Raw genomic sequence first — 288,358 nt, 5'->3', positions numbered from 1 at the left:
AAAAGGTCTTTGGGGCAGAGACTGTCCATTTATTCCATTCAGGATTGAGCCTTTGTTTAGGTGTCTGAATATGTACAGAGAAGCCTAACAACAGATACCATATTTGAAAATAATGGCCTGCTAATTTAGGCTTTTCACATATAACCTCGGCACTACCAGAGACCTCAAAGTGTATTACAGAAACAAGTCAGGATTTTTACACCCATTCCAGAGCTGGACAAACTGAGGCACCAAGGTGTATATGGCTTCTGTAGTATGGCCCCTTCAGTAAATAAACTATTTTAAAAAAAATACAACAGTAAGAAACTGAATGGTGGAAACTGCAAAATAGGCTGGTATTTCACATCACACTATTCCAAGAATTCCTTAGCATTTCTGCAAGGGGAAATGCAGCAGTCTCTTCAATCATAAGTCCTTGTGCAGCTTGTATCTGTTATCAACCTGCAGGAAATTGTTGGGTGCCTAGGTGTGTTCCAGTGCTAACAAGAGCTGAATCTCCTTTAATATAACTGCTGTTAAATACAATAGATGACCTAGCCTCTTTGTCCTGTTTCCCACAAACCCAAAATGCCATTTGCTGTCTGTAGTGCAAATGTCTCTAAGTAAGGAAGAGTTGGCAAGAGTCAGTGGGTCTACACTGATTTTTTTAAAACTCTTCTTCTAAAGGCACTACTGGATAAAGATTAACCTTCTTTGTTGAAGATTTATTCATTCCCCCTCTTTAAAATGGGAAGTGCTGCAGACATTTTGATAAATAGATTAAAAGATTTTCAGATTTCATTCTAGCTTCTGTAATGACATCTGGATCCAGTCCTGAAATTCTGTTTTGTAACTTACACAGAACTCCTCTGTAAAGATTACAACAGCTACCCTGCAGGCTTCCTATATGCTAGAACAATATGCTAGAAGGCTTTTTGTGCTTTTTCTCTCCAGAAAAAGCACTATCATGTTACAGCAGGGCACCAGCCCATTGATATTAATTAGTGATAGGGAAGCATCCAGAAGTCTGGGGATTTGGTTGATTTCAATCTGTTTTTCTGAACTTTGTTTGTCTATAAAGAAGGCTGCCAGCTTCTCAGAACCAGCTTTCATGCAAGATAATACTGTTACAGAGCTGGTCACTTCCAAATCGCTTCACAAACATAAACTAATGCATCCTTACAGTGTCCCTTGGAGGTTTATGTGTCAGTGTTATCATAATTTTACAGATGTGGTGAATCAGGTAAGCAGGAAACTACCCTTCCCACCAACCCCCTCCCCACTGACCTATGACCTTCCAGGATGGACACATAGGCACATCCCCACCCCCCGGACAATGTGGGGAGGAGGCAGAACTGTATGGAAAGACCCTGACCCGGGAAGAGACCTCACACTTGAAAAGTGGTGGCCTCATGGCTAGCCAGGAGTAGCAGGAAATCTGAATACAGGGGAGACTGCTGGGGAAACTGTGTGCAGCGCTCACACTCCTGTGTGAACAGACTGTGATGGATACATCAGGAGTGGGTCAGATCCTGTGGGGATTGGGCTAAGAGCCAGTGCAGCGAGGCCCTAATGAGAAACATCACTAACAGAACCTGGCATGAAAACATACAAACTCCTGTTCATCTCTAGCAGAGACTGGGCTGGAAAGACACCCCAGCCACTAGTTCTGAGGAGCCCAAATCCTCTAGTGGGCTGCCCTCACCAGATAGGAACAGTTATTGTTTTACCTGAAACTGTTTAAACCACTGTACCTAGGATATTTGCATCCTTCCCCTTTCAGCCAGCCTGAGCAATCACCAGCAAAGTCTGTTCTCTCTGACTGAATTGTTTATTCTGAGGTGTAGCTACTGCCTACAGGTCATACCTATGCAAGCAAACAAAACATGACATGTCACTGAAACATTATGGTGTTAACACCCTCCAAATATTTGTGAACTGTCATGTCCCATTAGTTGTCACTTTATCAAGCTAAGTTTCAGAGTAGCAGCCGTGTTAGTCTGTATTCGCAAAAAGAAAAGGAGGACTTGTGGCACCTTAGAGACTATCAAATTTATTTGAGCATAAACTTTCACGAAAGCTTATGCTCAAATAAATTTGTTAGTCTCTAAGGTGCCACAAGTCCTCCTTTTCTTTTATCAAGCTAAATGCATTTAACTCTTTTAATCTCTCCTCAGAAATCAGAGCAATCTTACTTCTGTTCAGAGGTATCCAAAAGCCTATTTTTAGTTTAAAGTACTGTATTTTGTTATGTCTGTTGCACATCCCATGGGTCCAGTGTTTTTCACAGTGGTTAAAAACCAAATGAACCACAAAGGTTGTATCCCTGCCTGTACCCAATACAAAGCTCATAATACCCTTGGCCAAGAAGCAGCATAGAGAAATATGTTGTGTTCATTTTCATATTGCATTTCCCGAGCCTCTATTGTAAATAAATGGACTGAGAGAACCCACTGTCTGCTACGAATGCTTTCATGAGTGCACAAAACAGGAAACTGGGCTGTTTGTTGTTCATGACTCGCATGCTGATAGCCTTTTAGTATAAGATTAAAAAAAAAGACCAGTATCCACTTCAAAGGAAAATTCCACCACGGATGATCGTTTCTGGTTGTCTGAGATTCTTTAATCTGACAATCATCATGCTCAAGATAAAAGGTCAAAGCCCAAGAATTCTGTAAAGTCTTCCATTTAACATGCAAAGCCCAAATATTGCATTTGAAATCATTATACTGCCATTGTCTTTGTTCAAGTACAGGCCTAAATCATTAACAAATACATAGGTTTCAGAGTAACAGCCGTGTTAGTCTGTGTTTGCAAAAAGAAAAGGAGTACTTGTGGCATGCTTTGCTTGTATAAAAGATCTTCTACACTTTCCACAGTATGCATCCGATGAAGTGAGCTGTAGCTCACGAAAGCTTATGCTCAAAAATTGGTTAGTCTCTAAGGTGCCACAAGTCCTCCTTTTCTTTTTGCAAGTACTCTTGTTCTTTTAACAAATACACAGTTAGCAAACAAAAGCCTGCTTTCTCTGCAAGCTACTGGGCCAAATGCAGCCATGGTGGAGCCAATAAAGCTGCACTGACATTCACTGAAGATGAATTTGGTCTCTTGTTTTAAAGATCAGTCGCATGCCTGGATTTTCTACCACTGTACAAATCAATCTTGTAATTCTACATGATTTGTTCCTTAATGTTTTAACGGTGATTAACCATCAGCCAGGCAAGATAGTGCAGGCAGCATGAACTAAGATATTCTGTGATCTCACTCCATTACACAATAGTTTTAACAGCTCCAGCAGTGCAACTTTATACAGAACAAGCTCCAAGGAGCTTAAAGGCTATAAAGAGCCACATGGAATTGTTTTATTTCATGAGGGGAGAATTCAGAATAAAACCTCAGTTCAAAGTCCTTTTAACAGTACAGGCAGCAATATGCATTTTTATAACTTGGAACTGTTTGAAGATGTCATACTTGGCTCACAGCCTTCTCCGATGCCTCTAGAAGCCCACATTTTCAGATACTTTTTATTTGTGCTATGTACATGTTTCAATAAAACATGACCATCAGGCCTGATCCTAAGTTGGTGTAAACAGATGTCACTCTGTTGCCTTCACTGGATTTACACCAGCTGAGGATCTGGACCATGTTTTCCATCATGAAGGACCTATAAGCATTTCCATTAAAACCCCTCCATCCTTCACTTTTTTCCTCCCAAGTATTTATATTTCCACCATAAAAATCTTCTCGAGCTCATACTTGTCCTATATTATGTGTCCTCTTAGACTTACGTATTTTAAGTTTTATTCAAGTTTGCCATAATATCTGCGTACATGTTCTAGGTAAAAAGAACATAAAATAGGGCTGATATGCAGAGATAGGTCCCTGGAAAAGGAGGGTCAGATTTAACTTGTCAAACAGAGGTACACCAGGGATGAGCATGGGCCTTGGGGTGAGAATGAGAGGTAAGTCGAAGGAAGGAAATTAGTAACTAAAGTAGCTAAACTAACCAATGAATGACTGGACCAGGGAACTAGGATTGTGGAAGCAGTGGGAGTAGACGCTAAAAAGAGCAAGAGAGAAAGATGAGGGGACCCATACTGGCAGCAGACAGAGAGAGAAGACCTTAAAGAGAGAAACAGACTCATTAAAGGCTTGATCCAAAACCACCAAAGACTTCAATGGGCAATGGGATCTTTCCCTAATCAACAGTGGGTCAGTCTAACCCAGTATTGTTAACTCCAGTTGTTCAAAAATCAAGAGTCAGGCCCTGTAAAATCTAGAGATTGGCTTAAAAGTCATGAGAATTTAAAAAATAATAAATATATCCACAACCATGAAGCAAAGATTTATTTTTTTAAATGAAACCCAAGATTCTCATGAAATCACTTGACTCTAGGAGCTGGGGCTTTAAGAAAAACAACACATTTTGTAAAAAGAAAAGGAGTACTTGTGGCACCTTAGAGTCTAACCAATTTATTTGAGCATAAGCTTTCGTGAGCTACAGCTCACTTCATCGGATGTGAGCTGTAGCTCACGAAAGCTTACGCTCAAATAAATTGGTTAGTCTCTAAGGTGCCACAAGTACTCCTTTTCTTTTTGCGAATACAGACTAACACGGCTGTTACTCTGAAACAACACATTTTGTGAGACTCACAATAAAATCATGCAAGTCAGCAGCACAGTTAACCAATCAGACAGGCTGGATATTCAAGCTAACCAATCATTCTGGCTGTCAATATGCATATTTTTAGTATGCACAAACAAAAATTAAAAAAAAAATCTCTCACTGCATTCTAAGCAATTGCCAGTTTGTAAACAAATATACCATCCCAAAGATTACTTGAATGTTTTGCACAACATCTGAATTTTTTAAAAAGTAGTCCAGCAGGGGTTTTGATTATGTCCCAAGTGCTGTGAGAGAGGACAGTCATTTATCAAACTCCCCTAGGATCTATGTTTTAGCCTTTCAGGAATCTCTCATGTTTACAGAAACATGTTGTAATATACCCTTTGTGCCTCCCTCTGGAGCCAGATCACAGTATCCTCCTGGGATTGTTTTGGTTATCTAGTATACTTTACTTCTTAACTCAGCTGGTTTCTACCTTCCAAGACAGATTGCACAAACAGTTCTTTACCCAGACATCATGATGTCTTTCCCCAAGAATTGCCACATATCCTCCTCCTTGCAGAGTGTCTCTCTTTCCCATAAACAATATGTATCCACTCTCTTAAATTCCTGGTCAGTTTCCTGATTTAGCCACATCTCCATTACCTCAGTTGCTAGACTGATGTTATCAAGTAAAACATACAAGCAAGTGCATCTGTAAGCTTGTTTAATATTCTCTTGGTATTCACATAAATAAATGGCCTGCCTAAGAGTTTTGTCTAGTGGTTCAAGCAGTGGCTTTGCTTTAAGGTCTCTTGAGTTTAATTTCCACCACTGCCACTGACTCACTGTGGCCCCAGTCATGCAAATCCTTACTCATGTATACCTATGATTATTCAGGACTGTGAGGACTACCCACATAAACGAGAAAATCATGCAGTGTGTATAAGATTAGGTGTCTATGGAAAAGTTGTATCAGATTTAGGATTAAACCAAACAGGTTTTATAGAAATTAACTAGGTGTTCTGTAGAAATGACTCTCAAACCCTATAGAATTTAATACAGGGTGAGATCCCTCCTAAAGAATTCTACAGCTCTAGATAGCTTAGCATTCTTTGTTAAAGTCCATAGGACTTTTCATATGGGTTCGGTAGGTTACATAGGGTCTGATTTTGTCATGTTTCTTGGTGCAGTGAAATACTATTCAGTGTAAGGCTAGCAGAATAGGCTCTAAGAAATGTTGTAAAACTCCTTGAGTTACTTGGATCATTTGAAAGGTGCTACATAAAAATGATTGTTTCATAATTTTCCAGTTACTGTGGTGTCTTTATCAGATACAATGCCTATTTTGTATAATGCTCATTTGTAACTTTATAATTTTTATTTTGGGCTAGTATCTCTGAGAGCCTTTAAGGAAAGTACTATATACTTTAATAGGATGAAAACAATACATTTTTATAGTAATTTTTAAAAAAAAAATCTGTAAAGCCTATCCTTTCTATAGGGTTTTTTTAACCATTGTATAAAATGTAAGCAAATTCTAAATAGTGGTTCTAATCGCCTCAAGAAAGATGATCATTTTCTATTGCATTCTATAGAACTTTACTTATAACAGGGGCACAACTTCAAACTTAAGTTTGCTACATCTTTGACAGCTTTTTGTTTAACATAATTCCCTCCCCTACATCAGATGAACATGATTGTTATCCTGTGTTACTACCCATAACTCTGATTCGTTAATGACTCTGGTGTCAATATGGTGACCTTGAAAATGCTATAGCTCATGGAGCATAATAAAAATTCTAATAATACACTGGAAAGATATACCAGTAAGTTTAACCCCTATGGCATGATCTACTGCTCATTGAAATCCAGGGGATTTTTCCAATCTCTTCAGCGGGTGTCAGATCAGATCTTATGATGATTAAGCACTTCTTATGCATGTGAATTCCAAGATCAGAAGTAGGAACAGCTTAAATCAATCTGATAATAAAATCCTGGAGACACTAGGTTAATAATTTCTTAAAGCAAATTTGTTTAGCTTGTTTAGATTTTTGTGTAAACGCAAGACTCGTTATGCTCTGAGCCTCTCTCCCTGCAGAAAGAGCCATGTCTCCTTCTACTTTATGCAGGCAATAAAACAGGATTATTAACAAAGAGAATTTGCCTTATATAACTTCTGGATGCCCCTCCCCCACTGAAGCTCAGGATCTGACATCTCTACCCATGCTATATATCCTATGGCTTCTATGCTGCACTCCCATGTTTATAACCCGGAGGTCTGTATATTCCCATGTTTATATCCTGTGACATCTATCGTTCTGCTGCACTCTCATGTTCATTGCCTCTTACTCTATTGCATTCCTATATTTATACAGTATCCTCCTCCTTAGCTGCACTCCCATGTTAATAGCCAGTGATCCTGCCACACTTCCCTGTTTATATCTTGTAACTTCTGTAGTTCGGCTGGATTCCCAGACAGGTTCTTATTCTGTTGTATTCATCATGTTTATACAGTATCTTCTTTCTTAGCCCATGTTTACTGCTTGTGATCCTGCTACGCTCCCATGTTTATATTCCATAACCCTCCTGTCCTCCCATATTTATACCCTGTGGCGTCTAAAGCCCTGTGGTGCTCTCATGTTTATATCCGCTCTGACATCTCTAGCCTGCTGCAACTTCAGTCCAGGTTCACAGCATAAACTGAAATGCAGTCAGAAGGGAAAGAAACAAATACAAGTGAAATGAGACACCCATATCTTCACTTTCTGTTTTCTGAGCTGTAGTTGATATCCTTGGTGTGAATTGATCTTTCTACCCCTCTGATAGACTGTATGCTGAGCATTTGGTCTATCCCGGATTCGGAATCAAAACAAGAACATTTAAGTGAGCTATTTCAGTTCAAATGATTTTAAAGTAGCTTCTTTCAGTTAGGTCTGTGGAATTCACCATTGTTAATTATTTCCATTTTTACCCTTCTAAAAAACTATTGCAGCATCCTGCAGATCCCCTGCATCTTACAGTAGGGTTACTGGCATGACATGCGTGGTTGCTGTCCCATATTGTGATTACGCACAACAAACTAGATTAAAAGAACATGAAGGTTGAAAAGTCAAGCACTCAAAAGTTAGGAAATGCCAGAATCTGAGGTTGCTAGAAGCTTGCACTGATAATAAGAATAGCAGCATCTACTTCACAGTGGCTGAATTCATCTGTTTGGAAAGAGCTTTGAGATCCTCAAATGAAAAAGGCATAGGTACTGCCAAATTAAATTACCACCATCACATGCTCTGCAACTATTGTCACACTCTCAAAAGAAGGTGTTATGGTTCATCATTTACAACTGTGCATTGGGGTTATAGCCTGAGTTCTTAGGTTCATAGAATTTAAGCCCAGAAGGCTCCATTAGATCATCTAATCTGATTTTAAATTCCATTGAATTGCACCCAGTTACCCCTGTACTGAACCTACTAAATTGTGTTTTACTAAAAAGTCACTTGTCTTTCTGCTAAAGCATGTCTTCCAGAAATCAGCCAGTCTTAATTTGAAGACCTCAAGAGACAGAGAATCCACCACTTCCCTTGGTAGCTTGTTCCAATACTGTTAATAATGTCTGCAATATTTCTCATTTGAATTTGTCTGGCTTCAGCTTCCCATCATTGGTTCTTGTTATATATTTTTCCTCTAGATTAAAGAGCTCGTTAGCACTCCCTACTTTCTCCTTGTGAAGGTACTTATACACTGCAATCAAAACACCTCTCAGTCTTCTTTTTGATAAACTAAAGATGCAGATAGGTGCCTCGCAGGATTTTCAAAAGCTCATAGGCACCTAACTCCCACTGATTTCAAATCCCCATAGGCATCTATCTGCATCTTTAGGCACCAAAATACCTTTAAAAATCTGGCTCTGAGTGCCCAAGTCACCTTTGAAAATGGGACTTAAGCATCCAAGTGAGTCATGAGCCTTTGAAAATATTATCCTAAAGGTAGGTCATGTAGCTGACACAATGTGCCGCATTAACCCAGGGAGTTGTAACAGGGTGGTGTCGGTGACTAATCATGATTGTGCACTGAGTCTAAAAAGTACTTGCCTACTTAAAAAAGGCAAGGGGCTGTTCCTGGTCATAGAATTATAGAATCATAGAAGATTAGGGTTGGAAGAGACCTCCAGAGGTCATCTAGTCCAACCCCCTGCTCAAAACAGGACCAACACCAATTAAATCACCCTGTCCTAGGTGGGGAGATAGGGGGTGGAGATGCACAGAGCTGATTGCATGAAGGGCTGGTGGTGCTGAAATGAGCCCCTGGCAGCCTGGCCTGGCAGAGTTAGATGTGGGATAGAAAAAAGCACGCCATGTCTCCTGTTAATGGTCATGAAAAAATTAAAGAGCAATTTAGTTAACTTGTGGCAACATTTTCTAGCACAGGAAATAAGCAATCAAAACTTTAGCAACTGTTGCATCAAAATATTGACGTTAAAGCTGCTGTTTAAATGGGGTAGTGTAGTTGAGGGGAAACATGGGGAAACAGAGCTTTCCCACTTCTCATTTGGGAAATATGGAGATTAGGTTAGTTTACCCATTTTCTACCACTCGGGTTGGCTATCAAATCTAATAGCAATATTAGGCATTTAATTAGATTAGGTCTTTGGGTTTGTATTGCAGTTTGCATTTCTCTAGTGCCTTCGATCAAAGTGTCTTTAGTTTACAAACACTAATTAATCAGTCTCATTGCCACTCATGAGAGGTAGGTCAATATTATTATACCTGTTTCACACAAGCATACTGAGTCACTGAGAGGTTTGACTGACTTGCCCAAAGGTCAGTCACTCAGGCATAGATCTAAGAACAGAAATCAGAAGGCTGATGCCCAGAACCTGTTTGAAGGCTGCAAGGTTCTGAGAACTTTTCACTCCTGCAAAGCTCTAACTGTTTTGCTAGATTCGGGCCAGAGTGCTAATCACGGGACTCTGCTACAAAGTCCTAGAGCTAAATCTAAAGAGGAGTAGAAATCAAGATTTTCAAAAGTGATTAGTGATTTGGGGTCCCTCAATTTCTGGATGCTCAACTTGAAACACTTAAAAGGGACCTGTTTTTCAGAAAGTGCTGGGCACTCGGCCTCATAATATCAGGTCTCTTTTAAGATGTCTCAAGCTAGGCCTTTGCAAATTGTTCAATGTTCTCCATGTATTCCCGTTCACTTATGAATGCTGGGTCTGATTCTCCAGTGCCTTGCATAGTTGGTTACACTGGGATTAATGTAAAACACTATCATTGTCACTTAGTAATGATTTGCACTCACTGTGCGCTGACGGAAATGATGATATATGAGGTGCAAAGCAATGGAAGATCAAACCTTCATATGTTTTATAAAAAAAAGGCATTAACATTTTCCTAAAGGAGGGTAACATTCTCTGAGAAATAACAGTCCAGATTTTACTCTAATTTGCTCCAGAGTAAATCAAGAATTACTCCTCTGACTTCTCTTCTCTTCTATTCAGGTTCTTCTACTAATGCCTATCACTTTACTATCTGAATATCTTCAATCAAATGACTCTGGATTTACACTGAGGTAACTGATACCAGAAAATGGCCTAATAAAATTAATTTGCCACATAGTGAGGTGAAGAAGCCAGCATACTGCAATCTGGGGAGTAAGGAATTCCTGGGTTAACACATTCCCACTACTATGGGATAGTCTAATTTTAAAAGCAGGAAATTCCTCAGAGCAACCAGTTCCCAGTCCCAGCTGAGAGCTGACTAATAAAAGCACTGTGAAATATTTACTGGGGATAGCTGCAGAATATTAAGAACAGACATGGCCTAGAAAAATCAGTCAAACCCACCCTGAAAATAAACCTCTGTCATCAGATTTGATAGCATCTGGCCGTGGCTATGTCCAACTGAATTAGAGAAGCCGTGTCTATCAGATGTCTGACCTTGAACTCATCAGACACCTGACATGTGCCAGCTGTAAGTTTCATTCTATCAGGAAGTTCTTAATCACTAGCAGAGTTCTTCTACTGCCTGCACACTTTGGTAATTAACACTATCCCACTTTTCTTCTTTAGAGCAGGCTGCACCCACAGTGTCCCAGGTAATCTGTAAAATAAAAGCAACCCCTGGCTGACTTCAGAGTCCTCACAATCAGCCCACCACACTTAAAAAGGGCTTAATATCTGATAATAAGAGGGAAAGTATTTATAAGCCAATAACAATGGGGCAGTTGAGCTCAGCTGAGAGCTATAGGGAGGAATTTGCAAAAGCATTCAGTGTTGCCCTAACTATGCTCCCATTCAAGTCACTGGGAATTTTACCAATAGGAGAAGAGTGCTTTTGACAATCCCATCCACAGGATTTAATACAACCCAGCTGTGAACGTTGCGTCCCGATATGAATATGAAGTTTCCCAAAGTTGGAGAATATTTGGATTTGAGATTCCAGTTGTGGATCATTTTACAAATAATGGCCAGAATTTTCACACCTGGGTGCGTGAAAGTTGGCTCCTAAATCCATATTTAGGCATCTAAATAAAAGTAGTCTGATTTTCAAAGGCAATGGGAATTGCTTATTTGCAGCACTTTTAGATAATCAGACCTCGTTTATTTAGGTGCCTAAATGTAGACTAAGGGCTTCAGTCTGGGCCCTGAGGTTTGTTTACTCCCAATCCATGGACCCCACTGCCTCCTAAGCAGAGAGGGCCTGCTTCTGATCTCGCTTATATAGGCTTTACCTTCCAAAATGGGAATAATGCCTAGTTGTTCTGAGAATTCATTTATTAATGTCCGTAAAGTGCTTTCATGCTGCTGGAAAAAGGGGTAGGAAACATAATGAAGTGCCAACATACTGAAATCTTTTGGGACTTTAATTTCTTAGCAAAAGTTTACAGCAGCTCAGGGACTTCTCTCTCACTGTGGTGGAAACAGTTCCTTTGACCCACTGAATGGAAGTGAGACATTTTCAACCACTTTCCAGATGTGACTGTCTGGGTATCAGCAAAAACAACAAGGAGTCCTTGTGCCACCTTAGAGACTAACAAATTTATTTGGGCATAAGCTTTCGTGGGCTAAAACCCACTTCATCAGATGCATGGAGTGGAAAATACAGTAGAGAGATATAAATACACAGCATATGAAAAGATGGGAGTTGCCTTACCAAGTGGAGGATCAGTGCTAACGAGCCAATTCAATTAAGGTGGAAGTGGACTATTCTCAACAGTTGACAAGAAGGGAGGAAAAATTACTTTTGTAGTGCTAATGAGTTCAATGTAATCTAGGTAGCCCGTTTCAAACAGTTGGTAAGGCAACTCCCATCTTTTCATATGCTGTTTATACCTGTTTATTTATACCTCTCTATTGTATTTTCCACTCCATGCATCTGATGAAGTGGGGTTTAGCCCACAAAAGCTTATGCCCAAATAAATTCGTTAGTCTCTAAGGTGCCACAAGGACTCCTCGTTGTTTTTGCGAATACAGATGAACATGACTACCACTCTGAAACCTTTCAGAGTAGCAGCCGTGTTAGTCTGTCTGGGTATCACTCATCGCTCCCTTATCTACAGCTGCAGAAATGCAGTGAGTCACAAAGCAAAGCAGAGCAGCTGTTAATGAGCAGTATGAGTGCAAAGAACTGCTGAGATCATTGTCACCTTAGGCACAACTCCTGGTCAACCGCAGAGGGAGGAGAGAATATGTTCTACCCACTATTTCTCCTCTCTCTCTTAAAAAGAAAACTTTGGGGTCCTGCTATTTTTCTGTTTGTATTCCAGATAATGAGCCAGATCCTCAGCTGTTGTAAGTTTTCACAGATCTATTGATTGCTACACCAGTTTACACCAACTGAGAATTTGGCTCTCTGTGGCCCCAGTTATGTTAATATAAAAGATGCAGTGCAATAATAAAAAAACAAAATACTGTAGATTTGGCACTTAGGGTGTGACTTTCAAAGGTGTTAAGGTGCCTTAAAGATGCAGGTAGGTGCCTAGTGGGATTTTGAAAAACTTGGTGCCTCTTTCTGTGCCTAAATACCTTGGGGTCAAATTCTGCCCTCACTTATATCCCAGGAGGTCAATAAATAAGTCAGCTGGAGAAATCAAAATGTCACCAGGGTGTAAATCAGCACACAGTTGGGCCCTTATTGTCTTCTCTGTTCCCTTTTAATAATGGCATACTCAGTAAAATAAACTAATGCACAAACTACTAATTAACAAATGCTCCGTTGTCACCAGTCCCAGGAGTTTTAAGAACAGCCAGGGTGAGCCTGTACACTACTTGTCATCTTTTTATAAATCGGACTGCTTTTACCCAGACACCAAATATACATTGTCAATACACTAACACCAGTCCTATTTCCATTCACAAAAGATTTTAAAATTCCTGTTCCCAAGATCAGTAACAATCCATCCCTCTCTCACACACACTTCAAAATATGTCTAGGTCCATTTACTCCTAAAAAAGCAGGCTGACTCTCCTAACATAAAGCCTCACCTGTTCTATGCCTTTGCTACTCTTTTAGAGAATTAAAGAGGATTTATCTGTATCGTGAGCTGTTCTGGTCAGAACATACAAATATAACATCATATTTAAAGTGTGATGTTCTCAAGAGGAAGTGACAAGTATTGACTCCAAATATTTGGGCAGATAAGTACATTGAACTGGTGCTGTTTATATAGGGTCTACTTTTCACAGCTGCTGGACACCCTCATTTCTCATTGACTGCTTAATTTTTAGGCTTCCCATTATGCAGTACCCAAATAACTGTGGTTCCCAATCATTTATATAAACAAGACAGCCTGTTCTTTACACGTCACTGGCTGCTGCATTATGACTGGAGTGAACTATCCTCACTTCATGAAGAACAAGAAGAAAGGAAAGGGATGAGTCAATGTTAGCATTTTTGAATGATCTCTGAGAGGGACTAAGCTCTCTGTTACTGTCTGTGAGGAAGTAGTGAACAGCTCTGAATGACTAATAAAAACTTACTTAAAATCCATCTTTCCAAGGACCTGGTATTGTAGGCCTTGTCTACGCTTTCTGTGCTGTGACTCCTGAGGTGCATACACGGCCAAGCCACTTTGTATGCAGAAACTGCGCAGATGCAGTGCTGTAAAAAAAGCAACCCAATGAGAGGTATAGGGCTTTCTGCGCCAGATCTGCAGGGCTGCGGTGCCAGTGTAGACACCCTGGGCGATTAAAGTGCTGCGATTGGCCTCCAGAATGTGTCCAACCATGGCTGTTCTCACCTCTCTGGTCATTGGTTTGAACTCTACTGCCCTGCCCTCAGGTGACCAACCATGAGCCCCACCCCTTAAATTCCTTGGGAATTTTGAAAGTCCCCTTCCTGTTTGCTCAGTGATGCATGCAGTGGTCTCAGTGCATCTTTCCAGGTGGCCAGGCCTGCTCCACACACCAGGCGATCGCCCGCTTGGAGCAATGCCGAGCTGCTGGACCTCATCAGCATTTGGGAAGAGGAGGCTGTCCCGTCCCAGCTGTGCTCTAGCTGTAGGAATTATGATACCTACGGACAGATATTACGATACATGACAGAAAGGGGCCATGACCAGGACACACTGCAGTGCAGGGTCAAAGTGAAGGAGCTGCAGAATGCCTACTACAAGGCGCGGGAGGCAAACCGCTGCTCCGGTGCTGCATCCACAAGGTGCTGGTTCCACAAAGAGCTGGACGCGGTACTCGGTGGTGACCCCACCTCCACTGTGAAGAGGCCCATGGTTACTTTGGGGGCTCGCATGTCAGTCGAGAGTGAACCAAGCCAAGAGGAAGAAATCTTGGATGAGGATGTGGAGCAGGATCCAGAGGCAGAGGGCAACTCAGTGTTCAGAGCAGCCAGGAGCTCTTCTCTACCCTGGAGGTGGCTAGCCAGTCACAGCGGTAGGAGCTTGGCAAAGCGGAAACAGGCAAGGAGGCCCCTGGTAAGTGGCTTTGATTTTGGGAATCACTGAAGCAAGTTGTTGGGGGAAGGAGGGTTGCAGAAGGTCAGCTAGTTTCTGTGTGCTGAGCTTGCAGGGAGGGATTTGCAAAAGGCAGGATTGTGTCTGTGTGATGTGCGTACCACCACATGCCTAGTCAGAGTGGCGGAACAGGGTGTTGATGGACTCCCTCACTTCACGTGAATCTGCCTCAGAGATCTCCACATAACTCTCATGGAGGTACTGGGCAATCGGCTGCCGCAGGTTCTTTGGCAGAGCTGCTTTGTTTCTTACCCTATTAAGGGTAACTTTCCCATGCCACTGTGCCGTCACTGGGGGCGGGGGGATCATAGCTGCACACAGGTGAGCCACATAAGGGCCAGGGCAGAAGCCGCAGTCTTGGAGAAGATCCTCCCTGGATTCCCTGTTCACCTTCAGCAGTGAGATATCTTCCATAATGAACATAGCCTGTGGAAGATGTGGAGACAGTAATGATTTTAATGCCCCTCTACAGTGCTGGATTTCCCCAAGAGCCACGTGCCCAGTGCCAATACTGTCCTGAAACACTGATTTCCCCTGCCCCCTGCGGCTACTCACCATTTTGGGGGTCTTGTGGCTCATGTGTGCTTGCCTGGGGTCAACCAGTTAGTGATAGGTATGTGAATAGTGGCTGTGTTTTAAATTATTATTTATTATTATTATTTATTATTACTATTACCAGCAGCAGAGTGAGTTTGTATGTGTGGGGGGGAGGGGTGAGAAAACCTGGATTTGTGCTGGAAATGGCCCAACTTGATTATCATACACATTGTAAGGAGAGTGATCATTTTAGATAAGCTATTACCAGCAGGAGAGTGGGGTGGGAGGAGGTATTTTTTCATGCTTTTTTTGTGTGTATATAATAAGATCTTCTACACTTTCCACAGTATGCATCCGATGAAGTGAGCTGTAGCTCACGAAAGCTTATGCTCAAATAAATTGGTTAGTCTCTAAGGTGCCACAAGTACTCCTTTTCTTTTTGCGAATACAGACTAACACGGCTGTTACTCTGAAACCTTTTAAAACACTGATACAGTGGTCTCTGTGTTGCAAACAATAGTGCTTCTATAAAACGTTGCATTTTGGCTTCACAGATATGAACTTGGGAGTCCAGCCTCCCTCTTTGTTATTGTCAGCTGAACGGCTGCGCACAGTGATGAGTTGCCAAAAGCTGAAGAACTGGTTCCTTCAGTCGCTCCGGGTCTTCAGTGGCACTGAAGGACCTGCTGCCGAAGTGCTGCCAAAGACCCAGAGCGAGTGAAGGACCCACTGCTGAAGTGCCGCCAAGGACCCAGAGCGTGTGAAGGACCCGCCGCTGAAGTGCCACCAAAGACCTGGAGCGCTGCCTGGTGAGTAAAAAATAAAAAGGGATTCTCAGGGGAGCCTCCCCAGCCAAGAGCTCAGGCGGGCCGGACAGGACGGTCCCGTGGGCCGGAGTTTGCCCACCCCTTTAACAACCGGTTCTAAACCAGCTTCAAAATGTAACAACTGGTTTGCGCGAACCGGCTCCAGCTCACCACTGGCTGCGCGGGATTAGAAAGCAGCCACAAAAAAGTAGAGCGGACCTTCTGCGTGATGTCATGCTACACTCCATGGCAGAAAAACAAGAATTGAAGGAGTGGCGGGACAACGAGAAGAGGGACCGAAAGGAGAATGCGGCACACAGAATGAAGCCACGGAGCAGCTCTTAACTGTTATGGAGCGCCAAGCGGACATGCTCCAGGTGCTCCTAGCACTGCAAATCGAGCAGTTCTGTGCCCGCCCTCCCCTGCAGCTGCTGTCACAAAACTCTTTCCCATGCTCCCCCCAGACACCGCTAACACACTCTGATCAACCTCCTGGCTCCAGTCTGTACCCGCTGCATTCCACTCCTCCCCCATCACAGTCCAGCCCTGCCGACTCCCAGTACCCACTGCACTCAATACCCGTCCCTCTGTAGTTTAGCCCTGCTGAAGTACAGTACCCGCTGCACTGCACTCCAAAAGACAAGGTTGGATACGATACCTGGACATATACAAATCTTTATCCGTCCTGGGACCCCACCTCCTCCTGGGACTCCCCCTTCCACTATCCCCCACAGTGCTGATGTGTTTTTTTGTTTGTCTCTCTCCTCTGGTTGTTGTTTTTTAATAAAAGAATTGTGTTGGCTTGAAAACAATCCTTATTCCATCAACTGAAAGCAAACAGAGCCCTGCAAAGCAACAAGCAATTTTCTTAAACCTTCATAGTGCATCGTCTGCACCAATCACAATCACCTCCAAGCGTTACAAGCACTGCACTCCTGAGCATAGCAACAAATGTTAGAGGCTTTCAGCTTCAAACTGCTGCCTAAAGGTACCCCTGATCCTTGTGGCCCCACACTGCACCCCTCTAATAGCCGTGGTCTCTGGCTGTTAAAATTCAGCCTCCAGGTGCTGATCTCTAGGGTCTAGTCCTGAGTGAAGCTTTTACCCTTCCCTTCACAAATATTATGAAGCATGCAGCACGCGGCTATAAACATAGGAATATTGTCATTGGACAGGTCCAGCCCCCCATAGAGGCAGTGCCAGCAGGCCTTTAAACAGCCAAAAGCACGCTCAACAGTCATTCTGCACTTGCTCAGCCCGTTGTTGAACCTCTCCTTGCTGCTATCAAGGTGCCCCGTACATGGCTTCATAAGCCACGGCATTAAGGGGTAGGCCGGGTCTCCCAGGATCATAATTGGCATTTTGACTTCCCCTACAGTGATCTTCTGGTCTGGGAAGAAAGTCCCTGCTTGCAGCTTCCTGAACGGCCAGGGTTCCGAAAGATGCGTGCATCATGCACCTTTCTGGACAGCCTGCGTTAATGTCCATGAAATGCCCATGGTGATCCACAAGCGCCTGGAGAACCATCGAGAAATACCCTCCTGATTACTTTACTTGGTGGCTACATGGTCTGGTGCCATCATTGGAATATGCATGCCTCTGCAGTTAGGGAAGTCCGTTTGTGCAAAGCCATCCACAATGCCATGCACATTGCCCACAGTCACGGTCTTTTGGAGCAGGATGCGATTAATGGCCCTGCACACTTCCGTCAACATGAGTCCAACTATCGACTTTCCCACTCCGAACTGGTTAGCGACCGATTGGTAATAATCTGGAGTAGCCAGCTTCCACAGTGCAATCACCACACACTTCTCCAACGGCAGGGCAGCTTTCATTCTCGTGTCCTTGCTCCGCAGGGCTGGGGCAAGCTCATCACACAGTCCCATGAAAGTGGCTTTCCTCATCCGAAAGTTCTGCAGCCACTGCTCGCCATCCCAGACGTGCATCATGATGTGATCCCACCACTCACTGCTTGTTTCCTGAGCCCAAAAGCAGCTTTCCACTGTGGTCAGCACCTCCGTGAACGCCGCAAGCAATCTCATGTCATAGCTACTATGTGTGGCGAGATCAATGTCGAACACCGCTTGCCTCTGTAGCTTAAGGAACAATTCCACTGCCACTCTGATGTGTTGGTCAGAGCGAGCAGCATACTGGTCAACGGTTCGGGATCCATTCCTGCAGACCGAAGAGGCAGAGCGTGCACTACACAAACCATTGAAAGATGGTGCCAAATGCAGACGGAAGCACAGAGATTGCTGGGATGTGAAGCAATGCATCATGGGGCATTGGGACAGGACTCAGGATGCCCCGCAACGCTCTCCGCCTTCCCACAACACTTAGCAGCCGAAGAGGAAGAGATGCTCTGTGGGATGGCTGCCCAGAGTACACTGCTCTGAATGCCAATGTAAGTGCTGCAAGTGTGGACATGCCATTGCGCAGGCAGCTCACAGTGTGAACACACAACAGCGGTTTCCCTTCAGTGCTCTCTGAGTGGTGCTGTAACTGCTGGCAAAGAAACTCTGCCAGTGTAGAGATACCTATATTAGCAAATGCTGTATTCCAGGATTTTTCCTCTTTCTTCAGCAGTTCTGTGATACGGATTGAGAGAGCAGTCCAAAGAGGTATCATTTCATTTTCACTAGGAAGTTTATTATAATGGTCAATTGTTTATCAGATACCATACACTGGCCTATATATTATTATTTGTATTGTCTTTTCACATTTGCATCTCAGCTCCATTGTGCTAGGCACTGTACGAACATATCACAAGAGCTGGTCAGAGAAACTTTGACAGAACCATATTCTGTTGGAATATGCAGTTCTACCTAAAGCAAAATGCTTCACAAAATTGGGTCAATTTTGCCAGAATTTTGTTTTGGAAGGAAACCAGAAAAGAATTCCAGCAATGTCAGAACACTGACATTTTCCAAACAAACCATCCTGATTTTTCAGTTTGAAACAACTTGGTTTCAATTTTTTCTATTATATTATAGATTATAATAAAATACAAAATGTAAAAAGTCCATACAATATTTATTTTGTCAAAACAATCCATTTTGGTCAACCCCCAAAAAATTTGTTCAGAATTTTCCTTTGCAGAGAATTTTGAAATTTTGGGGAGTTGGTTAGATTCAGAATGAAGCCTAATTCTGAAATCTTGAAATCCTGGATGAAACAGAGCTTCCCTCATCTGCACAGCACATATATCCCTGCTCCAAAAAGCTTGCAATCTGAGTATAAGAGAAGAGACCACAGGGCCAGGTTAACATTATAAACTTACATCGATACAACTGTCGCTCAGAGGTATGAAAATTTCACACCCCTGAGCAACACGGTTATAGTGACCTAGCCCCCAGTACAGACAGTGCTATGTCAGTGGGAGGGCTTCTCCCATCAGCATAGTTACTGTCTCTCGTGGATGTGGATTACCGATAGGAGAAGCTATCCTGTCCGCATGGTAATGTCTTCTCTGAAGCGCTAAAGTGCTAAAGCTGCGCCACTGCAGTGTTTTAAGTGTAAACCTACCCTAAGTGCACCCAACAAACAGATGGTGGCGTACAAGGTAGCAGTGAGACAATGATGACCAGTATCATATGCAGGGGACAAACACACTCCTCAAGTGTTTTTCAGCCATCATAGCAGAAGGGAGTTGGTTGAAGGTCAAAGTGTTTAGAATTTTGTGGTCTTACACTTGCAGCTATGGATGCCCAGAATGTGATCAGAGCCCAGTGCATCCTGGGCATCCATAGCTGCAAAATTAGCTCAGAATCCACCATTGGCTACAGAACTGTAATCCAGAATCTCAGCTTTCCTTTTTAAACAAGTGAGTTTTCTTGTTCTTATGTTGGGAAACCTTCAAATGGGCCTGGAAAGGAAATCAGTGCAGTGTTGTCTGCCTGAGTGTGCAGACTGGCTGAAATGAGAGATCTGAGAGAAGCGTGATCTGTCTCAATTATTTTTAATGGATTGTTAACTCTGAAACCTGATAATGATTTAAATATCTCAACATTAACCATTTCACACTATTTTTAGCAGGACTGTACAGCTAATGTGCTTACCCAGCATTGCACTCACATTGGCAAATATTGGGGCAAGGTCAAAGTTTTCTGAAGTGGGGAACAAGGAATTGTTGTGCTTCCCCAACCCTCCAAAGAAAGAATGTACAGTCACTTCCAACCCCGTCTACTAGGATAGGAAAGGAGGAGATACCGATTTAGGTTCATTTTGCTGTTAAGAACATGGGGCTCTGACTATGATTAGCTACAGGAGGGTATGCCCTTTTCCTGTGACTTCTTGTGTATATTTAAGCCCCGTGTCCAGAGGATTTAGTGGGATGGAGCTCTGCGCTTCCTATATTGGTGAAAAATAGGAAAGCCAGCTCTGGCCAGCTTCATTTGCATATTGTTACCACCATTCCACCATGTAGATTATACTGTCTGATGAAAGGGCATAGGAACTGTGCTAACTGTGCCCTGAGTGAGGGTTCACCAGGAGGGTGCCAGATGTGAATTAAGGTTGCGTAATAGAGCTAGGGGCCAGCAATGGGAAGGAGACAGCTTTTCCTTGCATGAGGACCCTGACTCCAAGAAGCAGGGACTGTCCAGGGGTCCTATGTACTTTTGGTATCTCACTTGACATTCATGCAGCCGGACGAAGGAATCTACAGACTCTTGACTGGTGGCAATGGAGCAAACCTCTTATCCAGAGATGTGGCAGCGGAGTGGGGTCTGGATCAGCAGCAGTAGAGTGGACTTCTTGACAGGACCAGTGGAGTGGAGCAGACTCTGGACCAAAGATGGCTGTGGTGCAGACTCTGTGGTCAAGCTGGCCGAGGTGAGCTGAGTCAATGTCACAGGGGATGCTGGGGCTGCACCTCAGGGTAGGGCCAGGCTGAGCAGTTCTGACAAGGATTGGACTGCCAGCTCTGGGACACTTACTGAGATTGGTGGTAGGTTGGATAAACTCCTAGTAGGTTGGCTGGGCTTTTTTTTGCTTTTACATATAGAAATATTAAGCCGTCCCTGTTGTGGGATTGTTGTGGGATTGTTTGGTCTGTGTTCCTCCTCCCCTCACTTCCCCAGTAAAAGATTCCCTCATATCTCAAACTAGATTCTCAAGTGCTTGTGAATGGGGAAGAACCGCTTACTAAGGGTGGAACTGGAATAAGAGTAAGATTAGGAGAGGGCTATTTTCTAAGAAGGACCCCGCAGATAACCTCGATTGAACCTCTATTGCTTCCATCAGAAGGCAGAAGGGTTATGTATACAACCTGAAAAAGTAAAGCACCAGATCCGCGACATCTAAAAATGAGTGGGTGAAAGTGACATACGGTGCAGTTGGAGTGAATTTGCAGCAGCAGATAAAGATCATCATAATATGTATGATTCAAAACAGGCTTGCCCTGCAAAGTACAAAGCTCATCCCTGCTAATGTTTGCTGAGTGCTCCCTATAGCATTACCCAAGGAGTACATCACATCTGCAAATGGACATTAGTGATGAGTGCAGTGTCAGAATCTAGAGAGATGGAAAACCCACAACATCCTCTGTCCCCCCAGGCCGAATGATACACACCCTCAGGGTAATGGAAAGTTTCTCTGATTTCAAAGCCAGCCACCTATCCAAGCACTCTTATTCTTGGATGTTTACGTCACATTTTTCTCATGTTTTCAGCCACGTGGACAGTGTTAAAAACAAATTATTGCGTTAAGTTGGCCAAAGTTTGGATGTCCTATGTAGCACTTGTTTGTGACTAAGTCCTTGTGAGGTATTTCCTGCTAATCAGGTTTTACTGATTATATCCCTTATTACTTTCCCTCAAAGCCCAAACTAGCCACGGAATACTTGGGGAAAGACTTCTGAAAAACAACTTAAGATGGGAGAAGGCCCATCATCTATTAATTATCTGGTAGACAATGAAGCAAAAGTACCCAGAGCATGCCTTATCTCATCTTTCCCTAGAGGAGTGGGAAACAGATTGACTAAAATGTCAAGAGATGCATCCACAGATTACTGTTTTCACGGTCATCTTCCATTGTCCCCCATTTTTTGTTTGTTTGTATTTTTCTCATTGAGTACTTTGGAATTATGCAACTCTATTAACTACCAGACTGCCTTAGAAACTGTGGATATGATCCACCGAAACAAGATGTATGTTTCATGAAGATTTCCTACTGAGAAAATTATATATTAGTTGTCCATATTTTCCATATTTATGTCCTCTGGTGATGTTGCCGTCAAAAGCTGAGATATGACAGTGTCACACTGGTGCCTTTGTTTTCTTATTTTTATTTCCTTGACTGTCTTTTAGCCTTCACTCAGCAGTGCTGCTGTCTTCATAAAGGCTTTGTAGTGTTGGATGGACTCGCTTTCCAGTCCATAACACTGTAATGTGCCAGGCACACAGTGTTAGATGCCACTCAGGCAAAGGGTTTTGTAAAGTCCAAGGCAGACTGTTTATCATCTATTCCTTAATTTAAGAAGCACAATTTATCATCTGCTACCTCGTAAAACGATCATTTAAATTACCAGCAATTAAATTAGTACAAGTATCAGAGGGGTAGCCGTGTTAGTCTGGATCTGTAAAAGCGACAAAGACTCCTGTGGCACCTTATAGACTAACAGATGTATTGGAGCATACCCACTTCGTCGGATTCATGTAGTGGAAATTTCCAGAGGCAGATATAAATTTGCAAGCGAGAATCACGCTAGGGATAACGAGGTTAGTTCAATCAGGGAGGATGAGGCCCTCTTCTAGCAGTTGAGGTGTGAATACCAAGGGCCTTATATAGCTTAACCAACATCATGTTAGGAAAGAAATAGGAAAAAAAATAGCAAAATTGACAGTCTGGTAGAGCAGCTGCCTAGATGGCTGCAGACCCCTATACTAGCTACAGTCGCTAGATTAAATGAATAGCATATGAGACCTCGTTTTCAAGGTAAAAATCCAAATGCACCTTTAAAGGTTTTCACAAAACTTGTCAATTTATATTCATCTGATGGGTAAATGTGAAAGATGTTTTATTTTTACAGCAAATTCCTCCCACATAACACCTAAAAGCAAAAGGTTCCCATATATCAAAAATAGGGGCCTAAATAGGTTTCTGAATCCATAATCAGGCACCTGAACACTGGTCAGATTTTCAGAAATGCTGATCAACTACATCTTCCAGTGAGGTCACCTTTTAAGATCAGGGCGCAAGTTTAGGTATCTAAATATGGACTAAATATCCTACATTTATGTAGGTATTTTGAAAATCTTTGTCTTTATTGTTAGTGTATTGTTTCCCTTGTGTAGTGCTTTATTCTTATGTCTGTATACACAGTTTTCATAATGAGTATAAATGTCACTGTGACGCCCAGTTTCCAGTGGTTTTTTTATTATTTTTCCCTTCATTATCTACCCTGATTTTATTAAATGCTAGATAACTATTGCAGTGAATGAGTTCATGCTAATTGGAAACCTGAACAATAATAATGATTGATTGTTTCAAAGAGCAATAGAAACCTCCTTTGGGTTTGCCATATATTGCAATCACTTTCTTTTTCCATTCAATGACATCCTCTCTGTGGTGTATGCACTGATGAAATTCTCAAAGCTAGTTTTCTTAGGTGACTACCCTTGTCTTTGCTATCATTGGGGACTGAACCTAGGACCTCCAGAAGTAAGAGTATAAGCTGCTACACCTTTAGGTGAAGAGCTAAATCCACTGGCTGTGAATTATAGAAGACTCAGTATCTGTAATCAAGCACAGAGGGGGATGCCTAACACATACTGAAATACTACACTGAACAGTGGTTTTGCATTCAGCCCCCAGCCTGGTAAAACTAGGGAATTTCAGCTGTGATTTGAAACTCTGGAGTTCAGAGTGAAATGAGAGTGTCCCGTGAACCTCATAAAAACAAGGGGTCAGATTCAGATACAACCATGGAAGTGTTTTGCCTTATGGGTCTGATCCTGCACCACTGAAATCAATGGGAACTTTGCCACTGACTTCAATGGGCGCAGGATCAAGTAGTGTGCAATACAGCGTTTGCATTTTGAGAGAATATAGCTTAGTATCGGGGACCTTCCTAATCTCTTTTCTTTAGCAATTTAACTAAGATAAAAATGGGTTCTTAATAGAAAAAAAATCACAGTACCATTACAAATAAAAATGGCTGCTAAGTGAATGGCTTTCACCACATTACACTGCTTCAGCACACCACAAATATAGCACTCCATTTGACATATCACCAAACCACTTGTTTCCAGCAGAGAGGATGAAGCATTTTCTAAATTTTTGCAGTCTAAGAGTTCACAGCTAAAACTGGCTAATTAAATACTTTTTTGTGGCTAAAATATTAGTCTAGAATGGATTTTTATACTTTCTCTTTCAAGTGAAAGCAAAATCCATTTGTGCCAAGAGGTGGGGATGAAAAGGTTATAAATTCACGTAACTTGAGATGGCTCCAGTTACCAAGGAGATGTGTATGGAGACTCTTTAGATGTTGCCTGAGTCTAATTGTTTGAATATTTTCTCCATGCTCATTAATTGCTCTGTACAGCGGTTTTACATTAAGGACACAGGGGCTCAAACTAAAATCAGAACATTTAATGTGACAAACAATAGCACAGAGTTATATAGTATATATTGCAGCTGAACAGTGAATCCTACCTGAGGTTAAAAATCATGGTTTATATAAAAAGAAAAGGAGTACTTGTGGCACCTTAGAGACTAAACAATTTATTTGAGCATAAACTTTCGTGAGCTACAGCTCACTTCATTGGATGCATAAAGTGGAAAGTACAGTGAGGAGATTTTATATATACACACAGACCATGAAAAAATATACGTTGTAAGGAGAGTGATCACTTAAGATGAGCTATTACCAGCAGGAGAGTGGGATGGGGGGAGAGAAAACCTTTTGAAGTGATAATCAAGGTGGGCCATTTCCAGCACATTGCCAGGAGTTAACAAGAACGTCTGAGGAATAGTGGGAGCGGGGGGGGGGGGGGGGGGGGGGTTGGGGGCAGGAGGAATAAACAAGGGGAAATAGTTTCACTTAGTATAATGACTCAACCACTCCCAGTCTCTATTCAAGCCTAAGTTACATAGCTGGTTTACATAGCTGTAGATGAACATGTCAGTCTGGTAAACTTATTGTATTTGTGGAAATGTGGATACATCTTCAAAATGGGTGAGGCTCCGATGGCTTTATTCAGGAAAAGCCTCCTTTATAGTCAATAGGAATTTTGCCTGAATAATAACCAAGAACTCTGATTTCTTAAGTCTGTACCCAAAGTCAGAATCTTGCCCAAAAGTAAATATGTTTCAATGCGGAGGTGCCTAAAATTGGTATTGGGCAACCATGTGCTAGTTTGAGCTCCCAAATATGTAATCTGGGCACCCAATTTAGCTGCTCAAATTTGACATTTGGGCCAACACAATATAAATTTATTTATTTTATTTATTTGCATAGGAAAATACAAGGAAGTCAATACAAGGGTTCGGCGGCTCTAAGTGGAATGTATTTTTTCTTCTCTTCATTTTACTGTGGTTTGCATTATCATTTACTACTACAGACATTTAAGATATTCTTAGGTTTCAGAATAACAGCCGTGTTAGTCTGTATTCGCAAAAAGAAAAGGAGTACTTGTGGCACCTTAGAGACTAACCAATTTATTTGAGCATGAGCTTTCGTGAGCTACAGCTCTGTTACTCTGAAAACAGCTCATATTCTGTTTTCCTGCAGCCTCAAAGTCCTTGTGAGGTTCCCCTTAGCCCTATGCCTCCGGGAATTTCATAAATAAATTAATGGATTACTGGTTAAAGCAAAAGCATGTTTTGTTCTTTATCAGGCTAATTCATTGTTAGAGATTCCTGAAGCTCTGGGGGTGTTATATTGTTATCACTGCAGACAGAGGAATTCCACACCCACTCAATACCAAAGCAAAGTCCAGTTTGCACCCACTTGCTCAAAATGATGGCATTAGTGCTTCCACCAACTTCCAAACAGATTGCTTTGTGCTTATAAAAGCCAATAAGGAGATGAGGTTGAGGCAGTGAAATTCAAGTTTCAGTTCTATTTCTGAATGCCTGAGGAACTGGTAGTGAAAATGGAATGAAAGGAATTGGTGTCCATGATAGGGGGTGTGGAGGGCTGGGTGGTCTAGCAGTTCGCAAACCTGTCCTCTAGCCCCTTGTCTCTCTGTTAGGGGGGTGGGAGAAATGGATGCCAAGTTCCTGCCACTAGGCTGGAAGTGTTTTGGCCTCAACCCACATTTGAGGCTTTGCCCTTAAGTGGGGCATGGTAAGGGGACCTAGGCCTTCCATCTCCACTGGGTCTCAGGCCAGGGCTCTGCCTTTGGGCTTGATCCCATCTGTGGTCCCGAACCAGGTCCAGCTTTCTGTCTGGCTTTCCGAAGAAGGATTCGTATCTCCTGCAGCCTGTCCACCACCCTTTGGTGGGGCTTCTGAGCTCCTTTTAAACCACCCCTCCAGCTGGAGTGGGCTTGATAGGCCTGGAGGGCTATCTGGGCCCAGTACTGCCTTTTAACAAGTGTGGGTTTGTATACCCTGTGTGATGGGGTGGCTGCCCCACACTGGCATGTACGGGGTAAAAGCAACCCTGGGGAGGCTGCGCGGGAGGCAGCCAATAAGGGAAAGCCTTGTAGTGCCAGCCAATTAAGAGAAGGTTTATTGGAGGAGCTAATCAGGACCAGGCTGGCCCATACAAGAAGGGGCTGCTGAGCAGAGTCGAGGGCAGTCACTCCCTGGAGTTTGAGGGAGGAGGACTGGCTGCTTAGAGGGCTGGAGCACCATGGACAGAGCAGGGTCAGTAGATATGAGGAAGTTCCGGGCTGACAGCTGCCCGACTGAGCCCCTGATACAAGGGCAGAGGAGAGATGCTGGGGCTGTGAGGAAGTGGCCCAGGGAAGGAGATGGCGGAGGTGGAGGAGGGGCAGCACGTGGCTGCCGGCTATAGGGTTCCTGGGTCGGGACCCAGAGTAGCAGGCGGGCCCACTTCCCCAGCCTGTTATTGCCCCCACTTGCCACTGAGGGGAGTGGCCAGTGTATGGACTGCAGTTTGCCACTGAGGCAAGTGGTCGGATTGAGGATTGTCGGACCCCTAAAAGGGGGGAAAGAACCAACTGGGGTACAGTTGGAGGGCTGTGTCCAGAAGAGGATATTGCAGTCTGGGGCGCGACGTGGGTCCTGGAGGTGGAGACAGAAGTGACGATGGATGCACGGGCAACCCCGAGCTAATCCCCAGGACAGCCAGCAGGAGGCACCATGGTTGTTAGTCGAACAAGCCCTGTTATGCCTATCACCATGTTTTCTAGTAGATTCAACATAGAACGACTTATTATGTAATGCTAATAATTTGAATTGGTCAGAAAATGGGAAGTTGTCCATGGAAAATGTTGACATTTTGCCATAACATGAAAAAATTCAGTGTTCAGCAACTGAAAATTTTTAGCAAAAAAAAGATGAAAACTAACTTTTTTTAGTTAAAAACCACAAAAAAATTGGTTTTCCAATCAAAAGTAATTTTTTTGTAGGAATACAGATACCTTTCCATGAATATTTTTGTTTAGTAAAAACCCCATTTTCCACTGAAAGGGTTTTGAAGGAAAAATTTGGACCAGTCCTACTAGCAATAAGCTAAAATGTCAAAAGTCTCCTTTGTAGCCACTCTGAAGTCCTTTTTTGATATTATTATGGTCTGGCCTGCAAAATAATCAGATACAAAACAAAAAGTCAAGACAACAGGACAGATCCTGTCTAGCTCTGCCTGAGGATGTAAGGGAGGGAGAAAGGATGAAAAGAGCTTCTTCCAATCCCCTCCCTTGTGTGTAAGACAACCATAAACATGATATAATGGACACCGAAAAGGCTATTGCTGTCTTTCTAGCCTGGGGCTGAGTCGCTACAGCTTTGAGACTGGTTAGAGGATGTTTTAATGGGGGGCTGAGTACTTTCTTTGTAGTGAATCAGATTGCTTTGCATGAGAATTAGGAGGGAGTGATCTTGTGGAGTTAAAGGTGGTGGGATAGAGCCAGACAATGCTCTTGTGCTGAGGGGAGAACCTGGGGAAGGCAAGGCTGTGTGGGGAAGGCGAGGCTGGAGATAGCCCTGGATAAGGAATCTCTCACCTTGAAGGCCCTGAAACAGGTAAAGTTGGCTGTGCCCCTGCATGCCCTGCAACAAGGGCTCTCCAAAGGCTGGGTTGCACAGAAGGGTCCTCTGAACTGCTGCTAGAGGGCCTTTAAATACTTGAAGTCTGCCCTGGCGAAGGCACCAGTACTGGCATACCCTCCCATTCAAACTGGTAAACACAGATGCCAGCAACCAGGTGCTTGTGGCTGTACTCTCCCAGGACAGGCAGGACAGGGTGGTCGCATAGCCAGCCAGGGATTGAAACAAGAAGTGTAAAGGGTTACCTTGCAGCCACCTGATTTACTCTATATATGGACAAAAAACCCCTGAGGCCTGTCAGCTTTGGAAAGCTGGGAGCACTGGAAAAATGGTGGGCATAAACACTGACCAACTACAACTTCTCAGTGGAATTCTGGTCTGGCTGGAGCAACACCAGGACTGATGCCCTGTCCAGGCTGCCAGCAATGCTGGAACCAGATGTGCCCACTGATCACGAAGACTTAGAGATGTCACCGTTTGTGGACATCCCTCCTGAAGTGCCATCTCTCCTGAGGCTCATGAGGAAACTCTGGTAGAGCTCAAAGAGAGCGATGACCTCTGGGTCCTGATCCAAGGCCATACCTCTTTTATTTGGAGAGTATTAGATATTATCCAGAAAGGCGCCGGGCTTTCTGCCATAGATTGCCATGCTCTGCCCCCACAAAGTAATCCAGCTGCTGAGCCTCTCTACATGAGGAAGAGGGCAGACTAGTAGGCAAGACCTGGTACCCTCGGATCATAGAATATCAGAGTTGGAAGCGACCTCAGGAGATCATCTAGTCCAACCCTCTGCTCAAAGCAGGACCAATCCCCAATTAAATCACCCAACTGATTTTTGCCCCATATCCCTAAATGGCCCCCTCAAGGATTGAACTTACAACCCTGGGTTTAGCAGGCCAATGCTCAAACCACTGAGCTATCCCTCCCCCCAGGAATGAAGAAATGACCCAGATGGTGCTCCAAACCTACCATGATGTTTTGGAACACTTTGGCCCCCTGAAGTTGGAGATGAATGTTCACAGGAGGTTCTACAGGGTGGGGCTGGCCAAGCTGTGCAGGATTGCATTTCAGGTAAGACAACTGCTTGGTCTGCCTCAGCAGAAGGAACCCAGGGGCAGGGCCCCTCTCCAGCTGAGAGAGACAGCTGTGCCCTTGGAGTTGGTATCACTAGACAACTTGAAGATGGAGTCAAGCCAGAATGGTGCATCCTACATCCTGCCCATAGTGGATCACTATCCCAAATTGCTGGACACCACATCTCTCAAGGAGATTGTGGCCAGAGCAACTACAGAAAGCTTCTAGCACTATTTTGTCCAGCCCTATGGCTACCCCACCGAGGTGCATATAGACCAAGGCATGCCCTTTGAGTCACAGATGTTCAATGAATTGTGCTCTCTATAAGGCAGCCACAAGCTAAGGACAACAGTCTACCACCCACGAGGCAATGGCCTTGGGGAGCAAGCCATCTTTATGTTGCTAACAGAAGGACCTGTCAGAGACACGGAGGAAAAACTGGCCTTTCTACCTGCCAGAGCTGATCTGTGTGTATAACACGGTGCACACACCCTAGTTCCTGATGTTTGGCAAGCATGGCCAGCTGCCAGTAGACATGACCTGAGCATTCAACGGGGGGCCTCAGAGAACCAGAGGCCGCAGAATGGGTCCATGAGCATCACCAATGCCTCCATGAGGCAGGCCGGATCGTAGCCTCTAACATGAACCAAGCCCAAGACAGAGGGAAACTGAGCTATGACCGATATGCAGGTGCTGGGCATGGCCGTCCTTAGGCATATGCAGAATACACAGCTGCGTAAGGCATCACGTAATTTGGGGCACTAAATTTCATGGTGCCCTAGGCAGCTGCATGCTGCGTATGTGGCACTGGCTCCAGTGGCCAGCCCCATCCCCCGGCCAGCCCCCCCTGCTCTGCCACCGCCCTGTCCCCATTCAACCCCTTCCCCCAACCGCCACCCCTTCCCCACCCCACCCCACCTCTTCCCACCCTTGCTCTGCCCCACCCCAGCCCCATTCTATCCCTTCTCCTAAACCCCCTCCCCCGAGTGACGGAGGCCGCGGGATTAGCTGGGGCACTGGAGCTGGCAGAAGGGCCAGGCCTGCCCCCGCACTCACCAGCAGGAAGCAGAGCGACCCAGCCCCAGCCCGCTCCGCTCCACCAGCTCCGACCAGCTGGTGAGTGCGGGGGCGGGTCTGACCCCTTCCTCCAAACCCCCTCTCCCAAGCAACAAGGCTGGGAGCTGTGGGAGCGGAATGGGCTGGGGCCGGGTCACTCCGCTTCCCGCTGACACTGGTGAGTGTGGGGGTGGGGGGGCGGACCCGACTCCTGCTGCCGGCACCAGGCCCCCCGCTAATCCCTTGCACTGCCCTGGGCCTCCCTGCCCTGCTGCTGCCCCCCACAGCTTCTGCCCCCGGGACCCTGCAGCCCTTGAGTGCAGCTCCCTCCCCCCTGCGGAGGGGCCAGCCCCCCAGTGGAGCGGTCGCTCCCCCCGCAGAGGGGGTGCAGGTGCTCGGGCTGTGTAGGGCACCACCATAGGTAGGGACGGCCCCGGTGCCAGGCACCAAACTGGACACAGCCTGGGCATATTATCTGTGGGATCCTGTACTCCAAATGGCTGTTACCAGATCCAAGCAGTGTCACATGATGCAGGTTACCCAGTCCCATTGTTCCATGGGCATCCTACTATATTGCCAGCTGCTTTTCAACTGAAGTGTGTGGGGGGGGGGGGGGAGTGTGACAGGGAGTGTATGTATGGAGGAGGGGAGAGAAACAGTGTGTTTTGGGAGACAGAGTGTGTCCGCCTGCTGTCTTGGAAGTTCAGACAGCAGCAGGAAGCATCCACATTAATGGTTTGCTTTGTGTCCCGGAGCAGATCAGCACAGCAGGAAACCACTGTCAGAAACTGTGCTTTGAAAGGGGTGGGGCACATGTCTCCAGGGCAGCCGAGTTCAAAACAATGAGCAGAGCAGTCACGTGAGGCATTATGGGACAGCTCCGAAGGCCAGTTACAGCGCAGAAAGCAATCTAGTGTCTACACTGGCAATAGAGCGCTGGATCCTCTGTGCAAATAGCCTTACGACTCTGGTCAAGGTGGGTTTTTTACAGCGCTGCAATTGAGGCATTTCTGTGCACAAAGTGGCTTGGCAGTGTGTACACATCTGCAGTTTGAGCGCAAAAAGCTGCTTTACTGCGCAGAAACTTGCCAGTGTAGACAAGCCGTCAATCACCTGTGGATGTTCATCCATGTCTCATACGTAAGGTTTAGGAGGAGATGGTCTTCTTCCTTCATTCTCGTATGTGCCTCCATTAACTGAGAATCACTGGGAAAACTCCCTTTCTATGTTAACCCATTCAGGTGATGTTTCCGCTGGCTGTTTTGTTTTGGATATGTGTAGAGTTGTGAAGGCCCATTAATAAAGGTTCATCTTGGGGAGGCTTGTCTCAGTATCAACTCCATACCTAATGTGATTTAAACTCTTGACCATTAAAGCTGAAACATGCCTTAGGCACTAGGCTAGACAGTTTTTCATTACTATATTAGGGAGTTTTTACAGGTGTTTAAATTAGCTATAGGACTGCTCTACTCCTATATGCAGTAGAAACATGGAGTTCCAGATAAAAGACTAATTCAAGAAATCAAATGCCAGGGCTAGGCCATTCAAACAAAGCCTGTTCCCTAAATCATAACTAAAGCCTGTGGAATTTGTTAAAAATTAGACTTAATGCTATATATTATGACTGGATTATTCAGTAATATAAAGCACTTTTTAAATATAGATTAAGTGCAGAGTATTTTTGGATGATCAAGATAATTGTGCTGAAAATGCAGTGATCTGTTTGACAAAGAAACAATAAAATACATTGTGTTTACTAATCAAAATACACTTCAGTTGAGGTGTAATATCATTCCCATTGCAATATTCTCCACTTGAAGAATTTCTCATTAAACTACCATGGGGATATGAATAGTTAGGGCCAAGTCCTGCTCTCAGTTACACCAACACAAATCTGAACTAACTCCATTGAATTTCAGTGATGTTAACACACGAACTGAGAGCAAAATGTGGCCCAAACATATCTTTGAACTTTAAAGTGCACAGTTAAACATTAAGCTACACAAACTTTTATTAGCATCTGTGGGAATTTAGAGGTATTACTCTGAAGTGGAAACATTGTAAGTTACAAGAAGAACATTAATTAAAAAATAAAATATGAGAGCTACAGAGTTTGAACAAAATGAGTTCTCTAGCCTCCAAGATTCACATGTTTAAAAAAAATCCCACAAAACAGACATCAGGATTTCACTATTTCAATGGAACATCATCATCATGATGTTTCTATTCTGCCTCTGGCATTTAGGGCAGTAACACAGCTCCTCCACTCCTGTCTGCTTTGGCAAGTCTTTCAATGGTTCCCCAGGTTTTTCACCTCATCTTCCAGAGCTCTTTGCCATGTTGTTTTCGGGTGGCCTTGTTTTCGTTTGCCTTCAAGTGTCCATCTTATTGCCACTCTGGTGATGGAATCAGTTCCATCTGAAGCACATGACCGATCCATCTCCAATGCCTCCTGGCAATGATGGTGCTCATATCCTCTTGGCTGCACTATGTCAATAGATCTTGTTTGAGATTGTTCTGAGCCAAAAGACATGGAGGATTTTTCTGAGGCAGGTTGTATGGAAATGAAGACAGTTAGGCCATATCATACTTTCTCAATGGAACAGTGAGAAGAATTTTGCTTCATTTTAGTTATATCCACCTTTGTTTGAGTGCTTCAGATGAAAAAGGCAGTGTAAGTACTATATACTATAATTTCTTTAAAATGGCTGCCTGTTCAAATGTGGCTGCTGATTATTATTAAACATGATTAAGAGTCAGTGGTGCGCTTGGTGCTGTTAGGAGCACAGAGCCTAAATAGATGGATGACAAAAACACACTGAGAGATCAGAGGAAGATTCTGTCCTTGATCAGTTGCCTTCTTCATAATAATGCTTAATGTTCTGATCAGTGAGTGAAAGCACTTTTAGTGAGGTGGGTCAGCATTTCAGGGCTTTGTGGACAAAGGGAGTTTTGAGGAGAGGTTTGAGAGAGTAGAGGATGGATTCTGGGGGCATCTGAGGATAAGGATTAGTGGTTAGATCTGTGCAAAAAGATAGTGAGAGCAAAGGTTCAGTGCTTACTGTCATCAATACAATGCCCCAGACTTTGCACTAAGTTTGGTCCTTTAGAAGTATAGAGTAAATAACAGTCATGTTCTTTGTCTAACATGGTTCCGAGTCACACGCTTTTCTCAACAGTAAGCGCTATAGCAGTGGCCTCAATAAACACTCATTTGATTAATCAGCCATTTTGAAACAGGTTTGGTAAACATTGCACTTACCCCTTCACTGCTGGAATAAAAAAAGCTGTCCTAAGAAGTAGCACCTCATGCTGTGAATAATACGGGGGTGATAATACCACCAACATGCTCCTCTGCTGTGCTTAATTTTGTAACAAGGTACAGGTATAATTTCTCACAGCATTTCTTGTGGGTTTTTTAGTTGTAGGTTTACTATAGAAGTGTTGACATTTTATTTGCAGCCAGTAACTGTCCAAGAACTTAGTGGCTGAGACCAAACTATGAAGAAAGAAGAAACAAAAATATTGTTTCCTCTAAAGTAAACATTTGTATGTGATATTAGATGGCAGCTTCTGGTGACTGGTATGTACTTTAAGTGCTAAAAGGGTTTTAAGTACTTTAAGAGTACAATAAGTATTTGCAGTGGATGGGAATCTGGAACAAAGGGAAATGTTCTTTAGTGGGAAAGGTATCAAGATTTATTTGTTTTTTTAAGTAACCCCTCATGGACCCATTTGGAGGAAGCTGTGAAGTCTAAATTAGAGACTATATGGAGCTGACATTGGGAATGTTGTGGTGACACCTGTTTCTGGCCTTTTCTGAAAGTCCACATATCTATAAATAAGAAGCCTGACTCTTAGATCAATGAGTGGAACTGAATTAGGAGAATGAGGTTTCAGGAGAGACCTAGTCTGGTAGGACACTAAAGAATGCAAGCCAGAGCGCTTCACCAAATGCTAGACACTGAGCATGCTTAATAATAAAATCTCTTTCCTACAACTCTGCCTGCCTGCTGCATCATTTATTGCATACAAGCACATAGAGAAAGACAGTTCCTGCCCCCAAAGACCTTGCAATCTAAGTAGACAAGACAGACAAAGGAAGTATTATTATCCCTGTTTTATGGATGGGGAACTGAAGTACAGAGATTAAGTGACTAGCCCAAGGTCACACAAGAAATCTGGCAGAACTAGGCCCAGATCTGAATCCCAGTTCAGTGCCTTAAACCACAAGACCATCCTTCCTCTCATTTTCTAATTACACAGACACCAGCTTTTCTTGGTGTTTATACAAACCCTTCAGTAAAGTTTGGTAAAAGCAAGAGAGTCAGAGGAGAAAGATTTTTCTTATGTTGTGGTAGGTGTATATCATGTATCTTCCAAGCAGAGCAAGAGTTGCACGCATGCTATTGTAGCAGGTCTGTCTTTTTTATAAAAAGAAAAGGAGTACTTGTGGCACCTTACAGACTAACAAATTTATTTGAGCATAAGCTTTCGTGAGCTACAGCTCACTTCATCGGATGCATGCAGTGGAAAATACAGTGGGGAGATTTTATAGACACAGAGAACATGTAACAATGGGTGTTACCCTACACACTGTAACGAGAGTGATCAGGTAAGGTGAGCTATTGCCAGCAGGAGAGCTGGGGGGGAAAACCCTTTTGTAGTGGTAATCAAGGTGGGCCATTTCCAGCAGTTGACAAGAACGTGTGAGGAACAGTGGGGGTGGGGGGGAATAAACATGGGGAAATAGTTTTACTTTGTGTAATGACACATCCACTCCCAGTCTTTATTCAAGTCTAACTTAATGGTGTCCAGTTTGCAAATTAATTCCAATTCAGCAGTCTCTCGTTGGAGTTTGTTTTTGAAGTTTTTTTGTTGAAGGATTGCAACTTTTAGGTCTGTAATCGAGTGACCAGAGAGTTTGAAGTGTTCTCCAGCTGGTTTTTGAATGTTATAATTCTTGACGTCTGATTTGTGTCCATTTATTCTTTTATTGCTTTTGTGGTTGCCTGACACTAATGACCCAACAGTTTAGGTGGATTTTGTTCGCTATTTCTGTGATTAATGAAGTATGTTCAGAGATTAGTTCCCTTTTCGCCCACTTTCAGGTATTATATTCAGGACCTTGTGCTACCAGAAATGTCATGGTTATAGAATTTGCTGCAGAATCCACCCACTGCCATTGAATATTGCTGCTTATGTAAGCTTTCATTTGAAAAAAATATTAAGATCCTGATTCTCATTTATACTAAGGCTAATTTACACACCTCTGGCAGCACAAAGGGCTCTTAAAGTGGGAATAAATTACATTTACTTATATTGTAAGTACCCTTTACACTGGTAGATTGGTGTAACGTGGCCTTAGTTTAAGTGAGAATCAGGGTTTACATTCCCGGTCCTTATGCTGTCCACGAAACCTTGAATCTTCCTGAGTCTGCAGCCAGGCCCAGATCCTCAAAAGATATTTAGGTGCCTAACTGTCACTGATTTCAGTGGGAGTTAGGTGACTCACTACCTTTGAGGTTCTGAGCTACCGATCTTGCACTTTCTGTAGTAATTTTCCCCAGTGCAAATTGAGTGTACAATGTTATTACTGGTGTGGAGAATCCTAATTTAGTAGCATTTGACATCCACTTCACACAGGTGAAAATGACCACACAAGGTAGTGGGGGATCGTTCTGAGAGAAGTGTGAACTGCCCTAATCAATTCAATGAAGTGTTCACTCTGAAACCTAGTGGTGATAGTTAAAATGTTAACATTAACCATTTAACTGCCGATCTGTTTGCTAAAAACATTCAGCTGGTATGTTAATCCATCTTGTTGAACACAGTGGCATATGTTGGGGGAGGTGAAGGAAGGCAGCAGCCTGCTGTCAAGGGTTGCTATAGTGGGGAAGTTCCAGCCACATAAAATTAGAGAGGTCTAGTCTACACACAGTTTTTGTACTGGTATAGCTATGTTGATTAGAGGGGTGATTTTTTGCTGTAATACTATACCAGTGCAAGCCCTAATGTGGATGCAGTTATATGAATGTAAATGTGCTTATAGATGGCTTATTCCCTTTCCTGTATAGAAATAAAGTATACTAGTACAATCACATTTGCATTGGTATAACTGTATTCACACAAAGGGGGTGAGTGTATTGTGTGGCTTTAGCTATGCCAGTACAAGGGGTCCAACTTTTGTAGGCAAACAAGGCCTATGTCACCTAACCCTTGCCCACAAAGGGAAGGGGAAGAGGAGATACATCCTCCTCCCCAATCCCCATTAATCTGTCTGGTGGATGTCAAAGACCCAGACTGCCTCAGATGTTTCTTGACAGCCAAAGCCACATCTGAGCCCTACCCCGTCCTCAAATCTCTGCATTTCCCCTTAAACTTTCTGTGGTAGTTACACCACACAATTAAAAGTGTTTTTTGGGGAAAGAAAAAGATATACATAATTTAGCAGTGTAGTCAGTGTAACAAAGGAGTACTGCACACATTGCGCAGTTAGGAGTTCATGGATCATCAAACCTCCATTTCAAAAATGTATTTGAATTTGCCTCAGGAGTCTCATTTTGCTCCAGCAGTCAGTGCCAGAACACTGCAGAAATTATCTGAAGAATTAAGGTCTAGTGTGCCACCAAGTACACTGGGCCTTTGTCCCTATAATATGCTTAACGTGGTTTATTGCCCACTCGGGGGGAAAAAGAACAACCTCATCTGGCAACTATACTGACTGCTACACTTGTTTTCATGTCAAGTTTCACATATTGGGTATCGGGATTGCATAATTGTATGATGTCTTACATGGGTGTGAATGATTATAATCAGTAGTTTGATTACTCAGAGGTAGCTCCAGCACAGAGGCTTGTCATTATTTGCCGACTTACATTTTCTTATAAATTACCTTGTGTACAGGGTCTGGCAGTTTTGAACTAGTCCCAGTATCCAATCAACTGCAGAGATCTCCTCCCTTCTGTGGGATTAAGAAGCTTCACACCATTTTCCATAGAGAATACAATATATACTTGATTTTACATTACGCTGATTGCAACATCAAAGGGAAAAAAACACAGAAAACATAACTTTCACAAAACCCCATAAATAATCCAATCATCATTTCCCTCTCACAGCAACCGAAAACTTCCTTCTGGCAGAGCGGATTGCTGTTTTGGGATGACATGCCACTATCTGAATACGTACAAGCCATACAAAGTTTACAGAACAATAAATACACATATACATTTAACTAAACACCCAAGCATGAAACAAAAGTCTCTGTACAGTACAGGCATCTGCTTGTTTCTATTTTTTTCTGCTTTGTAGACACTGTTTTTGTAAATGGTAGCCAAAGAGATGCTCTCTTGTTTTGTCTCTAAAAAAGAATCTGATCTGTTACTTTTGGAGCTGAGTTTTCCTAAAAGCCTTTGACAGGTTTTACTATATGGGATTGAACAGACAAGGAAAGAGGAATCTGTCATGGGCAGAGATTGGATTTGGGATTCTCTTCATGGTAACTGAAGGGCCGTCTCTTTCGTTACTGGTTGCACATTTCACGAGGAGAGAGCATATTTTTAATGTCCCACTATTTAAAGAAGACTGTTCTATACTTAGGAGTCACGTATACAAGTCAGGACAGATGTGGAGTGCAGATGGGACTTGTGGAGTAACACTTGAGGGGGTAACACTTTTGTCATGTGATTTCTCAAAAAACAACAACCACCCAACAACCTAAAAACCCACACATTAAAATGAAAGCACTATTTCCCTTCTTTTCCCCCCTAAATCATGGCAGAATTCCAAAATAGCAAAGTAACATTTTATGTGAAATGCCCTAGGAATCCTGAAGATGCAGCATCAAAGTTTTAGATGAAACTTTTTGGGTGAAAAGTTCTAAAGTTATAGGAACCATCCAGAACTTGTTGCTCTCAGGATTGCTAAATGGAAAGTTCAGCGGATCGTTGATGGAAAAAACATGTAAAAAATGTCAGATTCAGAGGGTCATATTTGCTCAACCCTTTTCAGATTGCATTATCAAACATTGGAATTTATTTGACCTCCATCTATGAGTCACTCTGATACTTTGTTGCTTTTCAGCTATATAAACAATAAAAAATTCCAAATTCTAAGCTACAAATAAAGATGGAATTTTGAACACAATGCCATTTTCATCAGCATGTTATAATCCTAAAATATGAACAATATTGAAGCCTTACACATAAGCAATATAGGTGCCAATCCTGTTTCCACTGAAGTTAATAGGAACAGGCCAATACTATACGAATGTTGTATTAAAGCAATGGATAATTTCACTAGGCCAGATTCTGAGAGATACTAAAGCACCTGCAGTTCATTAAATTAAATGTTAGATGCAGTACTTTTCATGATTGGATGTAATAAAAATAATATATTTGCCTTTTAAACATGTTTTTAAGTTATTTTAAATTAGAAGTAAAAGCAAACAAGCATGTGGTGCTGATCCATTTTAAAGATCAGCCCCGTACCTAATGACATCAGTGTGCTATTAAAGGCAAAGCTATGGCAAAGCAGAGCATGTCAGGTGGAGCCCTACATTTATAGACCTAGTCTCCAGTCATGTCACCTGAGGTTGTGAATTTCATGGAATCCATAAACCAAGCAGCATATGACCTGATTGATATGTGACTGGGACATCTTAATGACCGCATCAGGTGTTGCAGGAAGTGGGGAGTCAACGGTGGCATTCTTTTCTCTGAGTCACTAATAAACCAACAGGCTAGAGAGAGGACACTCTTTCACTAGCAAGACAGTTATGAATGAGACATCAAATCATGGCCATGAGCATTCTGTGGTCATTAGAGATCATGTGGCTCTTTTTGTAAAATTAAAGATTAGCTAGGGTTCTTCTAACCAAATTCTAACATAGGCAGTTGCATTCTGCCTATCTAAATTCCTCCTGTAGTTTGAGTTAAATAAGGTCACACCCTCTCCTAAAATATTGGGGATTCTGGTTGTGCACTATTAAACTGTTGGGTTGTCCAACTCCAAAGATGGTCAGTAGTGGGCAACATGATTCCTGATGCATAATCCATACAAATAACTAGGGCTGCTAAGGCAACATTACAGTTGGGAAATAATGGACTTACGGGTCTCAAAATGCAACATTAAGTTTGGAACTTATGCCATAACTCTGCCCCCTTCTTCTTATATCTTAAAAGTCTCTTATATATCTTAAAATATAGTCTCTTTATATCCTTATGTATCTGGAAAAAATATATAAAATGACATACACTGGTATCCGTTATACATCTGGTTCTGTAGACTATCTAGAGTTAGTGAGAACTCTTGATATAACCTTTGCTGGTTAAAAGCTATTGGCTAACACAGTTACCCTCCTTAGTAGTTTGGTATCAGACCCAGACAAACAGTGGGTTAACACTAAACATGACAACTCCTTTGATATCATTATATTTACTACTCTGGCATTAGAGATCGCAGCTGAAAGGCACTCACCCATGTACTACACTCAGCAGATAGGCTGTCTCCTCATTTTCTACACCACCTAGGAACAACCCTCCAGAGAATTTAGAAACTATCTTCAAATTGTGAGAGAAAAGGGTGGGCTGCCAATGGTGGGACAGTGTTTAGGGATAATACTGAATTGTTCATGAGGGCTTAGATAAAGGGTTTAGTGTGACAGCGGCTACATCCACACTGCAGCTGTGCCACTGTGGAGATGCTTTAAGCCAATGGAAGAGCGCTCTCCCATTATCTTAATAATTCCTGCCCCCACGAGAGGCGATAGCTGTGTCGGCAGGAGAAGCTGTCCCTCCGACATAGTGCTGTCTACACTGGCGCTTAGGTCAGCATAATTTACATGGCACAGAGGTGAGGGTTAATCACACCCCTGAGTGACGTAAGTTATACCTAAGTAACCGTACTGTAGATAAGGTCTCATACTCAAGTATTTCCATACCCTTACTTAAAACTCTGCACACTTTGGGGAGGGATTTTCAAAAATGCTCAGTGTTGGTTTAATGCTGTCAAATTGAAATCAGTGTTAAAATTCCCACTGACTTTAATGGGAGCAGAGTGCTTCTGAAAATCCCACACTTAATACCTTGGATGGGGAGAGTTTCCAAAGGCCTTTTACAGAAAAGGAGACTTTGATCGTTCACACCCTGAACTTTAAAGGGCCGATCTCCTGCAAATCCACCCCCACTCTTCCCCCATCCTCAACATTTTGCTTTGCTGTGAGGCCTAAAATAAACTTGATGACAGTTAGGGCTTGTCTACATTACCTACTGGATCGACGGGCAGCGATCAATCCTGCAGGGGTCGATTTATCAAGACTAGTCTAGACGCAATAAATCGACTGCCTAGCGCTCTCCCATCCACTCCAGTACTCCACCGGAGCGAGAGGTGCAGGTGGAGTTGATGGGGGAGCGTCAGCTGTCAACTTACCGCAGTGAAGACACCACGGTAAGTAGATCTATGTTGACTTCAGCTACGTTATTCACATAGCTGAAGTTGCGTAACTTAGATCAATTTTTCCACACACCCACTGCACCCAATGTAGACCAGGCCTCTGGCTGCTGATGTGCTGAGGCCATGGCCCATCATGCTGGCCAGTACTGCCTCATTATACTCCACTGCCTCCCCCATCTATCTGTATCCCACCATTGTTTCTTGTATTATACTTAGCCCTGGTCTACACTAGGACTTTAGGTCAAATTTAGCAGCGTTAAATCGATGTAAACCTGCACCCGTCCACATGATGAAGCCCTTTATTTCGACTTAAAGGGCTCTTAAAATCGATTTCCTTACTCCACCCCTGACAAGTGGATTAGCGCTTAAATCGGCCTTGCCAGGTCGAATTTGGGGTACTGTGGACACAATTCGATGGTATTGGCCTCCGGGAGCTATCCCAGAGTGCTCCATTGTGACCGCTCTGAACAGCACTCTCAACTCAGATGCACTGGCCAGGTAGACAGGAAAAGAACTGCGAACTTTTGAATCTCATTTCCTGTTTGGCCAGCATGGCAAGCTGCAGGTGACCATGCAGAGCTCATCAGCAGAGGTGACTATGATGGAGTCCCAGAATCACAAAAGAGCTCCAGCATGGACTGAACGGGAGGTACGGCATCTGATCGCTGTATGGGGAGAGGAATCCGTGCTATCAGAGCTCCGTTCCAGTTTTCGAAATGCCAAAACCTTTGTCAAAATCTCCCAGGGCATGAAGGACAGAGGCCATAACAGGGACCCGAAGCAGTGCTGCGTGAAACTTAAGGAGCTGAGGCAAGCCTACCAGAAAACCAGAGAGGCGAATGGCCGCTCCGGGTCAGAGCCCCAAACATGCTGCTTCTATGATGAGCTGCATGCCATTTTAGGGGGTTCAGCCACCACTACCCCAGCCGTGTTGTCTGACTCCTTCAATGGAGATGGAGGCAACACAGAAGCAGGTTTTGGGGATGAAGAAGATGATGAGGAGGAGGAGGTTGTAGATAGCTCACAGCAAGCAAGCGGAGAAACCGCTTTTCCCGACAGCCAGGAACTGTTTCTCACCCTGGACCTGGAGCCAGTACCCCCCAAACCCACCCAAGGCTGGCTCCTGGACCCGGCAGGCAGAGAAGGGACCATCCCGATGTGTCGAAAGAATAGTAAATATGGCAGGCGACCAGCTTGGCTTAACGGTGAAATCCTAGAGGATCTTAAACATGAAAAAGAAGCTTACAAGAAGTGGAAGGTTGGACATATGACCAGGGAAGAGTATAAAAATATTGCTCGGGCATGTAGGAATGAAATTAGGAGGGCCAAATCGCACCTGGAGCTGCAGCTAGCGAGAGATGTTAAGAGTAACAAGAAGGGTTTCTTCAGGTATGTTGGCAACAAGAAGAAAGCCAAGGAAAGTGTGGGCCCCTTAATGAATGAGGGAGGCAACCTAGTGACAGAGGATGTGGAAAAAGCTAATGTACTCAATGCTTTTTTTGCCTCTGTCTTCACTAACAAGGTCAGCTCCCAGACTGCTGCGCTGGGCATCACAACATGGGGAATAGATGGCCAGCCCTCTGTGGAGAAAGAGGTGGTTAGGGACTATTTAGAAAAGCTGGACGTGCACAAGTCCATGGGGCCGGATGAGTTGCATCCGAGAGTGCTAAAGGAACTGGCGGCTGTGATTGCAGAGCCATTGGCCATTATCTTTGAAAACTCGTGGCGAACGGGGGAAGTCCCGGATCACTGGAAAAAGGCTAATGTAGTGCCAATCTTTAAAAAAGGGAAGAAGGAGGATCCTGGGAACTACAGGCCAGTCAGCCTCACTTCAGTCCCCGGAAAAATCATGGAGCAGGTCCTCAAAGAATCAATTCTGAAGCACTTACATGAGAGGAAAGTGATCAGGAACAGTCAGCATGGATTCACCAAGGGAAGGTCATGCCTGACTAATCTAATCACCTTCTATGATGAGATTACTGGTTCTGTGGATGAAGGGAAAGCAGTGGATTTATTGTTTCTTGACTTTAGCAAAGCTTTTGACACGGTCTCCCACAGTATTCTTGTCAGCAAGTTAAAGCAGTACGGGCTGGATGAATGCACTATAAGGTGGGTAGAAAGTTGGCTAGATTGTCGGGCTCAACGGGTAGTGATCAATGGCTCCATGTCTAGTTGGCAGCCAGGGTCAAGTGGAGTGCCCCAGGGGTTGGTCCTGGGGCCGGTTTTGTTCAATATCTTCATAAATGATCTGGAGGATGGTGTGGATTGCACTCTCAGCAAATTTGCGGATGATACTAAACTGGGAGGAGTGGTAGATACGCTGGAGGGCAGGGATAGGATACAGAGGGACCTAGACAAATTGGAGGATTGGGCCAAAAGAAATCTGATGAGGTTCAATAAGGATAAGTGTAGAGTCCTGCACTTAGGACGGAAGAACCCAATGCACAGCTACAGACTAGGGACCGAATGGCTAGGCAGCAGTTCTGCGGAAAAGGACCTAGGGGTGACAGTGGACAAGAAGCTGGATATGAGTCAGCAGTGTGCCCTTGTTGCCAAGAAGGCCAATGGCATTTTGGGATGTATAAGTAGGGGCATAGCGAGCAGATCGAGGGACGTGATTGTCCCCCTGTATTCGACATTGGTGAGGCCTCATCTGGAGTACTGTGTTCAGTTTTGGGCCCCACACTACAAGAAGGATGTGGATAAATTGGAGAGAGTCCAGCGAAGGGCAACAAAAATTATTAGGGCTCTGGAACACATGACTTATGAGGAGAGGCTGAGGGAACTGGGATTGTTTAGTCTGCAGAAGAGAAGAATGAGGGGGGATTTGATAGCTGCTTTCAACTACCTGAGAGGTGGTTCCAGAGAGGATGCTTCTAGACTATTCTCAGTGGTAGAAGAGGACAGGACAAGGAGTAATGGTCTCAAGTTGCAGTGGGGGAGGTTTAGGTTGGATATTATGAAAAACTTTTTCACTAGGAGGGTGGTGAAACACTGGAATGCGTTGCCTAGGGAGGTGGTGGAATCTCCTTCCTTAGAAGTTTTTAAGGTCAGGCTTGACAAAGCCCTGGCTGGGATGATTTAATTGGGGATTGGTCCTGCTTTTGAGCAGGGGGTTGGACTAGATGACCTCCTGAGGTCCCTTCCAACCCTGATATTCTATGATTCTATGATTCTATGACCTCCGGTGAGTGTACCTTTTAAAATACTATACATGGTTTAAAAGCAAGCATGTGAAAAGATTACTTTGCCCTGGCATTCGCGGCTCTCCTGGATGTACTCCCAAAGCCTTTGCAAAAGGTTTCTGGGGAGGGCAGCCTTATTGCGTCCTTCATGGTAGGACACTTTACCACTCCAGGCCAGTAACACGTACTCGGGAATCATTGTACAACAAAGCATTGCAGTGTATGTTTGCTGGCGTTCAAACAACATCCGTTCTTTATCTCTCTGTGTTATCCTCAGGAGAGTGAGATATCATTCATGGTCACCTGGTTGAAATAGGGTGCTTTTCTTCAGGGGACACTCAGAGGAGCCCGTTCCTGCTGGGCTATTTCCCTGTGGCTGAACAGAAATGTTCCCCGCTGTTAGCCACGGGGAGGGGGGAGGGTTGAGGGGGTAGCCACGCAGTGGGGGGAGGCAAAATGCGACCTTGTAACGAAAGTAGGTGTGCTATGTATGTAATGTTAACAGCAAGGTCTACCCTGAAAGAGTGTAGCCACTGTTTTATAAAATGTGTCTTTTTAAATACTCTGTCCCTTTTTTTTTCTCCACCAGCTGCATGTGTTTCAATTATCATAGGATCTTCTCCTTCCCAGAGGCTAGTGAAGATTAGAAAGAAAAAAAAAAACGCACTCGTGATGAAATGTTCTCTGAGCTCATGCTGTCCTCCCACACTGACAGAGCACAGACGAATGTGTGGAGGCAAATAATGTCAGAGTGCAGGAAAGCACAAAATGACCGGGAGGAGAGGTGGCGGGCTGAAGAGAGAAAGTGGCGGGCTGAAGAGAGGGCTGAAGCTCAAATGTGGCGGCAGTGTGATGAGAGGAGGCAGGATTCAATGCTGAGGCTGCTGGAGGACCAAACCAGTATGCTCCAGTGTATGGTTGAGCTGCAGCAAAGGCAGCTAGAGCACAGACCACCACTACAGCCCCTGTGTAACCAACCGCCCTCCTCCCCAAGTTCCATAGCCTCCACACCCAGACGCCCAAGAACGCGGTGGGGGGGCCACCGGCCAACCAGCCACTCCGCCACAGAGGATTGCCCAAAAAAAAGAAGGCTGGCATTCAATAAATTTTAAAGTTGTAAACTTTTAAAGTGCTGTGTGGCATTTTCCTTCACTCCTCCACCACCCCTCCTGGGCTACGTTGGTAGTCGTCCCCCTATTTGTGTGATGAATGAATAAAGAATGCATGAATGTGAAGCAACAATGACTATATTGCCTCTGCAAGCAACGATTAAAGGGAGGAGGGGAGGGTGGTTAGCTTGCAGGGAAGTAGAGTGAACCAAGGGGTGGGGGGTTTCATCAAGGAGAAACAAAGAGAACTTTCACACCGTAGCCTGGCCAGTCATGAAACTGGTTTTCAAAGCTTCTCTGATGTGTACCGCGCCCTCCTGTGCTCTTCTAACCGCCCTGGTGTCCGGCTGTGCGTAACCAGCAGCCAGGCGATTTGCCTCAACCTCCCAGCCCGCCATAAACATCTCCCCCTTACTCTCACAGATATTGTGGAGCACACAGCAAGCAGTAATAACAGTGGGAATATTGGTTTCGCTGAGGTCTAAGTGAGTCAGTAAACTGCGCCAGCGCGCCTTTAAACGTCCAAATGCACATTCTACCACCATTCTGCATTTGCTCAGCCTATAGTTGAACAGCTCCTGACTACTGTCCAGGCTTCCTGTGTACAGCTTCATGAGCCATGGCATTAAGGGGTAGGCTGGGTCCCCAAGGATACATATAGGCATTTCAACGTCCCCAACAGTTATTTTCTGATCTGGGAATAAAGTCCCTTCCTGCAGCTTTTTTAACAGACCAGAGTTCCTGAAGATGTGAGCATCATGTACCTTTCCCGGCCATCCCACTTTGATGTTGGTGAAACGTCCCTTGTGATCCACCAGAGCTTGCAGCACTATTGAAAAGTACCCCTTGCGGTTTATGTACTCGCTGGCTTGGTGCTCTGGTGCCAAGATAGGGATATGGGTTCCGTCTATGGCCCCACCACAGTTAGTGGATGGCTTTGCTGCAATGGGATTCCCTATGACCTGCACATTTCCCAGGGTCACTACCCTTGATATCAGCAGATCTTTGATTGCATGGGCTACTTGCATCACAGCAGGCCCAACAGTAGATTTGCCCACTCCAAATTGATTCCCAACTGACCGGTAGCTGTCTGGCGTTGCACGCTTCCACAGGGCTATCGCCACTCGCTTCTCAACTGTGAGGGCTGCTCTCATCTTGGTATTCATGCGCTTCAGGGCAGGGGAAAGCAAGTCACAAAGTTCCATGAAAGTGCCCTTACGCATGCGAAAGTTTCGCAGCCACTGGGAATCGTCCCAGACCTGCAACACTATGCGGTCCCACCAGTCCGTGCTTGTTTCCTGAGCCCAGAATCGGCGTTCCACAGCATGAACCTGCCCCATTAGCACCATGATGCATGCATTGGCAGGGCCCATGCTTTCAGAGAAATCTGTGTCCATGTCCTGATCACTCACGTGACCTTGCTGACGTCGCCTCCTCGCCCGGTATCGCTCTGCCAGGTTCTGGCGCTGCATATACTGCTGGATAATGCGTGTGGTGTTTAATGTGCTCCTAATTGCCAAAGTGAGCTGAGCGGCCTCTATGCTTGCCTTGGTATGGCGTCCGCACAGAAAAAAGGCGCGGAACAATTGTTTGCCGTTGCTCTGACGGAGGGAGGGGCGACTGATGACATGGCTTACAGGGTTGGCTTCAGGAACCTAAAATCAACAAAGGGGGTGGCTTTACATCAAGGAGTATTTCAGACAGGACTTCACAGAGGGTTCCAATAAGAAATGGTGCACCTAAGTTATTGTTCTTATTGGAACAAGGAGGTTAGTCTGGCCTCTGATTGATACATGGCTAGATTTACCTCGCTGCACCTTCTCTGTGAGTGCATGCCATCCTCATCTCTTGCCTGCCCGGCAGAAGATGGTACAATACGACTGCTAGCAATCCGTATCGCCTGCCTGTTCACCATAAGACGGTTCAATAGGACTGACTGCAGGACTAAAGAGAATGACCTGGTCAAGTCACTCCAAATTTAGTCCCTGCACCCATGTCTGGCCAAGAGCACCTCGGACTTGACAATGACAGCTACCACTCATATTGCACCATCTGCTGCCAGAAGGCAATGGGTTGCTGCTACTGTGTAGCAATGCAGTACCGCGTCTGCCAGCACCCAGGAGACATAGGGTGACAGTTACCTGAGCAGGCTCCATGCTTGCCGTGGTATGGCGTCTGCACAGGTAACTCAGGAAAAAAGGCGCGAAACGATTGTCTGCCCTTGCTTTCACGGATGGAGGGAGGGAACGGGGGCCTGACGATATATACCCAGAACCACCCGCGACAATGTTTTAGCCCCATCAGGCATTGGGATCTCAACCCAGAATTCCAATGGGCAGCGGAGACTGCGGGAACTGTGGGATAGCCACCCACAGTGCAATGCTCCGGAAGTCAACTCTAGCCTCGGTACTGTGGAAGCACTCCGCCGAGTTAATGCACTTAATGCACTTAGAGCATTTTCTGTGGGGACACACACACTCGAATATATAAAACCGATTTCTAAAAAACCGACTTCTATAAATTCGACCTAATTCCATAGTGTAGACATACCCTTAGACTGTGAGCTCTTTGCGGCAGGTACTATCTTTGTTCTGTGTTTGTACAGCACCTAGCACAATGGGGTCTTGGTCCACCTTGGGCTTTTAGGTGCTATGAAACTAATGATGACATGGACAATATATAAGGAGAGAAATTAGGATGAGTTCCTGGACAATGATATTTCCTCTGATCTGTGATTTTGTAGAGAACTGTTTCCTTCTATGTCCAATGATATCTCATTGTTAATTCTCTTAAGAGAGGAGGCAAAGAGTTCTGAGGCATTTGAAGGGAATGTTGGTATGTAAGAGGTAGGAAAGAACTTTCCTTCATATTCTCTGGAACTTCTCTGAAGTAAAACTGACTCACAGTTAACAGATTGATTCTTACTTCTCTTCTTATGCTATTAGACCTTCCAGTAAAAGGCATCCATCAGCTGACAAATTCCACATCAGTGGCACATCATTTTGTAGTTGCAAATATCAGAAAAGCAGAATTAGCTGAATATTGTAATAATTGCTCCTTGCTCCCCCCTCACAACCCCCTAGGGCTGTGCAGGGCAGAGGGGCAGCAGTCCAGTTGGGGAGCGAGCAGCAATGCCAGCTGCTTTGCGCATCCAGGTCAGTTTCCCCATATGGGTGCAGGAGGTTAGAGGCAAAGATGCAAGGGTTAGAGGCAAAGAGGGCACAGTGCAGGGGGTAGGAGTGAAGGGGGCACAGCGCAGGGGTTAGGGGCACAGGAGGGGGCAGGTGTTAGGGTGCAGGGCTTGGGGTTAAGGGGGCACACACAGCGCAGGGGTTGGGGCTCAGGAGGGAGGTGCAGGGGGTAGGGGTGAAGGCACAGTGTAGGGGTTAGGGCGCAGAAGGGGGGCAGAGGTTGGGAGTCAAGAGGGTGTAGGGATTGGGGCACAGGAGGGGGGCAGGCATGAGGGATGAAGCGGGTACAGTGCTGGGGTTAGGGGAAAGGGAGAGTGGGGAGTCCATGGAGGGCCAGGAGCAATGGGGGGCACCACGCCCATGGGGGCTAGGGGAACCAAAATGCAAGTTCTTTCAGGGTGCCATTTTCCCTAAGGCCAGCCCTGACAAAGGCAAGAGCAGTTTGACATTGATCTCACCACGTGTAGTAGCTACTACACAAGATTGCTTGTGGCATTCACGGAGGTGCTGACCAGAATGGAATGCTGCTTTTGGGCTCAGGAAACAAGCACTGAGTGGTGGGATCACATCATCATGCACATCTGGGATGACGAGCAATGGCTGCAGAACTTTTGGGTGAGGAAAACCACTTTCATGGGACTGTGTGATGAGCTTGCCCCAGCCCTGTGGCACAAGGACATGAGAATGAAAGCTGCCCTGCCATTGGATAAGTGCGTGGCAATTGCACTGTGGAAGCTGGCTACTCCAGACTGCTACCAATTGGTCGCTAACCAGTTCAGAGTGGGAAAGTCGACAGTTGGATTCATGTTGACGGAAGTGTGCAGGGCTATTAATCGCATCCTGCTCTGAAAGACCATGACTCTGGGCAACGTGTGTGACATTGTGGATGGCTTTGCACAAATGGTCTTCCCTAACTGTGGAGGGGTGATAGATGGCATGCATATTCCAATTCTGGCACCAGACCACCTAGCCACCGAATAAATTAATCAGAAAGGGTATTTCTCAGTGGTTCTCCAGGCACTTGTGATCACCATAGGCATTTCACGGACATGAACACAGGCTGGTCCAGAAAGGTGCATGACGCACGCATCTTTCGGAACACTGTATTGTTCAGGAAGCTGCAAGCAGGGACTTTCTTCTCAGACCAGAAGATCTCTGTAAGGGAAGTCAAAATGCCCATTGTGATCCTGGGAGACCCTGCCTACCCCTTAATGCCGTGGCTTATGAAGCCATATATGGGGCACCTTGAGAGCAGCAAGGAGCGGTTCAACAACAGGCTGAGCAAGAGCAGAATGACTGTTGAGTGTGCTTTTGGCCGTTTAAAGGCCCGCTGGCGCTGCCTATATGGGAGGCTGGACCTGTCCAATGACAATATTCCTATGCTTATAGCCACTTACTGTATGCTCCATAATATTTGTGAAGGGAAGGGTGAAAGTTTCACTCAAGGCTGGACGGTTGAGACTCAGAGCCTGGAGGCTGAATTTTAACAGCCAGAGACCAGGGCTATTTGAGAGGTACAGCATGGGGCCATAAGGATCAGGGGTGCCTTAAGGCAGCAATTTGAAGCTGAAAGCCTCTAAAATTTGTTGCTATGCTTGGGATTGCAGTGCTCGTAATGCTAGGAGGTGATTGTGATTGGTGCAGACGATGCACTATGAAGGTTTAAGAAAATTGCCTGTTGCTTTGCAGGGCTCTGTTTGCTTTCAGTTAATGGAATAAGGATTGCTTTCAAACCAAAACAATTCTTTTATTAAAAAACAACAACCAGAGGAGAGAGACAAACAAAAAAACACATCAGCACTGAGGAGAAAGGGGTAAGGGAGGGTCCCATGAGGAGGTGGGGTCCCGGGGCCGTTAAATATTTGTGTATGTCCAGGGATCATATCCAACCTTCTCCTTTGGAGTACAGTGCAGCAGGTACTGTACTTCAGCAGGGCTAAACTACAGAGGGACAGGTATTGAATGCAGTGGGTATTGGGAGTCCGTAGTGCTGGACTGTGATGGGGGAGGAGTGGAATGCAGCACGTACAGATTGGAGCCAGGAGGTTGATAAGAATGTGTTGGTGGTGTCTGGGGGGTGAATGGCAAAGAGTTTTGCGACAGCAGCTGCTGAGGAGGGAGGGTGCAGAGCTGCTCGGTTTGCAGTGCTAGGAGCACCTGGAGCATGTCCGCTTCATGCTCCGTAATGTTTAAGAGCCGCTCCTGGCTTCGTTCTGGTGTGCTGCATTCTCCTTTCAGTCCCTCTTCTCACTGTCCCTCCACTCCTTCAATTCTTGTTTTTTGCCCGTGGAGTGCATCATGACATCACACAGAAAGTCCTCTTTGGTTCTTCGTGGTCACTTTCTAATTCTGCCCAGCCGTTCAGCCGGCGATAACAAAGAGGGCGGCTGGGCTCCCAAGATCATCTCTGTGAAGCTAAAATGCAACATTTTACAGGAGCAGGATTGTTTGCAACACACAGACCACTGATTCAATGATTTAAAAGACAGCCACAATTCACATACCTGTTACTAACTGGCTGACCCCAGGCAAGCATACATGAGCCACAAGACCCCCAAAATGGTGAGTAGCCGCAGGAGCAGGGGAAATCAGTGCTCCAGGACCGTACTGTACACTGGGCACGTGGCTCTTGGAGAGAGCCAGCACTGTAGCGGGGGCCTGATAATCATTCATGTCCCCACATTTTCCACAGGCTGTGTTCATTATGGAAGATATATCGTTGCTGAGGGTGAGCAGGGAATCAAGGGACGGTCTTCTCCAAGACTGCGGCTTCCACCCTGGCCCTTATGCCTCTCTCCTGTGTGCAGCAATGGTCTGACACTCCACCCTCCCCCGCACCACCGTGATGGCAGAGTGGCGCAGGAAAATTACCTTTAATAGGGCAAGAAACAGAGGAGCTCTGCCAAAGAACCTGCGGCAGCGCATTGGCCAGTATCTCCATGAGAGTTTTGTGGAGATCTGAGGCAGATTCCCATGAAGTGACGAAGTCAATCAACACCCTGTTCCGCCACTCTGACTAGGCATGTGGTGGTACGCACATCATACAGACACAAGCCTGCTTTCTGCAACCCTCCTGCCCCAACAACTCGCTTCAGAGATTCCCAAAATCAAAGCCACTTACCAGGGGCTTCCTCACCTGTTTCTGCTTCGCCAAGCTCTGAAAGTTGTAACTGGCTAGCCTCCTTCAGGGTAGAGAAGAGCTCCTGGCTGCATGCATCTCTGCCCTCCAAGTCCCCCTCCCCCTCCACATCCTCATCCAAGATTTCCTCCTCCTGGCTCAGTCCACTCTTGACGGGCATGCAAGCCAACAAAGTATCCACAGTGGCCTTCGCAGTGGAGGTGGGGTCTCCACCAAGAATCGTGTCCAGCTCTTTGTAGAACCGGCAGCTCGTGGGCACAGCTCCAGAGCGGCAGTTTGCCTCCTGCGCTTTGTGGTAGGCATTCCACAGCTCCTTCACTTTGACCCTGCACTGCAATGTGTCCTGGTCATGGCCCCTTTCTGCCATGCATCGTGATATCTGTCCATAGGTATCATAATTCCTACGGCTGGAGCACAGCTGGGACTGGACAGCCTCCTCTCCCCAAATGCCAATGAGGTCCAGCAGCTCGGCATTGCTCCAAGCGGGGATCGCCTGGTGCATGGAGCAGTCACTGTCACTTGGAAAGATGCACTGAGACCACTGCACGCATCACCAAGCAAACAGGAAGGGGACTTTCAAAATTCCCAAGAAATTTAAGGGGTGGGGCTCATGCTTGGTCACCTGAGGACAGGGCAGTAGAGTTCAAACTGATGACCAGAGAGGCGAGAACAGGCATTGTGGGACACCTCCTGGAGGCCACTCGCAGCATTGTAATCGCCCAGGGTGTCTACACTGGTACCGCGGCGCTATAGCCCCGGTGCAGAAAGCTCTACGCCTCTCGTTTGGGTGGCTTTTTTACAGTGCTGCAACTGCGCAGTTTCTGACACAAAGTGGCTTGGCCGTGTGTGCACCTCAGGAGTCACAGCGCAGAAAGCTGCTTTATGGTGCAGAAACTTGCCAGTGTAGACAAGGCCGGAGAAAAGTGTGGGATGAACTTACAAAAAGGTTGCATAAGTGCTGAAAACTGGGCACAGCATGTATTCCACAGTCTGGCTCCCATATTTAAGAATATGGGAAGACAAACACCACAAAAGCCAGTAGAAGACCAGAAAAATGTAAACCTTTCTTTTTAGTAAAAATCCATTACATTCCTCCTTGTTGACTTTATGAATCCAGATTCAGAGGCTAACTATAATATTTGAACTTTAGATTCTTATCTTGTTTTCCTATTATGATCTCTGTCTGCAACAGTCAGACACCATCTCTATTCCATAGAGAAAAACATAGTTGAGTCAGTCATTTTTATAAAGAGAAACAATTGAAAAGTTTTTTGAAAGACCAATTTTCAAACTCTAAAATGCCCCCAAATTTATTCAATCTTCACTTGTTTCTTAAATCTCAATGAGGACCAGAATTTTTTTGTCAGATTTCAACTTTCTGATTTCAAACATTTTGTTAGTTATTAGTGTTGTGTTTCAGACTGGAACAGATGGAAGAGTGCCCAGTTCCCCCACCCCCACATGGACTCAGAAACAGAGCTACCAAATTTATTCTAACTTTCCAACAATATACACTCCAAGGCTATGGCCAAGTATGGTAAATATTGGCCCAATGGGACTTGAGACCAGTATCTGAAGTACTAAGGAAGGGTGGGAAAGGGATTTGGAATATACTTTGCATTGGTGTAAATCATTTAAAGACGGTACAAACAAATGGAGAATTGGGTCTGTTGAATGTAAGAGAGCCTAATACTTAACACCCCCTTAGCCTCTGATTCTTGCAGTCAGAGAACTACATAGCTCAGGTTTCAGCCTCATGAGATGTCCTCCAATAATCATAGCGAAGTCCTCAAGGGAAAAGAGGGGAGTTGGCACCTGTATTATTTAAAGTAAAGCAGATTTTTTTAACCCTATCAGGTCACCTTCATATACTCAGAAGGAAGCAATAAGGTACAGCCACCATTTATTTTGCATTGCAGCTCTTCTTTAAATAGAGCCATAGCTAGTGTCTCTTCATCTACCCTGTGGATATGGCCATAGGCTGTTGACATTTTCCCCGCTTTGCCAGGTAACCAAGTGCAGTTGAAGCACACCCATTGGTTACCATGGCAACCAAGAGGTAGAAAGCTTTTGTGTGACTCTCAGGAAACACTTCACAAAGCATGAATGAAAAGCTGGTCAGCTCACAAACCCTTTTAGTGGGATTTGCTCAACTCAGTCCTTGCTAGCTGTTAAGAATTAGCATTACTTATGAAGTAGTTAACAGGCACTTGCCAGGTTGACCATCTCTCTGATCTGAGCCCGCTCTGATCCTGCTCTGTAGCCACTAATGGAGGCTCTGGGACCAGTAGGGATGGTGAACCATGAGATTTATTTTCTGCCCTCACTTGGCATAAGGCTCATGTGACTGAAGACGAGTTTGCAGACATGGCTGACTCCACACACAATATGGCTAAAAGATAATGCAGTAAGGAGGGCTGGTATAATGCAGTAGGGAGGGAGGTTTTAGGATCACTTATTTATTTAATGACAGGTTTCAGAGTAGCAGCCGTGTTAGTCGGTATCCGCAAAAAGAAAAGGAGTACTTGTGGCACCTTAGAGACTAACAAATTTATTTGAGCATAAGCTTTCGTGAGCTACATGCATCCGATGAAGTGAGCTGTAGCTCACAAAAGCTTATGCTCAAATAAATTTGTTAGTCTCTAAGGTGCCACAAGTACTCCTTTTCTTATTTATTTAAGTGACAATAAGAAATGAGTTATAAAGGGCCAGATTGTGATCCACAGCGAAGTGTGTGTTATATGTGACTGTAAGAGTTCATTCATAGCTAGCAGTACTGCCTGGCCTGGCCTGGCCTTCTCTCCCTTCTCTAGCACCGCCTGCCCAAGGCTTGCTCCAGTAGTGTCTCTCCCAATAAGCTGGCCCTCCAACTGGGTCACCATCTTTAGTCCACCCCTTCCAGAGTCACCATTGTCCCAAAATATCTGTAACACAAATAAAATCCTTCCACCTCACTGGGGCTATTTCTCAGCCTGCCTTCAGGGCTTAGCCTGAAGCCCCCCTGCTGTAATCAATCATCTTTGCAATGGGCTTGTGCACCCCCTTTCTTGGGGCCAGTCAGAGAACCCAGTCCCACCCTCTACTCTGGGTTCCAGCCCAGGGTGCTAAGCTAGATCTGCTCCTTTACCTGTGCTGCAGTTTTCCATGGACCACTTCTTACTCAGCCTCTTACATCTCTGTCCACACACAGGCGCTGACTTTCCAGTGTGCTGGGGTGTGTTCGACCTCCGGCTCTGCCCCAGGCCCTGCCCCCACTCCACCTGTTCCCCCAAGTCCCCACCCCCCCACCTTTTCCCATCCCCACCCCCCTCTTCCTGCCCCATTCCGGCCCCTTCCTCGAGCGTGCCACATCCTCACTCCTCCCCACTCCCTCCCCAGCCTCCTGTATGCTGTGAAACAGCTGATCGCAGTGGGAGGGAGCCGGAGGTGCTGATTGGTGGGGCCCACCAGCAGGTGGGAGGCACTGGGGGAGGGAGGGAAGGCTGATATGGGGGCTGCCAGTGAGTGCTCAGTACCCACCATTTTTTCCCCATGGGTGTTCTAGCCCCAGAGCACCCACAGAACTGGCGCCTATGTCTCCTCTTCTCTACTTAGTCAGGGTCTCTCCCAGGCCTCCCTCCCTAGACAGCTTTGCCCTGAGCATCCTACCTGCCTCTTCCTCCAGCTCTTTCCACAGCTGAACCTTATCACCACACTGATCCTGTACTGCAGCCATCTTCAGCTCTAAACCGGGGGGCCCAGATAACCTTCATCCAAGAATATTAAAGGAATTGGCACATGAAATTGCAAGCCCATTAGCAAGAATTTTTAATGAATCTGTAAACTCAGAGGTTGTACTGTATGACTGGAGAATTGCTAACATAGTTCCTGTTTTTAAAAAAGGAAAAAAAAGTGATCCAGGTAACTACAGGCTTGTTAGTTTGACATCTGTAGTATGCAAGGTCTTTGAAAAAATTTTGAAGGAGAAAGTAGTTAAGGACATTGAGGTCGATGGTAAATGGGACAAAATACAATATAGTTTTACAAAAGGTAGATTGTGCCAAACCAACCTGATCTCCTTCTTTGAGAAAGGAACAGATTTTTTAGACAAAGGAAATGCAGTGGATCTAATTTACCTAGATATCAGTAAGGCGTTTGATACGGTGCCACATGGGGAATTATTAGTTAAACTGGAGAAGATGGGGATCAATATGAAAATTGAAAGGTGGATAAGGAATTGGTTAAAGGGGAGACTACAGCAGGTCCTACTGAAAGGTGAACTGTCAGGTTGGAGGGAGGTTACCAGTGGAGTTCCTCAGGGATCGGTTTTGGCACCAATCTTATTTAATCTTTTTATTACTGACCTCGGCACAAAAAGTGGGAGTGTGCTAATAAAGTTTGGAGATGATACAAAGCTGGGAGGTATTGCCAATTTAGAGAAGGATCGGTATATCATATAGGAGGATCTGGATGACCTTGTAAACTGGAGTAATAGTAATAGGATGAAATTTAATAGTGAGAAGTGTAAGGTCATGCATTTAGGGATTAATAACAAGAATTTTAGTTATAAGCTGGGGACGCATCAATTAGAAGTTATGGAGGAGGAGAAGGACCTTGGAGTATTGGTTGACCACAGGATGACTATGAGCCACCAATGTGATATGTCCATGAAAAAAGCTAATGCGGTCTTGGGATGCATCAGGCGAGGTATTTCCAGTAGAGATAACTAACGAGGTGTTAGTACCGTTATACATGGCACTGGTGAGACCTCATCTGGAATACTGTGTGCAGTTCTGGTCTCCCATGTTTAAGAAGGATGAATTCAAACTGGAACAGGTACAGAGAAGGGCTACTAGGATGATCCAAGGAATGGAAAACCTGTCTTATGAAAGGAGTCTCAAGGAGCTTGGCTTCTTTAGCCTAACCAAAAGAAGGCTGATTGGAGATATGATTGCTCTCTATAAATATATCAGAGGGATAAATACTGGAGAGGGAGAGGAATTATTTAAGCTCAGTACCAATGTGGACACAAGAACAAATGGATATAAACTGGCCATCAGGAAGCTTAGACTTGAAATTAGACAATGGTTTCTAACCATCAGAGGAGTGAAGTTCTGGAACAGCCTTCCAAGGGAAGCAGTGGGGGCAAAAGACCTATCTGGCTTCAAGATTAAACTCAATAAGTTTATGGAGGAGAAGGTATGATGGGATAACATGATTTTGGCAATTAATTGATCTTTAACTATTCATGGTAAATAGGCCCAATGGCCTGTGATGGGATGTTAGATGGGGTGGGATCTGAGTTACTACAGAGAATTCTTTTCTAGGTATCTGGCTGGTGAATCTTGCCCACATGCTCAGGGTTCAGCTGATCGCCATATTTGGGGTCAGGAAGAAATTTTCCTCCAGGGCAGATTGGAAGCGGCCCTGTGGGTTTTTCGCCTTCCTCGGCAGCATGCGGCACGGGTCACTTGCTGGAGGATTCTCTGCACCTTGAAGTCTTTAAACCATGATTTGAGGACTTCAGTAGCTCAGACATAGGTGAGAGGTTTATTGCAGGAGTGGGTGGGTGAGATTCTGTGGCCTGCATTGTGCAGGAGGTCAGACTAGATGATCATAATGGTCCCTTCTGACCTTAATATCTATGAATCTATGAATCTTTGTGGTAAACTACCTGATTCCCCCAGGTGGGGCTTATTCTTAGTCCTGACTCCAGCCTACCTCCAGCAAGCCAGCCTGTTATGGTGACCCTTTGTACTCATCCACAGATGGCATGAGCATGTTACAGCCACCAGATAGCGTTGTAGCAACTAGCATGAGTTCAATCCCTGCTGTGTTGGCCAAGATAGTGACCAACACATCTGCTCATAGGAGTAAGAAGGCATAATGTGCCTTTAGCGCTCCTCTTTGGTCTACCCATATTATGGGGGAGACAAGCTTTCCTAGAGCCACTACTCCCCCTCCTATACTAATCAGCAGAAAGTAGGTGGAGCATTGAACTCTGCCCCCCAGCACACCATCCAGCTCAGTGAAGCCAGTGCAGAGAAGGAAGTAAGCGGTGCCAAGCATAAGGCTGTCACAGATTATTTTCTATTCTCGAGCAACCTCTTGGAGTCACAAACTAGTCCCTGGTGTGCTGAGGAAGAGCAGCTATGTACTGGATCTTACTCAGGGCTTGTGGTAAACCCATCATCTAGCCGAGACAGCCCTGATGTTGCCGTGACCTAGCTTGCTGTAGTTTCTATCTCAGTCCCCACAAGTGGTTCCTGTTGGTGTGAGAAAGTCAACAGGAAGAAATTTAAACTTCTTGCTGAAGCTTAACTCATTGTAGTCCTAAAAATCCCTAACCAGGGATGTGTGTGTGGTGTTTGACCCTGTTTGTGAGCAGGGTGGTGCCATGACTGTCAGCCTATTGGCAGCTATTCCCCTAGGGCAGCGGTTCTCAACTGGGTGGTCTGTGGCCCCCGGGGTGGAGCAAACCATTTCAGAGGGTTGCTGAGTCCGGGCGCGCAGTGGGACTAAACAGGGCGCGCAGTGGGACTAAACAAGCCCTGAGCCCCACCCCCATCCAGCAACTGAAGCCCCCAGGCCACTCCCCTGCTGGGACCTGGAATTTTTATAGCATGGTGGGGGGCGGGGGCGCAGACGGGAAAATGTTGAGAACCCCTGCCCTAGGGTACGGACAGGACTGACTCACCAAGTCCATTTAACTAGGTTAGCCAGTTCAGTGTGTGGGAGGACATCCCAAAATGCATTGCACCATGCCCAGGGTGTGTAAACACAACTATGTAGTGAATAATGAGAATGTGAGAACTCACACAGTTCAGACGCTTTTGGTCTGAACTCTTTGGACCTTAAAAGCCATGCATAATACACTGACCATATTGCAAGGCTAGGCAGAAAGTGGCTGCTGATGCTACACACGTGACACTGCTGTCATGCTTTCATTGCTTCCTTTTTTTTTCACCACTTGCAAACACAGCTACATCTCTCATCCAGTTTAGTGGCTTTGCTTAGCTTTTGTCAGAGGATCAGGAATGCATGAAGGTGCTTTTTATTTTTTAATCCAGTACATCTTGTTCTTCAAGATAATGTTGTAAAAATGCTTCAAATGTCATCAGTGCAGCCAGAAAGCACTGGCAGGTTTTTCGTGGATCAAAGATTTGATGCAATGGTGAGCATCTGCCAAATATGAACAGTATCAGCCCACATATTTGTCGCTTATATACACTGGTATCATGATAATCTACTGGGTTTTTTAAACTAAAACATATACAAGAAAAATAGAAGTCAAAAGCAGAAAGCCATAGAGTCGTATATTTGTGTTCCTTTTCCCTGAGGTTGACAATATTGATTGCTGTATTAATGTAAATGTCTTGCTCATTGCATTGTAATTTTTGCTTGCTTATTTATTTTTCAAGAAATGTACACAAACATTCTCACAAAACTAAGTGATTGGGCAACAAAATGGCAAATGAAATTTAATGTGGATAAATGTAAAGTAATGCACATTGGAAAAAGTAACCCTAACTATACATACAATATGATGGGGGCTAATTTAGCTACAACTAATCAGGAGAAAGATTTTGGAGTCATTGTGGCTAGTTCTCTGAAGACATCCACGCAGTGTGCAGCGGCAGTCAAAAAAGCAAACGGGATGCTAGGAATCATTTAAAAAGGGATCGAGAATAAGACGGAGAATAGCTTATTGCCCTTATATAAATTCATGGTATGCCCACATCTTGAATACTGTGTGCAGATGTGGTCCCCTCATCTCAAAAAAGATATAGTGGCATTAGAAAAGGTTCAGAAAAGAGCAACTAAAATGATTAGGGGTTTGGAATGGGTCCCATATGAGGAGAGATTAAAGAGGTTAGGACTTTTCAGCTTGGAAAAGAAGAGACTAAGGGGAAATATGATAGAGGTATATAAAATCACGAGTGGTGTGGAGAAAGTGAATAAGGAAAAGTTATTTACTTGTTCCCATAATATAAGAACTAGGGGCTACCAAATGAAATTAATGGGTAGCAGGTTTAAAACAAATAAAAGGAAATTCTTCTTCACTCAGCGTACAGTCAACCGGTGGAACTCCTTGCCTGAGGAGGTTGTGAAGGCTAGGATTATAACAGGGTTTAAAAAAGAACTGGATAAATTCATGGAGGTTAAGTCCATTAATGGTTATTAGCCAGGATGGGAAAGGAATGGTGTCCCTAGCCTCTGTTTGTCAGAGGGTGGAGATGGATGGCGGGAGAGAGATCACTTGATCATTACCTTTTAGTTCACTCCCTCAGGGGCACCTGGCATTGGCCACTGTCGGTAGACAGGATACTGGGCTGGATGGACCTTTCGTCTGACCCAGTATGGTCATTCTTATGTTCTTATGTTCCAGTTTAGCCAGCTAAGAATTTTAAATTAATATTAATGAAAGATATTGTGGCTAAATCCCCTGGATTTCTCCGAAAATCTCCATCCGTTTGTTTATTATGTAATGCTTGCCTCCAAAGTGACATCCATTTAAACACCAGGCAGAGTGGATCCAAGTTTGTTTTTTCAACAGAACTCTCATTTTCAATCCATTTCTAAATGTTCCATGTGGTCAGAAAACATGGCTAAGATCCTCTCTGAGAGATGGCCACCATCCTAGCCAACTCCAGGGATTGCACCAAAAACCTTCAGAGCTAAAAACACAAGTCTCTACAGCTAGGGTTCTAGCTCAGAACTATAACAGATTCATATCCTCTGGATTGGGCACCAAGGGTGACATTGTACATGAACCATCTCTGACCAACGGGTTACATGTGCATTACAGAAGTGGAATTTTGATGTAACTAGGTCAAGGGAAAATTTAGGATCTGTCATTCATCACTAGTACTGCTCCACAGATCGTAGCAACAGTGGATATTGTAGTGGAGACTAGGTATAGGTGCTTTTATTATTGTGTTATATCTCCTGCAATTAGATGCTTAGAGCAAGCTTTCATTATATGGTGGTAAAAAAATCAAAACTTTAGCCCTGTCTACACTAGCTCTTTGCTGGCATTTACTGTAGTACGGGTACTATTTTGTCTTGGAGAGACAGAGACCTTGGATAACCAGTTATCTACACAGGTAAATTGACCTTGTTGAAAGATTGTGTTATAACATGGTAGTTCCACAATTGTGTCCTAACATGGTTTAGTCTTGCCTACAGTATGTAGGTAGGCTCAAACTGTGTTTTAGTAGTTATACTATACTGTGTTATAATCATCAGCTTCTAATAAGATTGTCAGACTGTAAAAATTGCCAATTAGATGCACCCTGAAGCTTTTTAAAAATATTTGGTTATTACATGGTTTGACTGCATCCACATCTGGACTAAACTGTGTTATAAATTCAGGCAAAACTTGATTTTAAAAACTGTCATTTTGACTATATAGACAAGGCCATAGATTAGCTATGGGGTTAACACATCTTCTGTAAATAAATAAATCAACAAATACCTGTCTGCTGTGGACAGAGAGAATATGCTACATCTATGCTAATAGAACGGTGTTGGAAACTGGTTGTCCAAAACAGTTCAGGTGCAGTTTTGACTCTAGTTGTAGCTATCGTGGTCCGCACCACAGAGCGGACAAAGTGTGCTTTGAGGAAGACATTCTTCAGTTACTGTATATAGTCCCTTTGTTACTAATCTTTAAATTTATTTGGAGTATGCAATCCAGTCAAGCCAAGCCACAGTGTTCTTATCAATCATGTCCAAGGCATGAAGACCTCCAGGAAGCTGAGTCATTTTGCAGTCTCAACAATATGTGTCATGGTTTGTGGTTGCCCACACTGACATAGTGGACTGTCTCTAAAATGCCACTGAAATTCCACTGCAGCACAAAGTCCATGTCTGGCACAAAACTGGTTCAGAAGGCTCCATTGCCTTCATGGTAAATCAAACCTGGGTTTATGTGATTGGGGTCCAAGACAAGGTAATTATTTGTCAATTTCTCTGCAGACCATGAAGCTCGCCATGTGTCCTCTACCGTAAATCCCTCACCTGGTAAACTTATCCACATGGGTGACGTGAGGGCAGATGACCATATGGTGGATTAAACAAGTCTTTAATTAATGGTAGATGTGGCATATCATGCAATTTTGTCATGAGCTTCACTATGGTTTCTTGCCTGCGGACACTGAGCGGAGCAATATTGCAGAGAATGAGCAGTCATAGTAGAGGACTAGATTTAAGTGAGACTGAAATAATACACATTGTGGAATTAAGTTGTACGTCAATCATCTTTGCATGAGACGAGTGAGCCCATACAGGAGCACAATACTCCACTGCTGAATAACAAGAGTGCTAAGGCTGAAGTGTGTAACATTTGAGTGTTGGCACTCCATGTCTTTCCAGCCTGATTTCTGAGCAGGTTGTTGCACATTTTGACTTTAGTCACTGTGTTTGTAAGATGGTCACAATATATGAGAGTTCTATCCAATGTGACAACGAGATAGACTGGGTGTGAATCATGCTTTTTTTGCTGACCATTGAGAACTATGTTCAGCTCTCTGTCCACTTGTGCATGATGTAAGTGGAAGATTCTTGACACAGTCTTACTTCCACTTGGTATCAGGCACCATCGACAACAATAATTAGCCATAGCCGCCATATCTGCATTCAGAACACTCTCAAGTATGTAAAAGGCGTGTGACTGAGTATCGAGGCATATGTTGTCTGCATAAACAAACTTGCAAGTCCTGGTGTATGGTAGATGATTTGACTATAAGTTGAATATCAGGATTGGAAGGGACCTCAGGAGGTCATCTAGTCCAACCCCCTGCTCAAAGCAGGGCCAATCCCCAATTTCTGCCCCAGATCCCTAAATCGCCCCCTCAAGGATTGAAGTTGCAACCCTGGGTTTAGCAGGCCAATGCTCAAACCTCTGAGCTATCCCTCCCCCACGATGCTGGTCCTTGTAGGAGACCGTTCTTCAAGCACCTGTGCTATCACCAATATGCACACAGAAATGGCAATTTCTCAAAAACAGAGCCATTGCACATACTAACCAACTTGGCATAGTTCTAGGCAATTTCACCAAAAGGCCCGTGTGCTAAACCATATCATATGCTGCAGCCAGGTCAAGGAAAACTGAACCAATCTTCAGCTTATGTTGGAATACATTTTCGATGAAGTTGTAAGTACCAGCACTTGATCACATATACTACGACTGTGGCAAAAACCCAGTTTGCTCTGGTGCCAGCAAGCCTTCCACAGATGGTGAAATCCTTTGAGAAATCAGATGCTCAAGCACCTTAAAGCTGACACTTAGTGTGAAATTGGTCTGTAGCTTGAAGGCAAGTGTGGGTCTTTCCAGGTTTCAACAAGGCAACTTTGCTTGGTGCCAGATACTTAGGCAGTCTGGATTCCCACAGAACTCTCTTTAACTGAACAAGCCATTCTCAAGTGCGGGGACCCAGATGTTGAATGAATTCAAGAGCAATTCTATCATGTTCGGGAGCTGTACCCATTTTTAAATCATTGAGCACTTTATCCAGTTCCAGACTAGTGAATCTTACTATTGGCTAGATTACTCCTTAGGAAACACCGCCACTCATCATGTACCTGCCGTTTGACAACTCTGTCAACAGGAGCTTTGGCAACCTTCAACAGATGACTGGCAATCTGATTTGGAGTAACTGACAGCCTGCTTTGTGCACATGGATGTCAAGCTGCACCTAGTTGATGAATTATGCTCCAGCTGTTCCGGTTTGACCACGTAAAGTCAAGCACCACTGTCGCTTCCTCCCATCAAGCCCGGCAAGCGGCACACAATGAGTCTCTTTAAGTTATGCATATCTCTGGCTCTCAGGATTTCAAAGGTGGCAGGTTTTATTTGAACAGACATTCAAATAAAGGAAGGACCTGCTCTATCAAAACCTACTTCATATACAGTGTCTCACTTTTCATATCTCCAAACCCATCAGGGGAACAAAGTACTGTGACTTCAGCATTTCAATTCTTTGACAAGGAGAAAGGGCAGGCCCATCAATTATCTTTGTTTTGTGAATTCTTATTTTTGAGTCATTGGGCCAAATTGTAACTCAGCTGAAGTAACACGAGGGAGGAATTTGGGGCAAAAGTTTTTGGTTCCAAAAGACCTGGAGAATCTTTTGCAGTGCAGTGCCAAGCATGTGGTGAATTCTGGCTCCTTCCTGAAAATTCCAACAGAATCATAGACTTGTTCTGTCTCCTCTCTCTGTTTGGGAATCTGCCATTCACAGAAACAAATGAGGAATTCATCAGTGATAGTGATGAGTGAGCTGTGAGTCCCAAATTCCTGGAGCCACAAGTAGACTCTCCGCACATTCTGGCCATGGGGTTTTGCAGAAGACCAAAGCTTTGAAAAGCAAAGCTTGGGGGAGGAGAAAGGCAGATGGATAGTCACTATTCTGACAGAACTTCATGAATAATTAAGCAGAATATCTGGTTAATATTTCACCATCTTTTGGACTAATTCTGCCAAGCAGAAAATATAAAAGCAACTCTGTTTCAAGTTAGTGTGGTGGCCTACGGCGAAAGAATGGGGCGGGGTTCCTCTTCCAAATAGAATTACTTTACAGTCCAAAGTTAAAAAGATGCTGACACATAGAGGGGGTGGCCCTGAGGTATTAACATCATCAATCATGGGAGCTGGAGAGGCTTGTTTGTGGGCCTTGTGTTAGAGAGTTACAGAACCCAGAGGTCATTTACCTGACCGCTCAGACAAGAGAGTCCTTGTCCTGCCATCATTACAACGGGCTGAACTTGCAGATCATTTCTTGTTTGTCATCAAAGTAGGAGCTAGAAAAGTCCTTCTAGCCCATATGGTACATTACTCTGACAATGCAGAATTGTTAAATATATTCTGGCCTTTTGCTTTGTCTAGTGTAAGTAACTCCCTGGATGGAGTTTCCACTGCTTTCCCTGAGAGAGTAATTCACAACTCTGATAGTTCCCTCCATAAGGCAGCTTTCCTGATATTCAGCCTAATTTCATCTATTATATACTTAGAACCTATCATTTTTGTAGTACCTAAGATCCATTATTTCTCTCTTTGGACCACCTTAAACAATTTCTCACCCTCCTTGGTGTCTGCGCAGCCAGTCTAATAGTTGTACCCTGTTATCGTTTCCATCCAACCCTTAGTGATTGCTTAGCTTAACCAAGTACTATTTACTGGGTTAAAATCATTAAACTATTGAAGTAAGTGGAGTTACACCAGGGATTAATTGAGTGCATTTAGTTCTTTTAATCTTAGTCTCCACCAAGCTCCTGTGTAAGGTTGCCAGGTGTCTGCTTCTTGACCAGAACACCCGGTTGAAAAGGGACCCTGGCAGTTCCGGTCAGCGTTAAAAGTCCAGTTGACAATGCAGGCAGGCTCCCTACCTGGCTCCATATGGCTCCCGGCGACATGTCCCTCTGGCTTCTAGGCATGGGGTGGCCACAGGGGCTCTGCATGCTGCCAATGGGAACCGCAGCCAATGGGAGCTGCAGGGGCGGCGCCTGCAGGTGGGGGCAGCGAGCATAGCCAGAGGGACATGTCACCACTTCCTGGGAGCTGCCTGATGTAAGGGCTGCCGGGAGCCTATTCCCCTCACCCCCTCCCTCACCCTAACCCCCTGCACCATCCCTGAGCTCCCTCCCACACCCAACCTCCCTCCCGGAGCCTGAATCCCAAACCCCCTCCTGTGCCCCAACCCCCTGTTCCAGCCCTGAGTCACTTCCTGCACCCAAACTCCCTCCCGGAGCCCACATCCCGCACCCCCTCCTGCACCCCAAACCCCTCATCCCCGGTCCCACCTCAGAGCCCACTCCCCTAGCCAGATCCCTCACGCCCCCACACACACCCCAACCCCCTGTCCCAGCCCAGAGCTTCCTTCTGCAACCCAAACTCCTCATTCCTGGCTCTACGCCGGAGCCCGCATCCCCAGCCAGAACCCTCACTCCATGCCCCAGCCCAGTGAAAACGAGTAAGTGAGCGAGAATGGGGGAGAGCGAGTGACAGAGAAAGGGGGGATGGAGTGAGTGGGGGCAAAGCATCAGAGAAAGGGCAGGGCAGGGCCTCAGGGAAGGGAAGGGGCAAAAGTGTTCAGTTTTCTGCTATTAGAAATTTGGCAACCCCACTCCTATGAACAGTTATAAATATTTTTTCCACTAGGGTTGGGAGAATGTATGCAAATGTTATACAAACAGTTCTTGTGAAGCTCTCTCTGCTAAATTCTCCCCAAGCCTCTGTGTTGGGTCCCAATCCACTGGCCCAACGTGCTGTAAACTTCCCTTGGTCTGAGTAGGGTCCAGAACTGTCTGCTTCTCTGGCACATTTCCTGAGCACAGGCTCTCTGTCTGATACTCTTCACAGAAATGGGATCACATGGTCCAGTTACCTAAAGTCCCCCAGGACCAGTGCTCACCCCTCAGAGTCTTTAATGTTGGTTTTATGGTTACATTTATTTCAAATATAATTATTTTAGCTTAAGCACACCATCTCCCAGTATTCAACATTGTGGGTGCTCTGGGTTTACAATTTAACTCTTCATGGACATGTGATAGTAAGAAGCAAACAGAAACACAGATTTTGCATAGAACTTTAAAACAAATTACTCGTTACTTAGATAGCACAAGAGATACACCGATCTAAGTTAAACAAGATCTAAGTGAAACAATAAACATACCTCTACCTTCCCCACCTCAGTTTCCTCACTACTCGGGAGAGTTCTTTGGGCCTAGGGCAGACCCCTCTGAGGAGCTCAGGATCCCTCTCCTGCACATGGCTTCCCTTCTAAATCATAGGACTTCTCTCCCTTCTCTAGGTCAGCTTGCTTGCTTTGACCTCAGATGGTCCTGCAGTTCAACAAGAAACCCCTGCTATGAAAGCGTGCTCATTTCTCCTAGCCAAAGCTTCCTGTTTCGGGCTCTGTGAGTTCTTTAAGCTTATATGTGCCACAACCAACACCTGGTTTTTTTCTTGTACTCCTGGGTATTTTCGCTTTTCCAAACCACAGCCGCCTGCAGAAAAGTTGAAGAAAACTGGTTCTCCGAGCTTCAGCTAACCCGTTGTCCCAGATGTTTACATCTGAATTGGCAAGCATTAAGGCTTAACAACCTTCCATTGCACCAGGTCTGGGAGGGACATGACATAGCCTCTGTCAATTCATAGCTGAGTCACTACATGTTGAGGCATTACACAATACAACAATTTCATAACATCAATAGGAATACATAAATTGTATGCAGGCAGATTCCCCAAATTGACACAACCACATTTCCCACTAGATTTTGGGGAGTATATGCAAGTACACTTCAAATCCACCAGAACATTATAGAGGTTCCGTATTCATCCATGCAATGTAACTACCAGTGCACTGAAACTCGGTTTCCAATCCAAAACTGTTGCCATAAGTTTAGGGCTGTGATAACTTGTTGATAAACATAAATAATGCTGCTGGTTCCTTTGAGGAGGGGGCAAGGAAGGGTTTCGTTCTTTAAATACTGGATAGCAGAAGCATTGGATAACATAAAGAAATGGTCAGTACTAGATACCTTGGTGAAATGATCTGAATTTACCCTCTGGGTAACAGTACCCTTAGAGTCTGGATGGAGAGTCTGATCTAACCTTACCTCCCACTTGACAAATGGCGAGCTAGCTAACTCCAAGAGTTAAAAAATCAGAAGCCGAATTGAAATAAAACTGGAGGTTCATTAATACCATAAAATCTCCACAAGAACCATCACCTCTGGAGGTCCTGAGTCTCACATATTATTATCACATTATCACATATTATTATTAAGTAGTATCATGGCCTAAAAGTAGATTAATCTAGGGTAGTGATTGTTCCCTAGTAACCACAAGCTGACATCATAGGGAATCACTTCTTATCTTATGATTATCATACACTCCCTGAATTTCCTTTATCTACTGCATTAAGACTGGCTTTTAGGTCTTGATCGAAAATCCACTGAAGCCAATAGGACAGTGGATTTTGCAATTGGAGCTTTTAATGCAGTACTGGCTTCAGTAAGACAAAAAGAGTGCCTTTTTCCCTTTTTTGGGTGTGTATGGGATACTTGGGAAAGCTTCTGTGGGATTACGGACATTCGCTCCTCCTGGAACCCACTACCATCACCACAGATACCTAGGAGGCAGTGTGGGAAGGCCATCAGGATGCTCTGAAGTTGGATGCCCATAAGGCAGTAAGTAGGGAGACTCCAAGCAAATGGTACTGGAGAATATACCCAGGTGGGGTGTTCTTACAGAGGTTTGAGTCCATCAAAATCAAACCTTCAGATGAATGTGATGGTGCTGGTTTGCTGTGCAATGTCACTTTAATTATTATTGTTGTTGTTATGGTTGTTATTAATTACAATTATTTATTATTTTATTCTACTGTGCCCAAGAATGTGCTTGGCACTTTACAACCAAATAGAGAGACACGGTTATTCCCCTGAGAAGATCAAAAATAAAGATATGACAAGAGAAGACAAGCCAGAGAGAATAGGCAATATGAATGAGGAAACAAAAAGTGCAAATACAAGACAACTAGATTGGTTGAGGTTATGATTGTATTTTGTTGAGAGGGCTGGCTTTTGGAAGGAGTGGGGTTGTTATTTAAACGTTAAATATTAATATTTTAATTTTTCTTTTGATCTTGATGCAGAGGTTACTGGGTGAGGGGTTATGGCCAGTGTTATGTAGGTGGCCAGACTACATGATCATGGTGGTCTCCTCTGGCCTTAACATTTATGAATTTATGACATTTTAACATATTAATAGGACCAGGTTTAGAACACTGGGATTAGAAGGTTTCAGAAGATTCCACAGGGTTCCATGACATTTGGAGTTTGGCAGTTGGCCTGTCAGTTCTTAGACTACTGAAGTCTGTATAAATTTAACTCTTAAGCTTTTTTTTTAAGTCAATTCTTCCATTCCCCATCCTGGTCATCTCTGTTTCTCTTCTTTATGTCCAGTCCAATAGGTCAAGAACCTTTTCTGCTGCTGACGTGTCCAAAACTGAACACATGGTTCACCACTGCATTACTCCAGTTTCATACTAGTATAATTACATTGATTTCAGTTCCACTGATGTGAAACTGAAGTCGCACAATGGTGAATGTAAATGTATGCATCTAGGAACAAAGAATGTAGGCCATACTTACAGGATGGAGGACTCTATCCTGGGAAGCAATGACTCTGAAAAAGATGTGGGGGTCATGGTGGATAATCATCTGAACATGAGCTCCCTGTGCAATGCTGTGGTCAAAAGAGCTAATGCAATCCTCGGATACATAAACATGGTTATCTCGGGTAGGAGTAGAGAGGTTATTTTACCTACATATTGGCACTGGTGCAACCGTGGCTGGAATACTGTGCCCAGATCTGTTGTGCACAAGTCATGAAGGATGTTGGTATATGGGAGACGATTCAGAGATGAGCCACAAGCATAATTAAAGGATTAGAAAACATACCTTATAATGATAGACTCAGGGGAGCTCAATCTATTTATCTTAACAAAGAGAAGGTTGAGAGTTGGTCTTGTTTGCAGTCTATAAGTTCCTACATGGGGAACAAATATTTAATAATGGACTCTTCAATCTAGCAGAGAAAGGTATATCACGATACAATGGCTGGAAATTGAAGCTGGACAAGTTCAGACTGGAAATAATGCATAAATTCTTAGCAATAAGAGTAATTATCCATTGGAACAGTTTACGAAGGTCATGGTGGATTTATCATCAATGACAATTTTTAAATGGAGATTGGATGTTTTTCTAAAAGATATCCTCTTGGAATTATTTTGGGGCAGTTCTATGACCTGTGTTATACAGGAAGTCAGATTAGATTATCACAGTGGTCACTTTTGGCCTTGGAATCTATAAATCAGGCCCAGCATCTGAGGTGCAGACTTTTGAAGACATCACAAAAATAACAGAAAGGCAAGAAAATTGTGACAGATGCTCTAGTTTGTAAATGACATTTCTCCCAGTTTCCTCAGACAAATCATTTTCCAGTAGTCTTCAAGGAAATGCATTTTCCAAGCAATCTATTGTCCAGGACTTGGCCAAGCAGCTGACTATTCAAAACAGTACTTTATTGCCAAGTTTCCCAGATGTTTGCAGAGCGCATTTGATCCTTGTAAGTATCCAAGTGTCTTGTACCAAGTGCTGAACGTTCATTCTCAAAATTAAACTTATGAAGAATCTGTGAAGTATGACTCAAGACAGATCAAAGGGGACTGGTGAATAAAAACTGGGAACAAATGAATAGGAAAAATAAATGAGTTCTAAGTATTTTGCTGACTTGAAGACATACAAAAGGAACTTTAAATGACTGTAAGTAACTTATGATATACTATTTATCATCATCTTCTTCTGACCGCTATAAAAGAGAAATTTAAACTTTGTTTACCCTAATGTGTTAAAATATAGTGTTGAATAATATACCATAAGCATGGCTCTAGTCTGAAAAGTGATTACGTAAAAATAGCACCTTCTTATTCAACAGGACTACTCCCTGTGTCTATTCAGAGCTGGGAAAAAATATTTTTCATTGTTTTTTATTCTTGTTAGCATTATGAGCCAACACAGTGAAGACAGCATAAGCTGGATTTTGTTCCTTCATGCACATCACCAACTTACAGGTTTATGAAGTTCCAACTACAGAGTCACTCAATCACATGTGTGAAAAATCTATATTTAACTCAGGAAGATTGCACAAGAGTCATGGAGGACATCATTAGAGTACAATAAGTTTGCACAGGTGTGATGGAGGGCACAATTTGAAACAGTGGGATTGCATATGGCGCAAGTGAGGGCAGAATTTGCTTTGCAGACCCTTAGTTGCTAATTATGATGTGCAAGAAAGAAATAACCCAGTATTACACTCTGGGGTTTTCAAATGATACCTCACAAGGCATATTACGTACAAAGATTATTACAATGGTGTATAGGGTATGAATACAGGGCTGCATTCTGTCACATGCAGCTTGACTCTCAGATCCTACTTTGAATGATCAGGGATGGGAAAAATATCTTTTTAATGGTAAACTGAGCATAGTTGATATGGAAATCACTGAAAGACCATAAACATGGAATTTTACAATGTAATTGTTATCGTCACTTTCATAATAGAACTACATTTTACCCCTATACGTCAGACTCCGACACCGATATTTACATCCAATTTTTACCTGAGAGCTGCCAAGTGCCCTCAATAACCACTGTATGTCATTAGGCACTGGTGGCATTCCACACCCTGCAAGACGAGGCTGTTTCCATGTTTCCAAAGCTGCTTTGGTTTGTCCTGTGCAAACTCTGTCTGTGTGTGACAGTTTTGTGTCTCTTGATTCATTATTTCATAGCTGTAAATATTAATAAAAAAGAATATCAGAAAACAAACAAAAAAATCAAAATCTTTTGCCCAAGGGCACATGAGAGCATTTCTGTAGCTGGGATATTAGTATCTTCTTTCCCTCTCCCTTCTCTGCCTATCCACCTCAGAATCTAGTTGTGCTGAACAGTGGTAGATTTCTCCATTGCTGCTCCTGTAAACCCTCCAAATTGTCACTGTTAAATACATTTCTGCTTGTGTGTCCTGCTCCTTTAGCATGGAACAGCACCTTTCCATTCCTCTGAATGTGGGGGGAAATCCTGCATCCAAGTCTAGTCATGCAACCTAACCCAAATACAAACTGTATGTGATTTGCTATTGTTGTACCCTCAAGCTGGTTCTATCCGTCTTCAATAAGATCTTTTCTCCTGTTCAGTTAGAACAGTTAAGAACGATGTTCTGTCTTAAAAGAAATTAGAGTGGTTAGAACACACCATCAGTGATTTGGTTGGTGCTTCTTCCTTAGCAGCTGTCAATCCTGCATCCATTGTACAAGAGGTTGTTGGCAAGAAAGACTTGAATTAAACTTGTCTGTGGAGGAAACTGGTTTACTTTAATTTCTCCTTCTCTCTTCCCACTCACCTAGTTCAGAATCAAGTGGTTCACTCCATTTTTCCTTCTCGCATAACTCTTATTTTTTAGGCCTTTTCTCTTTTTGTTAATTAATGCAATTTAAGTTCTTCCTCCTGGCGTTCAAAGCCATTCTCTTCAGCATGCCTTCCTATTCATGCCATTCATGCTTGACAAAGCCCTGGCTGGGATGATTTAATTGGGGATTGGTCCTGCTTTGAACAGGGGGTTGAACTAGATGACCTTCTGAGGTCCCTTCCAACCCTGATATTCTATGTTTCTATGATTCTATGATTTGATTTCAAAATGTGTGCCAGGTCAGAATCTTCATTCCATATAAAATAATGAATGGGAGAGAAAACGATAGTTTGGGAGCTTCTCCTTGTCTAACCCAAGAACAAAGCAACATTCAATTCAATTAAAGTGAAAAGTGTTAATGCAAAACTTATAAGAAGAAAAACTTTTTCACACCACACAGAATTAGACTGTGCCACAGGATGTCATTGTGGCCAAGAACTTAGCAAAATGCATAGAGATACTGGATATTGATATGGCTAAAAAGAATATACAGAGTTATAATAAATAATGCTAACAGAAACTTTGGAAATGATATAAACTTTATGCCTTGGGACTTAAGCCAATTTCTAGTAGGTAGGAGGAGGAGACCTTGATGGGGGTAGATTATCCCACATCTGCCTCCTGTGGTATTTCTTGCACCTTTCTCTTACCATTGTTGGAAACAAGAAACTAGACTAGATGGACCTCAATGGTAAATTCCTAGGTTCTTATTTCTGATTTGTCCATTTGTCCCATCCTTGCAAGCTCCATCTACTGAACATCCCTTCCTGGAGGAATTCTCTCCTTCATTAAAGCTGTATTGTTAGCTCATTTCTCAGTTAAAAACTAGGCTTAAAACATTTCATTTTTCTCACTATTGTCTAACCTAATCTATTACATAGTTCCATGTTATACCCTTGAATAGCACTTTGGTGCCAGATTTGATACCCATTGGACTCACTTATGAAAGAAGGCACTACCAAACATGAGTAAGGCTATTGAAACCTGGTGTTAAAGCTACAATAAATGAAGGATGACACTTTGAACATACACAGTGTATTACACAGTCAAAGCATGTTAAAGATATTAGCTGGTCAATCTACATCCCTATATACTATCCCTTTATTTAAAGATAGTGGAGAAACAAAGTCAGAGAGGTCAAAGCCAAAATATTCAGACTTGAGTGTCTATAGTTGGGTTCCTAAGTCCATATTTAGGCTCCTAAATAAAAGGGGCCATCTTTTGCCTGAAGTTAATGGGACCAAGGTCTCAGCACCTCTGAGAAATCAGGATTTAAGAATCTAATTTAGGTAATTAAATTGGAAAATTTCGGCCATAGTGACTTGTCCAAGGCTTTGCAATGAGTGAGCTCCATGGAGAGCCAGAAACAGAACTTTCTAACTCTAGACTTACTGCTTATTCCATGCTGCCATCATAGCAGCATGTAATCTTCCCAACACACCATCAAGATTAATAACAGAACAGTGGACAATTCAACCCAGTTAAAACCCTTACAGACCAATACACCTTCTGTGCTGGACAGGTTTTAAAAGGTAGCAAATAACTGAGACTGAGTGACTTCACTTTCTTTCACAGTAGGGTTTGCAAAACAATTGCCAGTATGGATGACTGAGACGATGACAATATTTTATGGATTTTTAAAAATCACAAACATACAAATATTTCTTCTTTGGCCCCAAATCAACGAGCTGGCTGTATCATTCATTTACAGCTCCAAAAACCCACAACTGGTAATATCTTGGCAAGTGAAACAGTGTGCTCTTTTAATACTAATGGAGAAATCCAGTCGAGGCATGTTACTACTTCCTTTTGAAAGGAGTATCAAAGAAAAAATACCTGACCGATGAAAGGCAAGTACCTACCTGTTTATGACAAACAGAGGTTGCACGCTAATAGGCACCTTCAGGTAGAAAAATGAAGAAGTGCATTCAGGCTCACATAAAGCACCAGTTTCCATGGAATTCTCCATGTAAACAACCTATAGATCCATCCCTGTCTGAAATCTAAACATGAGCTGCTGCTTTGCACTGAAGTGTCTGAATCTTAAATCATGCTCTGGTAGAAAATATTTCTGCATGAAGGGTCATTTAAAATGCCAACTATCTCAGTGCATATTTCCAACAACTTTGAAATAGAGGCTGAAAATGATTTTGACGAGGCTGAAATCCAGGTTTGTTTGAGAACATTTGGAGAAAGTGATTAGAAAACTATTCATAATAAAACATTGATTGTTGTGGCAATATGTAGGGTTTTATGTTATGTTTTCTCTCTGGCTTTTCATCCCATCCAAGCACTAGATTTGCTTATGTGATCCTTTGTTTCAAAACTTCTTCCAGGGAAGCCCAGAACTTATGTTTTTGTAGAGATGTCCAAATTTGTGACTGAAGAATGTCATGTCAGTTACATTTTTCATCCTTTTCAACAGTTACATCTCATAATATGGACAGAATCGCACCAAAATTTTGCTTTGTTTTGTCTAGTAAATCCCACTGTACAGTAAACAAAGTCCTGAAGAAACAAAAATTGGAGACTCAGACAATGTGAATGTATCAAGCTAACTCAAATAATAGCTTTTTATTAGTTTTAGGCTTCAGTTTTTATTGAGACGAGAACAGCAATACAATATGCAGTGGACTTCAGAACACAGTGTATTAGAAGCAAGTCTACCTCAAGAATAAGCAGAAGGGATACAAATGTACATCATCAAAGAGAGGATGCTATGTGTACAGAATGTCCTGTTTTATATGAACAAACCAACTGAGGTTTTAAAAGAGCAAATTATTAAGAGACACAAACAGAACAATTGGCTCATAAAACAGCCCTCTGTAGTGATGATATGATACCCGAGTGAGGAAGTGCAGGTCTCAGGCTGGTGTGGAAGAGAACAGAATCTTGACATGAAGCTCCATTCTTGCCAAATCACAGAACAGTATTAGAATCAGTTCTCTGAAGAGGACCAGGATATTGGACATTATCAAGACAAGACAAGGGAAATGGCAGTACGTTATAGTGGGACAGGACCACAATCATTTTATGTCAATATCTTTACTTCAAGCCCTTGTTTCTCTTCTAAAATTCACTCTGATCTGAAAGTTTGTTACCAAAGTCTCAGCTTAGGAAAGGTCTTTTCTTCAAATGCCCATATGCATTAGGCCCTAATCTGTGTTACCCAAACCAATAATAAACATTGTTTTAAAGGGTTCACAGTTACTGTGGGCCAGACTTTTAAAGGTGCTTAGGTGACCAAACACACAGATTTTCAAAAGTACCAAGGCACAACTGCCCATTGAAATTGATTGGGGTTAAGCTCCTAGGTGGGTTTTTAAATTAATTTTATTTTTTAGAAATTTTAATATATCCATATAGATATATTCAAATACAATGACAAAGAAAACACAGCAGGAGTACGGATTTAACAATAACACAGTATGAAATATTCATAAATAAATATTGATGAGCATTAGATAAATAATTCCCTAACAACCAGCCCACCTTCGCCCCCCTCTATCCCCCCAAAAAAGCATCAGAAGCCCAATCAATCTGGAGTCAGTTTGTAATGCTTTCATGAAAGACCAGGCATCTTCATCATTGGAGCTTGTGGCTCCACAGAGAGATGTCAGTTTTTCCATGCGGGCGGTGTTGGTTATCTTTGTAAGTCAATCAAAGACTGTGCAGGGAATAGCAGATTTTCATTTTTGTAAAATGACTCTTCTGGCCACTGTAAACACTGCGGTAATCCATTTCCTGGCATTACTCGAACTGAGTAGATCTTCTAGAATATCGAAAACACAGAGGCTTGATGTAGGGAATACCCCTATTCCGGTCACCTTAGACATAGGAAATACCCCTATCCTGGTCACCACACACTTCATACCAAAATGTTGATATACTTTGACATTCAAAGATTATATGAGACAGGTTTGCACTGGAGCTGTCAAATCTCCAATATTCCGTATGTGGGACAGGTCTAGCTTTATACACTCACTAAGGAGTCTAATCATATCTATTTAGAATTTTGTTCTGAAAGAAATGTAAAAACAGAGAACTGGATGTTCTGCATACATTGCGCCTGATATTACGCCACCTGTCAGAGCACATGGAGATGTTTGGCTCCTTCTTCCATTTTTCTTCTATGGTATAGTCAGTAGGCTAAATCAAGAAATTCAGCTGTTTCTATGTGTTACCCACAAAATGTTTTCAACTAACAAATTTTTAAGGTGCACTTCAAGTGGAGTGTTATTTGTGGCCTGCCAACAATTCCCAAGCTCCTTTATAATTTTGAATTGAAGCTTATTGTAGAAAGGATCTTGCTCTATTGGCAGCTGGTATTCAACATGAAAATATGTGAAGTAGATTAAAGTTTTTCCACTTTATGCATCCGATGAAGTGAGCTGTAGCTCACGAAAGCTTATGCTCAAATAAATTGGTTAGTCTCTAAGGTGCCACAAGTCCTCCTTTTCTTTTTGCGAATACAGACTAACACGGCTGCTACTCTGAAACCTAGATTAAAGTTGTCCCTTAAATAATATTTTGTATGGTTAAAAAGCCCTTGGTTGGTGTGGTGGATTCGAGTTCCACACTATTAGCAAATTTAAATCAGGGATTATTTCAGATTGACATGAAAGGAGAGTTGGTGAAATTAGAAATGGTAATGAACTTGATTTTCTGAAGAACTTTCCAGGAGGAGGAAAATATTGTGGTTGTCCTTAAAAGTACAGGCAACCATTTAAAAATGAAAGTGCAGAGAAAGAGCCAAAGAGATTAACTAATTTTTCTTCAATCTCAAGCCACAATGGGCCTTGGGAAGAGTTGGTGGGACAGAAATTTTTTATCAAAAATCTTAATTGAAAACCAGGTGATACAAATACAAATCAGGTATTCCAACCCCCACATTTGGCCATGATTTCTTAAGTATCTTCTGGGATATCTGTGGTATCTTCATATTCCATAAGAATTATTGTACAACTCTGTTCATTCTTGTGAAAGTTGAAGCAGGAAATTTAATTGGAATTAAGCTAAACATAATACATTAATCTTGGTCCTACATTCATTTTAATAGCTTCTACCTACCCCAGTAAAGATATTGGCAGTGAACACCATTTCTCCATGTCTTTTTCACTTTTCTAAGTATAACATCCATGTTTGCAGATACTACCTTTGATAAATCAGAGCATATCCTGATGCCTAAGTAGGTTATCTCTTTTGCTTGAATGAAAAGAGAATGATTGTATTTTAGATGGATTTGGCCTACGAGAAATATCCAGCACTTGAGACTTATTCCAGTTTATTCAAAATCCTGATATCTCTCCAGAATAGTTTACTGCAGATAGTAGGTGGAATCGAAAAAGAGGAATTTTTGAGAGTGAGCAGAATATCATCTGTATATAGACTAATCTTGCACTCAGATGGTAATTCCTTCAATGGAGGGTGTCTGTCTGATATATGCTGCTAGCAATTCCAGGGCTCTATTAAATAGTAGAGGCAATAGAGGGCATCCCTGATGAATTCCTCAATTTAACTGAAAAGAGGAGGAGATAACATCAGTTGTCAAAACAGAGACAAGAGGTGATATAACATCAATCCAGCTCAGAAACTTAGGTTCAAATCCTAATTTTCTCTAGATTGTTTGTAGGTATGCCCATTCCACTCAATCAAATGTTTTTTCAGCATCCAATGATAGGATAGCAATTGGAGAATCAGTTGTTTGTGCTTGGTGGATTAAGCGGAATATCTTCTAAGTAGTGTCCATTGCTAATCTTCTGTGAATAAAATCCACATGATCTGCATGAATGATTGATGGACCAATGTTGTTTAAGCGTGAAGCAAGAATCTTTGTCAGAATGTTATAATCTGTGTTCAACAGTGATAGAGCGGTAATCACAACAATGAAGACTGTCTTTGTCTGCTTCTAGAATTAGGGTTATTATCACCAGTGTCATGTCCCGTGACATTATTTCTTTTGTAAACATTTCACTGTAGACTTCTGACAGTATCAATACTAATTGATTGATAAATGTTTTATAAAATTCTACTGGAAGGCCATCACACTCAGGTGCTTTGCCCAAGCCAATTGCCTGCTTAACCTCTAGCAGAGAAATATATTCCTCCATAAGATCAGCTTGCGGTAGCGACAATATATTTTGGGGAAGTCCCTCCATGAATTGGTCTAATAGATTGGAATTGAAATCACCATGAGATGTGTAGGGCGATTTATAAAAGTCTTTAAATTGCCAGTTCATTTTATCAGGTTCTAGTACAGAAAGACTGTTGTCCTGCAGCAAATAGGATATAGTACTATTGGATGAAGCCATTATAATTTTTTTTTTTGCTAGTAGTGTGCCCGCTTTATGCCCCCATTCATCACATCTCTGATTAACTTTATTAAGCATGAATTCAATCTGAGTGGACATACATTGATTGTATGTGTATTTTGAGGAAAAGAGGGCATGCAGCAGCTCATTATTCTGAGGGTCTTCTTTATGTTGGTTTATTTTTTTTCAAATTTAGCAACCTCCTCTGCCAAAGAATTAAGTAATTTATTCCTTTTTTTGTTCCTTTCAGATGTGACTTTTATGTATTCTCCCTTTTTGGCAGCCATCAGTGCTTCCCATAACGTTGTAGTAGAGGAGACAGTATCTGTATTTTCCTTCAAAAATTTGGTAATGGATGTTTCTAGAATCTGAAGAAATGTAGAGTCTCTAAGTAAATGTGTGTTTAACTTTCATCTTGAGGATCTTATAGGACTATGACCAGTATCTAAGTAAAGAGAAATTAGAGCATGATCAGAGATGATGATATTACCAACTTCTACCTCCCGATACGCAGGAATTAGCACCTTAGATATCATTACAAAAAAAATCTAGTCTGGAATAGGAGGTGTCAACCCTAGAGAAATATTGTAGTCACACTTCATAAGGTACTTCAGTCTCCAAATATCCACTAGTCCAATATCCTTCAGTAGGGATAATAGATGGCTTGCAAAGGCCTGAGATTTTCACCTGGAACACTGAGATTTGTCTAAAATATCATCCATGACACTGTTCCAGTCTCCTTCTAGTACCACTGAGACATCACCTCTGTTGGAAATAATGTCAGTTATTTCTCCAGTAAAGGATGAGGATTCATGCATGGGGTTGAGGAGACCAGGAGTTAGCACAAAGGGGACTGTTTGTGACTCCGTGTTAAGGCTGTTGTAGCACCTATTACTGGGTTGGTATGCATGGTAATCTATGTATAGAACTCATAACCTATTTGGGGTGTGTGCCCTGCTTATTAGCAATCTGCCCTAAGGTTGGTACTCATGCTCCTGATCCACTCCAGATAGCTTGACTGGCGTAGTTATAGATCATAGCTCAGAACTGCTAAAAGTTTAAACTTGATACTGAGAGTTTTTAAAGGCTAAAGAATAGACACAATGAGTGAATCACCATCATATGATGATCTTGACAGAAAAGACCTTGAATAGTTATGCAAGAGAGGGGAATATCCCGTAAAAAGAAAACTTCTGTTCAGGAGCTGAAAGCTTTACTTATAAGTGCTGACCAGATGGAGCCTGAAAACCTTTCTACCCCAGATGCAATGGAGGAAAACATCACAGGGGAACTGGCCTGATTGCTTCTTGAGAGCCCAGGAAGAACACGAGCACCAGAGACTCATGGCAGAACTGCTGATCAGGGAGACCAAAGCAGTTGAGGCAGCTGAAGAGAGAGAGGCTGATGGAAGCTCAAGCATTACAGCTCAAAATACTGGAGCAGCAAAAGGAATTTCTCCATCCAGTGACAGGTTTCAGAGTAGCAGCCCAGTTAGTTTGTATTCGCAAAAAGAAAAGGAGTACTTGTGGCACCTTAGAGACTAACCAATTTATTTGCGCATAAGCTTTCGTGAGCTACCTATGCAAATTGGTGAGGATTTTTATCAAGCCTTCCCCAGGAAAGGGGATGTAGGGCTTGGGGGGATTTTGGGGGAAAAGACGTTTCCAAGCGGACTCTTTCCTGGTTATATTTGTTAGACGCTTGGTGCTGGCAGCAATAAAGTCCAGGGACAAAAGGAAAAATAGTTTGTACCTTGGGGAAGTTTTAACCTAAGCTGGTAAAAATAAGCTTACGGGGTTTTTCATGCAGGTCCCCATATCTGTACCCTAGAGTTCAGCGTGGGGAACGAACCTTGACCTCAAATAAATTTGTTAGTCTCTAATGTACCACAAGTACTCTTTTTCTTTTTTCCATCCAGTGAGTATGCCACCTCACAACACCAGAAAGTGAGAGAAAGTCTGCCCAATTTATAAAGAAATTGACTGTATAGCAGAGAACCTGTCCACCTCTGAGAGACTTTGTGGGATGCACAAGATTGCAGTGGATAAACAGATGCCTATCCTCTCAATCAGATTAACTGGGAAAGCCACACAAATGTTTAATGATATGGAGGAAGCAATGCTAACAACACAAAATTTAAAGAAAATGTATTGAAAAGATTTAAGATTACCCTGATACCAATCCACTGAAGTATAGAAGTCTCAGAATGTTTGGCAATATCACCCATGTTGAATATGTGCATAAAATGTGTAGTTTTATGAGAAAAGGGACAATGGGGGCAGCGGCTGAAGGTGATTATGAAAAATTGTTTGATCTGATGGCACAGGAGCAATTGTTATGGGTAGTAACAGGTGAGGTGCAGCCATCTGTAACAAAAAAACAACAACAACCGAAAACCAAAACCTTCCACAGTTTTAGGGGCTGCAGAAATTGCTGACGAACATATTGAATCAAGGGTCCACAGGAGTCCAAATCCCAGCAAAGGGAAATCCCCATGTCACCCAGGGTAAGAGGGAGGAGGGGACTGAAAATAAACCTAACCCCAACTTTGATTAAAAACAACAACAAAAAAACCAAGGAAGCCCAGGTTTTAAAGTCCCGTACCAAAAGGGAAGGCAAGTAGTCTGCCATCACTGTGGTCCTGGTCATATAAAGCCAAATTGCCCAACATTTAAGGCAACCCCAAGATCCACACCCACACCTGACACTGTGAGTGCCACTGCCACTACCCCAGAGGTGGCAGCAGAGAAGGTGAGAAACCCAGTGAACTATATTAGGACTGAATCTTGGGAAGATAGTGAAGGATTTATTAAGAATGCTAAGGTAAATGGCATACATTGTAATGGCTGGAGAGAGACAGTGTCCCAATTCACTTTATTTAAGGAAAGTTTGGTAAGGGAGGAAGACAGACTTCTTGGTAAAAGTTTACATATTTTAGCTTTGGCAGAATTCTCTGGAATTGTACCTCAGGCTAAGGTCCACCTCAAGTTCAAGGATTTTAAGGGAGAGGTTGTGGACATTAGGAATCTGTTTCCTGCTGATATTTCAATAGGTAAAGATATTTTAGTCATGTCTAGGTCGGTTAATGACGTAAGTTGCACCCGGAAAAAGTATGGCTCTTTGTCTGTGGACAGCAGGGATGGTTGCAAGGAGGAGGGAAATGCCCTCTGTCCTTTGTCAGCTGAAGGTAGCATGTCTTCAGAGGAGGATTCCATTGCTTTGCCCAAGTCTGCTCTGAACTTAGGTGAGACTCAGAAGAAGTTTTCTGAGGCTCAGCAGGCTGATCCTTCCCTGGACAAAGAGAAGAATGTGGCTCAAAATAACACCCTGGCTGGGAAAGGATAGATTTTTTTTCTAGAAGGGGGTTTGTGCACAGGCACCAGATTCTAATTTTCCCTGGGAGTGCTCAAACCCCACTCAGCACCAGGACCCGCCCTAACTCCACCTCTTCCCCCAAGCCCCCACCCCTGCCATGCCTTGTCCTACCTCCACTCCACCCCTTCCCCCAAGGCCGCACTCCTGCCCCACTTCTTCCTGCCCTGCCTCTTTTCAGCTTCTTTCCACCATCTCCCTCGAGTGCACCCTGTCCCCGCTCCTTCCCCTTCCTCCCAGCACCTCCTGCACGCCGGTGAACAGCTGTTCCATGGCATGCAGGAGGCGCTGGGAGGGGGAGGAGTTGATCAGCAGGGGTTGCAAGTGGTCAGGAGTCGGGGGGGTAGAGAGGGAAGCTTGGCTGCTAGTGGGTGGTGTTAGAATATAGATATTCAGGCCTGTCGGTAAAGGCCTGTACTCGAAGAATTTAGGTGTATTCTTATCACTTGGCTAGTTATAGAGATATAAAAGAAAGATTCAAAATCACTATCTGCTAGTGTAAGGTCCTTCTCTTACTGTGACAGTCTGAGGCCCTGTTCTTAGGCTAAGGCCTTTGGATAAGCAGCAGAGGCAGCCATAAGCTGGGAAGCGACCGGTCACATCCTCACATTCCAAACTAGTCACACTGAAAGAAGGTACTATTAGGCTGTTAGGAATACAATCCTGTCCTGATAATGCCTATCACCTCCAGAGAAAGGGAAGTGCCTAGAAAATGTAAAAGGAAACTTAGTTTGATAGCATCCTGTCTGACAAGAACTCACTTATCAATAGCTGGGATGTGAAATCCTCACTTCTGTATTGTTTTGTCATTATAGTTCCCACTTTGCTATTGTTTGTCTGTATAATCTCTGTCTGGTTCTGTGCTTGTTCCTGTCTGCTGTATAATTAATTTTGCTGGGTGTAAACTAATTAAGGTGGTGGGATATAATTGGTTACATAATCATGTTACAATGTTAGGATTGGTTAGTTAAATTTCAGGAAAATGATTGGTTAAGGTATAGCTAAGCAGAACTCAAGTTTTACTATGTAGTCTGCAGTCAATCAGGAAGGGGGTGGGTGTGTGGGTGGGGGAGATGGGAACAGGGGTAAGGAAATTGGAATCATGTTTTGCTAAAGGGTGAAATGGTAACAGGGAATGGGGGTGGGGAAATTGGAATCATGTTTTGCTAAAGGGAGAAATGGGAACAGGGAATGGGGGTAAGGAAATTGGAATCATGTTTTGCTAAGGGCAGGAATGGGAACAGGGACACAGGTGTAAGGCTCTGTGGTGTCAGAGTTGGGAAGGGGGACACTAAGGAAGGAAACTGGAATCATGTTGCTGGAAGTTCACCCCAATAAACATTGAATTGTTTGCACCTTTGGACTTTGGGTATTGTTGCTCTCTGTTCATGTGAGAAGAACCAGGGAAATAAGTGTGTGAAGGAATAAGCCCCCTAACAGGTGGCATCCTGATGAGGTTTGCAAGCTGGTGCTTGTGCCTGATAAACATAGAACAGAGTTGCTGCAGTTAGCTCGTGATTGCCCATTGGTGGGACACTTAGGAGTGGCAAGCACCCACCCGTGACACCATGTTGAAGCTGTTGCAGTGCCTGAGGAGTTCCCACTTGATACTTGATTGGTGCAATCTAATTATAGAACTCACAACCAATCTGAAGTGTGCGCCCTGCTTCCTAGCAATCTGCCCTCCGGTTGGTACTCACAATCCTGAACCACTCCAGACAGTATGACAATATGTACATGAGTTGCCTGGTTTTCCCAATCACCGTTCCTTTTCTTCAGGGCTTATATTTTCATTTTCTTTTCCTTTATGAGAGGATCATGCTGTTACCCTTAATGAGATCTGGTCTGAATTCCTGTAGTGCTTGCCAAGCAGCTGATGGGGTATTGAAGTATTTCACAGAGTTAGTCAGCTTCATTATGAAGATTGCAGGATCCGCTGACACCTCATTTGATGCCATTAAATACTGCTCACTTTTTGCTTAAATTTACAGAGAAGTCTAGATACAAGAAAATTTAAAATCCTTATACTTAAAAATTCATTTTTTCTTAGCAGCAGACATCAGCTAAAACCTGAGCCATTTAAAGGTGATGGGTCAGGGGTTGAGTTATTGGCTTTCTTTCTGGTCCCTGCCACTCAATATGCCCTTTCAATATCCAGAGGAAGAAAACCCAGATCCAATCCCAGTACCTCAGAGAATATATTCTGGAGTAAGCTAATAATATTTTTTCCTTTCAGCCCTTCCAGGACCCCAGTAACTGCAAATTATTCTTTCATAATCTGTTTTTAAGATCTTCTTGTTTCTCCCCAAGACTGGTTAGTCTTTGCCTTAAAGAAGCAGTCTCCATTTTAACAATGAGGAGTCCAGTGGCACCTTAAAGACTAACACGGCTACCCCTCTGATACTTATTCTCCATTTTAACCTCCTTCAGTTCTAGGGCAGTTTTTGTTATCTAAATAGGTCAAACGAGCTTTGACTTCTCCAACATCTGTAAAGAGCTCATGTATATCTTGAGATGAGAGATCAAATTTGGTAGTTAGAAAGTCCTTCATAGCTGCAAAGTTCTGAGTGAGAGACTGCTTGGTTTCTTCAGCCTTACCTTTCTTTGGAGATTCGGAGTTGGGTCATTTGGCGTTTCTGTTTTTCCCAGCAGGATCCATAATAACATTACATCTGATTAGTAAATTTCTGACAGAAAGTTATGATTTAGATACCTGGGAGCCCTTAACTGATAAGGATTCATGCATGGGGGTTGAGGAGATCAGGAGTCAGGCCTCCATCTTCTCTACCAGTCACGTGACATCCCCCCAGTTGCATTTCAAAACCCCTCAGCCACCACCAATCTGCATCTTTAAGTGCCTAACTAGCTTTAAAAATCTGTCCTTCAGTGGCTACCCAAGGGGAAATGGTTTCTGAATTCAAATTTAATACTATTTGCCCCCTGAATTCACGTTTTATATTGTTTCCCCCTGTGACAAATTGGGGGTTGTGTTCGTACCACTTCTGAATTGTGGATGATTTAATGAAATTGTTTCATGAAAACACTGTCATGGAAAGCCTACATGAACATGAATCCCCCCATGAGTAGGGTGACCAGATTTTCCCAAAGGGAAAATGGAATACCTCACAGGGCTGACCTGAGGATCCCATGTTCTCCCCGGATGCACAGGACCAGTCAGAGACCCTCCCCTGCCACCCACCTGCACGGGGCTAGCCTGAGGCCCCCTTCGATCCCCTGTACGTGGGGCCACCCCAAGACCTCCTGCTACCCGCTTGTGCGGGGCTGGCCCAGCCCAAACCTCTCTCCAGAGCCCTCCCTCCCGTACAGGGCTGGCATTGGCACTTGCCTCTCCTCCCCTCACACGTTCCTCCACCCACCACTAAGGGTTGCACCGCACTTTTTTGGCAAAACTGGGCATTTGTCCAATTTCTTTTGCCAACTGATGATCAGTTTGCAAGAGCAAATGAGACAAATGCCCAGTTTTGCCAAAAAAAGTTGGGAGGGCTGGGACAGAGCTTAAAAAAGGGACAGTCCCGGCCAAAATGAGATGCATGGTCACCCTATCCATAAGTTTCCAGGGATGTATCTCGTCTCTGCCAGGCCAGAGACAGTGGTGAGTGATTGTTTGTCCATTCAAAGTAAAACACTACCTGAGACAATAGGTTTGCTCTAGCTGGGAGAGCTGTCTGAAGGGAGGGGGTCTGGAAAGTAATAGAAGCAGGTGATTGCAGCAGGAGTCTCTAAATTGACTCATGGGGGGGGGAGGGAGAGTTAAATGGGGAGAAAGCCATTTAGCACCCAATTAAAACGAGGGAGGCTACTGCAAGGGCAGGGTAGGCAGTGGGGTGGAGGAATGCCTGGCTGACTGATGGAACACCGATGACCCCCGCAAAGGCTCCGAAGGGGTGTCGCCAACGCTCATGGTTTTGTCACTAGTCTCATGATAATTACTGTTTTCCTTAAAGCCCCAGCTCCTGGCGTCGAGTGGACATGTGATGATTTCAACCTTCATTCTTAAAGAAAAGGTAAGTTTCTAGCCCTTATGGCTGTGGAGAAAGTGCCAAAATGTGACCCCATTGCTGTGCACCCTCAAGGCTCAAAAGGCAAATAAAAAGAACACCAAATCTATTTTTTTTACATAAGCTCATGATTTTAAAGCCAATCTCATGATTTCTGGTGAGCCTGACTCATGATTTTTGAACATTTGGGGTTGGCAACACTGAGTGAGGGACACTGTGTTTGAATGTTTGTTATGAGCTGTTCTCGCCTGTGTTTACATGATTAAATATAAAGACCATAAAGATCCTGTACAAAGGGGGAGAAGGGCTGTTTGTGTGGACTGCTTCACAACCACTGCGTGCCTCAGAGGCAGTTAAAATGTAAACCAGAATCTTCACATCTTTGGGGTGAAGTCCTGAGAGCAGGGCGTGTTCTAGTACTTGGGACTCTGAAGGCCAAGGGTCCAGTCTGCTCCCTGAGGGGCTAGGCAGCTGGATAGTGGGTTCCAATACTTGGAGAGGGATGCCAGATAGAAGGTCTGTGCTCTGAGCGTGTACCTTGGGACCCCAATATTGGAGCAGTGCCTGGACTCCAGTCAGGCGCCAGAAGGTTGAAAGACCCTCGGGATCCAGAGCACAGAGGCTTGCATTCCCCTCACAGCAGTCCTACTGGGGGGCAAGAAGGGGTGTCCCCTAGAATCTGTGACAGCCTTATTCATATTGCCTGCATTTGGTCTGCATTATCTTGAACTGATTTTTAATTGTTTTAAAAGTATTCTACTAACACAGGGCTTGACATGTGAAGACAGGCCTTAAACCTACTCAGAGTTCACTACCGGATGTGTGGGTTCGCTTTTCTTATAATGCCCCATGAGCAGCTCCATCCTATACCCCACAAGTAGTTGAGACTGGAATTCCACCTTCCTGGGTTGTACGGCAACTCATACTGCATAACATGCAAATTCTCTCAAAGACCCCAATGGCGGCAGCAAGATGAGTCAAGAACACAGTTACAGCTTTATCTCTCAGTTCCCCTGCTTCACTAGCTTTATGTCAGGAAGACCTTAATGTTATTTCAACACACTTCTGTTGTTTAACACAAAAAGAAAATGCTTTTCCACAAGAATGCCTAATAATATCAGAAGTGCACACGAAGGATTGGCTCCTGCACTCTTAGGCCTTGTCTATACTACAGAGTTTTGTCGACAAAAGGCAGCTTTTGTCAATAAAACAGTGAATGCATACACACTGCAATGCAATGTTTGGTGGCAAAAATTCCCTGTTTTGGTGACAACATAAAACCACCCCGAAGACAGACATAAGGCTTTTTGCACGAAATTGTTGTTGAAAAAGTGCCAGTGTAGCTCCCACGCTTGATTTTATTGTTTTAATTGGCCTCCAGGAGGTGTCCCACAATGCCCATCCTGACCGCTCTGGTCAGCAATTTGAACTCCACTGCCCTGCAGCCAGGTAAATAACCATCCACCCTTCCCACTTAGAAGCTCTGGGAATTTTTGAAATTCCATTTCCTGTTGGCTTGACGTGGAGAGGTCTCATTGCATCTTTCCAGGTGACCATGGTGGCTTATTGCAGCAAACGCTCACCTGCTTGAACCACTACAGAGCTGCTGGATCTGCTCAGTATATGGGGAGAGGAGGCTGTGCAGTCCCAGCTGTGCTTGAGCTGTACGAATTTTGATATCTACGGGCAGATTTCTTGAGGCTTGTGAGAAAAGGGCTATGATTGGGACACACAGTAGTGCAGATCGAAGATAAAGGAGCTGAGGCAGGTGTACCATAAGGTGAGGGAGGCGAACCATCGCTCCGGTGCTGCACCTAAGACCTGCTGGTTCTATAAGGAGCTGGACGCTATCCTCAGTGGACCCCACCTCCATCACCAAGAGACCCATGGTGGATACTTCAGCGGGCCTGGAGGTGGCGGAAAGAGGACCTAACCTGGAGAATGAAGTCATTGCTGAAGAGGTGGAGTTATACGACGATGTGGAGCTCCCAATGGGGTCGCCTGGTGGGGCAGGCAGCCAGGAACTGTTCACCACTCTGGGGGTGTCTGGCCAGTCTCCGCAGTTGCTCTCAGGCGAGCAAGAAGCAGGAGAGGAGACACCTCGTAAGTGGCTGTGGTTTGTATAGTGCTGAGGTGGGTTCAGGGAGTAAAAATGTACAAGGCTGGCTGTGTTTCTGTGTCCTGGACATTTTCTTGTGTAACTAATCAGTACAGCAGAACAGGGCATTGATACATGCTGAGATCTCACGGGAATCCTCCAGAGAGATTTCTAGGGAAGTTTCTGGGAGGTACTCGCCAATCCTCTGCCAAAGTTTCCTTGACAGATCTGCTTTGTTCCTTTCCTCATTGTAGGAAACTTTCCCACACCATTTGGCAATCACTTGTGCAGGGACCAAAGCGGCACACAGGCGAGTAGCATAGGGACCAGGGCGGCAGCCACAGCCGTGTAATAGATGTGCCCTTGCTTCCCTGCTTACCCACAGAAGTGAGATATTTGCTACGGTGTGGGAGAATTTTAGAATTTATTCCCTAGTTGGCTGCAATGCAACCCTTGCAGAGTGCTCTTTTCCCCATGTAGAGCGCCCCCCCCCCCACCACCACTCACCATACTTTGGGTGTTTGCCAAGATGTGTGCTTGCCAAGGGTCAGTGAGAAAGTTATTGGTATGTTACCAGACATGTATCTTAATGAAATGTTTCAATGTTGTGCGTGAACTTAACAATCATGCTTCTGTGCATTGTTCCTTGTGCTTCGGCAGATGTGGCCTTGAGGAACATCCCACACACACCAGCCGAGCGTCTCCACCAGATCAGAAAGCACCCAAGACGGAGCAAAGAAGACATGTTCTGGGAGGTCCTGCAGTGCTCCAATGCAGAGAAAATGGAATGCACAGGATGGAGGAAAGCCAAAAGGCAGCACAGAAAAGAAAATCAGGAGTTTGGTGAGGATGCTACTGAGCGGATGATTAAAGTCATGGAGGAGCAAACACAGGTGCTGAAGTCCTTAATAATGCTGCAGACTGAGCAGATGTGTGCCTGCCCTCCCCTGCAGCGCATTCAGAACTGTTTTCCATGCCCACCCCCCAAAATTCCACCCACACAGTCCTTTCCACTTTCCGGGACTTCTCGGTTTCCTCTTCACTCCACCCCCTCAGACAAGTTTCAAAATGATAGCTGGACCTACACACAGCTCTGAAAGTCTGCCCTTCCCTGGCACCTCCTTTCCCACCAAGCGTCTTTGTGTATGTGTGTTTGTTGGTTCTCATGCAATAAAAGCAAAGTTTTTGAATGGTAACTCATCTTTATTTGTTTCTGACAAATTGAGATAGCAGGCACTACCAATACATACACAGGCAGTTTAAGCATTTGCTTACTGGAATGTAAGGCCCCAAATTTCACCATTGCTTCCTAGGAAAACTACATGTAATTTAACATTGCAGCACCAATCACTGAGATATACATTACTGGTTCTCATTTTCAAAGTGTTGCCTCAAAACCTCCCTGATTTGAATTGCCCCCCTCTAGGCCTCTCTGATAGCCCTGGTATCTGGCTGCTCAAAATCAGCAGCCAAGTGGTCTGCCTCAACATTCCACCCCTGAGCAAACCTTTCACCCTTAGCTTCACAAAGATTATGCAATGTACAACACACAGCTATGACCATGGGAATATTATCCTCATTGAGGTCTAACCTGCCATAAAGGCATCGCAAGCGCACCTTTAATCTGCCAAAGGCACATTCCACGGTCATCTTCACCTACTCAACCTGTTATTGACCCGTGCCTTACTGCTGTCCAGGTTTCCCATGTAAGGTTTCATGAGCCATGGCTGTACGGGGTACACCGGGTCTCCCAGGATTACTATGGGCATTTCAACATCCTCCAGTGTAATCTCTGGTCTGGAAAGAAAGTTCCTGTTTGTAGCTTTCTGTACAGGCCAGTGTTCCTGAACATGCATGCGTCATGCAACTTCCTGGACCACCCCGCATTGATGTCAGTGAAATGCCCATGGTGATCCACAAGCACCTGCAACACAATGGAGAAGTACCCCTTCCTATTGAAGTACTCTGTCACAAGGTGGTCTGGTGCCAAAATTGGAATATGTGTGCCATCTATCGCCCCTCCCCAGTTAGGGAAACTCATTTCTGCAAAGCTGTCCACTATTTCTTGCACATTTCCCAGAGTCACAGCCCTTTGTAACACAATGTGATTAATTGCCCTCACACTTGCATTAATGCAGCCCCAACGATCAACTTCCTGACTCCAAATTGATTCGCAATCGACCAGTAGCTTCTCTGCCGATAGGGCAGCTCTCATTCTGGTGTCCTTATGCCATAGTGCTGGGGTGAGCTCTGTGCACAATTCCAGGAAGGTGGCTTTCCACATCCGAAAGTTCTGTAGCCACTTCTCATCATCCCACATCTGCATGATGATACAATCCCACCATACAGTGCTTGTTTCCAAGCTCAAAAGTGAGGGTCCCCTGTCTGCAGCTGTTCTGTGAATACCAAAAGCAAATTAAAGTTGTTCCTATCCATATTACATAGCATGTTAGGCAACTGGGGGGTCTTCTTCAGTTAGGAACTTTGTGATTAACTGCACTGCCATCCGAGATGTCTTCATGACAGTTATCAGAACATAGGAGAGCAGTGAGGGATCCATCCCTTTTCACAACGATGCTGGAGTGCACAGCAAAAAAGAGCCATTGAAAAATGCTGCGAAAGAAAGCTGGAAGCCCTTGGAATGTTGGGATAGAAAACAATGCATCATGGGACATTGAGCTCAGTCCCAAGATGTGCCATGATCCGCTCTGCCTTCCCACAAGACCTAGCGACAAAAGGTGTCGAGCTGGCCTCTGGGATAGGTACCCACAGTGCATTGCTCACACTGTCGATGATAGTGCCCCAACTGTGGACGTGCTCTGCCAACAGAGGGAACTAGTGTGAACATGACATGCCAATTTTTATTATAGTGATTTTGAGTGGTGACATCACTTTTGTCAACAAAACTCTGTAGTGTGGACAGGGCCCCTTAGATAGAGGAGCACACATCTCTGCATGGCAAGTTAAACTGACCGATGTGTATGCAACAGCTTGCTGATCAAGGCTATCAGAATGTGGGACTGAGCCCTTAAATACTGGACTACAAGTGTAGGAGTCAGAAGCGGATGCTGCAACACAACCACATTATATTTATATAATGTACTTCATACACTCCATTCAGAAAGTACTGTCGAGTCAGTTTTAAGCTATAAAGGATAGGAAGGTCTGGTTTACGTTTATTTAAGCTGATGAGGTGGCGCAGTTACTTGAAAGGAGGTAGTTAGGGAAGTGTTTCGAGGTAAATGGAAGAGACCAAAAGTCACCCCTTTCACCCTCACATATGGGGAGTCAAGTGAAGGAGGCCAGGATCATCTCAGGACCATAGGTCCAATGGAGACGCATTGGAGATGAGGACTAGAATTTTGTGTCACCTACATGCACTGATGTCCAACCGAGGCATGCAAGGAAACATTTCTAACTTTCATGGTTGTGGAGAAAAGTTTGGAAACGTGAGCCCCCAAAGAAGGTCTATGTAGCAGAAAAGAGGCTTAGGAACAGTTTACTGCCTAGTGTAAAGAATGAGACAGAGCTGTAAAGCCTCCACCAATAATCAAAAGGAGAAAATAGGTAGGTAGGATTTCAAACAGGAGAAGTATGAGCTAGAGATAAAAGCTTTGTACTGGAAGAGCTCAGGAGAGAGAGAGGGTAATCAGCCCCTCCTGAAAAGCCACACTGAGATCAGAGCACAGGTAGGATGAAAAAATAGGGATGACTCATCAGAGGAAAGTAGGTCAGTTATTCACATCCTGGGGAAGGGCACCATAGCACAGGGAAAGGTGAGGAAACAGTGAGTGAGGAAGGGCCAAGGGAGTATAAATAAAGGGTTGGGATAGCTCAGTGGTTTGAGCATTGGCCTGCTAAACCCAGGGTTGTGAGTTCAATCCTTGAGGGGGCCATTTAGGGATCTGGGGCAAAAATTGGAGATTGGCCCTGCTTTGAGCAGGGGGTTGGACTAGATGACCTCCTGAGGTCCCTTCCAACCCTGATATTCTATGATTCTATGTTGGGTTGCAAGATTTGATTTGCAAAGGGAACACTAGAATTCTCATATGAGAAGTTGGTCTTGAACCAGACCCTTCCTGTTTGCTTTATGGTTTGACTTTGATATATTCAAACTTCCAAGGAAACAAGCATCTGTGAGCACAGGAGCCGGGCTAGAGGCATCACTCAATTTTATACCTCAACCTAGCTCTCCACTGAGGACAAGCCCTCAAAGTTTCCCAGCTACTGCACTAAGCCTCCCAGGGTACTCAGCCTAAGAGAGAGACGGTTCACTAAAAGAAGGATTCCCCTCTCCTGTTGGGGCCACTTTCTGGCTATCCAAGTGATATGTGAGGGAAAGGAATTCAGTGGCCTTTCCTGGTAGCTTTCCAAAGATAGAAGATGGGCGAGCAGCCTGTGGTATTAGGAACTTGTACCTTTAAGCAGTTTAGCTTCAGAGATGGGATGTCTGTGGGGGGTGAGGGTTCTGCAGAAGTCTATGCTCTGCTATGCAGAGGCAACTGGAACTGGTCAGTGACTAGAAAGGCTCTCTTTCATGCTCTGTGGGCTCAGAGTGATCCCTGAACACCACACAGCCTGCCTGTGTATCTGAAGACCCAGGGAGACATGAGACTGGTGGTAAGGACACTTAGGAACCCATGAAGAAATCTGTGAGAATCAGAGTTCTGGGGTTGGTGTGGGAGATGGGTTAGCTACTCAGGTGCAGGAAGGCATCTGGCTGGGAGGAGAAAGTCTGTGGATGTCTGATGTATTAGCTTCTTCTGCCAGGGTGTGCAAAATGCCATGGGCCTCAGACCCAGGCTTTGTTCAAGTGAGCTCAAGGTTTGCTACAAATATTTTGTAAAGCTGTAGTTATAATATGTATGAACCTCACAGAATCCTCTCTAGGATTCCAGCAGGTACCTCTCACTTATGAACACTTAAGAGAAAACTTTGCTATCAGCACTGTGAATAAATGGCATAGTGTTTATTGGAGTTTTCCCTTCAAGCATTCATAAACTCACATTCTAATAAATGATTTATGGCCTTTATAGTACAAAGCAAAGCCAGCCCTGCAATATTCCAGATGAGCAATGCCAACTTGCAACCCTGTTAGCGCTGAGCGTGGCCTCAAATGCCACTGAGTTGTTACTTTACATTAATAGCATTTACATGTTTTGGAGCACCAAATTACTTAGCATCTCTGTTTCCATAGATGGCGCTCCAGATAGTGAACATTTACTCCTTGTTCAGGTCCACAGCTAGGTTTTATGTTGTCCCATGTGAAACAGGACAAGAAGAGCCTGAGGCAAGCTTCCATAACCCCCAAACTATGGGTGGAGGAGTGTGAGTTGTGTTGTCCAGTGATCACTCAGTACTTACAGTGCTTGCAAGAGCTCTGCTTTGTTCTGAGTCCGATTGCAACTGGCTGACAAGTGCTTCACAGCGTCCAGCACAGATTCTGTTTGGGAAGCTCAGCCCTTAAAGATACAGTCCCCAGTAGCACTGGAGTGACAGACTGGAGCAGACTGAGGGAGCGATATTCAAAATTCTATGAATTACAGTGGGGAATCAAGAAGCTTTGAGAGGACACTGAATGTAGAAGTTGTCACTCTAAGCTGAAAGACCCCCAAACACCACATTCATGTGTCATGGTGGCTTGGAGCAGGCTGTGAAGGTTGTGGTGCATGGTGAGAGAGCAAATGAGCAACAGAACATGGCCCATCCTAAGCCCCCACAAAAAATGCATGGTCTCACACTTAATATGTATCTGAGGCCATCCCTGCCTAATGCATTGGTTCTTGGCCTTTTTCAAACTGAGTACATTAGAGGATCTTCCTTCCTGACATCAGCCCCTCCTTGTCCTGTCCAGTCTTGCCTCGTTGGGATCTTCCCCTATTTAGCAACAGGGGATGGGCAGGGTAGTCATGACCCTTTGTGTGCTGTACACACACTCCCAGGTTGAGAATCTCTGTACTAATGCAATTCAGTTTGACTCTCACATGACACAAAACCCCAGACCCAAATCACCCCCAAAATGTGAAGTTTGGATACAGACCTAGACCAGGAAATCAGTGATTGCTCCTAGAGCAGGAGGAAATGAATCCCTGAATCTGAACACTGGGGAAGGTTGGCTGTAGATCGACATTCAGTCCTGCGGTGAGTGGGCATGACTCCCCATGAAGTCAAGGGGAGATGTGATGCACATCCTTATTCCAAAGGCTTAGATTTGTCCTTCATGTACAAAAAATTGTTTCTAAGAGAATCTTGCTCTTGTTTATATGAAAGGAGCTTTGTCGACTGTGTGTTGCAAGACGTCATGTGACATGGGCCTGAAACAGACCAATACATTCAAAAGTCTGAGCACCCTCTACAGATATAATTTTCTCTTGAGAAGGCAAGAGTATGTGTTAATTACACACACTTCACGATTGCTGAGTTTCTGTCTTTCCCCAAGGCAACTTTGAAAAAACTTTCTCATTTCTGTATTTTCTCTGTTCTACTGCCCTTCCCACACTGCACCAAAATCACTCCATTTTAAAAATAATTCACTCTTCTTCAGAAGCATTTAATAGAGGATTTAGGGTCCCCAATTGAAAGGCCCCTGATTCAATGCCCAACCTTCTTCCCCTTTGTGCTCCAAAGTCTTGTGCTCTGCCAGCTTCTAGGAGGTCCGGGGGTGGGGGGAAGAATAGAACTTTGAAACATAGGCGCCGACTTCTAGTTTTCCCCAGGGGTGCCCCACCCCCACTCCACCCCTTCCCCCAAGGCCCCGCCCTCACTTTGCCTCTTCCCATCCCCACTCCGCTCTCTCCCCTGAAGCCCCGCCCTCACTCTGCTTCTTCCCACCCCCTCCCTGAGGCCCCCACCTGCCGGTCTCTGCTCTCCACCCTCCCCCAAGGCCTTCCCTGAGCTGCCAAACAGCTGTGTCTGGTGGGTGCTGAGCACCCACTTTTTTTTTCTGTGGGTGCTCCAGCCTATGCTCTGAAATATGAGCAAAGGTAATACCTAGATGGAGGATTATATGGAAGTGGTGTGGGTGTTTGTAGAGGGAATTAGGTGGAGAATGGATAGAGGTTTCCTATTAAATAAGAAGTGTGGGAACTTGCTTTATGTTTTAACCAGAAACTTGATAAAGAGGGCGGATGTCCTAATTCCTCAGGGGCTTCAAGTTATTATCACTACAGAGCTCTAAGTCATCACCTAATACCTCCTGCTCCACCTCAGATAGCAAAGAAACATGGATATCCCTGGCATCTGCATGTTCGGAAACCTGGGCTGAATCAGCACTGCCTATAAAACATTGATACAATATGTGCCATATATCTGGAAACAAATGATCGCCAAAGGAAAAATCATAATGCAGCAAGATAACAAGGTAAACAGGTCAGGCAGATTATTTTTCCAAAACATTGTGCAATTTATGTGGAAAGCCGCCTCTTCAGGTAACAAGCTGCAGAATCAAAGTCTGTGGGTGCTATAAGATTTTCCCATAGACATCTTTTTACAGTTGTGGTTAATGTGTGACTAATGCTTACTGTGGAGTAACCACACAACCACTCCTTAGAGCTGTGATACAGAATGGAACTTAACTTCATTAGTAGGGGTTTGTTTTAAAGTACATATGCAGAAAAAGATTAACAACAATGCTTTTAAAAAACCCTCTGAAAGTTTGTGCACTGTCCCACTGTGAATATGCAAACTGGTGCAAATAGACTTCAATTCATATTTTAAAATAACTAAGACAAATCACCTGACAAGAACAGTAAACAGGCCAAAGGCTTCTGATTGTAGGCAGCAGCCATCAAATATTAACTGTAATATTTCAGCAGTAAGAGCAGTCCCTACTAAAGTCTCCATAAGCTGTATGCAAATTAACATTTCATCCAGTGTAATAAATAAACAACCAACAATAAAAATTAATAAGAATAAACCACACCACATGTTCAAAAGTCTGTAAAAGGGCAGTTAAAGTCACCCAGGCCACTTTATTTCTGCCCTCTGCAGTGCTGTCCTGAGGACAATCAGAAACTCTAAGGAAACTTTATCCATCAGATAAGATGATGAAGACTCAAGTACAACTGGCATTTGATCACTCATGAAATGAATGTATGATGGATGGATAAGGTTGTCTCAGACTTCCTACTGTCCTCATGGTGGCTTTTCCAATGCTCAAATCCTTTAGTGAGGGGGCATATAGGTAGGGTTGAGTGGGTGACCCTAACTATGTATTTGCACACTTTTAAAATACTTTTATTATAATAGATTCATAGATTCCAAGGCCAGAAGGGATCACTGTGGTCCTCTAGTCTGAACTCCTGAATAATACAGGGCATAGAACGTCCCCAAATCATTCCCAGAGCATATCTCTTAGAAAATCATCCCATCTTGGTTTAAAAATTGTCAGTGATGGAGAATCCATCACAATCCATGGTAAATTGTTCCAACGGATAATTAAGCTCACTTTTAAAAATTTACATCTTATTTCCAGTCTGAATTTGCCTACCTTCAACTTCCAGCCATTGGATTGTGTTACAGCTTTCTCTGCTAGATTGAAGAGCCCGTTATTAAATATTTGTTCTGCAGGTAGGTATTTATAGGCCGTAATCAAGTCACTCCTTAACCTTCTCTTGGTTAAGCAAGATAGACTGAGCTGTTTGATTCTATAAGGCATGTTTTCTAATCCTTTAATCATTCTTATGGCTCTTCTCTGTACCCTCTCCAATTTAGCAACATCCTTCTTGAATCATGGACACCAGAACTGGACACACTATTCTAGCAGCAGTCACACCAGTGTACAGAGGTAGAATACCCTCTCTACTCCTATTTGAAGATTCCTCTCTTTATGCATCCAGGAATTATCTTAATCCTTCTGGCTGCAGCATCACCCTGGGAGCTCATGTCCAGCTGAGTATCCACCACAACCTCCAAATCTTTTTCAGAGACACTGCTACCCAGGATAGAATCCCCCATCCTACAGGTTTTGTTCCTAGATGTACATTTAGCCATATCAGAATGCATATTGTTTGCTTGCACCCATCTTACCAAGCAATCCAGATCACTCTGTACCAGTGACCTGGCCTCTTCATTATTTACCACTCCCCCAATTTTTGTAGCATCCTTTATCCGCGATGATTTTATGTTTTCTTCCAGAACATTAATAAAAATGTTAAACAGTATAGGGCCAACAACTGTTTGATGATGTTTTCCCATTTACAATTACGTATTGAGACCGAGCAGACAGGTTTTATTTTATTTAATGGTGTGTCATGTTCATTTTATATCATTCTAGTCTGTTAATCAAAATGTTATGTGGTACCAAGTCAAATACCTTGCAGAAGGCTAGGTATATGACATCAACACTATTACCTTTATCAGCCAAACTAGTAATCTCATCAGAAAAGTTATCAGGTAGTCTGACAGGATCTATTTTTCATAAACCCATGTTGTTTGGCACTAATTATATTACGCTCTTTAATTCTTTATTATTCGAGTCTCATTCCATTATCTTACCTGGGATCGATGTTAGACTGACAGATCTATAATTACCAGCGTCATCCTGTTTGCCCTTTTTACATATTGGCACAACGTTAGCTTTCTTCCAGTCTTCTGGAGTGGTATCATCTCATATGACTGCATCACCTGTTTTGTTACCAAATAGAGGACAGAAAGTAAAGTGCAACCTTAAATTGGAATGTCTGGGTTTTCTATTGTTTGTGGTTGTTATGAGAAAATTATAACATTCTCTTGTGGATTTTCTTGGCTGAAATTACATTAACCTTAATTCCAGTTTAATTTTTTTGCATGGGAATTTCCTTAGGTCTTAAAAAAAATTGCTCAGTGATAGGAGTCTCTGTGGGCCTTGTAAGAAATTGGAATGCTGGAAGCACCTGTAATGTATGCAGGAACGGACCCTGTTATTTCCGATCTCTATAGGTGGCTTCTTCTCTCCCATTTCCTGTACCAGACCTCTTGCCTTGCAGGTAAATTTCCTTCTGTTCCTTCAAAGACCAAACCCACCTGTTCCACATGTGCCAGGTGCCTCCTTATCATGGCCATTTGCATCTGAGCAATAAACATTGTGCAAATCACATCTTGCACCATGCAGCCTTACAAAGCAAGTGGCCATCTGACAGGTGCACGCTGTAGCATTGACACACTGAACAGGGTATATAAAGAGGGTGTATATTTTTAAATGCAAAGTCTTCCCCTCTTACCACTACACAATATGCATAGACAAAGACCCAAGTTGCTGGATTACCGACCCCTGAAGCATGGCTCCCAGCAATGGCACATCTGCTGTCCCTATGCTAAAAAGTTAGAGGTAGTAGAGTGGGAAAACAGACTAGAACAAATCAGTATGTGAAAGTGAGAGCAACCCGTTGGCATTGGGCACCTGTTCACAAGGGAGGAAAGCATTTCCTAATCCCACTCTCTTTGGCATCCACCACAAAGTCTCCTCCTCCAAGTGACTGTCCATTATTATTGTGTATGATCATAGTACCTAGGAGTCCCAGTTGTGGACCAGCTCACCATTGTGCTAGGCACTGTACTTACACCATGCCCTCCCTGTTGTGAGATTATCGCCTGTTCTAATTTAGGATAAGATCTTCTGGTCCAGGAGCTGTGTTCATGCTGTAAAGCTCCATGCACATCTACAACCCTGTATAAGTAATAGTAGAGATAGGATGGTGTCAAGTAGACAATGCAATATGAAAATAAAGTTTAATATTCATTACAGAAAATTCAGCACTGAATCAGTGTTGTCATCTTATTGTGACTGTTATAGGGTGATGCCTACTTGTAACGAATATAGTAGAAATCTTTCCTCCTTTAATGCCATGAGCTACCTGGGGCTGGGCATAATGGCTTGGTGATTTCTTTTGCCTTCCAATGGTGGCAGTACTGTTAGGGGCTAATCTGGTTTGGTCTCTACAAATAGGATATCCCAGAAGCCTTTACCTAGAAATGTGGTCCAGCGGGTCTTACTGTACTAGACAGCAAGAGAATTTGCTTCCTAGATGACAGTGACATAGTCCAGAAGGTCAAGGGCTTTCTGTCCTATTACTAGATAGAATAAGAAAGAAAAAAAACTAAGGAAAAATGTTTTGGAATGAAAAGGGAAGACTTTTCTAATTATTCTCTAGGACTAGGTTCTTTGCAAATGTAAGTATCCCCCATAGACAGCTCCCCTTGTATTCTTTACTCCAATCATAGTTCCAGGCTCAGATTTCTTTGCTGCTTCCTCACTATCATTTACTCTCTTCCCCCCTCTTTTCTGTATTTCCACCCCCTCATCACCATTTTTTCCCTCACCAAGGCCTGGACATAAGGTCAAGGATTCTCTTCCTGCTGCATCCCATGACTCTGAGTTGTTAGCCAGGACCAATGTGTTGTTCACCCCAATGCTGAGGAAGTAGGAAGCCAGGGAGCTATTACTGCAGGAGGCATAGTGAATATAAAGATGAAAAGGATCAGGGTTTCTCTATGCCAGAACATCTACAATACAGAGTTAGAATGGCTGAGGATTTGGGGGGGGGGGGCGGGTGAGAGAAGAAAAGTAGGTGGAGATCCATTAATAAACTTTTGATCTAATAAGCCATGTGGCCCAAACTCAAATCTCAGAGAGAGATACTATGACCTCTTCTCTAACAATCCCCATTGGCAATATGATGCCATTTGTTGAGATGGATGCACCCCAAGAAAGCGAATAAGAAACTTGAGTACAACCTCAAAATGGGATTATACCACCTCCTCCTCAGCCTTAAAGACAGGCATGGGCTGCCTGGTTACCTGGAGTGTATCACTTTGTGCTAAGCCTTTAGGATGTAAGCCTAGTGGTTCTGGCTAAGACACGACAGACATCAGCAATAGGCTTGCAAGCTCCATCATAGATTTACGATGCCTCATTGACATTACTGCATTGATTTATGCCAGTGAAACGTAGGTCGCTCAGGAGTGTGACCCTCCCCCCCCAAAACCCCCTACCTTCCTGAGTGACATAAGTTTTGCCAACATAAGTGGTATTGTAGACATGGCCTAACTCAAAGTTATTGCTAAATACAAGGTGGAACGGATGGTTTAGCATAAGTAGTTAACACTTTACAAGGGAACATTCAAGGTGAAGTGGCCCATTAATGCCTCTCCAGCCGTAGGTAGGAAAGGAAGGGGGATGAAGGGAAAGCAACTGAGCTTTTTAAATGGATTACAGAGCATTGTGATAAGCCATAAATACAGCGTCTCTATTCATATAGCAACTATGTGGGTGAAGCCAGATAATCACTATGCTCTTGAAGGAGCTCATGATAAAAGAAATGTGTGGGCAAACACTTTTCACAAAGCAATCCCCATCAGTCCTCATCCTCAAGGGACACCTCCATACCCCTTTCAGAAGATGAGCCTAGGAGCTTAAATTCAGTTTTACTAGACCCTAAAGCAAGGTCTATGCTACAGACCTTACAGCAGCGCAGCCATATTGCTGCAACTGTGCTGCTAGAAGGGCTCCTGTGTAGCCGCTCTAGGATAATGGGGAAGAGCTCTCTTGTTGGCATAGTTAAACCACCCCCGAGTGGCAGTGGGCATGTTAGCAGGAGAGCATCTCCCACTGACATAGTCCCATCCACACCAGTGCTTAGATCAGTGAAAATTGGGTCAGTTGCAAGTTATTTTCACACCCCTGATCAGAGAAAAAACTGCTAGTGTAGACATAGTTGTGTCACAGTTACATACAAGGTGGAACAGATTGCTTCGCATAATTAGTTAAGACATTTCAAGGGATCATTCCAGGCAAAGCAGCCCATTAACACCCCTCTAGTTATAGAGAGGAAAGGAAGTGGGGTGGGAAGAAAACAACTGTAGGGCTGGTTAGTGGGTTACAGATTGTTGTAATAAGCCATAATCCAGTGTCTACTCAGTCCATGATTTTTAAGCTATGTACACACTACTGCTTACTGCAGTATAATGGATGTCACTCAGGGGTGACAATAAGCCACCCCAAGTGCTGTAAGTTACACCACCCAAAGGGCCAGTGTGGACATAGCTATGCTGGCTGGAGATGCTCTCCCGTCGACATTGAGCGGTTACACAAGAGATCTTGGAGCAGGACAGTGGTGCTGCTCTAAGGTCTGTAGTGTAGATGTAGCCTGAGTTAGTTTGCCAGACCTGAAGCAGCTCTGTGCAAGCTTGAAAGCTACTCTCACCAACAGAAATTGGTCTAAGATGACATTTCTCACCTACTTTGTCAGTCTAATCTAGAGACAGTTCAATGGCCCAAACTCTTCTTCTAAATGGTCTTGGCTGATTAATGCACACATTCTACACAGGCAAGGAATCTAAAGCCTGGTTGCATGGAAATCCTTCCCTGACAGCCCTCCTGTGGAGGGCCCTACATATGCACAGCTGATTCCCATTAGACTGAGGAGCCCAGGGGGGTAACAGCCCCCCTTGAATCTGACAAAGGCAATAACCTACTCCAGGTTAGTTTTGATATGGGTACAAGTAGCAATGACCAGTGGAGCTTTTTTCTGGGGGGGGGGGGGCAGGGGGAAGAAGAAGAGAAAAAAAAATGAGCAATCCCATATCACTTGCCAAATTGCACACAAAAGCAGATTCTTACTTTCTACCTAAGTATCTGATCCATGCACACCCACAAATGGCATTCAGTCCTTTCTATTTATGGAAAAATCCGCATCTGGTCATAGGCTCTGGTATCCTCACTATGTCTCTATTGCTTGTTCAGTCTAAAGTTGACTTCACCCCCTCTCCTTTATGTACTCTCTGCTAATTCCCCACTAGTTGAGACTGACTGATCCCTATGTAGGAGGGGGAACAGTAGGTCTTCAATCCACAGGGCCTCTCCCTCCTGTCACTAACAGTTCATTGTAGCATCAAAGTATTTTAGTCCTTTGGCAATGTAGTTCAAACCCTCTAGGAGATCTTGTCCCTGGCGTGGTGACACCTACATGATCCATTCCCTACCCAAAAAGCTAGTAAAGGAAGGTACTTTACAGCCAAGATAGAAGTTTCACTGTGTATCCCATTAGTATTTGGGACATCTGTGGTCAGTCCTCTCACCCTCCCAATGCTTGCAAGAGTCACTTTAGACCACAGAATTAGAGAGGTGAGGTAGTAGGAGATTCCCAGTACACAAGATTTCCATTACTGTGTGTCCTTTTTATTGAAGGGATGCCTACTGAAGAATCTAAGATTAGCACAAGTAGAAGAGTACATGGAATCAGTTTTTCTGCTCCCCAACCAGACCTAGACCCCACATTTGTAGGGCTCAGTGTGGAGTCTCATGTAGAAACCTGTTCAACTACCTCTGTTCCTAAAGCCAAGTGTGTCTTACCACCATCTGCAAATCCAAGCCAGTTCCTGTGTGCTAGTAATCCCCACTGAGGCAATGGCCACCTATTTGAAGCCTCAAAATATCTGGTGTTATGTCTGTAGCCAAAAAAGCCAGAAACAGAGAAAAGCACAACTCCCAATCTGAGTATGGAGAAGGACTCAGACAGCAGGTTGGTTGTCTGAGCAGCTGTTGGCCTTTGACAGAGATTCAGGAGGCTCTGTTCCCAACTTCTGCTCAGTACTCAAACTGCTTTGCCTCTGAACTGTTTCTGGTTAAGAAAGTGCTTCTCCCTACTATTATGAAGTGAGAACATGCTAAACTTCCAGGGCCTACTCTTCAAATGCTCTTTCAGAGCTGAAGCTGCTTGCATTTGCTTTATGCTCTTGAGCAAGCTTCAAAGAAAGTAAATCCTGGAGTTCTGCATTATGGTTACATGTGACACTCTGAAAATGGGGAAGTAGGAAAGCTCCCGGGTAGGCTGACACAGTAGACCACCAGTTATTTGCCAAAATGCCATTTATTGCATGTGTACAGATAACCAACTGAAGTATATTCCATTAAAATTAAATTTGTACCACTTAAATACAAAACTTTCTGTATGTCAATAACTCCAGCTATCCATTTAGATTACCAAAATATACAGAGTTATTCTTGGCCTGTAGAAAGGTTGGCAGTACAACTGAAGTTACCCCTTTTTAAAAAATAGTTTCCTGTGGTTTATGAGAAGAATTCTCATAGAAAAGCCTATTACCAGCATTTCTACATTCCTATACAAAGCAAAGAATTACAGTTATAATTAACACCATCTGGCTGTTGCATTAATTTATAAAAATTCAGTGTAAAAATAAAGGCAATAATGGACATCTCAGTTTTGTCTTTAAGAATGTTAACATACAGCTACATTCTACATCAAGGCAATCTCTTGTTCAGAGATGGAATGAAGCAAGTATTTTCTTGGTTTTGTTGAGAAATTGAGAAGGCACCAATTTACTCAATTAGCAATTCAGGAAGGACCTTCTACAATTCATTTAAGTTATTAAAAAACTGAATTGAATATGCAACACACATGCCTCGGTCAGCAAGAGTTCTTGGATCACTTCCTCTGGCTCGGCAATATAAATATTTACATCGTAAACACTCTCCTTCCCCTATACCTTCACTATGAGCAGAAAAAGTTATCAATTTGAAACAGGCTAACAAAAAACCCTATCTGGCAAAGCAGAGGCAAGGTCTGTGTTGAAATTGAGATTTCCTTCAAACAAAGTTCTTATAAATTTGTTGTGTAAGATACATTGAAGTTAATGATATTGTACAAGCTACAACTGAATGCATCTACTCTTAGTATATTACATTAAAGACTATTGTATTTGAAAAACCCATTCACAAAACTGTACTTTCATCCAAACAAGAGACTTTTGGGAAGTGTTCCTGTTCTTAGGCCCATTCTAATCAGTAAACAACTCATGACTTGGCACCATAGGCTAGCTAGGTGATGCTGTGGCGATGACAATTATCCATCGCTAAAACCCACTCTACACTAAAACTGAAGACATTAATATTCAGACCCAATTAGGTCAGAAGTTAAAGAGCTAGGCACTTATATAGTAGATATTAGTGTGAGCCTATAAACACCACAACCATTCTAAGGTGCAAGAAAGGATCAGTTTAGTTAATATGCTTCTCTGCTCCCTGGTCTGGCAGTACAAGAAGCCAGAGATGCTTGGTTTGCTCTGTCTTTTGTACCTGATGGGCCATGTACAGTACACAAGGTATGATGGCACTCATGGCAGACCTAGTTCAAAGTCACCACTACAAACTGACAATGCAGAGAGGTAGATAGCTAGGATATGGCACCAGTTGCCCATCAGAGTACCATACTGGTGTAGAACACAGTAAGGTCTCTCTCATAACGACTTCATCATATTTGAGCCAGTAAGACTAGACTTGGCACTTATGTGCATCGTTTAGATATGGTTTGTTCCCAAAAGTCATATTTCTTGGTTTAACCTCAAAGGAGCAATCTATTTAAATTCTAGGTTAATTTTAATAGTACATTCATCCAACTGTTACAAAAATCCCAAACCCAGTGATCAAATACTTGTTTGCCTTGCCCCTTCACTCCTTTTTCCAGTTGATATCTTATGGCCACTATTAAGTGCTATGATCATGGCAACTAGAAAGAGTGCCAAAACCATGAGCTACCAGCTGTTGGTCTTTGTCAAATGCAGCAGAGACTTTCTAATACATGATACGCACAGTGGAGGCCATGAGAGTTTAACAAGGATCTTTAGCATGGATAATTTAAGCCTTGTTCATGTTAATTCTTGCTGTTCTCCTAAAGGTCAATTATATACATACATTCCAGCTCTCCCTCATCTCCTTCCCTCCCAGGAGTCTTTAGATAAGCCAAAGCAAGTTTAGTGGCTTGCAGTCCCATGTTCCACTTTTTTTTTAAAAAAGTGGAATCTATATTTGTGCAACAAAGCTGGTTAGGTTCCAGGAATCCAGATGTAATTTATAGTTAGTTTCCAGTGGCAAGGGTTATATCTGATGATTGTACGGCTTGAGTTTAATGCACAAAAACCACAAGCAGGTTGTATGCAGGGACAGAAGAGTTCAAGAAAGAGGGGGAAGTGTTCTGAAGACTTGTGTTTATGCATAGAATTCTTCTTGTTTCTGTGGTTTTTGGTATCCTCCATTTGATTGTTTTGGTTCATCCAATGAATAGCTGCCTTCATCTTTTTTCTTCATTCTGTACAGCATAAATCCCACTAGGAATACCGCAAACAGCAAGCCTACTAGTCCTCCAGCAATGACACCTGTGGGGAGGCAAAAGTCACATTAGACACTATGCAGGAGTGAGACATTCTGACTGAAGTTGATTCCAGAGTTAGCTAGTAGGAGCAGAGACCAGTACTATAAAGGCATTTCATAATCAAGTGATGTAATAGGATCCAGAGAGTTTTCAAAAAAGTCAAATGGGTATTAGGTACTTCACTTTTTAAGCTTTCAATGGGAACTGAGCACCTAGCTGTCCTCTGAAAGCCTCCCCTACAGAGGCTCCAATTCCTTCCCAAAAATGAAAGTTTTAAGATCCATGTTCCTTCCCCCATTACTTGAAGCCCACTGTACCTAAGTCATGACTCCTGCCAACAGGCTGTGCTCTAGTACTGCAAGAGATTTTACTCCATCCTTGCTTGGGAGTAGAAGCTTTTCCCTCAGTATGTACCACCATGCACTTGAACAGGTACCTCAGAACAACCTGGATCAAAACTCTGCAGCAGCTTCATTTACATTACCAAGGATAGTCTTTACATGCTAGATCAGGTTTGATTTTACACTGTTCCCACATTCAATTTGCAACATGCCCATTTTTATTAGCAATGCATTAATCTAGATATTGACTAGAAGAAGCTTGAGGATCTGGCATCTACATATTGTGCAGCACTGCCTTGATTTAGTGTTTTCAGGTTTCCAAACCTATCTTGAGCTCTGATAACTAGAGATTTTTAAAAATAGAAAGCCTAGGTTCTGCAGTATTGGGTGGATCCTATAGCAGATTAGACAGCCACAGATTAGGAGGACTACACTGGACCTTCTATAGCATTCAGTGTATTCTGAAATACCTCCTAGAACTTCTTTCCTGTCCATTAACCCCTGGGAAGTTCCAGCAGCTTCAGCATCTCTTGAAGAGTCAGCCAGTTCAGATTCTGATGGTATTCGTTCTTCACTAAAGATAAAGTCTCCCTGTGGGAAAGATATAGTGCAAGTCAGTCACATTTCAGCTCACTGATGAAGTTATTGAAAGTTTTACACTGACCTTGTTTTCTTATATTAGTAGTTTTTAATATTTCCCTTCAACTGATGGCAAAAGAATTTTCCCTACACCCAGCTGTTAACAGCTTATGATGCATCATAATAGAAACTAGTTCCACTCCACATATGAAGCTAAGTTACTACATTCCAGCACTGTTGTATAGCTTTAGCACTGGATATGGGAAAGATCTACATTTGAGATTGAAACTGTTAATTCTTACCTGATCCCCGGAGCCTTCTTCAGGAGATGGAGTTTCCCTATCATCTATAGGGTATATACCCCTGGTTAGAATTGTTGTAATTGGAGAGTGAGCATCTTCCTCACTAATAGTGGTGAAGCTGGGATCAAGTGTTTCTTTAGAGACACCAGAGGAACTAGAGCTATGGATACTAGGTTCCATTACATGGACTGTGCTTGACGCTTGTGTAGTGGTTACTCTGACAGTAAGACTGTGAGTAGTTGGACTTCTTGTTGTTATGACTGCCTCATTTGTTGTAGGTTTCTCTACAGCTGAGCCCAGTTCGTGAGTTTCATCCTTAAGTGAAAAGACAGCCTCATCTGGCACCACATCACTAGTGGGGGATGATGATACCAATTCCTTTTCAGATGGATTTTCTGTGCCATCAACTGCAGGTTGGTGAACAGTTGCTCCAGTAGACATTGTTGACCTTGATGAAGAATTTGCATGTTCTAAGGGGATATTCCAGGCAGCCACAGAATGGTTGGTCAAGGGACCTACACAAGAATATTAAGCATTACTTGATGTACAGGTGATTCAATAGCAGACAAGTACAAGCAGTTCAGTATGTTGTGTGGTGTGCTAGCGTTATTAAAAAGGCAACTTACTGTAGGGCCTGGATTAGACCCAAAAGCAATTAGATTGCTTCAGTGCCCTGTCACCCCCAAAATCCATCCAAGATTGGATGCACTGGTTACTCAAGTACTGCCAAGTCAGTATGCCATTAGAACTTGTTGCAAGGAAGGAAAGCAGCCCATCAAGGCCAAACATTCCTTTTTGTAATACACTGACCTGTAAGTCTGCTAGTGTTAACTACTTTTGATCAGCTAGTAACTTAGAATTGCCCTGTGGGGCAGGGAGTCATGCAACTCATTTTACCCATCACTAAACTGATTCCAATACTCGTAGCCAGAAGACTCTTCAGCATGGCTTTCCACCTTTCTCCTACTCTCAACCCTACCAGTGAGGATATCCCATCCAAAAAAATGGGTAGCTGGGAACAGGAAGAAGGGGATATAGTCAGGAATGCCAAGTTTGACAGTGGCCAGACACCAGAAGTTAATAGTGGAGATTAATTTTACTGTAGGAAAGGGATTAGCATTTCACACCAGAAGGTGGTCTCCAGTCATTTTATCTTAATGGACCAGTTTGAGGAAGTTATTTCTTTTGGGGGAGCTGAAGTCTGGACCAGATTAAATAGGCATTAGTGGTGTATAGAAACTTGCACCCAGTTAGGGTCCCTAGCAGTTTTCTATGATCTGTATCACTGTACAGTAAGTTTAACCATTGTTTAATACCCAGATCATAAGTCTTCTGGAACATGAACTGTATTATTTGGACAAGTCTAGCATAACGGAGAGCCACATTGGGAATCTAGGAGCTGCCACAATAGAAATAGTGACCCAGCATGGGGGATGCCTACCAGAGTCCAATTTCATTGAAGGCCTCCTTTGACACTATGGGGTATATGGTCACGCCCATGGGAAGTCACTACTAGAGGAAGTTGATAGTCTAGGAAGGTCTGCCAGGAATCCAGAGCTTCAGCAGCCTAAGTAAAATTTCTCATCCAGCTCCTTCCCTCCCTCATAATTGAGGCAGATAGATGGGATAACTTCTTTAACACCTATGCTTTGTTTCCTTCACTTGCTCCATGAATGCATGAGCCACTACAGTGGTTTCACATGAGTGGCCTGCAAGAGCCAGACATCACCATTAATATTACAAGTCAGACACGGGTAGGACATCTTTGTAGACATCTCTGGGATCCCCTGTTTATTCCCCACAAGGAGCAGATAATTGAGAATTGAAGTGGGCTTCCAGAAAGCGTCTGCTTGTGCTTAAGAGGTAAGACAGCCTAAAGTGACTCTCAGGAGCACAGTGCTCCTGCAAAGCTGCTCCTGAAGGGAAAGTCATTGAGTTACCTTGCTCTAGGGGAACAGCAGCCAGGACATACCTTTGCCAAGCTGTACACCAAAAGTCACGACCTTGAAGAATTTAATGACAACTGAGCAGTTTAAAAAAAAGCCACCAAAAAAACAAAAAAAAAACAAAAACAAAACACCAACCCACCCAGATCTACTCACCAGAACCAGAGCCAGAGAAAGTATCATCATCATCATCACCAGATGAGTCCAGGTCTTCAGGAGGAAGGTTTACATTTGTAGTTTGCTTTAAAGAGAAAAAGGACCACATTTGTGAACAGAGTAGCACAAGAGTGATTTTTATTTTATTTTATTACCACCAAAAAAACAAGTCAGCATTTGTTGCTATTCAGTTCATAAGAATGGCCATACTTTCTGGGCTGATTACATATCAAGTCACACTGAAAACAGTCTCTTTAGTTCTGGGTTTTATTCAATTGCAGGTGCATACATGAAGGAGCCCATCATACTAGAGGCAAGTAAAGTGCCATATGCATCCGGAATGAAGATTGTATTCTTGGACAATCGCAACCAGATTTATCAGTCCACTACTCTTGATCTAGGTGGATTGCTGTACAATAGTTATCCTGCAAATGCAGCAGAATGCTTGTTTCAAACCCAAGAGAAATGGACTAATTGGAGGAACATCAATGACTTTTTTTTGAACTGCCTTCCAGAAGAGAGGGAAAATGTTTGCTAGGCAAGGCAGACTTGTTTACATGAATGCTGTTAATTGAGAATGTAAATTTATGCTTTCCATGCAAGATCTCATCTACTTATTCTTTGATGAGATTCCCCCTTATATCACCCACCACGCTTTCCAAGCTGGACAAGAGTTTTGAAAAAAAAATCAATTTTCTGTAAGTTTGTTTTTTAAATAAACCTGTTGAAAATGAAATCTAAATTTAATACAACAACATGTTAAGGCTTAAGCTTATTATAAATCATTGTAAATGTGAAACATGTTTTGATGAGCACTTATGTACCAAACATACTTATTTTATTTTATTAAACAAAACAACGTATATGCTGTTTAACTAAATTCTAGTTACCATCCTAATGCAACTTGACAAATCCTGAGCAAAAAGTTGATTTAGTGAATAAGCAATATTCACCATTTTCCAACATATTAAGTGTACACAAATATGAAAACATTAAGCTATAATTTAAGTAAATATATAATCCTAATTGGTCCTCTTAGCTAGCAAGATGTGCCAAATCTTGTGTAAAGGCTCTAGCAGCTGTAAGTTAACATGCTTTAACGCACCTCTTTAGAAAAGTACTGAAGTACAATGGAAGAGTTGATTAAAATAATTTTTTTTTTTTTATTGAGGCTTCCCACTTGGGGATACTATTGAATTTATTGGAGGAGAGTTTTGGCCCAGACAGGTGTTCAGAGGTCACCTTCCTACTGAAGGCTCAGCATGCAGGTAGAGATCTGCATTTGTGCATACAGGCAGTTGCGGCAAAGGTGACTAGTGGACTTTGATCCTTTTTAAAAAAAACTTTAACACCATGAAATTAACATGAAAGCTTCTTAAAGCACAGCCAAGAGTTTACCTGAGCGCAGAACTAAATGAGGAACAGTTTATTACAAGAGCAGGAGAGTTATGTATGAGGGTATTCTAGTTATGACATTCTTACCCCCAAGTATGACCACAGTGTTTCAATAGGTCTGGTTAGACAATGGCCACCCTGGGAACACAAGACAAATAGTACAAATAGAAAAGCTAGGTTTCGGTACTGACATGCTACTCAAGGAATTGCCAGCCTTTTCAGACACAGCAAAGTCTAACTAGACATTTAATCTGCATGTTGATTCAGAGACTGTCTGTAGACATTGACTAGTTCAGTTTTTGATCAAGAAAAGGGATTACACTGTTCAGACAGTGCACACACCTCATGGTCAAGGTTTCTCCATGACCTTTTAATTGCAGTTCGATTTTACCCAAACAGGAAGCCTTTAATCCCACTGACTAATCAGAGTAGCACAATGTAGGTGGAGTTACACTGCTGTACCTGAAGGCTGAAAGTAAGTTACTAACTTAACAGCGTGGCCATCTGTGTACTGAATGAAGTACAGGATACTGCTTTCTGGTAGCCACAGAAGTAGTACTGGATCGTGAATGTTACTATTTGAGTACTTCCCCATCAGTCACTGCGTGCTATTCAGCTACAGCTGCAGCCCACAAAGGCAGGCTGGGCACAAGTGTGTTACAGTCCCCTTCCCCACCACAAGAGTTCTAGCCAAGGTGTTACTGTCAGAACTCACATGGCACCACTGTGCTCCAAACACCTAATACAGTCTTTGATGAACCATATGACTGAAGCTTATGAACATAACACTGATCCATTTGTGTGTGTGTGATATACTGCTGAAATGATCTTTTGCTATTCATCTTGAATGCATACATGTTTTTGGTAGTGGGATTGCCACAGCTAACACGCCATCAATACAGTATGCAACTACATCACTGTAAAAACTATCTTCTTTGAGAGATGTCATGATTCACTGTCACTGAAGAGACTATCAGTAGCAAATAGCTTGTAACTATCTTTCCAGGTGGTTATATTCTTGTTTTGAACACACATGGCACCAGCTTGCATTAGTTTGTGAGCAAAGCATGCCAATCTTACACAAGCCCAAACACCCTAGTGCCTTTAAGGGTTAGAGTATTGCTTTCCCAATAGAGTATCTTAAAATAGAGTCTCTTGTTGTCTGGATAACTAGATGGAGTACTTAGTACTGTTCTGTTTCACACCATTATGCTAAAGACACTTGCAAGTTGCAGCTACAGAGTCCTTCATACCTGCCAGAATACAGACTTCTGACTATTAAAATGAATTGTGAGAAGTAGGGGCTGGAGTTGTGTAGACCGTTTGTGATCTCACCCCACCCACACTTCAGTGAAAGTGAGGATTTTACAGGAGGGTTGTGGGGGTGGGGTAGCTCAGTTAATGATTTTTACTGGTTGTAGCAGCCTATGGTGGAGTCAAGTTTTTGTAGAAGTCCTTTAGTGAGATGAAAGATTATTTGTATCCCATTCTTATAACTCCCTAGTGGAGATCAGTATTATAGTAGTCTGTTAAAGTTAGACTCTTCAGAGTAAACTGTACTGGAACACTAAAGATCCATCACTGTCTATTGGCAGGGAAGGATTACATTTTTAATCGTTAAGTTCCAATGTGTGTCAATTCTGCCATCCAAGCACCAAGGAAAAATGTTTTGAGAGTCAAAATTTGCAGACTGGAAAAAAAGAAAAGTGCTGTCCGAGTGAGACCTTAGTGATCTTTTGACATGAAGCTGAAATGTATTTTACAGTTAAACATTGAATCTCGACATCTGTCATTCAATTTGATACTCCCCCCATAATTTCCTACAACTGTGAAAGTTTACATTAATAAGGTATTAATGCTTATTTTTAATATCTGCCAACTACAAAAAGATAAATATCATTATGCCAAGCCTAATTACCTGGAGTAATGCTGCTATGTTGACATGTTTGTTTCTCCCAACTTATAATTCTGCTGCATACTGGGGCTGCCCACCTTGCAGTCCCATTTTAGGCACATGTATCCTAAAAACCTAGCTAGTCTATTACTGACATGATCATCAATTCCCAGCTTATCAGACAGGCTGGAGAAAATGTTTGCTATTGGCCATTTCCAGTTTTCACACTGAACATCAATCACAAAGGAGTTATTGGGAATAGATTGAACAGTTAACTCACAAAAACAGTTGAACAAATCCACTCTTACTTTCATGCAATTCATCTGCAAATGCTGGGGGCAGTAACTCTGTTGGAAGGACTGGCTTTGTACGACAGCCATTTGAAAAGCTTTTTAGCTTGACGTGGATACTAGTGGAAGATTATCTTCATCACACTCACTAAGAGAAATGTGTGAGTTTGTTAGAGACCAGTGTTAGAATTAATATCCTGAGTGGGACTAACTCTATCCTCTGCTGCTCAAAGCCACAGGCCTGCAGGATGCTCAGATGGATAGAGAGATTTCAGATTATTTTTCTGCCATCTAACACTGTCAGCCACCTTCAGGCTTGTTTGAACGTACACAAAGTTATGCATGGAGATGTTAACGAAAGGCGTCCTGTGGGACTAGGTTTGCAAAGGGGTTAAGGGAGGCCTGTGTAAGGTCTGGTGCAGTCATTACTTATAATAGTGAAGGTATTTGTGTCCAAATCAGACAGTCTTGGCCACTGTGTGGTCTTGCTGCACCAGTTTATGGTTGCTTTAGCCAGACTGCTCCAAGGTAGCACAGGCTTGATGGTACGTGAGCTCCAATACTGAGTTTGGATGCCATAAGTGACTGACGTTAGCAAGGGAATGTAGTCATTTCCAAATGAGCAAACTCAGCTAACACTCAAACCTAGGCCAGCCAAAAGGCTAATGGGAGCTGCATTAGCAATCCAGTTGCTTTTCCTAAGAACCAAGGAAAAGAGCATTTCAGAGGCAACCCATGTGCAACTGTTGCACTTTGAACAAGGACCCTCTAGACAGTGTCTTCTCTATCAACTACTATAAAGTGAGCAAGAGAGACCAGATGCATTTGGAGGAGGACCATCCAAATAACGCAAGGGACACGTTAAAATTCCTGGGCTACATAAAAACATCCACCACTACTAGCACCAATGGTGTACAAGTTTCCTACATATAGGCAAGGCCAAGGCTTCCAGGGGTGGTTGCTTTTGGGGTGGTTGTGGGAGGGAGAATGGGGCAGGAGTCATACAGCTCTCCCTGTGTCCCTTAATTACTTTGGCTGCTGGGGAAAGCAGAGCTGCTCTTTAGCTCACCATGAAAATTAGAGGTTACAAACACTTGCACTGGAGAACAGATAAGTGTCTAGAGATAGCACATACATTCACTATGTTTCACAGCAGGTATGTGGCACAAATTGGATAGTGAAGGTAACTATTAGAACAAGCTACTGAGGGAAGTGGTGATTCTCCATTGCTTGACAAACTTCAAATCAAGACTGGATGCCTTTCTTCAAGAGATGCTTTAACGATGAGATTCTATGGCTTGCGTTATGCAGGTCTGACTAGATGATCCTATGTCCCTGCTGGCCTTAAGTAAATAAAATCTATGAGCCTGCTCAATTTCCAAAACTTAATGAGTACAAGACCATTTTAGAATTATTGAGAGCTCTTTGGAAAAATCAAAGCCTTTAAGTGCTGGTCTATGCTGGGGGGGAAGGGGGTGCTGCATGGTGAGCTAAGTCTGTGTAAGTTACTCAACTTCAGCTACAAAAAACATAGCTGAAGTTGACATACTGAGGTCTTCACTGCAGTAGACCAACTGCTGACTCTCCCCTATTGGCTCCACCTACACTTCTCACTCCAGTGGAGTACCAGAGTCAATGGGAGAGTGCTCGGCAGTTGATTTATCGCATCTTCACTAGATGCAATAAACTGACCCCTGCTGGATCGATCACTCCAGAGGTAAGTGTAGACATGCCCTAAGTCTTGGCTCCAGAGCTTGATTTAGCACTAGCTGGTTTTGAGTACTGAAGCCAGTAAAGCGCTTGAAGACAATCCCAGCATCTTCATTGTCAAGATGTGGATGTAAAAAGTCTGTATATGGGGCCAGGAATCTATAGGGCAGGGAAACAGGTTTATTGACTTGGGCCTCTGAAAGGGAGTCTGCCCCCTATGGAATCCCTAGTCTTTCTGCTTTAGGTCATATCAACTTTACCTGTTATCAGTAGTGCTCCAGAGCTGACAAGGTCCCTTTCAAAGGTTACTATCCTGTACAAAATACAAGGAAAAACCAAACCAAAAACCTAGACACAAACCGCTTCAGTTTGTTTGTGTTTGCTTTGGGAACAGGAAGTCAAAGAAATTCCAGCATAACGGTTGGATCCTCTCCCCCTTACTGGCAGATAAACATTTAACTCCTCACTCCCCATCTCCACTTTTGATGGTTCCTACTGGAAGGCTACTGTTCCCTTTTCCTTGAGGGGAGGTTCTTATTTACACTGAAGAAAGATCTCATGTTTCATGCTTGTGGCTGTGAGCAGTGTGTGTTTTTTTTAAAATGTAGCCATTGGTATACTTAACTATTCCAACTCTGTCAGTGAGAAGACAGCAGGGGTTTGCGGTCTTTGTCTTGCTAAGACAGCAAAGAGGATCTAGGACCTATTCCAATATAGGGCAGGCCAGCCCACCAGTGAACTCAGGATTTAATCCTAAAAGGTGTCAGGCTGTCTCCATTTACACTAGTGAAACCCCAGTAATTTGCAGTTGCATGGTGAGAGGAGAGTAGGATTTGGCTTGTCTTACAAAGAAGAGGCTGTGCAACAGGAAAGTGTCATGTTTTCTACATCATCCAGTTTGGTATGAATTGATAAGCTATGGCTTCCAAGACTGACATTATGAGCCATCCAGTTCTACTCGGTTTATAATAGAAATACTCCTTCTAGCTGGTTGTCCGCATTTTCAGAATTGCATTTCAGCTGTTACATGTGACACTGAGGTCTGATCAGCATTATCTTTCCCTACTGGAAATTATCAGTGAGCCAAGAACTAGCAAGTTAAACATTAAGCTGCTGAGCTGTTAGGTCCAAGGTAGATTAACTTGTGGCACACGGTGTAGCATGCACCAATATCAGAGGTTGTTAGACCAGCAGACAAGTCACTACATACATCTCAGGGGCCACATGGCTTTACACAAAAAAAGTGAGCAGAGGGATTCCAAGGGGAGTATTTTTTTAAACAAAAACTAAATTTCTCAATTCAGCATGTGCAAAATAAACATAATCCAGACACTGCCTTCAGATCCTCCATGGCTTTCTGGCCAACCAGAGCTACTTAGTCACATACAGGCCAGTGGCTGCTATTCCCACCCCCAGCTCATTCCTATTGGATTTTAGAGGTCAAATGTGGATGTAGCTTTGCATTAGAAAGATACCTTCTGAATTAAGCGAGCAAAACTTAAGAAGGGTCATTCAAATGCTGCCCTTCTTAGTGGTATGCCTTCACTACAGGAGTAACTGGGGTGACTGGCATTCAGATTAGCCTGTTGACTGTGCAGCTATAATGCTAAATCCTACCCTAGTTACAGTGTCTTCATGGTGCCATGCTCCCATGTGTGTCACCTGGACTGCTAAGTGCATCCCGGAGTTCTTGAGCTGCAGTATGCTGAGCTGCTCTGGGAGTTGTAGGAGAACTTCTGTCCTGAGCAGGTGGGGTGGGCAGGCAAGATTATGAGCAAGACATTTTCTTGTCATTGAGTAATTTAACTTGTGTCCTCACTACACTGAGTGGGTCACCAGTCTCAGGGAAAGCAGCACACAGGCTTTAACCTATATACCCCCAGTTGGGCCAGCTAGCCCGGGTTAAAGCAACAAACTTGAATGAGAAAGTAGATGGGGAGGATTGAGGCAACACCCAAGAGCCTGAGCTAGCTCTGCCCTGGAAGCTGACTAGGCACCAAATTGTTCCTAGTTGCAGGAGAAGGGTGTGGACTGCTCTTTGTTATGGTTGGGACATGCAGGCTGCCTTTTACTGCCAGATGCAAGCAGCAGAGCCTGCATGTTTAAGAATGAACTAGAATGAGAAACTTTCACTGCAATATGGAAACTTAAGTAGCTCAGGAGGAAGAGAAATCAGAATGTCTTTCTAGAAAGACATCCCTAGAGTACCAACAGCATCTTTCATACAGTGTGTTTTATCTTTTGATTGTGCCTCTTATAATTCCCTGGCTCATTTTCCTATTAGTAGCTTGTTCAGATAGGATGAGAAAGCCACACCAGTATAACTGCAAGTGTTTACTTAAGCCAAAGGAGTTCAGAATGTCCACATGGCTTTTAGAACCAGTTTGACTTGGTGTAAGAATGGCTCATTTCAATTTAGTTCAAGTTAATTAGGAAGAGGTTTAGCTAAACCAGAATAAACCACGTGCACCAGAGAGCAGTGTTCACACTGCATGTTGCACCAGTTAAACTGTTACCCTAACCCCTTGCCCCCAGCCCCAAGCCCACTCCTGCACTCCAAACCCCTTGCCCCCAGCCTGTACTCAAAGCCAGAGCCCTCACCCCCTCCCACACCCCAACCCCCTGCCCCAGCTTCATGAGAGTGAGTGAGGGAGGGTGGGGGATGGCAAGTGACAGAAGGAGGGAGGATGGAATGAGTGGGGGCAGGGCATCAGAAAAGGGGGCAGGGCAAGGAAGTTTGGTTTTGTGCAATTAGGAAGTTGGCAACCCTAGTGTGTGCTCTGGGACTGCAAGACACTCCCATCCCTCAGACAGGGGGATGTACATTAAGTTGCAGGTGCAGTTCTCCCTCCCATACAGGGTTTTCATCAGTCTCTGAACAAGAGCAAGCTCGACCTTCGCTGCAATGGCTGCAGTGTCTGTTGAAGTCAGTGGGAGTTACACCCCTTTACACTAGACCCAAGTTTCATCCAGTGCCCCTTCTACAGAACAGGTGAAATAAGTCAGGGCAAGTTATACAAGCCACACCCCTGATGCATCAAGTATCCACAGTCAGGCTACTACCACCTGTAGAAGCCCCTAGAAAATGGCATGAAGTCCTCAAGAAAGTGCACTACACCAACCTATCACCCGGGGCAGGCGGTGGGGAGGGGAGGAGAAGGGGGAGGGGGAGAATAAGTGGCCCATGCAGATTACTAGTGCTAGAGCAGAATATATTTTCTTTTCATTTAGCTTGGACATTAGCAAGAGATTGCATGAGGAAGGTGACCAAAATGACTTGTAAGGATTTATTTAATCTGAAATGGGCACAAGCTGTAATTTTTGCATCAGAAATAGTTAAAGGTACTCTAATTTATATATGGCATGTCTTACATGTTTGTACAATGCCTAGCACAACAGGGGCCCTGATCCATGACTACAGCCCTTAAGAACTTACTTTTACAGGCATTCGACAGACAACTGCTCAATACTTCAGCCTTTCAAATGCTGTTGTGCCTCTGTTTTTCTGCTGCCATCAGCCCATGCTTCCTGCATACTATGTCCAGCACTAGAGGACCACCAATATTTGCTAGTCATTGCAGAACCAGGAAAGTCTGTCCTAGCAAACAGCGTCTGCTCACAGCTAGGTCAACTGCAGTGCAATTAATGCATCACTGCTATTGATGAGTCATGCTGTTGAGTCACCCACATTCAGAGAAGTGGATCACTTAATACCATGGAAGACTTCTCCATCTAGCCTAATCTCTTACCCTACTTTAGAAGGGCTCTGAGCTTCACGATCAGATCTCTCAGGGGTCTATGGTAAAGTAGCTAGAGTTTCTCCACTTCTGCAGATTCAGGTTGGGGTCCTCTTGGTAGCAAACCCCGATCACTTCATGTAGCCTGTCAGGTGTGACCTGAAGTCTCAGGCTGGTTCCTTGCTGGAAACATGCACACATCCCAGAAGCCACAGCCATGCATGTCCCCTTCACTTTAGGAGTTACTAGGCGACATTTTCTGGCCTGTGCTAGGCAGCTGGCCAGTTTTGGTGAACTTAATGGTTCCTTCTGGTCCTAGAAGTATTGACCCAGTATCTCTCTGCTGCCAGCTGCAGAAGAGAGACCAAAGTTAGCAAGAAGTCTCCTCTGATCTATCAAGGGACATACTCCCCAGATCAAAAGGAATGCATGCCAATAACCTTGGAGGGGGGGAAAAATGGGCTACCTGGGTGATCTAGGTCCTCTAGCATTTATCAAGCCTCTGGGCAAACTCTTCACCTGCCTTTTACTCACTGCCAGTCATCTAACAGGTCATTTGATTATAAATACCTAAAAATAACCTTAAAATGGTTTTTATACAATGGGTATATCAGAGTATCCAGTGACAGACAGGACATTTATTCAGTTCAGAGCCCCAGTCAAAATTCTCAGCCGGTGAGGCTTACCACAGAGGTCTTCAACCAAGTCAGCCACCGCTTTGGTAGTTCCCTTTCTTGTAAAGGACTTAAATATCCTGAATCCATTTAAGTTTCCATAGTTAGACTGCATATAGAGTCAGTCAGTAATTTACATAGTAAAAATCTGCATTCTAGAATTTCACACCCCAAAGACAACTTCAGTCACTTATGTTATGGATGTGCCATCTAAGCCTACAAGTGCAGTGTTATTACTTATTTTATGTTAAGCGTTTTGTCCAGTTAAGTGTCAAGTTTAGTTTAAGTTACTCAAGCAGTGGGGCAGACATAACAAGCTAAGATTGTGGTTTTTTTTTTTTTTAAACTAAAAGTGAGAGACACAGAGGTCATGGGCAATAAAGTAAAATAATCCATGACTTACTAAAAATATGCATGACAAAATGGGTAACCCCTAGGGCTGCCCATACCATCGGGGGTGCCCAGGGCACTCCCAGAGCATTCCCTCCGCTGCCTGTGGCGGCTGGGAGCTTGAGGCCCTGCAGTTTCCAGCCACCACAGGCAATGGGGGGGACCCTGCGGGCTCAAGTCACAGAAGTATCTGGAAATTATGGATTCCATAACAATCGTAGCCCTACCCATGAGCTACAACAGTACATCTTACGAGTTTTCTGATCTTAAGTCTTCCCTTCAGTATCATCATGAGCTCTAGAGCAGTGGCTCTCAAATTTTCCAAACGTCTGTCCCCCATTCAGGAGTCTGATTGGTCTTGTTCACCCCAAGTTTCATCTCCCTTAAAAAGAGCACTGCTACAAAAAACCCCCAAAAACTAGACAAAAGTGTCACAGCACTTAAGTCACTGAAAATTTGCTCACTCATTTTCTCTGTATGAAATTTTAGTTTGTATGGACTTTGTTAGTGGATTTTATATAGTCTGTTGTAAAACTAGGCAAATATCTAGAATGGATGTACCCCCAGAAGTCCTCTGTGTACCCCCTGAGGTATGTATACCTCTGGTTAACCACCACTGCTCTAGGGTGACCCAACCATGTCCAGTATAAAAGGTCCTTCAGGCCCCTTAGCCAAGGCCCACATGCAATATTAGAGTGCCTTAGAACGCTTCCCAGTGCTTTTGCAAGCCGGTTTGTTGATGTGTTTCTAGAATAAGTGAAATGCTGTATTCAAGTGCTTGGTAAGCCACCTTTTGGTACTTCCTCGTCTCTGAATAGACAACCCAGCTGTCAGTGGCCTCTAACTGAAGAAGAGTTCCAGTTTGCACAGTCACTGTCTTGACAGTGCCTGCCTAGCCTCCTCCACAGCCCCATTCCAAATACAGTGAGCTGTGGCTCACAAAAGCTTATGCTCAAATAAATTTGTTAGAAAAGGAGTACTTGTGGCACCTTAGACTTTTTGCTCCATAGAACAGCTATTCAGGCATCTCAGATTATCACCCAGGCCTCTAATGCAGGCAAGGTGTTGCCCCCACAACATCACATTTACATGCAGGCTTGTGGGACAACTGTTTGCACTCAACCACCTGATTTGTGGATGCAGTTAGTTGCCAGGCTGCAAAAGCAAAGGCTGACTTTGACAGTGGAGTCTGACATCCAGATTTCCACCATGATTTGCTTCAAGAAAGTGGAGAAAGTCTGGCATTTGAGAAACCTGTTTGTTTGCAGTCAGCTACAAAAAAGGCTTTCCTCATTACAGGAATTAGTCCTACTGCTCTTACACAGCAGGATTTGGGACCACTATGAGTCCTATACAGAGTTTTAAGAAGTCTCTTTTCAGAATCTTACTGACCTCACCAGTTGCCTGGTAGGTACAAGCTAAAGTCTGCAAAACACATACACAAGCAGTGCTTACAGTTTCATCTCCGTATCCCATACCCCAAGTACGAACCTCCTGACAAGGATGTATTCATCTTTCTGAAAATTCCCAATACAGCCATGTTTTATGCATTTCTGTTATTTAATTAAAATGACAGGTTTCAGAGTAACAGCCGTGTTAGTCTGTATTCGCAAAAAGAAAAGGAGTACTTGTGGCACCTTAGAGACTAAGATTTCCAGGTTTATGGATCTTGGGTAGTAGATAGAATAGTCTCTAAGGTGCCACAAGTACTCTTTTTTTTTAATTAAAATGGTAGCTTAACTAAGGCAAGCAGTGCAGCTGAAAGATGAGTAGGTGTGTTCAACTACTTTATTGTAGCACAACAAGATAGGAAACCTTTCCCCATGCCACTAGACATGGCCAATGGGATACCTACACACAATTGTACCATTGTATCCACCCTGCCATGTGACCACAATTATAAGGTGCTTCTACAATATAGAATATTCCCCTTCCACTATGGGAATAAGCTATAACACGAACTTTGGTATAATGGCATCTATATCAGGATGCATATTGTACCAGTTCCAGATTTCAGTGGTAGCAGTATTAGTTGTATCAGAACAAAAAAAGTCCTTGTGGCACCTTTGAGACTAACAAATTTATTTGGGCATAAGCTTTTGTGGGCTAGACCCCACTTCAGATGTATGAAGTAAAAGATACAGGAGCAGATATAAATACATGAAAGGATGTGGGTTGCCGTACCAAGTGTTAGGTCAGTCTAATGAGATAAATCAACTAACAGCAGGATACCAAGGGAGGAGAAATAACTTTTCAAGTGGTAAGAGTGGCCCATTATAGACAGTTGACAAGAAGGTGTGAGTAACAGTAGGGAGAAATTAGTATTGGGGAAAGTTTAGGTTTTGTAATGATCCAACCACTCCCAGTGTACCAATATAGGACTTTGTCATGCCTGTAAGCATGAGTCATACTGGGACAAAGGGTGTACATAGCCAGGGCTCTCTGTACCATTTTTCCAGATCTTGGTAAGTAATATTCCTTTCCCATCTCAGTTTTCACCCACAGCTAAGCACAATCAGTACCCCAGGCTGGCTTACTACTATAGAATCTCTCATGCAGGTCTCTCCTTGCTTTAAAGGTAAGCCAATGCAACTCTATGGCAGAAGAATATTTAAGCCGGTCAGACTAGCTGATAGAGTGCTGTTTCACTGAAAAGTACTGTTTCAAAGCTAATAACGTTTCCACAAAAAAAAAAAAAAAAACACACTTATAAGAATGGCCATACTGGGTCAGACCAATGGTCCATCTATCCCAGTATCCAGTCTTTCAACAATGGCTAGTGCCAGATGCTTCAGAGGGAATGAACAGAACAAGGCAATCTGTCATCCAGTCCCAGCTTCTGGCAGTTAGAGGTTTAGGGACACCCCAAGCATGACATTGCATCCTTGACCATTTTAGCTAATAGCCCTTGATGGACCTATCCTCCATGAACTTAAATATTGTTTTTTGAACCCAGTTACACTTTTGGCCTTCAAAACAGCCCCTGGGAAGGAGTTCCACAGATTGACTGTGTATTGTGTGAAGCAACACTTCCTGGTATTTTGTTTTTATCAGGTTACCCTGGTTCTTGTATTATGTGTGAGAAAAAAATATTTCCCTATACCATTCAAAATTTTATAAACCTCTCTTTTCTAAGATGAGACAACCTAGTCTCTTTTTACTCTTCATATGAAAGCTGTTCCATACCCCTAATTTTTGAAGTCCAATATCTATCATGTTTGAGATGGGGGACCAGAATTGAATACATTAGATCCATGATATGCCCACACCTTGAATATATAGTGACATTTACTGTTTTATTATCTATCCCTTTCCTAATGGTTCTGAACAGTTAGTTGCTTTGACTGCCATGGCAAAATGAGCAGATGTTCTCAAGAAAGCTGTCTTGGAGTCATAATGGATAATTCTGAGTAGTAAGGGCTAATTTTGAGCCCACCATTTTGTATGTAGAGCTAGGATGATGTTTTCCAAAGTACACTACTACACACTTAACATTGAATTTCATCTATTTTCTTGCCAACTCACCTGCTTGTGTGAGATATTTAACTTTGTAGTCAGCTTTGGACTTTATCTTGAGTAAAGTTTCAAAATTTGCAGGCAATACGATCTGTTTACCCCTTTTCCCAGATCATTTATGAACATATTGAACAGTATTGGTTCTAATACAGATTCTTGGGGACCCAATTATTTACCTCTCTTCACTGTGAAAACACTTCTTACCTTTTGTTTCCTGTCTTAAGGAGTTTTTGATCCATGAGGATCTTCCCTCTTATCCCATAACTGGTTTGCTTAACAGCCTTTGGTGAAGGATGTGTCAAAGATATTTTAAAAGTCCAAGTACACTATGGCCACATGTTTGGGATCCCCTTCAAAGGCATGATTTCTCTTTACAAAAGCCATGTTGACAGAACAGGTTTATCTGTCTGGTAATTCTGTTCTTTACTATAGTTTCAACCAATTTGCCTGGTACTGAAGTTAAGGTTACTGACCTATCATTTCCAGGATAGGCTCTAGAGGCTTTTTTTTTTTTTAAAAGGCATTACATTAACTATCCTCCAGTCATCTGGTACAGAGGTTGATTTAAGTGAGAGGTCACATCAGTTAATAGTTCTGCAATTTCATATTTAAGTTCCTTCAGAACTCTTGGATGAACACCAAGAAATTGGTAAACTACACAGATGGTAAACAGTTTACCATCTGTGTAGTTTACCAATTTGTTCCAAAACCTCCCTTTGACACCTTCATCTGGAAGAGTTCCTCAGATCAGTCACCTAAAAAACTGGCTCAGGTGTGGGGATTTCCCTCACATCCTTCACAGGAAAGACTCAAAGAATTCATTTAGCTTGTCCTTCCCCCCTGCCACCTTGTCTTCCTCAAGTTCTTGTTTAGCGTCTCAATTGTCTAGTGGCCCCAGTTTGGCAAGCTTATTGCTTCCAATATATTTAAACTTTTTTGCTGTTAGTATGGGTTATTTGCTTGTTGCTCTTCAAGTTTTTTGGCCTGCCTAATTATACATTTGCACTTTACTTGCCCAAGTTTATGTTCCTTTCTATTTTCCTCAGAAGGATTTGACTTCCAATTTTTAAAGGCAGTCTAACTGCCTCTTACTGTTTAGCCATGGTGCCTTTTTGGTCATCTCACTTTATGTTGGACACACATTTAATTTGAGCTGCTGACAGTTTTTTTTTTTTAAGTTTCCATGAAGCTTGCAGATATTTCACTTGTGACTGTTCCTCTTAATTTCCCTTTAACTAGCCCCCTCTTTGTGTAATTCCCCTTTTTGAAGTTAAATGCTACTGTGGTGGGTTTCTTTGGTATTCCCCTCCCCCAAAGGGTATTACATGATGGTTGCTCTTACCAAGCAGTCCAGCTACATTCATCTCTTGGACCAGATCCTGTCTCCCACTTAGGCCTAAGTCAGGAGTTGCCTCACCCCTTCTAGGTTCCAGAACTAGCTGCTCCAAGTATCAGTCATTTATAGTATCCAGAAATTCTGTCTCTGCATCCCATCTTGAGGGGACATGTTCCTAGTCAATATGGGGAATTGTTGAAATCCCCCATTATCAAGTTCTTTTGTTGTAGCCTTTGATCTCCCTGAGCATTTCACAAATCACTCACCATCCTAGTCAGCTGCTTGGTAGTATATTCTTCTTCTACACTCACTGTTCAAACATGGAATTTCTAACCCTAGAGATTCTATGGTATGATTTGATTCATTTAAGATTTTTACTATATTTGATTATGACTTTCACATATAAGGCCACTTCCCTACCAGTCCAGCCTTCTATCATTCCTATATATTGTGTGACCTGGTATTGCCATGTCCCAATGATTATCATTCCACCAAGTTTCTGTGATGCCTGTTGCATCAATATCCTCATTTAATACTAGGTACTCAAGTTCACCCATCTTTGTATTTAGACTTGCATTTGTACACAAGCACTTCTAAAATTTGTCAACATTTAGTTGTCTGTCTCCATGTGATTGCAGTTGAATAGGACTCTCATTTGAAGGTTAATGTCTCCCCTCCTCATTAGGATATACAGTATCTCCTATAATAAATCCTCCCCTAAGGTAGGAGTTTGGACAAACTGTATGCTCCTACACACCTGTCAGCCTTCCCCCAGCTCTTAGTTTAAAAGGTCAGATTTTTAATTTTACATGCCAGAAATCTGGTTCCACTTCAGTTTAGGTGGAGCTTCTCTTTCCTGTATAGGCACCTTCCTTCCCAAAAGGTTCCTCAGTTCCTAATAAACCTAAATCCCTCTGCTGAATATCACCACTTCATCCATGCATTTAGATGCTGCAGTTCTGCCTGTAACTCACCTTGTGTGTTGAGCCAGAAGCATTTCAGAGAATGCTGCCATGGAGGTCCTGGACTTTAATCTCTGATCTAACAGCCCCAATTCAGCCTCCAGGACCTCTCTCCTACCTCTCCCTATGTCACTTGTACCTACATGTACCACACCAACTAGCTCCATTCCAGCATTGCATGTAAATCTGTCAAGATGTCTTGAGAGGTCCACAACCTTTGAACTCGGCAGGCAATTCATCATCAGTTCTCCCAGTCAAACCCAGCTATCTATATTTTTAACAACAAAATCCTCCATCATCATCTTCCTATTAACAGGGGTCCTTCCCCTAGAGATGTGTCCTTATTGCAATAGGATACCATAACAGTTTCCCTCCACTCCTGCTTGATTTTCTCCTTCCCTCAGATTTTCATCCTCAACAGCACAGAGGATGTCAGACTTGGTGTGGCACTGTTCTACAGTGCCACAGAAAGTCTACATACTTCTATGTCCCTTCACTTCCAGTTCAAGCAGTCTGGTCTCAAGAGCCTGTACTCAATCTGAGGGCCATGAGCTGATTGAACCAAATCCACATGCACACTACTTGTCCAGACAGCAAGTAATCAATCATACATGCTGCATTCAGTGCAGTAGAGTGGATAGCCACCACTCTGTTGCTGGACTTCTGCCTGCATTGTTTTGTTTCCCACTCTTGCTAGGGGTTTTGTTGGTTTAGTTTTTTTGAGGGGGAATTTATTGGCCTAAATTTTAGAGAATGTTTATTAAGTGTACCTGGCTCTCATGTACCCTTGCTAAATCCCTCACAAGACTCCCTTGTTCTCTAGCACCTCGGGTCACTTAGGACCTGGCTTTTTAAATCCCTGTTCTCCATGAGTTAGCTCTGCTGTGCCCCCTTGTCAAGGGATCCTAAAGGGATTAGTGATCAAAGGATGGCAGGCTAAGCTCTCAGCCTTGCCTAGCAGGGTGCTAGGCTCAGCACACAGCCCCCCAGACAGACCACACTATAAAGCTTCAATCAGACGCATTTGTAAAGATTGACTAATTAAGATCCAAGCATCTCAGTGACTATAAAAGTCAGTGCTCTGGAAGTATAGTAAGGTCCATAATCATTATTCAGTTGCTACCCCGGTCCAGTCTCACGTTAAGAAGAATCTTAGAATGAGATATTGTAGTTATAGCACCAGAATTAATATTTTAATGTGTTAGCCTAGGCATGGGATTCTTGGCTCCCAGGAAGAGTGTAGCCCAGTCCAGATGTGGTCATTTAGAATGGCTACATACAGCAGCCATCTTGAGACAGCACAGATGGTTGGCTATTAGTTATAGATGTGACAATACAGGCCAAAACCTTTGTCCATCTAATAACTGAACAGGATTTTTATAGGACATGGGGATTGAGCACAAGGAGACTAGCTACTATATTTAAAAAACAAACTGTGTGAAGAGGTTCTGAAAGGTATGACCACATAATTGAGTTATTTGTGGGAAGAATAATTGAGCTTAATGCTTCTTCCCCCCCACCCCAAAAAAAGACCCAGCCTATCAGCTATTCTGTTAAAGGCCATGACTCAATTGATGCAAGAGAGCTAAAAGACCACTCACCACTGCCCAAGCTTTCTAGGATACAGCCCTCTTGTTTGAGCCTCCATCCTCAGGTGGAAAGAGTAGTCAAAATACAAAAGTTGTCCTACTCTAATGGAAGAATCCAAGAGATTCAGGTTTGTCTTGAATCCCCCTTGAGCTCAGTTTTGATACTCAGACAGCTGGCAAGTTACTACAAACCTGCCATTCTCACTTCTGTAAATAAAGCTAGTGTTGAATGCTGTCATGTTTGACTCTAATCAATGAGAGTTATGCAAGCCCAGAATACTTTCCCACTTCACATAGGTGCCGTTTGCACATCGACCCATTTTAGATTGTTAAATTAATGACCATATGGGGTTTTTCCACTTAAGTGCCTACCAATGACTGATTATTGGCTATAGCAGGGGTGGCCAAACAGTGGCACAAGGCACTGTTACAATTAAGGTTCAGCTTGGAGACAACCCCCCCCCCCTCCCCCAATTCTTCACTTACCAAACTACAGGGGGAGGGAACTTGGAGCTTCTGCCCTGCATGGCATGCCTCCCAGGGTGCTGGGCTTCAGCAGGAGTGGGGCTGAAACCCTGACAGGCATGCCCCGTGGGGCTGAAGCCCCACTCCAGCTGGTGCTTCCCAGCTCTTGAACTTCTGATCATATGCAGCTCGGATGATCAGTGTTTGGCCACCCCAACTTCTAGTGTGGAATGCAGCAAAAGTGACCCTACTCAAGCTATCCCTTTAGTCCACCAAGCTCTATGTAGGCACCCCAGGACACTTCAGCCCCATGTCTAACTAGCTTTTGGATTATAGCTATGCATCCTATATACAGGTGTAGAAACAGCAGCATCCACAGGTAAGACCTCAAAGGGCATAGCTTAGATCTGTTTAAAGACAGAAGGTTCCTACATGTGCTGCTAACACCTAATTGTGCCACGTGTGCTATTCTCTATGAAGAGACTTGCCCCTAACCCAGTCAAACCAGAACAGGGAAGAATGCACAGAGACCCAGTTGTGATAACCCATTGTTCTTGAAACATGGACATACTTCCTTAGGTACAGAAATAAAAGCAGATGGGAAAAAAAGTATTTTTAGCTTGTCTTTTACCACAGAAAGATGCGGTCACAGAGTTGCAAGTTACCCAAACTCCTATTTCGCAACTGGGAGTGTCAGTCTCCAAATACCATGCAGGCACAAGATCTGAATAAGTTTAAAACTGCCTTCCTATGCATGTTGTATGACTTAATGAGGCATGTGACAAGAAATAAGGCAACACAAACGGTAAACAGATATGCTTCCAGCAAACACCATCTTGATTTAAAAGCCAGAGCCCTCTTACATCTCTTAAGGGAAACAGACTAGTAATGGCCCAAAACCCTAATAAAAATTAGGTTTAGTATGTAGGATTGATACTATTTTAAGAAAGAAATGTGGCTTGTGACCTGGCTCTGTTGCTCCACACACTTTGGAAGACTACACTGGACTGACCGATCACTATGATTAGTGCCTTGTTTAAACACTACTTTGCCTGAAGTAGAGAGATTATTAGAAGGCTATGAATTGGCTTTGAGACTGAAAAGAACTAGGTTATTTTTCTTCTAAGGACTGGCAACCACAGCACAATCCCAGGGGAGTTCATGCAGACACCAGCAAAGTCACTAGTTTTGTAAGTAGCAGCATTACAAGAGACCTTACACTAACAGTTTCCAGATGAACAGTAATTTACCATATGGATAGCAAACTGCCTCTGTTCTTCCCTACCCACCCCCATACCTCTAACAGTCTGTTCTCCCAGTAATCCCAACTTGAGTTAGTGCTACTGCTTGGCTCTAACTGGCATATGTACTGCTGCCTGGGCTATTAGGCTGTCAGTTGGGACAACCTTTCCCATATTAGTCTTTCTGAGCTAAGTCAGAGGAAACTAATGCATCCTCTGAACTTAGTGCAGATTTTCAGGGGGGTGGGGAGAGGAAATCAGGGGTCCTTAAAACAACCATGATCTGCATATCCTCAGAGAAAACAATTCAAATTCTATACTATCTAGGAGACAAGGTCCTCTGTCAGTTTTTGCCTGTTTATAATTACATGTGCCAAAGTGTGGTTTCCAAGACCTGATGAGAAAAAGCTAGTCCACTAAAGAGAAGTTGCTGCTCTGTGCTATGGGAAGGCTGCTACATTTCAGAGAGCTGGTTGGTATAGCAATGTGCAATATCTAATGCAGACATTAACTGGTCCAGATATCTGAGCAAAGATCTGGAGTGTAAGTTTTTCCACAGCAGGGCATTGTAGACATGCCATAATCATGCAATGAATCCAGAACCACCTTAGCTTCCACAGGAGTTAATTCAAAAAGAATTCAAGACAGCTGTTCCTGCCATTAAGCACTTAAGGCAATGAGTGGCATTTGACAGAGGACAGGGCCTCAGTGAAAGGCAAAGCAAGATTTGTAGAGTATTACAAGCCTGCTAGTGAGCCACTGTCAGATAGCTTGTCCCCCACCTTTCACCAGTGCCTTGAGTTGGTGTACTAGGACAAAGATCACTTAAAACCAATCTGACAGTCTTTTCCCCTCCCCTCAAAAGTTTCAGGTCTAAGGGACCCACATGAGAAGAGACAAGAACTGCCATGCCAAGTCGGACCAATAGCCCACCTAGCCACATACCCTATCTCCAGCAGTAGTCATTACCAGAGCTTATGGGGGGGGGGGAGGAGAAGAGAGGAAGTGTACAAAACAGAGCAATTATGGAGAGAGCTACTCTATCTTCCTTTCCCAACTTCTGGCAGGTAGAGGTTTAGGGTCCCTAGTATGGGGTTGCATCCCTGACCATCTTGGCTAACAGCCCTATCCTCCATGAACTTGTCCAGTTTTTTGAACAGTTATACTTTTGGCCATCACAGCATCCTCTGGCTATGAGTTCCACAGGTTAATTGTGCATTGTGAAAACTACTTCCTCGTTTGTGTTAAACCTGCTGCCTACTAGTTACATTATGTGACCACCCTTTTTGTATGGCCAGAAAGGGTAAATACTTCTCTGCTCACTGTTTCCACAGCATTCATGATTTTATAGACCTCTATCATCTCTCTCCTTGATAGTCTCTTAAGCGAAGCAGCCCTATTCCTTTTAGTCCCTCATACAGAACCCAAGGAGTGGGTGGACCATGGATTTATATAGTGCAGAAGTAATCTATTTTTTGTCAAGGTCCAAATTTCTTGGTCAAGGTATTGTCAAGATCCAAATGCCAGAGAAAACATAATGCCCCCTGCCCCCCACAAACATTAAGTAAACAAAAAGATGGTCTGTTCAAAAGCATCTGGTGGTCTGGATTTGGCCCATGTCTGCCTGACTACCCTGATATAGTAGCATGATGATATTTTTCTGTCCTATTTTCTCTTTCCTAATAGTTCCTAACAAGGTTAGCTTTTGACTGCTGCTGTGCATTGGGCTGACTTTCAGAACAGTCTCCCCAGTGGCTCCAAGACCTCTTTTGTGGTAAGAGCTAATTTAGAACCCATTATATATGCGTACTAGGATTTTTTCCCAGCATGCATTTTTTTTTTTTTTTTTTTTTTACACTTATCAACGTTTAATTTTATTTGCCATTGTTGCCCACTCACTCAGTTTTGTGAGATTCCCCCATAACTCTGTCAGTCAGTTTTGGACTTTGCTATCTGCTAACTTTACCTCACTATTTACCCTTTGAGCAGATTAAATGTGTTGAACAGCACTGATCCCAGTACAGATCCTTGGGGGACCCCTGCTGTTCACCTCTCACTGTTCTAAGAATGGGCCATTTATTCCTACCTTTTGTTTCCTATCTTTTAAACCAGTTACTGATCCAGGAGACCACTCCCATTATCCCGTAACACCCGAGTTTCTGTAAGAGCCTTTGGTGAGGGACAGTGTCAAATGTTTTCTGAAAAATCTATGTACAGTAAATCAATTTGATCACCCTGATCCATGACTGACACCCTCAAAGAATCTCACCATTTACAAAAGCAGTGTTGATTCTTCCAACAAATTAGGTTAGTCTCTCATAATTCTGTTCCTTGCTATAGTTTCTTCCCAATTGCCTACTACTAAAGTTAAGATGGCCCCAAAACTCTTTTCAGAGGGGGAACAAAAATCCCAGCATTGAACTAGCCATCTTCCAGTTGTTGACTCCAGAGTTGCGTTCCCTTCCTTTCCTCTTGTAAATTTTGATCTAAATCAGCTTCATTCTGGAAAGCTTTCAGACACCACAGACCAGAAAACACTGGAAGATATGATGTGCCATAGGAAAACAGCCATCTATTTGATGTAAGTGAATCACTTTGCAAAGCGGAAGGGGGGAGACTGACTTTTCTACTAAGAGCAGCACACCCAGATGTTAAATCAGGCAAGTAGCTTTTATTGCTTCATTTAAGCCAGGACAGCCCCAGAGGGGTTTTGAAGTTGAGAGAGGATGAAGAGCCATAAAAAAGAGTAACATTGAGGATTCAGTTGTGACTACAGTTTCAGTGACTCAACAGGAAGTTACATTCCCAACTACACATTGATCCAATGAGCCAGAGTCCCACTAGGAAAGGTTATCCTGGAATAAACCCGCATTAAGAGCACTTCAGACCCCAACATTCAACTTCAGAACTTTGAAATTAATCTGTAGTCTGAGTTTAATCAGATGTTTGCCTCCACCACTCTGCTTCTAAACTTGGTAATGAGAGGTCTGTTCTGATCTTGCTACACATGGAAGCCACATCTTGGCTTTTCAAATAAAGATTAACTCCCCATATGCAGACAGCTTTCCAGATACCGAACATATTGAGGAAACAATGTGCTTCTACAGTAGGCCAAGTGTAGGTACCTAAATCCATATTACACACTCAAGTAGGTAGCCCAATATCCAGAAGTGCTCAGCATTCAGAATGCTCAACTTCAAAAGGCATCATTGATCACTTACAACTGAAAGTTTTGATCACTGACTGTTAAATTTAAATCAAGGAAGCTCTACAGTGGCTGAGGCTCTCAAATCCAATATTAAAAAATAGGTCAACACAAAGCTTTATTGAAAAAGGCTAGGTTAGCATGTAGTACTGGAAAAGTTCGACTACTTTATTATACATCTGATGAAGGTAAATTTTAGGACCAGGACTCAGATGATAGAAAGTGAAATGCTCATGTGTCAACTTTATTATCGCCGAGAATTACCTGCAACTGGATTGTTCAGTGATATAGAAGGGTTGTGACCTGGCCCATATGGCATATATATGAACTATGTGGGTAGGATGGTTAGGTACTCTGTAGTTCCCAGCACAGAACACAGTTTCCTCTAGGTGCAGAGACATGACTTAACCACATTCCTGAAGTCATGCTACAAGACCTAGTAAGACTATAGCATTGTTTGCTAGCATTAGGTCTCATGTACATTAAGACGAAACAGTGTTTTATTATGGTTGGGAACTTCTGTTTACACAACTCAGATTATGCTTTTCTGCACAGAAGTAATTTGAAAATTTCATATTTGATGTTCCATTCATGAGTGTTTATTGCCATGGAACTTTTACAGAAACCTACATCAGCCTTTTTCCTAGAAAACTAAGTCACAAATTAATGTTTGAATTAAACTAGAATGAAGACTTAACACATAAGGAGGGAATGTTGGAGTCCATTAACGTTAGCGTCCTCTGAGAGGAAAGTGTCCAACTTTGACACCAGGAGTCACATCAAGCTAGGTTCCTATGGGAAGAGTCCCGACAGCACTTAAACTTAAGTGCAATTATTTCAATAGTAATGAGTCCCACACATTGCAAGACATGCGTAATGTGGACTATGTATAAGCCTTGTTCTAGCTACAATTCAGGTTAGTGCACTTAAAGGTACAGAATTTCAGCTTCATATTTGAGAAGATTTACAGATTTGTTACACTTGCTGTAACTTGTCTCAGGCTGTTAGAGGATTGTTGAGCTTCCAGCAGCTTCTCAGGGTTGCCATTAGAAGTGTTATTATTCAGTGGTACTAAGCAAGTCATCTTAGATGAATGTGACGGGTAAGAACTATGCTTACATTGGTATCCCTCACCTGGGAAGAGCCTTATGTTAGCTCAAGACCATAGAAGGCCCAATGGTTTACACCTTTTGTACATCAGCAGTTGGACAGTCACAAAGAAAAGTCCCATTTATGAAGCTTTGCCTGGGTAGTTTGTGTAACAGATTCCTCCTTATACACAGAGATTTAATGGGAAAGCTGGATGAGCTAGTTTCCTTCCAAGGCATTCGCTGACATGCAGCTCAGAACAGTATCACCTTTGAAATGGTCTTCAACACTGAACACAAGGCAAAGCCAGGCTCTTTGCCAGCCCTACCAGTCTTTTGCTAGCCTCCACTGCAGCATTCATCTGTACCAGGGAACCAATCAAAACTACTTATCCATCTTTAAAAACCATGGCTTCTAGACAATGGAAGTTGCTAAAGCAGTTTCCCCTAACTAGGCTTGAGAGGGATTGTGCCATGCCCTCCTGTAGCCACAGCTCTAGATTTGCTATGGTCCTATGAAGTATATTACACTGTAAGGATACACTGTTCCTGCAGCAGTTCTAAAGAGTGGTAACCATTTGGCAATGTTAACCAGTTAAAGTATCACAGGCTACCAACCTAATTGAGATAAACCCAGACAACCCAGGATGACCACAACCCATGCATGCTGGACAGCAACACCACCGCTGTGATAGTGTGCTCTCTCAGAGGGGAGTCTTTTCCAAATGTGTGGCCAGGTAAAGTAGAGCATGGGCCATGCAGTGACATGAAGCACGGTCTCAGAAAGCCAATGGGGAGCTGGACCCATCCTGGGTTCCTGAGTCATGTACAGACGTGTCCACTCCTACAGCAAGGGACAGTTACAGCTCAAGTCCCCTTAAGCAATGCAAGGAACAGTCTATTTCTGTGGGGCTTAGGAACCTAGTAGGGTACCCACCTTCCTGGTCCACCTAAGTTTCAGGCCCTTCTCACTTTCCACCCCATCACTTCAGAGAGCAAGCAGGGCAGGTTGTGCTCATATTGTACTGCCCTGAATAACAAAACACTGCCTCCAAGGACAGCAGAAAACTCCCTGCTCTCTCCTTGTGGGCAGAGCTCAGAAAGCAGGCAACATACAACATGACAAGCTGAGGAACAGAAAATGAATCTGTTGCTTCATGCAGCAACATGGCAAGGATACAAGTTGTCAAGCAGTTCTCATGGCTGCACAGTTGTATCAGGTGATAGCATGTTTTACAACCCACTCCTCAGACTAGCAGATGAGGGAAGCATGTTGGATGGGACCCCAAGTGGGCAGAGACCTACAGAGCATTGCTGTGCTTTCTACACCCATTACCTAAGGTCATCTTCAGTAATCTTATCAAAAAGAGTAAACTTCATCTTCTGAGTCAAGGGCAGCCTGAGAGGAATGCCAGCTTTGGTCTGAATGCTGCTGAGAGCCACATTTAAACAGAATAAATGCAAGCATGGGCCAACAGTGACAAGGGAAGTTATTTAGGTACTGAGTCACCAATGTGTCACCTGCTGCCTGAGGCTTTTTGATTTATTAATTGATTCTGCCAATATTGGTGAATTGTCTTTAAACCCTGAGTTTCTTCTTGTTTAGAGTATTCCTGTTATCAGATTAATGCTAGATGTCTATATGACCCGCAGATAAGGGCCTGGTGGTAAGGGAGAACATATTCCCCCAACGGTGGCCCAAAACCTGGCTAGAACCCAACTGTATTTTGTCTTCTCCAGTAAAAGCGCTGTTAACAGGTCTCATGCATATCACTTCAACCAGGCCATCTCTGCCAGGGCAGGATTGGTTATTCCCAGGAATAAAATGCAGTGTTAGTTTCCAAAGGCTGGGCCCATCCACGGTTCTGAGGCCCAATACAGTTAGTAGATTTCTAGAATTCAAGTCACACAAGTTAACCAATATGAAGCAGCAGCAGCTGGACGGCAGCGACTGCTCTTTCAAGTTTAGGTAGGGACAAGCTGTATGACCTACAGGGTCTCTTCACCACAACCCTTTCTTTATGATTTCTATGACAACCAGGAGAACTCTGTAGTACTTCACCTGTACATAAGTGTACTCTGATTTCTCCTACCCTGAAGAGCTTTCAAACATCCATTTCAGGATTTCTGTAGCATCCCTTTCCTGTAGATTTCCCTTCCTGGATTAGGGAACATTTGAAATTCAACCAAGAGGGACAGTTTGGTTTTCAGGACAGGCCATTTACCTGAGGACACTGCTCTGTCCTGGTAGAGAAAGTTACACTTTCCTTCCCCTTGTGGCATATTTAAGGGGAGGAATAGACTACACGGTATCTGAATCTGCACTATTCGTGTGTTTATAGGATAGGAGAAAGTAGGCACTACATAGACTTGGTCACAATCAATAAATAGTGCACTTGTTCACACAGAAGTCATACAAGTCCTGGGAGCCGGTTATTGATTAATTCTAGTCCTGTCTGCCACTAACTTTCTGTGTCACCTTGAGTGAAACCTGTTTTTATGAAGTGGGTACACACATCTGAGAGGTAAGTTATGGCTTAGTGAGCGTTTAATGAAAGGGGTCAGTGCTTTGCCACTTCATTCAAGTTAGACCAACAGAGTCTACTATAGAATGGCTTATGCAATCATCATAGGCGCAAAACTTAACTTTTTTGAAATGCTTTGTACAACTACTTTGCTAACTAGAGAGACTGAACAGTACGGAAGTGAATTTGCTATTCAGTGCTGACATCTGGTGGCTACAATGGGTAGCCATCTGAGGGAGAACCTGAGTGGCTACCCCCGATCCACTCAAATTTGGAGCCCACATTGAAAATCTATTTTTAAGGCAGCAGTTAGATTTTTTTGGAAGACTTAAAAAAAATTCTTTGACCCCGAAATAAAGCTTCGACAGGGGTAGTAAGGAGAGTGTTGACTTGCAGAGAGCCGAGTTAAGACTGTTTCTTCATTCATCCACCATTGGGATGATGATCTATATCGAGATTAGCACTAGCAACTCAATGGAATGAACTCCATACACTGCTGTAGAAACCTGATTTAAGCCTTCTGCAGAAGCCGAAGTCAGCAGGGAACACGGCAGGCAGCAGGGAACTACAGAAGGGGAGTTTAATGTAACTAGGACATGGACTGAAGCAGGGTGATTGGGGAAGAGATTTATTTATTTATGTTTTAATAATCATGTTCGCCACTAAGTATTTTATTTAAAATACGAAAGACACCCACGCAAGGTGGGCTAGGCATGGGAACTACAGCCACGTGATTTTCCCTTTTAGCGCCATAGCCTGAGCACACGTACACTAGAAAAGAACTGGATTTGGGAGAACGCTTGGAAGTTCCCCCCCCATCTGCACGCTGGCTTTAAGTGGCCATTTCAGAGCCAGGAGCTAAACGAGGTTGTCGCTTAGCCCAGCGCAGGGAGCGGAGCTTCCCCTCCTCCTTCTCCAGAGGGAGACGGTGTTTGATTGGAGTGCCCCCCCCCCCCCCGCTTCTGCCGCGCACCTCTTGCCTCCGAGTTGGCTTTTTACTGAGGCGGCTGCCTGAGGGGGGGGGGCGCCTCGCCTCGCGCGGGCGGCCGACAGCAGCCACCTGGCCGCTGCCCGTGGCGCCCCGCAGCAGGAGCGCGCCTGGCTTAGCGCTCGGCGGGCCTTTCCGCCGCCGCGCAGCGCGAACTCCGCGCAGGCCGGAGCAAATCTCCGGCCCGCTAGAGGAGGGGCAGGACCCGGCTCAGGCGCCCGGCGCAGGCCAGTCCAGCCAGGTTAGGAGGCGGCGGGCGCTGCTCTGGACGGAGCCCGTCGGGGCGGGCTGCAGCGGGCTCTGGGTGCCAGCCAGCAGTTCGGGGCAGGGGAGGGCGCGGCGCGGCTCTAATAACCTGCTGAAAGGAGGCAGCTGGGGCAGAGCCGGCAGCTCCTGCCAAGGCAGCCGGAGAGCGCTTCCTGCCAGCGCGGGACTGGGAGCCTCGCAACATATGGAGCCGCTTTGGGTAATTGAATGCAGGGGGTGAAGTGAAGCAACCAGCCCTCCCTTCCCTTCCCCTCCCCCCGAGCCCGCTTCCAGGGGGCTGGACACCAAGAGCCCGCCCCGACCACAGCCTCTGCTCCCCCAGCGGGGGGAGCCGAGCGCCAAACTGCGCCCGGCTCTAGCCCGGGGGGCTTTGGAGCGTATAAAAGGGCTGACCCTCCCCAGAGGAGTTGGGGGGCGGGGGAGGAGATCGCCCAGCTCCTGTTCCCCCGGGGCACATGCACCCCGGGGCACAGCACGCCAGCGATCGGGCACAGCAGATACTCCCCCCCAGGCCAGCATCCCACCAACCCTCCCAGCCGCCTCGGACTCACCGAGCACGCTGCCTGCAAGAAGAGGGCTAACAGCCACACTGCTGACACGTTTACCATCCTCCCTCCTTGGCGGGCGCTCCCGGGGTCTCCGCTTCACGTGCTCGCTCAGCCGCCCGCAGCTGCAAGGAGCTGACCTAGCCCAGCTCTGGCTTCTAATACGGCCGATGCAACAACCTTCACCTATCACCATTCACCGCCCTCTTCCGCAGCCCCGCCCCCTCCGGCTCCGCTCTCAGGGCGAGCGCCACCCACTCCTGCCACGCCCCTCCACTCTCGCCTTCACCACCTTTAAGCAATCAGCGCCTAATAGCGCTTCCTCAAGGGCTGTTTCCTAACGAAATCACTGCCTCATCATTACCTGCTTCACCTACGCAAGGTCTTACTCAACCCTCTGATTTCACACGTCCTTTTAGCTGCGGGCAATCGGCGTTTGCATTGTTCTCCCGGTTAGCCTGTTATTTCATTCCCAGCTTTACTTTGCATAAGAATAGTTTCTCCCCCAAACATTTCATTCTCCAGATACAAAAACAAACGCACCCAGTCTCCCAGACCCGGTCTGGAAAATCTCCAGCACTCTCCAGCGTCCCTCCCCCCCCCCCTTTTTTTAAGTGCTACACTGGTGAATATTTTTAAAAAGCTGACACATGGTAGCAATAGGGAAGCAAAACCTGAACAACAGACTAATGCAAGTGATGGAGGGAAATTACCTACTGAAGCCCTGTGTGGCTTAAAAGCTTGTCTGTCTCACCAACAGAAGTTGGTCTAATAAAATATATTACCTCCTTCCTCCCCCTTAAAATGTGCATTCTGATTCTTGAATCTTGCATTTCCTGCTTAAGAACTCGGAGGTGAATTTAATCATTCTTTTACCATATGATGTTTTAATTTAATTATTTATTTTCGCCGCAACTTCCCCCTCCCCCCTTAGATCTAATTGTGAACAGTCATTATGTATGGTCGCGACGCTCCCACATCATGTGATCCAATGATATTACAAACCCACTGAACTGTAATCATTTTCTTTTCTCCTGCAAAAAGGGAGAGCCACTTCTGCATTGTTGTTTACTAGTGAGACAATGGGTGAAGTAATCTCTTTTATTGAACCAACTTCTGCTGGTGAGAGAGACAAGTTTTCCAGCTCACACAGAACTCTTCATTAAGTCATGTTTTTATACAGTGCTTTCTCCAGGGTTACCTGTTGCCTTTCACTGTTTGCCTGGGACAGTCTTCTCTCACCGTCCTATGAAGTGGGCTGTAGCTCAGGAAAGCTTCTGCTCAAATAAATTTGTTAGTTTCTAAGGTGCTATAAGTCCTTTTCTTTTTGCAGATACAGACGAACAGGGCTGCTACTCTGAAACCCGTCTTTTCATTAGGTAGTCATTTTAGGTAGTCTCATCAGTTTGATTTATTTTAAACTATGCTGCTGCACTTTGTGGTCTTAATACATTTTAAAATTGTGCTTAAATAATAAAATCATACTAGATTTGTGACAAATGCCAGGTCAAAAACTATATTTAAAAAAGTATCTGGTCTGTGTAAGAAGAGAACTAACTGTACATTATTAAATATTAACTTTGACATCAAATTTATTTGGTCACTAATTGTACTGTTTGATTTTTATTTTATTGCACTTTTCTGAGCTTGGACAGTTAAAATAAAGTTAGTTTGGTTCCGGCAAACACTCCTGCACATGCTTAATCTTATTGTGTTTGCAGGACTGGACTCTGTCAGTTTCAGTTTGACAGGCTCAGTTGACAGTTTCAGTTAGTCAGTTTCAGTTGGTTTCCAGTCATTTTCCCTGTCAGGTTTACTGCACTGGTGCAGTGTTTCCTCATAAACATGGCAAGGGAATGTTTGTTTTCAAAAAGCTTATTTCCCATTTGAATTTTTTTTTTTTTAAATCATGAAAATATTTCCACTGGACTAAGCTTTTGTAAAAGCTTGTTTTTCCGAAACCTACTGTTGTGCTATGATGGTGTTTCTTTACAGAATACTTTTAACCTTCAGCTAAGAATCTTAAAGGAATTTACAACGGGAGGGTCATATTCTGCTACTACTGAAGTTAACAACAAAACACTCATTGATCTTAAGGAGAGTAATTGGGTCCCACAACAACCACATTTTATATTACAGTAAGGTAAAGTGATGCTAAATGAGATGGTAGGGCAATACCACTGGGGAGGGGAATTCCTCATCCTTGCCATCCACAGCCCCCAGCATAGGAGGTGTGGATGAAGTGTAGCCAGGAAAAGGGGATGTGAAGGAAATATTGCTGTGAGCTGGGGATCCGAGGCTGGAGAAATTACTCTTGCAGCTGTGGGTGGCAGGTATCAAAGTGTGTGTGGGGGTATCTGAGCCTCCAGAAACAGCCCTGCATTGCCCCACCTACGCTCCACCCCCAGACCCTCTCCTGCTTTCCACTGGCACTCTGTGGCTCTTCCCCTGTGGCTGGGGCCCTGGGCAGTGGGCTGCAGCTGGGGCTAGCGGGGGCTGGCCTGCACCCAGGGACTCCGGACAGCTGGAGGTGGAGTTCTGGGGCTGGGGACCATGCCACCCGGAGCTCTGGGGCTAGGGGCTGTACTGCCTGCCCGCTGCTCCAGAGTTGAGGGCGATGCCACCTGGCACTCTGGGGCTGGGGACCGCGCAGGGGGGCTCTGGACTTCAGCAGGGGAAAGGGGTGGGAAGGGTGGGACCTCAGGCAGAAGGGGTGGGCTGGGCTGGGGGCTAGTCTGCCTGAGCCTGAGGTTCACCTGCCACCCATGCCTGCAACAGCTTAGATCAGCTCTGAGGCTGATCTTCATAGAATATCAGGGTTGGAAGGGACCTCAGGAGGTCATCTAGTCCAACCCCCTGCTCAAAGCAGGACCAATCCCCACTTAAATCATCCCAGCCAGGGCTTTGTCAAGCCTGACCTTAAAAACTTCTAAGGAAGGAGATTCCACCACCTCCCTAGGTAATGCATTCCAGTGTTTCACCACCCTCATAGTGAAAAAGTTTTTCCTAATATCCAACCTAAATCTCCCCCACTGCAACTTGAGACCATTACTCCTTGTTCTGTCATCTGCTACCACTGAGAACAGTCTAGAGCCATCCTCTTTGGAACCCCCTTTCAGGTAGTTGAAAGCAGCTATCAAATCCCCCCTCATTCTTCTCTTCCGCAGACTAAACATCCCCAGTTCCCTCAGCCTCTCCTCATAACTCATGTGTTCCAGTCCCCTAATCATTTTTGTTGCCCTCCGCTGGACTCTTTCCAATTTTTCCACATCCTTCTTGTAGTGTGGGGTCCAAAACTGGACACAGTACTCCAGATGAGGCCTCACCAATGTCAAATAGAGGGGAACAATCATGCCCTTACTTATACATCCCAAAATGCCATTGGCCTTCTTGGCACCAAGGGCACACTGTTGACTCATATCCAGCTTCTCATCCACTGTAACCCCTAGGTCCTTTTCTGCAGAACTGCTGCCAAGCCATTCGGTCATAAGATTTCTTTTGGCCCAATCCTCCAATTTGTCTAGGTCCCTCTGTATCCTATCCCTACCCTCCAGCGTATCTACCTCTCCTCCCAGTTTAGTGTCATCTGCAAACTTGCTGAGGGTGCAATCCACACCTTCCTCCAGATCATTTATGAAGATATTGAACAAAACCAGCCCCAGGACCAACCCTTGGGGCACTCCACTTGATACCGGCTGCCAACTAGACATGGAGCCATTGATCACTACCCATTGAACCCAACAATCTAACCAGCTTCCTATCCACCTTATAGTCCATTCATCCAGCCCATACTTCTTTAACTTGCTGGCAAGAATACTGTGGGAAACAGTGTCAAAAGCTTTGCTAAAGTCAAGGAACAACACGTCCACTGCTTTCCCTTCATCCACAGAACCAGTTATCTCATCATAGAAGGCAATTAGATTAGTCAGGCATGACTTGCCCTTGATGAATCCATGCTGACTGTTCCTTATCACTTTCCTCTCCTCTAAGTGCTTCAGAATTGATTCCTTGAGGACCTGCTCCATGATTTTTCCAGGGACTCAGGTGAGGCTGACTAGCCTGTAGTTCCCAGGATCCTCCTTCTTCCCTTTGTTAAAGATGGGCACTACATTAGCCTTTTTCCAGTCATCCGGGACTTCCCCTGATCGCCATGAGTTTTCAAAGATAATGGCCAATGGTTCTGCAATCACATCCACCAACTCCTTTAGCACTCTTGGATGCAACGCATCCAGCCCCATGGACTTGTGCTCGTCCAGATTTTCTAAATAGTCCCGAACCACTTCTTTCTCTACAGAGGGCTGGTCACCTCCTCCCCATGCTGTGCTGCCCAGTGCAGTAGTCTGGGAGCTGACCTTGTTCGTGAAGACAGAGGCAACAAAAGCATTGAGTACATTAGCTTTTTCCACATCCTCTGTCACTAGGTTGCCTCCCTCATTCAGGAAGGGGCCCACACTTTCCTTGACTTTCTTCTTGTTGCTAACATACCTGAAGAAACCCTTCTTGTTACTCTTAACATCTCTCGCTTGCTGCAACTCCAGGTGTTATTTGGCCTTCCTGATATCACTCCTGCATGCCCGAGCAATATTTTTATACGCTTCCCTGGTCATTTGTCCAATCTTCCACTTCTTGGAAGCTTCTTTTTTGTGTTTAAGATCAGCAAGGATTTCACTGTTAAGCCAAGCTGGTCGCCTGCCATATTTACTATTCTTTCTACACATCGGGATGGTTTGTCCCTGTAACCTCAATAAGGACTCTTTAAAATACAGCCAGCTCCCCTGTACTCCTTTCCCCCTCATGATATTCTCCCAGGGGATCTTGCCCATCAGTTCCCTGAGGGAGTCAAAGTCTGCTTTTCTGAAGTCCAGGGTCCGTATTCTGCCTCTTTCCTTTCTTCCTTGTGTCAGGATCCTGAACTCGACCATCTCATGGTCACTGCCTCCCAGGTTCCCATCCACTTTAGCTTCCCCTACTAGTTCTTCCCGGTTTGTGAGCAGCAGGTCAAGAAGAGCTCTGCCCCTCTTTGGTTCCTCCAGCACTTGCACCAGGAAATTGTCCCCTACATTTTCCAAAAACTTCCTAGATTGTCTGTGCACTGCTGTATTGCTCTCCCAGCAGATATCAGGGTGATTGAAGTCTCCCATGAGAACCAGGGCCTGCGATCTAGTAACTTCCGTTAGTTGCCGGAAGAAAGCCTCGTCCATCTCATCCCCCTGGTCCGGTGGCCTATAGCAGACTCCCACCACGACATCACCCTTGTTGCTCACACTTCTAAACTTAATACAGAGACTCTCAGGTTTTTCTGCAGTTTCATACTTGAGCTCTGAGCAGTTGTCATAAATATAAAGGGAAGTGTAAACTCTTTAAAATCCCTCCTGGCCAGAGGAAAAATCCTCCAACCTGTAAAGGGTTAAGAAGCTAAAGGTAACCTCGCTGGCACCTGACCAAAATGACCAATGAGGAGACAAGATACTTTCAAAAGCTGGGAGGAGGGAGAAAAACAAATGGTCTGTGTCTATCTGTATGATGCTTTTGCCGGAGACAGAACAGGAATGGAGTCTTAGAACTTAGTAAGTAATTTAGCTAGGTATGTGTTAGATTATGATTTCTTTAAATGGCTGAGAAAATAGCTGTGCTGAATAGAATGAATATTCCTGTCTGTGTGTCTTTTTTGTAACTTAAGGTTTTGCCTAGAGGGATTCTCTGTGTTTTGAATCTAATTACCCTGTAAGGTATTCACCATCCTGATTTTACAGAGGTGATTCTTTTCTTTTTACTTCTATTAAAAGTCTTCTTGTAAGGAAACTGAAGGCTTTTTCATTGTTCTAAGATCCAAGGGTTTGGGTCTTTGGTCACCTATGCAAATTGGTGAGGATTTTTACCAAACCTTCCCCAGGAAGTGGGGTGCAAGGGTTGGGAGGATTTTGGGGGGAAAGATGGGTCCAAACTCCATTTTTTCAGGAACCCAGATAAAGTTTGGTGGTGGCAGTGGAAATCCAAGGGCAAAGGGTAAAATAATTTGTACCTTGGGGAAGTTTTAACCTAAGCTGGTAAAAGTAAGCTTAGGAGGTTTTCATGCAGGTCCCCACATCTGTACCCTAGAGTTCAGAGTGGGGAAGGAAACTTGACAGCAGTCATACTGATCTCTTACATACAGTGCAACTCCCCCACCTTTTCTGCCCTGCCTGTCCTTCCTGAACAGTTTATATCCATCCATGACAGTACTCCAGTCATGTGAGTTATCCCACCAAGTCTCTGTTATTCCAATCACATCAAAATTCCTTGACTGTGCCAGGACTTCCAGTTCTCCCTGCTTGTTTCCCAGGCTTCGTGCATTTGTGTATAGGCACTTGAGATAACCCGCTGATCGCCCCTCTTTCTCAGTATGAGGCAGGAGCCCTCCCCTCTCATGCGCTCCTGCTCGTGCTTCCTCCCGGTATCCCACTTCCCCACTTACCGCAGGGCTTTGGTCTCCTTCCCCCGGTGAACCTAGTTTAAAGCCCTCCTCACTAGGTTAGCCAGCCTGCTTGCGAAGATGCTCTTCCCTCTCTTCGTTAGGTGGAGCCCGTCTCTGCCTAGCACTCCTCCTTCTTGGAACACCATCCCATGGTCAAAGAATCCAAAGCCTTCTCTCCGACACCACCTGCGTAGCCATTCGTTGACTTCCATGATTCGAAGGTCTCTACTCAGACCTTTTCCTTCCACGGGGAGGATGGACGAGAACACCACCTGCGCCTCAAACTCCTTTATCCTTCTTCCCAGAGCCACGTAGTCCGCAGTGATCTGCTCAAGGTCATTCTTGGCAGTATCATTGGTGCCCACGTGGAGAAGCAGGAAGGGGTAGCGATCCGAGGGCTTGATGAGTCTCGGCAGTCTCTCCATCACATCGCGAATCTTAGCTCCTGGCAAGCAGCAGACTTCTCGGTTTTCCCGGTCGGGGCGGCAGATAGATGACTCAGTCCCCCTGAGGAGAGAGTCCCCAACCACCGCCACCCCTCCTTCTCTTGGGAGCAGTGGTCGTGGAACCCCCAACCCTAGGACAGTGTATCTCATGCCTTCCAATCGGCGGAGTCTCCTTCTGCTCCCTTCCCTCAGATGTATCATCTGGTCCACTCTCTGCATTCGTACCTGTGGAGAGAACATGAAAACGGTTGCTTACCTGTATGTGCGTTGCTGGTACATGGACGTTCCCCTTTTTTCTTCTGGAGGTCACATGATGCCAAATTTCTTCACCGTTCTCCTGTCCCCGCTGTGCAGCCTGCTCTGAATCTTCAGAACCTTGTGCCCGTAGAAGCATATCCTGACGTCTGTCCAGGAAATCTTCAGTTTCTCTTATGCAACGCAGGGTCGAAACCTGTTGTTCCAGACCTTGAACCTTCTCTTCCAATGTGGTGACCAACTTGCACTTTGTACAGACAAAGTCGCTTCTGTCCTGTGGAAGAAAGACAAACATAGCACATCCAGTGCAGGTCACAACAGCTGAATACCCCCCATCCATATTACCTTCCTTCTACGAGCTTCCTCAGGAGTTGTAGTAATTACTCAGAGACTTCAGCAAGATGTAAGCCTAAACGGGCTCTCCCCTGGCAAACTCCTTCTGTTAGCTGCTGTGTTGTTTGCTGCTCAGCTGGTTTGCAGCTGACTGGCTTTTTATACAGTCAGGCCCACTTAAGGCTCACCTGGAACAAAGCACTCCCAGTTCCTGCCCTTTTCAAACAACCAATCAAGCACACGGTCAAACTGTCCTTATAACAAACACTCAAATACTCACAACAAACAAACACTCAGATACTCACCAACACAGCCTCCTTAATGCAGCCCTTAGCGTACCTCCTCTCAGGCAGATCCCAGGCAAATTCCTTCTGTTAGCTGTTGTGCTGTTCGCTGCTCAGCTGGTTCAGAAAGGGATAAACAAATAACACACAAACCAAGGGTCACAGAATGAAATTAATAGACAGCAAGTTTAAAACAATATAAGGAAGTACGTCTTCCCATAATCCACAGTCAACCTCTGGAACTTCCTGCCAGGGGATATTATGAAGGCCAAAAGTATAACTGGGTTCAAAAAAGAACTGGATAAATTCATGGAGGATAGATCCATCAATGGCTATTAGATAAGATAATCAGGGACACAACTGCATGCACTGGGTGTCCCTAAACCTCTGACTGTAAGAAGCTGTGATTGGATGACAAGGGATGGATCATTTGAACAGAATTATCAAATGATCAGATCTATTCTGTTCGTTCCCTCTGAAGCATCTGACATTGGCCACTGTTGGAAGACTGCTGTTGGAAGATTGATAGCTGCTTTCAACTTTGATAGCTGCTTTCAACTACCTGAAAGGGGGTTCCAAAGAGGATGGCTCTAGACTGTTCTCAGTGGTAGCAGATGACAGAACAAGGAGTAATGGTCTCAAGTTGCAGTGGGGGAGATTTAGGTTGGATATTAGGAAAAACGTTTTTACTACGAGGGTGGTGAAACGCTGGAATGCGTTACCTAGGAAGGTGGTGGAATCTCCTTCCTTAGAAGTTTTTAAGGTCAGGCTTGACAAAGCCCTGGCTGGGATGATTTAATTGGGGATTGGTCCTGCTTTGAGCAGGGGGTTGGACTAGATGACCTCCTGAGGTCCCTTCCAATCCTGATATTCTATGACTGGATACTTGGCTAGGTAGACCAGTGGTCTGACCCAATAGGTCCATTCTTACAAGTATCCTGCTACAGAAAGAAAAGGACTACTTGTGGCACCTTAGAGACTAACCAATTTATTTGAGCATGAGCTTTCGTGAGCTACAGCTCACTTCATCGGATGCATCGGATGTAGCTCACGAAAGCTCATGCTCAAATAAATTGGTTAGTCTCTAAGGTGCCACAAGTACTCCTTTTCTTTTTGCGAATACAGACTAACACGGCTGTTACTCTGAAACCTGCTACAGAAAGAGAATCTGGTTCCACAACTGTCATCCAGAAGCTTAATAGACCCAAGAGTACATTTCAATGTTGCCAAAACTTTCATGATACTGTCTCACATGACCTTCTCATAAGGAAACTAGAGAAAAATAGCTTAGACAAACCTGCTGTAGGGTGAGTGCAAAACTGTTTGGAAAAGCATACTCCAAGAGTATGTTATCAGTAGTTCACAACCAAGCTGAAAGAGCATATCAAGTGGGGTCCCCCAGGGATCTTTCCTTGTTCTGGTTCTGTTTAGTATCTTCATAAATGATTTGAATATGGCATAGAGAGTACACTTAAAGTGTGTAGACAATACCAAGCTTGGAGGGTTTGTGAGCATTTTAGATGACAGGATTAGAATTCAAAATGATATTGACAAACTGGAGAAATGGTCTGAAATAAATAGGATGAAAATCAACAAGGACAGATGCAAAGTCATACAGTTAGGAAGGAATAATCAATTGCACACATACAAAACGGGAAATGACTGCCTAGGAAGGAGTACTGCAGCAAAGGATTTGGGGGGTTATAGTGGATCATAAACTAAATGTGAGTCAACAATATAATACTGTTGCAAAAGAAGCAAACATCTGGGATGTATTAGCAGGAGAGTTGTAAGCAAGACATAAGAAGTAATTCTTATGCTCTACTCAGCACTGATAAGGGCTCAACTGGAGTAGCGTCCCTGGTTTTGGGCACCACACTTTGGGAAAGATGTGGACAAATTGGAGAAGGTCCAAAGGAGTTCAACAAAAATGATTAAAGGTCTAGAAAACATGACCTATGAGGAAAGATTGAAAAAAACTGGGTTTGTTTAATCTGGAGAAGAGAAGACTGAGGCAGGGATATGATAATAGTCCTTAAGTATGTAAAAGGTTTTTTATAAAGAGGAGGGTGATAAATTATTTTCCTTAACTACTGAGGACAGGATAAGAAGCAATGGCCTTACCTTGCAGCAAGGCAGGTTTAGGTTGGACATTAGGAAAAACTTCTGTCAGGGTGGTTAAGCACTGGAATATGTTGCCTCAGGAAGTTGTGGAATCTCCACTATTGGAGATTTTTATGGACAGGTTAGACAAACACGGGTCAGGGATGGCCTTGCTAGATAATACTTAGTCCTGCCTCAGTGCAGGGGACTGGACTAGATGACATATCAAGGTCCCTTCCAACCCTACATTTCTATGATTTTGTTGCAAGTCTTGCAAAATGTTTGTTTCTTTAAAAAACAAAACAAACTTTCACATGCTCTTCCTATTCCTGGCTTCAATTTTGTTGTATTCCCCTTATTCAGACTGCCAACAATGAAGCTGAAGCCAGGCCAGATGGCCACACTTTCCCTACACCCTCCATATGTGAAAATGAGGCTGCCCTAAAAGATGGCCACCAACTATATGGGTGGAACTGGAGCACAGGGGTGGAGAGAAAGCATTGTGTGGCCTGGAGCATAGTGGGGAGTTGGGGATGGAAGGCCTGGAACTTTCCCTCCACCCCCGTGCTCCAGTTCCACCCAGATAGTTGGTGGCCATCTTTTAGGGCAGCCTCATCAAGGGCTCCCCACACCAGCCCGGGCTCCCTGGGCAGTTCTTACTATGGCCTGGCTCTGACTTCCCGCCTGGCCAAGGGGCGGGAACTTGGGGAGAAGAGCAGGAGCAGGGCCCAGGGGAAAGAGGAGAGGAGCAGTTCATGGTCCCACAGTTCTGGCACTGGTGGGCCCCCTCACTTCTGGTGCTTCTGTTCTGGCACTCCTGCCAGGGCCCTCAAATTCACCAGGGCCCCTGGGCATGGGCCCCATGGGCCCGTGTGTTAATTTGCCACAGCTGTTAACTGGCCTGAATTACAACTCAGCTCTCGGAGGAGGGCTGGGCTGGGGACACCTAAGTGTTGGAGATAAAGCCTACCTGAACCCTTATACATACCCCGGAAGGCTGTACTGGGTTGCCAATGGTGTCGTCGTGCCAGGCCCACACTCGGAAGGTTGCCAGGCAGGAGTGCCAGAAGCTCCTTAGAAGGGTCAGGGGGAATAGGTGTCTGGACCATAGCCCCGCCCCCTGCTCGGCCCCTCCCCCTCTGAGGCCCCGCCCTCACTCTGCCTCTGCTTCCAAGGCCCTCCCCACTGCTTGCTCCTCTCTGCTGCCTCCCCCCGGTGCTCACCCTCAAGGCAGGGGAAAAAGAAGGGACCATGGCCCACTCCCCCCGCCCCCTTGTTCCCGCGCCCTTGTTGCCAGGTGTCCAGTTTTTGACTTGGAAGTTCGGTTGAAAAGTGAACCTGGCAGTATCTGGTCACAGAGGTAACTGCAATCAGCCTTTCCACCATGAGGGCAGGAAGAGCAGCTGCTGCTGCCTGGAGGAGCTGCAGCTCAGCTGGAGAGAGAGAGAACTGGCTCCCAAGAACCCAGCTCCAGCGGAGAGAGGTAGGTACCGGATCCACACTGCCCCAGGAGGGGGATCCTGTATGCCTGTCACCTGCCCCTCTGTGCTTGCCTCCCTGACCCCTACCTCGCTCCAGGGATCCATCCCCCCACCCTGCCCTGCTGTGCTTGCCCCTGACCCATCCCCCCACCCCACTGTGCTTGACCCGGCCCCGCCTCACTCAGGGACCGACTTCCCCCCACACCTCGCTGTGCTTGCCCCTGGCCCGTGCCTCGCTCTGGGGACTGACCCCCCCCTCCTGTCTTTTACAATCGTTCCCCATGGGGGCCCTGCCAGAAGGGCTGGGACTTGAGGGGCTAAAGAAGAGGTGTTTGTACTCTGTCAGAGTTAATACATCAGACCCTCACGAATGGCGGTATCTGTTCGAAGTGCTCAGAGTAAATGATTGAAAGAACCCAGAGGGAGCTGAGGGAGGCGCACCTATAGGGCCACAAGACAGTGTGCTTGAAGGTGGTCTCCTATGATTCAGTGTTTGGGTGGGCTGGAGCACTGGGGGAGTTGTGGGGGTGGGGCAACTGTTGAATAAAGAGACTCAGGAGATCAGGGTGAGGGTTTATAGCTGAGCAAACTTTATTTTTTGCTAGCCTTGAGCTTTTATGCTTCTCCCTTTCGGGCCCCCTAGTGGCCTCTCTTGTGGCTTGGGGCAGCCACAAAAACCACATCCTCCCGTTTGAAGTCAACAGCAATAAAACACAAATCCAACCAGTCATTAACCATCAACACAAAATATAAACAAACAAGCCTAGGAAAGAGTCTGCTCAAACCTTTGGTAGCATCTCAGGGGACTATTCTGCCTCAGTAAAACACCGGGGCACAGATGCACAAAGGGACTTGGATGCCTAGAAAACCACTGGAACCCACAAAGCCTGAGTTAGGCACCCATTCTCCCTGTACAGTGAGTGGGGAGAGATGATAGCCTTAGAATGGGATCCACCAAAAGTGGATAGGTGGGGAGACCCCAGAGCTGGCCAATGGGAGTTACTGATGTGAGGGTTTGTCCTAAGCCCGAAACCCCCTCTAGTATTTAGGCACCTATATCTGGGTTGGACATAGGCACCTCCCTCTGCTTGGGATCAACAGCTGTGAAGTCTCCCCTCATATCAAGTGTCTAAGATGTTTTCTGCAACTAATGAAGGAGGAAGTGGTCTGTATATAACCTAACCCAACACTCATGCAGCAGGTGGAAAACAGGGGTTGAATTTCTCCATCTGCCTGATGGAAGCAAAGATTTAAACTGAGGTCTCCCATCTCCCGGGAGTGTGTCTTGGCTCTGGGGTATTCTGATGTGGGGCTCTGTCTTTCCTGTTGAAGTTGTTCCATTTTCAATAAATAATTAAATAGTGATTGGAGGTGAGGGACTGGACCACCTATGTGAGTGCTCTAACCACCAGACCTTAGAATCATGCTCATTCTATCTCCAGCCTACTCATTGTTTAAGTATTTATCTAAAGTAGAACAGCTTCAACAGGAGTGACTGAGAGACCTCCTCACCAGCCTTTTCACATACATCAAACTATCCCATAGCTCAGTGGTCATGGCACGGTCTTGAGAGCTAGAAAACCCTTGTGCACGTCTTTTGTCCCCATTATGTAGAAGGGGGAATTGAACCTTGGTCTTCTACATCCTGGTTGATTGCTGGCTACAAACTGTAAGGGAGGTGACTTCTCCTACAGCTGGATTTTGAATGGGCCCTGATCTGGTAGGCAGATTCTGAATACACCTACTTGATCAGGCCCCACAGGAGAATGACTCTCTGAACCGGTTTGAGGATCCTGCTGGGACTTCGGTGTGAGATGGGCATCCCCATACTTGGAGTGAGGCAGCAGTGTGCATGCCCAGAGGCAGAAACTGAAGCACCTAGGGGACTTTTACAGTAAAAAATTAGGTGTCAAGGGATATTAGCGCCTACAGGGTTAGATAGCGGCTAAGCAGGAGTTTTGAGGAACTCAGTGGCGCCTAAATTTTGGACTTAGGCACCTGTCCTTTTATGGATCTGGATCTCTGCTGCTAAACCACTGAATTATTTGATTTCTCAAGGTCTGATATAGCCAATCACTAAAAGTTAGATTGCATTATCAAGCTGGAAAAGATCTGTAGTTACTTTCTGATATGGTCTTTCTAGTAAAGTGGATGTTAAAAAGTAGTTCTGGAGTTAGTTCTTAGGGGACTGCAGCTATCGCGGTTCTTCAAGGCTCTGTTGTAGCTATGTGCTAAGTATGGGGTTGCCAGACAGAATGTTAAGCACCCTCTGCATTTTGTAATGCCTTGGAAGCTCCCATTCAGTTAATCAACAATGTCCTCTTGTGCTTGATGCACAATGATGTCCTTTTGTGTATTGTGCAATGATGTCAATATAACTAGTCCTGACTCCTTCAACAGCAGACCACAATTTAGGGTAAGATCACCTGAAACCACCCACTATGGTTTCATAGGGTATGTCTATGATGCAGCTGGGAGAAAGCCTCGCAGCGTGGGTAGACAGACTCACATTTGCAAGGTGTAAAGGTTCCTCCCCCACTCTGAACTCTAGGGTACAGATGTGGGGACCTGCATGAAAAACCTCCTAAGCTTATCTTTACCAGCTTAGGTCAAAACTTCCCCAAGGTACAAAATATTCCACCCGTTGTCCTTGGACTGGCCGCTACCACCACCAAACTAATACTGGTTACTGGGGAAGAGCTGTTTGGACGCGTCCTTCCCCCCCAAAATACTTCCCAAAACCTTGCACCCCACTTCCTGGACAAGGTTTGGTAAACAGCCTCACCAATTTGCCTAGGTGACTACAGACCCAGACCCTTGGATCTTAAGAACAATGAATAATCCTCCCAACACTTGCACCCCCCCTTTCCTGGGAAATGTTGGATAAAAAGCCTCACCAATTTGCATAGGTGATCACAGACCCAAACCCTTGGATCTGAGAACAATGAAAAAGCATTCAGTTTTTTACAAGAAGACTTTTAATAAAAAATAGAAGTAAATAGAAATAAAGAAATCCCCCCTGTAAAATCAGGATGGTAGATATCTTACAGGGTAATTAGATTCAAAACATAGAGAACCCCTCTAGGCAAAACCTTAAGTTACAAAAAAATACACAGACAGAAATAGTTATTCTATTCAGCACAATTCTTTTCTCAGCCATTTAAAGAAATCATAATCTAACACATACGTAGCTAGATTACTTACTAAAAGTTCTAAGACTCCATTCCTGGTCTATCCCTGGCCAAGACCAGCATACAGACAGACACAGACCCTTTGTTTCTCTCCCTCCTCCCAGCTTTTGAAAGTATCTTGTCTCCTCATTGGTCATTTTGGTCAGGTGCCAGCGAGGTTACCTTTAGCTTCTTAACCCTTTACAGGTGAGAGGAGCTCTCCCCTGGCCAGGAGGGATTTCAAAGGGGTTTACCCTTCCCTTTATATTTATGACACAAGGCTTGAGCTACTGTGCTAAAAAATGGCTGGGTGGACATTGTGGCTTCAGTGGAGACTCAGGCTAGCCGCTCAAGGCTACGGGGGCCAAGTAGGCTAGAGCTTGCATCTCTAGCTTGAGTCTCTGCCAGAGGTGCAATGGCCACACAGCTATTTTTAGCACACTATCTTGAGGCCAGCTTGTGTGAGTCTGTCTACCTGTGCTGGGAGTATAAACCTATTCATAATGATACCTGCCTTGGCTTGTTTTGTCCAACCCTCTTTGCAATGAGTCATCACTTTGAGCAATTCCATCTGTCTCTTGCTTGTCTTTCACTTCCTGGGAGTGCAAAACAGGTTTGTTTGGTTATTCCCCTGGGTTTGAATGTGTAGTTAGCTCTAAGGTGGAATATTGTTCCTTTTTTCCTCAGTAAAATGCTCTGGTGGAAATGGTGAACATTTTGTTCTTGTCCAAAGCAGAGAAGTCTTGCAAAAACCCACAAGAGCCTTCTCAGTTTACACATAGTGAACTGATCTAAGCCTCAGCTGTAGATTAATTAAGCTCCTTTAGTACTATGTGTTCAGATCCTGACACTGTCAATTCAACCTTCTGAGGAAGATAATTCAGAGGCATCCATTGACTTTGTCTGGTTCCTGCTGATGAGAACTTCAGCACTGAGGAAGTTTCTGGGTGGACACTGAAAATCACATATATACAGAGACACACACACACTAGTGATAAAGAATATAAGAACAGCCGTACTGGCTCAGACTAGGTCCATCTAGCCCAGTATCCTGTCTTTCGACAATGGCCAATGCCAGGTGCTTTCAGAGGGAATGAACAGAACAGGTAATCCGCAAGTGATCCATCCCCTGTCATCTACTCCCAGCTTCTGTCAATCAGGGACTAGGGCCACCCAGACCATCTTGTGTCCCTGACCATCTTGGCTAATAGCTATTGTGTCTCTGAAGATCTTGGCTAATAGCCATTGATGGACCTATCCTCCAGGAACTTACCTAATTCTTTTTTGAACTCTGTTATAGTTGTGGCCTTTTGATATGCTACCATGTTATTAGCCAAACATTTCTCTTCCTATTCCAGTAGAACTTCCTTGACAGAAGACCAGCTGCACTCCACACGCATATGATATTCTATAAATAATTATAATGCGGCTGGTTTTCAGAGGTGCTGCAGTGAATACAGGGCTAGATTGTGCCTGGCCCTCATGCATGATAAGGGGAGTGTCTTCCCATTAACTTCAGTGGGCTTTGGATCTGGCTCTGCGTGCGTTAGCTATGAGAGAGGACCAACTCTCCACTGGAGTTGTTTGTGTCTTTCCTAGTCAGGCCTTTTGCCATCTTGCTGAGCATTGGTTACCCTGTTAGGCTTCACTTTGGCACACTGATCTATGAGTGTTGGACACTAATGTTGAAACCAGGTATTATTTACCCAAGAGGTAATATCAAAGCATCTTATGGAAAGTCATTTTAATTGTTTTCTTGCCCAAAGGCCCCCTTCCAGTCTGTTTAGTGTATTTGTGATGTACCAATAATTGATCAAATAGATCCGAGCAATTCCTCTTGAGTCCTTCATGTCTGCCTGCTCTTTATGGTCACCAGGTCTTTGGGGTCATAATCCCTCTAAATAAATTTGAGTGCAAACTGGAATTTGCCCAGGCAATGAAATGGCACAATTCAGCTCTGCCACGAGGAGGCTGTGATATTGCACAGAGGGTGCACAAGAGCAGTCCTGCTAGGGGCTTCACTGAATAGAGGGCAGGCACACCAGGGCTGTGGAGGCCTACTTCTGTAGTCTTCAGAGGGTGGCTCAACAGTTCTCTACCATCTGCCCCTCCCCTCATGCATCTGCCCAGTGTCCAGCTGGGTGCTGGGCCGAGGATTTAGCCACTATTGATCCTGTATAGTAAATAAGGCACTACTCCTGTCATTACTTAGCTAGGGGGTAGATCATGGGAGTCCTGGGTTCTGTTCCTGACTCAGCAACTGTACAACCTTGGGCAAGAAACTTCAGGTATCTGTGCCTCAGTTTCCCTATCTGTAACATGGAGATAATAGTATATATTCACTTTGTGATTCTTAGATGAAGAATACTATGTAGTCCTGACCTTATAACTGGATTTGTATGGGCACCTCCCTGCATCAGTACGGAGGCCCAGTGACTTCACTGATATCTGTATAGGAACTGATTGCAGGACTGGGGCCTTAGAGTGCAAGGTAGTAATGATTAATTATTATTACTTCGATTGTAAACTCTTTGGGGCAGGGACCTTCTTTTGTTCAGTGTTTGTACAGCTCCTAGCCGTCTGGGGTCCTGCTCCATGACTGGGGCTCCTAGGCACTTCTATACTACTGCTACAAATAATTAATCTATCATTCCAGTTTGGGGGGATTAGCAAGAGCTGTAACAAACACCTAACCTTATCCAATACTCTATATAAATGCAAGGTATTTGACTGATTGATAGGTTTATGGCTCCAATAATTGTACCACCTACCAATTAACAACTAGCTAAACAAAGGCAAAATTCTAGATTTAAATAATAAACCAACCAACCTTTATTTTTTAAGCCACAGAATCACAAACAATTCAACAGCTCCAGAAATGTGTCAATGCTTTCATTGTCATGTTTTACACGGCCAAATGGAGTGGGTGGATATTTTGCTTTTGAACATGCAAATAAAAATTCCTTTTACACAGAAACTACGTAAGCTACATTTCAGCCTGGAGCACGTTTTTATGACAATTATAAATCTTTAGAAAGCAAGATTCATAATTAAAACACTGACCAAGACTCCAGTGGCTCCCAGTCCCACGAACTTGAGGTTATATCTGATTTGCCATTTATTTCAATGGGACAACTCACACGACTAGAGTTAGCAGGTACGCATGTGTGTGCAGAATGAGGGGCACTGTCTGGTTACAAAGTGTTGCTTTATTTCAAAATGGTTTTCCTCTCCTTTTATACATTATATTAGTGGGGCTCAAACCTTTTCATACTTGCAAGATTCCCTCCTCCCTTTTTGCCAGTCGCAGGGGCAACCTGAGTGCTTGGTAAGATGAAGTAGTAATATCAAGGCAGTATTCATGCATCAATCCTGAAGGGTGCTGAGTGCCAGTGGGAATAGGTGGTATTCAGCTCTTGCTAGAATTAGGCTCAGGCTCATAGTTAATGGCAACTATCCATTTCTGGTGATTAATGGTTACCTTACCCTTATGACAGCAGATTCTGCAGGGATCTCCTAGAAGTGCTCTCCACACCATCGGTGATGTGTTGACCAGTGTGTAAAAAAACTCTGTATTATACTGCTTTCCTCTCAGCCATAACGGAGTTGACCAGATAGAACAGGACTAGCTTTTAACTTTTCAGGTATCCTTATAGAAGGAACGGAGGCTGTGACACGATTCAGGCATTAATAGAAAGGAGAGCAGCTAATACATTGACAGAGAAAAACTTTCCTAAACCTGGATGGGTGGGGGCCCAAATGTGCAGTATCTGAATCAACATTAGGATGACAGCAAAGGGCTGGGATACATTTTCTACAGCCCTGGGGCACGATATAAGTAAAATCATCGTTTATCACACAGACATGCAATACTATGTAAAGGAAATGAGTAGGTGCCTTCCAAATTATAAATGAAGTATGATAATGATGGTAAGAGTCATCATTTAGGATAATTAGGAAGAGAACATTCACAAACATTATGCTTTACTGGACTTTGGGGATAACCATCAGTAAACAGCAGGAGTAAAGGATGGGAAAAAACGCCCTAAAATGAGTCCAAGATCAGTTTCTTTAGGAGACCTATGATGAGATCTAAAACCAAGGTCCTGATCATTTATTTGTGCTTGCTGAAAATCCTGTGGCTCTTTGTACAACAGTAGAAGTGCTAAACCTGGCATCCTTGCTAACTTCCAAGTTAAGTAATAACCTGTTAAACTCAGCTCTGACACAACCTTATCTAAGGGTTTTTGTGACTGCTCTGCCATAATACCTGCTTCTCCTAAAATTATGGCACTTCTTACAAGTGTAAGAGTGTTAAAACTGATCCTGGCTAAATTCCAATTTAAATAACTAAATCTGCTTACCTGAAATTCCCTCTGTAGGTCCAACTGAAGACAGTAGTGTTGCTGTGCATTATTAAATAATTGCAGAGTTATTTTCCGCTGCATCACTAATGTAATACTTTGGCACTATGTCATGTTTTAATTGCTTGTGTGGATATATTCTGGAGGCAGCAAATGCACCTAAGAATGACTCTTAGTGAGATTTTACTGGTCAAATGCTCAACACATAAACACAGCTGCATTCCAGATGACTACAAACATTTCTCTAAGAACTACTTCAGCAGGCTTGGCAGAATTCAATTTTTATTTTTAAGCATTTTTTTTTAAATTTATTGAATTTTTACAGTTGCACAAAACTAAATTTTAAGCACTTTTTATTTTTATTGATTTACATTTTCATGCGTGCAAATGTTTAGAAAATTAGGGTGTCAGACAATTATTTAATTACAGTCAACACTGATTCAACAAGTTAAAGACTTCACCTTTAAAACACACAATGTCAACATCACATGACAAAATATGTTCTGGAGCAGCATTTTTCTTTGTCTATGTAAATTTCTATTATCGATGGAAATATTTGTTCATGGGTTTGTGTGTATGTACAGTGAAATCAACATTTACTGACATTTTCTAATAAAAGTCTAACCCTTTTAAGCCTGCTTAGACATTCAGATAAGTAGAGTTTGTAACACTGTCTATAACTGGGGTAACTTCCATTCAGGTTACAGCTGAAAGCAGAGTCAAATAAATCAATACACTGTCCAAACAGCTGAGCTGTATTCATAAGAACAGCTATACTGGGTCAGACCAAAGGTCCATCTAGCCCTGTATCTTGTCTTCTGACAACAGCCAATGCCAGGTGCCCCAGAGGGAATGAACAGAACAGGTAAACATCGAGTGATCCATCCCATCGCCCATTCCCAGCTTCTGGCAAACAGAGGCTAGGGACCCCATTCTGGCTAATGATGGCCCTATCCTCCATTAACTTATCTAGATCTTTTTTTGAACCCTGTTACAGTCTTGCCCTTCACAACATCCTCTGGCAAAGAGTTCCACAGACTGACTGTGAATTGTGTGAAAAAAATACTTCCTTTTATTTCTTTTAAACCTGCTGCCTATTAATTTAATTTGGTGATCCCTAGTTCTTGTGTTATGAGGAGTAAGTAACATTTCCTTATTTACTTTCACCACACCACTCATGATTTTATAGCCCTCTATCATATCCCCCCTTAGTAGTCTCTTTTCCAAGCTGAAAAGTCCCAGTCTTAATTTCTCCTCAGATGGAAGCCATTTCATACCCCTAATAATTTTTTTTGTCCTTTTCTGGACCTTTTCCAATTCCAATATATCTTTTTTGACATGGGGCAACCACAACTGCACACAGTATTCAAGATGTGGGTGCACTATGGATTTATATAGAGGCAATATGATATTTTCTGTCTTATTATCTATCCCTTTCTTAATGATTCCCAACATTCTGTTTGTTTTTTTGACTGATGGGGGCTCTTCATGGAAACTAGGGGAGAAACGAATCCTCTGCCCCTTTTTCACCCAACCAGAAGAACCTATAATTTCCACATTGCACCTGTGAACCAAGCACTACAAATAATTGGAAGTCTTGTTGGAGGAAGAATGTCTTTTAAGCACGGTCATGAGTGTTGTAAAATAATAAATAAAATTGCAGTGCTGAAAAAAAGGATATGCAGTAGTGTGTCCTCATCTCTAGTGATGGTATTGCATAGGGTTCTTGTTTCTGGCACTCCCGCCTTGGCTCTCCTTCAGCCCTGCAATGGCCTTTTTCACCCTTCATCTGCTCCCAGCTCCCCCTCTGAGTATTCTGTAGCTTGGCCCTCTAGCCAAGTCACACAAAAGATTAACTCCCTTCCGGGGCAACAGAAACTAGCCCAAACAAATCTCCAAACTAATATCCCTTCAACCTTCTCAGGCTCCATCTTGTTGTCCCTACCTCAAGGCTTCCCCTGCAGGGGGCCTAACCTGCTCCTATAGAGTTCTTCCTGTGTTGTTTCCCATCTGTTAAACCCTATCCCAGGACATCTCTCCTCCAGGAAGACCTGGCTCCTCTGCAGTCTCCCTGCAACTGAGCTCCACCTCTCCTGGACGGTAGGCAATTGTTTGTTTATCACCCCCCAGCTGCAGCACATGACTAATTAGGATTCTTTCCCTTGCGTTGCAGATGGTGGGGGATAAGCCCCATCACAGGATGGTTGCTTACCATACAGAAACTTGGGGGGTTTGAGGTACATTGTCCACATGGATTCCAATTCTGGCATGCAAGTGCCACATGTATGTGAGATCAGATTGTTTTTGGCTCATAATATCCATTTGGACTGCGCCTTCACCCTGGATGTCCTTGTGTTCCTCTCCCAAGGGCAGAGCAGGCCCAGCTGTTCCGCAGATCCTTTTCTATGAAAGGCTGAAAATGGATCTCTGTCATCAGGGGGAATTTTCCTTAAATTTGGGAAGACTGGAATAATTGTTAAAGTCATATTTTGCTAACAAAATTTGATAGTTAGTGATACAGCATTGTAGGCTTGTGGAAGAAATTACCTGTCTTCCCAAAAGGTCCAACCTCTTTGTGTCCTGGTCAGCCAGAGTGGTCTTGGGATGCTGAAATCTAGGTGTCTCTGTGGCTGCTTGTAGAATCAGAGAGTTGGGTGGGAGAAAAGACATGAAGCCCCTTTGTCGGTGATGAAATAACCTCTTAGCCCTTTTAGTAATAGGGGGTGCATGGGGTGGGACTATGCCAGATCCCTTTGGCTGGTTCCATGCTGGCCTCATTAACTGGGAGTGCCATTGTGCATGGACCTGTAAGCTGCAAAATATCCAGGATCCAGTTTTGAGAGTCTTGGACCTCCTCCGATGGTATGTAGAGGTCATTAGCTATTCTCTGAAGCAGCTCCTGGTACTGACTGCTCATCTGGCGGAGATGGTGAGGATGGAGTAAGTGTTTCATCCAGAGATGAGGAGGAGATTCTTGTCATTATCTGCAGATGCAGGTTAACATCTTCCTTCTTATATTCTGACAGCTCTGGTGGGTGCCAAGTAGGAGAGGTGTGGTATGACTCATGTACTCATCAGGGCATCTCCCATAGAGGTTCCAGAGACCCCATTAAGGCATCGTCTGGATGGGGAGGAGGGACCCCACTGCACTGGGTACTGTTGGTCCTTGGGGAAGGCATTCAGATCTCTTTGACTACCAGGACTTCAGCTTTCTATAAGGAGATGGACTGACCGGGGTATCTGACCCACCCGAGTCTGACAATTATTCTCTCTCCATTGGTGAGACTGACAGTACTGGTGGGTGGATGCTCCTGCCCAAGGTTTGGAGAGGGGATAGTTCTAGTGTCACTGATGCAGTTTCATCCTCCAGTGTGGCAATGTCCCTCAGGAGGTCCAGGCCAGAGAGCAGAGGCCACTGAGAGTAATGGAGGAAAATATCCCCTAGTGTAGCGTAGGTGTCCATACAACTTGGTGTTCAGGGTGTTCCAGCAGTTGGGAGCGATGGTTCCAATGTATCCCAGGAAGTTGTAGCTGGGCAGTTCTTTGAAGGACCATCCGGTACTAGGGAAGAATCAGTCCAATACTTCTGGATGGAGCTGGCCGATGTCAGTCCTCGTGTTTTGAAGCCAGAGCCACTGATGGATTTTTTTTTTTTTTTAAACAACATGCTTTACCCTCCACCCTGGGTATCTTTTGCAGTTCTAGACCCATCAGATCCACACACAAAAGCTCACCTGGTAAGGATGGGCTCAGGGAGGATCCCTTCTTTTACGTGCAGCTCTGGATAGGGATCTGTCCTTATAACCGTGTCACTACACTCTCGGAAAGAAGAGCCCAGCTGTAGACTCCTCTCCTAAGCTTGTGCTTGGAGGAGCGCTGCTTGTCTGATGTATGGGTGGGGGGTAATCTCCTCGTCTTGAATCAATGAGGCCTCATAGCCTTCTGCATAAGGTGTTTCCTTAATTGAAGCTCATGAGCTTCATGTGTTCTTGGTGGAAACGAGTGGCAGATGCTGCACTTTGCAGCAATGTGCATCTCCCCCAAGCAGCAGAGACAATGGTGGTGGTTGTTGCTCACAGAGAGGGAGAGAGACCAGGGGAGGCAGTTCTTGAACCCTAAGACTCTGGGCATAGTCCCAGACTGGGTGGAGGGAGTCCCTGGTACGGGGACAGAACTCCTTATACTACAAACTCTAATTATATGATTATAAAAATAATTAATCTAGGTATGTACACATTTACAGACTATTAAGGATAAAGGCTGGAGAAATCTGTGGACACAGGGATTCTGACTCGGGCCATGCAGTGGTAAGAAGGAACTGGAGAGGTGTCAGCCCACGCTGCCTCTTATGCCTTTGGTCTGGGGCATGAGAAGAACTCCTGCGCATGTGTAGGCTAACGGACATGGCTTGTTAGAATGTCCAGATTCAGGCGCATGGCACGTGTGCACACCCACATGAGGCTCTAGGGACCAGCACTTGAAGAATGTTCAGTGACTTATGAGATTTTTCTTGCACTACCTCCACCAGAATTTCCACAGTGACTATCATGTATCAGAAGAGGTCTTGGAAGATTTTAAAGGCGGGTGGCTGCCGAGGAGTACAAGAGATGACTGCCTCATCAGGGGAGGAAGAAGATATTGCAGTTGGATCAATTGTCTTCCATTTTCTGCAGGTGTTCTTCCCCATTCTCAGCTCATAAGGAGAGTGAGGTGTATGGATGGGGACACCAGTGCTGTTTGGAAGGGAAGAAAGAAAATGAATATAACGTTTCTTCCAAGCAGGGAACCAGAGTCACAGTCATAGAGTTTAAGGTGAGAAGAGAGCACCTAGTCTGATTTCCTCTGTATCAGAGGCCACCAACACCACCTTGCACCACAGCTACCTTGTATGCTGTCCTCTAATCCCACTCTTCACGTGAACAGGAAAGCTCATTGGTTCAGTGGTAGCATTACCACTGAGTGATAGATTTGACCATCCTTCAGGGATGCATCCCTTGCTGAGACTAAAAAGGTGCCTGGAGTGCCCATCACTGAGTGGGATAGCAGCCTCACAAGAGGGGCAAGTTTTAAATCTTGGGGATTGTTTCAATCATATTGGCTTGTGGCCCAGTACAAGGTGTATCAAGCAGCAGCTGCTCCTCCCAACCCCCAAGCAGGTGTAAACACATAAACCACCAAAAGCCCTTCTAACTGCACCACCTGCCTAACGAGACTGCATAGTGTACAGAGTAAGCAGACCACTGCAGAGGTTTCATTTTGCTGCCAGGGGTGATAAGGAACTGAGGGACAGCTGGGCCTGCTCCAGCCTTTATGCCCTCAGGTGAAGGAGCAGGAGAACACGTAGGGTGCAGCTGTGAGCCTACTGGACAGCACTAGCCAAAAAGAATCAGCTTGCATGCACACCAGAAGTGGAATCCATGTGACAATCAAAGAACCTAAACAGTACATAACATTACCAGAGCAAAGCTATGCACTGAGCAAACTGTCTATGGTGTCCTCTAAATCTTAGTAATAAACTGGAGACTTAAAATTGCAGGCTGAAGTAACCTATTTTAGGGTAAGTACCTTTATACACAGACAGAAGCAGAACCTTTTTTGTGCTAGTTTTCTAGTTTATGGGCTTTTACTATGGTGTTCATCATCATAGTATTGGATAGTAGTTAAGAGATCCTGTACAGTAAGTACTTCAGTTTAAGAACAGTGGGATTTTCAAAGTGAAAGATGGATGGATTCATTGGACAGTACATTTAATCCAGCATTATTCTCAAAGAAACACTACAGTGCTTGAGCAAGGGTTCTATAAAATATCAATTGCCAAGCATTTTACCAACAGCATTTACGATTTGGGCCTTGAAAAAAACTCCTAACAGTTGTTTAGTATGAATCTCATTTTTATTCTTCAAGACTTTTAACCAACAGACCTAGGTAGTCTCCAAACAAGTTATATAAAGCTGTGGAAGATCCAGATTATCATGCTCTGCAGAAAATGTTAATAATTCTACATGTCAAATCGAGTGATGAGAGCTGGAAAAGTTCTTGAGTTTCAACAGTATTCAAAAAAGTGTGATTACAATAGCATGTATACTGTTCTGTCAAATGAACTTTTAATTTTGAAAAGGCACTTGCTTGTTACTCAAATGGCACTGGGTTTTTTTTCTTTTAAACTGTGTCTATTCCTTTGAGCCTAGGTGACTAAGCCCCAGTAGCTGACATCTGAAATATACGAAGGAAGAACCTTGAATTCAATAATTAGAATAAGGAAACTGCAAATGCCCACAAATTGTATTTCCACTAGGATACATTAGAATATTGGTCTATGCAAATTTGTCCCTTGGGGGCCACACGTAGAGCTAAACTAGATTACTGGAAAATAACAGAGTCTGTGGTCAGCCAAGAGCCTACCTGGAACACCAAAAGAGTGAGGCAGAGGATTGAAGTCTCTGCACCCTTTCATGACTCACTCACTCTCACTAGTAAAAAACCATCCAGATCCAGAAGTCACATATAGGACTCATACTGCAAAGGCCATGCTTTACCTCTTCTGATGGAAGTGTCTGAAGCAATTAATTGGAACTATTCCATTAGAACTTTACTAGTTGATAAGAACAGGAAACAAAGTGACTAGACTATTAATTTTAATCTGAACATTGCATTTTTATGAGAGGTATAAATATATTTCCACTGTTGAAGCTGTGCTGAATTAGGAAGCGGGCAATTCATGTAGTTGTAATTGAGGGTATAAAGAATGTTTTGTTTCCTACAGAAAAACACAAGACCAGGTATATTTCACAGTGTTATTCACATTTTCATTTTGTTTTTACAGCATATACAAATGAACATTACATTATTCATTATGAACCACAAGGAGCAGGAGACAGACCTAATCAGACTCGACAAATTGGTCCATAAACAATCCATATCAAAAGGAGACACTTGAGAAAAAAAAGCCTAGTGGTTCTATCCAAACCTCAATACACTTACTATGTATTGAAGGAGGGGGGGGGGTGGGGGGAAGGGAATTGATCTTCAGGTGCTTGCAGCTCTTCTGGGTCAAAAAATTCTGTTATGAAAGTGATTGGGAGAAGAGGATTCAGTGGCTGCTGAATGTGTTACAGCTTGAAGACCCTGTTTAAAGCCAACCATGGTAGAAGAGGCTGGCAGGGGGCTGGGAGTACTGGAATGGTGATGTCAGCTTCTGCATAAGAGTGCATGCCGCATCTGTTATAAACACACCCAGCAGCATCGCGTTCAGTGTAGCACTAACTGAGGTGAATGTCAGCATTGTACGTTGTAACATATGCACACAGTTTGTACAAAGGACAGAATAGAGAAATTGCAAAATATCATCTCAAAGTGAACCTTTGGATTCCCATCTCCTGTGCCAGTAAAGCAGAATCTTCAAGGCCGTTTTATGTATTTTCAGGGAAAGCCCCAACTCAAGATGATTGGGGTTCTGCCTCTAGCAGAGAGAAAGTCTGGTGCTCAAAACTAATCTTCATGCAACAAATAACTGGAATGGAAATTAGAACTGTGCTTATGAAGCAAACCACTAGATTACTGAGGAGGGCATTAATGACAGATCCACAGTCTCAGATGTAGGCCAGACTAACCTTCAGCAAGCTGTTTTGTTAAATTAATGCTACAAGAATACAACAAAAAAATATAGAACACCTAAAATTTTATGCTGCAAGGAAACTTCTGTAGATTTTGATATGAACAGTAAGATGACAGAACTCTATATACAAGATTATACCACTGCTGGTTCTTTTTTCCTCATCATCAGAGCCTTACCATAACAGATTTATGTGATCAAAGCTCAAGACATAGAACCCAATAGCTTGTAGATTAAAAAAAAAGTTATGCCATCAAAATTAATGTTCTACACAAAATACTTGCTTCAACAAAATACAAGCACTTTCTTCATCTTTCAGAAACTGAAAGTAAGCTTTTTTCCAAAATATTTCCGTAGGCAAAGGATTAAAAAGGATTTTAATTATACACATATGGTCACAATTCTGCCTTAAAAAGATCATTGGGAAATGTACATAAGGCCGCTTGTAAATGTACATCATCTTCATGTTACTGTTACAATGTCATATGTCCAGAGAAAAAATTGACAGTATCATACATATTTGCTTTAGGTTTGGAGTAGGCTATTCAAAAATACAGTACTCTTCTGTACAAAAAAATCATGCCACATTTATTAAGATGGAAGAAGCATTGGTTTCTCGGGTAACCAAATATTTCAGTCCATTTCTTGCTTACTATTCTTATTATCCTGACTTAAATTTTCAATTGATTCATTTCCCAAAATGTCCATATTAACAGAATCAACAGCTATGTTATAAAGAAAACATAATGTTTCTCACAATAGATAAAAAGAAAGCTGGTTCATATTTCTGAAACCATATAAAGATAGAATTTTTAAAAAATCACTCTTGATTTGTTGAAATAAATTTACATTATACAACACTATATGCCAAGGCAAAGAGGGGAGGGGGATATGAATATACACTAAAATGCAAATTTTTGTCCCCAAAGGGGGTAAAACAAATTACATTTACAGCATGAAGGTTTACAAATGTACATCTGTACAACCAAGGTAAGCATCACTACTAAATTAGCAAGGCTTGTAATAAACATCGAAACAAGAGATTTGTTTTCAAACTGTAAACTTACACCTATTAACTACACGTATACAATGCATATATTTATAGGAAGCAAAAAAGCTATCTGAATATTTAATCATGCTTACATGTTGAGCTATCAAGTTTACTGTTCAGTGGCCCCTTTTCTCCTCCATCAATACCTACTTTTTTGCATCTACTGTGAGAAAGCAAAATAAATGCTCAACATTTTCAAATCATGTCTTACAATTCTATATGCAAATTAAAAAAATACAAAACTCTACTCTTCCCGCATAGCAAAACTGACTGTAAAGTTAATGCAGGATTATTCTCTATTCAGACAGTACTTTATTTTATGGAAGTACCACCATGATTTTATTCCTCTACCTTGTACAACAATATATAAGTATATACATCACTTTTTTTTTTTTAATACATTGCTAGAGAAAATATTAGGGCATTGCATTTTTAAAAAAATCATGTCCACAGCAAATGACAGATGCTTGTCTTTAAAGTTCCCATTGTTTTTTCAATCCCTATTTTAGTTTGCCGTGCCCTTTTTGCTATTTGGATAATATGTTGTGAACCACCAAAATACAACTTAACTTTGTAACATGTTAAATAATATTTATGCAGTTGATCAATTTTAATCTGGTATAAAAGACTCCACACGGGGGGAAGGGGGGGAAGACATTCTATTTACAACTCTAGAAACCTGTTGTGCTGTGATAGTGGGTAGACCTACCAGATTGCAAGCCAGTGTATTAAAAGAATAATGTACTTTTTCCCTTTAAAAACTATTTTTCAGTGACTTTACAAGGTAAAAATTTACAAAATATGTGACAGCTATTTTGATACAATTACATCATATACAGGCATTCTGTGCTTTGTCAGCAGTTCAATCTGATAGGTCTCCGGGCCAGGGCTGGAGATATTTTATAATTCACTCCCCAAAAATATACACAAGAACAATAAAAATTTTACAAATGGATGAACAGAGTCAATAAATAGATTTAAAAAAATCAGAACATTTATAGTTAAGTTGTGGGTTTTGATAATTCACAATGAAATTTTTCTTCATTCAAGTTGCTGCCTGTATGTATGGTCTTTTACAGCATCCCATTTGGTGGTCCTCCGATTGGCCCCAGATCAGCACTGTTCTTCAGGTAATACTTCTCTAACTTGGCCAGTATGTGTTTGCCATAGGTATATTTACGCAGAGTTGTAATGTGGGGTCGAATCTACAAGAAGAAAAATCTAGTTAAGATTAACAGATTTTCAGATACAAGTTATCTACAATTAATTCAGAATAATTTAAATATTTTCAAGTGGAGCCCTATATTTGAAACGTTAGAAAGTTTCTAGAAAGATTTCAAATTAGATTCTGAAGAACCAGAAGGCCAAGTGAGCCTTTTTCTTATTACAGGCATTTAATTCCAAGCTTGTTTAGTACTGGCTATCTAAATGTAGTTTAATTTCTATTAAATATATCTGTCTTCAAGTTTTTGTTTATTTAAATGTGAAAAAATGAATTATTCGGAGCATGTCAATAAAAGAGAAAGAACTGTTGTTTGTTTACTTTGTTAATTTTTTTCTGTTGTGTGCCAACACCAGGAAGGCAGCCATTCAATATGCCAGAGTAATCAAGAGTTCAAGCACAATTACTTCAATGGCTATTGAATGGGACACTAAAAAGGGTAGTGTAGATTAACTGTGATTTTCTCCATCTCTAGATATTCTCAACTAAGAAGCTTGTCTGCATGTCAAGGAGGAAGAACTAAGGCTACATCTACACTGCACGCTTCTTTGCTTCTTCCTCCAGCAAAAAGCAGACTGTGGCCACACTGTGGTGTGTGGCTAGGTGTGTCAGGGCAAGGCTCTGGCAGAGAGGCGAAAGGGGAAAGGCTCGGCAGCAGTTTTCCCCACTACCTCTCCCTCTGCCACAGCCTCTACCTGCTGCCAGAGGCTTTCACTGTGGAAGGGAAAAGCTCCAGCAGCTCCCCGCGCCTGGAACCTTTTCCTGCCACAAGGAACGACTCCTGCAACAGGGAGCTGCTGCAGTGTAGACGTACCTTAAGTGGGGAAAGCTGGCATCTGGATTAGCTACTACTTGTGCAAGTGATAGATGAGGATGACTCAACCATTCATACTAGTGACTGCCACATGATGGAAGAAAATTTCAAAACTGTTGATTTTCTAAAATGTATACTAAAGTAAATATATAACAAGGGCATTGGATAGAAAATTTTTATGTTGAATATAAAAAGTCAGGTTTATTTTAAAAAGAATAAAAATGAGATTCATACTAGACATAACTGTTAGGAGTTGTTTTCAAGGCTCAAAACAGAAATCTGTAGAAACTAAATGAATTGTCAAAGATCCAATTATATCCTGCTTTCACCAGACTATAGACATTTAAAATAATTAAAAATAAAAAAAAGGATGTGCTTTTTATTTTATTTTACTAAGCCATAAATGCCCCCTTCCTGACAAGCGTAATGAACCTACAGGATAGGTGGCTTCTACAGAAATTCCGGTAAATTCAGAAATATGTACGAAGAAGAGGTGACAGGAAACGTGAATGTAGAGGAAAAAACCCCCCCAACACTGATGAAGCTATATATATTATGTACCTTGTGCATTATAATCTTCCGCTGCGCAGGTTCAGCCATATCAATCATCTTCTGAACAACATAGTTGGCATATTGGTCCTTCATCATGGTGTATAAGGCACTGTGAGGACCATCATTCTGGCAACAAACCTCGTCAATAAGTAGAGCTCTTTCAGCACGAGATGCATGAGTTACACATTTTTCTACCACATTGCTGAAAAAAATAAGGTAATTGTGTTTTATAGATTTAAAAGGTTTTGAATATTATTTTAGGATATTACTTTCTAATTTATTTGAATAGGGATTGGCACATCTGAGTATTTTATACATACATTATGACTGTGGTACTAAATATTGAAAGTGCATGATATAAGCCAAAAGATTAATTTCCTTAGTTTTTAAAGGACTTTCTTTTTGTGTGGAAAAAATGCTGATAATCTGTACAGGTGAGTCGCATCGTACACGTATTTAATTTACGCGAATTCAACTATACACGCTCGGCAAAAAAAAAAAAGAAAAGAAAAAGAAGATACCTGTAAATAGCGCGGGCGATTCCGCCCACAATTCCATTCAATGAGCATATGCCCCGGAGTGAGTGTGAGATGGGAGACGTGAATCTGCTGTTCCCTCTGTCAGTCTCAGTTCCCACATGCCTCTCATAGTGTAAGCATCTCGCTGCGCTGAGTGTGATTCTAGTGTTTAAAGATACTGTACGTATTTTTCGTACAACATGGCCCCTAAATGCAAGCCAACTACTTCATCTGGTGCTCAACTGAAGAAACAGTGATCTGTTCCAACGCTGGAGGAAAAACTGGCTGTGTTGGACTTACTGAGAGACGGTATATCGGTCTCCAACGCAGCACGTAAATATGGCCACAAAGAATCTAGCATCCATGCCATCAAGATTCGAGAGAGAGAAATTTGTCAAGCTGTGGCATCAAGTGCTCAAATAATTGCTACAGTGACGAGCCAGGTGCGTGATAAGACTTTAGTGAAGACTGAAAAGGCATTAAACTTTATGGCTGGAAGACATGAACCGTAAACATGTGCCTATCGATGGCAACATGTTGCGAGAAAAGGCTCTTAGCCTCTACGCCCTGTTCAAACCTCCCGCCGAAGAGGGACAGCCTTCTGATGAGAAGGAATTCAAAGCTAGCCAAGGTTGGCTTAACAGTTTTAGGAACCGCTTCAACCTCAAAAACGTGCAGACTACTGGTGAAACTTCATCTGCCAATGAAGAGGCAGCAAAAGTCTACCCTGAACAATTAAAGAAAAACACAGAAGAAAAGGGCTATCTTCCAGAACAAGTTTTTAATGCTGACGAGACTGGGCTCTTCTGGAAAAAAAATGCCCAACTGCACTTACACTTCGAAATCAAAAAGACAAGCCCCTAGCTTTAAAGCAGCTAAAGACCGTGTGACTGTGTTGTTTTGTGGCAATGCAGCTGGGCATTTAATAAAGCCGGGCTTGCTCTACAGGGCTGTAAATCCCCGTGCCCTAAAAGGCAAGAACAAAAATCTCGTGCCTGCGTTCTGGCAATCAAATAAAAAGGCTTGGGTGATGGCAGCATTATTTCTGGATTGGTTCCACAAGTGTTTCATTCTGGAGGCCAAGCGTTACCTTGAAGAGAAAGGACTTGACTTTAAAGTGTTGCTGATGTAGACAATGCACCTGGCTACCCCGCGGCACTCCGGTTTGCACATAACAAAAGTTGAAGTCATCTTTCTCCCCGCTAATACCACCTCCATCCTCTCGACCAAGGCGTGATTCGCTGTTTCAAGGCCACAAACACGAGGCTTACATTCTCATGGACACGTAGCGCTACGGATGCCGATCCCAATCGTAATGTGATGGAGTGTATAATGTACTTTATGGGCGATTTAATGAATTTTCAAGGGTAATTTTGACTATACGTGATTTTCACCTTACGCACTGATTTTACCCTAACCCACATGTAAGATGCGACTCCACTGTACGTTTGAAATGGTCAAAATTAGAGCTGGTAGGAAATTTTCCAACTCAACATTCTTCTGCTGGAAAATGACTCGAATTCCAAATATTGTGTGAAACCTGCCTGGTTTCCTACCAGCTCACCTACCCATCTTTTAGGCAGTCCAAGTTTCCAGGCTCCTGACTCCTCACGCAGACTGATGGGGAGCTGAGAGTCTGAAAATCCCTCGCTCCCAAGCCACTAGCTCGTCAGCAGCCCCCTTGGTGGGCTTACGAGGAGCCAAATATCTGGAAGCCCCGGCTCCCAAGCTCATGTCTCCTTGGCAGCCAGGGTTCTAAAGGTCCCTGGTTCTACATCAGCCTGCCTAGTGGGCGGACTGCTGCGGAGCCCATGCTTTCCAGGACTCACAGATCTCCAAGGAGCTGGGTGGCTGGTTCCCCACCTCGCCAGCTCCCTGGGCTGATCTCTGGATGGGCACGCTGCCCAGCTGTCAGACATTTTGTGGAAAATTCTGATGTGTTTTGTTCCACTATGGAACATTTTCTTCTTACCAAAAGTCTTACTTTTTCATGCAAATGGAAGCTCTAGGCAAAATATTAATCAGCTTTGAACAAAGGCAGAAAAATTAAATCCTTTCCTCAGCAACTGACGTAAATAAGTCAATTCCAAAACAACATTAAAAAGGTTAGTGAACCTTTCTTTAACACTGAGAACATTGTAATACCTGGCAAATTTGTGCTGACTCAGAGCTAAAACTTTTCCTCTTATTTCTGAAACTATTTTACTCTTGTCTTCAGGACGACCATGCTCCAGCACATGTTGGATAACATAATTTCCATATTGATCCTGAAAATAAAAAGATTTCAGTTTTCTTATTGTGGTTCCGTCTGAGAAACTCATATGGCTTATGCATTTTTGTATTCCCTTTGAGAACTACAACTGGTATGGGTGTAAAGAGAAAAAAATTAGTAACTGTAACTGATCATTACAAAATGATTAGAAGAGCACATCAGAAAAAACAAGATTTCGCTGAGAATTATTCATGGTCCTTCTATGGATTTTAGGTCCAAAATCTGAACCTTGCTAAAACTTGTGATTTGCCAAGAAAAGACCATTATTTGCTAAATCTGTTTAAAATTAATTCTACACATTCACCATCAGTAAAGCCACCAATTTTGTAGTGGTCATAAAACCTCCAAAAATTTCTATAAGCTGATTCTATGGATGCTGTTAACTAACACTGTACCCTACATTATACCAAAAGTGCATAAACAAAGCTTTATCATCTCCTAAGCAATTAAGGAACAACAGCCAGTTATATAAAAGAAACTGAAATCTACAACAAAAAACAGAGTTGATAGTAACTTCATATTGAAACATAAGAGTACACTAACCTGCACAAGCTGTTCTGTGTGTTGATGCAATTCTTCTAAAATGGGCAAAGTCTGCTCAGCAGTGCAGTGCTCCAGAATACGCTGAATTACTCTGCAGCCATACGGATGAGTTGAAAGCACAAATACCTTAAAACAACAGGATTACAAATTTTGAAATTAGACATACTGAAGTTTACAAGTGTGCTGTAAATTACTTTTCAAAAGTGAGTTATCGAATATTAGCTATTTTTCAAAGTACTGAAGTCTTCACAGAAGTGGTGTCTTCCAGCATTAGAAATTTCAGCCTCCAAACACATTCAGAGCCAGAGAAAGTCATAAACACTAAAGATCTGTGCCTAGGACCCCAGCTCCTGGAGCCATCTGATTACATCAGTTCTCAGTGGCAGCAGAAATGTGCTCGGGGCATTACCCAGTCTGCTAAGCAGATACCCTAGCTACTGGTGTAAGTTTAACAGGGGCACTCTCACACAACTGTTCCTGTTTTTCTTGGTAGAAGGAAGGGGGCCACTTGCCACCACTACTACATCATTCACTACTACTGGCATTCACCCAAGAGTTCTGAAAGAACTCAAATGTGAAATTGCGGAACTATTAACTATGGTTTGTAACCTGTCCTTTAAATCAGCTTCTGTACCCAATGACTTGAAGATAGTTAATGTAACGCCAATATTTAAGAAGGGCTCTAGAGGTGATCCTGGCAATTACATACCGGTAAGTCTAACGTCAGTACCGGGCAAATTAGTTGAAACAATAGTAAAGAATAAAATGGTCAGACACACAGAAGAACATAAATTGTTGGGCAAAAGTCAACATGGTTTCTGTAAAGGGAAATCATATCTTACTAATCTATTAGAGTTCTTTGAGGGGGTCAACAAACATGTGGACAAGGGGGATCCAGTGGACGTACTGTACTTAGATTTCCAGAAAGCCTTTGACAAGGTCCCTCACCAAAGGCTCTTACGTAAATTAAGTTGTCATGGGATAAGAGGGAAGATCCTTTCATGGACTGAGAAATGGTTAAAAGACAGGGAACAAAGGGTAGGAATAAATGGTAAATTTTCAGAATGGAGAGGGGTAACTAGTGATGTTCCCCAAAGGTCAGTCCTAGGACCAATCCTATTCAACTTATTCATTAATGATCTGGAGAAAGGGGTAAACAGTGAGGTGGCAAAGTTTGCAGATGATACTGAACTGCTCAAGATAGTTAAGACCAAAGCAGACTGTGAAGAACTTCAAAAAGATCTCACAAAACTAAGTAATTGGGCAACAAAATGGCAAATGAAATTTAATGTGGAAAAATGTAAAGTAATACACATTGGAAAAAATAACCCCAGCTATACATACAACATGATGGGGGCTAATTTAGCTACAACAGATCAGGAGAAAGATCTTGGCGTCATTGTGGATAGTTCTCTGACGACATCCTCGCAGTGTGCAGCGGCAGTCAAAAAAGCAAAAGAGATGCTCGGAATCATTAAAAAAGGGATAGCGAATAAGACGGAGAATAGCTTATTGCCCTTATATAAATCCATGGTACGCCCACATCTTGAATACTGCGTACAGATGTGGTCCCCTCATCTCAAAAAAGATATACTGGCATTAGAAAAGGTTCAGAAAAGGGCAACTAAAATGATTTGAGGTTTGGAACGGGTCCCATATGAGGAGAGATTAAAGAGATTAGGACTTTTCATCTTGGAAAAGAGGAGACTAAGGGGGGATATGATAGAGGTATATAAAATCATGAGTGGTGTGGAGAAAGTGAATAAGGAAAAGTTATTTACTTGTTCCCATAATATAAGAACTAGGGGCCACCAAATGAAATTAATGGGTAGCAGGCTTAAAACAAATAAAAGGAAGTTCTTCCTCACTCAGAGCACAGTCAACCTGTGGAATTCCTTGCCTGAGGAGATTGTGAACGCTAGGACTATAACAGGGTTTAAAAGAGAACTGGATAAATTCATGGAGGCTAAAACCATTAATGGCTATTAGCCAGGATTGGTAAGGAATGGTGTCCCTAGCCTCTGTTTGTCAGAGGGTGGAGATGGATGGCAGGAGAGAGATCACTGATCATTACCTGTTAGGTTCACTCCCTCTGGGGCACCTGGCATTGACCACTGTCGGTAGACAGGATACTGGGCTGGATGGACCTTTGGTCTGACCCAGTATGGCCCTTCTTATGCTCTTATCTATGGGCAAACCCACAAGAGGCCCATGACATGATGTACCTAGGGTCTTGGAGAGTCTTCATCTGCACTGATCACATTTAAGAAAAAGATTTTTTCACTCATGTTTCCTAATCTGGAACTTTATGTATTAACTGGATATTCTGGAATCTTATAAAACAGTTTTGAAATTCTGCAACTGATTATGCTACAAATTTTGTATTCCATCACTGTTACATGCACATACTTTAAGTATATATTAAAAATATACAGTCAAATCTTTGGCTTACTCTGGTTACTTAAATTCTTATCCAGACATGTCCTTGAAGGTCTGATTTAAGGGCTTAAATTTTTAGGTGATGGCCAGGATTGAACACAGACTTATATCTGGAAGTTTGGATTAATTAATTAAGCTAAAATTAATTAATAAAGCTAGCCTGCAAATTATTAAATTATCAAATTATTGATCAAATTGTAACCACCTAAAGGATAATAGGGTTATCCTAGCCAGTGAATAGGGGAGAAGCAGTAGATGTGATGTATCTTGATTTTAGTAAGGCTTTTGACACAGTCCCACATGATATTCTTATAAGCAAACTAGGGCAATTTCTAGATGAAATTGTTATAAGATGGGTGCACAACTGGTTGAAAGACAGTACTCAAAAAGTAGTTATCAATGGTTTTCTGTCAAATTGGGAGCATATATCTAATGGGGGTCTTGCAGTGGTCAGTCCTGCGAGATTCAATATTTTCATTAAATGACTTTGATAATGGACTGAGGAGTAAAATTTTCACATGACAACAAGCTGGGAGAAGTTGCAAGAGCCATGAAGGATCGGATTAGAGTTCAAAACAACCTTGACAAACTGGAGAATTGGTCTGAATTTCAATAAAGATGAAATTCAATAAAGACAAGTGCAAAGTATTTCACTTAGGAAGGAAAATATCAAATGCATTCCTACAAAATGGGGAGTAACAGGCTAGGTGGTAGTACTGCCAAAAAGGATCTAGGGGTTACAGTTAAGGCTACAGTTTAGTCGGGTATTTTTAGTAAAAGTCACAGACAGGTCACGGGCAGTAAACAAAAATTCACGGCCTGTGACCTGTCCATGATGTTTACTAAAAACACCCGTGAATAAACCTTGGCCGTGGTTCTCAGCCAACGTGAGCTATGAAGCCAGCACTGTGGGTGGAGACAGCACACAGAGCTGTCTGGCTATGCCTCTGCCTCTGCCTAGCAGCTGAGCAAGGGGGATGTCACTGCTTCCAGGGAGCCCCCCAGGTAAGCACTGCCCAGAGCCCACCTCACCCATCCCGTGCCCCAACCTTCTGCCCTCTCCCACACCCAACTCTGCTGCAGGGGAAGGAGGGGTGTGGTGGCCCGAGAGTGCCCAGCAGCATCCAGTGTGCCTGGTGCAGGGGCTGTCTGAGCTGCCCCAGAACCAGGCACAATGGCCACTGCAAAAGTCACGGAAAGTCATGGAATCTGTGACTTTCTGTGAGCTCCGTGACAAACTCGCAGCCTTAGTTATAGTGGATCACAAACTGAATACGAATCAACAATGTGATGCAGCTGGAAAGAAGGGTAATATCACTGTGGGGTGTATTAACTGGAGTGTCGTATGTAAGAGAGGTAATAGTCCCGCTCTACTCAGTACTGGTGAGGCCTCAGCTGGAGTAGTGTATCCAATTCTGGGCACCATACTTTAGGACATGTGGACAAACTGGACAGAGTCCAGAGAAGAGCAATAAAAATGATAAAAGGTTCAGAAAACCTGACTTATGAGGAAAGGTTAAAAAAACTGGGCATGTTTAGTACTGAGAAAAGATGACTGAGGGGGGACCTGAAAACAGTCTTCAAAATTTGTTAAGCGCTGTTATAAAGAGGACGGGGATCAATTGTTCTCCATGTGCACTGAAGGTAGGACAAGTAGTAATTGGTTCAATCTGCTCAGAGAGATTTAGCTTATATAATAGGAAAATCTTTCTTACTAAAAGGATAGTTAAAGCACTGGAACAGGCTTCTAAAGGAGGTTGTGGAATCCTCATCATTGTAGTCTTTTAAGGACAGATTGGACAAACATAGGTCACAGATGGTCTAGGTTTACTTGCTCCTGTGCCAGCACAGGGGCCTGGTCTCGACTTCTTGAGGTTCCTTCCAGCCCTACATTTCTACAATTCTATGAAAAGTATCTTCTGTTGTACAACACTTTTGTAATGTATTTTTCATTTTTTTCAATTACTACATTATATTACACCTGGAATAATGCATGATTTGCCAATAAATAGCGTTATAAAGGGTCTCTATTTATAAACCACTGAAACTAGCCCCTCCACCCTTCCCCCCATCAGACTTTGATGTAAACAGTGAGGGGACTCGAAAAGTGAAATCAGCCATCATTTTGGTAAGTCATGGTATTGCTATTCACAATAAAAGGTTAATATCACAGGGGAAAAATATCCATCTCAGTACAGTAACGTGCATGAGAGAGAATGATATGTTGGAGATATTGTAAAGAAATGTGTACGGTGCTTCACTAAAATAAAACCTAATCTGTCTGAATTAGGTATATTTTTCAGACTAGACAAGTACAAGGTGGTCATACTAAAAGTTTATTTAGCTGCAGTGATTTCTGTATTGTCTTTAGTACAATATTAACCTTGGCATATAATTTTTTTGGAATAATGACCAGTGTCACCTTTCATATCAGACACCTCTACTAATCCAGGCTCAGAGAACATTTGATTGAATTTAATAAAGGTGTTTTATTAAAAGTGATTAGAATCAGGTGGATAACCTTGGAAGAAATTGCTACTACTTAAGGTAAACCACATAGGAACAGACAGAGGAGAAATAAATCTCTCTTTACAAGAGAGTCTGGTAATAACTGCAGTTACTTCTATTGCCATGAACAGAGATCAGAGATGGCCTTTGGTTAACTGAAATAATAAAGTATGACAAAGGAAACCTGATCAGGTCAGTCTCTAAACTGGAATGAAAAACTTGACAATAAGCTGAGTGTTTCTGCCATCAAATTCATAGAGGATCAGATGTACTTTTCAGAGGGCCTCATTCCCAATATACTCTCACTCTACGTCATATTAACTATGTAATTCCAGGGTTTTATTTTTTTCAGTTAGGACAAAAAAAAAAGTGATGTTACATGCTATGTTAACTTAAACGAGACACCAATGTGTTGATAAACACTTGTTGGTATTTGCAAATTATACAGCAATCCTTGGGTCAATGATGCAACTCCTAGAGAAAGTAGAGAAATTAACATTACCTGTCCTTTGAAAGCATCAATGATGAACTGGAGTGACTGTGGCTGGACACATTCAATGCATTTTTGTACAACATGGTTTCCATTTTGATCTTTCACACATTTCAGAACATGACCATCCAACTCTTTCACCATTTCATTCTGCAAAAAATAAGGACACTACTAAATTATCCACTTCTCTACACTGATACTGTCTCAGCAAAACTGCATTTTCAAATGTAATATTCAAATCGTTATGTTCACTGTAAACCTAGCCAGATTATCTTTTTTATCTGAAGAATTACACTAATAAAATATTCATTTTATTTCAAGCATATGTCACAATATAGTAAAAACTGAAAATCTTTAGAAAGTACACAATGGATTTGTTGAAAAAAATACAAAAAAAAATACTGTTCTAACTTACAATTACCTGCTGGTCAGGTGAGATAGATTCTAGTGCTTTCTGAATAACCCGACAACCATACATCTGTAGGGCTAATGGCAGAACATGACCACGTATGCGTGTTGCTAGGGCTAACTTTTGATCCGGGCTTCCAAACTACAAGAAAACAAAGATGCTGTTAAATGAAAGCTAATGCATTGCAGTATGATGATGTTTATTTGGCAGAAATCTAACTGTCATAGGGCTTGTCTCCACTTACCAGGGGATCGATGTGCAGCGACCGATCCACAGGGGGTGGGGTGGGGGATGTTGTCGATTTAGCGGGTCTAGTGAAAACCCGCTAAATTGACCGCCGATCGCTCTCCCAACGACTCTGGTACTCCACCGGAACAAAAAGCATAAGGTAAGTTGACGGGAGAGTTTCTCCCGTCAACCCAGCACAGTGTAGACACCGCAAAAGGCTGACCTAAGGGGCAATCCTTTGCAATTTAACTACAACATGTGATCCCAATTTGCCAATGAATAACATTTTCAATGTGCTCTTTCAATGTCTCAGATTTGGTTCTGTCACTGCATGGTGACAAAATCATTTAAATAAACCTAATAAACTTAACAGATGAGCTTTTTTATAGGTCACAAAAGGGCAGTAGCAGAGAAAGGTGTCACCTCTGGAGTGGCTCACTGAGGCCTCAAATGCCATGGAAAGCTCGTTGGTACCTTGCACACCTTGGGAAAGTTTGGAACTGCCTAAGACCCATGAAGCAGAGCGAAAGTGTACCAGCACACTGGGTGTTTAGGTAGCTGAGGACAAGTACAAGTGTCAGGCAATTTTACCTGCATTTAGTACTTGACATTGGAACCCCTTAGCTGTATCTATGGATTAGTGCTGTCTTTCTTGGGAACGTTTCTGGGGCTAGGCCTGAGTCAATTTACGACACAAAGATGAAATAACTACAAATCACCAACCACCATCTAATGTGACCTCCTACATAACACGGGTGGTAACATTTCAGTCAATTCTTGAGTTAAGCTCAATAATTTGTGGTTGAACTACAGAACACCTTTAAGATAACATCCAGTCTTTGTTTAAAGACTAAGTGAAAACAAATCTACACCATATCCTTTGGGAAATTGTTCCAACAATTGTTTTCCCTGTTCAAAATTTGCAACTTATCCCCGATCTGAAGTTTTCTAGCTTCATCTTTCAGCCATTGACTCTTATGATTTTACCTACTACATTAAACAGCCCTATAGTATCAAGTATCTTCTCCCAGTATATGTATTTAGAGACCACAGTCAAGCTGCTTTTTATCCCTCTTTGAAAAATTAGCAGATTGAAAGATATTCAGCATAAGATGCATTTTCCAGACCTCAGAATAACTCCCATAGTTCTTTGATGAACGCTCTGTAGCTTTTCTAACTTCACTTTTAAAGAAGTATAAACACCAGAACCAGACAGTACTTGAACAGAGGTCTGAAATGCTTTATACAGAGGGAGTATCACCTGCTTATGCATTCACATTTTATGTGAGCCCTTTCAGTCACAGCACTGGACAGAGTTCATGTTCAGCTGGTTATCTACCATGGCTCATAAGTTCTTTTCAGAACCACTGCTTTGTCAGGATGCAGTTCTATACCCTGAAAATATCCTTCTAATTATGCACCCATGATTTTTTGGCTCTCTCACTTTGTGGACTGATCTGCACAGGGAAAAAGCTGGAGCACATGGTACACAGAAACTGCAAAAGCATGCAGACTGAATGCGCAAGGGAGCGCTGCATTCCTTTTCAACACCCCATCCTGGCTGCTCCTGCAGCTCTAGGGTACCTCCTCTACTTGGAGGAAAAAAACCTTGGAAAGCATAGGAGCAGCGAGAAGCAGAGGCAGCTTGTAGAGGTTAGATACTGTGATGGCATTCTGACTCAGTGGGTGGGCAAATGAGTATGGAAAGAATTTAAGCCTAGACCTATCATTCTGCAGAGATCATTTTTACTGGGGAAAAAGGAAAAAAAAAAAAAAAAAAAGACAATGGGGGATATGAGCCGGCAGTGCAGCAAAGCTATACAGGGAATTTGGATTCAGAGAAAGAAGATGGAACAAATTATCCCAACTGCACAGAACTGTCATTGAGCAACTTTTAAACAAAACAACTTTATTGGGCTGGGGTTGCAGTGGAAAGTACATCACAGATTTAAGTGTAAAAATCCATATAAGAACACCGTATGTTAACAAAAACAAGAATGAGAAACCAAGAGAAGCTGAGTTACAGTAAAAATAACTACAGGTTTTAAACTATGGAGATACACAGTTAAGGATCACCCAAACAAACACACCTTTATCCCACTAGCAATTAACTGAAAACAAGCAAATTTTTAAAACAAAAATGTTTTAATTCACTATATGAGTATCTCAAAGTTTTTCTTTTTTTTGCCTCCTGATACTAGCTTGTGATTGTTGGATAGCTACTGAATGACACTGCTAGGATCAATTTTCAATGTATTTATTAGATATACAAGGAATTATTCTGAAACACTGCCCTGCTTGCCATCACAAAGAATTAAACTGAATATGTGGAGAATTAAAATAAGTAGGAGGCATAATTGTGAACCCCCAGGCTTTGACTGTGTGCAAACAAATTATTTTAGTTTAAACATGGCCCTGTATGCACAATAAATATTTTCACTGAAAAGTTCATAAGGAGTTTTTTGTTTTTTTTTTAAATCATGTGCAGTGTTATTCTTCATTTACTGACGGATTACAAAAATCTAGTGGGTGAGAACTGCAAGCTACATACGTTATAGGAGAATCTGTTGTGGACTCTGATCAATAAAGGATTTTTAAAATACTGAGAAAAAAATTACCAAATTTTAAAAAATATACATTTTATTTTACATATTCTGATGGACACTCATATATTTAGGTATTAGTTTAAGCAAATTGCTGTGATGTTTATTTTAAAAATGGCCTTAGTAGGCCTAAACAAACATTAACACTTCAAAGCATCAACTTAGGATCTCTACATAGCCGCACCGAGCAACGCAACAGGACTTCTATGCTCCTATCTATAATAAAGTGGGTCTAAAACAGTATTTCCTGAACTGCCTCTCAACACGTTAAAACTTGAGGCTAACTGGTTTAAAAATAGTTCACCTGCGAAATGTGGATGAAGTAGCACTGTTTTTAAAGCAATTTTAGAAGTCATCCCTACCGAGTCAAGACAAATTTTTTTCTGAGTAATAAGGAAACTACTGTGTCTCCCTACAACCGGCAGGCAAACTGCACTCACCCTGCTTCCTGAAACACGATTATAGCCTAAGAGTGGAGAGGATAACAACTGTCAACAGGACGGGGCCATGCCAGGACACCACCACCCAAGGAAAATCTCTCCCACTTTTCTTGGGGAGCACTGAAGAGAAAACACTATCAAGCAGCCTTCAGTATCAAAAAATTAGGTGCCATGGTAAGTGTACAATATCTGTTACAATATCAGAATAGAACCTTTAAATAAACACAAGTCTTTTAGTGCAGGCACACAAATACTGACTAAAGTATATACTTACCTCGAAGAATTTCTGTATTACATAGTTTCCAAATACATCAGTCATCAACTGATATGCTGCTTGCAGAATCTCAGCAAATACCATCTGGCGCTCAGCTGGAGTAGCTCGTTCTAGCTTTTGCTGTATGAATCTAAGTGCAAGAGAAATTTATATGCCATTACCTAAACAAAGGGAAAACCTCAACTGCTATGAATCACAACATTTATTTTGATGAGAAATCAAATCACTAAAGTCAGGACATTTAATTAGACTATATTTAGAAGGAATACTTTCATTAATAGTTTTTAAAATATAAATATAGACGTATTTCAGAACAACACTGATGATTAAAGTTCCAATAAAAAAAATGGCTGAAGGGTAAATCGCTCTTGACTAATTCTTCTAGCAATTTGTTACCCTACCTATGGCAGACAAAATGACAGTTAAGCAGCTGCTGTGGTACTACTGAAAAATGTATTTGATTCCGGATTCCAGGCTTTTACCAAGGTCTTTCTGATACTTAAGAGAACTCCTGAAGTTTAGAAAGACTGATTCTATATTGAAAATATTTTTTACTTAAGAATTGTACATTTAGCTCCTTACATAACGTATGGTGAAAATCTTCCTGGTATGAAGGGAGGCTAGTGTAAGACTTTCTGCATTACTTAAATGTAGCTCTATTCTAAAAACTGTTGCTGTAAAAATGATAGATGCTTCACTGTGGGGCAACCACAAATCCACATTAAAAATGAAATGCTTTAACTCAATTTATAAATGTTATTACTTCAATTATAAGCTTCACTACAACATTTACCTCGAACCATGCTGGTCTTGAGAAAATTCAACTATATGTCCAACAAGGTCTCTTAGTTGAAGGTTAGGGAAGCGATTATTTCTGAAATCTTCCAGCAACCTACTGCGTCCAGAGGGCATAATATCAGACCTACTATAACGAAGACGTGAAGGAGGGAAGAGTTGGCTGCTGGAGCTAAAAAGACTGGAGGTACTCGTGGCACTGCGATACTTTGCTTCTGCTCCGGGTGCTGCAGAGATATAGCGACCACTACCATTTGTCAGCCCTCCTACAATGAAGCAGCTTTATCAGTACACAAGCTTTAAAGAAAGTAAGCAACAATAAGAACTGTACTAAAACTGTGTATGTTTTAAAGAAAAATTGTCTTTTTACTATTCAGTCACCTCAACTGAGATGATATAGTTGGTTATATTCATAAAAGAAATAAAAGCACACCCACCACACCACCTTTTTGTTTTTTAAAGTGAAGGGGAGGAGGTAGAATAACTTTTACTGAAACAATCTTATACAACACATGAAGTGCTGTGTATCTAGACAAACGTACAGAAACTTTAGAATTGGGTGGTCTCAGCCCAATGACCCCTGGGCAGGATTCCACTTCACAAGTGGCACTATCTCACGGTTGGCCAAAGATCTGAATAGGCCATAGAAACTGAACTATCCTTTATCCTCTATAGTGCTACTGTAGTCAGTTATGGCAAAGTGGCAAGGCATTTTGGGGCCCTTGTGCCGCCATTGCCCATGCTGTACCTCTTCTGTGGGGAAAACAGAAGACATCAGCATCCCAGGCTTTGCCAGCACTATATGTTTGTGAAAATTTTTTTAAGATAGAACATTAAAATGGTTCTGCTTGAAATATCTTTGTTTTAGGGTTAGTTAAACTGAAGTTCATTTAGAAATGACAGGTTTCAAAGTAACAGCCGTGTTAGTCTGTATTCACAAAAAGAAAAGGAGTACTTGTGGCACCTTAGAGACTAACCAATTTATTTGAGCATGAGCTTTCGTGAGCTACAGCTCACTTCATCGGATGCATACCGTGGAAATTGCAGCAGACTTTATATACACACAGAGAACATGAAACAATACCTCCTCCCACCCCACTGTCCTGCTGGTAATATTTCATGTTCTCTGTGTATATATAAAGTCTGCTGCAGTTTCCACAGTATGCATCCGATGAAGTGAGCTGTAGCTCACGAAAGCTCATGCTCAAATAAATTGGTTAGTCTCTAAGGTGCCACAAGTACTCCTTTTCTTTTAGAAATGGTAATCCCTCCGCTGGCTGCCAATCCTCTATCATACCAAATCTCAGCTTCTCCTCAGCACCTTGAAAGCTCCATATTCCTCTGCCCCTCCCTCCTTATATATGAACTGATCTTGCTTTGCGTAGCACCTGTTTCATGCTTTGCCAGTATTTTCACCTACAGCTATCCGACTGTCTTCACCTCACAAACCCATCAGCATCATCTTCCATGCTGCACCCAGCATATTATCACCATAATCGAATACCAAACAACATATATTTTAACTGCTACTTTATGATACATAAAAGGGATACTGCTACTTTAATACAAATAAATAAATAATGAAAGTCACATTTCTACTTGAAAATCTTGTACCTACTATACTGACATACACTAAAAAAAAAGGGGTGGGGAGAGGGGGAGCTACATCACTTTCAATGTTTTCCCTGGAGTTAGAGAGGGAGACACTCTCAGACCCTTATTAGCATCACAGGAGAGCAATAACCCCCCCACTCCCAACCCAAAAATCACTTATTTTTTAAAAGGAATTTCAGTATGTGCTGTAAAGAAGGGTGTTCTATCAGGAAACCAATTTAAAAAAAAAATTCAAATTGACTGTGTCCTTTAAAGCCACAACCAAGCCTTTGTTTGGTAATATTTTTCTGACCAATCTACTAGACCAGGCAACCAAATTATTACAATGGGCTGGTAAACATTTATGAAGTCTCCCAGAGTCTTTTCTGAATGGCCAGCTGAGTTACTGAAGCTGTATGCAAAAGATTGAGATATATTAGTATATCCGGAGTCATTTACATTACATTGGATATCACAATGAGCTAAAAAGGGAAACAAAAGGTAAGTAATACTAATTGTAAAGTAAATATTTAAAGGAATAAGTAGTTTAGGTCCCTAATTTGATATATAGCATCTCAAAATGATATAAAAAAGTGCTCTAGTCTCAAGGTGTTTTTCTTTTTTTTTGTTAAAAATCGACTTTATTGTTATGAATTTACCTGCAAAATCCACATCCTACAGCTACCATTTATATGACTTCTATTATCAGTATTTCCAGAAATGGGCTCACAGATGATGATGATAATAATGTAAAGGGTACATTATTATTGTTCTATAGGTCAAGATGGATGCAGGGAAAGTTTATGCAGTGAGACTTTTCTTTTTTAAAAACAGCTAAGGATTGAAAAAATCATGCTTTTAAATGTTATCCTTTTCACCTCTAAGTATTTACAATACAAGACTCAACCTCATCATTAGTTTAAGAATAGTGGAGTAAATCTAATGCCACAAGATTTCAGCAAAGTTGGTTTAATAGCGACGTGAGTGCAGCTTTACTACAATGTTGCCTCCATAAGAAGACTGGCAGGATTTAAAATCCATGTTACTTCATTACACAACTATTCTCTGTAAAGTAACAAGATAGTTTTGAGTAAATGCTCCTGTATTTTATGGATCTAATTAGCGCATGCACACACAGATGGAATTGTATGTGTGAATTAGGAATAATTTAAAACACATACTTTTGAAAAACGGGGCCCATGAGAGCATAATCTAGGTATGACAATTTTTCTGTTTGTTTAACTTTTTGGGTAAGTTGTCTAACACAAGTGTATTAATAAATTTATATAGCAAAATTTCATCCTTAAGGATCTCAAAGTACTTTACAATCAAATTTTATTTGGAGAATTGTCTCTGGAAACAATTTGTTTTATTTTTAATATTGTAAACGAAAGTATATACTAACTCATAGGAAACAGTAACACCCACCGAATTACCAACTCAAAACTCTGCTGAAATAATGTCTTGAGAACATAAAAATGGCCCTTACTGGGTCAGACCAAAGGTCCATCTAGCCCAGCATCCTGTCTTTCGACAGTGGCCAATGCCAGGTACCCCAGAGGGAATGAATGGAACAGGTAATCATCAAGTGATCCATCCCCTGTTGCCCATTCTCAGGTTCTGGCAAACAGAGGCTAGGGCATTCTATTCAAGAATTACCCTAGCTATGTTTAGCTTCTGACATACGACAAGATCATAGCACAACTTGGTATGGGGGAAGACATATCTCCTTCCCTTAATAGTTGATCAGCATGGAGAATTTTTCAAACTTCTGTAGCACTATTTTTTCTTTGCTAGGAGTTACTGCAAAGTTAAAATAAAATATTGGGGCATACTGATTGGTTGATGAGGTGGTTAGCTTTGCTATTATAATGAAGTATTACATCAGAAGGAGTGTTCTAGCTTAATAATAAAGGGAATAGACTGCAAATGAAAAACCCTAAAAGGAGTCATGGATATTTATTGTATAACTATATATTCTTGCTCATTGTGTTGGAACAGATACAAAGTTTGCTCAGCTTTGTACTTCTCTCATCTATTCTACTCAGACATTCTTAGTGCACAAAAAATAAAATCCAACCAATACCAACCGCAGAAGTGCAGCCCAGCTATTATTATAGTCCAGGACACCTTTCAGTTATTCTCCTCACAAAAATTTATTGTTTATAGCACTGTAAATTCTTCAAAACTGAAAGCTAGTTACTAAAGTCCTTCTGGTTACCTTACTATATCAGGTTTGTTCTACAAAAATTCAAAAACCACGTTTATTTTACAGATTCCAATACCAAAACAGAGGTCAAGTAGGCCAATTCTTTTAAATGAATTGGCCAACTGATACATAATGCATTGCTCTATTCATTAAATGGATTGGACAATGACTAGCTTTCAAAGCACTATCTACAAAAATTTGCCGACCAATCTCCCAGGTCAAGTTTAGAGACTGAACGATTAACAAGAAGTGAATCTAACAGGATATCATCTAGTATGAGATCAAGGGCACAGTATGCCTAATATGGTAACAAAGAACACTTTTTTGTTACCACCTCTGATTTTACATAAGGGAGATCTTCAATATGGTAAAATAACAATTGGCCCAATACAAATTTTAAACAGTCCTATGAATATTAAGTAAACTACTACTATCTAACTTAGATAGTACACATTATTTCATGAAACAGGAAAAAAATGAAAAAAGAATATTTTAAAAGTCCAGTCTCTCCAATTCCTTTAGATATCAAGAAAGCAGTTAATACTTATTAAATTATTTGTTTAAGAATTTCTCCCCACGAAGTAAAACAGCTCTGCCATACAACAGCTGTTGTGTTTAAGTGTGGTTAACAATCTTACTTTCTAACATAAAAATACAGTACATTTAATTATTTAACACAGGGGTTTTTTTCTTGTTTTTTTTTGTAATAAGGGAACAGCCCCAGCTGATCCTCAGGTAAGAGGAGGTCAGCTCTGTTTTTCATCCGCTCAAGTGAAAATGTAAAGGACTCAAGTATATACAGGTTTTTCATAATTTATTTTGTCTATATTTCAGAAATGAATTCAGTGCTTATGATGCCTGGTTTACAGAAGTCCTCTGCAGTCAAGGCGCTACACAGTACCCCACATGGCCTGACAGTGGGCCTCGACTCTCAACGAGACTGACCAATTCTTAAGGCCACTTCTATGGTAAAGATGAAACAGCATCAGCAGTTCAGGCTAAGCAGCTTTGCCTGGATCACATGGACAAAGCATAGCTTCAAAACTCTGCTCTGGTCTAGAATACTTAAAACAAAAGTAGTCCCAGTGTTTTAAACATGGCTTAAAACCAGTTGGGCTCACAGTTTTATCACTGTGAGTGAAAGAATAGTTCAGTGTCCTGCATCATTCAATTCACAGCCTTTCTACTGAGATTTGCTATTAGAAAGGAGCTGTTACAAGCAACCAGCTTGTACTGTGATGGCTTGACAATATGGGACAAATGACTAAAATAACTGAAGTGGGAAAGAAAGGAGTTGGTGGCAGGAGATTGAAGATTTTAAAATAGCATTAATTTCTTGCAAAGGAGCAGTTGGTTCTTTAGGCTGTGTCAACACTATAATTTGCAGCAGGGTCTGAAAAAGTATAAACCATGTATGTTTCCACCCACGGTTGCAGTGGTGTGGACAGGATCAACTGAGTCCCAACCACCATTTTAAGAGAACAGGAGTTAAGTGTAGTTAATCCTGTCCATACCAGCAGGCAGGACAAATGGCTTCAACACCAGATCCAAAGGGGGATTAGAACTGTGTTTGACAGGCATTATCAAAATACAGATGAAAACTGCAGTGCAAACACAGCCTTAAAGTATTGTTCTACTCTGAAACATGAAAAGTAAGAATGACTTCTTCCTTAAATCTGCTTTCTATTTGTATTGAGACATATCTGTTTACTTCAGTAACAACTTTTGCTACTTTTTGTACCTGACAGCACTACTGAGTCAACATAGCTTTCCAAGAGAAAAATCAATAGAACAGGTAACTAAATTTCAATTGCAGGGCCCCCTTTATGTTTGTGCAATGCCATTAGAGACAATCGGACTGCAGCAGTGTAACTGAATCTTCATTACTGTTAATTATGAGCGCTAAAAAGAACACAATGATTTTCAGATTTTAAGCTGATTTTGCAGGACAGAAAAACAATTTTACATGTAAACTGATCGTATCTGAACTGGAAATGTTTGAGACAAAGTAAGCATGGAATCTCATGGTTAATTTTATAAAGTCACTTTTCAGAATATAACTTTATGGTCTCTACATACTATTTAGCCATTAATCCAGAACTCTATTTTAACAAACAATTGTGCTTAGCCCACATTGTCAGGCAGACAATCTAAACTGTTTAAATCCTGTGTTTAACACAATTTTGATGACAGGTGTAATCCTTGATACTGATGGCACTTATATATTTTCTCAAAACTGGAAAGGCTCCTGTTATTTAACACAGTTCACTAAACATGCAGATATCAAATTTACATATATAAATAATGCTCCTCAAATTTTGGATTTAAATTATAGCTTTCATTATTAGTGAAAGCTCTAGTTAAAAACTGCAAAATGGTTTCCTTGATAACACCACTGTCAGATACAATTTTCTGAAAAGCTTCCATTTGGGCTGAAACTTTCCGTGCTTGATCTCAGCCCAAAAGGTGCACTTTATAGACATAAAAAAGGAAAAAAGGTTAAAAAAAATCAAGTGTGCTAAAATGTCCCCTTACCCATTTTTTATTTAGAAAAGTCAGGATATAACCATAAAGTCATACTAAAGGGGGACACTAAATTGTAAATGTATTGTATATTTCAATTATGCTTAACATGAATACATATACCACTTAAACATTTCTTGCTTCAAGAAATTTCTATTTCCCTACAGCTTCAGTTCACAAATCTTCCTGTTTTAATTTGTACCAAAACATAAAAGTGTACAGGGATTAAATAGTCTACTGTCTGCATGGATGGACGACTGTGTACAGTAGTCAATGGGGCCAAGTGAAATTCATTCTAATAGTTATGTGCAATCATGCATCCAAATGTAGAAAACCACAAAAATTTACAGCAAAAAAGGGGAAAAGGTTTTATGAAGTAACCCTGAATTAAACACAGGATCTTCCACAAATATACCTGTTTGTGGGTTTGGGTGAGTGTGGTGTTTGTGTTTTAAGATCAAGCCACCACACATGTTCTTACTGGATCAAATATTTCTAGAACTATTGTTAACAAAGAATTTGAAAATAATACAGAGGGGCACCACAGAAAGAATGCATTATGGATCTATAGCCACTTGATTTTCTTCATCTGCTTGGTGATAATCCTTGATGTCCTGGCAAAGTAGCTGACCTCAAGACAGCAGACTAATTGATTCAAGATGATCCTTCAATACATTCAATATTGTGAGCTTTGCTCAAGTTTTTCTCCTAACATTAGCTATATCAGGTGATAGTGAAAGTTATTTCACTATCAAACAATACATTTCCTCATATTAAAGGGTCCTTTATAAATATAAATAGTACACAAATCACAAATAAGAATAATACACTTTTGCCTGTTGAACATAGTAGAAAGGAATATATACTACAAAAATTGAGTTGTCTTACTGGGCATCAGACCTTTCTTTCTACTTTTCAAATCTGAAGAGTGGTAGAAAATCAATTGTTGGCTCCATACTGCAAAATGCTGTGTGCTCTCCACTGTCACATCAATGAGAGTTTGAGTGCACTCTGCAACTTTCAGGACTGGGCCCTCTAATTAAAAACTGTTGGACAGCAAAGATAGTGTGACATCTTTTATGCAACATACAATATTTTACACATATAGAAATACATACACACATACAAACAAAAAGGGTTTTGTTTTGTTTTTACCTAAATGCAAACTGGATGAGGATCCATGTGATGAAAGTGATGGCGGTGGCGTAAGTGAATGTCCTGGAGTTTGGCTTGGCAGAGGCATGCCTATTGGACTTGGAGAGGAGGAAAATCCCAGACTATTGTAAAATGGCTGCCCTATGGGTGCTAGGCTGCTACTAGATCTTTTGTACAAGTCAGAACTAGTAGATAGAGAATCTCTCCTTGTGGCACTACTACTTGCAGAACTGCCAACTGAAGAAGAAATAAAAAAACCCTAATTACATACAGTGTCAACTGAATAAAACCTATCCCCAACTACAGCTGGGCAATAACAGATGTGATCACAATAACTATAACAATTGTTATGATAAAGACAATTACTGTGATAACCGTACATGCTTTTGAATAAATCACAAACGGGTATAAACATACCACAGATAAGGAAGTATTTTACTCAATGCCCAAATCTTTTGACATTTCACTTCAGACTTTTTACTGGTATATTGTAGTACTATGTTTTAGTGTCCTCACTTCAGGCTTTGGGACCAGTAGTCAGAAATTTCCTACACTATGCTTTATATGGTTCAGTGGTGCTGAAAGTATTGCCACTAATATCTGCAAAAAAAAATTCCCCACAGGAAATAATTCAAGTTGGTGCCACTTGGTTTCAGGAAACAGGCTGGATAAAATAAAAGTATTTGCTTAAAAGCTGAGAAAATAAAATAATGAATCTCCTTCACTTTTGCCCCAGCTGCTACTGAACTTCTCTTCTTTGTCAGACACCTCTTAGAACTGTGGAAACCAACTGGCCACTCTAAGAAAGTAATTCTGCTAGAGTCAGTTTTCAAATTCTCTGAGAGAGTTGTTGGTTTTCAAAGAGAGGATATTTTGGAGGAAGATCATAAAGGGATCTTATGATCATAAAGGATCATAAGCTGAAAAGAGGAGAAGCAGAGCACAGGGTGGGATAAACAAAATAAGGGGAGGAACTGGGAACAGCTTTAAACGCTATTGTGGTATTGCTTGAAAGTAAATTACGGACTAGAAGCTTAGGCTAAATTGTATTAGTGAAGGACTGGTATATTGCCCAGTAGTATCAGCAGGCTGATGACCATTCTAGGATAAATGAAGGGATACATATGAATCACCATTTTACAAACTAAAATATTCTGTAATGTTATGTAATAGTGAAATGTTAAAACAGAGTTCTTGTTTTAATTTTGGAACATTTCTAGCACACTGGTGAACGTAACTAATGCTGCTGCACTTCCAAAAGTAATGAGCACATCTTGAACTCAGTTTGGCAAATTGATTTTTATGTCAGTTTAAAAAAGACAGGATCAAAGCTGACAGTTTTAAGCTCTGACATGTATAAATATAAAAATAATAGGTGGGGCAGGTAGCACTGCAAACTATTAAGGTTGCCCGTCAATTCCTAGGACTGGAAGCACCATGTATTATTATTACTACAAGATCCTGATTTTCAGTTGCTTTTAAGTTTACCAAACTTTAACCATTTGGGCTGAAATTTTCCTTGCTGCATTCCTGCCTCAAGCTGAATTTTTGGAAAATTTCATTCAGAACATTTCAGAGAGACTGGGGTTAGTGAAGAATATGCTTTATTTATGTTAAATTCTGGCAACTTTTAAGAAGCTCTCGTATCCCCAAGGTTTGGAACAGAAACTTTAAATTTGGCTGAGGGTGGTCTTTGTGTCAGGGATGAGCCTTGTTGTCCCTGTAAAAACTGTCCAGATTTGTTCAAGTTATAAGCCTTTGGGGAAAAAAATAGTTTGCATATGCTCAGTAGAGACTAGAGTATCAGCTAAAATCTCCAAAAAGTCTACACTAGGCATATCCCCTCCCCCAAGACCAAGCAGGACTTTCCACGCAACTTCAGCTCTGGGCTGTTGCATGCTGTGCCTGGGCTGAACACCAGAACTGATAGTCTGGAGACTCTCTTTTCTGCGCTCTTATTGTCTCCTGCTGATGGGCCCAGGCACTGAATGGGACAAGAAGGCTTGGACTGGGAGCTCACTGGGCAAGGAGAAAGAATCAAAGGAGGCTGGAGATCTGAGAGATGCCAACGTGGAGACTGGGACAAGGAACTGGGGGGCAGACACAAAACACTGACACTAGAAAAGAAGCCCAGGGACAGAGACATATCAGACAAGGAGCTAGGGGAAAGAGGGGGAGGAGGGGAGGGCACAGAATGGGACTGGGCCTAGCTAGGTAAGGAGACTGGATATAAGGAGCTGGGGGGGAAGATTAAGAAACCTGGGACGAGAAGTGTGAGGAGTGGAGAATGGGTCTAAAGGTACCAACCCTGCTGATGAACGATATGGGTGTCTACTTGATGCAATATGATTGCATTTTGGTTTTTTAGTTTACCTTTTTAAAAAGTAAGAAATTGCATACAAAGAACTACATTAAAATAATGTTATTAAGGTTGCAAGTGCAAGAACTCACAAGTCAGGAAATGCCAGAATTAAGGTTGCCTAATTTGGCCCCCTTGGGAGTACGCATTACAATACAATCTTTAATTACATGATTACATACTATTTTTTCCACTACCTTTTTCAGTGCATAGAGATGTCTTAATGAGTAGCTATTCAATATTTTGTTTTCCTCTTATTGTTCAATAGGTGATCCCATATCTTATTTACTACACACAATTTCCGCATCCATTTTTCTGTGGCACTTCTCACTATAGGATCTGAGTGCTTCACAAAATTAATGAATTTATCTTCACAATAGCTCTGTGAGATGAGTGGGTGTATTACCCCATAGACTTCAGTTGCAACTGTGAGTGCTCAGCATTTCTGCAAATCAGACCCCAATGTCTCAAATCCAGCACCAAAAAACTGAGGAACACAATTAATGACCACCTTTGAAAAGTTTGATTTAAGTAACTTGCCCAGTATCACACAGGATCTCTGTGATAAATGCAGGAATAGAACCCAATTCTCCAGGGCAGCATTCAACTGCCTTCACCATGAAACCATGCTTTCTCTTCCTGCATTCCTCTGCCTCACTACACATTTTCCAACTTCTACAACAAACGAAGAAGGGTTGTACAGACTTTCCTTCACTATACAATCCTGATTCATCCCCAAAACCAGGTCCATCTAGTGAACTGAATAAGGTAGGGGTCCTGTGGAATAAATAGGTCATAATCATGTAATTAAAAATGTAGCATAATGCATGTGCAGAAGAGGGCCAAATTAAGGGTGCACAAGCAACCTTAATACTGAGCATTTCCTAACTAAGTGCTTGACTTTGCATCCTTAACAATGTTCTTTTAATATAGGTTTGTGTGTGTAATTTATATACGAGAGCAGAGTAGTACAATTCATAGTCATCACAAGCATGCCTGCCTCTGTTTGCGCTACTTTGTTTCCCAGCCAGTCAGTTAGGATATTAGGTTTACCACAGATTTACTTTGGAGTGCTTAATTAGATTGTTAATTTTTTTTATTTTTACAGGAAAGAGCTATGTTTTTGCCTGTCAGTCTTCATTCTTCCCATTTAATTAGTACCCAGGTCTTGCAAGGCACTGAGTGGAGACAGAGAGAGAAGCTCAGTATTCTGACAAGTCAACTATTAAGCAAATTCCCCTTTAATTTGTGGCAAGTATGCATTAACATCATTTTACAAAGGAAGGGGTTCTACAGTTCAGTTATCAAAGCTGTTATAATTAGTATTTTTATCAGCAACTATATAGCTTTTAAAAAAGGCCGTGGTTTGGTAGGTATGAACTATACTTGGCACAAGGGCACCTGAATATATTAGGCAGCAACTCATCCTAAGGGTTCCACTACACTTCTCAAAATACAAAGCACAGACTGCTTCTTTCCTCATGAAGGGCTCACCTGTCAGTAAAGTCAGCTGGAGTAATGATTGAGAGATTTCAGCATCTTGGGGCTGCGGCCAAGGTACCCACTGCTATACGACAGAGGGCTCAATCTGTTGACTTTCAAAACATGCTGGAAGGGTAATTTTTGCCTCAGTGGTGGGCCGATATGTGGTTGACATTTATTTAAGTTGTGGGGTTGTCTTTTTGATGCTGCTGCTCAACAAGTTGTGCATTTAAAAATATTCTACATGTTTAGAGATTTCCTACAGGGTTTATATCTTGTACATTAAAAATATATATATATACACATACGATTCACTTCATCAGCCAATAAAGTGCAACCAAATCTGGAGCAGAACAGGGCTGTTTAACAGTACACAGAAAGATTACAGAGTGGTTCAGCAGAGAAATCTACATTTAAAAGTTTAGAAATGGGAATGCACAATTACTTTGTAATTAAGGCCCATCTGTATCAACACTGCTTGAGATCATTTGAGAACACAACTGAATACCCTTCTAGTTTTTTGTTTTTAAAGAAAGGGGTCATATTTGGGTGCTCTTAATTCCCCCAAAATTGGCATAATTAAAGGCCAGATTGTAAGCTTTGATTCTAGATTTCCTGGCTTTAGTAGTTTTATCACAATGAATGTTATTCATATTCCTTAGTGGAAAACAATGTTGAGACAACCTGTATATATGCCATACTTAAAAGAATACTGTTGAAGTGTGTAAGCTCAAAATTTTGCCCCAACATTTATTCATTTGAGAAGTGCATGCAATTGTTAGAGTGTTCTACTGATGTTACTAAAATAAACTTAGTAAGCAACCCAGTGCCATAAGTAACTAATGACTAATGGATGTATATAGCTGAGGAAGAGATTTTCTACAAAGGAGTTGACTTTCCAGCTTGTAGAGTTGATGAAGAAATGATCTGAACAGGAAAAGCTACCTTTCCATGTGCTCTTATGTGAATAAAAAGAGTGTGTCAAGTTTCTACTACAACTAAAAAAAATCAAGAACATTATGGCTGTGTGTCATATAGTGTTTTTCAAAATAGACAATTAAATTTTGGGACATCTATGATAATGATTAAGGCCACAGTCCTGTCAAGAATTACAGGCATGCTTACCTAAACTTATCAGAGCAATCCAAATGAAGACTATGAGACTACTAATTGGAGTAACTCTTTGCAGAATCACAGCCTAAGGCCCTTTAAAATATCATGTAAGGATGAGCACAACATTTGGTCATATCTGGTGTGTGAGTGTGAAATACTATTTCAATCAATAGTTCTAAAATAATTTAAAAAAATTTCAAGACATAAAAAGCAAGTTACACCTCAAAAGTGATGGGCTAATCAATGGTTTTATAATATTTTTAAAAACACAAAATGCAGTATTGCCTGAGCAGCTTTCTAAAAATAAACAAACACAAGAACATTCTAGACTAGTATACAGTGCTTATTATAGGAAAGTAATTTCTTGAGAGGTTTCTGACTGAGGTGTATTTTTTTATATTACTAATTTATTAAGAGAACAAGTTGCTTCTTACACAGAAGGCCTAGTGGATTAAACAGACTCTTGCTCTTCTCTGTAGATTATGTGGCTATTTTTGTTTTAAACCTAAATAACCTATTTTTCAAGTTCTATCTGGAAATATGTGTGGAAGCAAGAGTCATGTATTTTTTCCTTAAAGCACAAATCTCAAAATCTCCTCACTATGTTAAAGAACCTACCTGATGAGCCAAATCCGCCAAGTGCAGAGCCGATAGCTGCTCCTAAGGAGCTGCTACTTCCAAAGCCAAGAGATGTACTTCCTGGTTGGCCAGGACCATGTGAAAAAAGGGAACTGCTCTGGGAGTTATTGGTCAAAGAGTTACTGCCATAAAATGAATTAGATTGTAGACTACTATTTGTTTGCTGCTGCGGCTGTTGTGGTTGGGCACCAAGTGGCCGAAATAGACCGTTCGTGGCTCCCGCGAGATTGTTTGCTGTTCCTCCAGCTGAAGCTGCTGCAGCTGTAAGACACATGTTTTCAATCATCATAACGGCTCTCTAAAACATTTTGACCTTGCAAATGGACTATTCAGATCTAATCTTATGTTCATGGATCCCTCCCAAAGAAGTAGATATGTACACCTTAAATTAAGGACTAAAATATACTTTGCAATACTGTACAATCTTGATTATCCAAGGGAAAAATGATTATTTTTGGATAATTGAGGCTGTGGGAAATTGTCAATGCAATTCAGAAAATTTTCAGTGCAGACATGACTGTGTGCAGAATGGGATTTTTGTAATCAAGGTTGGGATAGCAGTGTTGTAACTAACAATTGAAAGATGCCTTCATCTGCAACTGTCAAAAATGAGCTCTGGATAAAAATAAGCAGCTGGAGAGGGTCAACAAAGTCTTATTTTCTGAGATTTTCTACAGGTTCATTTTGTCCATCTGGTGCCAGGAGTTACGATTTGAATTTTATGGGAGCCACAAGCTAATGCAAAATGTACAATGTACTAAAGAAACGAGCACCAGACCCTACAACTATTGAAGGGTAGAAAATAGAACTAGAACCTTTTGATGTCATATTAAGTTCTCCCTTTCTTCCTATTACCCACTGTACATTTTAATCCTTGCTGCTTTCTCCATGAGGCCCCAGGGCAATCCATAACCTTCTGCCAGGCCGAAGCAATGAAATGGTGCTTCCTTAGGGAAAGCATCCTTTTAGAGACTGATGGGAAGTGCATGTATATGCATGGGGAGAGGGGAAGGAGAGAATGCACTCTTTTAGAAGCAGTAATATTTGCAGGGACGTCCCTGTATGTATATGGGGAGAGGGGTGAGGAAAAAAGGGAGGGAAGCTATACCTTTGAGAAGCAGCAGCATTTGCAGGGGTGTGCCTGTATGGGGAAAGGCATGAGAGAAAAAGGAAGGAGAGCATGTATGATATATCTTTCAGAACCAGTAATCTTTGCAGGGTTTACATAGAGTAAGTACCATAATTAATACTGGATATTCCTCAAAAAAGATTAGAGTGAGAAGTTGCAATATAAAACTTGAAAAAAAATGTATGGCAGGTCTAATACTTACCTGCTTGTGCTGCTGCAGAACTAATTATAACAGGAGTTGAGGCCACCAATCTGACTGGTGCTCCAAGGCCAGTTCTTGCTCCAGGGCCTACTACTAAGGCACCAGTCTGATCATAATAGGCAGTAGGGGCTAGTACTTGATAGCCTAGACAATACAAAATAAAATGTTTACTAGTAAAAACGTGTTTTGGGGGAAAAAAGCACAGGTCAGCATCTCTCCTCTCCTTGAAGAATTTTATGCCAATGAACAAACCCAGAAGGCAGTATTTTTGCAATATTCCCTAAATGTCAACTAGATCTCAGGTTGAGCTAAACATCCAGAAAACAAATTTTGAAAATAATTTTCATGTATATGTACATTTACACTGGAAAAATGTCAATGAAACTGGGAAGCTCTAATATTGTACATCCCAAAGAAGTTCAAGAGCTTGAGCTTCCCTAAATTGAATTGGATTTTTATTTTGAAATATCGATTCTCTTTAAAAATAATTTTTTCCTATGTGGCATTGAAGTTTAGAAGCACTATTTTTTACTTTCAATGTTAATAAGCAGGTTTCTGATTCCAGGGTTTAAAGAGCAACATCATTTGCCATAGTTGAGTGGAATCTTCTAATCTATTTCTTCTTATACTTTTAAATATATTTTCTATTTCTTCCATTCTACCATTATTTGCGTGTAAATAAATATATAGAGAGAGAGCTAAAAAACCCTCACCCCCATCACCGCACACATACCTACCTCTTAAGTTAAATTAGGCGTGGGATCGAGAGTTTCTTGCATTTCCAGGCATAACCACATTTAAAATCCACCCACAAAAATATTTTGGGGGAGGACTGTTCCTGCAGCAGTACAGGTGGGAATATTAAAATTAAGTGCTGTAATTAAAATGACTCTGTCCTAGTCAGTTTCACTTTGAAACTCTCAGAAAATATTTTTCCTACAAATGAAACTGATTAAGTTTATGTCAGTTTCATTCTGGAATTCTGAGGTTTGGGTGGGGGAGTTGAGGGGGGAGAGAGAAAACAAAAAACGCTTAAAATGAATGCAGAACCGAGAAACAAGGGACACAAAAAAGGAGACTAAGCAAGAATAAAAGGAGTATGGCTAGGAAAACACATCTCTCCCTTTCTCTCTCCAAACCAAAATGCAGGGACAGGAACATACAGATATAGAGTAACTTGTGTCCGCTACAAAGTACCTAATATCTGAGTCAAAATAAGGGCTTCAGAAATGGAAAAGGAGGAACAATATATAATTCCAGAAAGGAAAAGGGTAAGACAGAAAAAATAAAAGCAATTGCTTAAATTTATCTAGGTATGTATTTAAACAAAATAAAATCACAGTGATCATTCCATATGCTCCCCCCACACGCAAGCAAGCTGGTTCAAATATATATAACTGGGGTGGCCAAACTATGGCTCTTGTACAGTTAAAGTGCGGCTTGCGGAGCCTCTCCCCACCCCTCCTCCCCCATTCTCCAACTACCAGACTCAGAAGAGAGTTCAGGGCTTCTGCCCTGCAGGAAGAGGGGGGTGGGTGGTGCTAGGGGCTTCTGCAAAAGATGACTGATGCTTGGGGGGGGGAGGGGAAGGGCGCCCACAATTTAAAGGCCCCTCCCAACAGTTTGAGTCACAACCCCCAGCATGCCCCCCCCCCTTAACAGCCCCTCCCTGCAGCTTCCAGGTGTTAGCTTTGCCTGGAGAGGCAGTAGCAAAAGAGCTGTAAGCTGCAGAGAGGGGCCTCTGCTTTAGCTCTGCAAGGAGAGGCAGTAGCAAAAGCAGCATCTCTTTGGCAGCTCACAGCTTGCCGGCTGCCATGCAGGGAGGGGGTCCAGCAGAACCATGTGACCAAGCAGGGCCAGCAAACACTGGCAAGAATCAGGAGGGGGTGACGTGATGCCTCTGGCTTTTGCCCAGTGGGGAGGGGGAGTTCGGGACTTCAGCCTCAAGCCCTGGCAATCACCTCCCATGGAGCTGTAGCCCCGAGACCCCCCATTTCCACAAGTCTGAAGCCCCAAGACCTAACAGTCACACCCCGTCTCTCGAACATCGGAAGACTGTCGTATGTGGTGAAGAGGGTCCAAAACAAAAAAAAAAAAAAATCAAGCACTTTAAAGTTAGGAAATGCCAGAATAAAGTTACCTGTGCAACCTTAATTTACATGATCATATACTATATTTCCACAGGATCCCTGCCTCATTCAGTGCACAGGATAGATGGTGTTCCTCAAAAGCGTAACCATTCAGGTTTTTAACTCTTTTCATCAAATGTGTTGTCTCAGGCTTTATTTAACATACCCCCATCCAAACTCTGTATTGAACACATAATCAGTAGTCTCTGTATGGGTATTTCTACAATATTCCTCTCTGTAGTATCTGAGTACTTCACAAACATTGATGAATTTACCTTGACAACACTCATGGGAAGTGAGGTCCCACTGTCATGCGTCCATGAATGTTGGCTACTCAACGCGAGATATCTAAGGTCTGATCTTTTCACAGTACTTCACATTTTTACAACTCTTGATATATTCAAAGCACAGGTCCAACCAACTTCAGCTTTAGTAGTGAGTACTCAGCACTTCTGCAAATCTGACCTCGGGATCTCAAGTCAGGTACCCAGAAGAGGAGGAACACACAATTAGAGGCCACCTGTGAAGTTTAGTTTAAGTCACTTGACCAGCACCACGCAGTAACAGGGAAAAAATCCAAATTTCCAGCACGGTAGTCAACTGCCTAAATCACAGTATCATCCTCTCTCTTCCTGTAGTCCCATTTCATTCACTCCACACCTTTCAACTTCTGTAACAAATAATACAAGGATCCTATAGACTACAGCAACCTTTTTCCCTCACCTCAATTCATCCACAGGTCCATCCTGTGCACTGATTAACACAGAAATCCTGTGGGGGAAAATACTGGGAGCATGTAAATAAAGACTGTAAACTGAAGATGGCACAAAGAAGCTGAATAGAGTTGCACAGGCAATCTTAATTCTTGGATTTCCGAATTCGAGCGCTTGACTTTTCAATCTTGATACTCTTTTGAGATAGTTTTCTTAAAATGTCATTTCTTAAGCATTTAAAAAGCAAACTGAAAAACAAATTCCACCATGCAGAACCCCGTCAACCCCCATGAGGATCATCAGATTTCAGCACACACCTCCTCCACTGGAGCTATAAGAGCAACCCTGAGTAAGTCTATCAGCAGACTTCTTACAAGAGAGACACTTTGCAAGTGGATCCCCACAGTGAATGGCTAGACAGCAGAAAAATGATGAAACTCTAGAACGCTAGGTTCAAGGCTATGGAGGGCAATGTGCTATAGAGGTTATAAACCCTTCTGCTGTGTCCCTCTCTGCTCCTATTGCCTGCAGCATGTCACTATCCCTACCCCTATGCACTCCAGTCAGGCTGCTTCCTCCGCCTCTTCCAAAATGACAGCAGAGGAAGCATTGAGAGCATAGGAAAGAGTCTCCCTGCTCTCAGTTCCAGTGCCTGGTGCCACTACAGTCCCGAAGACCAATTTAAGGGAAGTCCTGTTCAGCTCCTGAAGCTGTGGACTAGTGCATGCTCAGTGCCCTTGGAATCTTTGGAGAATATTGATGCCAACTCTTACAAGCCTGCATTTAGCATGTGCAAACAATGGTTTTCAGAGGCCTAAAATTCAACTAAGTTTGGTCAGATTTTCACAGGGGCAGCAGAATGTACCTCCTGCCAAATTTTGAGTCCCTGCGCCCAAGGAATCACCTACAGTATTTCAACTAAACAGGAGTAAATGCTTTTTTTCAAAAACGTTGGCGAAGCAATGCATTTCCCCCTAGCCTTATTCTCAGAACTGGTGGAACTGTTTTTGCTGAAAATTTTTAAAAAAATTCAACTTGAGGCAAACACCCAGCATGGAAAATTTCCAGCCTGAACAGTTACAGTTTGGCAAAAGTTATATAAGCAACTGAAGACAGGGTTGTATAATGTAAAGTGTTGGACAACCTTAACTATAGCCTGTGCTGCCAGCTCCACCTATAGAACTGCTGTGCTGCCACAGGCTTCACCACTACGACCGCAGCTTTCCTACGCTAGAAAAGGATGAGGCTTTCTGACTGCACTCAGCTTTAGTGAAGTTCTGTAAAGAATGCAGAACAGAATATTAGAAGGTAAGTGATATAAAATGCACAGCAGAAAAACACTCTTTACAATGTTACTATACACATTTATTACGAACATTAGTCATAATGATCCAACTACCAGTATTTTCACCTCCCTTTTATTTACATGTCTTCCAATGTATTCAAGCATGGTGGACTTTTAATTGATTACTGGTATGCCACAATAAATCTACTTTTTCAGAACTAGAAAGAGAAAAGGTTACTTACCAGTACTTTTGTTTATTTGAGTCTATTGTTTTTGCATATCCATACTTCTGAAATGATGCCATAACATCAACATGCACACGCCCCACATGAGCATGTAAACAGTCACAGCTCTCTAGATGGTTTCAGGCTTACAACACCTGTATATGTATTTTTCCCAAGCAAGAGTGGGGGGAGGTGTGCAGGGAAAGGAAGTTCTATGTGTACACAAACTTGGAGTAATACAACGTGTTAACATCAGAGCTCAAAAACTACTTTGTATTTCAGATTCACTAAAATTGTTGACTACCATGATGAGTTATTTCTGCACCATGTCCAGGTATGAAAACAGATTGGAGATGTCTAAGGAACAGGAGGATTCCACATGCTGTTCGTATTTGCTTGTCACTATCTTATTCATGTCCTCTGGCAGTTTGCTAATGAGCGATAATCGGCATGGGAATTAGTGTCAAGAGACTGTTTCCTGAGAAAAGAAAAGGAGTACTTGTGGCACCTTAGAGACTAACCAATTTATTTGAGCATAAGCCTTCGTGAGCTACAGAAAGGCTTGGACTAGGGATATGTTTGAGATCTGCTGGCAGTTAGCACCCCTCCCCCCCACATTTTTGTGATGCATAAATGATCTCAACCAATAAAAGGCCTCAGCATTACCCACTCAATCTCCTCAGACATAAGGAACAGGGCCCCAGTGACTAAATTGCTGAGAAGATCTTGTTACGTACATCTAGAACCTTAGAACGAGACAATACGTAAACTGTATTCTCTCCTGCCTTGACATCAAGACCATCCTGCATCAGATTTGCTGGAGAGAAATTGATAAGATTCAACATGGCCTCCCACCTATCATTTCTCTCCCTCCTCCTGTCACAGATCTGTGGTTCCTTGCCTGCTCTCCTCCTCTAACCTCTCCCCGCACCTGTTCCAGTCACCACATGATCTCTCACATCATGATCTTCATTGCACCTATTCATCTTGCTCCTCAACTAGATCCCTCACTCCCAGCTCACTGCCTTCACAATGCAAGCATCCTGTGATCTCCTCATCCATAAGATAAAAGCTGCTTCTCTAACACCATCTTTAATCCTCTGAACACAAGAATGCCATCTACTACTGCTGCCTCAAGTTCTTCTGCACCATTTGATTTCCTTGCAGTCTGGCTTACCCACTCTCCACTCCACTGAAACTGCTTTCACAAAGGCCAAAGACTTCTTTTCACCTGAAGCTCATGGCTTCTACTTCATCCTTAGTCTTCATCACTTCCCATTATGATTTTGAAAGCTCTGATCATACCCACCCCTTTCTTGAAATCTGATCCCTTGGTTTTTGTAACTCCATCTTCCGTTTATCCTCCTATCTAGCTGCATGGAGTGGAAAATACAGTAGACAGGTATATGTACACAGTACATGAAAAGATGGGAGTTGCCTCACCAAGTGGGGGGTCAGTGCTAACAAGACAATCCAGTGCAAGAGGGCTATTCTCACTTGGCAAGGCAACTCTCATCTTTTCATGTACTGTGTATATATACCTGTCTACTATATTTTCCAATCCATGCATCTGATGAAGTGGGTTTTAGCCCATGAAAGCTTATGTCCAAATAAATTTGTTAGTCTCTAAGGTGCCACAAGTACTCCTCGTTGTTTTTGCTGATACAGATTAACATGGCTACCACTCTGAAACCCGTCCTCCTATCTAGTAATTCTGTCAGCATTTTTTAAATGGCGTTACTCATCCTCTCCCACTCTAATCAGGGAAGCTACAGTGCTTTGCCTAGGCCTACTCCTTCCTCTCTTTACATCATTTCTCTAGTTGATTACACAGCTTCAATTGCAATCTTTACACCTACAACAGGAAAAATCTACTGACCTGTCTCATAGACTCATAGATGTCTCCTTCCATCCAATCCCATATCAGAGCCCATCATCTCTTCCTGGACATCTTACTGTCAATTTAAATTTAACATCACTAAATCGGATCGTCTACCTTCCTAAATCCTTCACCACTGCTTCTTTCTCAATCACTGTTCACACTATCACCCTGCATTCTCTCAATCTGGAGGTCATTTTAGATTCCACACTCTCGACTTTGATCTACACATCCAGGCTAGTCTAAATCTTGGTGCTGCTTCCTTCTCAGCATGTCCAAGATCCACCCTTTTGTTTCTGCATAGTAAGCTAAAATGCTCAACCAGACCCTCCTCATCTCTGTTCTTGATTACTGCAACCTTCTCTTCTTTTCGCTCCTGTCATAAGGATGCCCATACTGGGTCAGGCCAATTCCTCTGACAGACACTTCAGAGGGTAAGAAAAGAATAGAGCAGTTATCAAGTGATCCACCCCACTGTCCAGTCCCAGCTTCTGGCAAACAGAGGCTAAGGGACATCCAGAGCACAGGGTTGTATCCCTGATCATCTTGACCAATAGCCATTGATTCACCTATCCTAACTTCCAACTCATTTGTTGTTCTGACCATGTAATCCAACATCCACTAGCTACTCTTTCCTCACATCAAATTCAACCTTCTTGTCCTTCACTATTTGGTTATTTCCTTGTCATCTACTTGCCTGTCACTTTGCCAGTGCTGCAAACCTCTGTCCACTTCTGCCACAACTATCTTTGTGTTTTCTTCCATGCTGTCTTTTAAGCATGGGCCGCCCATCCCACCACAATGTCCTCCTTCAAATCCCTCAAGACCCATCTCTACCATTATACCTATGGAAACTGCCAACGGAAAAACAGATGGCCATTGGAAACTGATGATAGCTATTATTTATATCCTATAACTTAGGCAAATGTTTAAAATGACTGAACAAATCAAGTTATGCACATAGGGAGTCGAAGTAATGGCATGTTCTTTTTAGTCTTACTCCTTTAGCTATTCCCTTCAATTGTTTGTTATACCAACTAGTTGAATCTTATCTCAACTGAAATGTTAAGCTCTTCAGAGCAGTGACCCTCATTCTTCTATATGTATAATCATCATCTAGCAGAATGGGGTCCTGTCCCTGATTGTGACTTCAGAGCACTACCATAATATAAGCAGTACAATCTCCCTTTGCTGAGGCAGGCTGTAGTGCCACGGGATAGCCTATATGCTTACACGGAATCACACAAGCACTTTATCCAGGACCTTGTGTACTATTTGAATTTAACTGACGGTCAAAGTCCCTGGGATAGAGTAAAGCATCTAATATGAGATGCAAAAACAGTCTCTCCACCCCGGCCATCTCAACGCTACCAAGGCTCATGCTGCACCAAGTCACCAGCAGCAGACCTGTACTAAAACAAGGACAAGATGAGTTAACGAGGCAGATCTTGATGATTCAGTCAAGACTGGACACCTCATCCACGATCAGACCATGGGTGATGATAGTTTTACTGACAGATGACACTGCATTAATCATGATGTGATGAAGTTGAGACCACTGCCAGACTTTACCCTGTGAACGCACATCTGAGACTGTCCAATTTTTATTTTTTTTAGATTTCCTGATACCGAGTAATATTGTCTACACACTAAAATAAGTAGACTGAGCTAAGGTAATTGTACAGATTGAACCCCAAACTCTCTTGGCTTTGGTGGTTTCGAACAGAACTAATATTTTCACAAGATGTATTTATTTTTTAAAAGTCTAATACAAATAAAAATAGAAAAAAATTACTGAACTAAAAAGTAACTTGTATTTGAATTGCTTCATTTTGTAGTCAGGATAATAGGTTTTATACATTGTGCTTCCATGTTGTGAGATTTAGAAGTCAAAGATAAATCTTTTATAAGTGTTCCGTATGGAAACAGTTGAAACAGTAACAGCGCTACTAGAAACCACATGTATTCACACCACACTTCATAATTAAACTAAACAAATGAGTTTAACATGAAAGCTGTTCTGAATACAAAACTGAATAAAACACCTGCCTTAAAAAAAGACTGCATTAAGGTGAAGTTTTTTATGCATGTGTGTGTCCAAATATGGTCTCTGAAACAGAGTTCTGAAAGGTTGGAAACTCAAACAGGAATTAAAAAAATCCTTGTAAAATATCCCTTTCTTTTCTCTCCTTTGAAGATCGATTTTAGCTTGAACTTAGTGCATGTTGCTCAGTAAAGTTAGAACAGATCCAGTTAAAGAGATCAGAATGGAGCTAGCTGCTACTACATTGTTTTAAGAACTTATAGGGCCAGTTTTCACAAATTAAACACAGGCTAATGTGTGCACCTCATTTATGTGCAAATACCCTGTGTGTGTTAACAAAAATCATGTAACTGGTTTTATATGTGGTCACATAGCTGCAGATTTTGGAGCCTGCATGCCCTGAATGTATTCACAGATGGATGTGTGGATGTCATTATGTATGACTAACTTTGCAAACCTGGCCCATGGGGTTTAACATCTCAGGCTAAACTCTATCTACAGATAGAATTTAGCATACCTGATCATTTTCTTTTAGTAGCTTATCTCCTCTTTTATTACTAATGGAGTAATATATTAGTAGAATTTGGAGGCAATCCAGTGTTATTGCTAGAGGCTTCAGGATTAAGCCCCAGCCTTCAACTCAGGCCACCAGAATTCTTCCAAAGCTGTAGAAACACTCCAGCAACTGATTACCACCATTAAGATGAAGACTTGATATATAATTGCCTTAAGGATAATTAAAATGTTTAAGTCTCCCTTTAGAAAAAAAATTCAATTTGTTACAAATTATATTCCATACATTTATCAGATTACCAAGGTGGGATGAATGAGGAAAGAAGATGCTAACAGAAATAAAACTGTCAGGTATTAAATTTCTCATTCTGTCACATGACTTCTCTCCTCAATTCATCATTAATGGGAAGTAGTGAGCTCTGAATCACAAAAGCATGTGTGCATGCAACCACATGAGAGAGGTTTTATTATTGAAGTAGAATAGGCTGAAAAGCAAGTTACCCACAAGAGCTTTGTAATTTAAGGAATTATGTGGAAGTGAACCCTGTAGCATTTGTCTACCAAAGAATCCATCTGCAGAGGAATGGAAATTTATTTGGCAAATCTTCCTTGGATTAGGCTCAAATCTTCCCCCAAACACACAGGCACACAGCACCACTAGGAACCTTGTAAAAGGAACTTCAATTCTTATTCTACAAATAGTTTCCCAGATGCCTAACATGCTAAACGGTGCAGTATTTTAACATCTTGCTGGGAAACACCAGAGAGGCTTGAAGGCACTGGCATTTTGGATGGAATGAGATGAACAGGGTACAGCTGGCCAGTGTACTTCTCACATTTGTGGGAAGGAAGCATGTGTACGCATAGGGTATTTCCCTAGGCTGTTTACAAGTGAGACATAGCATACATTCATGCTAGCCTGGGGACTACCCAATCGAGGACAAATACCTTGCTTATGGGAGTGGCCTGACAGATGTCACTGGGAGCCTGAAAGGATGCCTGCTTACTCCCCCAGCTGCCTAATACCCATGTTAATATTTTAGTAATTATCTAATACCATTCAGAACTTCATTCAGTAACTCAGCCCTGGTCTATACTAGGAACTGGCATTGGTATAGCTACATTTCTAACCCATGAGAGACGCAGCTATACCGACCCAACCCCTGCTGTAGACAGTGCTAGGTTGAAGAAGAATTCTTCTGGTAACCCAGCTACCGCTTCCCAGTGAGGTGGATTATGCTGATGGGAGAACCACTCCCCTTGGCGGAGGTAGCATCTATAACTAAGTGCTATAGTGTAGACATACTCTCAGAGTTATTTTAAACAAGAGAGGGGATTTCTTTCATAGAATTACAGGAAGTAAGATAGTAAAAAAGCAAAAGAGGCAGACTGAAAAAATCCCTCCATCAAACGCTATTCAGGGCTTGTCTACACTTAAAATGATGCAGCGGTGCAGCTCCACCCTTGCAGTACTTCAGTGAAGAGCTACCTATGCTGACCTATGCTAAGGTTTCTCCCATTGGCGTAGGTATTCCATCTCCCTCAGAGGTGGTAGTGTGGGAAAATTCTCCTGTCAGCCTAGCGCTGTCTACCCTGGGGGTTAGGTTGGGTTAACTGTGTTGCTCAGGGGTGTGGATTTTTCACATTCCTTAGTGATGCAGGTATATAAACCTAACTTCCTGGCTATGTTCCCTCTAATCTTTTCCATCCATGTGTGGAATGAATTTTGATATGTGCACCAATATTGAGGTAATGTGCGGACGTGCGCCACCAGTAGAAACAAAAAAAATCTAGATAAAATATATATTTTTAAAAAGTTACCATAGGGATTACTCCAGCCAGGACAGGTTAGGCATTTTAGAACTCACTACTCAAAGAATTAAATTTAAGCATAAGAGAAATAAAATTATGAAATGCATACACCAGTCAAAAACTAAAACAGCAGCACTTTGAAATAATAAAATTACAGAGAATATGTGTGCACTGCAGGAAGTACCACCACCAGTTTGTGTTGGGAGGTGTGTGCGTGAGAGTATGTATATATGTGTGCTAGATGCTGGGGAAGTGTATGAGAGACTGTACATGCTCTCTTGAAGCAGAGGGGCACTCACCAGAAGGCTCGTTCAGACCGCAGCAGGTGCTAGCAGCTCCATCCTGCTCCTGAGCCTTGTCCCCCCTCCCGTGGTCTGCAGAAATGGGGTACACGGGTGGTGGGAGACACCCTGACATCAGCACCCCACTTCTCCCTCCACTCTGCACAGCAAGGAGGGCCCTGGGAGCAGCTGGCCAGGGGCTCCAAGGCAGAGGGTAGGAGCAATGCATCTGCAGAGCAGCGTGGGGAGGGGCACCTGAACAAATGTCACCAGATGTGTGCGGCTCTGCTAATCAAGTGTTCCAAGTGCGCTGCACTTGATTGACTCTTGGGCTGCTGCACAGCTTAGAGGGAACACTGTTTCCCAGTGTAGACCAGGCCTCAGAGAGGGAAATGTATGAGACTTTTCAATGTAGAGGACATCTAGATAGCGGCCCAGCACAGACATGAATGGTGAAGCTTTGTTTGTGCCCTAAGCGAAGTCTGAGAGTGGGGGAAGAATCTAGGTTCATGATGGTGCAGCTCCATGGGGAACGTAACCTTCATGTACCTCTGTTCTGGTCACAGACTGCCTATTGTGCAGCTTATGCTTTAACGTGGAGCCATCTACAGAGTAGGGAAAGAGAGACCCCTTCCTGCCTGAGCCCCATGCCCTGGCAGAGTGAGGGTCTATTGTCTGAAAACCAGAAAGGTGCAATTCCCATTAAACTGGTGGTTGAACATTGCTTTACAGGAGTGACGGGCTGCATGCTGCAGCGTGGATGAGGGAGGCGCTGGTTAGCCCGCTCCACAGCGCTGTAAATGCAACTCCGTGAGAAGAGCCCCAGCAAAGACTTCCTCAGCATGGAAAGGCATAGGAGAATGGGTTTAAACCCTGATTTTTATCCCACCTAACAATATGACTTGTTACATTAAGAGTGGGATGATTATTTTGTTTTTTGGAACCCAAAGTCTCTGGAGTTTGCAAGACTCACAACTAAGCAGGCTGTGAGGAGTTCTCTCTGTGGGAATTCACATGCTCCTGGTTGAACCTCCCACAGTGGAGAAGCAACTTCTGGCAGGGGTCGAGGCCCTACACACCTGTCCCTCTCAACACCCACATCCTGGCAAAGTGCAAAGGATGGTGGCTTGTTGTAGTTGCGTATAACCTGCACTCTCATGCCCCATCTCCTGGCAGAGTACAAGAGACAGTGGCTTGTGGCAGCAGGGCACAAGCTGCCCTTTGAGGCTCCTGAAAAGCTGCTTATAGCACTTCTAACTTGGCTCAATGCTTGCAGGGCATCATCGCTTGCTGTTATGAGGGGAAGAAGGAGCCTGATTGAGAGGTGCTCTGTCGGAGAACACAAAGATTAGAGACTCACTGCTCCAGTGATTCCGCACATTAGGTGATGGAGAGAGCAGCTAGAAGCTGAAATGAAATCACCACTACATGAAAACAAATTGAAGTTATGAAACAATCTGGCCAGAAGAAACTGAAAGGACAACCTGTTCAGCTGCTGGAGTTAAAAATATTTGGTGGTCTGAGCTGAAAGGGGGCTTAGTTCTGCAGCCTCCACCAATACTGGACTGCCTCCAAATTCCACAGGTGAGGGGCATCACCCCAATAGTGATAAATGAGAGAAGCCATGCAGTATGCAGCCATGATGCTACTTCCATCAACTGAGGGTAGATGATAGCACTTTCTAAAATTAAACTAAGAAGAAAAAAAGGAAAAACCTCAAACATGTTTGTACTGACATGAGGGCAAGGAAAATGGTTAAGTTGTTCTGGCTCATGAAGTTGTACCAAAGTTCTGAAACTGTTCAACAGCAGTTTTGATCTTTTACTGCAATGCACTGTGCAATTTATTATGCACAAATAATGAGAATGCACTAGGATGAACGTTTTCTCTACATAAAAGCTATGAAGCATACACTATTTCACTGCAGAGAGTCTAAAGCTATGGAGACTGAAAGAAGTTTAAAATGTGCAGCTTTTTTTTAATTCTCTTGCAAGCCTCATAGGTACCAAAAAATGCAGAAGATCTATTTCAAACCCATCATCAGAGGTAATTAAGCAGTTTCCATCATTTTAAATTCTCCTTTTCAGCGTTGTTAAGAGTTATGTGATACAAGTATAAAATTTATTCTACAATTCTTTTGGCATTAGCGGCAGTGACAATTCTGAGTTTTCAAATGGATAGTAACAGAATTCCTTTGGAACTGCATATCTATGGGGCATTATCCATTTATAAGATTTTTTAGATGTACTAAAAACTAAATACATTAACTGTAAAGACAAATATATTTAAAATGATATAACAGCTAAAAACAAGTTGAAAGAAAACCTCTAGTATTTGAAAAACTGTGTCAAGATTTTACCCAAACTAAACAAGCATAAAGTTGTACAGAGATGAACGCCAAATACCTATTACAAATATAACAGGATTTTAATATATAGTTAACTTTATTTCTAATAAAACCAATATTTTAACTCAAACTGATTTTTAATTTCCTTAATCCATCAATTATATACCTGGCATGCCTGTAGCAAGACCCTGACCAAAAGCCAAAGCTGGATTTGCGGCCGCAGCTGCTGCAAGTGACTCTGCCTGTTGCCCTTGCTGACCCTGATTGGGAGTAAGAGGGCGCTGACTTGCTCCAGCACGCAGAACCTACAAAAGACCAATATGATACTATTTTCTTAAAAACTGAGTACAAAATCAATTATACGCTATAAAAGGCCTAGGACAGCTGGTTTGTGTATTCAATGCTTTTTAGTTCTGAATTTAATATTTTGAATACCCCACCTTAAAGTGCATAAACATGTAAAAGTGTAACAGGTATAGACTACTTTGCTGAAAGTATTGTAGCACAAGAGACCTAGGTTCAAGGATTGCCTTGGGTCTTTTGCTAGCCAGCACAATAGAGATCGACACTATTTTAGAAATGGCTGTGATTCTAGAAGAAAGTAAAATTGTAAAAAGTCCTCCTAAATCTATAAACACATCTGTGAATCCAGACAATTTATTAACTGAAAACCAATCCTTACCTGACAAGCACATAATATAGTAAAAATAAATAAAATAAAATAAAATCTTTACCCTCACATTCCACCAATTTAAAATTTTTATTCCTGGACATTCCATAACTTGAAGGAATTTATCTTATGCTTTGAAAATTTACCAATTGTAGTTTGTAAATACTTACCTAACCTATCCCCAACCAAAACTCAAAACACATCCTTTATCAATATCCAATCTTCTGGAGGTTGATAAGTGAACTTGATTTTGTTTCAGGTTTTTAACTCCTCTACCCAATTATGACAAATATGCTTTATATCTTGTCACCTATTTGACAAACAGTCCTTTTTCCACACACAAATTTGGAAAGAAAAATGCAGTTTAGCTAGTCTTACACCTATGTGTTCCTGCACAAATATCTTGCATGCAAATTATTTATGGGAACAACTGATTTTAACCTAAACTTCTTAGTTAGGCAACCCACCAACTGCATTTTGACCTTTTTGGGGACCCACCATTTATTTATATATTCACACACACACACACAAAACTACTGCGTGCTAGGAGCTGTCACACAGGGCTGGGGAGCACCATTTGAACTGGGGAGGCCCTCCTACCCTCCCAGGCTTTCAACCTCCTAATCTCCCTCCTCTCCACTCCACTCCCCCACTAGCCCAGGCCCCAAGCTCCCTGCACGACTAACCACCTCCCCACCCCAGCCCCTTTGCTCTAACTCTTGAAGCCTGCTCCCTCCCTGCAGCACCAGCCAGCCCCTCTCCCCAAGGCTGCTGACTGTCCTTTGCTGGCTCTGGCCACTTCCTCCATGCTGCTGCTGCCTGGGACCTGTTCCCTGTGCTGTTGCCCCAGATTAGCAGAAGAGAGAGTGTAGAGATAGAGCACTTATGGCAGACATGCCGTGTGTGTGCACGCACGCGCTTAAGGTGTCTGAAAATCACTGGTGACCCACCTAGACCCTTCCTGGGACCCACTATTTGGGAAACAGGGTTAGATATTCATTCATTAGATGAGAAAAAATTCTGCAAGGAAGAGAGGCTGTTCAACTCTCAAGATAGTTCATCAGTGACAAGTAACGACTAGCAACTGCTTTAAATGGGAGGGAAGATCCAGTTATATAGGCTTCTAAGGTGAGGGTGCAATTTTGGAATTTGAGAGAATGGAAATTCAATAAAAGACATTACTAGTAAATTATATATTGGCTAAGGATGGCATTGAATGTTTTGTTGTTTTGAGGAAAGGATAATAAAAAGTATCAGATACATAGCCTACATAAGATTTATTTTTGTCTTTAGGAAACATTTTTGTAATGGCTTCAAGCATTACATCACAATTGCCCTCACACAATGAATGGGATTTAAAAAAAAACATCATAAAAACAAATCTTATAAAAATGAAGCAATCTAGAGTTAAAGATTAATGGAATTAAAGTAGTAAAAATATCATTTCAATAAATAAAATGGTGAGATTAATTTCAGTGATATATTTTAGTTACTATAATTTCTTGATTTATCAAAACAAAAATAACCCATGGCAGGACACAATGTCAAAGCACATTATCTTCCTGTATAGAGCAACGCCAATGGAAAAACTAGGATTATTTTTTAAAATTAGAGAGAAAAACAACCCCCCCTCAACAATATACTATTTTCCAATAGGTGGAAAATTACTAGAGCTACTACAGCACAACTGCACCCTGCTGCAGCACTATAAGAAGAACTTCAAGAGGATGTGGCAGTCTTTATCCCGATTTCTTTTCTTGCTGTTGACTGTTAAAATCATTTTAAACTTTATATGAATGTTTGAGAGATTATTCGTGCAGCACTAGTTACAAAGGGCTTGTCTACACTCGGAACACTACAGCAACACAGCTGCTATGTCACTGTAGTGCTTCAGCGCAGACACTACCTATGCTGACAGAAGGCTTTTTCCTGTCAGGGTAGTAATCTACCTCCCTAACAGGCAATACCTTTGACCTAGCGCTGTCTACACTGGGGTTAGGCTGGCTGAATTACACCACTCAGGGTGTGGATTTTTCACACCCCTTAGACACATAGCTGGGTTGCCCTAACTTTTTAGTGTATATTAGGCCTGAGCATTAGAACCCACCTTCAATTAAGTTATAGCAACCCAGACGAAGGAAGCAATTTTTAATGTATTCTTTTTAATTAGGATTGCAACAGTAGCCAAATAAGGAAAAAAATAAAGATTAATTATGCAGCAGGTGAAACTTAAAAGATGCTGACATAATTGGTAATATGAATGAATTTAAGAAATGAGAACTAGTCAAATACTAACCAAAACTTTTGGTATACAGACTGTTGAAAAGCACAAGAGAGAAAAGTCTAAAGAGTGACCTGCAATTTTTGTTTACAGTTCCAGTTGAATTTGTTTTTAAACTGATATTTTGAAGTAGCAAACCTTATACAACTTTTTTTTTTTTTTTTAAATACTGTTCCTCTGCATGAAGATTGTACTCTACCTGTTGCTGTCCTTGTGCTTGTGATGCTGCCTGTTGATTTGCTGTGGTGTTTGCAGCTGTAGCTTGCTGCTGAAATAAATTGGCTGGATATACTCCCCATGGTACTCCATAGTACTGAGGAGGGACCACTGCCGGACCTAACAAAACACATTATTTTCAATTTACTGTTGTTCATCAAAATTATTATTATTCATATTGCAATAGCACCTATAAACTCTGATCAGGATTTTCACTCTACTGTGCTAGTTGCTGAATGACCATCACACAGAAGACATCATTATCCCTAACACAAATTAATCTACTTTCAATTTTACAAAGAGAACTTGCATTGTAATTGTCAAGAGCTCTTAAATAAATGTTAGCAAAACCAGACATGTATCTATTTTAAAAGATCCACTTGATTCAACTAATGAGCTTCATTTTAACCCCCCTTTTCTGGTCTGAAACATTAACAGAAGAACACAAGAAAGGCTGATATACTTAGAACAAACGACAACTACCCGTGTATATGAAAAATATCAAGTCACTGTTTCTGTTCTTTGAATGCAGCCGTTTGGTTAGACAGTCAACCCTGACTAAGTTTTAAGCACATAACTGATAACTCCCATAACAATTCAAAGTTGTTCAACTGCTGTACCAGATGGTAGCTTACACCCAACTCTTGATGAGGGACAGCAGTAATTACTTTCTGGACACACTTTATATTCAAGTTACTTCTACAAATAGTTTACAAAAGGTTAAGAAATGATGAACAGATATTTTAATAAATGGTTAATCAACTGTTCCAGAATGAACTCTAGAATAGGTGAACTACCATCATGGCCATCTACAGCACCTTCTACTGACTTGCTCTTAATCATCTATAACCCATACGTCCTATGCTGATCTATAACATGCTTTTAACATCTATTAATTGGTTATAAACCATTTATAATTGAAACCTTACTACTAAGCATGACCCTACTCCGCAGGGATAGGATTGAGAAAAATTACTAGTTTTGGAAGTCAAATTTAGTTGTTTCCACTGTAAGGAATTTTTCACAAGCTTTATCAAAGTTGCTGAGGGTTGGACGAATCACTTTGCAAATTGAAGCTACTACCACCAAAAAAAAAGTGTCCGTGTTCCTGGTCTATTGGCGTTGAACAGATCAAAAGGAAACATTCCAGTTTATGAACTTCAGTCCCCAATTAGTTTATTAAGTAGGAGTTCCATTTTAAATGTAAATGATCACCCTATAATCCAAACAGATACATGCATGTGGTCAAACAACTTCTGGGAGTGGGACACACAAGAGGGTTCACACTGTAACAATAAACACCATTCTGGTAGACCCTTGTAAAGTCAGAAACACTTACATAACATTCAGTAGTCAAAGCTTACATGTAAAAGTATGCTCAAAGTCAGTTTTATCCCACATTAACAAATCACTTCACATTCCACAGGATAAACCCAGCCTATCCTGCCTAAACCAAAGAGCTTCCCATAGCAACTTTCTTGGCCTTTTTTCTTCAACACTCCTGATTCTTCACTTCCTCATTCTTTATCCCTTTTCTTGTTTGCAAATACAACCCTGCGATTTTCCTTTGACACTCACACATGAGAGATCACATCCTTCAAACTGGGCTGAGATACTGTCTTAGTTTTTGAAGCCCAACATTTCCAGTCTACTTGTGATATAAAAAAACCTAGCAGTGAAAGGCTCTTAACCATCATTTCTAATCACCTTGCTCATCAAATGCCACAGTTCTCATGTATTGTGTGCATATTTTAATATTCCTTTCCACCTCCATTACTGGGAGACAACAAACTTAAAATCTAAACCACTTTCCAAAATGTCAGAAGCAGTTCCAAATACTCCATTTGCCCTGAGCACTCTGTAATATTTGTGGTTTTACATCAGATCTTCCTATTTAAAGGTATTTTTTCCACATCCTGTTGCTGTGTGAAAGACTCATGCAAACAGGGAATACACTGTCTACTGGATAGCGTACTAGACAGAGATTCAAAAGGCATGATTTTCTAATCTCCGTTCTATCAATGACCTGTTGAGTCACCTTGGAAATACACTTAACAGCTCATGGATCTCAGTTTTTCCATTTTTAAAAAAGGAACAACAATACTTAATCTTTTTCTATAATTTTCAGATACAATATTAATAAAAAATATTCTAGACAGAGCAATCTTTGATATTATTTGCAACAATTAAGAGTACAAAATACTCAGAAAGAAAATGCAGTTTATTAAGTGGATTGTGCCCTCTTAATTATTCATAGAAAAAAATCTTCAAAACTACAAATATTGATTTATTTTCTCAATAAAAAAATTTATAAATGCATTTTACTATTTTCAAATTCTAATCAGTAAGTTATAATAAAATTGAGAAAAATTGTTGTTACCTGCTAGTGTTGCTGCTGCAGCTAACCCTGCTGCAGTGTACGGGTCAGTACCTGGAGGAGCAGCACTGATAATGTACGGGTTTGGCACAAAAGCAGCTGGAGCCAAGCCTGCTGAGAATACCCCTGCTATAGTAACAAACAAAGATTTAATTTTAGCAAATAGATCCAACAGACATTATTGCACATTTAATCAATGTGATCACAAGTTATACCTGTATTAAAACAAGTACTGCATGTACTCTTCTTGATGTTTTGAAATGAAGACAAAGTAGCAGAGAAATCATTACTTTCATTTTTTCTAACCACAAAATCTCTGCCCTAACCCGATTCAGTTATGCCACATGAGGGCAAACAAATAAATAGAGAAATTTTATAAGTGCTTATATGCAAATACAAGAGCTGTAGCTCACGAAAGCTTATGCTCAAATAAACTGGTTAGTCTCTAAGGTGCCACAAGTACTCTTTTTCTTTTTGCGAATACAGACTAACACGGCTGTTACTCTGAAACCTAAAAATTAAGATGAACTAAGATGAACTTGAGTGCCTGCTATTAAATGAGGCTATTGATATAATAAGCATCAGAGAAACTTGGTGGAACAATGATAATTAAGGTTTTAGTCACTAGTATATTTAATAAAAGTCATGGACAGGTCATGGGGAGTAAACAAAAATTCACGGCCCGTGACCTGTCCATGACTTGTATTATATACCCCTGACTAAATGTTGGGTGGGGAGGGAGCACAGGGGTGCCACAGGTGCTCAAGGTGGGTGGAGGAGTGTTGAAATGCAGAGATTTTTTAAAAACACTATTGAAGCTCAACCTAAAGGTATACCCCAAATAAAAACACAAAAAACAGTAAGAGGACCCCCCCCCCGACCCAAAAAAAGCTACCACTGCTAAACAACACAGTAAAAGAAGTGGTTGAAGACAAAAAGACATCCCTTTAAAAACTGCCAAATCTTACTGAGGAAAATAGAAAGGAGGATAAACTCTAGCAAGTCAAAAGTATAATTAGGCAGGCCGAAAAAGATTTTGAAGAGCAACTAGCAAGACACAAAAACTTACAGCAAAATTTTTTTTTGTTTAAGTACATCAGAGGCTGGAAGCCTGCCAACAATTAGTGGGGCCACTGATGATGGAGATGCTAAAGGAGCACTCAAAGAAGACCAGACCATTGCAGAAAAGCTAAATGAATTCTTTGCATCGGTCTTCACTGCTGAGGATGAGAGGGAGATTCCCACATGTGAGCTATTCTTTTTAGGTGATAAATCTGAGGAAATGTCCCCGATTGAGGTATACAATATACATGTGCCTGTGTCAGTCCCAGAACATTAGAGACACAAAGGTGGGTGAGGTAGTATCTTTTATTGGGCCAACCTCTCCTGGTGAGAGAAGCTTTTGAGCGACACAGAGCTCTTCTTCTGGTCTGCTTTCAAAAGACAAGGCTGGGAGCTTAAATTTATTACTCTGCTAGACATGATTTTTGATTAACGAATTTAAGCTCCCCGGCTTTTCTTTTGAAAGCAGACCTGAAAAAGCACACTGTGTGGCTAGAAAGCTTGTCTCTCTCACCAACAGAACTTGGCCCAATAAGAGATTTTACCTCACTCACCGTATCTCCCAGACTGAGGTGTTAACAAAAGAGATTTTGGAACAAACTGATTAATTTCTCAGTAATAAGTCACCAGGACCAGATGATAGTCACCCAACAGTTCCGAAGGAACTCAGACATGAAATTGCAGAACTACTAACTGTGGTATGTAACCTATCATTTAAAATAACCTCTGCATCAGATGACTGGAGGATAGCTAATGTGATGCTGATTTTTTAAAATGACTCCAGAGGCAATCCTGGCAATTACAGGATGGTAAGCCTAACTTTAGTACCAGGCAAATTGGCTGAAACTATAGTAAAGAACAGAATTATCAGACACACAGATGAACACATTTTGTTGAGGAAGGCTTTTTGTAAAGGGAAATCATGCCTCACCAATCTATTAGAATTCTCTCAAGGGGTCAACATACATATGGAGAATGTTGACTCAGTGGATATAATGTACTTTCACTTTCAGAAAGCTTTTGGTCATGTCCCTCACTAAAGGCTCTTAAACACAGAAAGCAGTCATGGGATAAGGTCCTCTCATGGATCAGTAACTGGTTAAAAGATAGGAAACAAAGTGTAGGGATAAATGGTTAGTTTTCACAGGGGAGAGAGGTAAATAGCGGGGACCCCAAGGATCCATATTAGGACCAGTACTGTTCAACATATTCATAAATGATCTTGAAAACAGGGTGAAAAGTGAGATGGCAAAGTGTGCAGACAATTCAATATTACTCAAGATAGTTAAGTCCAAAGCTGACTGCAGAAAGTTGCAAAGATCTCACAAAAGCGGGTGAGTGTGCAAGAAAATAGCACATGAAATTCAATGTAGATAAATGCACAGTAATGCACATTGGAAGACATAATCCCAGCTATACATACAAAATGATGGGCTCTACATTAGCTGCTACCACTCAAGAAAGAGATCTTGGAGTCACGACGTACAGTTCTCTGAAACCATTCGCTCATTTTGCAATGGTAGTCAAAAAAACTAACAGAATATTAGGAATCATTAGGAAAAAGGATAGATAATAAGACAGCAGCATTAAGGTATTTTCTATATAAATCTATTGTATGCCCACACCTTGAATACACCACACAGTTCTGGTTGTCCAATCTCAAAAAATATATTCGGATTTAGGGCTGCCAATTAATTACCGTTAACTCACATGATTAACTAAAAACAATTAATTGTGATTAAAAAAAATTAATCACACTTATAACAGTAGAATACCAACTGAAATTTATTTAATACTTTTGGATGTTTTCCTACATTTTCAATATTGATTTAAATTACAACACAGACTACAAAGTACACAGTGCTCACTTTATATTATTTTTGATTACAAATATATGTACTGTAAAAATGATAAACAAAAGAAATAGTATTTTTCAATTCACCTCATACAAGTACTGAAGTGCAATCGAGAAAGTGTAACTTACAAATGCAGATTTTTTTTTTTTGGTTACATAACTGCACTCAAAAACAAAACAGTGTAAAACTTTAGAGCCTACAAGTCCACTCAGTCTTACTTCTTATTCTGCCAACTGCTAAGACAAACAAGTTTGTCGACACTGACAGGAGATACTGCTGCCTGCTTCTTATTTACAGTGTCACCTGAAAGTGAGAACAAGCGTTTGCATGGCACTGTTGTAGCCGGCATTGCAAGGTATTTACATGCCAGATATGCTAAACATTCATATGCCCCTTCACACTTCGGCCACCATTCCAGAGGACGTACTTCCATGCGGATGATGCTCGTTAAAAAAATGTGTCAATTAAATTTGTGACTGTACTCCTTGGGGGGAGAATTGTATGTCTCCTGCTCTGTTTTACCCGCATTCTGCATATATTTCATGTTATAGCAGTCTCGGATGATGACCCAGCACGTTTATCTTAAGAACACTTTCATAGCAGATTTGACGAAACGCAAAGAAGGTACCGATGTAAAATTTCTAAAAATAACTACAGCGCTCAACCCAAGGTTTAAGAATCTGAAGTGCTGTCTAAGATCTGAGAGGAACAAGGTGTGAAGCATGCTTTTAGAAGTCTTAAAAGAGCAACACTCGGATGTGGAAACTTCAGAACCCAAACCACCAAAAGAGAAAATCAACTTTCTGCTGGTGGCATCTGACTCAGATGATGAAAATGAACATGCAAGGCGGTGAAGGAGGATGAAAGTGAGGGGAGTACAGGAGTTGGAATCCACTACCCCTTCACCAAAGTATCTCAGCTTGAGGGGCTCCCATGTTGGGCTGTCTCAGCTCACTGAAGCAGTAACCCCTGAGGAGCCCTTTTGTGTCTTGATGCCTCCACAAAGACAACTCGGCTTTTCTGTAGTTGTTGCTGCTACCTTAACTCCTGAGAGCACTCAGGCAGTAGCATCAAGGGAGAAGAATGTCTTCTTGCTAAGATATCAATGCACCAAGGGCTCTCTAAGGCACTGCTGTTTCATTGAACCAGGGGATGTTTAGCACAGAGCTCCTCACAAAACAGGACTCAGTGAATAACTTCTGCTAAGCTGTAAAAATTTAAAAAACAAACCTATCTTTTCCTTCAGACTTTACTGAAGTGTTGGTGTGTAAAGTTTGGTCTTTGCAGCAACTCAGATAAGAGTCCAAAAAACCTCAGGATTCATAAGAAATGTGTAGACTAAATTCAAACACTGAAGTCTTACAAGGATTTTAGCCCTGCTTTAAATACAAAATTCAACACTACTTTAACTAGACAATTGCCAGGGCACCTCTAGGATAAGCAGCTATTTATGAAGGAATGAAGTTAATCAACACAATAAAAGCTATTTTGCACTCTATAGTGCCTTTTACTGGAGGATCTCAATGGGCTATTACAAATATTAATTTAACCTCAACACCTCTGGGAGGTACATTAAGTATTATCCCATTTTACAAATGAATGAGTTGCTTCACTTACACTTACTTTGTGGCATTAAAATAAGCGTAATTCCCATTTTTAGTCATCCATATTTTCAATATACAGTTCTACATAAGCAAAACTAATTTTCAGTCATTTGAACACAAGTGTAGTGGCAAATATTTAGGTGGAGGAAACAAAACAGAAAACGCAATTTTAGAAACTGTTATATAGAGTAGGAACAATCTGACACAGCAGCTCTTCAAAATGATCACTAATATTTCTCTTTCCAGTGCATATATGCATATACTATCTACTATTTATTAACTAGTTAGAACACCATAAATCTCACCTATGTGTGGCTGCTGAGCTGCAGCCAATGCGTACTGTTGCTGCTGGGCTGCTGTTAACTGCTGGACAGTTAGCGCATTAGTTCTCTGGAAAAGCTATGAAATAGCAAACATTTAAGTTTTCAATTTAAAGATGCGAGTTATGCTTAAAGTGTAGAATTTACATATAAAATACTATAAACCAAATACTCTTCTGACATAGGTTGGGAAACTGCACAACGTATATTACATGGAAATGTAAGTACATTTATTTGTTTCCATCCTACTCTCTCTCAAGCATAGGAGTTTAATAAGGTGAAATACATCAAAATTTTATGCTTAAATAGTTAATTAGAAAGAACAAATTGCAACATCTTCAAATCACAGAATATTTTAAACACATTCCCATCAGTTCTGTAAGAACAGCACTAACCTGCTGCTGAGAACTGTAGTCAAAAAGTCCTACAGTAGCTCCTGAGGAGTCCATTTGTACCTGATTGCCAGGATAGTCAAACTGTAACGAATCAAGACCAACTTGTTCCATGGCATCCAGATTCTGAGTTTCTGAGTTTGAAAAGTCTTCTACCAGAGGTTTGTGGGCGGTAGGATTGGGAAGTGGACCTAATCCTTCTGTGGAGTTAGGGTTAGGACCCAGGCGCTCAGCTACTTCCGTTGGGGAGGCTTGTCGGCTTCCAGGAGTACGACTGCACAGAAGAAATTAAAAGAGAGCCTCTTACAGCCTTGACAAATAAATCAATACTGGACAAAGCATATTACAATCTGTTGAAGGAGAATCTTTAAACATGAAAAAGTTTACAAATATAACTGAGAGAAAGAAGATTCACCATAAGCAGTTTAACAGGCATAGAATGGTGAGCTAGGAAAAAGCACACCTTTAGCTTTACCAGTTTACTTCCATTATAAACCCCACTGAAAGATACTTCCAGACTCTTATGAATGAAATGGAATGAATTGCCAATCACCTGTAAGGGCTTAGCTAGATGGCAAGTCAGTGCCTGGCAAGCTGGGGTGTAAATCTACAGCACTTTGGCATGTAGTGTACAACCTGGCCATATGGACCATGTTACTATACAGTAAAAGCACCCTAGTGTGCTGTCAAAGGTTGGTAGGTATCACACTCCACTTCCCAAATGGGAAGTGTTACATCAGTCCTACTTCTCTCATCTCTGCAGCACTCAAAGGTTTAAATCTCTCTCACTGAAATGAAGGCATGGGTGCCTCCAGCAAATCTGCAGACATAACTCTGAACTGTCCAGTATCAAAAATCAGAAGTCTGTCTTTTGTTGCGGGAAAGAAAACACCATAAAACCTGTCACTTTTAACAAACTGATTCAATCCAGAGCACATACAGCCACTCTAGTGCTTTGATGGTGACAAAGAGGAACACTATGGCAGGGAACTTTTGTCACCTAGTAACCCACCCTGGCTCCAAACCTAAATTATGCATTAAAAACCATTTAGCACTGCTTTTTCTTTGCCTGTGACACAAGCTAGGAACCAAAGAAACTAAAGTTTCATGCATTAGTTATTTCAATATCCATTTCACTTATAAATAAGAATTATATAGGAAGAAAACCCATACTACAAGTTAATTCAAAATACTGTTTTAATATAAATGTCAAGAGATACAGGAAGAATAGGACAAATATTTAAAAAAAAATATATTTAGTTAGGATAGGTTTGCTCCTTATAGTGGTGCTGTTGTGTTGCTATAGTTAAAGTTGTGTCAATAGTTCAATTATAAACGTCTATTTGCAGGGATTCGTAACTCTGCTTCTAATTGCCCACTTAATTAGATAGCCTTCTCTATTATTTCTTGAGAGGTTTACTGGGTTTGGATGCTTTTCTGCACTTAGGCAAAAAAAAGTCATTTCTAAAAAAAATAATTTGGAAAGCATTTATTTTTTAATATTGTCATTGCTTTTGATATTTAAATAAAAATAACAGAACAGATTAAAATTAATCTACTCTGCATATGCAGTAGACAATTTAGTAAAATGAATGAAATATGTTTTATTTTTGATATGGTAGCATGCATTCCAAAGGAGTGACTGTAGCTTTTCAGATACATAATATGTTGAGGATTTCACTTTTGGCATAATTAACATGTTTGTTAGTTATTTTCTTTGTTTTTAATATGGGCAATCATGTATTTATCCAAAAGACTAGAAATGGGTCAAATATGCATTTCCTTACCTTCCTAAATTTAAAAAATAAAAGTAAAAATCAAACAAACATTTAAATATATAGGTTCAATTTTAGACCAAGAAAAGAAAGAATATTAAGAGTTAAAGATGATAATCTTTAACTCAAGTTTTGTACTTCCCATTCTCCCATCCATATGAGGATGGACTTATAAGCAGCAGTCTGAACAGCAGTTTTCTGGTTTGTCAATGATCATGTCAATTATCAAGGATACATTAGATAGGTATTTAGATACCAAGGTGATTAATCTGGTATTTGTAAGGTACCAAAGGTTTAATTAAAGATTAGATAAAATAGGGTGGCTGCTTGTGACAGCTGATTGGGCTGTTATGAGTGGGATCAAGGTTCAAATCCCAAGTTTGGTCCTTCTCCTTTTAAAACAAAAAAACCTGAATAAATGTCACTCTCGTCAGCATTCAGAATGGTACTGACCGGCTGAGAAGGGAGCTGAATCATATCATGCTGGTCAAATAGAGGATGAATTGTGTGGGGAAACGGAATTGGAGTTCCAACAGGTTATGCAGTGGGAGGATGCACTGCTTCATAGCAAAATTAGAGGTTACATTAAAATTGTGCAGGACTAACTCCTTAACACATGAGCCAGATGTGAAAGTTATGAAGTTTAAGAAGAAAAAAAAGTCATAGGAAGTAATTTAGTTCATGATTTATTAATAGAATAAAATCTTAAAGCCCCCTTTAACATGTGTTACACACTGCCTTTTGCAGGTAGTAATTTCTTTAGAAGAACTAGTAGGTTTATTTAGTTAAGATGAACTTTTCTCTCTCATGAAAAATGACACATGGGCTAATGAAATTGTAAGTAACATGTGGCACAGCAGGAGGGGGAGGATGAGAGATAAAAGAATCAATCTACAGCTGAATAAATGTTTGAATTTGACACACAAACAAGAACTCCAAGTATCCCTAAAGAGATATGCTTGTCTTCTTGAGAAACAGTTAAAAGCTTACTTAAAATCTTTGCAATCGGCATCCATTCCATTTGGCAAACCTCTGACATTTATTTTAGTAACATCCTCATCATCTCCTTGTTTAAGATCTCTGTTTTTGTCCTCCTCAAATGGAGAAGCCTTTCCTTTCTGATCTCCTTTCTCAGGTCCATCTGTTTCAGCATCTCTAGTGCCCTGAGGAAAAAGAATCTGTTTGATTCTGAATATTTAACAGAACACAAAAGGAGCACCGTAAGATGACCTAATTCTACACTATAGTGCATGTAAAAAATACAAACATTTTGTTCTAAATGAAATTGCATTTGGTATGTAACTTGTTTATGAAGTTTCAACCACATGCAATTACTAATTGCTAAAACATAAAAGGGCGTTGTCAGAATTTATAATGGAAAAGTTAACTCAACCTTAACTATAGCGGTGCTGGTAAAGCAGTAACACCACAAATTAGATCACAATATACTATTAAAAAAATTAAAGAAGTGTTTTTAAGAACACAAATAATATGAAGCTCTAGCCCAAAGGCCATTTTGTATTTTGCTTTAAATATAGTTATTAAGAGCTTTTACAGCTCACCAGTGATTTGCATAGTACCTATTTTTCTGCCTGGATTTGAAGGTGATTGGTAAATAAATGCAATAATTTTCCTAAGAAACTTATTCAAGGCCAAGAACTCCCCACATGTTTCTCCCTAACCCCTTCATGTTAGGATCTTCCAACTAAGGAAAAGTGGTGGGTAAGAACTACACATTTCTCAGCTGAAGGGAAGGATAGAAGAGAAATGGAAAAATGTAATAGAAAAACATAACCATGTACAAGAATTCATAGCACTGCTGTAAGTAACTATGCAAGCTTAAAGCATTAGATTACTTACAAAAGCTCCTTTCCTAAACCGGGAATCCAATTTATCTGCTGGAGAGGAACTTAACACATATTCTACCATGCTCACTCCAAGGCCACCACTTTCTGATCGAGGAGACAATACAGCATTTACTTCACTGTTTCCATGAAAACCCTGTCCAGGCTTTCTCTGTACCATAATAGGCTGAGACATAGAATGGTCTGTTTAAAAAAAATAAATAAAAAATTACTAATCTGTACTTTACAGTATAACTTGCAAAGTTGTTAGCATTTCATAATGGGGAACATATTAAGCAAGACCAGAATATGGCAATTAAATACAAAGCCAGTTTTATTTTTAACAGTTATAACTGAATATATTTATTTTTTAAAACAATCTTGTATCCCAGTTTTGAATTTTACTAGCATACCATTGTCATTTGTTCAGTATAGATTTCTCAGAATTAACATGAGGGAAAACAATTTAAAATGTAAGGCATATCTAGGATTTTATAAAACTATTACTTTCAGATAAATTAACAGGAATCATCTTTAAATACATATTACAATCACTTACGAGGAGTTCCCCATGCAGTCTCTCTCCACTCATCACCAAGGAATATCCCTTTTTGTCCATCTTTTGCTGAATCATCAGGTTCCCAAAACTTTTTGGCAGGTAACAGCTATTTAAGAGGGGAAGTTACTTCATTTAAAAAACCCAAAAATTAACCAACAGTTCTTATAAATAGCCAAAAATATTAACAGCACAACTAAGGGGGATATACTCCATCAATGAAACAAAAAAATTCTAGATATTTAGAGATTCTATAGATGTTAACTGTACAGAAGAAAACAAATTACATTTGAACAGTTAAAGAGTGAAAAACAGTGTCTAATTAATTTCTCATGAAAGGAGCCCAACTGACAACCTAAGACTCAGGTACTAGTTACACAGAACACACAGAGAATGAACAGTAACTATGCAAGCTTTCCCCTGCTAATGCCCTGATGTTCTTCAACCATCACCTAGTAGGTTGCATCTCTAACGGTGAGAGGCCACTCCATTTTCCATCATGATTCAAAATCTTGGCCTTTCAGCCTAAACAACTAACAAGAATACAAAATCCAGAGGTAGTTTTCATGACGTGGTTGTGTCAACTTGGAAATGGACCAAGTCCACAAACTTCAGATAGTAACTACCCGCATGATGGCAGTTCAGCTACCTCTAGCTTACTACAAACCCTGCCATGTTTGATCCAGTGATCTACAGATTAAAGGTTCCAAATCTCAGTCATTCCCCTCAGCAATAGGGTTTGCTCAAGTAACTACTTCTAAGGTAGAAAAACTGAAGCCATTTCAGATTTAGAATCTCATATTCTGTTCTGTCTTGGAACAAAACCAGTTTTAGTGTGATTACAGAAAGCAGGCACTGCGTTTAACTTCATCAAAAACATTCCTAAGTCACCAATCTTTTTATATCTAGTTTTATAACCATAAACATCAGTGGCAATATAACTAGGTTTACCAACTCTGCCACTGTGGTGTACATCTAAATCCTCGCAAACACATTAATACAGTTTTCATTGGATTGTAATTTTTGTGCACACTGAAAAACTGTAACCCAGCATTTATTTTAAAAAAATCAATTTGTTAGTGGAAAGTAAGAAAACTTTTGAAAGGAGATTAACAACCTAATTCTGCAGAATTTAACCATCCATTTAAAACACGTTTCTAGGCCTTCTGGAAGTGGAAAAAAATATGACAAATATAATCTGATGCAACACTATTTCGCCTAGTCTGCGGATAGTACCTAGAGGAGATCACAGTATTGCCACCCTTAGTTCTGCGCTGCCTTCAGAGCTGGGGGCTGGACAGCAGCAGCTGCTGACCAGACGTCTAGCTCTGAAAGCAGCAGCACAGAAGTAAGGGTGGCAACACCATGACCCCCTGCTACACTAGCCTTGTGACCCCTTTTTGGGTCAGGACCTCCAGTTTGAGAAACACTGTACTTTTGTATACTTTTATCCTGTAGTATAGGGTATTTTTATAGTATAGGGTAAAAGTACACAAAAGACCAGATTTCGTGGTCATGAATTTGGTAAGGCCCTACATATGGGCCTGTTAGAAACGGACAGGATTCACAGCATTTTAACCAGGCAGCTATTTAAATGGCTATGAACAGAAGCAGAGATATGCTCTGGAGCTATTCAGGAGGAAGGCAACAAGAAGCGCTCATGAGACATCAAGAGTAGCTGAGAGCCTACTTCTTTAGCAGTCAGAAAGCTGAAGTCAAGACAGTTGCTTCTCCCCTCTAGTAACTAAAGGATTAATGAGGCTTCAAATGTCTCAGAAACCTACTAGCCAGGAACAAAGTTGGTGGGTAGAATTAGTTGGAGAATAGTTAAATTAAATTTAAAAGCCATTTCCCCATTCTTTATATTGAAATCCCTGGTTCTTACAGTGGGATTTAAAAAAGTCATAAATGAAGGGAGGAAAATAACTAGAAAAACAGAGCACATACTTTTAGCTGTGTTCAGGAGGGTCTATTGTTCATGATAGTATTTTGGTATGAAGTGTCTTCCTGTCAAAGGCTGCAATGGAAGATGCTTAAGTGTCTGTTTCTCTATTTGTATATTTTAAAAAGTAATCACCAGGTGTCCACATCATAGATTTTCATGTGGGTCAAAACACTATGTCTTCTATAAGTTTGTAAAGATCTGAACTATTTAGATCTCAGAGGATGGAGAAGTACATTGAGGACCATGCAGGATACCTCAATACTGGGTAACTAAGTGAAATTTAAAGGCCTACTAATGGTCCCATCTAGCTTTAAACTCTGTATCTATGTCTGTAAAGGCACCACTGTTTTCCTTCTGGATATCCCAGGATAGGGCAGAAATGAAATAAAGCCATTTTATGAAAACTATAAAAAAAGTGTGTGTGTTGTTTATAGAAAAAATGGCACTTCCAATAGAAAGTGCGAATATGATCATTCAGTTCAGAGATTTTTCTGGCTGAGATTACAGCTACCAAAAGCAAAAAACTGATGGGAAGAATGGAGCCGATTAAATCAGAATCTGGTCAGGTCATCAAATTGTCATGCACTTCTAGCATGTTTATTTTGTGTCCTCTCAAATGAGGTTATTTCTATATAACTTTCATTATCCAGCTGAAGGTCAGACAAGTATGGCAGAAAGTCCAAGTGAGGAAAGATTGGAACAACATTTATTTATCCCTGAAACAGTGTGTAGGATTTCCGCAAAACACAGGAGTATTGTCTATTGGTAGAGTGTCTCATCGAGAAGAGCAGCCAGAACATAAGAACAGCCATACTGGGTCAGACCAATGGCCCATCTAGTCCAGTATCCTGTCTTCCGACAATGGCCAATGCCAGGTTCTTCAGAGGGAATGAACAGAACAGGTAATCATCAAGTGATCCATACTATGTCACCCACTCCCAGCTTCTGGCAAACAGAAGCTAGGGACACTTCAGAGCATGATTTTGTACCCTTGCCCATCCTGGCTAATAGCTACTGATGGACCTATTCTCCATGAACTTATCTAGTTCTTTTTTGAACCCTGTCTAATCTTCGCCGGAGGATGTTGTGAAGGCCAAGATTTCACAGGTTGACTGGGCATTGTGTGAAGAAGTACTTCCTTTTGTTATTTTAAATCTGCTGCCCATTAATTTCATTTGGTGACCCCTAATTCTTGTGTTATGAGAAGGAGTAAAGAGCACTTCCTTATTTATTTTCTCCACACCAGTCATGATTTTGTAGACCTCTATCATATACCCTGTAGTCTGTTTTTCAAGACGAAAAGTCCTAGTTTTATTAATCTCTCCTCATAGGCTCATAGCTCTTCCATACCCCCTAATCATTTGTGTTACCCTTTTCTGTACCTTTCCCAATTCCAATATATCTTTTTTGAGATGAGGCAACCAGATCTGTAGGCAGTATTCAAGATGTGGGCATACCATGGATTTATATAGAGGCAATATGATATTTTCTGTCTTGTTATCTATCCCTTTCCTAATGATATCCAACATTCTGTTAGTGATACATGGAGTGGATGTTTTCAGAGAACTATTCACAATGACTCCAAGATCTCTTTCTTGAGTGGTAACAGCTAATTTAGACCTCATCGGTTTTTATGTATAGTTGGGATTATGTTTTTCAATGTGCATTACTTTGTATTTATCAACATTGAATTTCATCTTCCATTTTGTTGCCCAGTCACCCAGTTTTGTGAGATCCCTTTGTAACTCTTTTCAGTCAGCTTTGGACTTAACTATCTTGAGTAATTTGCAGATGATACAACTTTGCCACCTCACTGTTTATCCCTTTTTCCAGATTGTTTATGAATATGTTGAGCAGTACTGGGACCATTATTTATGCCTGGGAGACACCATTATTTACCTCTCTACATTCTGAAAACTGACCATTTATTCCTTCCCTTTGTTTCCTATCTTTTAACCAGTTACTAATCCATGAGAGGACCTTCCCTCTTACCCCATGACAGCTTACTTTGCTCAAGAACCGAAAGAGGACTAACCTTTATCTTTTGCAGAGTCCTACCCACAAGAGAGGATGCAGGAAAGGCATTAAAGAGGTATTTCAGGAATGGTTAGGATAGCAGGTCCATGGCTGCTGCTCCTTGTGACAAGGTGTTTTACAACTGATTTTAGGATGCAAACAGATCTACCTTTGGTTGCCTAAATTTGTCTGGGACAATGCCAACAAGTTTTAGAAACTGAACTATTTTTAAAAATCCAGTCAAATCATATCAGGGAATATATAATTGTATTTAAGATATAATTTGTCTGGGACAATGCCAACAGGTAGACGCTACATTTTGGTGCATTTATGTTGTGACAATTTAACACTACTGAGTTTGCCTACAGCGAAAGGAAGTACATAGGTAAGATTTTTCCCTGCCCAAGTTATGAGGGTTTAATCTTCCCTAAGGAGGGGGGACTGACCTGGTTCTTCCTAATTGCTGATAGCTAAGCATACATCATGTTGTTCATCTTAATTAAAATGTGGTTATTTAGCTACTGATTAGCTAAGGGCATGAACAGCTCAAACAAACTGCCATCTGTTACCTCTTATGTGGTACCTGAAAGAGCAGTATGCACCTCTATGACAGACATGTCATTCATTCTGCAGCATAACAGAGAAGCAAAGGCAAAATAGGCCTTTCACTTAGTGATTCCTGCATCTAACCAAATAACTTGTGGTTGAACACAAGCATATATTTCAGAAAGACATTTAAATGCCATTAAAAGACTCCAAGTGATAGAATTAACAGCCCACCAATTAAATCTACCCCCCCCCCCACCCGCTGGATCAATCGCTCTGGAGCTAAGTGTAGAAGTGGGAAGTGCTGAATCCCTGCAGAGACAGAAAAATAAATTGACCTACGGGGATTAGGAATATGATCAGGAAATGAAATTCAATTCAGAAAAACGCATATGTGAGAACAAGAGAACATAACAGGAACAATGTCTTCACTGGGAAGAAAAAACTATCTGGACATTTTTTTAAAAAGTATACCCATTCACATGTTCTAGGAGCATTACAACACTACACTTTACAAAAAGTGCAAAAGAGTTAGGCCTGGTCTACACTAAAAAGTTTGGTTGACCCACCTATGTTGCTCAGGAGTGTGAAAAATCAACATCGGAGCAGTATAGTTAAGCCAACCTAACCCGCAGTGTACACGGCGCTAGGTTGACGGAAGAATTCTTCTGTCCAACTAGCTACTGCCTCTCAGGGAGGTGGATTACCTGTGCCAATGCAAGAACCCTTCCCAGCAGTATAGGTTGTATTTACACTGAAGTGCTACAGCAATGCTGCAGCTGTAGTGTTTCAAGTGTAGACAAGCCCTTAATGTCTTGACTTTTCCCGATGTGTTCATTGGTTAAACAGTAAACAAATTATACCAAGGTGTTCAGTGACAACTGGCATAAAAAACTGACACCATTTTTTAGTTCCCACATTCAGAAGAATCACATAATAAAAGAGAATGTGCTCTTGATATAGCTCTGATGAGACCACACCTGGAATACTCTGTTCAGTCTGGTGCCAAGAAAACAAATTGGAGTTCAGGGAATAACCAACAAAAACACACCACAAAACTAGGGTGTACTATGATGTGTAACTTGGGTAAAAGAATTAGGAAAAGGGAAATCTAGGAAAAACATAGCAAACTTCCTGAAAGCAAAAAATGTGGAATAGTCTCCTGAAGAAATGGTAGAAGCCCCTTTGGAACATTTCATATAAGTTAGGATAAAGTACCTGGAATGTACCCTACCTCATGTGGTTGAGAGGATTATTTCATTAGCGTTTGTAAGGTGCTGAGAGACTATAGATCAGCCTTGGAAAAACAAAATGCCCACCAGCTAAAACTTCAAATTTCTCATCAAGGAATAATGCTTTTCCTGGAAAGATCAGAGCCCAAAAATTATCTCTAACATATTAAGTTGAAATATTGTTTGTTTTGATTGTCAAAAGGCATTTCTCTAATATTTGGAAAGACAGATAGGTAAGTAATTAAAAAGTTTGTTTTACATGTATGATGCACTATCATTCGTTGTGGATTTGATATTTCAGTTTAATTTTAAAAGCAATTCTTTACAAAGAGCTATCTTCTTTTTCTTCTCACTCAATACTTGTGTAAAGTAATCTAGCATGTGTCAGTTCGTACACAACCATATTGTACTTTTTTAGCCGTATAATCAAAGCACTGAAATCACATGTATTGCAGTTGATGTAGTCTGTGTCTGCAGATTGGATCTAGACTATTCTCAGTGATAGCAGATGACAGGACAAGGAGTAATGGTCTCAAGTTGCAGTGGGGGAGATTTAGGTTGGATATTAGGAAAAACTTTTTCACTAGGAGGGTGGTGAAACACTGGAATGCGTTACCTAGGGAGGTGGTGGAATCCCCTTCCTTAGGGGTTTTTAAGGTCAGGCTTGACAAAGCCCTCACTGGGATGATTTAGTTGGGATTGGTCCTGCTCTGGGCAGGGGGTTGGACTAGATGGCCTCCAGAGGTCCCTTCCAACTCTGTTATTCTATGATTCTATGTAGGAAACATGACTGCTTCAGTTTACATATAGCACTGGTTATTAAGTCATTACAAAATAGAATGCATCCACAATTTTGTTTATCTTGATCTCCTTAAGAATGCCTCCTGGCCCAGGTAACATCTGCCTTGACTCAGTTTTCTCAATATATTCCAAATGGGAAACAGCCAAACCATACTTCTTTGCATTGCCTTCAAGTGATCTGGCATAACAAACATCACAGTATACATGGTGCATACTTGCAAAATATCTCACAGTTGCCTCTATATCATCAGAATTTGAAGCTGCAGTCACTTTTGGAGACTTAACTAGAAAAACTTGAAAACAAGATTCAAAATAAATTCAATCTTTTTAAGATGGGATAAATCTTTATTGAGATTGAGAATAGCAAGCCTAATGATATGTTTGATACAGTGGACAAAAAATAAGGAATATTTTATCAAGTGGCCTGTATACCATTTGAATAACTCATATTTATCACTGGATTGTCTAAATGAGCCAATCACTTTTGATTTGATCTTTACACCTGATTCCTATAACCTCCTAAAGCTACCCTGTATATCAACATCTTTTTTCAGATTTCACCTCCACTATGTCAGCAAAGAGACAAGGTAGTCCTTCATTAACGTGATATACATGGACTCTGTTAGCTGCAGAACTGTCAGATCCTTAGCAAGTAGAGAAGTCTAGCTTTCAGTATGCATTTCTCTAAATTTCCTAAGAGACTTTATAATAGTCTTTTTAAAGTCTCTCACTCTGTGGGTGTTACTATAGTTTGAGCGAAGGAAAGGGCTATTTTTAACCAGCAGAGTATTTCAAATTCTTTAAAATTGCACTGCTCATTCTGGAAGGAAACTTTTGTTCCTCCTTACATGGCACATGCGCCAGTCCATCAGCACTAAGGCTGTCCATTGAAGAAGCCATGCCACTAAGGGTATAATAAATTGCCCTAATTTCAGCCAGTTTATAATTGTTATTTTTCTTTGGGTCCAGGAATCCTGCAAAAGCCCCAACACCCGAGGGCTTAGGTCAGTGGAAATAACTTCTTAGAAAGCAGCAACAGCAGAGAATTTTCCACAATCTTTACATTGCCAGCTCTTCTTCCCCAAGCTTAACAACTGATAAGCCCAATATGTTAACATGATAGCTCCATTTATCATAGTTCTTAGATACTGGAGTTAATATTTACAAAATTTAAGGTGCTGTCTAAGTTGTCTTTGGATGCCTGAAAAATTGGTTTGTCTCAGATCAAAAAAACTTCACTAACCAAGCTAAGAATTGAAACAAGCAAAATTTTATTAGAATTTCCAATCCTCCAACAGGATTTTCTAATCACCTACAAATATTTACCTCTCCCATTCCCCGAGATTCTAGTGCAAGAGCTTGAAACTCATGATTCATCTCATCCACAGATCGAACCTGAAGAAAAAAATATTAATGACAATTAGCGATCTATTAGATAGTGAATTATATGTCTTAAATACAATTATATATTCCCCGATATGATTTGACTGGATTTTTAAAAATAGTTTCTAAAGTTTTAAAATTTGCCACTCAGTCTATAATCTCAGATTTGGTAAATGAGTCTACTTAAAGACTGCAACCAGTTCTTTAATGCTTCATGTTAAAATTTGTTTTGCATTATTGTGTTAAGGACAAATATTTTAAAAACTATAATTACAGTACACATCAACTACCACGAAAACAATGAGTAATTTTCTATCTGCAACCACACACAAGCATAAATGAAATTAATAATTGGTGTATATATATTAATTTGGAAAATAAATGATTTGTTGCACACAAAGTTACTGAGTACACTTGAGGTAGACAAAGGTATGGAAAAGCTCATGAGAGTGCACACGAGTAGCTATCACTACTGTCTATCCTATTCCCATCAGAGACACTGACCTCACACCTCTAAGGAACAGCCTTCAAAGGAACTTTCAAAACTAGGGAAAACTTAGAACAAGAAGGGGGACAAGAACAAGTAAAACTACAATTGGATTGTCTGTAAAATATGAGAGGGTACAGCAATGAAGTGATTTAGAATCATTATGAAGTCTAAGATTTTGGAGGAAGATGAAGATGCAAATTTCCTTACTTTTGTTGTTCTCTGTTGGATCCCAAGGAATCAGTTGCTCCTGGAATGCTGTGCATGTGCATTTGCATTTCCCCATACACAGTAAGTGACGCTGCACAAACATTGCATTTGTATAAACAGATGTTTATCTAACAAGGTATACAAATGTTCTTTTCTTTCACATATCAGGGTTTCTGGTCATTCATAAACTTGTTTATGAAAACATGAAAAAAACCTGTACATGCTCAAAATTGCATGTGCAAATGTGATCATTATCTTTCTGTTGATAGACTGGATAAACTTGCAGTTTTATAAATTCCCCAACAGCAAGTTTTTTGTAGCAAATTTAGGATTCTGAATTTAAGCTGCAGTTAGGGTGACCAGATGTCCAGTTTTTAAAGGGACAGTCCTGTTTTTTGGGACTTTTTCTTATATAGGTGTTTATTACCCTGTACCCCTCCCCCCAGTTGCTATCTGGTAACCCTAGGAGCAGTGTTGATTTCTTGGCAATTTCCATTGCTAAAACTCAGTCCTCTCAAGATGTCATTACTGAACATATTAAACTACAAACTATTAAACCTCGGAAGTCAGCATATGAGTACATAGTTAATCTTTCTGAAGCAAATGCTTAACAAAGTTATAAAAGAACACTTCTTCATGAAGAATATGATTTTGGTTATTTTAATTCATTTCCATCCCCAGTGAACGCTCAATGTATTCAACCAGCACTAGCAGAATACTTAGTTTTGAGCTGAATTATTGAAAGAGCAACCTAAATACAAACTTTCTTTCCCCCATACTAGAAAACTGGGCATTTAAGTCAATTAGGTTGATTTTTTGTGACTGTATCAATGAAACTGAAAACAGACAACATTATGCTCCTATAAAAATGTCTAAGAACAAATTTTAGGCTTGAGCAAAATCAACAGCAGATTAGTAACCTATTTAAATAAAGAAACTTTTATTTGAAAAGCTCAGGGAAGCGATGAAAAATCCTTGTGTGGGGAAAATGAGATTTTTGGGGAAAGAATGAAACTACACAATTTCAGTTTTGGAACACACTTCTGAATTTGGATATTCTAAATTTCTAATGACTGAATTTACCTGCAGAGATGTTCATAACAAAACAATGGAAGACTTTTATATATAATACTGTGAACCACTTCACTATTACTTTGCAACTTACTATTGAAAGAAAAAAAGAAACTTGATATATACATAATTTCATCCTCAAGAACATGGTTTTGTTCAATTAGCACTTTTCAAACAATCTACAGCAAACTCGTTAATCTACATTCATTCAACACAAATGTTGTTTAAGTCACTGTCTAACGATTAGCCACATTTGTAAGTCATTAAATTTTTTTTGTATTTTTTATTTTGCTGCAAAAGATTAAGTGTACATTGCCACACCTACCCAGTTTTCAATATAAAAATACCTCAAAATTACAATCACACAGTCCTCCAGAGCCCTACAAAAAGAGCAAACGAGTAACAACATAGTAACCTATGTATTTAGTTCTTACATATTTTAACAAACAAATCTGAGGAACTGGAGGTCTCTATGTCTGTAGATCAATCCTATACATTGCCCTGAACTTCATTTTGCTCATGTTCCATTCTCATAAGCATGAAATTTGAAAGATGATTACTGTTACTATTAGTAATACTATTACAAGACTGTACTATTACCAGAAGAGTGTAGCCTTCATTTGTGTCTCCTTCAGGAGACATGCCTTCATCAGAAATAGTAGTACACAAAATACTGCCACAGCACTGCAGGCAACACCGATGTTTTAAAAGGTCTGCATTCTCGAATCTCTAGGATACTGGATTTCCTTGTGTCTTGCCTACCAAAATTTTCCTACTTCTTCACTGAATTCCAGAATTCATTAAGGAAATCTACAGAACCAAAAGGAAAACATGTTGGCTGGAATCATATAAGCAGCCAAGCAGTTCTGACTAGCATTGCCTATTACTTGTATTACCATAGTACCCTGAGGCCCTAGTCATAGACCAGGACTCTACTGTAATAGACACTGTACAAACACAGAACAAAAAGACAGTTCCTGCCTGGTTCCTCTGATTCAGAAGTAATGTTTAGCTAATTAATTTAAAATGCCTTATTCCTTTGGTGCAACCTAATTAAAAGATCTTTCAGTACAGAGTTTTTTTAATTTCTTTACAATTTAAAAACACTGTCAAATACTTAGTTCCAGATATATATTTCCCCATCATTTGTAATAATTTATGAACTACTGAGAAACGGGTGCCTTCTCTTAATTATTTCGCCTTTGACTAACTTATTTCCCCAAGCACTTTTCAAAGTTTTCAGTTGAGTTCAAAACTATTGTGTCAGTTTTCAGTTACTACTTAGGCTAAATGTACAGTAAGAGTCAGGAATGTGATTCCCCTGCTTGCGTACGCACTCCCACTAGCTCTCGTCGAGCCGGCGTGAATATAATTAGAAGACGTGTTGCCCCAGTAGCAAGCGTAGTGGCAGCAAAGGCCACGGAGCTGCGTGGGGTACATACCCACAGGGTTCGGCAGCTTTATACTCGGCATGGCTCGGCTGTGCCTCTGCTGCTGCTACCCAGGCTACCGTGGCAACACTGCCGTATTTATACTTGCACTAGCTGGACGAGAGCTAGCACAAGTACCTGTACACGAGCAGGGGAATCACACCAATAGCTCATAGTGTAGACAGCCATTGTTTTGCACGAACATTTATTATAGCACAGGGAATAGCGTTAAACTTGTGCTGTTAACTCTACAGCAAAGCCTCTCATTAATTAATGTCATATTTAGTTAATTAGTTTAGACATCAATAATTTGGAAAATCAAAAGATCCAACTGTTTGAAATGTAAAAAATGAGGTGTAGTTCATTTTAGAAGTCTAAGTAGACAAACTCCCACACACAAAAGGAAAAAAAAAAAAAAGCAACATTTTCAAAGCAAGGTGCTTTGCTTTGCATTTTCTCACCTTTGTGCAGGCCACCCTGACAACTCAACTAGCGCTTCCAGAAATAGTAAATCTTTTCTGTAGCTGGAAAGGCCCTGTTTCTGGTTGAACATATTTGCCTTTTGTTTATCTTTCCCCCTAAAATTATTTTGTTGAGTATTCTCTTCCACCATCCAAATGCTTTGTCATTAGGTGCTAGCACTAGTCCCAATATTTAATATAGATAACTACTCCAGATGTCAGAATCTGGTAAATACTCCAATAAAAAACAAAATATACACAGAAGTTGAGACTATCTACCTATGACACATTCCCCAGACACGGCACATTCCCTGAAAAGTATGTATAAATTTTTGACAAAATAAATCCATGTAGGATAAAATAAGCAAACAAAACAGAATATATCCACTTTAGTTTTAAAATATATTCATGTGTAAATTAAAAAAGTGTTGTAATGTCTTCCTTGACTTTGTCAAAACTCTTCCAAAGTATGTTTTTTCCCCCTCTGCTACTGTATATCAAGTGTCTCAAGACTGCTCACCTGTACTGTGTTAATATCACTGTGTTAATAACCAATGCAAGAAAGTATCTTTGAATTCTGGTACTGATAAAGGTGAATGTAAAGGCTTTTTATCTAAGTCCTGACTATTTACTCACTGAAGATAGGTTCCTACCTTAGAAAGTTCATTAAAAGGTATTAGGTTAGAGCTTTGCCGTTTGGTCTGTTGTAACATCTTTGATCGAGGAATAGATATGATTAAGTCTCTACCTAACTGATCTTAAACTGTCACAAAAAGAAAACTCTTATTGTTACCCTACAGCATTATCTGAGGTTACCAATATTTCATCCCACCCCCTGAAATAGAAAAACAAACAAAACAAACAAACAAACAAAAAAAACCAAAAAGACATTAGACACACAAACACACCGTATCTTAAACGCCTATCATGTAGATGCACATGGAATCAACAAACTATATGTCCACTCACTTACATACTCTGTTAGGAGTTCCAGCTCCAATTTTTAAGTATTAACAATTTCAAGAGGTATTTGGTCATGAATTTGGTAAGCAATTTTTAGAATAATTAATTCAGTTCACCACACAAAAAATACAATCAGTCTCCATTACACCTGCCTTTTTACTTTTCACTTTCAACCTCTCCCTTACCCCATCCACCCTTATTGTACGTCTACACTGCAATAAAACGGCTGTGGCATGGCCGCGACTGGCCCGGGTCAGCTGACTCAGGCTTGCGGGGCTATAAAATTTCATGGTAGACATTCAGGCTTGGAGACCCCAAACGTTTACACAGGAATTGTACAGCCTTGCAGCTCGAGCCCCGCAAACCTAAGTCAGCTGATGTTAGCTCTGAGACTTGGTATAAAAGGTTGTTTTGTTTTTTTTTTTAAAATCGCAGTGTAGATGTACCCTTAGCGACCAACTTCATTGGTCCTACTTTACCTCACTCCATCTTTAAACCTCCCCCTTTCTTGATGCCTTATCCACAACACATAGGCATATTCTATGCCATATCCAAGGACTGGACAATAGCAAATGTGTACTTACATTAAAAAAGGCACTAAGTGATTCAGAGAAATACAGACCAGTAACTTTATTCCATTTACGCAGTATGGAAGTATTAAAATATTTCAGAACAACTACGAGACCATGAGATGATAGGGTTCAACCAGAATGGCTTCTGCAAAGGAAACTCATACCTCCCTAATTAGAATGTTTTGAATGTGTTAATAAAACAATGGATAAAGGAGAACAGACAATTTATTTACATTTTCATGAGGCACTTGTCTAAGTCCCTCATAAGAGGCAACTGAAGAAACTAAGCAGTACTGTCGTTTATCAAAAACTGGCTAAAAGACACAAAATGCAGGATGGACAGTTAATTTTTACTAAGTGTGGGGTGCCACAAGGTTCCATGCAAGAACCGGTGTCAAATATATTTATTCATAATCTGGAAAAAGATGAGCAGTGAGGTGGCAAAGTTTACAGATGACAAAGTTATTTAAAAAGAAAAGGAGTACTTGTGGCACCTTAGAGACTAACCAATTTATTTGAGCATAAGCTTTCGTGAGCTACAGCTCACTTCATCGGATGCATACTGTGGAAAGTGTAAAGATCTTTTTATATACACAGAGACCATGAAACAATACCTCCTCTCACCCCACTCTCCTGCTGGTAATAGCTTATCTAAAGTGATCACTCTCCTTACAATGTGTATGATAATCAAGCTGGGCCATTTCCAGCACAAATCCTGGATTTGTGCTGGAAATGGCCCAGCTTGATTATCATACACATTGTAAGGAGAGTGATCACTTTAGATAAGCTATTAGCAGCAGGAGAGTGGGGTGGGAGGAGGTATTTTTTCATGCTTTGTGTGTATATAAAAAGATCTTCTACACTTGCCACAGTATGCATCCGATGAAGTGAGCTGTAGCTCACGAAAGCTTATGCTCAAATAAATTGGTTAGTCTCCAAGGTGCCACAAGTACTCCTTTTCTTTTTGCGAATACAGACTAACACGGCTGTTACTCTGAAAGTTATTTAAGTCAAGACCAGAGAAGACTGACGGCCAAGAGACAAACCAAGCCAGGAGACTGAGCAATATGGCAGATGAAATTCATTGCTGATAAATTCAAAGCAATGCACACTGAAGGGAATTTCTGATATACTCAGAAACCTTACTGAGTTCTAAATCAATAGCATCAACTCAGAAATTAGACCTGCCCATCACTGTGAGCAGTTCAATGGAGACCTCTGCTCAAAGAGCAGGAAGCAAAATGTCAGGGTGGATACACAGCGGGACTGAGAATACTACAGAAATTCTGCCCTTATATAAATCAATGATACATCCTCATAAGGAATATATGTTCAGTTGTGATGATACCACTGGAAAGTATATCACAGAAATGATAAAACAAAATTAGAAGTTTAGTGACAGGAAACAAGAATGACCAAGAGAATGACTAACTCCCATATGAAATGAGATTGAAAAGACTGGGATTGTTTGCCTTAGAAGAGATGAATAAGAGAACATAAGAGTATACAAAATAATGAATAGTACAGACAAAGTAGAATGTAAATTTCCTTTCACAATTACAAGAATAAGGGAATAGCTGATGAAAGTAAAAGGTGGCAAATCCAAAACAGGTATTAAGTAATATTTTCCCCACAAAATACACAATTAGCTCATGGTACTTATACATGGATTTGAAAAGGAACAGACATTTAGATGGTTAACAAGATTATCTTGGGTCACAATGGCAACTATTAAAACAAATGAATTTTGGAAGATACATAAGCCCTCTCACTTCAGGGCATACTCCAACCTAATTACCAACAGATAACAGGAAACTTCCTGTTGGGACAGGTTAACCCACAAATACCTGCTACAGATTTTCTTGAACTTTCTTCTAAATAGGTTATTAGCCACTGTTGGGACAGAAAACTAGGCTCACTGGATCACCAGTTTGATCTACTATGGATATCCCTGTTATTGTTTGTATAGATAGAAACCTACTTGCTACAATATTTGTACTCATATCACACTGCCTTCCATCATGGTTGTCTTTCAGTAGATTATCTAAAATCAAACTGCCTTAGAGAAGAAAAAAAACCTCCATATTTGACTAGAGTATATACCTGATTTCACAGCTTTGATATGTAGCTAACAAAGAGTAACGACCAAAGAAAAGGAACATTTTAAAATATCATTACAAGGCAGCTTAAAAAAGTCACTTTGTGATATGGAAAATCAACTTCACCTATATTGTCACGATCGCATCTCTGTAAATAAGGCAACTGATTGTCTACACAAATCTCTCAGGGTTATACGTTACATGTGAGTGACACTTGCATCACTAAACACAATCACAAGATGATGGCTTTCAATGACTCCTGTCTAAATTTCCAGTATAGTACGCTAATGACTGGAATTGAGATTTATAGTAGAAAAGGACTACTCTGTGTTTAAAAGTCAGAAGTATTGGATTACAAAGCCTAATACTAAATCCCAAAGGCATCGTTCCCCACCTGAAGTCATGTATGTAGACCAAGGAGTATAATTTCTCTTCATAAATGCCAGTTTGTATTAATAATGTGCTACAAATTCAGTTATCCCTCCATCAGAAACAGAACTTCAGCAGGAACACTAGCAGCTTTTTTAATTTGGGGGGTGGGCTTTGAATCGGTCTTCCCCTATTCACTTAAAATTTGATTTTACTTTGAACACAGCTAGAGTTGTCTTGCTATAAGTGAAAACATTTAAAATTTCACTTATTTTCCCGGTTTTCCCTAATATGTCTTCATGTGATCAAAATATAAAAACCAGACATACAACAAAAAACTACACATACAAATATAGAGCCCAAAACCATCAATGAAATGTTGTAGAAAATGTTGAGTTACCTTTGAAATCTTAATTACAAGATATTTTCCTCTAAGTGGCATGGCAGAGAGTTATCCTAATTAAGATTTCCCTAGTTTAGCTCACAGGATAAAAACCTAGGTGATGGTATTCCTAATGACAAAAACTATACAACAGTTAAAAGGACAACAGACCAACCCTATGGGGTCATATTAGGAACCTGAATTATTTTTAGCAATCCAAGCATATAAACTAAATTTGTGTCGGTAATTTATATAATACCCAAACAAAACTAATCATTGGAATTATCATGGCTGTTTTGAGCTGGAAGCATTAAAAAAAATCACTCTCACTCAGACACTAATGCAGAGAAACCCTTCACTTCCCCTTAAAACTTGAAACTTTAAAAAGTAAAATCATAAACCTTATTTGCAAAACCTAGAGTTTACAGTGTCTCTCTCCTAGAATATATCATTATCAAGAGAAAACATTCTCTGCATGTATTACAGTGTTTTAGGTGGGTACAGTTGATACCTACATCACCAAATATGGTTCTCTTATTAGTTTATGGTAACCCCTCAATCTTAAATGCTTTCTGAACTAGGGTTTTCCTAACTATCCATAGTAATACTGCAGATTAAACATGGCACTAATTTGGACATTTTTGGCTGTGAAGAAAAGTGCATTAATGTGAAGCATCTAGCAATAAGTTAGAGATATTTACATTACATTAAAAATGATACAGGGAATCTTAAGATCAACCCCTCTGCAATTTCATATCTATTCTACAAGTCAGCAAAACCATATACTAACAAAATTTTAATTTACATAATTAGATACTGAGATTTCCAGTAGTTAGGTTATTTCCCCAAAATAATTTGCGCAACACGAGAAAGACAAGCATTCCAACTGCATATGTTGAACAGTTCACAAAGTTACAGGATGTGCCCTTTCCTTTTCTGTTTTACTTATTCAGAAGAACACAGGTTACAACTGGCAAATTACAAAAACAAATGTAATCATTCTGTTTCTTTCCAGTTGAGCAACACACATAATTAATGGATTTGCATCAGTCACAGTCAGATCATGGCACAAAAGGAGTTCTTATGAAATATCTTGGATTGCCTCTTTAATCTGAGTGGATGAGATTGAGTCACCTGCAGAGACAGAACTCAGACAATCCATTTATAAACTCAAAAACAGACTTCAAGATATACGCTTGCGATCTCAAACACACACGCTGCAAATCACATAATAAATATTAAACCAAAAACCCCCAAACCGATGCTAAAAGAACATCATTAAGTTTGCAAAGTCAAGCACTCAAGTCAGGAAATACCAGAATTAATCTTAATTCAGCCCTCATGTGTATGCATTATGATACAGTTTTATATTACATCATCACACGCTATTTTTTCCCCAGGACCCCTGCCTCATTCAGGGTACAGATTGGAACTGTGCTCACATAGTAACAAGCTATTCAATATTTTTTCTTCTCATTGCTTATTGGGGGCCCCACATCTTATTTACAGCACACTATTCAAATCCTGCTTTGAAACAGAATTATTAATTTCCTCATGGGCTTTTCTACAGCACTCATCCCTACAGAATCTGAGTGTTTCACAAACCATTTATTTTCACAACAGCTCTGTGAGGTGACAGGGTGATGAGATCCCCATTTCACAAATGGGTAACTGAGGGAGAGAGATATTAAGGTCAACATTTTCCACTACTTTTGGGTGCCCAATCCGATATGACTAAAACACGATTTTTCAGATTTACCATTCATTACAGAGCACTTACATGTTCAAAGCACAGCTTCCACTGACTTCAGCTTGCAGCACTTCTACATAACAGACCCCAGCATATCAAGTCAGGAATCCAGAAAAGGAGGAACACACAATTAGTGACCACTTGCAGAAATTGTGGCTTAAGAGACTTGTCAAGAATCACATAAGAACTGTGTGGCATAGAATCCAACTGTCAAGGGCAGCATTCAACTCCCGCAACCATCTTCTCTCTTCCTGTAATCCCCTATCTATGCACTACAAACTTTCCAACTTCAGCAACAAATGATCCCTGGGCCATACAAACAGCAGTCTCCTTCACTATACAATGCTGACTCATCCCACAGCAGATCCATCCTGTGCAATGAATAAGGCAGGAGTCTTGTGGAAAAAAAAACAGTAAGCGATCATGTAAATAAAAACAATCATAACGCATACACACAAGGGTGCCGATTTCAGGTTGCACAGGCAACCTTAATAATATTGTTTTAATATAGTTGTGTGCAAGTTCCTAGGTTTCTTAAAGTCAACTGAAGAAAAAGGAATTCCATCATGTGGCATTATACTGACACCCATATGGATCATCATCAGAGTTGGAACGTTCAGATCCACCACACAGACCTCTGACATTTGAGCTTACAAAATAACAGAGCTAAATAGTAGACAGAGGATGACAATTTTCCGCTGAGCACACAATTATACAGATGTAAATTTGTAGTATAGACCAGGAATCTTGGGTTCCATTCCAGGCTCCAGGAGTGTGCTCTAGCGCAGTGCTACTCAAAGTGGCGGTCCGCGGACCAGTGCTGGTCCGTGAGCCATCAGCTGCCGGTCTGCACGCACATTGGAAAAAAACTTGCCGGTCCCCCACATCAGATAGCTTGAGAAGCACTGCTCTAGTGAGCACAAACTTCTACCTGTCTCCCCCTCCAAATTTGACCATTTCTGACCTATCCCCTCCAATCTGTCCCTGTCCTGTCTCCCTCCCCTGGCTCTCTGTGTCAGACCCATTCTCCTTGCTCAGCCAGTCCCAGTCTGTGAAACACCCTAGCGAAGTGTGTGTGTCTTGTCCCACTCTGGCACCAGTTCACATAGTAAAATAGTAGGCTGTCATCCTCTATCAGCCACTTTGTAACTTCCCTTCTTACCCCAAGCTCAACCAGTCCCAGCCTCCCCATCCCAAGTCACAGTCCCCTTGCTCAACCAGTGCCAGTCTCAGTACACATCGTGTCCCAATCTCCTCCTTTCCATCCTCACTCTTCCCCCCACCTTCCCCTGCATTCAAAACAGATGCCTTCCTCTTCCATGGTGCTTAGGTGCCAGCGGGGGGGGGTCACCGACAGTACTGGAGACAGGCTCCCTGCTCTCAACTTCAGTGCCCAGAACCTTCTCACAACAGCTGGAGCAGGATTTAGATGGAAATTTTGGTTTCTCCCTTGTAGCCATTGGCTGCAGGGAGCATGCTTAGTGAGGACAGAATCTTAGCTTCTAAAAATCAAAGAAATTTACTGAGCATCTGCAAAACAATTTTGCAAAGGCTTATAACTTGGCCAGATTTGAGAAGATTTTCACAAGGGTCACAAAAGGCACACACCCTTGACACAGAAGTCACCCTCCTGCCAAATTTCACTAAAGCAGTTACCAGCCTTGTCTATAATATACGGCTCTTCCATGCAAATGGTTTAAAACCATATTTTAGAGCAATTACATTATGTTTTCTTAATTTCAAAGGTCTCAGTAGTATTGAAACATGACTAGACATATATCCTAATGTTTTTGTCCACATAACCTAGCATGTTTTTCGACTTTCCATCTTATTTTGTTAGGAATCATTTATTTAAAACATCTACAAAGGAAAGTGAAGAAAAGGGTGAAACAAGGTCAGGGATGGTAAATGTCAGAGTTTTGTAAAATGAAAACATGACACCTTTTTGATACTATAGTTGCTTTGGCTTTAATTTACCAAATAATTTAAAAAAAAAAATCAGACAAAAACATCATCTAGAACCTTTTGTATTGGGAAGAATGTTACTGTTGATGCAACGACAGTTATGTACATAGTTGGACTGTATGTTTCTTAAGATATGAGGATTTTCTCTTGGTAATTACATGTTAATACTGTTTAAAAAACAGCCAGCTCTCTCTCTATTCAAGAGTTTTAATAATTGGGTCCTGATTTACACCAAGATAAAATGCATATATGCTCCAGAAAGACTTATTTAAATGTATGCTGTGAATGATCCACATTTATTTGTACACAGTCATAAGGCAAGTCGCATTTTCAGTGAAGGTCAAATATTTATTTTGTTAATACTGATAATACATTATTTTTTGTTTAGATTCAATTCACAACAAATAGTTCTTGTATTTCAGATAGCCTTTTTCACTGCTCTAGAACCAAAGTGATTTAGCCAAGTGTGGTTTTACTCTGAAAACAGATTACAAAAACAGCATTTTTATCACCATGATGCTGACCAGATACCTCTCCTTGAAGCAATGATCGAAGGACTGCTGCTTATTTTGAAGAAAATTAACAGGGCAGAATTCACTACTTAACACCAATGTAACTTACCACGGGCAAGCAGGAGAAGTCCCTTCCTTCCCCTCTCACCAAAACTCTGGTTTTGAAACAGTCAACTGAAAAGCTGGTCAAATATTTTCTTTCCAGTTTATAAATAAAAATGAATTTGAAGTAGTTTTATGTACTCCACCTGCCAGAGTCCTCCTGCCAGTTTTCGTCATTTTACAACTACACACACACTTTTTTTAAACGAACAGTTCTCTCCGCTACTGATGTATATAGAACCCCCCCCTCCAAAAAACAAAACAAAAAAACCCCCCACGTATACAAACAAAAAAGGAAGCAAACTAACTACACAGGGAAAATGGTGAAAACAAACACCATACAAAGTGCTGTCAAAATACCCAACAGAAAAACTGGAAAAAAAAGATGTAAAAACTATGTAGACGGAAGTGTCATTTCAAAGTTGATAGTGCCATTTAAGAGAACTATCAAAACACACCCATAATTTTCTCAAACTTTAAGATATTGCACATCACACACACTGCCTCTAGTTAAGTTTGAGAGAGACAGTGTGGCTTACAGAGCACACGAAAGCTTGTCTCTTACTAGACCAACTTCTGTTGGTGAGAAAGATACTCACTCACCTTGCCTCTCTAATATCCTGGGACAGACACAGCTACAACTACAATACCCACCTGCGGAAGTAAAGAAACAGATTGATAGAGCCAGAAGAGTTCCCAGAAGTTACCTACTGCAGGACAGGCCTAACAAAGAAAATAACAGAACGCCACTAGCCGTCACCTTCAGCCCCCAACTAAAACCCCTCCAACGCATTATTAAGGATCTACAACCTATCCTAAAGGATGACCCAACACTCTCACAAATCTTGGGAGACAGGCCAGTCCTTGCCTACAGACAGCCCCGCAACTTGAAGCAAATACTCACCAACAACCACATACCACACAACAGAACCACTAACCCAGGAACTTATCCTTGCAACAAAGCCCGTTGCCAATTGTGCCCACATATCTATTCAGGGGACACCATCACAGGGCCTAATAACATCAGCCACACTATCAGAGGCTCGTTCACCTGCACATCCACCAATGTGATTTATGCCATCATGTGCCAGCAATGCCCCTCTGCCATGTACATTGGTCAAACTGGACAGTCTCTACGTAAAAGAATAAATGGACACAAATCAGATGTCAAGAATTATAACATTCATAAACCAGTCGGAGAACACTTCAATCTCTCTGGTCACGCAATCACAGACATGAAGGTCGCTATCTTAAAACAAAAAAACTTCAAATCCAGACTCCAGCGAGAAACTGCTGAATTGGAATTCATTTGCAAATTGGATACTATTAATTTAGGCTTAAATAGAGACTGGGAGTGGCTAAGTCATTATGCAAGGTAGCCTATTTCCTCTTGTTTTTTCCTCCCCCCCCCCCAGATGTTCTGGTTTAACTTGGATTTAAACTTGGAGAGTGGTCAGTTTGGACGAGCTATTACCAGCAGGAGAGTGAGTTTGTGTGTGTATGGGGGTGGGTTTTTGGAGGGGGGTGAGGGAGTGAGAGAACCTGGATTTGTGCAGGAAATGGCCTAACTTCATTATCATGCACATTGTGTAAAGAGTTGTCACTTTGGATGGGCTATCACCAGCAGGAGAGTGAATTTGTGTGGGGGGGTGGAGGGTGAGAAAACCTGGATTTGTGCTGGAAATGGCCTAACCTGACGATTACTTTAGATAAGCTATTACCAGCAGGACAGTGGGGTGGGAGGAGGTATTGTTTCATATTCTCTGTGTATATATAAAGTCTGCTGCAGTTTCCACGGTATGTATCTGATGAAGTGAGCTGTAGCTCACGAAAGCTCATGCTAAAATAAATTGGTTAGTCTCTAAGGTGCCACAAGTACTCCTTTTCTTTTTGCGAATACAGACTAACACAGCTGTTACTCTGAAACCTCTAGTTAAGTTAGTATCTTGCCACAAATAGGCCACAAGTTAAAACAGAACAATAAGAGGTATTGTCTTAGAAACTGTGGGCTTGGAAGTAATACAGAAATAAGGTGCCAATTTTTGCTGCTCACCATGACAGAATAGTGTAAATAGTTTTGTCTGCTTGATCATTTTAATACTGAATGGAGACTTACAAAAGGATTTAAAACCATAAATATTTGAGAAAGTAATTCACTATGTGTTTTTTGAGACCTATTTCTCACTATCCTACTTCAAGTTAACTCCTGTGATTTATTAGTTCTTAATTCATAATCAGTATAGCCCAATTCCACCTCAGTCTCCCAGTAATACCAATGCATGCCTCCTCCTCTTCCCTCTTTGTTATTTGTATTACAGTAGCCTCTAGGGGCTCCAAAAAAGACTGCACCCTCATTGTGCTAAGCCAGTGGTTCTCAACTCTGGTCCACTGCTTGTTCAGGGAAAACCCCTGGCGCACCAGGCCAATTTGTTTACCTGCCGCGTCCGCAGGTTCGGCCGATCATGGCTCCCACTGGCCGCAGTTCACCACTCCAGGCCAATGGGGGCTGCAGAAAGTGGTGTGGGCTGAGGGATGTGCTGGCCGCCCTTCCTGCAGCCCCCATTGGCCTGGAGTGGTGAACCACGGACAGTGGGAGCCGCAATTGGCTGAACCTGAGGACGCGGCAGGTAAACAAACCGGCCCGGCGCACCAGGGACTTTCCCTGAACAAGCGGTGGACCAGAGTTGAGAACCACTGTGCTAAGCACTGTAAAAAACACACAGTAAGAGGCAGTCACTGCTTTGAAGATCAGATAGTCATCAGAAGTCTATCAATGAACAACAACCAAAAAACCCAATTACATTTAAGTGCTCTTAAAAAAATCCTCATGGGGGAAGTGAGCAAAGAAATTTGCAGCACCAAACTATTCCATTACACAAAACAATGCTTTACGCTACTGAAGATACATTTATTCTGTTAAAAATCCAAACCAGAATGCTATTGTTTTTCCAGTGACCCTTGGTTCCAGTCAAGTCACAACAAGGCATTTCATCAGCTCAAGAATGAGCTTTACAACACTCACTGAATCTGTGAAGCATTTACACATGATCATAAATAAATATTTCAATATATACACATACATATGCACACAGTGAAGACCAGCTACATTATTCAACAGTACACTGGAAGATTTTGGTCACTTACAATAAACATATGCATTTACCATACTATTTAGCACAAAAGCTCTTTAACCTGGGGGTCAAGAACAGGCACCATGGGGATGGGATGCAACCTCTATATCTTTCCCATACAGCTGAAGGAAAGGCAGGTCCCCACTACGTTCTGGTTATATGGTAGGAGGGTCCAAGCATGAAAAAGGCTGAGAACTAATAACTTAGTATGTTTATGTATTTATTGCACCATGTTACACAAATATATAGGCAACAGCCTAAACAGAAATTATTAAATACATTTTATATGGAACTCTCTTGTACTCTATGCTTAAAATGTAACAGTTAAAAATCGCAGCCTGAAGACAAGATGATTATTACACAGTGGTGTACATTTTCCGAGTCTGAACAGAAAGAATATTTCCAAAGAGTATTTTCTTTAGATATCGAATACGAAAATGAAAAGTTGAGCACCAGAGAACCAGACACATAGAAGACCTAGCAAACAAAACTAACCTTGAAACATTTACAAGGAAAATGTTTTCAAGAAAAAACTTCTTTTTTCAGGAAAACTTGCAAAAACATGGCAGGGTTAATTGTTAGCATATAGTGACGGACTTACTACTAACGCTGACCTAGAAAGCAGAATTCTCAGACATCTTGCTTTAAATATAGGGTTGAGGAATGTTATGGTAGATTAAACAGAATTTCCAGGAAACAATGAGCATTATTATTTGTATTATTGTAGCACCTAGACCCAGTGATGAACTGCCAAAAGCTGAAGAACCGGTTCCTTCACTTGCTCCGGCTCTTCAGTGGCGGGTCCTTTAGTCGCTCCAGGTCTTCGATGGCACTGAAGGATTTGCTGCCGAAGTGCCGCCGAAGACCCAGAGCGAGTGAAGGGCCCGCCGCCAAACTGCTGCCAAAGAGCCACCGGGTGAGTAAAAATTAAAAAGGGATTATCAGTGGAGCTTACCCAGCCGACAGCTCAGGCTGGCCGGACAGGACGTCCCCGTGGGTCGGATGTGGTCCGCAGGCAGGAGTTTGCCCACCTCTTTCACAACCGGCTTCAAAATTTAGCAACTGGTTCACGCGAACCAGTGCAAACCAGTTCCAGCTCACCACTGCCTAGACCCCCAAATCAAGATGGGAGCCTATTGACGTAACACCTACCACTCCTTCCTTCTCTCAGACATTTTACCACATCTCTATAGCCTCCATTCTATTATTCTGATGCAGAATGGAGCAAAGACTCCAAATCATAATCTCTGCCAACAGCTTTTAAATTATATGGCTAACAAGAACTAGGGAGATTAACACCAAACTATGGGGCTACTACTTTTCTTATTAGGCAGTTCTTAACCAAGGCTTTACAGGTTTATGTCCCCTAATAAGCCACATCAGAACACCTGAAGTGAACCTTGTCAGACACTTTTGGCCAGTAAGTACAGCTCTTTGCAGGAGCTGCTGAATCATAGCCCTCTCCAAGCAGTGACTGAAAATATTTCTTCATCTGACCCAGCACGTTACGTGGGAATTCACAATTTCTAGACTCCTCTCTCAAGAATGGAAGCACAGCATACCACTAAACAGTTACATATTCAAAAGAGGCATGTTATTGGACCAAACTTTACTTTTATATGATGGAAGTCAAGATGCCAGTGAGCAGGTGCAAAATTTCTCAAAAATATACCGGCATATATTTCAAAATTCAAGTTTTACCTTTGGTTCTTCAAGTTTTTACCATCTAAAGAAAAGCTTGAGTAGAACCAGAGAGCTTTTAACTGCAGCACTCTTTAGTCAGCATTCCCTACTATCTTATTTGGAAAAAAATTTTCAATGGTATACTGGAGGGTGTGGGTTTTCTACTTTTATCTATGGCAAAGGTGTAGACAATGTTTAAAAGGAATTACTATTACCAATTTATTTTATCCTCAAAGTACATACTTTTTGGACAACATACGTGTTTAAAGTAATCTGGAAGATAGTAGAAATAGGATTCCTACAATGTCTGAACAGGCAGCTGCAAAAGAAAACAGACTTTTTTTTTTTTTTTTAAACTTCAATAAGTTTTGGCTACCAAAACAGGAAAACACAGCGTGGCCTTGGACATTAGTCCCTTACTGCAGAGTTCTTCAAAGAAAGTGGATGAAATTATGACTTCTAGACTAAACAGTGAAAACTTTACTGGTGATAAACAAGTTGTTGAAAATAAATAGGTATCTTAGAATTCAAATAAAAGAAATTAAAGTTCATCTGTAGAAAAAAAAGTCATGTATTATTAGTATTAACTAATAATACAATTGTAGAATGGAAGGCTCCAGGTCAAATTCTGCAACTTTTACATTGAGGCACCCTGGATTCAATAAGAAAATTAGTAAAGGTACTAGTCAACATGAATAAATTATAGAACTGGGTCAGAGTGCAATAGCTCTGCATTAAAGAGAACATTTGCCTATACAAAAACAACCAAAAAATTTATCATTTTAGATAACTTAAAATTTTTAGATTAAAGAGATGACCCTAAGAGATGGCCATTATCTTTGAAAACTCGTGGCAAACGGGGGAAGTCCCAGATGACTGGAAAAAGGCTTATATAGTGCCAATCTTTAAAAAAGGGAAGAAGGAGGATCCTGGGATCTACAGGCCAGTCAGCCTCACCTCAGTCCCCGGAAAAATCATGGAGCAGGTCCTCAAAGAATCAATCCTGAAGCACCTACGTGAGAGGAAAGTGACCAGGAACAGTCAGCATGGATTCACCAAGGGAAGGTCATGCCTGACTAATCTAATTGCCTTCTATGATGAGATTACTGGTTCTGTGGATGAAGGGAAAGCAGTGAATGTATTGTTTCTTGACTTTAGCAAACCTTTTGACACTGTCTCCCACAGTATTCTTGCCAGCAAGTTAAAGAAGTATGGGCTGGATGAATGGACTATAAGGTGGATAGAAAGCTGTGTAGATCGTCGGGCTCAACGGGTAGTGATCAATGGCTCCATGTCTAGTTGGCAGCCGGTGTCAAGTGGAGTGCCCCAGGGGTCGGTCCTGGGGCCGGTCTTGTTCAATATCTTCATAAATGAACTGGAGGATAGTGTGGATTGCACCCTCAGCAAATTTGCGGATGATACTAAACTAGGAGGAGTGGTAGATATGCTGGAGGGCAGGGATAGGATACAGAGGGACCTAGACAAATTGGAGGATTGGGCCAAAAGAAATCTGATGAGGTTCAATAAGGATAAGTGCAGGGTCCTGCACTTAGGACGGAAGAACCCAATGCACAGCTACAGACTAGGGGCCGAATGGCTAGGCAGCAGTTCTGCAGAAAAGGACCTACGAGTTACAGTAGACGAGAAGCTGTATATGAGTCAGCAGTGTGCCCTTGTTGCCAAGAAGGCCAATGGCATTTTGAGATGTATATGTAGGGGCATTGCCAGCAGATCGAGGGACGTGATCGTTCCCCTCTATTCGACATTGGTGAGGCCTCATCTGGAGTACTGTGTTCAGTTTTGGGCCCCACACTACAAGAAGGATGTGGATAAATTGGAGAGAGTCCAGCGAAGGGCAACAAAAATGATTAGAGGTCTGGAACACATGACTTATGAGGAGAGGCTGAGGGAACTGGGATTGTTTAGTCTGCAGAAGAGAAGAATGAGGGGGGATTTGATAGCTGCTTTCAACTACCTGAGAGGTGGTTCCAGAGAGGATGGTTCTAGACTATTCTCAGTGGTAGAAGAGGACAGGACAAGGAGTAATGGTCTCAAGTTGCAGTGGGGGAGGTTTAGGTTGGATATTAGGAAAAACTTTTTTCACTAGGAGGGTGGTGAAACACTGGAATGGGTTACCTAGGGAGGTGGTAGAATCTCCTTCCTTAGAAGTTTTTAAGGTCAGGCTTGACAAAGCCCTGACTGGGATGATTTAATTGGGGATTGGTCCTGCTTTGAGCAGGGGGTTGGACTAGATGACCTCCTGAGGTCCCTTCCAACCCTGATATTCTATGATTCTAAAACAATTAATTTAATTTCTGATTAGCATTTTAGATATGAAATTATCCATTAGTCTAAAAAAAAATCATTTAATTCCTCAATCTCATTTGTCTTTCCAATTATGCTCCATCTTCCTCCTTCCCGTCATCTCTATGATCACTGCTATTTACAACCATTGCTTTGCATTCCTCTCTTCGATACTTTTCAATCTGGCTTCAACTTTCTTCAGTCTTCTGCAACCCATGCTCACCAAGGCTCTCTAGAACCCTTCATGGCCAAATTTCAGGGCCCCCTTTCTCCATTGTTTTTTATGGGAACTGTGCCAGACTAAATTTAGTCCAGAAAATTAAATCTAGTTCTTCCATATGACACAGCTGAGTGTTCCAGATTCTTGATTAGTATATTTTCATACTTTATCATTGTAACAGTGACTGAAAATTATTAGGCACTACGTAAGCACATAAAGAGATGGTTCCTGTCCCAAAGAGCCTACAGTCTAAGTCTGAGATGAGACAACCACTGAATACAACAAACAGGTCAGGAAGCACAAGAAAACAAATTAGACTAGTAGTCAGCATGAAAAGCACTGGTCAAAGCACACCTGACAAATGTTTTTGTAGGCAACATGGCCCAGGACAGTTTTAAGGATAGTGAGGTGGCTTTACAGAGGTGTGCGTGTAACTCCTCCCAGGCATGAGGGATTACATGTGAGAAATGACCAAGATGACAGTCTGCAAATTTAACAAATTGGCAACAAAGGCTAGAATCAATGGCAGAGAAAAGACAGGAATCAAGACCTTCCTGATATTAAAAAGATAATTAGAGCAGGGATAGGTCATGAAGAAAATCAGGGTGGATAAAAATCAATGACTTAAAAAAAAATTGGATTTTTTAAATTTAAAATAGGTTTTTTCCTCAAAAAGCATTTTATCAAAAAAATCCTATCTAAAGATAGTTTTAATTAAGACACATTATAGCTCAAAGATATCTCATCATGGATTGGGATTATACATTCTAATTCTATAGGATGAGACAATATTCATGTAACGTTTAAGAAAAGTTTTGTAAATGAGTTCCAATAGTTCATGGATTAGGGACCCAATCTTATGGGGTTCCCGTGGCTTCTGTATAGATTATTTAGGTTAATCTTTCTATCTACCCAATGGGACAGTGCTTAATGCTTAATCTAGAAGATACCATCAGAGATGCATAGTTTTGCAGTTCTCAAAAAGTTTCAGAAAGTTCAATGAATAGAAGATCGTTGGGGGTGAAATAGAATAGATCTGGACAAGGAGAAGAAGTCTGGAGATAAATGTGAGAGGGGAGGGACAGGCAGTAGAAACAAAAGTGAAACTGTTTGAGCAGTATATTCCAGAAGTCTTGAGGTCTTTCCGTGTAGCCTTCATTGATTTGAGATCTACAATACCATTCTCTCGCTAAAAGGGAAAACCTATATTGGCAGCAGACCATAAAAGAGACCCAGTTTGGGAATATTTTAATGAAGTTCCTCTACCTGTGGGTAAGACAGGCATGCGTGCAAATTGCAAACAGTGCAACAAAGAAATGCAAGGCCTGGTTGCCCGAATGAAACAACAACATGAGACATGTTCCTTCTCAGGAGGAAGCTGCGTTGAAGATGATGAAAGGAACATGTCTGAACATGCAGGATCTTCAGGTTGGTAAACTTCTGTATTTCATACTTCTTTCTTAAGGACTGCCTGTCTTCCTTCTGGACTAGTCTTGAATTCTCATGTTTGAGCAAAAAATATAGTTGTTACTCTATGGTACTATTATTTTAGATGCAGTTGTGATAAAAAAAATAAAGAGCTGAAATAGGCAGCTCTTCTTTTTACAATTTCACCTTTAAAGTAGTACTGAGTGTCCGTGAATGCAATGAGTAATCCTAAATGAGCAGTATGGTAATAATAATTAAATAACTGCATTGACTTATTTTGTTTAGGAGAATCCACCCTCAACATACAGGATTCTGAAGACTATCCACCTTCAAGATCACCATCATTTTCTATAGTTTCAGTTATCTGCCAATGATAGTGTTTCAATCACATCGTGTACGTCAAGTAGCCAAAGTATATCACCTATTGCAAAAAGAAAAAAATAATCATCATCATCCAGAAACAACCATAGACAAGTTTGTGAGAACCACCAGCAGATTATAAAAAGAGGTAACTGATGAAAAAATTGCTCGGTTTGTTTATGCAACAAACTCCTTTGTACGATTGAGAACCCACACTTCATTAACATGGTTCAGTCATTAAGACCAGGACACAGTCACCTAACAGAGCAGATGTCACAGGCAAATTGCTGTATGAAAGCATAAAGTGTATGAAGTGTATGAAAGTGTATATAAAGTGTATGAAAGAGAAAATTATATATAGAAAATATATAAAGTGTATGAAAGAGAAATTGAGCAGCATGCAAAAGGTCTAAAATTGTCCTGAGTCTTGATGGGTGGAGCAATGTCCACAATGATCCTGTTGTATGTGCTTGTGTGATAACAGAAGAAGGGAATGTCTTCCTTACAGAAACAATTGATACATCAGGAAATGCACACACAGCAGAATACTTACAAGAAGTAGCAGTAAAACCTATAACAAACTGAAAAAAAATTCAAATGTCTAGTACGCAGCTTGGTCACAGACAATGCTGCAAATACATCCAAGATGAGAAGAAATTTAGGAGAGCGCGAAGAGAATCCCAACCTAATAACATACAACTGCCATGCTCATTTGATACACCTCCTAGCCAAAGACTTCAGTGTTCCAAAAATAAAGGCTAATGTTGTTGAAATTGCAAAATACTTCCATAACAACCACTTTGCAGCAGCTGCTCTGAAAAAAGTGGGAGGAACCAAGCTAACTCTCCCACAAGACATGCGATGGAACTCAGAGTGGACTGTTTTGAACTATACCAAGAACTGGCCTAATCTGATGACAGTTTGTTAACAAAATTGTGAAAAAATAAATGGCACTGTCACAGCCAAAATTCTCAACATTGGGCTTACAAGAAATGTTGAACTCATGCGGAGTACCCTGAAGCTTATTTCTATAGCCTTGAACAAAATGCAGGGAAATAGCTATTTTATTGCTGACGCTGTTGAATTTTGGAAGGAACTGAGTGAGGTCTTAAAAAGAGAAATATGCAGAGTTAAATTACAAGCATTAAAAAAACGAATGGGACAAGCACCCTCTCCAGCTCACTTTCTTGCAAATATTCTCAATACTCGGTACCAGAGTCAAACCTTAACTGCTGAAGAAGAGGAGTTGGCTATGACATGGATATCCAGCAATCATCCCTCCATAATGCCAACTATAATAATCTTCAGAGCTAAGGGTGAACCATTCAAGAAATATATGTTTGCTGATGATGTTTTAAAGAAAGTCACACCAGTAAACTCATGGAAGTCACTTAAGCACTTGGATTCAGAGACTGTTGAAGTTATAATCTCACTTTTAACAGCAGTAGCGTCTTCTGCCGGTGTAGATAGTATATTTTCTTCCTTTGGAATAATTCATTCCAAACTGAGAAATCGTTTGGGACCTGAAAAAGCAGGAAAGCTTGTTTTTCTTTTCCAGATTATGAACAAACAGGAAAATGAAGGTGAAGACGACTGAGGTAGCTGCAGAAGCCAATATTTTAAGTTTTTCATGTTGACCTAGCAGTCTATTTAATTTTTTAAAATTCATTTAACTATTTTAGTTAAACAATTTTAAAAAAACAAACCAGATTTTAAAAAACTTGAATGTTTAACTAAATTCAAAATTTCATATGCTTGTTTTGTTAAAATATTATGTTTGCTATTGAAGGAAAAAATTCCAGAATACATAACGTTGTTGTTTTAGTTAAATAAAACAATTTAAATGTCTGTCTGGTGATGTTCTCCTCCTAATACAGAATGGTAAGAAAATCCTCCAAATATTAATGATTAACCTGTTGAATTGGGGATAGTTCACCTCCCAATGACTTCAGAAACATATGCTTCAATTAGCTTTGGTAAATGAAATAACCAAATAATCATTCATTTTCTGATATAGCTGTAAATCTAATCTGAAAAGTTTTCAAAAAAATCACTTTAAAAATGTATAGTGTGTGCCTTCTAAAAATGAAACCTACATCTATCTCTGAGCTGTGAAGAATATGTATTAAGGTTATAACAACCAACAAGAATGCACTTTTTATGTAGGAATCCATGATTAAATCGAGTCTTCCTGACTAGTGATTTAAATCATGATTTAAATCAAACTGATTTAAATCAAATCCACCCAGGCAAAAGGGAAGTAAAAATATTTTCAATGTAATGAAACCTATCATTAACCTAACAAAAAATGTAATTAAAAATCAATTATTAAAATTCTTAGCGTAGGGCATCTATACAATTGGAAGAACAAATGACTATAAAAAGTTCTCCTCCCACTGGAACTACAGAAAACTGATTATGTGGGAAATATTCACCTGATCTAAATGGCTAAATCCAACTCAATGCTCCAAAAGAAGGTGAAACTCCTGTACAGTTCAGTGTGGGAAAATTCCTTCCCAATCTCAAATTTGGCAAATGTGTTAGCACAGCATGTTTGAGCAAGAAAAATCCATATTTAAGAATGCAATATTATTTAAAACCCAAGATATCACAATTGTCCATTTATTCTTGGTGTAAAGAATTCCAAATATTTTTGTCTAAGGAAGTGCTTCAACACATATAATCTAAACTGCTGATTCTATTATTGCTAATAGTTAAGTATCTAATAATGCCCAAGTGTTTCCCCATACTTGTATAGTTGAAACAAAGTCTTACTGAAGTACGTACATACTGCAATAGATCACTAGCAACATCTCCTCCATCTTGTACACAAAATAAGCTCTTCAACCTGTCATAACTAAGACTGTGTCCTACTTCTGAGAAATTTATGTAGTAGTTGTTCTCTATACCTTCTCCAACAGTTCGTAAATTCTAATAGAAGTAAGATGCCCAAAATGAGACCGGTTACTCCAACTGGCATCTCACTAAGGCTTTGTGTAATCATTTACATTCTCTTGTTTACAATACTGCTATTTATTGTAAGTATAGGAGGCTTTTGGTAGTCTTTATTGTAATTGCAGTATTTCCTTGGCATTCTTCCACCAAAATTCACTAATGTCTGCTTTGTCTAAGATCTGTGAGGCATTTGAGACCTCTGAAAAGACCATGTGTCTCTAAACTTTCACACAGTCACTTTCCTCTCAAAACCCCATCTCAGCCTCTATGGCAATATTGCTCAAGCAGGGGACAGTTATAGGCTTACTGCTGGTCACTCACTTCTCAGGTCCTAGAGGATTCTCCACTAAACACAGATAGAATTGATACGAGTTAATGGTAACCACCAATTTACCGGGATGATGCCAAAGGGTAGGTGTCCTCCCCCGACTGCGGATCCACCCTCTCTTGCTCTACAGTCTTTTTCATGGTTGGGAAAGAGACATTGCCATACAAGATCAGAGCAGTGGTCCATCTAGTCCAGTAGCCTGTTTAATGGCCACCAATAATAAATATGTCAGTGGAAAGTGCAAAAAATCCTGTGGTGGGCAATTCTAGAATTAGAGAAGGGAAGTTTCTTCCTAATTTTGTCAGTTAGTGGTCTGGATTAAGGACTGAAGCATGAGGGTTTATATCTCTATATATGTTTTAAAAGATTATAATGCTGGATGTTCTGTTTGAATCATACTATGCTCTAGGATTCAACAATATCTTGTGGCAATGAATTTACAGATTTCCTGCGGCCCGTCACAGCTCCCCTCACCTCCAGCCCCCTTAAGCGCATTGCGTCCCTGCTCCTCCACCTACCTCCCAGCGCTTCCTGCCATCAAACATTTGGCAGCACTTAGGACTTTCCAGGGGGGAGGAGCGGGGGTGCAGCGTGCTCAGGGGAGGAGGTGGAGAAGAGGCGGGACCTCATGAAAGAGGTGGAGTGGGGCCGGGGGCTTTTGTATCTTTGTATGAAAAGGTGTCAGTGATGTGGCCCTCGGGCCAATATACTAGTCTCCATGTGGCCCTCCTGGTGATTTGAGTTTGAGATCCCTGGCGTAGAGAGTACGCTTATAAAGTTTGCGGACAATACCAAGCTGGGGGGGGGGGGAGGTTTGCAAGTGCTTTGGAGGATAGGATTAATATTCAAAATGATCTGGACAAACTGGAGAAATGGTCCGAAGTAAACAGGATGAAACTCAATACGGACAAATGCAAAGTACTCCACTTAGGAAGGAACAATCAGTTACACATATATAAAATGGGAAATGACTGCCTAGGAAGGAGTACTGCAGAAAGGGATCTGGGAGTCATAGTGGATCACAAGTTAAATATGAGTCAACAGTGTAACGCTGTTGCAAAAAAAGTAAACATTCTGGGATGTATTAAAGTATTGTAAGCAAGACGAGAAGTAATTCTTCTGCTCTACTCCACACTGATTAGGCCTCAACTGGAGTACTGCGTCTAGTTCTGGATGCCACATTTCAGGAAAGATGTGGACAAATTGGAGAAAATCCAAAGAAGAGCAACAAAAATGATTGGAGGTGTAGAAAATATGACCTGTGAGGGAAGACCGAAAAAATTGGGTTTGTCTAGTCTGGAGAAGAGGGGACATGATAACAAGAACATAAAAGGTTGTTACAAGGAGGAGGGAGAAAAATTGTTCTTCTTAACCTCTGAAGATAGGACGAGAAGCAATGGGCTTAAATTGCAGCAAGGGCAGTTTACGTTGGACATTAGGAAAAACTTCTTATCAGAGTGGTTAAGCACTGAAATTGCCTAGGAAGGTTGTGAAATCTCCATCATTGGGGATTTTTAAGAGAAGGTTGGACAAACACCTGTGAGGGATGGTCTAGATAATAATTAGCCTTGCCTTGAGTGCAGGGGTTTGGACTAGATGACCTCTCGAGGTCCCTTCCAGTTCTATGATTCTATGAAAATTTCTCCCAAGTTTCCTAGTTTCCATTTCGTATTTTACCTGTAACAGTCTGTGCTCCTTTCTACTGGCTTCACTTGAGCCGGGTTTCCACTCTCTGCAACTTGAACCTTACTGTTTTTATCCATACTGTTTATTTTCTTTCCTTCCTGCTTTCTTTTTTGTTTAGGCATATTCATACCTTCCGTGACTCAGCTACAGTATGCTTAAGTAATCCATACTGAATCTAGGGATTTTAATTTCCTCATTTTGGATTTCAGAGTCATTTTTATTAACATCATTTCTTTGCAGTCTCTCTTTCCAAACATGTCAAAACATCCACCCCTTTCATCTCTCACCCAAATGTGCTGATTTTTCCTAACCTATGCATATAGAAAGGAATGGTAATTAAATTCTTTCTAAGTCTGCATATTTTAGCTTTTAGATGTACCAGGTCTGTTGGAACCTCACTCTGAGCACTGGATCTTTACAAGATGGTAAATATGAATGTAATTCCTGTCTTCACATACCCACCCTAAAGCAACTGTTCTGTGTGCACTGCGGCCCACAAAGAACACTCTGCAACTATTAAAGCATACAGAATAGCACTAGGGAAGTCTATTGATCTGTTCTTTCATGGCAATTTCCTATTTTTCTAGACCATCAAAGAAGGAAAGCAGTGAAAATGGCAGAACACAAAGGAGATATTGCTCATTTATATAGGTTAGAAAAGTATTACTGCTCCCCAGCAATTAAAGGTGAATAAGCAAAAGTAAAATAAACTTCCCCTTTATGGCTCTTTGTAATTTATAAAACAAAACATTTTCAAGAACCAGTTTTTTCTGGAGCTCTTTTTAAAACACATTAGGTATAGGACGTTTACATTTACCGTTCTCTCCTGAACAAGCGTGGCAATACGCTGAAGGACCTAAATAGTTTTATTACACAAAGCTAATCTGAGCTGCAGATCTCTCTGCTCTCCGGATGGGGGAGAAGATATGCCAATTCTTACTTGTCTAAGAATAGCTTAATACATAAATACATACACAGACTATCACCTTGCAAAACTGTAATAAAAATCAATTGGCCTAGGCACACAATCTAGTTGCCCACCATTTACCATGAAGCCAAAGATGATGGGGGAAAAAAAAAAAAAGACTATTACGTTATCACACATTCAAAATAATTACTTGCCCCAAGTGGGAAAGAAGAATATTGTGAGGGGCTTGATTTATATTTTAGTAATATATAAAATATAATATTTTATACAATACAAAGAACCAGGTACTGACAAGAGAGGTTTTGCTCTGCAATTAATATTACAGGAAAGAGAAAGAAGAGAGAATAAAAACAAAACCAAGAAATAAAATGACCAGAGAAATTAAGGTAAAGACGAAAAGCAAATGGATGAGAAAAATAACAAAGATAAGAAATTTTACCAACCTAAAAGTTCAGTTGTTGTATTCATTTTCCTACATTTTACTGAATTTTCTTGGAACATATCCCACAACCCACCCCAGGGTTTGGGAAGATAAAGAAATTGCCAGTGAACCTTTTAACTTGCCGAACTCAGGTTCATAGGAAAGAACGTTTTGTTTTCTGAATTTCAAGAGTAAATGTTAAACGAGAGAAATTAGAAAGCTGTAGCAGTTACACATTTGGAGCTAGGTGTTTGCTATTTGAAGCTTTGTGGGTAATTAGATTTCATTATCTAAAAAAAAAGATCAGGTTGTAACCTATTGTATACTGTTAAGTTTAAACAACAGGTACCCCTTGCTTAGTTCTACTACTTACATGTTTATAGTGTTGATGATACAAGTTTTTACCTGCAAGTGTAACAAGTAAGCTTGTGTGCAAGAGCCATGTTACTTTTCATTAGGCTTATTTTAATTTGGCCTTTTATCACACTAAAACAGTTGGCTATCATCTGATTTCAGATCTAACAAGTGATACTTGTGTTTCTGGAAAAAAACTAGACACATATTTTGAAAAGTAATGCTTATTTACTTTAACCAACAACTTTTTAATGAACACTTAAAGTATTACAATAGAATAATTATAACTTATATGTAGCCTAATTTAACTGCTCAAACAAAAAACTGAATAGTTTACATTATGGAAAACTATATGCTTTGAAGCTATAATTGATACAGAAAGACTAGCTTAACCCACATATATCTTTCTGAAAGATATGGATTTAAGAAAAAACATAAGAAGTTTTTGAATGAAAAAACAAATAAACTACCTACCGAATGATCTACATGAATGCTATCTCCTGTGGGCCAGCGATGTTTGCTGGAGTAGCCACTCAACTGCTCACCAGCCTGCCTCTGGAAGAAATATCCAACTGTGGCATCATCCTGAGACCGTCCACTGAGGGGTACCTGGACATTGGAAGCACCTGACACTGTAGCTGTAGGGATGGTGTGAGGATTGTTTCCACCTGAACTGGGCCCTGAAGTTCCAGGCCCTGGCCCTGCTGTTCTTCCACCTACTGTTCCAGCTGGGGCAACCCCTATTCCAACCCCACTGGCTTCCTGACCAATGTTCGCATGCATCATTCCTCTTGTCTCCTGCCAGGTCACTTCATTCATGCCTAGGAGGACACATGGAATGCTCATTCCACGTAGAAACCTAAAAAGAAAAAGTCTTGATAACATAAAAGGCTTTCCAATGAATGTCTTTAAATACGCAGTTCTTATAATTAGGATTTCAAAAAAATCCAGAGTATATAAGAACAGTATTCTCTGTTGAAGATGTTGGCTTAAGCTTTTTCTATTTAATTAATTTAAAGTACTGTTATCAACCTAAGATGGCAGGGTTTTCGGAGACAATACATAGTATGGAGCCAAACTATCCTTGATCAAAATATAATTTCAGATCTTGAATTTAGTTTTTTATAATATCAACTGACATGTACATTCCTTCACATTAGGTCCTATAATTTCTGCTACCAACTTTGTTTTTCATAGCCTACAAACACTTTCACCTAAATAGTATGGAAGGCTAACTCCTAAATCTCAATGCAGATATGTCACAAGTGAAAAATGTTCAGTGTTATTCTGGTTGTAATTTTAATATCAAATTTCATATTAAAAACGCCTATGACCAAACTGGCAGTATATTTTGGCCTTTCACTGACCACAATTTTAATCTGAGCCTGAAATCTTTAGTCAGTCTGCCAACTTCCTTTTGAAGAATTTTATTTTTTGTTTGAAATAAGTATAACTGACAACCACACGCTTATTGATGAAAGACTGAAAATACCCATGATGAAGTGGACAAAGTAGCAATCAAAAAGTCAAAAAAATGCATGATCACTTTGCCCCCGCAGAGATTTTGGCAATAAAAACACAGGCGAGTCCATTCTTAGATGTTGGCAACAAAAACAGAGTTCATTCTTAATCTGGTAGAATGGACTCTGGCAATAAAAACAAAGGCGAGTCCATTCTACCAGATTAAGAATGAACTCTGTTTTTATTGCTAACATCTAAGAATGGACTCGCCTGTGTTTTTATTGCCAAAATATCTGATGGGGGCAAAGTGATCATGCATTTTTTTGACTTTTTGATTCCTACTTTGTCTATTTCATCAGGCTTATTGTCAATCTTACAGTGAAATTCATAGACCAGGAGCAGTACACAAACTAAGACAAAAATATCCTACAATGTAATAATTTATGGCATCTGCAAAAATGGTCAGAGTTATTTTTATTTTAAAGTACAGTCTGGAAGCTTTACAGTAAGTTTCATACCTTCCATAATCACTTAAGAGGAACAATATAAAACCTGAATGGAAAAAATTGTATGCAGAAAGCTCCTCACCCAGTTTTTAAGCGTAAAATTGTATACAAAAAGATCACGATCCCTTCTAATTCCTCTATGCATACATATATTTTATTCCCAGCGTTAACACCTCCTCCATGTACAATCATCATCATCAACAAAAAAAAGACACCATACTGTGGAATTGAGGTTTTTGCTATAACTCTGAATATGCATTGTTTTATTGCCATTGTAAGAAAAAATGCTGCTTAGATGTAGTTTTATTATTACAACAATAGCTGTTTACTTCACTGAAATGGCATTTCATAAACATGTTATGAATTCTGAGATTTCTTCAAACTCAACAATATAACAAACCCCCCAATGCAATATTTACAGAAGAATTTTGCAATATATATTCTACTGGAAATATAATCATGCATTAAGAATAATATGCCTAAAAACTATGAATGTGAAATAAAATGTGTAAGTTTTATTTTTCTTAATGAACATTCACAAAATTCATTCCAAGCAGCTCTGTGCTAAAATATATACTGTGAAAATTTAACGTTTGCATAATATGGCTCCAAGAAACTAAATACATGTGCATAGTAGCCTCTCTTTGAGCCTCAACATCACTTTTTTTTCCTTTTAAAAAACTAGCAGGCTTTAGTCCACTTTAAAGTTTTGTATATGATTTATATATAAATAAAGGAACTAAGTAACCAAATTAAAAAAACTAGTTTGGTACACTTATAATTGAAAAATTTATGCTCATATCAATGTTGGGTGAGCATGCTCACATTTAAAAAGTAGTTTCTGGACTGAGACTTTTTCTGTCAACCTTTATCTCCTTGTTCCCCCCTCCCCACACACAAAGAGAAAAAAAATCAATTATTTATGACATATGTAAGCACAAAGAGAGATTTACAATGGAAAAATAAGGCCGGGCAGTGCAGTAATTTGTATATGTCCATTTCTCCAATGCCTTCTCTACACTGGCTAAGTGAGAAGTAATTTAACTTTACCAGAACTGGTCAAATTGTAGATATACAGTTGGGCCTTAATTTACACAGTGGTTACGTTCTTGAAAAAACACCGTGCCAAAAGAAATCGCTTAAAAAGATACCAAGGGTCTATGGGAAATAAGGGTTTAGGTTCTAGGCTCTTAAGATGTCCTCCCTAATTCATCCAATAGAGGTTTTAAAATTAAATTTTTTTAATGAAATTTAAACTTGCTACTAACCTTCACTGATGTTAAGGATGAACTTGATATGATGATAATGCTGATGTTGTTGAAGTCAGAACTCTGAGGGTTCATCTGAGGAGGATGGGGAGTGTGGAGTAGTGGAGCAGCCAGGGTGGGACACTTGGGTGGGCGGGGAAGCACGAGGAATGGGGTTACAACTAACTGACCGTGCATAACTGAAACTGTGCAAAAAAATACCATGAAAATCGAGGCCTGTACAGTTGGGCCTTGATTTACACAGTGCGTTTTTTTGCATGATTTCAGTTATGCCCAGTCAATTAATTGTGACCCTTTATTTTTGTACATAGTATGGATTCACTTTTACATGGTCTGGCGCAATCACCAAGATGCGCAGGTCAGTGGCGTAGCCAGGACGGGACACTTGGGTGGGCCCAGATTTGGGTGTGTGGCAATGATGGGGGTGGGGGAGGGGAGGCTGCCTCCCCTCACCCCCTCCACAAGGCCGTGCAGGGGGTGATGGACACTCTGGCCAGGGGCCTTGCGACCCCAAGTGGACACCCGGGGAGTGGGATCAGGGCACAGGCATTTACGCCGCTCCACCCGACACTCCTGCCGGGAAGTGGGATTGGGGGCTCGCCTAGCTCCACTCACCTGGCGCTCCAGAAGGGGAGCAGGGTCAAGGGCTCGCCCCGCTCCATCCAGCGCTCCTGCTGGGGAGCGGGGGCTTACTCCATTCAGTCGGCGCTCCTGCCGAGGAACAGGATTGGGGCGTGGGCTAGCCCTGTTCTGCCCACCCAGCGCTCCTGCTGGGGATCAGGGTCAGGGTGCGGGGGCTTACCCCATTCCATCCAGCACTCTTGCTGGGGAGTGGGGTCGTGGAACAGGGGCTTACCTCACTCCACTCACCCAGCATTCTATCCAGGGAGTGAGCAAGACCCCACACCCTGACCCCACTCCCTGGCTGGAGCGCCGGGCGGAGCGGGGCAAGCCCCCGCACCCTGCTCCCCAGGTGCATGCCTGCAGCGATGCAGCCACTGGCCATTGTCCCCACAAGGCTGGCTGGAGGGGGTGAGGGGAGGTGGCCCCATCCTTCCTGCCTCCCCTCCCCAATCATGCCCACCCACCCATGTGTCCCGCCCTGGCTATGCTGCCGCTCCACACTCCCTGGCCTCCCCAGATGAGCCCTCGGAGTTCTGACTTCAACAACATCAGCATTATCATATCAAGTTCATCCTTAACATCAGTAAAGGTTAGTAGAAAGTTTAAATTTCACGATCAATTTTTAATTTAAAACCTGTATTGGATAAATTAGGGAGCTCATCTTGTGAGCCTGGAATCTAAAACACTTATTTCCCATGGACCCTTGGTATCTTTTAAAGGGATTTCTATTGGCACGGTGTTTTTTCAAGAATGTAACCACCGTGTAAACTGAGGCCAGACTGTATTTGGAAACATTTGATGAAATTGTCAAAATTTTTAACAGACTACCAACTCCGATTTGTAAGGAAAAATCATATATGTTGATTAAAATATATCTATGCTACAATACGTGATATTAATATGATGATCTATATTTAAGGCCCTACCAAATTCACAGTGCATTTTGGTCAATTTCACAGTCATAGAATTTGAAAAATCCTAAATGTCATGATTTCAGCTATTTAAATCTGAAATGTCACAGTGTTGTAATTGTAGGGGCCTAACCCAAAATGAAGTTGTGGGGGGTTTGCAAGTTTAGAATCATAGAATCATAGAATATCAGGGTTGTAAGGGACCTCAGGAGGTCGTCTAGTCCAACCCCCTGCTCAAAGCAGGACCAATCCCCAATTAAATCATCCCAGCCAGGGCTTTGTCAAGCCTGACCTTAAACTTCAAAGGAAGGAGATTCCACCACCGCCCTAGGAAACGCATTCCAGTGTTTCACCACCCTCCTAGTGAAAAAGTTTTTCCTAATATCCAACCTAAACCTCCCCCACTGCAACTTGAGACCATTACTCCTTGTTCTGTCATCTGCTACCACTGAGAACAGTCTTTGGAACCCCCTTTCAGGTAGTTGAAAGCAGCTATCAACCCCCCACCATTCTTCTCTTCCGCAGACTAAACAATCCCAGTTCCCTCAGCCTCTCCTCATAAGTCATGTGTTCCATGACTAATAATTTCTGTTGCCCTCCACTGGACGCATTCCAATTTTTCCACATCCTTCTTCTGGTGTGGGGCCCAAAACTGGACACAGTACTCCAGATGAGGACTCACCAATGTCGAATAGAGGGGAACGATCACATCCCTCGATCTGCTGGCAATGCCCCTACATATACATCTCAAAATGCCATTGGCCTTCTTGGCAACAAGGGCACACTGACTCATATCCAGCTTCTCGTCCACTGTAACCCCTAGGTCCTTTTCTGCAGAACTGCTGCCGAGCCATTCGGTCCCTAGTCTGTAGCGGTGCATGGGATTCTTCCATCCCAAGTGCAGGACTCTGCACTTGTCTTCGTTGAACCTCATAAGATTTCTTTCAGCCCAATCCTCTAATTTGTCTAAGTCCCTCTGTATCCTATCCCTACCCTCCAGCATATCTACCTCTCCTCCCAGTTTAATGTCATCTGCAAACTTGCTGAGAGTGCAATCCACACCATCCTCCAGATCATTAATGAAGATATTGAACAAAACTGGCCTGAGGACTGACCCTTGGGGCACTCCACTTGATACCGACTGCCAACTAGACATGGAGCCATTGATCACTACCCATTGAACCCAACAATCTAACCAGCTTCCTATCCACCTTGTAGTCCATTCATCCAGCCCATACTTCTTTAACTTGCTGGCAAGAATACTGTGGGAGACAGTGTCAAAAGCTTTGTTAAAGTCAAGGAACAACATGTCCACCGCTTTCCCCTCATCCACAGAGCCAGTTATCTCGTCATAGAAGGCAATTAGATTAGTCAGGCATGACTTGCCCTTGGTGAATCCATGCTGACTGTTCCTGATCACTTTCCTCTCCTCTAAGTGCTTCAGAATTGATTCCTTGAGGACCTGCTCCATGATTTTTCCAGGGACTCAGGTGAGGCTGACTAGCCTGTAGTTCCCAGGATCCTCCTCCTTCCTTTTTTTAAAGATGGGCACTACATGAGCCTTTTTCCAGTTGTTCAGGACCTTCCCCGATTGTCATGAGTTTTCAAAGATAATGGCCAATGACTCTGCAATCACATCTGCCAACTCCTTTAGCACTCTTGGATGCAGCGCATCCGGCCCCATGGACTTGTGCTCGTCCAGATTTTCTAAAATAGTCCCGAACCACCTCTTTCTTCAGAGGGCTGGCCATCTCCTCCCCATGCTGTGCTGCCCAGTGCAGTAGTCTGGGAGCTGACCTTGTTCGTGAAGACAGAGGCAACAAAAGCATTGAGTACATTAGCTTTTTCCACATCCTCTGTCACTAGGTTGCCTCCCTCATTCAGGAAGAGGCCCACACTTTCCTTGACTTTCTTCTTGTTGCTAACATACCTGAAGAAACCCTTCTTGTTACTCTTAACATCTCTTGCTAGCTGCAACTCCAGGTGTTATTTGGCCTTCCTGATATCACTCCTGCATGCCCAAGCAATATTTTTATACTCTTCCCTGGTCATTTGTCCAATCTTCCACTTCTTGGAAGCTTCTTTTTTGTGTTTAAGATCAGCAAGGATTTCACTGTTAAGCCAAGCTGGTTGCCTGCCATATTTACTATTCTTTCTACACATCGGGATGGTTTGTCCCTGTAACCTCAATAAGGATTCTTTAAAATACAGCTAGCTCTCCTGGACTCCTTTCCCCCTCATGTTATTCTCCCAGGGGATCTTGCCCATCAGTTCCCTGAGGAAGTCAGAGTCTGCTTTTCTGAAGTCCAGGGTCCGTATTCTGCTGCACTCCTTTCTTCCCTGTGTCAGGATCCTGAACTCGACCGTCTCATGGTCACTGCCTTCCAGGTTCCCATCCACTTTTGCTTCCCCTACTAATTCTTCCCGGTTTGTGAGCAGCAGGTCAAGAAGAGCTCTGCCCCTAGTTGGTTCCTCCAGCACTTGCACCAGGAAATTGTCCCCTACACTTTCCAAAAACTTCCTGGATTGTCTGTGCACTGCTGTATTGCTCTCCCAGCAGATATCAGGGTGATTGAAGTCTCCCATGAGCACCAGGGCCTGCGATCTAGTAACTTCCGTTAGTTGCCGGAAGAAAGCCTCGTCCATCTCATCCCCCTGGTCCGATGGTCTACAGCAGACTCCCACCATGACATCACCGTTGTTGCTCACACTCTAAACTTAATCCAGAGACTCTCAGGTTTTTCTGAAGTTTCATACTTGAGCTCTGAGCAGTCACACTGCTCCCTTACATACAATGCTACTCCCCCACCTTTTCTGTGCTGCCTGTCCTTCCTGAACAGTTTCTATCCATCCATGACAGTACTCCAGTCATGTGAGTTATCCCACCAAGACTCTGTTATTCCAATCACATCATAATTCCTTGACTGTGCCAGGACTTCCAGTTCTCCCTGCTTGTTTCCCAGGCTTCTTGCATTTGTGTATAGGCACTAGAGATAACTCGCTGATCGTCCCTCTTTCTCAGTATGAGGCAGGAGCCCTCCCATCTCATGCGCTCCTGCTTGTGCTTCCTCCTGGTATCCCACTTCCCCACTTACTTCAGGGCTTTGGTCTCCTTCCCCCAGTGAACCTAGTTTAAAGCCCTCCTCACTAGGTTAGGCAGCCTGCTTATGAAGATGCTCTTCCCTCTCTTCGTTAGGTGGAGCCCGTCTCTGCTATCCTTATTTCTGCGCTGCTGCAGGCGGTGGTGCTGCCTTCAGAGCTGGGCAGCTGGAGAGCAGTGACTGCTGGCTGCGAGCCCCGCTCTGAAGGCAGAGTCACGGCAAGCAGCAGCATGGAAGTAAGGAAGGCAGGGTATGGTATTGCCACCCTTACTTCTGCACTGCTGCTGGCTGGGCACTGTCTTCAGAGCTAGGTGCCTAGCCAACAGCTGCCACTCTCCAGACACCCCGTTCTGAAGACAATGCAGAAGTAAGGGTGGCAGTACCCTCTAAAATAACCTTGCGATACCCTTGCAACTCCCTTTTGGGTCAGGACCCCCATTTGAGAAATGCTGGTCTCCCCCATGAAATCTGTATAGTATAGGGTCAGAGCACACAAAAGACCAGATTTCATGGTCTGTGATGTGGTTTTCAGGAAGGATCCTACCAAATTCACGGCCAATCTATATTGAACAGTGAGCATGTCCAAGTCACAATATTTTGTTTTGGACATATTCTTGCAAATTCTATTTGATAAGAGTCCTGCACATATCTATGGATTCAATAATTTTGCAGCTGCTGCATTTCAGAGAGTGCAATGAAAATCTCCTGGATTTTCCTCCAGGAAAATATTCCTCTCTCAACACCCAGGATGGTCATCTCGTAACTGTTACAGGGCCATGTCTCCAACATGTACAAATTAGCTCTCCGAGAGTCACTTCCAGAATGGATAATTCATCAGGGCCTAAAAATAAACTGACAGATAACAAAATGTACACCTTAATGATACTTCTACAGGTAAGACCTGGTTTTGGTTCACCAACTAGATATCTCACACTCCAGACTGGGAAATACTGCCAAATGAGCTAGAAGTACTGCTGACAAATTCTGAAGGGGATAAACAAAGCCCCCCTGAAAATAAAGTCTCAGCAATATGCAAGCTATTAGCAGAAAGGAAAGATTTTATACATACCTATTTGAAATCACACAGAAACACTTAGAACCTGAGTAAACGCTAAGTGATCTGAAGGTGTTTTTATACACATACAGCTGTATAGTATTTCTACTATATTACTACAAAGTGGCTTGAAACATTGTTATTAAAGGCACTATGCAAACTTAACTTCTTGTTACAGGAGAAGAAAAAAAGCCTTTCAGTGACGGACTTCTTATTCCATTTCACAGAGCTTGGGTATTGGCTTAGTGACAATGCTGGAACGGTTCCACTGTGTGGAGTAAGCAAGAAAATAGTTGTGTTATGGGTGGAAAAACTTCACCCTGGATGAGGGAAGTATTTTTCAACTAAATTTTTTAGAAAGAGAACAGAAGCAGGAAGAGCAACTAATATATCTCATGCCTGTGAACACAGCTTATACAACCTAACTAGTATCTACATGACCTACCCATCACACTTTTATAAGGTCACTTTAGTAGTTTTTATTTAGAAATGAAAGGTCTATTTTCTTCCCCTAAGAAAATGCTGAGTGCAAATATCTTTGTTACATTTAAAAAGTGATATTGCAGACTTCCTCACCCCCCCATACCTCAGCATTAACATCAAGAATAATATTTAGGAATTTTTACTGCAATCAAGAATGACACTCTACATAATCCTGTACACCAGAAAGAAGGCATCAATGTATGTGAATAGGAATAATGAAAGTTAATCATTGCCCATCTAACAACTTATGTTCTTAAGAAGGGCCATACAGGGTCAGACCAATGGTTCACTCATAGCCCAGTATCCTGTCTTCTGACAGTGGCCAGTGCCAGACACTTCAGAGAAAAAGAATAGAACAGGGAAATCATCAAGTAATCCATCCCAGGTCATCCAGCCCCAGCTTTTGGGATCTCTTAACATTTCAGAAACAACTGTACAAAGCAGAGACTCGAATTCTCAAGATAAAGCATTTTAGAAAGTTCTGTACACACAAATTATTAGTACACACATACATGCACACCTAGACAAGGGGAAAACTGGACAAGAGTAAAACAGGAAAAATGCTACTAAGTTAGTTTGAAAAACCTGGGAATGAGTCTAACTCCCTGCTAATGCTGTCCCACAATATGTACAGAATCTCTCACACACAACTAAACAAATGGGAATGAAGTTACTTATTGTTTAATATACTACAATCAGGCAATAAACACCAATCTTAAATATATATTGCAACCCTACATTAAAACTGATTTTTCCCCTAGGACAAGGAAAAATGATCTTTTCTCTCTACCAATGAAAATGTATTAGCTATAATAGATTTCACTGCAGCTACCATTTAAGGGAAGTCAATTGCACTCTTCCTGGTCAAACCCCTCCAAATTTTTGCACTACTGATAAACATCACAATGGATAACTATTTCTCACTTTTGATTACTGTAATTGCCTAGCCACCATTCTATTGCTTCCCTCCCCACAAAAAAACAGACAGAAAAATGATAAAGATTAAAATAGCACGTGTATACACATACATGATATTCATGCAATAAATTGAAGAACCATGCGATAAAACTGCATTTATCAAGCACCTCCTTACCTGCATTTGCCCATTAGGTCTATCTCCTCTGGGACTACCTCTAACTTTCCAAACCCTTGAGCATCTTCAAGCAGCTGCCAGATGCTTTGTTTAAAAAACAAAACAAATAAAAACTGCCACAAAATTCAATCTTCCCCAATTCTAATTTCCTCACCACCTTCCCCTACCAAAAAAATATTTACAGTGGTCAATATTCAGTCACGGACCAATGAAAGGTTGAAGATCCAACACCTCTTTATACCATTGCAAAAATGAGATCCAGCTTTCCAACAATATGCACAATACCTGTTTCTAAACCAACAAAGATCCTGAAGTATATAGGCATTAAAACCCTCCAGACATCAAAATTAGCAGCACTATATGTGTGTGCGTGTGTGTATATATATAGATAGATAGGCAGGCAGGCATTTTAAGTATATTTACAGATTTCAAGAATGTATTTGTTTTCATTTTCCTCTCCCTCCAACGCCTACATAGTTTGAATCATCATAATTAAAGGAGCCCGACTATTCAGTTGTGGGACAAAAAGGACCATGAATAAAATAATTAGGACACACATTTCCAAAAACCACTTCTATTAATATGTAACATATAGAGAATGTAAAATGTTTGGTATAAAGGTTTTATGGGCACTCATTTGCAATGATATATAAAACTCATGAATGCCTTTATCACTTGGTAGTAATGACGCACCCCAAACTCACTTGATAAAACCTCTAAACCACACCACCATGTAAAATACAATACTTTTTTAGTGTTTTGACATTGTGCTTGCTTTGTACACAATGCTTAGTACACCAGATGAGTATAAAATGCTCAACATGTATCACTTTACTTTCACAGAATTAAAGACACAGTTTAAAGTGAAGTGCACACAAAACTTCATAGCAACAAAGCCCAAAAATCTCTTGTATGACTATTAAAACATTTTTTAAATTATCTGCAATAATCGAATAAAAATGTGATCCGCTCTGCATTTAGTTGTATTGTGACAATGGTTATATTTTGCAATAATGTTTTCTCTGATTTTGTGTGTGCAGATAGAGATATATTAAAGAAAAAATAAAATCCAACATTTAATTGTGTGGCATCAACTATAAAATGTGCATTTAGTATTCCTACCTACCCTCATGGCTCTACAAAAAAAAAAGACTTAGATATCCTTAGTAACCAGGTGAAATATAATAACCTGTAATACACAGGAGATCAGCCTAAATGATCTAAGGGTCTGGCCTTAAACTCAATGAAAGCAATGAAAAACCCTTGCTCACATTTCCAAAACGTTTCCTGTGTCTTGATCTCAGTTGTGCCCTTCAGTGAGAATTGCTCTCCCAATTCCTTGCCACCCTTCCCCTCCCCACCACAGATCCGTTTTTCAGGGATGAATTCATCTCTTTCATCTAAATCCCATCACATCCCTCGGCGTAAACTCCTCACCAAGTCTTTCCTCCCTCCTCACCCAAAGCGTAGTAAGCTCCCGCACCAAACGGGTGCGTGCTGTTAGCATTCTTAAGGTGCTTTAAGGGTCACACGGAAGTCCCCACCCCACAACACTCTCCCAACCACAACATACACTTCCCCTCCAGAATGTCCCTTCCCCTCCTTCTCCCAGACAGTCCCTCCCCGAGCCCCCGGCCACACACCCCTTCCTTCCTACACCCTCCTTTCCCCAGGCTGCCCCTCCCCCATATACACCCCTTTCCCCCAGGCTGCCCCTCCCCCATATACACCCCCGCTTCGTTCCCCCCACCCCTCCGCTCCCTCCCCACGCCTTTGTGCTGCTCCCTACAGGGCCCAAGCTGAGCGGCACAAAGGCAGAGGAAAGGGCAGCCACCATCGACCAGGCCCCGACCAGCCGGGTTACCAGCCACAACATGGCCCCCGAGGCCCGAGACAAAAGGGGGCTCCGTCCGCCCCCCCGCCGCCGCCGCCGCCTCCTCGACTAGCCCGGCCCCAGGAGATACTCACGGGCTGGCTGGCGGCGCTGCTCCCTGCAACGGAGCCGGACAGGGCCCTGGAACACCCCTGTCCCCGCCGCCCGCCCCCACCTCCGGGTCTCGCCTTCCTCCCCTCCCCCCCACCACCTCAGCCGCCAGAGACTCACAACAACATGGCGAGAGAGACCCACACACACTCAGAGCAGCAACCCCCACTGCGCAGGCGCGCTGTGGCCGGGGCGGAGGCGGGGCGAGCAGCAGGAACCCGCGAGTCCCTTCCGCCGCGCGCCAATCACCGGCGTTGGCGCGGCGTCTGCGCGCGCTTTGATGTGCCCTCCCAGCGGCCCCGCGCGAGGGGAGGGGAAGAGAGGCGGTCGACGCGGTAGCGGCGTTCCAAATGCGGAACTCCGGGCACCTCATTGTTCCATCCTTCTGCACAGCGTGCGATGGGACGATGCTTTAGGGCCTGATCCAGCTCCCGCTGGAGTCCACGGGTAGTGAAAGACGTTAATTACAGTAATAATAATAATGAAAACCCCCCACCTCACCAAACAAGACTAGGCTGTGCTACAGGGGTGAATCCTTGTCATGCAACTGGCGTAGAGGTTAAGCCAACTTTGATGGGCCAGTCCTCAAATAATTCTGAAATTATGGTTTAATGAAAAAAATTGATTTCACCTCACCACCAGTTCTTTGTCTTAAGCAGCATGGCACACACAGATGTGTTTCATAAATCAACCATTAACCCAAACATCAGTAAATAGAACTGATATTTACAATATTTTTTTCCCATACACATTGAACAAGTATGTATTTTCAGTCTAAAAATAACTACTTTTAGAAAAAAAAAGGAACAAACAATGAGTACAGCCTCCAGGAAAGAATAAAATGTGTGCCTATTCTATAATCGGCTGCAGAAAACTGGGAGGGTTCTTGGAAATTTAAAGATGCAATATATAGAAAAAACCCTCACTTTTATACCAACACACACAGCATTTTACAAAATCTAATAAAAAACAGAAGTTCCAACCCCTGACAAAGCTGAAACCTGTTTAAGCACTGAAAACATATTGATAGTCCAATGTTGGATGTCAACACATCCACTCTTTCAACTATTACTCACGTGACTACCAGTGGCCCTAAATCCCAGTCCAAATGTCACCTTATTACTGATGCCAAGTGCTGTAAAGCCAGTTTAACCAGCTACATGGGGATTTCCCCAGCTGAGGGGGATTTCCCAGGCTGTTGCCCCCTTACTAACATTCAGTGGGGGTGTTTTGGTTGGCTAGCTCCCAGTACTAAAAGGGGAAGGGTCTATGGGAAATCAGGACCCTGAGACTGATAGTCCCCAGGAACAATGGGGAGAGGCCAGTGCTCCAGGTCAGCCTGAATGACAGGGCAGGCAGGCTAATCAGGGAGTCAGGAGGCCAGGGAGGTCCCATCCTCCATACGAGCTGGATTTGCCTGGGTCAGACAGAGTGGGGCCGGGCTAAGGAGAAAGCAGGGGCCCAAGCTAAGCTAGGGAGCAGAGCTGTGCCAGATCCAGAGGGACCAGAAAAGCAGCCTAGAGAGAGCAGACCTGTCCTGGGAGCAGAGCTGTAGCAACCAGAGGCAGAGGGGCCAAAGAAGCAGCCCAGGGAGCTGGAGGCAGAGCAGCAGTGCTGAGACAGAGTGGTGGAGCTGGGGCTGGGGCAGTCTGGAGCTGGGTGCGGTGAGCAGCTGGGAAGAGCGAGGGGGACCCAGGGCAGCGGGCCCAGCACAGGGAGATGCCTCAGCCAAGAGGCTCTGCAGGCCAGGCTTGGATTGTAACACCAACAGGGCGAGGGCGACACTGGGAAGAAGGGTCCTACCACTTAGAGCCTGAGAGCGTGTGGCCACCACCAGAGCAAGTGTCCAGCCCACAGCATCCCTGCAGCACAGCCAGGGCCGGAGAAGGAGGCCTGGGACTTACAAGGAACAGACTGTGAACTGCCCTGACATTCCAGAGACACTGTTTGTAATGTTCCTTGCTACAGAGCGGGTTGATGTGTTTCCTTTAACCTTTCCCACTTTTCCTTATTCTTTTTAAAATTAATTGTTGATTAAATAACTTGCATTTGCTTTAAATTGTATGTAATGGTCAGTGGGTCAGAGAAGTACCCAGTGCAGAGAGAGTACCCCGGAGTGGGGACACCCTAGCCCCTGTCCTAGGTGACCACAGCAGAGTTGGGGGTGGAGCCCCCCAGGAATCCTGGTCCCAGCCTTGTTGCAGTTACGAGGACTCTGCCAGATAGGAGAGTGGAAGGGGAGTCCTCAAGGGCAGGGAGGCCACTGGGTAAAAGGAATTGGAAGAGAGGACTCAGATCCTTTCGCTAGCCCACTTCACGGGGGTAGTGCAGAAGCCAGGAAAGTTCCCCACAATAGCGGGACTATTCCCCCGCTTACACATAGAACCAATGCAGTGGTTCCCAAGGCACTACGCTCAGAGCAGGGAGGCCTAGCTAAGGGAAAGATAGCATGGTAGAAGCACAACTACACTCTAGCCATTCCCAGGAGACAAAACAGCCCTTGGCAAACATAGGCATAACATGCATAAGTTACAGGCTGTTCTCAGATTTTGAGAGGATTTGGGAACTTCGACTGACGTACAGCACCTCTGAAAAATCAGGCCCTCAGCATCTCAAATTGAGCATCTAAAATTAGTGATCACTTAAAAAATATTCTGCTAACCTTTCCTTCACTTTCTTCATTTGTAAGATGTGGACAGTACCACTTTCCTACTGCACAATAGTGTTTGTGAGAATTATCTAATGCTTGTAAAATGCTTTGAAGTGCTACATGCCTGTAAGTGCTAAGTATTTTTTGATCAGCATAAACTTCAGAAATATATGTGATCTCTACCTGGTCTAACTGGTCCTTTGTATTAGAGGATGAAAAATAAACACGTAAAGAAAAGAAAAATGTATAAATGCAATCAATTAACAAATTTGTTTGAAAAATAAAACTATGGCAATTAAAATAAAGTAGGAACTAATTATCACATTAAGAGTAGCATTCAAACTTTTGGCTCACGCTACCAAAAAAAAAGCCACTCTTGGTTTTGTGCTGAAGGGAAACTTAAAAGTACTTATTAATAGTTTAATTTGATATTAATCCATTTTTGAGCTTCTTAATAAAAATGTTAGGATATAAATGTTAAGGCATTAATAATTGATGAATGATTTCCCAAGCACTCTCCAGGGGTTTCTTATGAATCACACATCAACCTGGTTTTACTTTATTTGGTCTTCTCACTGAGTATCAGCATCATCAGCAAGATACGTAGCTGTAGGAATAGAGTCAATTAGTATTCCATATGTTGGACCTGCAGCTGAATGCAACATATAATAGGTACTACATAAATGGTGCCTGTTTATCATTATTATCGTGGTGGGTGTGGCTGTGTGTTAACCTGGGCATCCTCCTCAACTCAGACCTCTCTAGGTCATCACATTCAGGCTATGTCCAAATCTTGCAGATTCTTTCTGCATAGCATCTCTACAATACCACCTTTCCTATCCATTCACACAGCTAAAACTCTCCTCCAAGCTTTCATCGTCTTGATTACTACAACATCCTTCTCTCTGCCCTTAACAAATGCAACCCTGTTCCGCTCGTATCCATTCAGAATGCTGCTGAAAAGATCACTTTCATAGCCTTTCACTTAGACCAAATCACCCCTCTCTTTATATCCTTTCTCTCACTCCCTCTTGTATCCTGCATTAATTACCTGTCTTCACTTTCCCTTCACAGCCTATCCATACCCTACCGATAATTTCTCATCCACTATCAAAAGGGCTTCCAATTGGCTCTTGATACCAGCCTCCATTGCCCACTTGTTAAATTTTCAAAGAAGCATATTCGTGTTTTCTCCCATTCTACCCCTCACGCTTGGAAGGAGCTCCCCATAAACATCCGCAAAACTAATGTATTAATCTCTCCTTAAAACTCTCTTTTGCCATGATGCCCATAAAAAACATGACAATGGTTAAGCTGCTGGTGTGCTGAGACCACAAACTATCATGAGGATCAATATTGTCTAACTGTTTCCTTGTGCTCCCCCATCTGTGTATCTGTATCTATCTGTCATCTCTTGTCTTATTCTTAGATTGTAAGCTCCTTCAAGCAGGAACTGTCTTTGTTCTATGTTTGTACAGTGTGGACCACAAAGGGGTCCTGGTCCATGACTAGAGCTCCTAGGCACACTGCTAAAATAATACAAATAAAATAAGTTAATAATATAATAATAGGGGCTGGGTTACACCTTTTTGTTATGTGTGAGGTGTAACCACCACCCTTCATGTTAGGCAACCTCTCTCCTAAAACACAGGCATATGTGAGTCCACTCAGGAATTTGAACCATGTGGGCAGAGGAGTTTTTGCTGGGCATTGTTTGGGTAAGGGCATGCGTGGGTGTGGATGAGAATCAGGAGAGAGATAGAACAGAAAGAGTCACAGCCTGAACAAGCAGCTGGCAGCACAACCCTGAGAAAAGCCTAGAGAGAAAGCTGAAAGAAGTTTGGGTTTGTGAGCAAAGAAAATATCTCTTCTTATTTTGGTTCCTTCTGTCTGTGTTCAGAGAAACAGAACTTTGTACATTCTTTGTAAATAAACAAGATTGCATCAAAAGGTACTAGACTCCATCATTAGTTTCTCCTCCTCACTGGAAGAATCTACAAGACTCCAAATTTTTGCTAGTGGCTTGGGTCAAAAGGGATAACAATGACAATGTTTATATTTAGAACCCATAGAAGAGTCACAACTAAATGACAATGCTTTCATAGTAGCCATGTGTTAGATTGATAATACTTAACTTTTTTATAAATATACAGGCTGCTGTAAGGTTTAATTAGTTGGCCATTGCCCCCTAAACAGTATTTCTGCTTTTGAAGTAGGCAGGATAACACTGTTCTGCAAAGATTTTAAGTGAAAGATCAGTGTGTCAAGTGTACAGCCCAACCTAAACATTGTCACCAATGACGTTACCACAAATAAATATCCTATAATAAATACCATAGCAGGTCTAGGTTACAGACTGAACCAGGAACACTGATTTCCTCAGTTGGCCAACTTTTGTTCCTGAGTCACTCAGTTCCCCTTAATAGCCTGTGATATAAATAGATATACATAATAAACATACCTCAGCATCACAACAGTCAGAGATGGCTATTCATTGTAATAGAGTGTGAGTAACCAATGACATCATTTTGTGTATGTGAATGTGGACCCAAAGCAGGGATAACAGCTGGCTTTCAGATTTTGTATTGCTTGGCCTCAGATGATTCCACCTTGTTCACAGTTGAGCAAGTATAATCTTGTCTTTTTTTAGATAATAGATGTCTCAATAGGACTATAATTTTCTCTGATTCAGACAGGGCCTGTGCAAGGAGGTTTGGTGCCTTAGGCGAAACTTCCACCTTGCGCCGCCCCTCCTGCCCTGCGGCAGCTCCCTGCCGCCACCCTCTCCCCTCGGCCCGGGGAGTCCCCTGCTGCAGCTTCCTGCCGCCGCCCCCTCCCCTCAGCCCGGGTAGCCCCCCCTTGCGGCAGCTCCCCACCACCCCCTCAGCCCAGGGAGCTGCGTGGAGCAGCTCCCCGCCGCAGCTCACCTCTGCTCCGCCTCCTCCCCGAGCACGCCGCTTCTGCTGTTTGGCGCACAAGCCTGGGAGGGAGAGAAGCAGAGCGGGGCGGTGCTCAGGGGAGGAGGCGGAGCAGAGGTGAGCTGGGGCGGGGAGCGGTTCCCCTGTGCTCCCCCCCCATTACTTGCTGCAGGCGGCCCTCCCCGCGCCCCCCTGCCCCAGCTTACCTCCGCTCCACTGCTGCCCCCAACCACTTGGCGCCCTAGGTGACCACCTAGTGGTTGCACCGGCCCTGGATTCAGTTAGTGAACTGTTAATGCGTAGCTCTTCAAGATGAGGGTACACCATAGTTTATGCAATCAAAATCACGTAGTGCACTTAGTACACAGTACAGCTGAAGCTGTAAATAAGATTAGTTTCAATTTGAGTCTTGTGCATATTGTGTAAAAAAAAAAAAAAGTAGATAAGTATTCTAATTTTAGTCCCTATTAAAAGGCCCTGGAAGTTCAAAGAAATAGCCTAGGTAATGAATATAACCATTTTGATAATAAGAGCATTTGTGCCTGCCATCAATGTATTGTTTTGCAACCTACTCTTTACTAACTGATAGAGGTGATGAAAGAGGGAAAATACTCAAGTGTGTCAATCTGCTTGGGGGCATACAAACCAGATGAAAGGTTTGCTCCCTTTTCCAAGAAGCTTACAATTGAAGGCTCTGATCCTGCAAAGACTTATGTGGTGCTTAACTGTATGCATGTGAGTAATCCCATTGACTTCAATAAGGCCTGGTCTACACTACTGCGTTAGGTCGACATATGCCATGTTGGTCGAATTTAAAAAATGAGTGTCTACACTACCGAGCCCTTTCTGCTGACCTAAAGGGCTTCTAAAATTGACGCCGGTACTCCACCTTGGCGAGAGATGTACCACTAGAGTCGAACTTCCTGGGTCGAATTAGGGGTAGTGTAGACACAATGCTGTGTAATTCGACGGGATTGGTATCTGGGAGGTGTCCCAGAGTGCTCCAATGTGACTGCTCTGGATAGCACTTTCACCTCCACTGCACTTCAGTCAGGTACACAGGAAAAGCCCTGGGAGCGGCTGAATTTCATTTCCTGTTTGATCAGCGTGGAGAGCTCACCAGCACAGCTGACCATGCCTGTCCAGGGTCGCAAAGGTGCTCCAGCATGCAGCATACAGGAGACACTGGATCTGATTGCTGTGTGGGGAGAAGAGTCTGTGCAGGCAGAACTCCAAACCAGCAGAAGAAATGCTGACATCTATGGCAAAATCGCACAGGGCATGTGGGGACAAAGGCTACACCAGACACAGACAGCAGTTCCACATGAAAATAAAGGAGCTCAGGCAAGCATACCAGAAGATAAGGGAGGCGAACAGTTGCTCTGGTTCTGAGCCACAGATATTCTGCTTCTGTGAGCAGCTGCATGCGATTCTAGGCAGGGACTCCACCAGTACCCCAACCAAGTTCCATATCCTCCTCTCCCAGACATCCTAGAAAAGAATGCAGGGCAGGGTGGGGGAAGCTCCGTTATCCCTTGAACTCAACTCCAGGGGATGGTTCATCAAGCAGAATCCTCTCAGTCCTACAGCTTTGATTGCTAGACAGTGCAATTGTAATAAGGTATGAGTCCTTGCTCCCCCCTCCCCCCCGTGTTATCAGGCCCTTAGACCCGGGTTATCTTTGCTATTCATTGCTGTCTCTGTTCAGTGTTTGTTAGCATAATAAAAATGCATGGATTGAGGACAAGAGGCTCTTTATTCACTGTGCAGGCTGTGGATAGTGGGGGTTTAGTTTACAGGGCAGTACCTGCAAAAAAAGGGGCAACTTAGTAAGGAACAACACACAGAACTGTCACATCAGTGTTGGGTCACTCATGAAATTGGTTTTCAAAGCCTCTCGGAGACGCAGTGCACCTCGATGTGCTCTTCGTATTGCCCTGGTGTCTGGCTGCTCATAATTGGCAGCCAGGCAATCTGCCTCAATCCGTCACCCTGCTAGAAACTTTCCCCCCTTACTTTCACAGATCTTATGGCGCACACAGCAAGCAGCAACAACAATGGGAATATTGCTTTAATTGAGTTCTAACCTAGTGACTAAATTGCGCCAGCGCCCCTTTAAACATCCAAAGGCACATTCTACCACCATTCTGCATTTGCTCAGCCTATGGTTGAACTGCTCCTTACTGCTGTCCAGGCTGCCTGTGTATGGCTTCGTGAGCCGTGGGAGCAAGGAGTAGGCTGGGTCCCCAAGGATAACTGTTGGCATTTCAACATCACCAATGGTAATTTTCCAGTCTGAGAAGGAAGTTCCTTCTTGCAGCCTTCTGAAGAGACTGAAGTTCCTAAAGATGCATACGTCATGTACCTTTCCCAATCATCCCACGTTAATATCAGTGAAATGGCCCTTGTGATCCACTAGCGCTCGCAACACAATTGAGAAGTACCTCTTGCGGTTTATGTACTCTTTGGCAAGGTGGTCTGGTGCCAAGATAGGGATGTGCATTCTATCGCCCCACCACAGTTAAGGAACCCCATCACAGCAAAGCCATCCTCTATGTCCTGCATGTTTCCCAGAGTCATTACCCTTCTTAGCAGAAGTGAATTGATTGCCCTGGCTACTTGCATCACAGCAGCTCCCACAGTAGATTTACCAACTCAAAAGTGATTCCCAACTGACTGGTAGCAATCTGGCATTGCAAGCTTCCACAGGGCTATCACCACTGGCTTCTCAATTATCAGAGCAGGTCTCATTTTGGTATGAGGCCAATACCATCAAATTGTGTCTGTGCTACCCCAAATTCAACCCAGCAAGGTCGATTTTAGTGCTACTCCCCTCGCCGGGGAGGAGTACAGAAGTCGATTTTAAGAGCCGTTTAGGTCGCTGGAACGGGGTTGGTCGTGTAGACGCATTCATTTTAAAATCGACCTAACACGGCTAAATTCAACCTAACCCTGTAGTGTAGACCAGGGCTAAAAAAAAAAAAAAAAAAAAAGACATCTCTTCTTATATCCTGGATGAGGCTAAGATCCACCTACTAGCTCATTGCTAGATGTCCTGATGAGTTAGGATAGTGGGAATTAGTGCTGGTCTCAATTATCATAAGAATGGAAATGGGAACCTCTCTCTAGGCACTAGAAAAGGCTATTTAGATACCAGCTAATGAATCTTAGTTACTTAGATCCTGAGCCACAACATAAATAGCCTGTTTTCATTTCAGATTAGAACCCAAAACTCAATGCTAAATGCCTCTGAAATCTCAACATTTCAGCTTATTTGTATGGACTTCACAATGTTTCCACTCAACCCCATAAACTGGCCCAAGTTTCTCAGAAAGTGGTCACAATCCTCAGTGAAAGTGGCATGAATCAAACCCCCCACCCCAACAAAAGATCAATATATCAGATCTTTGGGGCAGAGGCTGTCATTTCAATAAGTGTCCAGCAGGTAGGATACTAATTTTTGATTGATACCCGGAGGTGCTATTGTAAATAAAGTATACATATTACACAGGCATATCCTGCCTCCAGTGGAACTATATCTATTTAGCTTTGTTTTATTTTCTGTTTTCAGTGTGTCCTGCAGGTTTATGTTTCTTAGTTTTTACCTTAAGTTTTAACATTTTAAAAAATGTTAAATGTTAATTTAAATTTTCAACAGTTTTCAAACCCACAAAAACAGCAAAAGGAAGTTTAGAACAATACTGAAGAGCTACGGGACAATTGTTTTGCTGTTTATAAGCCAGCAGATGGCAACAGCAAGTTGGATCTCAGAGAGTTTGAAAAGTCGAAGACAAAACCAAATATCAGTGAGCATAGGTGCTGGAACTAGAGGTGTTGCTGCACCCCCTGCTTTGAAGTAGTTTACATCATATACCGGGTTTACACTTTGGTTCAAAGGCTCTCAGCACCCCCACTATCCAAATTGTTCCAGCACCCCTGCCGGTGAGTTGTTAAGATACTGGATTTATTAAAAAGAAAAGGAGTACTAGTGGCACCTTAGAGACTAACCAATTTATTTGAGCATGAGCTTTCGTGAGGTACAGCTCTCTTCATTGGATGCATTCAGTGGAAAACACAGTGAGGAGATTTATATACACACAGAACATGAAAAAATGGGTGTTATACACACTGTAAGGAGAGTGATCACTTAAGATGAGCTTATGCATCCGATGAAGTGAGCTGTAGCTCACGAAAGCTTATGCTCAAATAAATTGGTTAGTCTCTAAGGTGCCACTAGTACTCCTTTTCTTTTTGCGAATACAGACTAACACAGCTGCTACTCTGAAACCTGGATTTATTAAATGCCAGCTCTGCTAAGAGTTTCGCAAGATCCTACTAATCACAAGAGGAGGAAAAGGGTACTGTGACCTCTTCTGCTCACAAACCTTTTTAGGGAGAACAATGATGAAACCACTCTTTATGTAGCTCATAAAAAAGTTAGTTTTTGGCTAATTATGTGAATAGTGCTTTGGATAATACATCAGACACAAACTTTATGAGCCTGTCTCTCCATTGCTTCATACCCCAAGGAATCATTTAAACCTGGGTGTAGACATGCAAATAAATTAGAATGTTTGCATTTACACTGAGTCAGAAAAGGTGTAAATGACTCATCCAGGTGTAAAGAGTAGAGAATCAGCCCCAAAATTCTTATACATTGCTAGATGTCCTGATGAGTTAGGATAGTGGGAATTAGTGTTGGTATCAATTATCATGAGAATGAAAATGGGAACCTCTCTCTAGGCACTAGAAAAGGCTATTTAGATGCCAGCTAATGAATCTTAGTTACTTAGACCCTGAGCCACAAGGTACTTAGGTGCCTACATCTGGCAGCTGCACCAGTGGCAGCAGGAGGTAGTGCCCACTACATAACTTTTAGCCAAGTGGTTAGAGCACTCACCTGGGATGGGGGAGACCCAGATTCAATTCCCCCCCATGTCTGAGGGGGAGAAGGGATTTGAACAGATTCTTATACCAGTGTGCTAATTACTGAGCTACAGGATATTCTGATGTGGGGCTCCCTCAGTCTCACCTGTTGAAGATGTTCCTCTTCTTAGAAATAAAGAGCAGATGGAGGAGGGAGACTGGAATCTGGGTCTCCCACCTCCTAGCTGGGTGTCTTAACCATGAGGCTACAGAGCAGTTTCCCTGCCTTACTCTCTCTGTCCCAAATGGGGGAGACAGGGTCCAGCCCCCTTGCTCCAATCACTTGTTCGTTATTTATCCGCAGTGCAACAGCTTCAGCAGGAGAGGCGGAGGGGGCCACATCAGACTATCCCATAGCTCAGTAGTTACAGCACTCACCTGAGAGGTGAGAGACCTCTGTTCCAATCTTTTCTTCCCCCTCAGGGTATGTCTACACTACGAAATTAGGTCAATTTTATAGAAGTCGATTTTTAGAAATCGATTTTATGCAGTCGATTGCGTATGTCCTTACTAAGTGCATTAAGTCGGCGGAGTGTGTTCTCACTACCGTGGCTAGCATCGACTTACGGAATGGTGCACTGAACGTAGCTATCCCACAGTTCCTGCAGATGCCTAACACATTCCTGTAAGAAACTATGTAGGTGTCTAAGCTGCGGGACTCCAGGAGAGGGGTTTCAGTTCACGGATTGCTAAGCAGATAGGTGCCTATCTCCATGAAAGGGGTGCGGTTTAGGACACACCCCTGTTATCAGCATCTCTTATTGGCTATGTTAGACAGCTCCATAAATAGCATGCTGACTTTTGTGAATTCCATTCTAAGGCTCCCCACTCACTGTATAGGGAGCCTTGGTACCTAACTCAGATGTGTGTATCACAGCTATGCCTGTGATTTTCTAGGTGTCTCAATGCTCAGCATTGCAATACCTAAGTTCCTTTTATGGATTCCAGCCTTAGAGCTCCTACAGAAACTTCATTATCTGGCTCAAATTTAAAAAATGTTTTTTTTTTAATTCAGTCTGTCATACGGGGAGTAAAAAATAATTAAAAAACATGGACATAACATCTTTTTCAACCTTTTCTAAGTTATTTAAAGAGAAAAAAGGGTTTTAATTTAACCACATTTAAGTCTCCTGTGCAAATGAGGAGATGAGAAGTTAGCGCTTTAAAACAAGTGACAAGGCTGTCTCTCCACTTAAAACTTCAGAGATAATTATCTGAATGCCTTAGAAGAGCTACTGAATGTGTGCAGTCAAATGTTGTATCAATACCTGAAGAAAATGAAGTGACTGCACACATTCAGTAATTAAGTTTTATATATATACTTCCATCAATACTTCTTAATTATTTATAGTGCATCATCACTATAGCATAGGCACTGAAAATAATAATTAGCACTACTATACTGCCTTTCTTCTAAGGTTCTCCAAGCACTTCACAAACATTAATAAATTCATTCAAAACACATCCTTGTGCCACAAGATTTGTCTACAGTTTTATTCTCTGAAAGCAAACCTTTAGTAAGAAGAGCAAAAGATTACCTGTTGCAAATCATGTAGCCATTCATTCTTGTTAGAGCTGCAGTTCGTTCACCTATGAGGCTTTATGGCAGCTTTTGGTATTGTAGAAAGAACACTCAGCATGTATTAATTTCCTGCTTGAGAAATACTAGTAAATTGGGTATTAGGGGAATATCAGTTGTATTTTTTTTATTGAGAAACTTCCTTACAGCTTTGTGATCCTCTACCTTTCTGCTTGAAAGATAACCTACAAAGGAAAATAAATGAGTTTGTGCTTTTTTCTGTGGTAATAAAAGCCCTAAAAGGTTTCCCAATCCACCTTCACAAAAGATTTTGTACTGCTTGCTTTTTAAACTTGAAATTCAGGTTTTGTATACCATGTATTACTTGGAAGACTGTGGATAACTGCTAAACTAGGAGCATGATGATGCTATCACAAATTAAAAGAAAGTGAAATCTGAGTAATTGAGAAGGGAAGGGATTTTTTGCTTTTCACTGATGTTAACGCTTATTTAAATCAAATGCTTGAGGAGGAAAGATCTTTGTTAAAAATTCTATTCTATTTATATTAAGTGCTGAGAAAACTCCTGCTCCTGTTTTCTGGTGCTCCAAGTAGACTTCCAGCAAAAACAGGAAAGACTGAAATTCATGATATTCCTATGGTAAATAAACAAGCAGAACACTGTATTTTTTCAAAAGCTTTTAGATCTTCTTTATACTTCTTAAAAGCAAAAATAGGAGGCAACTCTAATGTATTTTCCTATGAAAGATTCCTATGAAAGATTCCTCAAACACATTTCAAACAGAGATGCACTTAGCTATCAGAAGCAAATTCTGATGGCCAATTCAGGGGGTCAGGAATAACTGAACTGGATCTGGAATAACTGATTTTTCAGTTTGGTGGCAGTTCCAAAAAATCAGGTCAGGGGGAATTGGTTGGGGTCAAACTGCATCTGAAATTTTTCAAAATTTTCAGTGAACCAGGAAAGTTAATTTACTGTCTGTTCCTGAATGGGGAATTTGAACCCGGGTTTTCTAATCCAAATGGGTTAGGGAGGAGGATATAGCACCACCTCTTTGTCTGGCTGAAATTATTCATGTCAAATTCCTGAATAGTTTTAATTCAACTGAAACTGCATTTTTCATCAGATAAATTATTCATTTGAAAAATGTTGCTCAGCTCTAGTCTGGAATACAGTGGGGAGGTAAAGAGGTGAATAACTACTTTCTCCTGAATTTGGAATGATTTATTTGGATGGAATTCAAATCCATGTGTATGGTTAGCAGGCGACCAATTTTTTTTCTTTATATTGTTTGCAAGAAAGAGTTGGTGGATTATAGTATTGTTCGAGAGAAAGGAACAAAAATAAATGCTCTGTGACTATGTTTGCATTGCCTCCCCCCACCCGCTTAGATACATGGATACACATACATCTCTATCGTAACCTCGGGGCTTTAATAGTTAAATATTTAGAAGATGAAATATAATTTAAATAAAAGTTTTAATTATTGTTTTAAATGTAGCACAGTGCCAGGTATTTGGTGACAGACACTATAATAAAATGTTAAAAAACATAAAATACAGAAATTGTGGTCTATCGGTTAGAGTAAGGAACTGGAAGTCAGAATTCCTGTGGTGGTGTTTTTTGTTTTGTTTTGTTTTGATTCTTGACTTTGCTGCTCACTTATTGTGTAATCTTGGGCAAATACATTTTTACCTCTGTTTATTCACCGGTGCAATGAATTTTAAATACCTCATATAGGTGATTTCAGACTTAATTAATGTTTGCAAAGTGCTCAGGGATTCTCACTATACATGTTAAATGTATTATTAATAAATAAATAGGTCCACAAGAGTTTACTATAATCTCACAAGAGACTAATCACTGCAATCATGTAAAAATCTTGAAAATATTATTTTTTCTCTATTGGGAGTTATTGCTGATAGGCACTTGGAATGACAAGCTGCTTTTAACTATACTGGTGTGAAACAGGAGTAACACTTGATTTCATTGAAGTCAGTGGAGTTACTCCTGATTTGCACAAATACAGCTGAGAAAAGAATTTGTCCGTGGTACCTAGACAAATCTGTGGTGCACAATGGCAAGAGGAAGCAAACTGAACACTAAAGATTACAAGTAGACCAAGGTTTATGTCTGCAAAAGATCATTGGTAAAATGTAGAATGACCCTAGATGTACAACATGCTGACAGATTAGAATCTGTTTTTTGTACATTATCTAAAATGCAATCCCAGTTAGTGGTATAATGCAAATGTAGGGCAATAAATACTTATTCTACCTATATAATGGCTATTAATTCAAGGATTGCAATGTCATTCACAAATATTAATAATTTAGCCACTTAGCAGCCTTGCAAGGTCAGGAAGCAGTAATATCTCCATTTGTGAGGAAGGGAGAGACTGAAACTAAAGTAGTCAAATTTAGGAATCTTGGTCAAGTCACTTAACTTCTCTAAGCCAGATCTTTAAAGGTATTTAGGAAGCTAAAGATGCAGATAGGGACCTTGCTGGATTTTCAAAAGTGCCTAAGCACCTAACTCCCATTGGGAGTTGGGCTCCATCAGCATCTTTAGGGGCCTAAATACCTTAAAAGTCTGGTTCTCTGTGCCTCCCTATCCCTATTTGTATAACAGGGATTGTAATATCACACCTGCCTCTCCCGTATATTGTGAGACTTAGTCCATCTACCATAAAGTTAAACATTGTGAGATCCTTAATGGAAGACACCGTAGAATTGCTGCTTAGTGAGATTATTAGTTGGTGTTTTCAGATGTCCCCAGCCTCCACTGGATTCCCCTGTCTCTTTAAGTTGGACTTGCTGAAAGATGGAGTGTACTTTGTCATAGTCTTTTCACCTGAAATGTGTGTTCCACAGAGTAGCAGTCTGGATATACATCATAGTGTCTGGCTTCATGTTCCGTTAAAATCATTTGTACAAAGAGGCATCTGCCTGGCTGCTGAGAGTTCATTATAAGTTTGAGGTTGGAGTGACACATTGATGGCTGCTATTTGTCTGTGATTAAAGCTGGTCAAAAAAGGTCAGTGTGTTTTGTGAAAAATTTCCCCCCCAAAAGACACTTTTTTCATTTTGTTCAGTATTTTCCATATATATATATATATATATATATATTGGTGTTCAACAAAAAACTTGGAAAGAAAATGTTTTGAAATTTTCCAAAAGATGTTTTTTTGTTTAAGGGGAGGGGGGATCACTACCTGGGGGAGGGAGTTAAGGTGTGAGTGAAAGTGGGGGTTTCCTCACGACAAATTAAACAATTTTTAATTGATAAGATGAATTTTTTTATGAAAATGGAAATTCTTCACAAACATATCTGTTCTGGCTGAAAAGGCATTTTCTGAGGAAAGAACTTGGTAGAAAAATTTCAGCCAACTCTGTGATACTTGTGAATGGGTGGAGTTTGGTTTTCTTTGTGTGTATGAGTGGATGGGGTGTTGGGGAGGTTGATTTTTTTCTGTTTTTCTCTGGTTTGGGGAGCTTGCTGGATTTATTCCTGTTTGTACCATATGTTAAAAGTGCTTAGAGTCTTGGATCGATGCCTTTTTCTATATCATAGACATTGAAATGAATAAGATTAAAAAATGAACAATTTATATGCCAGACTAGTCCTTACTCAGGTATAATTTCCACTGAAGCCAAGAAATTGAAGCTGCACAATTTGCCTCTTCTGGGAACAAAGCACCAGTGGAAATTAGTAGATGCAAGCAGAATGGCCCCAGAATGCAAGATGAACACAGGCAGGAGCAGCAGCTGCTATACCACATATATAATAAGATTACCAGCTCATGCAGAATGGGGAGGGACACTGGCTACCCCCATCAGAAGGGTGTAAGGAAAAGACAGCTGCCTGCATACACTTTCTCCCTCACCTTGTAAAGCCATTCAAGCAGAGCCAGAATCTGCCCTTAACTGTGGGCATTGTATCTATGGACCGTCTTTGACAGAACATTCACCTCACTTGCACTGTCTTTGATTTCGAAACTGAAAGCAGTGCTTGTCCAAACAAGATGCAATAACCAGCCTTTTGGGGAAGAGCCTGTTAAACAGCTCCTTGATATGGCATGAAAAACCAAGTCAGAAGCTCCAGCAGCACGCAGGGTCTACGGTACCAGTTCTGAAAATTGCTTGAACAGTGACTTTGAATCAGCCTCAGAGAATAAAGTGCTTATTTGTATGGGAATTTAGCTTTTCTGCAGCTTGTTTTTGGATTGACACAAACGCATAACATGCAAAACTGCAAACTAAACAGGATTACACAATCCTGCAAGATGCTGAGCACCTCCTCTGGGGTGTTGAGGGCAGACCATTCCCATTGCCTGCAATGGGAGTAAAAGGGGCGCGGCACCTGAGCCAGGATGAAGCAGGGTAAAGCAGCACTGTGTTATAACACATGATAAGATGGTAATAAAAGGAAAGGAAGGCAACAAAAAAAGGTCATGTATCTCACTATAAATCACTGAATGGACACGTAACATCTGAAGTAATTTACTTAACTGCTGTAATTATTAACTGTGACCTTAAGGATTGAGACAGTCCTTACTTGAAACACTGAGTGCTGCTTTTTTACACCTTCTCTGAAGCAACATATACTAAGAGCTCCTTTATGTGGGAAAGGAGGACAGCAGACTCTTCTAGTTCAGCTGCAGATCCGAGTGAAGGGATGGGGACTTTAAGGCTGAAGCGAGAGATTGGACTGATTAGCGCTGTGTCGTTAATTGCAGGCACCATGATCGGGTCTGGGATCTTTATGTCTCCAGAATGGGTGCTGTACCATATGGGTAGCCCTGCAGGAAGTCTCATCATCTGGGCTGCTTGTGGTCTGCTGGTCATGTTTGGAGCCCTGTCTTATGCTGAACTTGGGACCATAATTAAAGAGTCAGGGGGGGACTATATTTATATCTTAAGGAATTTTGGCTCTCTTCCTGCTTTTCTTTTTGCATACACTTCCATCATCGTGGTAAGGCCTGCCAGTGTGGCAGGTGTCTCTTTAAGCTTTGCCGAATATGCTGTTGCTCCATTTTACCAAGGATGCTCAACCCCTCAGGTAGTGATCAAGTGTACGGCCGCTAGCTGTATCCTGTTTTTAACCATCGTTAATTGTCTCAATGTGAGGCTGGCCACAGCCATTATGAACATATTTACAGCAGCCAAACTGTTAGTTTTGCTGGTCATTGTAATAGGCGGTGTGGTGTTGCTCATCAATGGACACACGCAAAGTTTCCAGGACACCTTTCAAAACACAACTGCAAGGATTGGGCCAATCGGAGTGGCATTTTATCAGGGACTGTGGTCCTATGATGGATGGAACAACCTGAATTTTGTGACCGAGGAACTTAGGAAGCCTGAAGTGAGTGAATTATACGGATTTTACTTATTTGTTTAATTTTGCTAATAGCACCTTTGATTGTTTTAAGATAATGAGAGGGGCAGTACTGTCTAGTGGTTAAAGCACGGAGCCACACAAACTGGGCTCTGTCCCTTACCTGTGTGTGATTTTGAGCAAACCATTTAACTTCTCTGTGCCTTATTTTCTCTCTCCATAAATTGGGGATTAAAATAGTGACCAATCCTTGGTTGAATGGAGCCATGTGAGTGCAGAAGTATACAGAGCATATTTCATACCAGTGCAGCAGCAATCAAGTTTACAGATCTAACAGAAGGAGCACAATTCAACATTAATCTAAATTACAATTAATATCTTACATTACACAGCACTTCTTCCCAAAGAATTTTAAACACTGAAAGGCAGATGCCTTTAGGGTGAAGGGAGACAATCTACGGAAGTACAGCACACTGTTCCACAGCACAGGTAGCTGAGGTAGGAACAGGAAGAATTTTGGTCAGGTACTCACCACTTGTAATATCTTCAGTAAAAAGCCCCTGTGTTTATTATTTGATAGTTCACAGATGTTAGGGCCAGTAGGAACCATTGCAATCATCTAATCTGATTTGCTGCACAACACAGGCCAAAAATCCTCACCATGGTCTCAGTCCAGTTCCCAATGGACAAGTATTCACATTGCAAAAATCCATAGGACAGTTAGGGCTAATTGTCACCTCTGAACTGTGATCTAAATGTGATCTAACTCTTGGACATGTTGA

The 288,358-nt window shown here is 42.0% G+C and overlaps 3 protein-coding genes across 13 annotated transcripts in view; 1 reads left to right on the top strand and 2 right to left on the bottom strand.

The window, feature by feature from the left end:
* Positions 1–104,078: 104,078 nt before the first annotated feature.
* SDC1 (syndecan 1) lies at positions 104,079–135,445 on the bottom strand. Its single transcript, XM_077811543.1, has 5 exons — positions 135,389–135,445; positions 107,566–107,650; positions 105,464–105,978; positions 105,053–105,173; positions 104,079–104,245 (listed from the first exon to the last, which is right to left on the bottom strand). The coding sequence occupies exons 1-5, from the start codon at positions 135,443–135,445 to the stop codon at positions 104,079–104,081; spliced, it is 945 nt and encodes a 314-aa protein (XP_077667669.1).
* A 25,607-nt stretch (positions 135,446–161,052) lies between these two features.
* PUM2 (pumilio RNA binding family member 2) lies at positions 161,053–270,385 on the bottom strand. Of its 11 annotated transcripts, none has more exons than XM_077812490.1 (22): positions 270,326–270,385; positions 229,493–229,561; positions 221,630–221,735; positions 221,087–221,274; positions 220,217–220,389; positions 217,455–217,725; positions 217,045–217,138; positions 212,221–212,346; positions 209,824–209,960; positions 206,840–206,978; positions 193,447–193,590; positions 193,224–193,256; positions 192,095–192,376; positions 186,523–186,759; positions 179,041–179,308; positions 178,248–178,377; positions 174,709–174,843; positions 174,306–174,443; positions 168,857–168,982; positions 168,187–168,308; positions 165,533–165,725; positions 161,053–164,140 (listed from the first exon to the last, which is right to left on the bottom strand). In XM_077812490.1, the coding sequence occupies exons 2-22, from the start codon at positions 229,541–229,543 to the stop codon at positions 164,009–164,011; spliced, it is 3,225 nt and encodes a 1,074-aa protein (XP_077668616.1). In that variant the 5' UTR covers positions 229,544–229,561; positions 270,326–270,385; the 3' UTR covers positions 161,053–164,008. The 11 variants fall into 11 exon arrangements, with proteins under 11 accessions (XP_077668616.1, XP_077668615.1, XP_077668607.1 ...); XM_077812489.1 differs by lacking the exon at positions 270,326–270,385 and adding an exon at positions 270,190–270,293; XM_077812481.1 differs by lacking the exon at positions 270,326–270,385 and adding an exon at positions 258,195–258,579.
* A 16,474-nt stretch (positions 270,386–286,859) lies between these two features.
* LOC144261890 (b(0,+)-type amino acid transporter 1-like) overlaps positions 286,860–288,358 on the top strand; it is a 22,479-nt gene continuing 20,980 nt past the window's right edge. The window contains exon 1 of the mRNA XM_077811462.1: positions 286,860–287,603. Coding sequence (XP_077667588.1) covers positions 286,860–287,603 — 744 coding nt within the window. The remainder of the gene's footprint in view (positions 287,604–288,358) is intronic.

The sequence above is a fragment of the Eretmochelys imbricata genome, chromosome 3 (genome assembly GCF_965152235.1).
Source record: "Eretmochelys imbricata isolate rEreImb1 chromosome 3, rEreImb1.hap1, whole genome shotgun sequence".
NCBI classification, from domain to species: domain Eukaryota; kingdom Metazoa; phylum Chordata; order Testudines; family Cheloniidae; genus Eretmochelys; species Eretmochelys imbricata.
The sequence above is the reverse complement of the archived record's forward strand: the minus strand, read 5'-3'. Positions and strand labels throughout refer to the sequence as shown.

What these genes read in the sequence shown, in the direction of transcription:
- SDC1 (XM_077811543.1), bottom strand. Translation starts at nt 135,445, where the DNA reads ATGGTAAACGTGTCAGCAGTGTGGCTGTTAGCCCTCTTCTTGCAGGCA. An exon ending in TCTTGCAGGCAGCGTGCTCG is followed by an intron (nt 107,651 to 135,388) that starts GTGAGTCCGAGG and finishes TTCTCTTTAAAG; the next exon opens with CAAACTACAAATGTAAACCT. An exon ending in AAGAAGGCTCCGGGGATCAG is followed by an intron (nt 105,174 to 105,463) that starts GTAAGAATTAAC and finishes TCTTTCCCACAG; the next exon opens with GGAGACTTTATCTTTAGTGA.
- PUM2 (XM_077812481.1), bottom strand. Translation starts at nt 258,566, where the DNA reads ATGAGCATTCCATGTGTCCTCCTAGGCATGAATGAAGTGACCTGGCAG. An exon ending in GACTGCATGGGGAACTCCTC is followed by an intron (nt 221,275 to 221,629) that starts GTAAGTGATTGT and finishes TTTTTTAAACAG; the next exon opens with ACCATTCTATGTCTCAGCCT. An exon ending in TGCAGCAGCAACACTAGCAG is followed by an intron (nt 209,961 to 212,220) that starts GTAACAACAATT and finishes GTGTTTTGTTAG; the next exon opens with GTCCGGCAGTGGTCCCTCCT.